The following is a 288,358-nucleotide window of genomic DNA, read 5'->3' as shown; positions in this document are numbered from 1 at the left end:
CTTACAGTGCATAATATGTCATTAAAGATAAATCGAGTTAAATGTTTCAGTTTGTGAAATGAGTGTTTTAGGTGTGTTTTCTCTTTCGTTCGAGTAACGGCTCGTCATTGAAGTTCCCCTCAAACTAAATGTATGCTTGTAAGACGTTTGGAATTCAGTATATTAAACCGTGCAGGATGAGATTTTCGGCCTTTGCGTTCACTCGCTCACCATCTCTGGTAAGTACCGATTTAAGTGAAAAAGTTTCAACTTTGTAAGTAATATTGTACCAGAGAGATAAAGAAAAAATCTAATTTTATTTTATTGCCGATTTTTAAATGGAAGTTATTATTATAGTACGATTTTTTGTTTAGATTAGGTCAGAGAACATTATTGAATCACATTTTAAATTTGCATTCGAGCTCTCAACTCAGATGATTAGAGTACGAGTTCTTCTAGGTGGCTAGATAAAAAGTTTTTTCACAGTATAGATATTTTTCTCAGTTTCAATTGAATTCAGAACGCTTCAATTCCGTACTCGCATTGAAGTAGAAATATTCCCGGATTGATACAAAATTTATATATTTGAGAATCACTTCTAGTCTATTTAATTTATTCGTAAATTTTTTCTAAATTAGTTCAAATTAGTAAAGTTAGTTCAAGGCCTCGTATGAGGTGCAACATTATCACAGCAGTTCTACAAGTTAAAAAATTTATAAAATTGGGTTTGTTAAGCAGCCCGTAGCCGCGACGACTAATTATACAAAGCTACGGTCATTCCTTACTCAGATTCTTAACTTCCCAATTTACTATTTCTTCATGTTCGCCAAAAACGCTGGTAAATATAAATGTGTGGCGAGCGCACGGAATGAATGAATTGAGTTCATTATTCGTTTAGCAAGTCATTCATCATTTACATAGTATCATTTGAATCAACATATGTTCTAGCACAGTTAGTTGCACCAACCGAAACGTTTTCAACTAAGATATGGTGAATTCACCTGGAGCTTTCTTTGCATTGAAGTTCTTTGTGAACTTGGGATTCAAGCAGACTTACGATAAAAGTACTTATATTAGTCTTTTTATCGTACTTATTATTAGTATTTGTATAAGTCGTTAGTCTTACATAGTATATAGTCGTTTATATTCGTTTATATTTGTATAAGTCGTTAGTCTTATATAGTATAGTCGTTAGTCTTATATAGTATATAAGTACTTATATTCTCGCATCTGTGGTTATTGGTTTGGAGTGTGCACGGACTCTCTACACCTGAGGTCGCGACCTCCACCCATCGTTGATTCGTCCACAATAGAAGAGAGAAAAATGCCGAGCATAAGGATGGGCCGCGGTCCATACATATGCTGCCCGTACGGCCACCTGTGCGATCTTGTCGCTCTTTCATTCAATTATTTTCGAGTTAAATTTCTTAGAACTATTTTCCTGCTTTATGTAGTTTAAAAAGTTACTGTTGTCGGTATTCATGTTTCCACAAAATTTATTTTGTGGAAAAATAGATTATTTACTTTTATTTATATTATTTATTTTTTTGAACACACAAAAATTTATTTTCCTCACAAATTTTATTTTGTGAGTCTTAAAATATTTCACTCATTTTCATAACCAAAAAGTATACTTTTAGTGTGAAAATTGTTGTCCCTGTTCTGCCAATGAAAGGTTTACTGAATGAGTCATTTTTAATTCATAGGTCATAAATTGATCGAATACCCTTACATACCTTAAATCATTCAATAACCATGGACAGACGTCAGTTACCTTTAATAAGGAAGGGTTGCCGCTATTAACGCATAATTGTATACATCTAATTCTGATCCTGGGCATTGTTCACAGTATATTACTACGATTTATCTTATGTTTATATTTATTTTGTGTTACCTTGCAAGTGTTGTGTGGTCATGTTAACTAGCAGATCTGTACAAACACTTACCGCGACGCCCCATGAACAAGGAGCGAGAAAGTGCCCTCAGGTTATTGCTACCGAGAACTTTTTTTACAGTGACCTCTCTGAGTGCAACGATCCGTGGAGTTTCGTCATCATCGGCAGCCGCCACAATCGCATTAAATTTACAGTCTCTCCAACTTTTCTGACGCTCAGTTCAACTTTTATAAAGCATGAAGCTACACTTTTCTGACACACGCAGTTCAAATTTTCTGACGCGCGCAGTTCAACTGTTATAACGCATGCAGTTCAACTTTTCTGACGCCATGTTCAACTTTATAAAGCATGCAGCTACACTTTTCTGACGCACGCAGTTCAAATTTTCTAAAGCACGCATTTCAACATTTCTGTCGCACGCAGTTCAACTTTTCTGGCACGCGCAGTTCACTTTTCTAATGCTCGTTGTTCAACTTTGCACGCGCAGTTCATCTTTACTGTCAAGTGCAGTTCAATTTTTCTAATGCGCATTATTACTTAACAGAAGTGCGCACCAAAATTTTATTGGCGCACGCAGTTCAACTTGACGCTCTCAGTCATTGGAATTGAACTTTGTAAATATATAATAAGTACCTTTAACTATATTCGCTTTGAATGAATTAAATCAACCCGCGAGTTCAATTTCCATTAAACCGTTTCGACAAACCTTATATTCAATATTATCACTGATGGTTTCCCTATGTTTTGATTATGAATATCTGTGTTTAATTAGCTAATCATGCAGCAGGTATGAGATGAAATATATTAAAAATTTCTCAGTATACGTATGCATGAGGAGTGCCGAAGCAGCCTTCTATCGAATTGCAATTATATTACGAATTATATGCGTCACGATGTAACTACCTGAAAGTTTATTCATGGTTTTGATTGCAAATATTAAATTTTCATATATTTTCAACCTGCGCAACATTATAAACAGTTAATGAATAGAAAAATGCCGCTGCTTCAGTAATTCTGCATAGACAATTGTATAAAATTTATTGGACAATAGTTTTTTTGGCTCGTTTGAAGGAAATTGTTGTATGGTTATTTCTGAAATTTACAATTTTTTAAGTTCATGAATTTGCGTACGACATAGATTGATAACACATGCGCTTGGTTGGCAGAGCGACAGACAATGCAAACTTGTACGTCTGGACGACCTCCTTCGTGGGCATTCTTGCGAGCAGGTCAAGTGCCTGTTTTTTTACTGTGCGGTCCAGAAATTTAATGTTTCTTTATTAATTCATTAAGAACGAATTTCTTTTTCGATACTCCTTTTGTAATTTTTAGTCTTATAATGTCGGGGCATCAATGAATTTCAATTACTTTTTTTTAGTTATCAGTCTTCTTATTTTTAGCGCATTTTCTCATTTATGGAAAAAAGGCGCTATTGTGCTCGTAATGCCCGTCAGTCTGTCTGTCCATTTGTGTGACCACGTTTTCGTCGACGAGAAAATGCGCTCTCTGTCACTCACTGCAGTGAGTAATGAGTTATATATTTTTTTGTTACGGATGAAAATCTTCTGCCAGCATACAAAATTTCATAATCTGTTTAATGAAAGTTGAAATATGTCCTCCGTATTAAAATATTCGACGGTCGTGACACTGAAGATCGTAAATTCATTGCTGGTTCATTATAATAATCTTGCTAGGAAAGCTCGCAGGATTTTTTTGTTCATGCATTGAGTTTTATATATATTTTGCGTTATTTGATTCACAAGGAAAGTATTGAATAATACTGGTTTTTGACTAAATTGAGTTATTACTATTAATAAAATACCTCATCATGAATGTCAATTTTATTACTAACAAAATTCACAATTTTTGACTATTCATTTCTTGATTATTTTTGGCAATACCGTATTCGGAGCACGCGTCCCCAGCGCAGTATAGAGCAATACGTCATCAAGACCAGCATCGTCATCACGAGGTTCTTTAGGTCAAGCTAACAGTCTTTGCAATCTCCTTGGAAGCCTCGTTACATAGCTCGCTGTCGTCGCCTTCCACCTGTAGTTGGACCTTAGAAACTAACTTCGCGTCCGGCTGACTACAGCGTCTTTTTTTATACTAGCATCTGACCCTCCAGAGTACAGGTCACCGCCTTCCGTATCAAACATACATGCTGTAAGCACCGCTACTGAAATAATCAACCTGATGTCGTCGGCAATTCCGCTGTCCATCACCCAAGAATCGGGGGCTTTGACAACCCAATCGTACTTCTGCGATTGTTCGGTGTTCCTTAGTTCAGGTGACTTTACGGGCTCGTTGACAAGCGGCCATAAAAACAAGATATATTGAAGTTTTTCCTGGTTTTACTTTTGCGCTGTCATGTCAGTCGATCGTATTCTTCGGCCCAGTTTCTCTTTGCATTTGGCTGAAAATTTCATACTAGATATTTCATAAAAATATTTTTGTATGATTTACTAATTTTAAAATTGTTTGAGAACTCTTTTTCTTACTTAGCTATTTAGAATAAGTATGTTTTTTACGTAGCAGCATGCATGATTCTCTTACTCTATTTCTCATCAATTAACAGGGTCAACCTGCCATATAGGAATTTTGACAGCACCCTGTATCAGATCTGCAAGCGAATTGGTGCAGTAAACAACGAATTTGAAAGTTCGGGAAATTGAGCTTGTGAAGTCTGCGTATAAATTTATTCGTCGCATACTTTATCGGTCAGTCTGGCTGCTTGTGTTCATCATTACCGGTTTTAAGAATAATGTAAGAGATAGTTTGATTGGGGAAGAAGGAATAATGCAAGATTGCAATCTTCCTTACTTTCTTCTCATAAACTTTATTTTTGCAGGCATATCTATACACTTGTTACATGGTGCACATTATGGATTCATTTCGTGTTGATAACATAATTATTTTTTCGCCTGTTCATAGCACGCTCATTTTGTACCTTCTTTACTCCCCTGCTATATAGTTACTTGAGTGTAGTGCCTGCGAAAGCTCTTCACACCACCAACCCGTAAGCGCTCCTCTTTTCATGGTGTGATCCAGGCGTTTAATCGTCACCTCACTCCTCCATTTCCGGCGTAGGATGCAGATTTTTGTGTCACTTCCGACACCCTTTCTTTGGCAGGTGTTTGCGACTCTCGCGCCGTCCACGCAGGCACACGTGCGCACCTAGAGAAAGTTTGCGGTCATGGAACGCTTTAATATGAGAGAAGCACCGCGCTCATACTGGTATAGAAATACTGAGGGGCAATACTTAAGATATTATGTTTCCTCTTACTGATTTGTAGAAATAAATTTGTAGAAATAAAGTTAACACTTATTATTATTATTACGCGTGCTTATACTGGTATAGAAATACTGAAGGGCAATACTTAAGATATTATGTTTCCTCTTACTGATTTAGAAATACTGCTAACACTTAAGATTTTTATGTGCGCTCATACTGGTATAGAAATATTGATTGGCAATATTTAAGATATAATGCTTCCTCTTAGTGATTTGTAGAAATAATAATGTTAACACTTATTATTAATACGCATTCTCATATTGGTATAGAAATGCAGAGGTGCAACAGTTCATCGTAACACTCGTTTGAGGCTACGTTGCTCATTTGTTTTCTGATGAAGTTTAAGCCTAAATTTTTTATGACGTCGCTGCGCACCATTGTTGTTAATTTTCCATTGCGCATTTGAAATTTATCCAATACGCAATTGTGTTTTTTTTTTCATGCACAGTACATGCTAGGCAAGGGTGAAAACATGAGAGGAATCTTCCTATGATGCTAAACTTGCTCGTATGCTTCTCATACTGTCATCGTTCACATCATATATTCTGTTTTCGTCCATTTCAAATTATACGAGTTTAATGTTTCTCAATTTTTTAGTAATCGTACAGTACGTTTGTACATTTCCTTAGTAATTCAGGTTTCATTGAAGACCAGAGAGTACTCTCTGGTCTTCAATGAAACCTGCATTAAAGAACAGCTTCTGCCAAACTACACAAATGTTCCTTAGTAATTGTACAGTGTGTTTGAATATTTCCTTAGTAATTGTACAGTGTGTTTGAATATTTCCTTAGTAATTGTACAGTACGTTTATACATTTCCTTAGTAATTGTACAGTATGTTTGAATATTTCCTTAGTAATTGTACAGTACGTTTGTACATTGCCTTAGTAAGTGTACAGTGTATTTGTATATTTTTTTAGTAATTATGCAGTGCGTTTGTACATTTACTTACTAATTGTCTAGTGTGTTTGTATATTTCATTAGAAATTGTCCAGTTTGTTTATGCATTCCATTAGCAATTGTACAGCATATTTGTATATTTCCTTAATACCTGTAATTGTATTGCGTTTGTTACACTTCATTTGTAATTGTTGACACATATCCTTGAGTTGAAAGTGAATCTGATAGAGAATGGTGTTCTCCACTTGCGCTCCTTGATGTTTTACGTCGCTAGAACTGGACTGCACAGCTGCTGGCCAGGGTACGGTTAATTGGAGGATCAGACCTCGGTTGGCATGCAGGTAAATATGTTGGCACCAGCGCAACTGACGTGCCTGACATCGCAGTGATTATAGCCTCGGAAAATATTGAAAACAACAACGCCGCTTGCTTTTTGCTTTGCTCTACTCGGCTCGAAATTGCAATAATCGACGCTGAGCTGGAGTGACTGCTTTCTATTTCCACCGGAATTGTTTCGCTAACGATATGAATTGCTTTGATGTTCGTTAGAATGTTTGAAAGACTTCAGCCGCTAATAAATTGTTGTCAAATCGAGGAATAAAATAATTTGAATTAACTAATAATGAATTGAATGTCCATTCAGTATTATTTTCCACTGATATCAGAAACGGCAGTGTGCCGTTCAGCTCTATTGACTTCGAGATACCCATCGAACTCCCTATTATTGAAAACCAAACGTAAATTATTTGCTGTTGTAGCCATGTCCGAAATATCCTCATCTTTTGTTCAGTTCATCGAGTGCTTGTCTTTATACTTCGAAAGCTACATACTCTTTCGCTGCGCTGATAGCGAGTTTTCTCTTCAGCTCGGATTGAAGAATGTCTTCCTATTCAAGACCTAGTGCAGTGTCTGCAAATTAAGCATTGCCAGGGGTTATATTTTAGCTGTATCAATACCCGCCAGTTATATAACAACTGAATCAATGCTCTGAGATTTTATAGCAGTTGTATCAGTATCCAGCAATTACACAGCATCAGCATCAGTACTTATGTAGGGTGTTTATAGCAGCTGCGACCGTGCTGCGGCGCTCTCGGACGAGTCTAAATATTCGTTGCGTGCCGAGCATGCCAGTGGGGTAGGTACATGCGAGAAATGCTCCTCTCTAGTGTTACGACCTCATCTTGTTATTGTACAATGCCTCTTAAATCACCTATAGCTCTTCAATTAACAACTAAAGTGACCACTTTTCTCAATATTTTTATTATTCATGGGCCTCATTTTATAGATCTACTGCAAAGTTTATAGTGCACTCCGTAAATTTAGTTGAGAAGGGTTCTGTAGAAATTACCCCATTCATTTTTTATTGATTTTATCATCATCAAATTTTACAAAATGACGTTTAATCGATTATAAGAACATTGGTTCTACAAATTTTATAGTATATGGACTGTTTTGCACGGCAAACATGCTGCATTATACTGAATATTGAGACTTAACGTTTAGGTGATCCAATTTTCACCTGATCAATAACCGCAAGTTGTTATTACATCGCCTGAAAATCATGGAATTCTGTGATGCATGTTCTGTTTTTCCGCAAAATTTGAAAATTTCTAAAAAAAATCTTGTGATTTTTTTCTTCTGATCATCAGGATGTGTTCTTTTGATCTACGATGTTTTGAGATTAAAGAAAATTTTAGTTGTGGAGCCTGACTTTAAACTATCGCGTGGTCTAGCTAACACTCCGAGGGTTTCAAGTTTCGGTGAACTGGAGAAGGGAGTTTGTTGCTTCATGTAATATCGGCTGAGTTATGCAGTATCACGCGTCCCTTTGTAGTATTCTACATTTCTTGATTGAAATAACCGAGTACAAAGCTTAGGTGAAATGTATGCTTGACGTCGGCGGGAAGAAATAAGGTTTGAAATAACTTGTCAAGGCTTGTTTTGAGATCCGTAGAGATGGCTGCTAATTCATTAATTGGAGAATTAAAATATTCATATTATTTCAGGGACTGCCGGCTAATCAGTTCGGATTGGTATGTAAATTTAGAAATAAATTAATTTTCATTTTTATTGTAACTATGAAAAATCTAAATAATATCTATGCCTTGACTATAATATTTTACAGAGCAGTATCACTGAGTCAATGCTCGGATTATTTTTTTGTGCAATAACAAGAATCGGAAACAACATACAAAAAATTTCGAAAAGGTTCAGACCGAAGCTGGTCCTGGAAAATATAAACATTGGCATTGGTTCAAAATTGGATAAACTTGAATAATGTTTTAACTGCCGATTATTACTTGAGAGCCGACGCAACTGTCGATGTTCATTACAGTCATGATGAAGTTGTGGCTCGATTGCACGGTTAAAACGGGATCAAATTTCACAGGCTTTTTCAGGCAAAAAATTTATTTCTAATTAAAATTCTTTACGTTTCTAAATACTCTAATGAGCTATAAAGATCTTAGGCAGCTGATATCCATACATGGCGGTTTCCTCGCCCGCTTTATCCCTCAGTTCATAACAGTCGAGCTTTGCCCTCAAACGTGATGTTTGGAAAAATATGTTCCGTTTACGTGCCATGGATCACCCCAGAGTTCAAAAGGTTTATCGTGTCGTTTCTTGTTGTCATAACACAATCAGAAGGTCATATACACCGCCAGTTTGAGAAAATTCATGAAATATCGTTTTATTAAAAACTATGTACGTACGTTGGTGCATAGTTTTTGACAGTTTCAATATAAAATTGAGAAGGTGGCTCTATAGTGTATAATATAGATCATGAATCTAAAGCCTATTGGTTCAAAGTTCTTTTAAATGTTTCGTGACTGCCATATCAAGAAAACTGATTCTCGGTTACATTAATATGTTCCTTAACTTATTGGTTCATTACTCCTCCGGACGATATTTGAATGACGCCTATGCTTAGCAGAAATAGAATGGAAAATTGCACAGTTTACGCTCAATCGCAATGAAAGTGAAGAAGTCTAAAGTACTGAGAGCAAAAGGAACGTGCGTGCTACGGTGCGTACGGAAGCAAGTGTGTTGTACGACCCAACAGCTGTTTTAGTTCCGGGCTTTGTCTCCACTTTGCTTCAGCTGAGCAGGAGCTTTAGCTTCAACTTTGCTTGAATACATTCTCTTTGGTTGATTTTAAAGGACTGCTTCTGTTTGTTTGAACAGTTTAAAGGTACTTTGAATGTCAATTCAAGATTCTTCGAACTTATTTGAATTTTATTTGGATTATTAAATAACCGATTCAAAATTTATACATAAATCGATCTATAAAACAAGTACATTTCGCCCGAATATTAAATTTATTTTCCCGCTACAAGAAAAAAACAGCTGCTTCAATAATCCTTGACGAAAACTCAAATTTAAACGAACAATTTTCTTCAGAACCGGAATTTTCTCACATTTCTCACAACGAAAAAAAAGAAAAGAACGCCTCGCCACGATCCCTAACGAACGCAGCCATTTATTGCGGTGCCGGCGCCTCGTTGTGCAGATTGCGTCTTCATTGCTACGGTCGTCGCGATCTACGGCAGTTCCCACGCGCGCGTTTCTGCGCTGCCGCTGCTCCCACCCGGCGAAATGCGGTCCTGGGACCAGGCGAGGGTGCATGGGAAAACTCTCTGCGTTCCTCGGTGATAATTCTTTCTTTCTGGTCGTTTCCGAATAAAGGGTATTTTTCTCAACTTCTAGTAGTCTGTCTTTTCTCCGCTTCGAAAGTTTTAGATCTAGAAACGAACGTCATCCATAAAAAATTGACATTTTCCCCGCTTGGTGATAACTGCCTTTACTGCGAAATTTTTTCGAACAGGAAAAAAAAGTTGCGTGTTAAGATTAAAAGCGAATTTATCAACGGAGAATTCATCTGTTACCGCACCATCTAAAATTTCAAATAAATATTGAGCGGCTGATTGTGTACGAATCATCTCCCTCGTGGTCTTTAAACCAGGCCACAGTCTCGGTAAAAAAATTTTTCATTCAAGTCTAATTTCAGCTCCGGTTTTTATTCATCGCCGGAAAACTTAAAGTTCCAATATTAATGTGATTTAATTAACGTTTTATTATTTATGTAGTGCAATTGACGTTCCGGTATTGGTGTGCAATTGACGTCGAGTATTAATGTGGTGTTATTGACATGTTGGCATTATTGGGATGTTGAATTCCTGGCATTAATGTTATGGTATTGACTCCTGGTATAAATGTGGTGTTATCGACGCTCCGGCTCATCCGAAGTGCAGTCGTTGAAGCTAAAAGCAACTCTGAAATAATTCTTTTTGTGTTCCAATATGGTATGAACCAAGTGAATCACTACGAGTTGTACCTATTATTTAACTTTTTGCAATTTTTTTGCTATTTGCTTTTTTAATCGCCAATAATCCTTTAAACTATCGTTACTCAAATCTCGAGTGACTTTGAACTCAGACTATACATTAATTGGTATAATTACATCGTAGTTTTCAAATCAGTTGAATATAATTTCTTAAGATTAAAACGAATGAAGCCGACCGGGGCGCTCGCGTTCATTGATCATGGAAAAATATGTGTTATCAACCTTATATAGCCTCCCAAGATGATTAGGAACGAAATCTTTAAAATTCGCCCAAAAGTCCTCCATGTTTATTAAAAAATGTTTCTACGTGTCTGTTGAAGTTCAACGAATATATGATGAGGTCCCTCTACATTTCCTCCGCTGATGTTTTCTGTGTTGATTTGCTATTAAGGGCAAACTAATTAACGATCTTAATACTTTGTAGAATGGCTCATACCGAACTTCATTCTTTTTCTATTTGCACAGTATTATATATAACTGTAAACAATTAAATTAAAAACTTATTAAAAATTATTAAAAAATGTTAATCTTTCGAGAAGACTTGCAAGATCACAACTCCCTTCCTGTAACACACAATTTTCACTGCACCTCATCTCCTCTGACTTATATCCCACATGGAAGGTGATCGACATGGCAGCAGCTGGGGCCATACTTTAAAAAAAGTTAAGAGATCGTAAGTTCATCAGCCAATCATTGACGGCCTTTCAAGCAAAATCCACCAATCATAGACAAGAAAATAGAGCGTAAGTACTTACGTTCACTATACTTTCAAAAAAGTTAAGAGATCGTAAGTTCATCAGCCAATCATTGACGGCCTTTCAAGCAAAATCCACCAATCATAGACAAGAAAATGGAGCGTAAGTACTTACGTTCACTAAGCCAGGTGGATGGCGTCTTTCACTACCGTAAAGAACTTGCTCCGTCATGTCTGGTGCGGAACGCGAACCTGCAGTTCCCCCGGGTTACGCCCCGAGAGGTCGAACACAAAAATCGTGAGAACTACTGCACGGTGGCAGAGAACGTGTTTCTTTGAAGCTTCCACGGCGTTATGATCGATGTGACTTACACTTCCAAAATGGCTTGAAAATATTTCAATAATCTTTGCAAAACTACAATGATTAACTTTGATTATCTACAAAGTTAATAAAATTTCAGGTGCAAATCGCAAATGGGTAATTGAAATCTTAAGATATCGAAGGATTTTGTGCAAGAGAAAGATACAACGTAAGGTAATTACTTGCAAATTCTGATCAATAATAGGCACTTGAGAAAAAAAAATTGAGCGTGTTTATGACAAGAATTTACATCCTAGTTTTAGGAGCGGAAACTTCAGTTAAGAAAAATACTTTGATTTTTATATGTATATGCTATATTGCTAAAGAATAACGATCGTATGAAAGACATGAATCACAAATGCACAGACGACTTTTATAAATGCTTATGGCTTAACTGTTGGACCAAGACTGAGGTCCAGTCTCTGTTTTTCGCTGATCTTCGGTGTTCGCTAAATTGTTCTTGTTTGATTTGTGTCAGATTAAATCCTTAACCTGTTCGTATAGATCTATCACACAACACTTTCCCATTTGTATAGCTCTCCACTAGTTTCAGTAATTTGAATTAAAATTCAAGATTTGTTTATATTTTCTCTATTACCAGGAAAATATTCAGATTGATGTTATTACACATTTGCCTCGAAAAGACTTCTATTCCGCTCCGCTCTACATGGTTCAAAGGTTGCTTACTTCAGAACAAGCGGTAACTGTGTAATAAATATTTGATAGCATATGTTGAGGAAACCTGCTGATGTTGAACGGGACTGAGACCATAAAAGGTTTCATCAACTGCGGTCACGATTTACGTTTCCGCGGAGGATTGCTCATTGTTCGTTCAGGTGCAACTCATACTTTATTTCCAAGCATCCTAATTCGACATTAATGTGCTTGAGCTCCATGTTTACTCGTGAGATAAGGGGTTGCGTTGGTTTTAAATTTCCCAATTGTGGTAATGAGAATGACGACTCAAATTTAAATCATTTAAAAGCATTTGCGAAAACGCGCTTGTTTTGTTCTGCAATCTGTCGAAGAAGGTCATTAATAACAGTGAAAGAAGTCATCATCATGGGAGTGCTTGAATGCATACAATCACTGTGGCAATTTCGTAATTTAAGGCTCAATTGTGTGTGCATGCTGGAATGCTGTGTGCATGATTCATATCAGTTGAGTTTATATTTTGCAGAGAGTTTTTCCCTAAATCAGCCAACAAGTTACCTTGGATGTTTTTCAGGTTTGTAAATTGGGCATCCCAACTTCCGTCTCTTTCATCCTGCTTTTATGTAACCGAGTGGAAGGTTTGCGTCATTGGCTTCACTTGCAGCATTCACTTCCGTGATTGTTTCTTATTTGTGTTTTTACGCCTGAAGTGTTTGTCCTTGATGAGATTTCATCTTATTTTCTAATGAGAACAAATTTCTTATCTTATTTTTCTAAGCAGAATGGAAGAAAGTTGTAATGCGGCTCGCTCAACTGAAGCAATTTGTTGATGGAATGTCCATTCACAAGTTCCTTTTAATGATGACGTACTTTCGAAGGAGTGAAGATGATTTTCATAACTGGTATTGATTTCATATCATTTATAATTTTATCTACTAGAAATTTTTAAATTAAACGTTTGCCAAGCGTTGCGATGGTTGTCATTGTATTCTGCATTAAGAGTCCGAGAAAAATGTTGGGTTGCGCTCATAATGTTGGAAGTACGCTACTACCTAATTGGTATATTTTTAACGGAGTTTTATAAATTAATCTATGTATGTTAGGGATGTATGATTGATTCATGATGAGAGCTTCCAGCTTTCATATTTATGGCTTAACCAATGCTAAAATTTAATACCTGAGATACGACATAATTTATATTACTACCAATATTGATCACAGGCAATAAAATTTTCGTGCACCTTGATCAATCAAAGTACATTTTTACACCTTCTTAAATTAAAATGCATCTGTTCAATTCAAGCCTGTTGGATTGAATAGATTCGCTGGGTTCACCTGGTCCTTTACCTCGATGGTTATCTTCAAGATCGGAAAGCCAAACCGTTTTTCCCTACATAAACGATTTCCTTTGAGATATATTGTTTGTATGGAAATGTATCGTTAGTAATTGACTAACGTTACGATTTCAACGATTTACATCACAGTTGGCAGTTTTACAATGCAGTGATAGCTGCATTATTTCGGTTACAATGCAGAAAATGGAATGGCCGCATTTTCTTCGCCGCACTAAACAGCAGTGTCATCGTTCTAAATAATCTTTCTTGGACGTATACGGTCTTTGATAATTACGTGGGCTTATAATGCGCTGAACTTTCTTCCATTTCTTTGTTTGTCGGCTGCGACAGCCTACATCGCCAAAAAACTACATATGCAGAGGCATAGTACCTAACTATTTACGAGGAATGGTTGTCGGTATATAAAGACGAGAGATGTTTTATACTAAATCTGAAGACATTGAACGGACGTAAAAGGTTTGCTTATGATCGAGGATACAAATTCCAACTGAAAAATTTCTTTCATTCCATGTAAATTTTCTCTTTTTTACTGTTACAATACTATGCAGATTTCAAGCCATTTTAATTCGCGTCGGTGGTTAGCTTGACGCCTATTGAATTTTTAATGAATAACTTTAATTTTTTCACAATCTCGACTTCATGGAATAACTTACGTATTTAAGCTTCAGCTCTCATATGTCAGAGAAAAAATTAATTTACAGTAAATTAATGTCAAGCTTATCATTATCAGTAACTTTAATATCGGGAAGCTTCATTTCAATAAAATGTACGCGTTGTAGATCAAAAGCAGATTTTATAGTCCCAATGACGCACGCAAATTATGCTTTTAATTAATAATAATCTGTCAAAATCCGGTAATCGAGAACAAAAATGAAGCAGCCAGGCGGTAATCCCATTATATGATGTGCGATCGATGAAGCGATCGTTCGGTGATCTCAGTGGAGTTTACGTGATTGCTTTCTCGCCTGAATTGTTCACTCAAGCCAGACGTTTACCTCATTTATTCTCGTGTTGTGAAGGCAGCATTAACAGCGAGAAACTATCCTCATGAACTTAATTCATTCCACATTTTGTAAAACAACTCTCGATGGCATATATCTTTAGAATTTCGTGATGGAGCGTTTTTGTCTTGCTCAGTCGAGTTGTGCATCAACGGATATGTGATAAATGGAGTACATGGTTTCCGTCATGATACGTTCATTAGGATTTGATTGTTTATATTTTCCCTCCGTGATTTGATGATGTTGCTTTCCCTAGGGAACTTCTTGCGTCGACTTTCATTGATGCATATTGCGCATTTTGAAGCAGGTTATTTTGTAAACATTTTTATTATTTAGGCCAGCCGCAAAATTGGCCGTATGGTAGTAGTCTAATTTATGTGTATATTGCAGCATTAAAAATCCTGAATTTTTATATGTGAAATAACTGAAGCTGCCTTTGAATGATTCAAGGTATACGAAAACAGTTAAAATCATACATCTTCAAGTTCAAATTATTTTGAAACTTAAAGTTACGAAAACTTTGAGAAACTCAATACATACTGACCCATGTTTGACGCATATTTCTGGACATGACATTAAGAAAAATTAATTTGACATATTTTCCATACGGTATATATGTAGTTACCCATTCTGACCGTAGAACTGTCACGCCCTTTTGTCGAATCAAACTGGGCAGAATGACCCACCTAAGAGCAAGAAATGCATCGCTGTTTGTATGAATCTAACTCATGTTCTGGGTTCGTAGCTGAAGACGCTATATAATGGAGCTTTGATCGAGTATGGAGCTCACGGCCGACGGTAGCGGTACGGGCGGCCGCTTGCTGTTTTTGGCCGCATTTGAGCGCTTGACGCTGCGCTTTCATTTCTCCTCATAGAATTGTCCCATTGAACACGTCATTAAACAATGCCTTAGCTTATAGTTGTTAATTCAGTTATTTGTTGACGGATTTGTCCACAGTGAGTTTTAGGCAGAAGTTTTCCGCTGCGTGTTAAAAGTGACGAGAAATCATTCAGACGAATTTATCACTGAGCATATCCATGCATTTTGTATTATTTTTTAATCACATCATGTCGAGAGGAATACTCGAAGAAACCGCAAGGAAAGGTGGTATAGATTTCCTTTTCTAATACTCTGATATTCCATTCATGTTTATGCTGCGCAGAATTCAACTCGATGTTCCTCAAAATGTTGATGTCTTTCAAGATGTTATTGGATTTTACGCAATCAATGACTCCTCTCCAATTACCCTACGAATTTTAATGTGAAAAATTTTGCTACTCAGCGATTTTCTCTGAATAATCATGATTAGTGCAAGAAATCTACACAATACAATTGAAAATATTAAGTGTTGTTTCTGGTAATCGAAGTTGCGACTATCTAAACCGTATAAATTACTTCTATTTAATCGGAAAATTAGGTCATTATTTTGTCTCTTTCAGAAATTACTGTAGAATATCCATATAAAAAATTTGCTTTATAATACTTTTCACTTCTTCATTTCAGGAAACTTAGACTCACCTACAAAATATAAAATCCTATGATTTTCTGTTCACTGGTCGCCACGGGCACTTCTGTTCAAATTGAGGTTCAGGCCTTGCCTGTGTTAATTTTATTTATTGAGTTGAAACGTTTCGCGATGCAAAAAGTTTTGGTTTTTGCTATGACTAGGCTGACGCAACTTGCCAGCCTAGGAGACGCCGTCCGAGTTTTTACAGCTACGAGATCATAATATGACCGCTGCCAAATTAACGGTGACGTCTGTTATATAGCTTTGCAACCTTCCAATTGATAACAGGGTGGACTGCAGCGACCCCTTCGTGTATCTCTGATTGATTCCCGCGGCGACACTAATCATTTGTGGATACTGGGTCACGCGACTGGTAAAAACCTCCCAGTCTCCAATTTCTCTCGAGGACTTTTCAGTTGTTTCCACGACTTTATAATTTTGCAGAACCACAAATGGGGCAATATTAATCTAGTAGTCATGTCCTCAATCATATTCAAGCTTTATTTCATATTCATATTTTTTCAAATCCTAATTGTAATGAAGTTGGACAAAAATTTAGACCTGCAGCAGCTGGCTGAAATAAGTCTGTTTCGGATCTCAGAGCTTCTCGCAGCGAATCTCAGACTTAAAGAGCTGGCTTTGAACTGATGTGCTATGTTTATGCTAAGCTTCCGATTTGATGATCAAATCTGCCTCTGTTAGTGTCAAAAGTCTAATATGACATCCTGCTGCTAGCATTAGAATACGATAACAATTTTGAGAGGATAATTTTCCTGTGCATGCTAATCTTTAACTCAATGCACTTTATTAGTGTTCAAAATGGCCTCGATTCTGCACATATCTCGTGCAACTGTCGCAGACGGTAGAATGATACCATTCAACGTATCATTTAATGCAAGGCCACGTTGTGAGGTTACTAGGGTCAAATAAAATCGTGTAATTTTGCCCTGTTATACCACTGACTGTTGTCACCGAGCACGTTTCGATTCTGAATAAGTTTTTGGTTTTGTTGTTCGAGGCGGCTTAAAGTTAAGGTTTGTTTAAGATAAAATCTAAAAGAGTATTTTATTGCGCTATATTGCATTTTGATGTGATACGGCTGAAAATTGCATTCTTTTTTATCTGTCGGGAATTGGACATATTTTTACCCAAGAAATAGTTACATTTTTACTGATATCTCGTCCTTAATTTTGCTTATGCGTACTATTCGTTCTGATGGGGGTATATAGAAAGTGTAAACGGTATGTAAGCAAATGCCGCTGCAATATCATTTAAAGTGACGAACCCTATAGCTGATGCGAAGCCCTCCTCACTTTCACTTAATTTAGTCTACCCCACTTTTCAAGTAATAATGGATTCCAATGTGTTTTTGCTTCTGTGTTATGAGTCCGTGGCTGTAATCATTGAATCTAGCACATATCTGACCCGCTAACATATAAGTTTCCTTCATCCTAAAGCTGATATCTCATGTTTTTGCTCATAGAAGAAGTTGGGCGGTTTTGAGCCCGCCATTCTCCATTCCATTATTAAGTTGCCTGAGGCCTAGCGATCCGCGTTGTCTTCTCTCGGTAGCTTATCACAGACGCCGCAGGGTTGACGCTCTGCCAGTCTTTCTTTGGAACACCGAGCCAACGCACGCTACCCAGAACCATACGGGTTATATTATAATGTCAGCAATACGTATAATACAACGTCTGGTTTAATTATCTCCTATACATTTTCCATTGAAAGATTTGACTTGCATTTTTTGGAGTATATGTTAGTTATATTTGTACCGAGAAATATGCGCTTGAAATATCTATGCCGAACAATTTACGCTTGTCATATTAGTACCTATAGCAATATTCGCATACGTTTGTTATTTTCGAAAAAATAACAAATGTGTTTTATATATGTACCGTGAATTATACGTTATCCATTTTTTAATATGTAGTGCTAGATGATTTGCAATATACACTGTTATTTCAGCACTCATTTGCATTTGAATTAATAATTTAAATTTTATGTGATTATTTACTTTACTAGGTTACTAAAACTAGGTTTACTAAAACTATTTTTTTTTGTATGACAACGCAACCTATGAGGTAGAAAACGATTAACTGAATTTCTCACTTACTAAACTGTGCCGGAAATTTAAATTATTCGATGGAATGAGAAGTTTTAGCGCATTTCGTAGGCTTGGAGAGTTTGTCAAGGCAATAACCTCTGCGACTCGCAGTCTTCACTCTCATACAATTTTTAATCTGCTTTCTAAATTTAAACTGTTCACTTTTGGAAGAGTAGGGCAGCAGCATCATTTTTGATAAATATTTCACGGAAATATCTATAGCAAGAGCTGATATTTGTATGAAATATTTTTAATATTATGTATGAATCCTTCGTTAGCAAGTTCATATTGCTGGGACATTATTTATCTGTTATATTCACAAATGAAAATATATGCAATCATAAATGAAAATGGGAGGTATTTATAATATTAGTTTTGATACCTACAGCGCGGAAAAGCCTATTCAGAAGTGGGAAACATCTTTCGGAGTCTTCATTCAATATATGTAGCTAATTTCTCTCTAACAATTAACTCATGAACAGCCGTCGGGAATTATCCGTAAGAAAATATTTATTTTGGAGCACTTCTTTTCTGGTACATGGTTGCTAAATTCCTTTTCTCTTCTATGGCGTCTCACTTGTCAAGTTTATTTATTTTCAATCCTGAGATTTGTGTGAAAGGATCGCTACTTATCCAGCGTTGAAGTTTCCAATGTAGACACGCGTTTTTCTTTTGTCATCACATCAGAAAGCTTTAGTGAAATGCTGCTGTTCTTTAAATCCTGACGTGTTTGTTTTTATTGTATAAATTGTTTTGTTTTTGATTTCATGTGCAATCATCCTGGTTTTGGAAATCGCGTGATGCAATATTTACAAAAATAGAAAATTACTTTTAGTTATCCTTCTTATAGTTCTGCCGCATAGATAACAGACGAGTAACAACATTATCATCCATTTTCTACTATGACGCTCAAGTACGAGTAGTTAAATAAATTTCTTGACATCCGTTTTTTCATCATCATCATCTAAACATCAGTTTTTTCGTCGTTATCATGTAGTTCTCACTTACCCTTACTGAACTCATGGTAGTTGAATAGATATAGTAACTCCCATTTACTAAGTTTCATTTTGACGATTAATCGTTGCAAGTGATTGCAAACCATATCTGCGAGTATGAATAAAGCGTAGGCAATTCTGATTTTAACATTAAACTTAGCTTGTGTGCAGTTGTTGAGAAGGATAAGAATGTTAGTTGAAGCGATGCAGAGTGTGTGAGACGCAATGGTTTCGAGGCCCGGCGTTGTTTAAAATGAACGTTGGCGAAGCCTATCGCGAGGGAAATTCCATCATGCAGTTGAGGAATTCGGCGTCACTTCGAGGTCGGCCTATATAAGGACCTTCAAATTCGCGCCAAACGTTGTTCTTCTGAAGTCACGGTCACAAGCACGGTCTGCAATCTGCCGGCGTGAGGCCGGCAGTTGTATCGTTTTCGAACATTAACGGTCGCGAGAAATCTAGACTCATCGAGGCAGATACGATTCCTGTATGCGCGTCTAAAATCTACAAGGAACAGTCACGACTACGACATATTTTTGTACGGTCAACATCTACCCTCCTTCTGCGACTCACCTATGAGACAGCTCGAGAGTCCACGAGGCGTTCAGCGATTATAAAGCCGTGAATGCGAGAACCTTTAATTATCGAGCACTACACAACAATTCTCATCGGTACGGTCATCAGCACAGTATATACGGTAACATTCATCATCTGCAGTAATAGCACGGCAACAAGCTTGGAGTAACACCATCGACGATAAAGAATTAAAGATGCACGCCATAATGCAAAAATACGGCCTATAAATAAATTCTACGGTCAGACTGGCCGTGATACATCGATCTAAGCGCGGAAATTGCTGCTATGAAGACCGGGCGACTGTAAAAAGCGACTGCGAGGGCGCGCGGCTACAGCAGCCGTACGGCCCCTGGAAATACGACTGCAAACGCGCGTGTTAGGTACGGTCGTTTGCGGGAGTCGTACCATGTGAAAACAGACAAATTATACTATTAAATACTTTGCAATTTTAGCGCATTTTCTCATCATTCTACGGGAGCGTTCTACGGTTCAAGTTGCCGGTAAAATAAAAGATTCTAATGATGTAAACTGATTGTGATTCGAATCACCCTTTTGATCACAATCACAATTTTTTTTGATTGTGTTCGAATCACCCTTTTCTTGTACTAGAGATTTTTGTTAAGGTAGGATGTGAACTTGAATTTCTAAATTTAATATAAAATGTACCAGCGGGTCATTGCAACCCTCTCCCTGTACGATTTTCGCAGTATCCTATTTCATACGAGAACTTATATAAGCGAATACTCTGAGTAAAGCCTATAAGACGCTTTACGGACGTACGTACGTAACCTGGCCATATAAAAGCAAGTAACGATCCAATCAATAATAAGATTATAGCAATGAAACCAATCGTAACTATGAAACCAATCGTATTAAACCAAGATGGTACAAACAATGAAACGAAGGCGGCGCATCAGCGTGACCGGGGACTAGGAAGTCCCGAACTCATCATAAGGTAAGGTCAAACTTCAATTGAAAAAATAAATAAAACGTGATCAAGTATTTTTAGTTGAGCGAACATAGAGTCCTGTATTGTGTATAATCACACGCACGAGGAGCCGTATCACGCGTCGACACTTTGATCTCCCCGCCACAACGCTTGCGCTGACAATTAGAGAATATAATGCAGCTTTTAGCTGATCAGTTAGAAGGACGATAAATCTTCTCCAGGACTTGACCATAGACCGCAGAAAATGCTTGTGGCATTTGAAGTGTTTCCAGGCTGCGAGATAATTCATCAGCGTTGATATATTTTTAATGGCGATTTTCATACAAATAAGTATATTTTTCGCGAATTTTATGGGGATGAAGTTCCTTTAATTAGAATATAATTCGAACTGTTTATCCTCCATATGATAGCTTTGCTTTTTTCCGTACATCTTGAATTTGGAAAGACTAATTTAGCAAATTTTATGCAGTGGAATCGTCATAATTGTAATTTGATATTCATCCAAAGCTATAATGGTCTGCATGTAAAGATAAAACAGGCAGCTGTCTCTTCGAATTCAAATTGATTTCGTATATATCGCTCAAACGAACTCATATTTCTGGGAAGACGTATAATTACTTATTACTTTACGAGACTCAATCTAAACTATTGATTGATTACCGATGTATAACTTTGCTCATTTGTGCGAATCATTTCTACATTATTGCTTAATTATGCCCGCCAGCCAGACCTGTAAAATAATTATCTTAATTAGATCTGAGCTTTTTTGCTTTAGTTTTCTGTAATAAATTTTCTTTGTTGCGTAAGCCTTCAACTGCAACCCAACACAGTGGCGACGTTTGATAATTTCGAATTCATTTGATCGTCTTCATTGAGGTATGCTTGAGGTCACAAAGCGAGATGCTACTTCTTTTATTCCTTCCATAAATTACTGGCCGAAAAAACAACCTCCCACCATGAATTTTCAGTTAAAGATTCTCGAAGAATTATTGCCTGCTGACCACTAATTTTAATTTTATATGCATACGAAAAGTTGATCACGGGGAGAAACTCAAACTGAAACCGATCGTAAATCGGAGAATGTTCGCTTCAAAAACAATTTACGGAGTAATTTTTTAGTAACATGTGCTTTCAACGGACATTTTTCAGTTTCAAGTTGTAAGAATTGTAGCGTTGGTAATAAATTGTATATTGTTTAAACGTTGCAAAATTTTTGTCGAAATATTTTGATTAAGCACAAACATTCCGGTTGAAAACAAAGCAAACGTTTCAAGTATTTTATGAAGTACTTCTCTTCAAACCCGTTTCTCAGTGTACGTACTGTTTTTTTTGCGTCAGCATGCAACCTTATTTTCTCCACGAAACCCTGTGATAAATTTCAGTCACTTAGTTCCAGGTCATATTGTGTAGCGCGAGGATGTTAGAAGTAACCTTTGCATAATTTGAGTGATAGATTGAACTCGGAGAGTATAGCAGTTAAGCTCCTTTTAATTAGCAGAACATCACAAGAAGAGCTATTGTTCGCGTTTTTGTGCACGTGTTCACTTCACCACCTGTTCTATAACCTCGACCACGTTGACTTGCATGGCTCCGCATCTCATGCAACGACGAGCCAAATTTAGTGCTCATGTAGGCTTGCAATTCATAATCCTTGCTCGTCGTTGTTTCGTTTTCTTAGTGTTGCAGTCATGATTTATTAATTGGCATATAATTACCTTTCTTTGCGTCAACACACGAAAATTCCACTAATTATTCTAATACACTATGCGCGGTTTGCCTTGAACAGACGCGTCAATATTAACTGAAATTGTCCATTAGCTTAGAATTAGCCTATTTTTTGTCGAATTTGATTCAAACAGTTTTGGATCTCATCATTAATTTTGGGGTTGTTTCTATTCCATGATAAACGTATTGAGTTTGTTGGCTATCGCGCATCGAGTCCTGAAGGTCCATTTTACTTGTTAACAATTACGCGGAACTTGAATGCGTTTAGCTTTCATCCGCAATCGTTTTTTCCACGTGTGATGTAAGAAGAGTGCGCGAGGATGAGGGAATATCGCCTTATCATCCCTGGTGTTGAAATGGTCTTAGTTCAAGTTTTTTTTTTAACTCGCCTGCTTTGTTTGTTATTCGAGCTTTGGAGCTTCGGTACGAGTAAAAGTGCATTTCTCCGTAGATCACGCGCTTTTTAGGTTTTTATGGTTGAAATTCGTAAATTAAGATCAATAAATATGTATATACCCTCAAGATAATTGAGGAATGAGTGTTATAATTGAGGAATTCATGTAATTTGATCTGAAATGGATACATTACAACGAATTAACTCGAACAACTAATGATGTCTATAAATGCGCGCTATACTGATGATAAATATATTATAAGATTGGAAAACTTAACATATGTACGTATTTCTTTTTTCCGTCAATCTTGTTTTTAGCGAATCGGTTGTTTTAGAACTTTTTAATGTGTCATGTTGAGTAGACTTTTTGATTAAAAAAAAGTTGCGTTTGTGCGTATTTATTTGTTCGTCTGGGCGCATATACATATTTCTGCTTCTCGTGTACAAAATGATTAAAACTCGTTTCACAACAATTCTTTCCTCAACTTACTCGTTTTATCGTTGAATCGTTTGATGACGTTTTATCCAGCAGCAAAAACGTCATCAGTCAAGCCCTTGTATACTAGACGTTATCGCGTGCCCGAGTTACTGAGAGCTTCCTGTATGACAGACGACGAGCTCCTCTATAGCTTGCAGATCCTGGATAAATGTAAGTCTCTTGATAAGCTCACTTATGTTGTTGTGGCGAGGGCGTTTGTAAATTACCTACCAGATTTACTGGTTCTATTCTTGACTTCCCGACAGTTGCCATTTGCTCAACCACTGCATGTCGCTCAAGTGGATTCTTGGCGTAGGAAAGCCATTAGCTTATGAACGCTTAAGGAATGTTTAAACATATCGTTTTTACATACGTTTAAATTTGCATTAGCTTGTTGATTTAAACAACGCTGAAGTTGTAGGTTTCTTTATTTTAAAACATAATAAAGGATTTAGAATAGTGTAAAATGAATTTGTCTGTAAATTTGTCGGTTTTTAACTTTTTTTATATTATAATATTTACGTTCCAATGAAACTATTCGACTTTCAGTTCAGTTAATTTCACCCAGAATGAAAACGATTCTCATCATGAAAACTATTCTTACGCGACACATGTTTTTACGCAACTCGATTTTCGCGCTTTAATTTCAAGCTTGGAAATAACCTTTTTCTAGTGATTATTTTACATGCGGCAGGAAATTATTGACTGTGGGTATTAGAGTCGAGCATGCCCCGGATTTCCTCCTTGTTCTTCACCTCAAGGCATCGTTAAGTTTTGATACCTTCTTGATCAGTTAAGCATCTATATCCCCCGTCACGATATCATGTGTGTGTTTTAAATTAATTTAAAATTCATTCAACTATACTGTGATGAAATTTTTATGAAAACTTATATTATTTATTTTAATTTTCAGCTTTCATCAAAAACTTACAAATGCACAAAAATTAATGCACTCAGAAACAGCATGTGAATGAAATTTGCATTGATAAACAGCAGCATGAAATCAAATTCAACGTTGGCTCGGGATCTTTGTTTATTTAATATTAATAATTTGTTTATTTAATTTGTATTGTTCAAAGAACAATACAAATCTAATTACAATATATTACGAACAATATCTTATTTCAATGAGCGGATGCTGCCGAATGGAATGCAGTGAAGCTGAAATACGCTGTTTGAAGAAGCCCCTTCGTGCAGTGGAACAGTTTCGTTCAGTGCATGCAGTGGAACAGCTTGGTTTAGTGCATGCAGTGGAACAGTTTCGTGCAGTGCATGCAGTGGAACAGTTTCGTTCAGTGTATGCAGTGGAACAGTTTCGTGCAGTGCATACAGTGGAACAGTGTGCAGTGCATGCAGTGGAACAGCTACGTGCAGTGCATGCAGTGGAACAGCTACGTGCAGTGCATGCAGTGGAACAGCTACGTGCAGTGCATGCAATGGAACAGTTTCATGCAGTGCATGCAGTGGAACAGTTTCATGCAGTTCAGTTCTTAATCCATACGGGGAAGCTATAATTACGAATGCGTCAGTGTCTGAGGATTGATCTGCATCTCTGTCAATTTCCTCGGGTTTTTATACTGGCAATTCAAGGATTCGTATTTGCTGTCTCGCTCTTCTTTACCTGTTTGTATTTTCTTCACATTGATTCTGAAATAAATTTTATTATTCATGCTTTATTGTTATCTTCTATCCACGTGTGTTTACTTTGTTGCCACAATTTTGTTCAAACTGAATTTTGACTTAGAATTATTTATGATTTTTGTGCAACCGTAAGCAATTTTTTATCCAGTAGAATAAAATTAGTTGATACCTGTCTTTCGGCTCGCTGTTTGTGTCGCGTTCATAAATTTATAGTTTATACAAATTTTGTTCATCATAATACGTAATTAGTTTATATTTTAGGCTTCTCATGTGATCAACTGCTCAGTTTCGCTATGTATAGTTGATACCTAACTTTCGGTTCGCTGTTTGTTCCGAGTTCATAAATTTTAATGACAGTCATCGCCCAAACACTCACGGTGTCGCTTCTCCGTGGCACCATTAGAGAGCTTTACGCAGATCACCAGAATATCTGTTTTTTTAGCAGTGCTATTTATGTATTAAAGTGAGTGCATTGGGTGCAGCCAAGGTATTGCTATTTTTACTCAGTATAGTAGAGTCAAAGTAGATCTATGCCCCACTCTCGCTGTGTTTTATTTCGCAACGTATACAGAGGAGTTTATAAATTTCTTTCGTGTCAAAATATCAATTCCTTTCACGAAGAATCTAATTGGTGGAGCGTTATTGTTTTATGGTTCAACGCTCTTTTTTGTAATACGAACAAATCTGTCTACGAATATGCAAATAAATATAATTGAAAATTCTTAATTGAATCCAGAAGAAATTTCATTAGGTGTTAAAGCAAATGATTATGTAAATAATATTGGCCGTTCATGCATTAACTTGATAGCACCGACTTGAATTAGGAACAAAATTGGGTACTGCTTAAGTTTATCTTCTACGATGAAATTATATTTAATTTTAGGTATTTTAATTAAAATGGCCAAAATTGCCAGCTAGTAACGAAACGAAGAATTGCAAATTGAAACGTTGATATATACTGTGAATATTATTATACCGATAAATTCTTCAATCTAACTCGCTCTTTTATGGACACCATCTCTACCGATACATGAAAATTATACTAACTTTTTGTCTCGCGAACCATCAGATTTGTAAAGTTAAACATTCCATTTTTTCTCCTTTTAGCAGAAATATATCTCGTACCAAAATGACTCTGAATTTTTAGAGCAAATTACAATCAAAATGCATTGCAGTACCAAGGCCGCAAGCAATACAAATGGTCTACCATAATCGAGATAGTTGAGCGGGTTAAGGATAACAACATTTATAATAAATAAACGGAGCGTTATCAGTGCTACAAGCAATTGGTGGCATATGAAGCGATGTATATATTGTTGTTTAGGTTCCTAATTTTGAATATCAACGTCCCATATCATAATACCGAAACGTCTACATTCTGCCGTTGCATTTAAATAAGTCGTTGCCATTATGCTAATTTTCGACATTCGTTGTTTCCCAATTATATAAAAATGCACCAGTGTTATGAAATATTTATCTTAAGTAGCGTCTCTTGCGTCGACACAAGATCACTTTTTCTATTCCCTTCATCTTACGTCGCCAGGCGAGTTATTTAATCTTCGTGTGGCGGAGGCTGCCCGCCATTTAATACTTCGTTATCGCATCAATCCGACGCTAGCTGCTGGATTTAATGAAGATTTATCCAACAGGCTGGCACAAGCGCATGTGAGTGTGAATTATATCGCTGTCATTTGCTTTACTTTCTCTTGTGTAAGTTGACGATCTCAGGACTTCCCAACACGAGGTGCCGGTCGCAGCGAAGGGATCATGGAAGATTTCGACTTATGCAAAAAATAGCAGCAGATTAAATTGTATACAAAATAAGTTACCGATTTGTACTGCTATATAGTTTTTCACCCAAATGTTATTGTAAGTATTATGCTCCAAAATCCAAATAACACATATAAAAGAGTACATAATATTGATTAATTTATTGAATTAATTAAACCTTGATTAATTAATTAACTATGATTTTTCTTGCAACATAGTACATCAATGTCATCCGATTACTGAATCGCAAGGCTTCATTTTAAATCTTACCTCGTCACGGCCATTACAAATAAGTTCGGTAAATACTGAACATGAACAAACTTTGCTCTACTATAATTGGACTTCAACCGTTAGATTACATCGGTTAAAGAACAAATATACGCAACTGTAATGCAATTTCTCGTTGTTACTTCACTTGCATTATCTTAAGTCATCGCTGTCACCGCCAGTAAGCTATCAATTGATCAAAGTTTAAATCTTACCCACTTCAATTGACATTTTGTTTTAACACTGCAAAATTTATCATTTCTTGCCTTGAACTGCGAGTGAATTTGAGTGAACATTTTTTTGCTCATTCTGCGTCTCGCCAAGTTCGATTTGTGTGAACAAAATTCATTTTATTATATAGCGCGCTGCGCATGATAGAATTAGACTTTAAGGTTACCTGTACTCTCTCATTTGCTGGATGAAAATCTTTTCGTGCTATCGCCATTGTTATTTTATGTCGTTATCTGATACGGGGAAATGTGGCGCAAGCAAGATATTTATAATTGTTATAAATTATATAAATTATATGTTTTGCTCTCAAAAACCGACTTAATGAACGTTTTGGGTTTATTGTTCATCGGCATCAGCTTTGACTCACATTGGGTGAGTCAAAGACAATTCCTCACAGTTTCTATATTTATTATTATTATTGTTGTTTATTTCTAATTTGCCATCAAATGAACAATCCATTCTTGTACGTGGCAATTCTTTTCCTGTAAAGTATATTCATTCTGTGATCTGCTAATGTTATTTTTAAAAATTTTCTCTCACTTTGTAATAATACGACTCGAGTAATGGCCTTCCTCCCTAGTATCGCCGCTAGACATTATTTGATGGCCTAATATTACGTAGAGCAGATACGATGGGCTGAGGCTCTGGGGCCATACTTTCAAAACTCGCTAAGTGAACATAAGTATTTACGCTCTATTTTCTTGGCTATGATTGGTGGATTGCGCTTGAAAGGCCGTCAATGATTGGCTGATAAACTTACGATCTCTTAACTTTTTTTAAAGTATGGGCCCTGGCTTTTCCCGTTGCTTTCCTGGGAAGACGTGGTTGTCGATCTGCTTGCCCAATTACTTATCCGTTAAGGTACCGAAAATAAATTGACAGCCTTGAATGTGGTTTTTTAAATATTTCTAAAGTAAGCTCTTGCATAATATCGGGAATTTATCTTGAAAGTGTACCAAATTTGCCTTCATCGCGCACTGATATTGTTATATTCTATTAATGAAAGTTTCAAATGTATTGTTATTCATGCTGATATTCTATTATCAGCATAGAAGATGAACTCGTATCGTTAGATTCGATAGAAAGAATATTTTATAAAGCCCTGTGGTTGTTGTACGTATAATTTTCAGCTTCTGGTATAGCCTATAGCTTGCGTGTATACAGGGAATAGTAAACATTCCAAACCGTGGTGTTGCCAGAACATTTCATGTGTCTCGTTCGATGCTCACGATCTTGTCTCTGCTTTGATATTTCGCGACCTCGAATTAGAGATCGAAAGTTGCCCTCTAGCGTTCCCTCTGTCGTCGACCTCTATACTTTCGGACGTCCACTGCCCTTCCTGGCTAATGATCATAATTAATTTCACTGCTTCAATGTTCTTAAATGTGTTCGATGGGTGGTTGGTCGAAGAAATGATATTTATACGGTTATACCAGTGTGAAGTGTCCTCAGGTAGTTGTGTTGAAGTGCCATTATGGTAATGAGGTTTCTGTCTTCTCATTTATATTATTCACTTTATCTCTCACGATGAAAATTTTCGCTGTGATGTAAATTTGGAGCTCAATGAAAGGAGGAAAACTTAACGACAGTTCAACACCATTTTATAGCATAAAGATATAACCTTGACCGGGAATTCAGTTCTACATATGTTAAGAGAATTTGATATAAAAAGATACCTTTTTACGAACAAAACTTCACCAGAAAATCACTTAGGTCTGAAATAGGTTATTAATTCAGATTTTATTCATTTTCAATATTGAAGCTTGAAGCAAACATACTTAAATTATCACTGGGACCTCATATTCGAATTTGGTCTCGCTTAAACTAAAGAAGTTTAGTTATTGGAAAAAGTTATTGTTGAATTCCTCTGTTCTCCGGTACCCTAATGAATTATTCCGTCGTGAATGTACAGTTTCAAAATGACGCGTTCACCCCAAACGGCATGTAGTTAACGTAAACTTGACATTTTCTGCAATAAACTCGAATTAAATTACAGCTATGTAGATAACGTTATATTGACAATTATCACTGTAAACTGGAATGAAAGTACAGTTATGTAGAGAACGTTATGTTAACAATTACCACTGTAAACTGGAAAGAAAGTACAGCTATGTAGATAACGTTATGTTGACAGTTACTACTGTAAACTCGTATGAAAGTACAGCTATGTATATAACGTTATGTTGACAATTGCTATGTTAACTGGAGTGAAAGTACAGCTATGTAGATAACGTTATGTTGACAATTACTACTGTAAACTCATAGAAAGTACAGCTATGTACATAGCGTTATGTTGACAATTGCTACTGTAAACTCGAATGAAAGTACAGCTATGTACATAACGTTATGTTGACAATTGCTACTGTAAACTCGAATGAAAGTACAACTATGTACATAACGTTATGTTAACAATTACTACTGTAAACTCGAATGAAAGTACAGCTATCTAGATAAGAAATTTGCTATTGTAAACGCGACCTTATGTACAGCTACGCCGTCTTCATTCTGTCGGCTGCCGCGCCACACCCACTAACAGCGCGTGCACGTCGCTCTAAGTTCACGAGTGTTTCTCAATCATTTGTTCTCGCATGCCTCGCATTCTTTCTTTGCTTTACGGAACTTTCAAGTTCTGATAAAATGCTGACCTGAATTGTGGCCAATACAGTTCTTATGTTGCTGTTGCTAGGCCAGACAATCAATAAAATTATTTTATGGTAATTTCTGGTGTAAATGTAACGTAATTTTGTTATTCTTAACGACATCTGATAAAAAATAAAAATCTTGCTTTTTTTCGTTTAAGACCGACAATGACCGGCGACATGGTCACGAAGTTTAGAATCTAGCTGGTAGATCCTCAACTGGTTGGTATATTTTATACATTACGCAAATTTGAATTTGTTTCTTTGGAAATACGTATATCGGTGGCCATTGCTTGACTGAAAGTTGGCTCCCAAAATTTGGTATACGATTTTCAATTGTTTTACAGTGTTTGGTATACGATTTTCAATTGTTTTACAGTGAATTTGTGACACAGAGAAAGTAAAAATTCTTCTTATTCAAAGATTTTATTATTAGGAAGCATTTTGGAATTCATGCGGTCTTTGATTTGAAAAATACTTCGTTCTTATTATTTCTTTGTGTTTTAGTCTAAAATTCGCATGTCTTGCTGTATTTCCTGCCAATGACTGATTTTTAAATGAATCGAAAATTTCTCAATTCATTTTTACCGAAGATATTATTCAACAGAATTTTTTGCTCGCGATTTAATTTTGTCATATCTCTAATGATAGCGGCGTCATAATTGACGATGGCGGCGAATCCGAAAGAACTGTATATTAAAGTTCTGAGTTGGTTTTGCCCAACGTGACATTCGGCGCGAGATAGCTTAGCAGCTGAAGCTCTAGTAATCATAGGGTCACTAAACTAACTAACTAACTGGTTTTGCTGTTGATATATGGTGGATTTACAATATCATGAATTCCATGTAGTCTGCACTGACTTCGACCGCATTGAACTTTCCTTTTTCTGTACCTTCAAATCGAACATAAATAAGTTAAACACAGAATCATTTATCAAGTTGTGCTAATTTCTCTGCAGAGAGACACTCCTCTTATTTACCTTGCTACAAAACATATATAACCATTGTATCAACGAGTTCAATGGAGCATTTGAGATTAAATAAATCATGCAATTGAATTGAGCTTTGAAATTAACTAGGCCTTGAACTAACATAAATCTTTCTGCGAGCCTTAATTGGACGCACATTTTAACCTTGAACCTCCAAGCCGCTCGATCGTCGCTATGTCAGTTCTCTCGCAGCTTCCGTTGCCTCGTCACAGATTATAAGTTGGAACTTCAAAACAATTGTTACGATTGCCGCTGTCGAATTATAAGTTGAGACTTCAAAGCAATTGTTACGATTGCCGCTGTCGAATTATAAGTTGGAACTTCATAACAATTGTTACGATTGCCGCTGTCGAATTATAAGTTGGGACTTCAAAACAATTGTTACGATTGCCGCTGTCGAATTATAAGTTGGAATTTCAAAACAATTGTTACGATTGCCGCTGTCGAATGCCAAAGCTTGCCACTAGACTGGGAATGAAATTTGTAATCAATCTTGATTGCTGTTTTAAGCGATCAAGGTTTTAGAAGACGAGATTGCCAGAGTTTCATTGAGTTGAAAAGGCTTCTCTACTTGCTCTTCTACGCGTAATTTTTTTTAAATGTTCCTATACTTGTGTGAATTTCGATCTGTTGCTGGGGTATATAATTAATGTCTGTTATTTTTTAATTTCATGAGTTGCATCTTGAGATAGCTGGGAGGCGTGCTGGAGATTGCAAGTCATGTATCACCATAACAAGAGTCAGAAGCTGCCAGTACATCTTCGTTAGAACGTTTCCAGTGACACGTTGCCTTTAGTTAATTCCTACACACACGAAATTTCCGATGCACTAATTATCACTTAACGAAACTTCACCGGACACCTAGTCAATTTATAGTCAGTTATTGGTATAGTTATTGAATCAATTTTGTCTAACATTATTTTAAATCCATTTAAAATTTAAAATAGATATTTATGCTGTGTTTTATATATACTATTCAATCCAAAAAAATATTTTGGTATATTTGAGATTTTTTACTGTGTTTTATTTAGAAATAACATTTACTATCATCCAAGAAACGGCCGGGTGGCTGCTAACAGGTCGATACGACATTACACTGTTGTCACCTAGTTTACACGTACTTGTATATATACTAGTGATTTCTAGATTGAGATTCGGTGCAGGGCTAAACTATTAAACTATTTTCTTAAATTATTGTAGTGTTTTTACGGATTTTGATTGGTAGGGATTGCTTAAAGGCTCTAAATTATCATTTCGTGTGAACTTTCACTGAAGTGAAAAAAATCTTCATCAACGGAGGAGTGATCATCTTCGCACGATCCAAGCTCCATTCCCTGTTCATTTTTCATCTCGTTCGCCTGATAATGAGATATCTGTTCTTTCCGTGACGGTCCTTAAAAAAAGTCACTCTAATTAAGTTCCATTGAGTTAGAAAGGCTCACGATTTCTAAGATTGAACTTTTAGTCTTAGGCAACTACTTTGGACGTTGTGTAACCTGAATCCCTGCAAGTATGTGTCGAAAACTTATATTCAGTCGATAGTGATTTTATTCCGGCAATGTTTTACGTACATAAAGTGAAATATGAAAGCAGATAGCCATAAGAATTTATTGATGCAGGTTCTAATTATATTTTGCGGAGCGCTTAGGTGAAACTTGTGTCGTAAACAGCGTCGCTGACAGGATTACGCTAAAAATACGCTTATCTACACGTCAATCAACAGTTTATACTGATTATAATTGTGATTTGTAAACGGTTAACTGTCTGGATACATAGACAAGAGGAAGTCGGTTCTCCCACATGGTCGCCTAATCATGTACAAGGACAGCCGGAACATCGTATATAGGCATGCGGTTGCATGCTGATCGGTCATGAGTCGGCGTGGCCTGCGTGCTGCGCCGTGAGCGCAAAAGGCTATGTGTATTTGCGGTGCCCATATTACCATTATAAGAGTAATGGTCTTCTGGCTTGTGTGGCATGGGTGTCTAGTTCCGCATTAGGAGATTTGTCGATGAAATATGAAAGCAATCATTTATAATGACATGAAATAACGCACCATATATTGATAAAGTGGGCAGAGATCCGCAAAAATTGCTTCTACGTTTTGCGTTTTATTCACGTGCTCTTAAAATTAATTTTAAATTTACATGTTGAATTTGCAGGTGGTACTAACACCGGGACGTCTATTTTTATTTCGGTTGTGAATTAAGCATTAGCTAACTTGGATAACATTTATTTCCGCACATTTTTCGTTCCACAAAGTTTTGAATTTCGCCAATTCTCTGATTATAATTATTTTAATGTTTAAACTCACAAAATTCCGTCAAACAACTGAGGCAGACTCAATTTGGATAACAGATTCAATGACTGAAAGGGGAACCTTTTTGCTAGCTAATGCGTTTGTGGTCTACGCTCACTAGATGGTCTGTGTGCAATGTTCGCTGAATTTTAAATGCAACATCCCTGAGCCAACTGCTGATCTCTGGTCTATGTTACCGACGCTCACTGATTTTATACTGAAATATCACTGTGCTAAATTTCTGTGACAGAATGTCTATGTCGTTCACGCGTCGTCTCATCGACTGGCATCGTTTTGTCTGGAATCGTAATTCGTACGAAAACTTTATAGTGAGGGTTTCGCAAACGTTCTCAGGCATGAATAACGGTTGCGTGTCGACGTGGGAGACCACAATCTTCTGATATATGCACAAGCCTTTCAAAAGGAAATCAAAATGTTACGCCACTCGCTCGCTTTATCTCATTCCAAACATCAATGTCGTACATTTAATGTCATAGTAGCCTTTTCTTCAACTCGTGAATGACGAAAGTCAGACCAATACTGAGGTATTTTTATCGTTATTTGCTGGCGTTTGTTCTTGTGTCTATTTAGACCGGTGCAACGAAAGTTTAAATGTCGACTGCTGCGCGACTCCACGGTTAATGGCCATTCGGTATCGGAGCAACCTATTGAACAATGTAGCGATATTTTTGAGAGGCATATCACATATCATGGAGCACTTGCTCCCATGTTATTTGCTGTTTTTTAGATTCGGTTCTTAGTTATTATTTTTTAAACCGGTTATCCACGTGTTTTCGTGTTCGACTTATCTTAGAGAATTGAATCATTTAGAATCTGCGGACATTCGCAAACATTTTGCAGAATAATATTAGTGTTCTTAAAATAATTAGTTATATATTTTTTATCATTGCCTTGTCTGGTGAGAATTATCACTGGAAACTAAGCATAACCTATCATTTCTCTTTCGTCAACTGAATATTTATACGTTAGTGAAGTATCTTCATACGAACTTTTCCTGGTCTCTAATATGGGATTATTTATGAACTCTAGTTTCTGGGTTACTATTTGTAATTATTCTTTGTCAACTTTACGACCGACCTTTGACCGATCTATAATGTACGACACAGGCATACTTATGACTCAATTATAGGAATGTAATTCGGACGGCTTCTATTCTCCATGGTCGGTGCACGTCTGCATTTCTCCGACTTTCTTCGCTTACACTGCGCCGTACGAACCATTGTCTCCCTTGTGAATATGTGCGCTGATTATTTCTTATCGCTACACGAATTGTTCTGAATGTAGGGACTTAGTATGTGATTTATTACCTTAAAGTGTCTCATTTGCCACCTCAAAAGAGCTTTATTTCTAATAATGGCTCAATTTTAAGACTTAAGGCCCTCTATTCTGTTATGATTTATGGTTATTTCGTGGAGTGTCTGTCATTTATTGAAATTTGATTTGATTGTTGACCATTAAAGTTGATGTGTTGTGCGATTCAAATTCTATATCACCCCCAGAAAATTAGTCATTTGTTCTCATTTCACTCTAATTTCTTTCATGAATATATTCAGCACAGTAGATTCATTTAGTTGATTCCGAAAAATATCTTATCACAGCTAGTGTTCTTTGTCTTCGACGGTAGATTTTTAATTGCTTTGTTCATTTACTTTTTCGTCATAATTATTTCATATTTATAATCTCCCCCACGCCGGCCAATTTGTTGCATTCGAGAGTTTTCTCATTGAAAAAATGTAATAAATTTCGTATTATTAAATTGTAAGAAATCTATTTCGTCTAAGACTCTAAGTCGTCTGGATGACGCATCCCTAAATTTATGATCTAAAAGTTTCCCTTGAAATTTATTATAAAGTTTATTACATTACATCATTTTTACTAGCACCGGCATCGTTAGGAAGACGTCACAGATAAATTTTAATAATAATAGTTGATAATAGATAAAAAATAATAAATACTAAGACAATATAAAACTAAAAATTATTATGCAAGTTTATTAATGACGAATCTAGTATTTATTTTTTCGCACTAACAATTGCGATGGGACAAGTTGCTCAAGTTGCTCGTTAATATCTTAATATTTATAATGAGGGCGCAAAAAATAAATTGCATTTAGAATAAAGGGATCGTTTTTCGACTTTCAATCTTGCTTGAAATTTTCTGTGGCATATATTTTTTTATAAAAGTAAAGAAAGATTTACATTAACACTTTCAAGCAGTATACATGTTGCATGTTTGTTGCTTCTAGCTATACACCTACTTAGGGATGCAAAATTATATTGCATTATAAATTTGACGTTATTTTCACATTATTTATCTTAACGAATCTTATGGGTGAGGTCGTACGGGTCCATCATTTATTTATATCGTTTGAAATTCCTAGGTTATTTGATTCTTAACCCAAATAGTAGCATAACAGGCATCAGTAGGACGAGAAGAAAAATATTAATTTAGGCTGTTGGGCTGCACTATTTATTGTAATAAAAAATATATTTAAAGTTAGTGCCCATGACGTCAAAAACGCTGTTCTCTTTGAGAAGTTTTACCACGAACGAAATTAACGCTACCATTACGCGACGATCACTCATTTCTATACGCCAGCAGTGATGAGCTTGTCTTGCAATCGACATTTAAACGTAAACTTTTCCACTGTGAAATCGTGTTGCTTGGATGCATACAAACGCCTCCATTTAAAGGCATTCCCAGAACACCGATTAGCAAAAAGCGTTATTCTTCTAAAGTAACATCCGTGAGACTGCCGCGGTCTGACGCAGTCGCACTTAATTCTGTAGCTTATCAGAGTGTGACAGCCACTCGGGTCATGATGCGTGTTGCTCGCTCTGGTCAAAACCTCTGCTCTCAAATTGATGTATCTTGTAATCGAGGAAGCTGCAATCTGATTTCTTATTAGTATCAATTTCAGATTTACGATGCTAATAAATTGATTATTACTTCAGCGAACATGGTTAGTTCTGAGAGTAGCACAATTGTCCGATTGCTTAAAAAATAGGAGCATTTTTTTTAATGCGTATAACACTGGTAGCGGTTCACATGGTATTTCAATTGAGCACACAGCAGAACCTGCGCGAGTTAATGATTTTCTGTGATGCATAATCAATTAATCGTGCTATATTGTGATGCTAGAGGTCAATGCTGTATGGTAATATTGACAATATGCACATATACTGTGTAATAATATTGACGCTATGTATTTATACTGTATAATAATAATAATAGTAACGTTTGGTGGTTGTACTTCATTATCATACTAGTGACGCCATAAGTATTAATTTTGTATAATAATACCAGTGAAGCTAAGCGATACATAATAAGTGAATCACGGCTTACGTAAAATGTTATTTTTGTAGATCAACGATATGGTTTTGAAAAGATTTGAACGCAATACAACCGACCAGCACAAATAAGTGTTTTTCAAGCTATTTTACCTTAACATTCATTAAAATTTATGTGTATAAAATATCAATTGTGCAAATTATTTGTAAAACACTACACGGAAAGTTTGAATTCCACACTCTATGCTTTTTATAAGTTTACTTTATGAGGAATTTTGATGAGAGCTAAAAAATATACGGGAATTGTTGGCTTATTGGTCTTTCGTTGTATTTCTTACGTAACAATGAGCTTCGGAGCAATAGTGGTATAACTATCCTATTGTTGTTTGTTAGACAAAAGAAAGCTTCTTCATTTTATTCACTGTGTTGAGAAGACTATACATGCATATAATAAATTTTCGTATTTCATGGCTCTCGAACCGCCTGTTGAAAACGCCATTGAACTGCCTGTTGATAATGCCATTGAACTGCCTGTTGATAATGCCATTGAACTGCCTGTTGATAACGCCATTGAACTGCCTGTTGATAATGCCATTGAACTGCCTGTTGATAATGCCATTGAACTACCTGTTGATAACGCCATTGAACTGCCTGTTGATAACGCTTGTGAACCTCCTGTTGATAACGCCAATGATCCACTTGTTGATATAACGAGGTTGAGGCGTCGCCTTTAATCAATTTCTTGTGCTGTTCCTGCTGGCAAGCAACGTTCTTTTCTACATGAATAATTAGCTTGTAGTTTGTGGCCGGGCTAGGTTACCTGTCGCAGTCGTGATGGATCTATAGAATTCGCTCTAAGCTTAAGACCTCGAAGCTCTTGCGTTTTTTTTTCTTGAAAATTTAATGCTCTAAGCATCATATATAGTTTATGAATTCAGGTTTACAGCGCATGAAGGCCTTAATTTAATTTGTATTTTTTCCTATTAATTTCTATCTGTGCTGTGGTATGTGAATGGAATGTATTTATTTGTTTTATGAACATAGAAAATTACTTGACGGCACCACTATAGACAGCATAAATTTAACTTTTCTCCCACCTTTTTTCATGTGAAAAAAATCGAAAAAGTCAATTTTTCGTAGGGAGCGCATTTAAATAATTTGAAGTGTTTGGTTAAAAATAATGCCAGTTTTATTGAGCTTTATTTAATCAGAAAGCTTGAGAGATTAAACTCAAAAGAAGTCCGCAATAAAACTGGCATTATTTTTAACCAAACATGTTTAAATGAAGGGCTCTACCCTAAATATACAAATTTCATAATTTGAAGTCAGACTAAAATACTGGAGTTTTAAGGTGCACTATAGAAATTTCGGCCTATATTGTCGATTCTGCGTAACGCTTTTACTAGTCTACACAAATGCTTTTAAAATAATGTTAAATCAGCGTTTAATAGAATTTTGTTTTCAATAAACTACATTATTATATAGATGTACTTGGGATATTTTGAAAACATTAATTTTCAGTTGAACTGTCAATTGTCGGAAAAAGTTCATGTTGCCAAGAAGAACAAGCTCGTTTTTTCAGTTAAAATTTTCAAGTATTACTTCACTAAAAAGCCTAATATTTTTATGAAAAATTATGTTTTTAAAATTTAATTGTTTGAGTGACCTAAGGAGCGATTTGCCAGAAACTTTTTCGAGGAAAACGAGAAATTCACGTCTTGTATTCTTAAATCAAATTAACTTCATTTGCAACGACGCCATCATGCAGTCTACCCTTTCACTAAATTTTAGCAAGACTTAACAAAGAGCTAATTTAAATTCGCTTCATATTTGTTCGACGGTCGTCGTGGCACCATCGCCACGAATGATCGAAAAATTTTCAACCTTTAACTTTAAGATGGCCTAAAAAACGGCCAAGTCCGCGAACAAAAAGGGCCGAAAAAGGCCTATAAGTCAATATATGGTAGTATATTTGTAGGTTCCGGCCAAAAAATGTCTTGTCTACACATTTTCTCTTAATGACACACATAAATGTCAAAGCTACAAATATAGTGCGAAACAGGGCTAAAAATTGTTATGTATAATGGCTTCAACGCAGAACTTAAGATATCCCTCGGCACGAAAGGAGGCGCAGTATCGACGTACTTCGTATTAAAAATGTCCGCACAAGGGCGTACACGTTACTATAACGACATTTGCTAGTGCATCAAAAACGCAGAAGTTTAGTGGTAATACTTAATGCTGTTCAAATGTGCAAGTTTATTGTATATTGTACGCGCCTTTGTTCGCGTATATTATTCGTTTGTCGCAGCCTGAATTAATGCGTCGAGAAAGAAAAAGTTCGAAATTTCAGTGAAAATGATGTCTGACGTATAAGAAAATATTATGTATATTATTGTACAAGGTTAGAGAATTTTTGAGCCCAAAAACATTAAATTTCTGAGTTTTTCTGTTGTGTAACGATTTTAAGTTGTACTCTTCGTCCAATTAAGTCTCGTTCCAGGCTAAAACAGCACATCGGCTAATATACAATATCGAGCAATTTTATTCAATTCGCACTTCGATAAATAATACTAATACTTGCTACTTGATATCTAACTGTCGTTTACAAATAGCTTTGCAATTTTTCGGCGCTTCTAGTCCCATTTCCTAAATTATGGGTTATTAAGATTAAGAAGTAGCGAACCGAAGCAAAGTTAAATAGAAATTTCTGCTTAATTATTAATTATTTTAATTTCTGCCACTTATTATCACTTAATCACAAAAACGATATCTTACTATAATAATACTAACACGAATCACACTACTACTTGAGGTTTGAAATGAAATTATAAGGTCATAAATCACTTTATTATAAATCCATAAACCTCTTAAGCTAATTTTTCCATGAGTCTCTTTCACTCTCCAGCTGCATGTCGTTTGCATGGGCTCGCGGTTACCTTAGTTGTGGATGTCAAGCCCAGGAAATGCGCCTATCCTGCCCCATTCATTGTCAACACTTTCATAGGTTTAATTGTGAGAAAGATTCGCCTTCGTTCGGAGATTTCAATGCCGCAACAGGAAGCCTGATGCCACGAGCTGCGATCTCACCTGCGTGCATCTTTTTATGGTATGCCATCTCGAGATTTATGTGAAGATTTATATAGAATAATAACGGTGCTTGCATTTGGAATAATGAAATCTTGAATCTGTCAACTCAAGTTTTCGACAACGATTATTTCTTATGAAATTTCATTTGAGGAATGCAAGAAACTGACATCTTTCAGGCTTCCAAAATAACGAAGGTATGTCAACTCGTGAAGTCGCTAAGGCTGGCATGCATGTCTATATCTATGGAAGGTTGTGCAAGTGTACACTGTACAACATACATATTCATATGGCTGTGCTGCTAATAATGAATGCAATATACTTTTTCAAGAGGAGTAACGCCTTGTATGCACGGAAAAATCCTATCTGCGTAAAATAATTTATTTTATTTGTTTAGAAAGTTAAGTTTCCAACGGCAAAATTTATATGTGATGAATTCTCGATTCTCAATTCTCGCTCTAGATGTTTTTCTTTCATTCTATCTATCTACGACATCTCAGGATAACTGTTACGTTATTTTTGTGCACAAAAGATCCGAATCGATTTGCTACATCCGTCCGTTTAACGTTTACTGATGATATAGTGGACAGGCTGCTGTCTACTCCATAGTTTAGTATAATAATTATGGTACAAAGTGTATGGCGAGGTTTAGTTGCGTATTAATTCATCGCATTTTCGTAAAAAATCCGAGCTACGGCGCCCGCGGTCCTTATTAATTCATCGCATTCTTGTATTAAATCCGAGCTGAAGAACATATGCTACGGCGCCCGCGGTCCTTATTAATTCATCGCATTCTGGTATTAAATCCGAGCTGAAGAACATATGCTACGGCGCCCGCGGTCCTTATTAATTCATCGCATTCTTGTATTAAATCCGGGATGAAGAACATATGCTACGGCGCCCGCGGTCCTTATTAATTCATCGCATTCTGGTATTAAATCCAAGCTGAAGAACATATGCTACGTCGCCCGCGGTCCTTATTAATTCATCGCATTCTTGTATTAAATCCGGGCTGAAGAACATATGCTACGGCGCCCGCGGTCCTTATTAATTCATCGCATTCTTGTATTAAATCCAAGCAGAAGAACATATTCTACGGCGCCCGCGGTCCTTATTAATTCATCGCATTCTTGTTTTAAATCGGAGCTGAAGAACATATGCTACGGCGCCCGCGGTCCTTATTAATTCATCGCATTCTTGTATTAAATCGGAGCTGAAAAACATATGCTACGGCGCCCGCAGTCCTTATTAATTCATCGCATTCTTGTATTAAATCCGAGCTTAAGAACATATTCTACGGCGCCCGCGGTCCTTATTAATTCATCGCATTCTTGTATTAAATCGGAGCTGAAGAACACGCTACAGCACTCACAGCAAAGGGCAAGATGAGGGGCGTGCAGACTGTTTCAAGGGATAGGCAGTGCGTGGGTAGCCTGCTTTGGTCGCTGCGCGCCATACGTTTGTCTTCTCGTTGAGAGCCAACGACGCCAATGTGGGTGCGGTGCAGTCCAACTGCAAACTCATGATGTTGTTACACATTGTTATGGTTTACCACGATTTTAATAGCAATCGTAGAATTATTGCTAATAAGAATCAAGGAAAAAATAGTTATTACTGTGTTCTCGTGATCTCAGTCTCATTCACTTCAGAATTTGCTTTCTATTATTTTTTTCTTCACCGGATAATTGATCAGTTAGTAATATTTTTGTCATAATAACAATAATAATATTTTAATAATATTTTTGTCAACCGGCTGTGTCAAGTTACACAGCCGGATGTCTGCTTAAACAGCCAGGAACGAGATTTGTAAGCTCCTTAGATTTGTCCACCAACTGTACGATTTACATCGAAACAACATCACTGAATACTTGCATAGAAATGACAGACCCGCCTGCGTGAAGGATGGTATGTCAGATGCTCCTACGTAACTTACTTTCTATGTTGACTCTTGCTTTGCGATCAATTCTTCACCACAGATCGAATGCCTTTTGTTTTGTTTTATTTTTTTTTAGCTGCTAAATAGTGAATTGGTTTAGCGTTAATTTTGATCTATGAAAAAGTATGTTCATGTAATATATTCATGAATGAAGACCTGGTTCAAGCTGCGGCTACACAAGTATATTACAAGTATATTTGCGGCTACATTTCCGTCTCATTTAAAAAATAAATATCTTTCGTTTTATCTGATAATCTACTTCGGGCGAATAGGACATATTCCTCCCTTGCCAGAAAAAAGTGATAAAATGACAGAATAATAAATAAAATGCCAGAAAAATCATCAATAAAATGCCAGGAAAAAAATTGATGAGAAACATGAAGGTATTTCTAAAATAATTGTTGGTTTGATCGCTCAAACGCCACATTGAAAAAATCAACAAAATAGGAGAAAATTAATTTTTATGAAATTGGACACAGTATTATTTTTATAGATATTTATCATTAGTTTGCAGCATCGCAAATTAACCAGAGATTAAAATACAAAGGAAATGACAAATAAATTCATTGTTCAATGAACTAATTGTAAATTTTCTTGCCATATTTTCGCTTTCAACTGCGTAAACAATTTGTTGAGGAACCGTAACTGTTGATTTATAAATACATGGATCCAGTTATTTGCACCAACCACATAAAGAATATTAAATTTTACCGTAGTAATTAAGCACAGTCGTTTTGGTTCCTGCTCTATTTTACTTCGCAGCAACAGTGCGCTCCCCAGCAAGTTTTCGGAGGGCGCCGCCCTTGCGAGAGGTCACGACAATCCCTGCAGTACAATGGGTCTTCCTCACCAAAAACATCAGAAAATTCGACAAAACATTCCTCGTGACCATATTATTCTCGCGCGTGACTGCATCCGGCACATCAGTCACACTGCGATTTCGGTCATGACTCAAGTCGGCACTTTTTGTTTACAGCTCGCCGATTGATATGGGATTTTTTTAATGGTTGTTTAGTCTCTTTGTTATAATCAACGCGATGTAAAATTCCGGCCACAGGCTCGAGATCAACGGGACTTGGCTTTTACGATGGGTTCTTTGCAGTATCGCGTGTGTAATAAATCTAAGCGTGGAATTATAGCGCCGATTTTCAATACCCCGTTTAGTGCTCAGTGGAACGCTACCTGGTGTGTCATGATGATCACAAAACCATTGGATATTTTTGTTTCATTGTGCATTAAGTTGGCAAATTTATTATCGTTGTATAATATCGATTTATGAAATATTACCAATTATCAACTTTTTTCATAAGAAAATCTCAAATGGACGTCCTAGCCGATTATAAGGGGCAAATTCATAGTTTAAACGAAATCTACTCTTCAGTGTTTCAGAGTACAAAATATTTTCTGCAATCGTTCAGAGTAAGTAATAAATCACAGGGAGGAACACAGGTTCATGAAATAATAAAAATATGTTAATCAATAAATTAAACAAGTCATCATCATTATTATAACAATCTAAAACTCGACTCCATAGTGGAAAAAAGAGGATCCGCCGCAACCGGCCGACTTAGAAACAGGAATATTATATCTGAGGAAAACATTTATCATATTACGAACTTCCATGTGAAGAGCATTTTGTTTAGCTTGCTGAAAAGATTTCAAGGAGGACATAAATGTAATTTTGCTTGGGAACAACATGAATTTCGTTGCAACATTTGCGTTCCCTTGCGTTACGCAGGAAGATGCGCGTTGCAGCATCGGTTAATTGCGTGCCTGCCGCTTGAACTTAGTATTGATTCACTTGAAATGTGTGTGACTTTGTCAAAATCACGATGCACCGACTGTGTGGGTCATCCTGCACTCGGTTGGCCCTGGAAATGGGCCTATCACTGCTGATCTCCGCTCGTGCTGCGGGCAGGCGAGCGAGGCACTATTTTGTCTATTTGACCAATTAATTTTTCATTATGTGACCCTTTCAGTAATTTTACGTGCGAGCGTAATTCACTGCCCCAATTTTTTATTCAAAGAAAACGTTTGAAATCCGTTCTGCCCCAGCCTTTTGACTAAAGATAAACTAGTCTTACTTCATAATAATTACACAAAATAACGTAGGTACTAAAGCAGATATGAAAAGTGGTGCAACCTGGTAGTTTACAATTTTTAAAGTAGAAATTTAGTTAGTGAAAATTTGAATTTAGAATAAATATGTTGTGAATTTATGTTGGTCTACCCTATAATTTTATCATGAACAAAAAAGTGGTTTGCGTTTCATTTCGTCTAAAAAAACGTATTCTTTTGATCATGAATCATATATCTAATCACATTCAAACGTCACACAACTCATCATTATTCTTTTTGTATTGTTAATCCTCGCTTATCATATATATTATTCTCTCAACAATTGTATAAAAATCAACAAAAAACATCGTTGATATTATATGATTCCAGACCTGAAAGTCAGCATATTGAATCTGACCGATACCTAAACTTTACCGAACTTCTACTGCTGGGAATGTTTTTCTTTCTCTAATGGTCATTCACACTTTCCCTCATATTTTCGGTTTGGGAAAAGGAAGAAAGTCGGTAAATTTCCCCTGCTGAGAGTGCATGGTCCTCCCATGCATGCGAGCCGAATCGGCGCGTTCGTTTTTCGAAGCTTGAAGCGTTTTACAGCAGCCCTTGGTTCCGCCTTCCGATTTTTGACGTCGCAAAGGAGGTTTTGTTCGCTGTCGTCTAGAGTTTTCTCACTAACAGAGAAATCGGAGGAAATAAATACTTAAGATGACGACCTGCCAATTTCACATACAAATCGATCATTTAGACTGAAAGTTCTTTTGGCGTTTTCTTTAAAGGGTGAAAATTTTTGAAAAGTTGAATGAACTTCAATAGGTCATAATGGAGTGTCAAAATAAAAAAACTATTTTTTTTATAATTTAATGTTGAACTCATAAGACAGGTGCATGGTGTTTATAAGAAGAAAAAACGTGGAATAAAGTAAACAAAGACGACATCATGCATCAAAATATCAAGGCTATTGATTTTCCTAAAAATGTGGAAAATTCTGTAGATTTCATATTCAGGATGAAATTTTGAGTACCATGACATCGAAGATTAGCACACCGTTGAGGTTTTTGTAATGCTTCGACACGAGCTTCATTATATTTTCATAATCTGTTAGCAGAAACTTATTTATACCGCCATATTTTAAATTTTTACGTGTTTTAAAATTATTTCAATTGAACACTGTAACATTAACACGATTTTTTTCTCTCCTACAGGTTCTATGATCAACAGGAATGGAGTTAGCCCTCCCAAACACGGCTGCCTCTCCTTCCGCTCATGATGCCAGCTGCATGAAAATGGCCTACGCGCTTTTAAGAGTATCTTTCGTTGGGGGTTGTAAATTTTATCCTTACTATGGACTCGCCTGGTCTCCATGATACAGGCAATCAAGCTTACAGTCTAGCTACCAAGAAGCCGTGGGTAATTCCTGATTTTGAGTTCTACTTTACTGAAGAGTTTGCTGCAATGGCTGCTTCAATGTCTACTGAATTCCCATTTTCCCCTTCTACAGGAGTTTCGTACCACCCTCATGAAAAAGATTTGTCGAAAACCAGCCGCTCCAACGGAACCCTGACAAAATGCAACAAAAGATTAACAATGTTTTCTTCTGCTTCACAGTTAACCGATGACTCTTCTAACTCATGTATAGAGCCGAGGTCCAATGGGACAAGCTCCAGACTGAGGAAGGGAATGAGCAATTTCATCAAATTTAGGAGTCGAAAGCACGATCAAGGTGACCCTGCAAAAAAGTTTTGGAAGGAGTTTGGGACTGGCAAATCCAGACTCAGTTTAAGCGCTCTTTCTCTGTCCTCGAGTTCAAAGAAAAAGGGAGAACATATAAATTCCGGTATGACCCAAACACAAGCCCATAGCAGCATGAAGGCAAATGAGAAATTGACGAGCTCAGACGGAGGTTGGTTTGATTTATCTCGATCACAGTCATGTCAACATATCTCAAAAAAGAACAGGCATAAACAAATCCCAAATAATGCCCAGAACATGCTTTTGTCCGAAAGTAACTCAACAATTTCATGCGACCACCTCGCCCACAATTCTTCATCTGTTGATGTCAACGAACTCGTAGACCGCCATAAGCCAGAAGTGTCGTACCGATCTCGTGACGGAGCTCACTCTATGGATGACATTCTCGAGTCCATTCCTCATATAGATTCTTCCTCGTCAGATGACGAAGATTTCAGAGGACGCACTACCTCATCAAAGCCACTTCGAGATCGTCCAGTCTCTAGCATCGGTAGACTGCTGCCAAATGACGATCTTTCTACTGAAATAATCGGGTTTGCCTCTGACTGGGGACAGAATTTAGAACCTATTAGCAAACGAAAGCGTCCATCTTCCTTGATGACTGACCCTTGCATGCATTGTGTTGGAATAGCCACTCCAGAGTTGTCAGAAGATGGGCAATTCTCTCGAAGTCATTCCATCCCTAACCAAGATCCCGCGGACTGGCATTTGTACGATGGAGTTAGTTCTACCAGGAAGAAATTTCTCCGAAACTCTCACGTTGGTGACGTTCGAGCATCTGTTAGAATGAGAGCCAAAGCTATAGGAAAACGTGCTAAAGCCCTCACAAGCATGATCCACAAGACACCAAAACAGTCATATGCAACTAATGAGCCTGTTTTTTGCACTGATAACTTCGTAGGAGCTTTTGATTCGACCTGTGCAATGCATACATGTGGACAAAATAGTCAAGATTCAAACAAATTGCGAATAATTCGACATAATTGTTGCTCGTCTCATGAGTTTTTGTCGTCTACTTCTTGTGCTGAATCACCATGTGAAGATCAAGCCAGTGCTCAGACACGATTGAAGAGTCAGTCTATTCTTCTCAAGTCTAAACATCAAGCGCAGCGGTTAGCACCTGATTCTTTTATCTCAATTTCTACGTCATTCAAAGATTCGACTTGTCGAATCAATCAGTCCCACGAATTGAGTGGAAACCCATTCAAGTCCGGTATAGAGCCTCACACAAGAGAGGATTGTTTGGAGCCATTCAAGGCTTGCCATACAAAAACAGATTTACGCTTAAACAGCCATATGCAGGATGACTGTCCGCAAACGCTGAAAGGCTGTTGCGTCAATTCACCCATTCCTGGTCGTCCAGGGAGTAATTTTTCGGATTTGCCGTCTGATGCTGATGTGACTGACTCCGATGAGCGCATTCGTGTCATCTCTTCATCTGAAAAATCTCCGCTCCAATCTCGAAGCGGTGAGTTCCTCGAACGAGTTCAGTTTCTTCAGAATGTGGTCTTGTTTAGTATTTTTTCGTTACTGAAAAAGCTTTGGACTTTCTCACGCCTCCGCTGTTGCGAGGTGACAACTCGTGCTCTTACACTTGCATCATGCTACGTTCCTTTTGTTACTTGCCTAGCTGTCTCTTTTTTTGGTGGAGATCTTATTCTAGGGTTTGAGAAGTTTTGTTGTTTGCGTATTTCTTTTTTTTTTTAAGTTTTGAAAAAACTTGTAACCTTTTATGTAAAGACTTGGGAGGTTCACAATTTCTTACTTGTTGCAAGTTCAAGCAGAACTGAACAATAAAATGCTCAATTATTCTGCAAATTTCTTTCCAATTTTAAATAATTCTCCGTTAGTCATTGATAACCAAATTCTGGCAGGTCGTCTTAGATTTGTTTATTCGAAGCTTCATATTTTCCTCTCGTCATACTTAGCTACTTTTTTAATGAGTTTTTCGGACCGTAAGCTGGGGATCCTCAAATAAAAATGAATTATCGTTTTGATTCATAACATTTTCCGAGTTATACTCAATAAATCACGAGTTAAACATTAATGTTGGGCTTCTGTTTAAACGTTCTCATTTTATTTCTCAGTCATAAAACATTGCTACCAAATCTTGAAAAAGTCAGATAAATCAAGGCAAATTTTTCATGTAAACACTAGATGATTCTGTACGCATTAAGGGTGGCCCCCACGAGAGCACGTACATCTACGACTTTTGCGCCGGATGCGCCGGTCAGTCCTCCAACGGCGAGGCTGAAAAATAGGGCCTCGTTCTAAACGTCGGCGGTCAGAGTTTACTAGCAAAGACTTGTAATTTTTTGGCTAAGTGTTGTTTGAGGTGTAGTTAAGGCTCGTGGCGAGCGTTTAGCTCAAGCCGTAATAACTGATAAATGTTCCTACTTATTGTTTCGAGGTTAAGGTACACCTCATTTTTTTGGCGCCAATATTTCATGAATGCCACGTTGGAATTTTCTGTTGTCCACCGTAATTATTGCTTGTGAAAATATTTTTTTCATGGGAGTCCTGTCATTCGTGTATAACATTGCTCGTTTTTCACGAATTTTATTTCTCGCGTTTGCCGTATTTCATGTAGGAAAGCAATCTAATAATTTAATAAATTCTTGTAAAATCGTTGACGTTTTTCAACTAACCTAGAGGATTAAACTTGGATTTATATTTTTATCTGCGTCACTAAATTGTTTCGTTTAGTATCTTGTCTCATTTCTTTAGTTCTTTATAGTAGATAAGGTGAATTACGTGCTTCATCTACCTATCACATTGAGCTGTATTTTTCATGTCATTTTACAGCGGTTATAGCTATACAATGTGTTCCTTACTTGCTCACGAATGTTTTACGGTTATGTTCAGTTTTTTCACCTCCTCAGGCCCTGTTATTTTATGAATTCTCCATTATTGTGAACACTGAAAGGCGCAATTTCCCGCGTAAGGTTTTCTATTATTAAGACGTAATGAAGCCAGTTTTTTTATGCTATCTTTTATCGAGTCATCGAGGCTCTTGAGGATCATGAACTTTGCATGTTCAGGTAGCGATCTTCCCATACTTCCTATTCATTCATATTATTGTACAATTATTAAACGCTCTCATATCACATATTAGGTTAGGTGAAATATTTGTAATCACTTCTTTGAACGAGATCGTTCTTTTTGGGGCTAAATCTCGAATAGACGTTGTTAGACATTTGATGATACAATTTGGTTCGTAGTAATTCAATGCCTCATAGCTTGCTTATACTTTTTCCTGTAAAGTATGCGAGTGTCTGCACTAAATCTTATGGACTATATTGAAATACAAGTTACTGGTATTTAATTCTGTTCATAGTTATAAGTTTCACTATTTGCAGCGGGTTTGTTAGCTTAATTTTCAGGAGCCTTGAACATACAGTTAATTCCCATGTATAATGTACGTATGAGGTTTTGCCTGAGATATACTCTCATCTTGGGGCTGATGACGTTCGGTCTTAGCTGCACTTCTGGCGTCGCTAATTAGCAATTGTTTTACATTCTTTGTGCCAGGCTCGTACCGCTGCTTCTAAATATTCGGCAACGTTAATGGTTGTCGTCTAACACCAAATGAATCTTGTCTCCGCTTGGAAATTTATTTGAGTGCTTCTGTACTCTTAATTTAGACCTAACTGCGGTGTCTGACTTTTACTACCGTTTGATAATTTCTCCAAGTTTAAGAGTTTTTAAGAGATTTCAGTGTAAAGTCAATGAAATTTCATGTTGAAGCTAATGAAAATATAATTTAATTATTAAGACTTTATTTCTTGTTTTCTCCACACACGTTGACGTAAACACATACAACACACGTGTAAAGTATTGCTGCAATCTAAACGTCGAAAAGAAATATCTATTTTTAAAATTGAACTTTGAATGCGATTGAACGCGTTCTTGTATGATAACGAAAACGTTTTGTTGTCGGTCTGGAAATTCTTAGTAAATTTGCAGTTTCCTTCGTCACGCAAAACTATTTCATTTCGAAAGCTCAATTTCCTTCAATGAGCCCAAGTCTGTTTCATTATTCTGCATCCAAGAAGCACACTCGCTTCTCTCTTTTTCTTTCATCAGCGAGTGACTAGAGAAATAGAACCTCTCAAGCTTGCTTGTCATCCGAACGACAAAAAAGTGTTGTGCTGGTGCTAGACAAATTACTTGTCTCACCTGCTACGCTGCTAGTAATTTAAGTTTTCTAGGGCACGACATCGAATTTTCTCGACTACTAAATAGATGGTCGAGTTTACTAGATGGAGTTTCTGTTACCTGACGTATTGAGAAGGTTAATTTTTGCCTTTCTCGCTACGCAGACCCGGAAACTAAATGAATATTATAATTCACTTACATGAATTATGATCGAAGTATTTCTAATTTATTCAACATAGCATAGTGCACTTTCTTCTTTATCTTAAATTAAGTGTGAGTCTTCTTATTATAAATAATATCGTTGTCCTACTTAAAAATTGTTTACGGGGTTTTCTTGTCTTATAAAAGCAATTCAATAGAAGCTATTTAATGAAATTTGTCTGATCCTTTAACTGTCGATCGTCATCCTTAACTATGACACACCTGGAACTTACGTTTCATAGATATAGTTTTTTTACTGCAGTCATTGTCCAGCGTTGTTTTTTCGTTTATTTTCCTACTAGCAAAGTTTATAAGCTAAGACGGTCTTAAAATTGTATTGTAAATGACGTGCTTGTTGATTTTTGATTACCTTCTCTCTGCACCGAGGGAGCTGGGCTGCTTGACAACATTTTTTTAGATGCTACTTGTTTTATTTTCACTAATAACAAAGGAGGGTTGTGCTGCAAATATTTATTCATGACAGTGTTTAGACTTAAGAACGCCTGCTTTTCATAGGCGGTGAACTTGTATATGTGTGAGCTTGCTTTAAGGAGTACGGATGTCTTTTGGACTGTCATCTCGTATGGAAATATATTTAGGTTCTCTGCACAATATGATGAATACTTGTTTTTGGCTGCAACCACAATAATATCCTATGTTTTTTTCGTCCCGTTTAGCAGGCAGGGCAAGTTTATGATAATTAATGTTAGATTTTGAATAATTTTGCAGGTTCAATCTTCGCTTAGTTCATTGTTTCAATGTCAATAGACTTGTCTTTCATTATTAATTGCTTACTTATTTATTACTTTTTGCGTTGGGTTGTTTTATTGATCATTCATTTGCACGTATTGAAGATTTATATTTAATAGGTTGAATATCTTGAAAACTCGTCATATTCTCAAGATGGAATATAACGAGACTATACATTCATGAAAGACTTATTTAAGGGTTAAAACTCATCATTTCAGAGTTTGCTTATCTAAGTCTCTTGTGATATAAAACAGTTTTGTTCTGTCCCTCATAAGCCCCATTTCATCCGAATATTTACAACTCTTTTTCCACAGACGTTAGAGCAAAACAAGTTAGCAATACGAAAGTTGGAGCAAATGAATTACTCGTAATGTTATCAAAACCTATGCAGATGCGAACAGGGAAGTAAATTCCTTAGTTTACGTTCATTTCTACTGCAACGGTTACCAGGATAAATTTACGAATTGATGAATGCATCAACCATAGGCCCCTTAGGTGGTCCTAGACAGACACATGCACGGGTGTAGTAGGCTTCTCTCCGACGATCCATTAAAATTATCTCCTAATTGACGGCACTTGTGCCTGAACTTTCTTTCCCTCGTCTGTTTAAGAAAAAAATTTTCGCCGATCGATGATCACTCTAATTGTGTATACGTTGTTTTCTCTTTCAGAAAATGAAGTGCCAAACAAATCTACTGAAATTACACCTTCTTCCAATGAAGCTGACGTTGCCAGTGAAATTCCGAGAAGACTCTCAAAAATTTGCCTTTCCCCACAAGAGCAAGACCCACATCTTATTCAGGATGATGGTACAAATCAAGTCCTCGAAAGATCGACTTTAAACAGCGCCCATTTGGAGGTTTCACACTTAAACGCCGCAACCATTGGCAATGTACACTCCGAGTACGAGTTTGACAATACCGTCCCAATTCGCGATGCAATTACTCAATTACTGCTTAAAAGTTTTTCTCTTGAACATGACTCGTTATTTTATGGAATTACTAAATCTTTCTCGGAAAAAGAAGCTCTATTCAAAACGAGCTTATCCTCACTGAAAGAGTCCGCTGAGGAAGATGAGGGTAAAAATAATTCGAAAACTTGTTCAGAAATAGCGGCAGACAAAATGTGCGTCTCTAGTAATAAATCAGAGGCTCCTATAATAATTGTGTCAAAGGCAGCGGGTAGCGGTGTTTTCGATACAACGGTTTCAAGTTTGGAGGATAAGCATTGCGCAAGTTCATTTCCTGCCACTGAGAGGAGCTTAGACACCGAAGCCTCGTTGGCGGATGCAGCAGGTTATAGATGGGAAGATTCGTGCTTAAGTACAGCCATGAAAGAAGAACTCCAACTCCCACCTTGCCATCTAAGTTTTGATGATGAATTAACTGAAGCTGGTAGTCGAGATGCCAGAGATAATTATCGTCAGTTGCGGTCGTTTGATGATGAAATCCAAGGAGAAGCGAGTCAGTCGTCCTCCGAAAACTACTATGAAGATACCGTGAAAAATTTCAATCGCCTTTACGAAGCCGTTACTTCGGAGCCACCCACACTCGAAGATCAGTCGTTTCAACCTCAGCTTTATGTTGAAGGTGAATACGAAAATCATTTTGGAGAAAATATCAATTGCTTTCCATGTGATTTCGATCCACGTTGTTTGAACACCGAATTGGTGCATCGTAGCATATTTCCATCCAGTATTAATCTCTTGTGTTTTGATTCTATGGAAGCCGCTACTGGATTCCTAACAACTTCATTGGGTGATATGAAAGAACCCGGTACAAGCAATGGTTCTAAACCCGTCGAGGTCTCTTACAATACGCGCCCGAGCTCGAATTTGAAGGCTTCTGAACCTGAACCAACCACGAGCACAATGCATGAAAATGCTATCAGTTCCTTCCAAAACTGCGACAACGTAGATCCTATTCTCGGATCTCTGTTCATGTACAAACACAAACTCAATAATGAAGGAAAAAGTGTTTTAACTGGTTCGTCCCCCAGCTTTCCGCTCGGTCGGCGCATCGAATGCGATGCGACGACTGAAAAAGCGCACTCGTCTTCGCCTTGCGTGTTCATCACTGCCGACACTTGCGCTTGCGCGCGGCTTACGGAGCAGAGCTGCGCATCAACAGATGTCTATTGTGATGCCTGCTCGTGCTCGGCTAAGGATGAAACGCTTGCTACAGATTCTTCAAAGCACAAGGCCGCCTCTGTTGCCCCTTTCGCAAGGCAAGTCGATCGCCGGCGAAAAGTCGAAGATCTTCACGGCGAGGAATTCAAGGTAAGCATTTTAGCAGTGCAGCTCGTTCACGTTTTGCTTGAAACGAAAAATGCATTTGAACTTGCACCTTGAATTTATTATTGTCGCTCCGAAACATACTGTTAATAATTGTGATCTCAATCGCATCATAGGGATAATACAATTTCAGTAGAAAATTTTCTCAATTATAAGAGATAAATATGCCATGCTATTTTGATGTCATTATGACTCTACAGCATTTTATAGTTGACTTCAAATAATTTTTTCAACTGCCTAAAAGTTCTGAATCCATTAATAATTATTTCGAAACTGCATTACAGGGACTTTTTGAATGGTCATAGTTTTCAAATTATATTTAAATCTAATTAAAGTGATATTGAAGTCTCTTTCAACTATCCTCTTTTGTAAGTCTGATATTGTTATTAATATTACAGATGGAGAAGACTCACAGGAAAACAATTTTGCAACCATCCTGTGGGGATAAACTGCTCGTGAGTCATCCCTCTCATGATGCGAGTAGGCACAAGGTTTTACCTATGGAATTCACAACCGAGCTGGCCAACGACCCAAACGAAGGAGAACAAGATTATAAAGCTAACGATGCTCGACTAAGTGACTGCAATGATCTTAATCTAACCCCAGCCAAAGACACCTCACATCTCAGTGTTGCGAGAGATAATCACTTCATTCAGCCTCAGAGAAGAAATAGATGTTCAGCCACGGCTGTGAGTAACGAAAGGTCCGAACCAAAGTATGAAAAATCGACGGTCACAGAACTAAGTGAACTATCATGTTTGCTGAGAAAACTGTCAGAGAATAAAGCTGCATCGTCGAAACAAATTTACACACAAAATCGTGAATTAGAAAATCACAGAAATGCGAGTGAAATGTGCAAAGATTACTTACAGCTAAGCTCTGTTAACAGACCGTTATTTGAGAAGATGTTTTGTGATATTGGAAGTGTGTCCAGCTTTTCTGAGTGCTCCTCGTCGGATGCAGAATACTATGATATTCTGAAGGAAGAAAGAAGTTTCTTACGAGGGAAGATGATCCGTGATGAACACTCGTTTAATTTTGGCATTGAATGTGTGGAGAGAAAAGAACGACCTTTAACGGTGAGTAAAAAATTTAATTTCGTTCCTGCAGGTCTCAGCTCCACGTAGCTCCATTTTGCTGTAGTCTTGTCATTTATTAGGAAAGAGTTGCGAAAATCATTTCAATGCCATCAAATGATGTGAAAAAGATTTTAGAGCACTGTCAAAACTTGAACGTAATGCATGCTTTCCCATACCATTATAACCGCACCATGCCATGATTATAGAGCCCTCAAGCGAAGGCTTCAAATAATGACTCCTGCTCGCGGACAGGCATTGCTTTGCTGCATTTCATAATATTTTTAAATAGATTGTGTCTCTGCAAGCTATTTGCCACATAATGGGATTAATTTCAATCATACAAATTTCTAATTTTTAGTTTATTCGAAGAGAATTATAGTAGGAACGAAGTATTGCGTAGTGGAAACTTTGTCTTTTTTCTCGCGTAATTCCCTTACATCATCACTAGCTTCGAGATATGAGCTACTACTAGTCGGGTACTGCACTCATTGCAATAATACCCCGGCTTATTTAATCAATAAATAGAAGAACAAAGCTGGCGTCGGCCCCAGGAATTAGAAGTATAACATAACATCAAACCAATAATGAATTAAACAAGTGATCGATCACCAAACAAAGATGAATCAACATTAAAAAGTGAGCGCCATAATAATTGTAAAATTTAGGATATGCTTTTAAAAATTTCTTTTTAAAGACAACACTTCTAAAGAGGCCAGTGTCCCCGATGTTCGAAATGTACAATGAATTTCTTATTTCATTTTTAAATAGTTAAAAAAAGTATTTTTCACTTTTTATATATATATATTTTTACAATTTTTAAATTATTTATTCCGGAAATTGATGCATTGATGTGCAAAATTCTAGATCGATTTGACAGGTAGAAGTGTGTTAAATATCGATTATAAGGTTTGTTACAAACAAACAAGAAGTGTGGTCTCCTGGGCCAAAGAGGCTAAACACGAATCTTGTCCCAGCTTCAGATTATTTCAGATAATGTTCAACTTACGAATTTTATCCGAACATGTAAAAATGAACACAAGCAAAGGATTATTGATAGTCAATAGTCAAGTGTCACTGACAGTAGAGCACTCCCGAGATGACATGAAATTTGACAAAAAATTAGTCTGGTTTTCTCTCAACGCATGGGTTCCAATTGTAAAAATATAAATGTTCTTAGACACTTCCAATATTGGAGTCTTGAATCATTTACAGTACACTATATACTATTTTATGTAGTATGGGTACATGGATACATCGTGCACCAATAGTTTGAACTGTACGCTCCCTTCTGACATAATACACTTACAATACTTACAATACTGTGCTATGTATTTGTATTATATAAGTATTATAATACTTATCTATAGAAACACGGAGGGTAGTAGAGTCACTTACATCGCGTGTAGTCACTTCACAATGAAAAAATAGCAAAATAACAAGTTTTAAAGAAGATGGCTGATTTTCTTAGAATTATTTCATAATCCGCAAAATGCTTCAGGTGGACTTGGGGCATGGTGATCCTGAAGAGACATTCAATAGCCAGGTCTTTTATATGGGCTGGCTGCCACGCGTTACATGTTCGTTCATGTCGGTAGGATGAGAGGGTCAGGCAGGTGCTATATAATAGCAGAGGCTAAAGGAGTGGGAAAGTCCGTGGTAAGTATTAGGCGAAAAACTCATTTCTAGCCTTCATTCCCACCGAACTCCTCCTCTCCCTCGCTTACCATGCACTCTCAAAGTATCGCTTTGCACTCTCAGTTATAGCAGCAGTCATTCCTGCTGACAGTGACAGACCCTCTAGGCCTCTGCTCTATAATCGCAATCAGATCATCGGAAGGGCTTTCTGAAGTTCAACTTTAAAGTAGTTACCGCTTGATACGTGTATAGTTTTTTTTATCAACGTTTGGGCGTTTTCTTTCAGTGGAATTCAGGACTTTTCAGGCGTACTCTTTTATTTTGTAAATTTTCCAAGCTCGTCCAATTTAATTATGATGCTCATAGTATTGTAGTATGGAGTTATCAGTAGTATACGAATAATGTATAGTTATGCCGTGTGTATATTGTGTTCAAAGGTAAAACCTGATTTGATAAAAAATTATTGTTTATCATTGCGGCGGGTATTCGTCCCACAAAAAAATTCTTAAACAATTCACGACCGAATTTTATTTGACACATTTTCAAAAGAATGTTTGTTTTTGCTGCAGAAGGAGAAACATAAAGCCATCGTGTGTCGCCTGTTTCCTACGCCTTTGCATCATCTTATTCTTGCACAAATCATAAAATTATATCTAAGTACTAAATCGAAATGGCAAAATTTTTATCCAGTATGATAAAAAATTTAATTAATTACCTACTTAACCGTTATATCATCAATATATTGATGATGGCAAATAATTATTTTTGTAATACGTTTGAAATAATTTCTATTTAGACTTTTGAAATAATACGTTATAGTTCAACATCACTTTTAATATGATAAATATTACTGTGAAGGCATAAGGCTACTTTTTAGCCTACGTAGTTAAGAAGGAAGGTAAACTTGAACATCGCTTTTCTCGTTGATGATATTTTACGAATCTACATTAAGATTTTTCAACACCCAGTGTGGGTGTTTCACTGAGTTCGATGTTTATTTGGGTCACGTATATAAGCTTTAAGGTGCTAATCGCACGATGTTTTCGTGTGCTACGAGCTTTACTTGGCGCCTCTCCTGCAACACGCAGACGGTTGGAATGTTCTGAACTTCAGTTGCTGAATTAAAATTAAGAAAATTAAATTAATTTAAAAAATTAAAAAATTGAATTAGTAAAAAATACAAAAATTACATTAATTATATTTTAAAAATTATAAAAATTACATCATTAGAATGATGTGTAAGCATCTGATGTGTAAGCATCTATACCGGAAGTCTTTGGACTTCCAAATAAACATCGTAATAGGAGTGCGCTTACTATATTTTATTTGGTCTATTGAATGAAACGTGATGGAGTACTCGGCTCGTACTATCAAAACTTGATATCAGTATACTGAGTGGCTGATTTTAGCTTGAAAAAATGACAATGATTGGCTGCCGAAGTAACGAATGCGAATTTTTTTTACTATACCGTCTATACGGCACCTGATATGATATTTGCCAATACTCAACTTAGCGTCGTCGTATAGTGAATTTTCTGAGGCAATCTACCGCATCGGCCACACAAATAACACTATCCTGAATTAGGCTGTACAACGCTGTAGCTAGATACACTGAATAAAAATCAGTATCGATATATTATATTTTTAACGCATTTCAAACTCCCGCGCAATACGTTATACTAAACTAAGAGTGCCAAGTCGGTAACACAGACTGATTTTTCATTCTATCTTGATATATGAATAATTAATAAACGCGTCTTTGATTCAGATGCATCAGAGCCACAACCCCGAAATAAAAGGCGATGCCATAATTCTAAAATATACTGCTCATTCAAAAGGGATCCATAAAGCCTTGTAAATAAATTTCGAATGATGGAGCCAGTGCAGGAAATGTATTGTACTGAAGAGTTCCACTGTACGAGCAGAATTCATAGAATAGCTGATATCAATAATTTGGTGACGACACCGAACAATGATGTTAAGCCATTTACAATTTCAGTGAATCCTCGGCTAGTCATGAGCAATTGACAGCAGTTACACTCCAGGCATCTGATGTTAATTCAAAGTCGTTTCAACAAAATCAACTCGTAATCGACGTTATTTTTACGTCATTTACCTTGAAAAATACACGCTGAAATGGGACTGCAGCTCCATGTTTCACTGGGTTGTAGCTGCTGGCACCGTTGCCGTCGCGGCGACCAGTCAGTCCCTCGCTGCGGTTGCCGTCAGTTTCTCAGGCTGCGCTGGCCGTGACACAGCGGCGTAGGTCGCTCCGACCGTGCCTCGTTTGTCCTGAGACTCTTCCTTGCAGTGTAACATGTTTGTTCTGTGAATTTTGTGTAAATCGTGCATGAATAATGTGAGCGCTGTCAAGCAGCGATTGTTGGATTCCGTGCTAATTTTTAGGATTGCTATGTGAAAGAAAATTCGAAGTGTAAAAACAGTGACCTGACAAAAAAAAAAAAAAAAAGAACCGGCGACGTTGAAAAACTTCCGGATTTCCGGACTGCACGTGTCATCTGATGACTTAGTCATTCATCAGTGCAGAAAAGATGCGCAGAAACTGGGATCGCGAATTCAAGTGCAGATGCAATTTTTTTGAATGGTCTCTCGTAATATATTAATTAAATATTCATTATTCGATGACTGTGCAAACGTGCAAATGTGTGGGATAAGAGCAGAGAATTACAAAAATTAGATGTTGAGTTTGAACCGACGAGATAAAATTGAAAGAATTTGATTCAGAACAAACTTCGGGACTGGTAATTTTGATATGTTATAACAGCTTAATTCTATAGTAGGGTAAATTTCTAGTACACTCACAACCGCTAATCGTCGATAATACTTGAATTATGACGTTCGTTTATGAAAAATCATCTTTGAGGCCTATGATCGGTTAAAAAATTGCATAATTTCTAGTTAATTTTAAAGCTCAAGGCTGCATCTTGACTCGTGTACTGCTGGTAATCGTGTACTGCCGGTTATCGTGTTTTGGAGGTTTATTTAAAACTATTTGAAAGGTTCGTCATATTCAACTTCGAAGGGAGTCTGTATTTCTTCCGCCATGCCTCCAGCTGGTGCTGGTGGTGGTGGAAATGACAGCAGCAGCAGCGAAGGTGGGGGCGCTGCGTCTAAAGTAAAACTGAGGGCCTTCCGCGGCCCCGGCAGGAGCTCCCTGAGAGAACGCCGTCGAGGAGTCCTGCTGTTACCGATGCTTAACGTGCCACCGGCGTCAGGTGATTTTTCTGATACTGCATCCACTGCTTCGCTGCCGCCATTACCTCATATGAGGTCCCCGGTGATGTACAACGCGGGTGGTGGCATTGTCTTCAACTTGGGCCCTGAACATCATCAGCAATACAATCAACACCACAGTGTCCCGTATCACGGGTATTCATCGCATGACGCTTCAAGGTTTCAAGGACCCAATCCGTATCATTCTTTTTCCACACCACCTTCGCCGACTCGTTCTTGCTCCGAATTTTCTTCTTTTTCTTTCCCATCAAAGCAGCGGTCACCATCGCGTCTTTCTTCATCGCGTCTGTCGCTTTCGACGCTCAGTAAAGTTTGTTCAGTGCTACGATCTTCCTCCAATGTCCAAAACACGTACAATGGCTGCAAAAAATCGAATAGTGTTATTGTCACTGGCTCGCTGTGTGATAATAACAACGGTTTTGCCAAACAAGGCCATAATTTGTGCGGTAACTATTCCGGTAGCTACAACAACAATTACGAAAACAACATTTACAAAAAGACAAACAAGTTCAGTGGAGTTTCTGGTGTTCCGGTGCCGACACGACGGTTCCCTTTGTGGCGCACGCCAACGCCTCTAAGGAGAGCTTCGACTCCTACTCCACCTCGACGGGCTGCTTCTCCTCCAAGAACTCCTTCTACTCCTTCTGCAGGAGTAACAAGGAGGTCCTTTTCAGCCCCGAGGACAGAATGGGGAGGTTCAGTTTGGGGACTAGGAGGCAGTTTTTCAGCAGGTCACCGAACTGATGATATGCCACCAAAATTTATTCTTCAGCGGCTTCTGGCTCTTCGGTCTCGTCCAGGTCTCGCTGTAAGTGAATGGAAATTCATTTTTTGCTTGTGTGTTTGTTTTTATCTGTTAAATTTGGTTTTCCTTAACGTTGAAAGACCAATTTTATTTCCAATTTTAATCGCCGTGATAACGTAACCGTTACGGAAAAATCCGTTTCGGTATGCGGGGCTCTGCTGAACAATCAGCTAAACTGCCAAAAAACTGAAGAAATGGAATAACTGAAGTCGTACCTTGTACGACTTCACGTACTCATTCTAACTATTGCAAAAAAACGTTTATTTTTAACAAAAATTCGATTATTGAATTTAATGCATTATTTTTCACTTTCCAGCGCTACCACCATGAATGTAGCGATTTAAATTGTAATATTTATCTATATTGGGAATATTTACATTCGGACTTCCATACTCAGACTTCTAGTGTCGAAATAATTATGGAAAAGTCACGTATGGATAATTATCAACTATCGAACGTTGGAAGTGTAGGCAATTGAGCAGAGATTAAAGTCTATATAAGAATTTCAATTTTTAATTTTCCATTACCATCTATTAATTCTTTCCTCATGACATATATGAAATTTCGTTACAAGCTATTAGAGTTGAGCCTATATACGTGCTTAGGCAGACGCGGTTACACATCGTAAACCGAATGCACAGGTTATACATATGCAGGTGCCACCGCTCGGCTTTTCAGCTGATTTCTGTTAGCGGCTTGCAGTAATAATTTTGTGGTTCCCTAATGGAGAGCTTTTCTCGCACAGCTTGGTCTGCCTACTGACCACCGTCTACACTTGACACACTTACCTCACTCGACTTTCGATAATTTGCTCTCGAAATGCCGTCTACAGTTTCCCTTGTAGCTCTGCGGTGCTTTCTTTCACTTTGTCCTCAATATTCTACTCACGCTCATCTAATCGTCCATTGCCGGTGAACTACCGTCTGGGAAAGAAAGTGTGGGTTCATGTTTGTCTATTAAGTTGTATGTCTTCCTGAGTGGAACGTTTTGTTTTCGCGAGTCTATTTCTGATAATTTAATGTTTTTAAGAGTGTGTTTATAAATTAAGATTCACATTTTTATTAGTATGAGGCCACGTCAATTAAGTTAAAGATACTTGGACGACCGACTATAGAAATGCAGTGTGAATTATGGACATTTGTTTTTCCTTTGTTATTTACAAGCCAAACCATTTGATCATTACGCTTTCAATTTACAATTAAAAAAATCCAATTATATTCAAGAGGGAAACTATATAAGACTGCTTATTGTAATGCTAAAAATTTCACTTCTGACTAGCCCAAATCAGGCTAGGATTCGGCATGCATGAGCTGACTCATCACTTTTGATTTACAGCTTTAGATCCACGGAATAAAACCAGCATGACATCTTCCTACTACAGATTCAGCTGAACCCGTTATGAGATTAGATCCGAGACTTCGGCTTTTCCAGAAGTGCTGTCACCCAAATCAATTATTGTTGCAGATCTCCTCATGTTAAATTTGGGTCGCCTAAATGTCACACGAGTGTCGAGAAAAAATCTTTTTAACAATTTCACCTTTGATTTTAGCGAGGGATTCATTTTCAAGCGATCCGACCCTAAGATCTACTATATCTACTTTGACTTGCAATTTTTCGAGTACTTTTCTTTTGCCTCAAAACCTGATGACTTTGCAGTATGCCGTACATAGACTCTTTGACTTGAATTCTATTTTATTCTGAAACTCGCGTGTATGTACAGAGATGCCCCGGATGTCGACGCTAATAAGTTCTAGGTATAGCATCAACGTAAAACCTATGAAAGAGAGCAGTTGAGTTTGAATCGTGTTTTGCATCAACTGAATAATGTAGCTGACAAACGACAACAATCGGCGGAAGAGCAAAACATAGCGGCGTTTGTTTCTAAGAATTCGCCTGAATCGTGTCGACTTTTGATTTACGATTTTGCAAATTTTTATCGTCGTCTTTTATTATATCGAAATCCTATTCGGTCGATTTCTCTGGTTCCGCCATATTTATTTATCAAGAGGCAGTGTGTGTTATGTTAATTTTTAAAACCAATATTGTTATGAAATTGGCGATTGTTTTATTCGTCAGCACCGCGCCATTCGCTGTATTGTCAGCTATCTACGATTTGTTTATCCTGAATTAATACCTTATAATTTAAGAAATATTCAATAAGACTAAGCGACTGATAGAATTTGTTAGTAGCCGATTAGTTTACGGTACGTTCTTCTTGCTTTATTCCGTCCAAATTATTGTCTGAAATGTTCCTTCATGAATACGCGGTTGCTTCGCTATCCTCGGATCAGGACCTGTGCAAACACCCCTCGGCTGATCGTATCTGTCGCCGCAACGACACGCTGCATCTCGGCATGGCACCGCGATCGCTCGATTTGGCAGTCCTAGGCACGCTATCTCAGGCGTGGCGTGCACTCTTGGAAGCTCTTCGATGTTCTCATAACATGACTATCGCCAAGAATAATTGAAGAAGCCGAGAGGACTTGAAATGGAATCGTTGAAGGCTGTATCTTTTCTTCTCTCAGCTTTTCTTCTCTTCTCGCCTTGTTGAATTCTATGACAAATGATCGGTGGTCTTGGCGACAAACCTGTTCTGAAGCAAATATTTTTCTATGGGCTCTAGACATTCTATTTACAGCCGCTAAAATAGAGCAGTAGATTTATTCAATAGCTGAAGCTTATTTTTATTCTATGAATGCGATAAAAAATTAAAAAAAAAGTCGAGGAGATTGATGCATTCATTGCATCACCAATTACTTAGATATTAGCTTCCAGTTGCACCCATTCTTTTATTAAATGTAGTATCATTCTTTTTGCAATTATATGGGTCTCCTATTCCTTCGGTATCCGAAAAAACGGCAAAAATTGCAACGACGAACTCGTCCCGCTTCTTGCTTAACTTTTCGGGCTAAAGTCATGGAGCAAGTTTCTTGACTGACAAATTCTTTTTGATGTTAGTTAAGTTGATAATAATTTGTTCTACAATAACAACTCATTTGTTATATTTGACTCAATGGTTTTTAGCGTAAACAATTCTGCACTAATATAATCCGCATTTAAATTTTGTTAAAATAGGTCACATTATTAACAAATATTCTTTCCATATTAGTGCACAGTACAGTGTTATTAAATTCCGTAGCTATCAGTGCTTGAGGCTGGTCTATTCTTGCATGCAACTTTATTTCAGCAGTACGAATCCATTCGTGTTGGTCACACAAAATATCGAATTTATTTTATCTGATATCAACGTTCATACTTCTTAACTCGAACACTTGGACAAAATTTTGGGAAAGAGCTGCATAAGATGATTCAAAAGGCAGATAAAAAACCAGTCAAATCTTTACTTTGATGAAAATTTGAATGACGATAACTCCACCCACGTATATGTCCAGCCTGCAAGTCTGAAGAATTAAAACCGTGGTTATATTTTAGGCGATAAAAGCTCAAATGCAGAAAATTGTGCTCGATGCATCGGTCTTGAAAGACAGGGTTAAATAAATTAATGCGTGGTAGGGAATAGCACTTTTAGCTAATGAAAACATGTTGCCACGCTTTCTAATTGTTAAGCATTCAAATGACTAGAACAATCCTTCAAAGAGGCATATAAATTACTTGAAGGTAATATTCAAAAGGAATTGGCGATTACGGGCTTATTATTCATCAGAGTCTCTAGTGGAAGGAATGGAATTTACTACCTCATCACCTCTTGCTCCGTGCCCTCGGAGATAGGGTGACGTACCTGAACTACTAAAAAATATGGCGTGGACGGGCGCTGGCGTTGACTAGCCCGGAGCTGGTCCACACCCGCGCCGAGGTAGACTGCCGGGGCCAAAGTACAAAGTAGTGGTAGCTTTGGTGGGTAATCATGGGCCGTGGAGGTCTGCCGTGGAGCAGACGACACCGGTGTTCACGTCTAAAGTGCTGACCGTGCTCAGGTCGTTCTTCAAATAAAGGCTTTACTCCATGAGCTCAATTGAAGAACAGAGGTTGGACATCTTCGCCACAGGAAATCCTGCTGCTAAATGTTCGCAGAAGACAAGGCAAGAATTATGCGTACTAGCAGTACCCTGAGAGTTGTTACGGAATCTTGCAACGAACTGGCGAAAAATTCTTCAGAGAAGAATGGAGTAAAGTATGGAGCGAGATGTTAGTTTCACGCTAAATGTGCACGCTGAAGCTATTTTCAACGTCACCCAAATCACATGAGGCACGGAGCAAGCATGGATGTGAACGGGAGCGCAGCCGTGCACTAACAATTTTGTGCACCAATAAGCTCTGAATCGAATTCCTTGGATCTCTCCGGACCTACACCAATCAGCCGTGCACCACTCGGCTTTGTCCTCTTCCGGCCTTGACCACCACCAGCCGTGCACCACCAGGCCGCGGATCGAATATGACTTCCGGGCATCGTAAAATTACGTAATTTTACGTTCGCCACATCTGAGGTTAGGTTTCAGATAGCATAGTTCTGTTCCAAAATTTATCATCCTTCGACCAGTGGCCGTTCGACCGAGGGCTGGTTCGACCCACGGCCTAGATGCGGACGGCTTGAAGTGTTGAAGGCTACGTTCCGGAAGGCAGGAATCATGATGGTCCATTACATCCAGGGCAGCGGTGGTCTTCGGCAGGCGATCCGATGTGAACTTTATGCCCGACATTTCTCACAAATTAAAACTAAATCATAATTTTTTGTTCAACATTCGGCCACTAAACATTTCGAGCAATGCAGTTTCTGTTGGCATTATTCATACAATATCTTTCATTAGTTCTGCTACACAGGCCATTAACGTTTTAACGGGAACATCGTGAACGTCCCTAGCTGGCTGCAAGAGAGCGCATGAATTGGTTGCAAAAGGCATCCGTCTTAGACATGCACACGCTCAAAACTGAAGAAATATCGCCTGGAATTTCACGGCTTGACCCAAACACATGACCTTACTTCTCGTAATTTCATCGCTATTTTGGATAATAAAATTCCCAGTCAATCCTGACGAATGAGAATCAGTTTGATTTTTTTCACTTTCATTTCGGCCTCCATTTATTTTCCTTGGTGAATTTTTATTATCTTAAATTTAACACTCATGTAGAACAAGTTCACTCTCATAAAATAAATGTCAATCGTGGTTAGGAATAAATTATTGGATCGCTGCCCATCAACTGACTCGAATTTTAAATCCGAACTTAATTAATCTGGGAAGTTTTTTAACTGAAAGTGAGACAAATTATTTTCGTCATTCTTTTAGTTTACGTGTGCATTTTATACAAACGAATGCACTCGCTGATTCTGCTGTGCGTGGTTGTTCTGTTTTAGCAGTTCACGCATGACAGCGACTTCACAAGGTCATGGAAATAAGTGCATTAATTTCCAGCGTGGGATGAACGATGCAGGATTTCCTCTCACTCGTCAAAAATGTTATCTGTTTATACCTGCGTGCGTTCGAGCTCTTTGTTTAAACTTGACGCTTGCTTTGCTGTGTTACTGAATTTATGAACGAATATTGATGTGATATTATACACAAAGAAATACAGTACCAATCGTTCATAGCTCCTAAATTTCAGCATTGAATCACACACATCTGTTCGTCCAAGCATTCGAAGCGCAGTGTTTGCAATTTTGTTGCTGGAGACTCGAAATTTACAGTGCTAGCTTTTAACATTGTTTAGCAAAATAACAATAAAATATTTTTAATAATCTAATAACGCATCTGAATTTGAAATTAATTACTAGCTTAATGATAACTTCTTTATATTGCAGTGCTGAATAAAATGGATCTGGAAACTAAAATTATAACAAAATAGCGGTCTATTGGTATGAATTAAAATTTAGATTTTTCTCACGCTTTGAAATTGCGATTTGCGATTCCCTTCTGTTCACGTAAGATCATTAACTTCCCTCAAGATATCTATGACGCAAAAATTAGTACTTTTAGAGTACTTCTCTGACTCTTTGCGTAAAATCGCCGCTCTGAAAACTCTTCAAGTGGAAAAACAAACTGGCATTCATATGTTGCAAAAACTTCACATATAAGTAAGTTTCATTTGCAAACAAATCAATGACTGAGATTTATGGAGCAGATTTCATCGGTAATCAAAGCCGTGATGTAGAATAAACTGCTGATCAGAAATCACGTACTCATAATTAGAGTCGCTTCGATGTTGTTGACGGAAGCTCTTCTCGCTTTACGAACGACGTGCATTTATTTTCACCGCGTCCACGCCATACGGAGATTTTTGCTGCCCTTAAATATAGAACGAACCCCATGACCTGCCAGCTCTGCCGATGCTGCTACTCGCCCACGGGGTATTTTCATCAAATCTAATTTGTGTTAAACCTAATACACTTGAAATATTTTTCATAGGTGGAAACTGCAGCAGAATTTTAAGAAATTTGAATAGATACTTACTTTGGAACATATTTCAATATATTTTTCTTTTATGATCAATTGAAGATTGTGTGGAATCTCTCATCAATCTCCACGTTTATGAGGAATTTGAGTAGTCTTAGATAATTTTGGAGCAATGCATGCGAAAAGAATCCCAAATACTGCACGGAATACGGAATTTTGATAATAAAAATGCGGCATTTTTGTTACATTTATGCTTTTATGTTGTTGATTTTGCTCTAGCCAATACTCTTTCTACCTTACTGACTGAATACGAGGCCCATGAAGAAGGCTGTATTCAATTTAGAATTGGTTTATTTTTCGCTCATTCGCCATTGTTTTGAAATAAATACTGTAAAGTGTTGTTATTTAATTTAAATCCAGAAAATCATCTTCAGATTTCCACCCTACCTTGGAAACTTTCAACCCATGTAATTATGTAATTAAATAATTGTATAATTAATTTCTATATATAATAAATTCCTAAATATTTGATTCATCTTTTCTCCGCTTTCCTGGCGTTCGAAGCCGTGCTTGCAACGCCGGGCGCAAATTAGCTCTCCTCTCAATTTTTATTGGCGCCACCGAGAACACAGTCCGCCTCTCTTCTCAACTCTTTTTTGGAGTCACCAAGAACATAAATGGCCTCTCTTCTCAATTTTTATTGGCGCCACCGAGAACACAGTTCGCCTCTCTTTTCAACTCTTTTTCGGAGTCACCAAGAACATAAATGGCCTCTCTTTTCAACTCTTTTCGGCGCCACCAAGAACATTTCCTCGGAACCGGCGACAAATGTGCTGGGATTGAGCTGAGCAACGTCCACAATTCTTGTCGTATTTATAGGTAGCTTCTAAGCGTAGACTGCATCCTTACTATCGCTTCAGTGTTACTCGTTTTCCTTCATTTTTTTTGCTCTCTTCAATGCCAAATTATCGTGGATAAGACATATGTCGGATTTTATCATGCTTTATCACTCCGAGAATCGAGTCAATCGTGGTATTTACATTTACTTGAATGCTTATTGTTCACAAATAAATTCACAATTCTTTTATGTGGAAGAAGAAGTCCCTTTTGGTTAAGTTCTCAAAAATTTAATTTCAAATATTCTAACACAGTTGTGATTTTTCATCAAATTAAAATGCTCTTAGAATAGAACAGAATAGAATAGAGGTGTCAGCACTGAAGAAATAAGCCCATGGCCTGTTGCCGATTCTTGTACTTTTCGTGACTTGATTCACAAGGGATCCGGCCTTTGGAACCCGATCTTTCCATAGCTGACGATTGATTGCGATAGCTGCTGGACTTATTGCCTGGTCCGTAATTTGCTAGGCCTTTTAAGACTGAACATATGCTCCTGCATAGCTTCGTCTAGTCTGTTCTTGAAGGCGTTCATACTCGGCGCGTCAACGATGCCATCGTGGAGGCTGTTCCACATGTCGGTGACTCGAAGCGAGAAGTTCCCAAGAACTTTCTTCCTATGCTGAAATGTTCGGTGATGTTCGTCGCTAATGAATTTAATTTTGCCCTAATTGAAAAGTTCCTTATTAATATTTTTCAATAGTAGGCAGCGTGATACGCATGCGTGCAGTTGCAGGTCGTAAGTGGCGCGCGTAGTCACTAGTCAGGCTCTGTGGTTGGAAGCTTCCGGTCACCGGCCGCGGCGGCGGTATACGCCTTATTTCGTGAACTAGGCCGTCTGGCTTCTTCATATCTTCTGGTGTATTTTACTGCTGCTATCTGCCAACTTTCTTCTCTTGAAAGTGAACACGCGCAGCAAGCGTTTGTCATACCTCAGCTGCCCGTTAGTTATATGGTATGTTATTTACGAATTTGATTCGAGACGTAATCCTGGTACAGTTGTCAATTATTCTAATTAATTCTGGAGTTGAATTTAACCACTAAACAAACTACAGGTAAATGAATTTGATTCCGTTTGGTGATTTTATAGTACGCGGAAGAATAACAGCACACTTAAGTGTACATAGGATAGAGCAATGAACAAATTTCTTTCACTAATTTCGTACTTTTTAATGCAGGCAAAGATTGCAATTGGAAAGAAATCCGATTTCTTGAAGTTCGTTATTTCGTTATTTCTCGGCATATTTCGACAGTTCGTCATATGTAAAAATTTTTGTTGACATGCGCATATAGCGTGCAATGGATGGAAATTGTATTTGCTAAGCATGCCTTACATCGCACCCATGTTCGCAATTAGTTTTATTTAAGATTAGATTGTGAAAGACTGTGTAAGACTCTGGGTGAAATGAATTTTTTTTTTTTGCACAAGTCTAAACCTTCAAATATTCGAATAAAATCGATAATGAGAATTCAAAAAGTTTTTTATATCGTTCCAACAGATTTGCGAGATTTCATTCATTGAAATTATAATTTTGATCCTCGGAACAATAATATTAGTCAACAGTGAACCAGGTTGCACTGAACAGCTATTGCGGACAACCGAACAGTCCGAAGGGGCAAAAGTCAAGTGCCATTAAAACCCCGAGTAGTTCAGCGACCGCTCATTATTTATGGAAGTTCTACCATAAGTCCCAGCTTTACTGGGTCACTAGAACTGATTCTTTTTCATAGAAAACTCTGAAATAATGTTCGACCTGTCCATGTGTTCTTTGTTCCAGCGTTTCCGTCGATCGAGGCTCAGCTTTATTTGCTTCTATGGTTTACTTTTTCTTTATAACAGTGGCCGCCATCGATATTGGGTCATAACCGAACAGTAATTATATCGCAGCTTGAGTAATTCAACGGATTATAATACAAAAATTCACCGCGTTTGTATGAGGTTACAAATTAGCAAGATATTTTTTGTTAATCTTACGGCATCTATAACATATAACTGCATTACATATTCTATTTATATTAATTTATATAATCTTACTATCAAAACTGTGTTCACGCATCGCTTGGAAGTACATAAAACTTCAGTCACGTTTAGAGATTCAATAATTTTACAATACTAACATTTTATCACGTGTGCGCCTTCCAGAACTTGCTGACTATACAAGTCACGTGAACGTCTCGATTAACATGTAATTATTTATGTAACCTTTAGTGTGAACATCAAGTTTTTGCAATGTACTCCAACTTATTTTTATAGCAATATTTAAAATTGATCTAATCATTGTAGAGACGATGTAAACGTAGAGGCAATTAAAGTTTGTTTGTAAAATGTTTTTTTTTGTGGCTGGTGGAGGCATTACATTTTGTTACTACAAGGCTCCTTCATAAAGACAGCGCTGTGCATCATGCCGTCTCGGTAATTTGTTGTCTCAAAAATCCTATTGCTTGTATGCCCTATTTCTGCAAAAATCCTATTGGCGGTGTGCTCTTTATAACTAAGACGCCTTCAAGTTATTTAATTAATAACGCGTAAGAATTTTTGTTCCCTGAAGGTTGTAGCAAAAATTTGACCCAGTTGAACTTCATTGCAAATTGAAAACGAATGCTTGATGCCCATCAAATTCGATTGTTCAGGCAATCGTTTCTTATCTATTTATATCTAGTCAAAGCTAATCTATCTAGTTCTAGTTAGTAGTCTAGTTTCTTATCTAGATCTAGTTAATATTTGCGGCATTAATGCAATGGCGTTATTAGTTTAAAAATTACGCTTCTATCTCTACTTACATAACGAAAGCTTTCTAATTAGAAGTTTATTACACACCTCAATAAGTGTATAGTTGAGAGATGTATAGTCGAGATGAAGTATTCAGCCATCGTGATACACTGATCGTCATTTGAAACAGTTTACGCCCGTTACGTTACGGACGAAGTGTTCAGTACTCTGGTAGTTCCGTTACAATGTTGCTCGTGACACGCTCTGAACGGCACAACTGAATAAATTAAAAGGCTCATTATGTGCTTCTAATAAATCTCTGGGAATCCGAGAATAACTATAATTTAATCATTCTATCTTTTACGGCCACTCGTATCAATAACAAATTTGTGCACGGTGTTTCAATATAAACGGCCACGGTGATCTGGAAGAAATTCTAGACTATAATGATCACGCATGATCTACAAATTTCTCAATGTATAAATGAATATTCAAATGTTTTTATTTATAATTGTACATCGGCTGTATACGTGACTGTAATCTGAGTCTACTGTAATCGGAAGACCTGCATCTTGTCGAGAATGGGCAATAGGCAAATTTCCTATTTGCCAATTTTTTAAAGACAGATATGTATGTCGAATAGCCTGGAATATCAAATCTAATTAAATTTTGGTTTTATTCTAATGGATACGTTTGAAGCGACTCACTCTGGTGGGTCTGTCCGACTTTTAATTGCGGAGGAATTAAAAGCACCGCCTAAGTTTGAGTGACATTAATGCATAAATAAACTTTTTATTTGTGTTTGTTAATCATTCAAGTGTTTATATATCTGTTTTTGACTCTATTTCATTAAAAGAAGTTTCTTGCATGAAAAGTCATATATTCCTAGCAATACGGTCATATATTCTACCAGTTGAGAGCTAGGATGACTATCAAAATTTCCTCAGCATGTTGAACGAGCGCGAGCATTTCTAACCAGCTATTAAGATTAGACTAGACAATGCCGAGAGTGAATGATGGCATTGCTATTGAAGCTACTTCAAGAGAGACCATACTCTGATTCCCACACTCCAGTTCTGTGATGGTCTTTCCATGAACTAAAATTGTCGCTCATTGAATATCCTTTTTAATCGTGCAACATTGCGACTGATTGATGGAGCAGAGTGATTAGAGACACGGCAAATGACTCAGTTCCTGACATATACTGTATACATTATTTGTATACTAGTTATGTATTCATTCGATTAACCTTGTCCTGTAATGCTTGAATCTATTAAAACAATTTTATTGCATCACACGAGAAGTTAAAAGGAGGCGTGAATATGAATACGTGAGAAAAACGCATAAACAAAAGAAAACGCATTAACAATGTTATTGGTTATTGGGGCGGCGATATCAATTGTTCTCCGCCATTGGAGTAACAAACGGCATCGTGAACCGTTTCACGCCGTAGCTTTCTTTCCTACACTGTTGGAAAAACGGTGATACTAATTGCCGATAAAAAATGAATCGCTATTTCTTGAGTAGTGAAAACTCGAGCATGATATCGTCACTAATATGCAGCGATGTTGAGAGAAAACTTCCACTGGTGATTATTTCATGAGATGTCGGAACGAGTCTCACTATCTGGATTCGCGAAATATTGAAGTAATTAGGGTTTATTGTTTTTTCTTTGTTAATATAATTGTAATTTTATGTATTTTATCGCCTCACGTCATAATAGGCTAATTAAAATAATGTACAAAGGCCATGATCTGGAAAAACTTTAAAAGTTGTACTATATAGGGACTCGTTCATAATTATAACTGATATACGTATAGAGAGCTTGCAGTTGAATACAGTCGCAGATAGCATGGTCTTAATTTTCATGGATGAGCATTTGTTTGCGAGTAATCGGGGGTATTGTATCTGTGAGATTCCCAACAAAACTGGGGGTGACAATTTAGTTCTACTATTTTGGTCAAGAATTATTGTCCCATATCTCATTACTGGTTTTTTCGGTAATTTGGGTTGAAGAATCGCTCCTGTGTTTTCTCAACATTTCGTTGAGATAAAATGCTATTTGAAATCGAGTTATAAATAAAATAGATGAAAATGTCAGCATTGGGAGTAAGCACTGCTCAAATTTAGCAGTTTTCGTTGATTCGCTTTTTAATAAACGAGACTTGTGAGTGTTCAACACCGGCTGTCCAGACCTCAGGCTGTCGCGTCGTGTTGGTTTTCCCGCCAAGATTTATCATAACTTTACCTCAATAATTACGGGGCTGGGATTTAAAACTTTTTCTCTGTAAAATCATAAGTAATAATAAAATCTAGTGGCATGAATATTATAGAAAGTACACTGTGCGAAGCTAAATACTAAACTGGATGCAATACTCAAAACAATCTGGAATTGGTTGGCATTCGTTTTTTTTTTTTTGGGGCGTCATGCTTTACGCAACATTCGAGGTGACCTAAACTAACTGAGACGAGAAGTAAATTTCGATTGATTAAATTACTTTTAAAGCAAAATGGGAAATCGTTTTATTTCCCGAAAACTTTAATGTCATTTTTAATGGAATATTCTGAAATCTCGGAAACATATTTACAAGTCGATCGCTAATGAATCTACGGTAACTTCATTTCAAGCCGTTATTTAGGTGCAAAGTGTAACTTTGAGTGCCACTGTTTCCATTCACATGCAACTAAAACTGTTAGATTCAATTGATACTCTCTCTTCCAATTTCATGATGATAACTTCCTCGCTGCTTAAGAGCTTTTAAAACCGAGACGTGTTTCCACGTTACACAACTGTCACCGAGAAGCGCTTTCATGTTTACGTCACAGCAGAACTCTAATATTCTACACACATCGCTTCGACTTGGCTATTTTAGAAGCCACTTGACGCTTTGAAAAGCACAGACTTTCATGCATTGCTTTTCAGGTAATCATTGATATTGATAGCTTTGATGGCAGTGTAGATGGATTCGACGCCGTCGTTGTGGCAAGAAGAAAGTTCACGTATTTGTATTTTCTTTAATACAGGTGTGTTGTAAGTTTAGCTCAATGACCGATTTTGACTGCGGCGTGTCGACACGACAGACGAATTTCTTATTTTAATTACTTACAAAAGAAAGCATGGTATGCGGTTTAGCTAAACATCGCTATTGTTGTTATACATGGTCAAGCTATCCTCAACTAACAGTGTGTAGCACCCTCCGTCACTATAGCAATTCAATGCGCTATAGTAATTTCTAGCCCTTCAGAAATGCAGTTAAAGTTTTTTTTTTTATTTTTTTTTTGTTTGAATTTACTCCGCCGTTTCTTAACATGCTTTATTTCATTCTTCTGCCGCCATATCTTCAGGTGACACATGTTCACATCTCACTATGTTGTAAAGTAATATTATTAGTTTTCAATATTAACACACTGATATTTTCATCATTGTACATTCCAATGAGAACCAGGTGTTTCTCTCACAATCTGTGTTCGCAATTTTTCTGCTCGTCTCAACCCGTAAATTTATTCAAGTTGAATAAATTAATAGCGTTTAGATTTAATTGAATTATTATTTCAACCTATTTTTATAAATAAAATTCGATGCACTGCTATATTCAAGTATATATTTCTTTCTCAACAGCATGAAAATTACTTGTGTAATGTGTATATTTTCACGACAGCTCTCACTATATAGTCTAAATTAGCTTGTTGAACTAGCGGTCGGTGCAGTAAATTTCGCGGATACGGAAGTAGTTGCAAAAAATGCATTCTCCGGTCACAAACCACAGCAGCATTGAAATGCTGCTCAGTATTTGTCACGTATGGGTGTACATGAGTATATGAATATGCTCCCAATATAGACCTTTTGAAATACTTGACGGTTCATTTCTGTTACGCAGCGTCCATACCGCCTCCCTCCAGCATCATTGCGCCAACATTTACACGGTGTTATAAACCACTAACCAGTTGGACTTCCCTTTCACATTCAACAGTAAATTTTGCACTTTGATCGTTGATTTGTGTTGGATGTCTTGTCCAATGCTATTGCTTATGATAACAATATAGGTTGTTTCACATAAAATAAAAGTGTCGGCACTGATGAAATAGACCCATTGCCTGTTGCCAATTCTTTTACTTTTTCTGAATTGATTCACATGGGACCCGGCCTTTGTAACCCGATCTTTCCATAATTGACGATTGCTCGAGATAGCTGCTGGAGTTATTGCCAGGTCCGTAAGGTGCTATATATAATAGGCATTTCAGGACTGAACATATGCTAATGCATAGCTTTGTCTGGTCATAATATAGATATGAGGCTTAATTGTTAGGCTTCTCGTGCTGGGACATGAGCATACTTGGTTTATAGTATTCAATCATTGTTATTAACATTGTCTGCAATTGTTTTTTTTTTTTGATAGGAGAGGCAATTCTGCCTTTAAGAGTCACATATCAACATGTCCATCGCACTCGTAGCATCTTTCACAACAAGATAGTTGATGTCTCATTTCATCACATTCTTGATATATGCAGCATCAGCGTCTGCCAGATGTTAGACAGTTCGTGTCACCACTTGTGTTCATACACACCCTTAATTACTTGAACTTCATCTCATTAGACAGCAGGTTCTCTGCTTCCAACATCAACAACATACTTTTGCAAGTAAGTTTTTGCCTTGAACAAAATTAGGATATAAATTCATTGCTTCTACTGAGTTCAAATTTGTATCAAATTGACTCATATGATCGGGTTTTTTGTCGCTATCAGTATGGCGATTTATCAACATTTAATATATTGTCTGCAACAAAATAAGATTGCATTATAGATGGTTTCAAAAAATCAGACAGCATTCGGGGGAATGCTGTCTGAGATTGCAAAACGATGCAAAATTATTTTGCTATATAGTGATCGACACGTAAATTTATTTTCAATAAAAAATGTTTACTAAGCTAACCTTCATTTCACGAACTCCAATATTAGAAAAAAACACAAAATTTACAGCCCCATTTGAGATTTATGTAAGAATTTTATTCCTGCTTTCAATTACAATTTAAATTATCATGTACGCTGTTCATTCCAAATCAAGCTGTTCATTCGTATTATAGTACACGCATTGATATGATAAATAGATTTCGGTCCCATGAGCTCTGCCGACGACTTGCTCATTAGTGCAAGCTTCAGTAATATGTTTCTTTTTTACAACACTTCTCTTTAACTTCACTTCTTGTTTGTTTGTTTGTCTGCTACAAATCTTATAATCGATATTTAACACACTTCTACCTCTCCACTCTATCTGAAATTTTGCACACTTATGTAAAGTTGGAGACAATGCATGAATCAATTGACAGAATAATTAATTTTTGAAATTTTAAAAATTTCATTTGTGATATTAAAAAAAATTTAAAAAATAACTTTGTCTGCTACATAACTTATAATCGATATTTAACGCACTTCTACCTATCCAATCGATCTGAAATTTTGCACACTTGCGTAAAGTCGGAGACAATGCATGTATCAATTGACAGAATAAATAATTTTGAAATTTTTTTTTATTTTAAAAATGAAATTATAAAATTAATTTTTTAATATTTCACAATAAAATTAGAAATTCATTGTACATGTGTAACACCGGAAGCACTGGATTCTTTAGAAGTGTTTTTTTAAAAACTAAATTTTAAATGCATATTATTAGATCTGAGAATAGAAATTGTTGCCTCTGTTCAGAGCTCCACACATGAAAAATCTCGTTTAATATAGCGCAATTTTACTGTCTTTTATTTCGACATGCGACCAAACACTCCTTAACGCTCAACACTTTCACACCGCTACTCTCATTTCATCGAAAGATAACGAGTACTTCCTACAATCTACTCACTACACGGTCAGCTCCACCACTCCTCATGATACATCGGACTTGCTGTAGCAATTAAACTCTTGTTTTGAAGTGTTTATGTTCATTCATGTTATGAATTAGTATTACATAAATGATACAAGAAATATTATAATAAATTTTTCAGATCACAAACTATGATTGGTCATCTTGAATTATTCTTATGAATGAAGCAACTTTACTCGTGATTATCAGATATTTAAATGCCGTCTGATTTCATCTGTCGATGCTCACGGCTACAGTCCGTTGCAGAATTCCAGTAACTCCTGCAGTTAGTTGCGCGTAAAAACTATGTAATTTCAGCGTGTAATTCACCCAGGAAACTTGTGCTGGTAATTCTTGCTTCGACCAGCCTCATTGTTTGTGCACATTCGCCTTCAGGTCATGCCTAGGTATACAAACCGTCCACAAGTTTGGCGCGAGGCAGGAAGCACGAACAGTTTATTGCTACAACGCACCACTCACCTGGAGCGGCATTTTTAAAGCGTCGCGGTGTTTATGGTGAACCAAAACCTACACCTGCTTTCGAGGCTGATCCTTTCATCAAGATTCCCTACGAAGCTACGAAACCTGAGACCTAATGTTCGGCGATGGAAAAGTATTTTCACCACAGAAACTTATGAATGAACGAATATATCACAGGTCATTTGAAACATGATTGTCGATTTGTATGTTTTAATTTTAGCGTGAAATCTATTCAAGATTTTCGTACTACCGCCTAGATGAAACTAATCATCTGAACAATTTTGTCGATATCGTTCTCTGTCTTAGAAAATATGTATTATAATCCATTAAAACGGATATTCTCTTCTATGAAAGGTGTTTTGGTACATATATGTTATTTTATTCCGATTAAGGAGCCTACCTCTTCAAAAGCTGTCAAAATTTTACGATTTTTTCGATAAAAAATCATCTGTTTTTTCGATAATTTACCTGGTTTTATTTATTACGATAAAAATTCATCTGCTTTATCGCTAATTGTGCTGGATTTGATTAGTTCTATCAAAAAAGGCCGGTGTTTTGCCGAGTATAATTCTCAATTAGGCATGACGTACTCCAATTATCGTAATTGAGCGAGAATGACAACGATATGTCGTCCCATATATCACAAAGCCTCGTCGTCATCGGAGCATGCACGAAAGGGTTGTTTTTGCTCTTTGTTTGGGTGGGCTTTCCTACTGTCATTTCCCTGCAACCAATATGAAGAAAAAGTCTGAGCTTGTTGCTTATGTGATGAGCACAGTGCTACTGCCATTGCAAGACTTTGCGTAATTTAAACACTTGGCGGCCATTCATGAAGCGTTTATTCACGATCAAACGAGAATGCAAATATCCGAAGAATGAAAATATATATGCCAGCCGCCTATGGACTACTGAGATGTATTATTGTATTTGTTTTGTAGTTTTAGGACTCAAATTTCGCTGTGACACTGCATTTATCTTGTTGGACATTAGCTCGACTCGTGGAACAAGTCAAAACTTGGAATAAATCTATCAATGTTGACATTTGTCTACTCGATTCTGAGTTTCGATTTAATGACATCCTCTTGCTTCATGTATGCTCAATGCTGAATGGTGTTTTGAGAAAAATTATGCGTATTTGTATGTGATTTTCTCTTTGCTCAATTGATTGCTAAGCAATTGACAATCATTAAGGTTGCAAAAAGCAGTGATTTCCACGTTCAATTCCTTTCAGTGTCCCTGCACCTCACGCCTAATTCGTAATTGTGTGCTTATAATGCAGCAAAGATTTATGAAGCAAATATTTCATGAACTCGAATTTTTATTCCCAGAATATTTACTCGTTGGAGTTAGCGCTGAGCATGTGACACATACGTAATGGCAGCGGGCCTGCGCGAATCATGCTTAGCTAAAACAATAACTCCAATAACTTCAGTAATTGGTGAAAATCCCGAACGGAAGAGGCAGAAGCAAAATTTCGCTAAATGATGCAATTTTTGACCGTATAAGGTCAAATACTCAAATTATTCTAGATTGTAACGGAAGAAATGCTTTATGTTACAAAAACATAAGGTTTCCTCGGTTACTTTTCGCTCTCTGCATGCAGTCGGTTTACTAGCTTATCACGCTGGGAAACGATCAGAACTAATTCAGCTGATAAAAGCCCATGTGAACTATCGTATAGGTCACTTTATTCAAAATAGAATCCTTACATGCATTACAGAATGCAAACAATTCAGAAAATTTTAAAAAGCAGAGTGAATATTATGACATCAATTTATTTCCAGCTGACATTAAAATAACGTAAAAAATTTGGGGCTTGGAACGCATGCTGCAGAAATTTTCGAAATTCATGTAGTCAAGATAAGATATGAATCTACCAAGGGAAAAGCGAATGGCATTTTTTCGTGTTCTACGCATACTAAAAGGAAACAATTTTTTTTCGAGTGCGGGATATTTTCGGGATAAATCGGACGACACGGCACGAACAACACGCGTACAGGTCGTGTGCGATGGCAGCGGCGGCGGGGTCTGAGCGACCTGCCGTATCCTGTCTGGAGCGCGCTGTCGCTCTGCCGCCGCGATCCTTGCTACCAACGAAGGGCAATCGGAAGTGTACTTGTTTCGCAGGGCGGCGCGCCCCCCGTGATGGGTCATTGTTACATGAAAACCCACCGAATCCCTTGTGTGTTCCCGTTAACCGCAGACCGTTTCACCTCAATGTGCATATTGTGTGCGCCTATTTCCCTAGTAAATACTTAGTAAACGGGGATTTGAATCTTGACTGAATATTGACAGCAATTAGAAGTCATATTTATATATCAGTTTCAAATTTAATTTGGACTTGAATCCCAATTTTTATTTCAATTATTACTTCCAAGCCTTGTTTTATTAACCTGATAGACGTGATCCTTAACATAAGCTCCTCAACTGTAGAAATTAAATTCGAAACATATCCCAACTGTCAAAATTCTCTCGAGACCATTATCGGTCTTGTCCTCAACCGAAGTTCACAGGAGTGAATTTCACTCCTCTTCCAGAAGAGGAGTTAAAACTCAGCAACAAACAGCGTCGGTGTTTATCATTGGCTACATGTCTATGGCTTTCATTATTCTATTTTGGAGAATTTAAATTCGCAAATAAATGATTTCGTAGCTCAATTGCATGCAAACATTATGGCATGTCGTTGTAATTATTAACCTTTCCTTTCAATTATATCATAATGCTAACAAATTTATTAAACGTTGTTTGCTCTTTACTATTTCGCTCTTTTCTTAGAAAGCAATTCATTTTTACTCTCACTTGAGCTCATGCATTGCACAATATTTCCTTATACCGTTTCCTCGCACCCTTATCAGGTAAACTGGCCACGCAGGCCCACTTGCTGTGTCCACAGCGCCGTAAACTGCACTCTGGAACTTGCATAGGTTCTGATAACAAGCGAGTCTTTGCATGTGCATTATACAGTGTGTTGAGGTGTCCGAGCTACGCAGTAACTTGCAAGCAAATACGTTTAGATTTATTGGCAAATTAGTTAGTTAGTTTGTTTTTTAGTTTTTATTTATTAGTTTTTATTTTATTTATTAGTTTTAGTTTATTAGTTTAGATTTATGCAAACGAGATAGTCGACGCATCCTATGGTAAATCGTCAGTTAATACAAATTATCTATGTTGAAATTATAAAAAAATCAAGTTAAGTTATATTAAAGATTAAATTGCATTAAAATAATTTATACATGTTCAATTATCTAATATATCATCTTATGATAATCTAAAGCATTTTCAGTGACAAGGTTATGAATGTTACGTTGTATTTATTGCTTAGTTATACATTCTGGCTAGAAGTAACTCGAAATAATTTTTAGCTTATTTTGCACTCAATATATGTTTTTTTTGTGGAAATAGATTAGGAAAATTTTTATACCTTAGTGATAAATGAAACTTATTTGAGAGATCAAATTCCACTAATCAGGAGCATTCCGCTGTTATAAAAAATTGTTAATTCCGAAAATTTTTGGAAAATTATTCATAATGTTTACTCGTCTTGGGTGACCCAGTTTTTTGCGCGAGTTTTCCCATAGCTTCTTCATTGTGTTGTTCTTGAATGGTTTGGCTATCATTAATTCTCATCTGTTACAAAACCAACAGAAATGGTAAAACGTGTCTCAATGATACGTATATCTCAACTGCCGTTTTAGTTTCTTTAATCTATGTATAAATTTATTGGCTTACCTCAGAGCTGTTCATCAGTTAAAAAAGCTGTTTTCAGCACACAAATAAAATGGTCTCATTTCCAGATCGCCAGGCCGTCGCATGCCGATTTGAAACGTCTATTTTTTTATTTGAACATTTTTAAACTATAAAATTTAAATAAAATTTAGTCAAAAACAATAGCGAACGGCGTGTTCTTTACCACAATAATGCGTCTATCATTTCACTATAATCATTATAGACATCGAGACATATTGTTTCCAATTACTGGAGGATTTGCTATTCTGCTAATGCCGTTCCCGCTTACGGAAATTTGTGTATTTTTTATATAATGCAATTCTCATGAAATAATAAAATCGAACAGCTCGCTAAATTCGACACACCGAACGGATCGACGCAAACTAGAACGCATCCTAATTGTCACGCTTATCGAACTCTATTCGAACCTTACTCACAATCAATGGTCGTCACTGGAGCGCAATTTATTCGAGACCTTTGGTCCATATGCGTCGATGATGAATAAGAAGAAGAACAAAGAAGAACAAGTCCCCGTATACTGACTTTCCCCGACGTCATGCAACGTGAACACGAAAATTGACCAGCGAGCCAAGCAGCTGTACGTATTTGTGGTATACAGAACGTGCATGTGCTGTGGGCTACCGTTCTTGACTTGCCTAGGCTTTTCCTTCTATTCACGGTATCGCTTTTCTCATTTTGTTACCTATTCATAAAGTTATTTTGCATTTTTAAGCTTGTCCAATAATCACTCTTACAAACAGAGTACAAGCTGAGCTTGTGGTAGTTCCAAGTATTTTCCCACATCCAGTAACTTGGCTTATTATATGTGATTATGAAGGGCTCACTAAAATATATATTTTCTATGTTCTTTTTATGATAGAGTGCCTTAAATGCGTTCTATAAGCATTCATGCGTCCCTATTAGATCTGGTTTGTCTGCCAATTAAATTTCAATGCATATTTATTTCGTAGCTTGATATTCGATGTCAGCGTTGGTTACACACAAAATATCTCAGTTCAAGATACGATATAAAGCTTCCACGCATGATTCAAGACGTTTCGCTGGTTAGCAGTTTAGTGTCAATCTAAATCAGTTCACATTTGGTGATGGCATGCAAATAAAGGCACATCAGCATCTTTTTGATGCTAAAATCTTTGTTCATCTCATAATAACGGTGATTTTGAGTCAGTTTTCACACATGCGATATGTACGATAAATTGCACATATTTAGCGGCATTATAATTTGAAATTTTTTACTGTAAATAACATTGAAAATATTTTCCTGCTAATTTAATTAACGCAATTGATATATTGATAAAATTTTCATTGACTTGAATCAAAGGAAAAGTCCAACGTCAACTGCAAGAACTATTGTGTGTCACGTATACGGTGCTCCTATTAAATGGCGCTCGTTGTGATACTCATTTAACGGTGGCGTCGAACGGGCCAACACAACTTTCACTTATTATCTTCTATTCGTTCCACGATGACATTAATTGTTGTAGTTTACCGTTGGCGACCTGACCCTGACCTCGTTCACTAATCACTTGCAACATCAATGAGAGTTATTTAACTAGATTTATTTTAACACTCGTCAAGGCTGAAATAACGTCATGAAATGTGATTACATTTCTTGTGAGTAACTTCCACTGATCTTCGTTGAAAGTTCATGTTTTTCGCATGTTTTGACAACTAACTATCACTTTTATTTTCAAGAAATGCCTCACCAACGCTGATTCAAAATCTTTTTACGGCATCAAATAAAGATAAAAATGCAACGATATGATTTGACAAAATGTAAATCCAGTTCAACCTTATTTTTAAGCATGACTACAAGTTCTTGAAGACGATTTCGGCATTAATATTGGATACTAAATTTATCTTATTAATATAAATGAGATATTATGAAGATTTTAATTAGATCTAAGAAATTATATCTATTCGAGCTCGCCGTTTAATGTTTACTTTATTGCTCATGAGTTTTATCGTATGAAAATTGCTATGTAATTCGTACTCTGCTGCGTTATGATTCGCTTAATTAATATCAAGCATAATTATTCAGCGGTGCGTGTCCAGGGAAATCTTCCACCTGCTAAGTTTATTTACGTTTTTAAAGTCACTAATCACTAATTTGATGGACCAGTTTCCCTTTTCTCGCGCCTTCAACGCGGGCTTTCCGTGCGTCGCTCAGAGTAAATAAGAAACTTGTGGTCAGACGCTAGTTTATTGCTAATTAATACAGTTTTCTTGCCCATGGCAGTAACTTGTGTTGTTTTCCACACATAACAGCTTATTTCTCTTGCGTTGTTTGGCTTGTGACGATGTTTCCTATAACTTTATAGCTGAAGTACACTTTACACGAAATTTTACTCTGCTGACTCATCATTATGAGAATTTAATAATCAATTGTTTGCATTTCATATTCTGGAAGTAAATGGTAATGCATTCGTTTCCACTTGCTATGTGACAATATTTATAGCACTGTTTTGAGTCGCAAAGCTTTGAATTGTTATAAAAAGTTCATATGAGGAATTAGGCTTAAGCTAATTTCTTACGAGACGTTGAAATCCCAATAAATTTGTTACTGCCTCGTTATCTCCTTGATTTCAAAATATATTTTTAGGGTAGCCTAAGTTTACGTATGATCAATTCTCCATTTAGAAATCAAATATCATAATTGTCATTTATGCGACGGGCATGCTACAAATTATTAGTTCCTATTTGTTTCAGATTTAGAATATGATGAATAGATAAGAATTAATGCAGTATAGGACAACAATTATTTAAAGCTAATATTTTAGGTGCATTTAAAATGGAAAAATAACTTACTATGGCCCAGCTTGCCTCTGGTCCCTAGGATTTTGCCCCTTTCGCACATGTTTTTTGTTCAATGCAACAAACCTTTGATGCGAGATAATTGCCCGAGAGACGTTGAAATCTCCATCCATGCAACCATGCACGCTGTCAGGCTTTCAAGCTACAACCAGTCGCTCGCATTTGGTCAGAGATTTTTCAACGTGATTGTTTTTTGTTTTTGGGTGGTGGAAGTTACAGGTTCACGGCCAGTCGTGATGGGCACGATCTGCTGTCGCTTGCGCCTGACTGGCCCTGAACTCTTTATTCATCACGGGCATCGAAACATGATGGCTGCATGCACGTGCGAATTGTTTATTAGAATCTGCTTGTACAACCGTCGAGTCTTTGTTTATAATTCATTGGAATCTTTGCTTATAACCAGAGAACAAAAACTAATGAATTGAACTTTCAACTTGGACTCTCTGCTGGAAACGAAAAGCTCATAAATCAGCAACAATTTACTGATTATGAAAAGCTTTGTAAAGGGCTCAATATTTTAGAGCTATCTACTACTACCTCTAGCTTAAAAAGATCTTCAAATTACTCAAAATCTTGAAGCTAAGCGTAATTTCAGCGTAGCATTGGCACGCGAGTCCATCCTTGGACTCCACTTCTGATGATCTTTCGATACACTCATCGCCATACAACACAACCGCGTCCCGTTTGCTGGTTGTTCGCGCGACACAAGGCAATCCGTTGCATTGCGCTGTAAAAACCTCGAGCGTCCTTCCATCACTTCGCGCTGAGTTGACCGCTACACTAGCTCCCCGTTGCTTTCTATTACGGCTTCCGCATCCTTTTTGAAAACTTCTTCCACCATCTAGAACTGACGCGACAACTGTCCGCCACGGTATGCGGAACAAAGCAAAAAATTCGATGCATGAAATTCTGAAAACTATGGCCGATTGTTCGGCCATTTTGGGACCGTTCTTCATCTTATGCAGCGTGGAAATATTTTCTACCTTTAAAGGTTCTGAAGTGACAATGACCATCTGATTTGTTGTGAGGAAACGGTCAGGAGGGTAAGTAAATTTCTGAAAGGTAAATGATATTCTATGTGAACGTTAATACAAAGTTTACCTCATCCGTCGTTAATTGGATTTATGCCCTTCGGTGTCGTTATATTTGAGTTACGTTTGATCTCTCGCTACATTGATTGCAGACTCGAGTATTGCGCCTGCAGGCAGATATAAAATGTAATTGTCATGCCAAACATTTAATATTGCATAAGGAGATTGAATGGACTTTAAGTGTGTTTTATTGAGGCATTTGTATTTATTAATAAGGCATGAAGATTTAAATTTGAAGTTTTTTTGTGCTAAAATTACGAACATACATAATTTAAATTAAATTGGGGTAATGGCACGTATTTCCAGTACTTTACCTGAGATGTATTAAGTGCGCTCTATGCCTTCAGCTTCAGCTTCTCAGTTTCGTTTGAAATTCAGTCGGCATGCAATTCATTTTGCTGTTAAAAACTCAGAATAATGATATTTTTGATCTTACGTGTCATTTAGTTTTGTTTTTACTCGTAAGTAGGAATTACTAATTATTTGAAACGAACAAATGGTTTAATCTTTCACTTAATTGAAGCAGGCAAATGCGTTATTAGTTTAGTTATTAAAAGCAAACATATTGCGTCGATCGTCTAGTTAGTAAAAGTAGGCAAATGCATTGATCTTTTTCTTAAAGCAAGCAAATGCGTTAATCGGCTAGTTATTAAAAGCAAGCTAATGCATTGATCTCTCACTTATTTGAAGGAAGAATTGCGATAATCGTTTACTTATTTGAAGCAAACAAATGCGTTTATGGCTTGCTTATTTCGAAAACTATGGCGAGTGGGGGTTAAATTAAGCTTCAATTCAAAGAATATTTTATTTATCCGGATGAATGAAACTGTTGCAAAACTGGCGGTCGGAGAAGACAACGGGTTAAGCCCGTCGGTGGCGCTCCCCCCGACCATCCGCCACCCGCGGTTCCGAAAAGGAGGATGAAGTGAAACTGTCAAATAACAAAATTATGAGAGACGCAAAACAACTTGAATTGGTAAGAATTTTAAACCCGGATATTAAACATAGTTGGTATCAGAAAATATTCCTAGGTAATGACATAGGTACATGGGATAATGGTAACCGTTTAATATCTTAGGTGAGAAAATTTTACTCGAGGTAATATTAGGTAATGAGCTCAGTGCTAGCAGGTAAGGTAAAGTTTTAAGGTAAGGTAATAAAGAGCTAAAGCACTGGAGCTAGTTGGTAAAATGTTATAGTAGCAATTTGAATATTCCAGGTAATAGCTACTCGGTAAATGACAATTTAGGTAATAGTTCGAGCTAGGTAATACATTAGGTAATGGTAAGATTTAGGTAACGATAAGATTTAGGTAACATTAATAATCAGGTAACATTAGGAATAAGGTAACATTAAGAATCAGGTAATAGTACGAAATTGACAAGTCATTTGGGAATTTGGATTATGATTATTCTTCAATTCCTCCGGTAAATGAAGGTTCTTAGAGCAAGTGCAGGAGTTGAGGCCTGATGGGACTCTAAAGGTAACAAGGTAATGCGCGACAATCACCTGCCACCCACCTCAGACGTCCATAGGATCTTTGCCGTGTGTTGAACGTCGCCGCGTCAAACTTCCATCGCCGTTAGTCCGAACAGTAGGCGTCAAGGACGGTAGCGCCGAAGGTAGCAACGTAGAAGGCCTCCGTCATCCCGCCGCCAGTCACTCCACCGAACTCCCTATCTCTTCATAGGGACTGGCCAAGATGTATAGTGTAGACTCCTGCGTTTGGTATTTTTTTTAATCCGAGACGAGACGAGACGAGACAACAGGCTCTGTCCCGGTTCGCAATAAAAACCGGGACAATTTTCAGCCTTCCGTTGGAATTCCGGGACGATACCGAGACGAGACGAGACGTCCCGGTTAAAATAGGTACCTTAAAATTTCCCGGAATTTACAGCCATTTTAACGAGACATAACGAGACTAATCAATTATTGATGTGGTGTAAACATAGGCTTACCGTCATACATTTATACAGAGCTGGGCAGCGTTACTTTGAAATGCAGCGGCCGCTACCGCTACATGCTCTAAATGTAGCGGGCGCTACCGCTACCGCTACAATGGCTTAAATGTAGCGCCGCTACCGCTACCGAAAATGTAGCGGCCGCTACATGTAGCGCGCTACTGCCCACCTCTGCTAACAACAAACATGTTGACACTATTAACAGGCAGAGGTTGACAACATTACACCGAAATTGTTCGTAACGGTACAGTTTTATTCTGTAATTTATGTTATGTATGTATCATGCTGATTTTTAAATAATATTTAATATTATTAAGTAAAATCTCTAAAGGCTTTATCTATAAGTGTAGCGGTAGCGCTGTAGCGGCAAAACCTCGTATCGCTACTTAAATATGTAGCGGGCGCTACCGCTGCCGCTACAATTGCTTAAATGTAGCGCCGCTACCGCTACTGAAAATATAGCGGCCGCTACATGTAGCGCGCCACTGCCCACATCTGCATTTATATAATAACATGAGACGTATCCTCTTACTATTCTGATTGGAGCTCGGCAATTGAAATTATTTTTGCGACGAATACATGTTGTGGTTTAATATGGTAGTTAATCTAGACAGGCAAATAAAAATGGAAAACACGTTTTTTTTCAAAAATTGTGTTCTATAATGGTTTGGAGGAGGCCATACTAGCTGTAGCTGGTGACATCAGCTGACTGGACAGACTTTAATTTGCCTCCAGCTCTATCACAGAATCAGATTCATCGATCTTGCCTTAAGCAATCTCCTTCAACAAAAAGTTTGGAAAGAAAAATCAACAACATTTAAAATACATTTTAAATGTTGTTTTAAACATTTTAAAACATTTAAAACAACCGACATTTTAAAATACAACGAATTCAATTTGGAAAAAATATAATAAACAACGTTAAACAAGCCCAAGTGTTTGCTAACAATTCAGGAAACTGCGCAATTGTGAAGATTTCCTGCAGGCTTAGCACAAAATTTTACTAAAGGCAAAGATAATCTAATACTAGCTTTAGTATTATTAGGAATATCTTACCAGGTCTCCATTCTCGAAGGTAGCAACGTAGAAGGCCTCCGTCATCCCGCCGCCAGTCACTCCACCGAACTCCCTATCTCTTCATAGGGACTGGCCAAGATGTATAGTGGCAAAGGAGTCGAAAGTGAAAATCGGAGTTGACTGCATGGGGGCACTTGTTGACCACACCATCTGTAGCTGGAGACTGACTGATTAGACGCTGACGTATTTTCGTGACGTTGTGGCCGGGTAGATGGTTCTTTGCAGCAATTTAGAAATGAATGGTCAAAGTGGTAGCAGGGTTGTCGCGATTAATAAATCTAACATTAATTGAAATATATGAACCTGGCTCCAAATTCCCAACTGCATATTAAATCAATGAATTTGGTTTTAAACTATTTGGTGTCAACTTTAAGTTAAGGAAAATAGGCTGTAAGTTATGACCAATCTGACTACCTGAATATTTAGATCTTAAGAATAAGGGCACATTTTCAACAGCTTATATGTGACTTGCGATAATCGTTCTAGCGAAATACTGTAGGCGCCAATCCAAGCGAACCGTGAAAAATTTTGGGATGACAGGATTTTCTTCAAAAGTATTTTTGCTTTTCGCTTTAACTTGGAATTTGAAATTCCTTGAAGCTGCTACTTATCCTTCTACCATAAAAACTGAATTTTTATTGGTTGTAAAACACTTCTATTTGTCAGCGTAATTCGTCTGCCATTTCGTCGCCGTTTCCGGCCGTGATGAGGTGGAGGACCTGTAAGCGTTTCATGGTTTATTGGCCATATTTGTTTCCGCTTCACGGTTTCGGTTAAAATTGAACAACTGCTGCCCTTAAGGACGAATTCGTCCATAAGTAATATCTTAAAAAACTGTAAATAATCGTACCTATGAAGCAAATTGACAAAAGAATGTGACAAATTGACCAGAAAATTCCTGACATTTTCCAAAATATATTAAATTAATTTCTGCTTACTCTAAACTATTTTCTACTCAGCTCATCTTTTACAATTAAATAAACGGAATTTATAACCTATAGTGTGATTTTTTCTCATTTTATTACAGTCGGTCTCGTGGGTGCTGCAGACCGGAGAAGAGACCCTGCAGCAGATGCAGCTTCTGCAGACCGGCGTCCAGACTCTTGCTGCAGCCAACAAGAATCTCCTCGAGTTCAAGCAATTCTACAGACTTGCTGAGGTAAAAATAGAAATACCAATGAACGGAAAACAGCTCAGGCAATGAAAGATGGAATCTGCACTAAGTGCTTTTATTATCTAAGATAGTTAACTAGTTTGTTTAAATGATCGTTTGATTTATCCTGAACAGAAATAATTCCGGAACAATGGCTTTAAATGATCAAAAAATATAGAAAAAGTTTGTTCAAAAAGAAGCCTTTTGCTGAAAGTTTTTTGCAGTTATGGTAACCGGAACGGAATATTTCGATACAATTGTATGTTCATGTGACATACAGCTCTCTTAATCGTATATATTCAACTATTGACTTGTGTACTGAAGTGCCATTGAATTATTTATATCATCGTGTATTTTTCTGATGCTCCATAAATTATTGGCGGCATCTGCTCCAGTCAGTCTAGCACGGCTATCATTATGCAACTAGAGTAGTCCCTCTCTGAACAGAGAAAAAGACATAAATGCGAATAGAAAATTTGGTTGTAGAAAACGGCATATTTCTCTGTGGGAAACTATTCTCTAGCTCTGCGACTAGAATTATCTTTACTTGTTTTATCATTTCAGAAGTAAATAAAGAAATAAACTAAAATTTATTCATTTCCGTTGTGCTAACAGATTTTTGAATGATTAATTTGCATGAATTGAATTTTTGGGATCTGATTGCTAAAATTATATATTTGGGTAAAACCGTAAAATTGTGATGCATTATCGAAAATATTTTTTAACGCCAATGGATTTTAAGCGTATCGACGGTACGAACTGTTCTGTTTGCTGAGTAATATAAAACGATTTCTTGCAAGAAATATTATTGTGTTAATATTTTTCTGCGACATTGATGTTACGTGCGGCTAGAAGTGCCTATATTTGCGAACTCGTGGAACAAAATCCTTGCATTTCGTGACATAGTTTTTCTAACTCATTTTGCAATGCCCAAGTGTCTTGTCTGAAGCAAGCCTGAGTGCATTATCATCGGTGCTTGGTTGCGTCATATTCGCGCTTCATAACCAGCCTCAGCCTCTCCAAAACAAGTCCATTTTCCACAGCAAACAACTTCCCTGCAACCAACGTTGTGTCTTGTGACGGAGAGTTTTATGCGTGCATAGCTCCCTTTAGTGACCCCAAGCGCATTTTGTAGCGTCCATTTTTTTAATGTTCGTTTGACAATGAATATTGAGTTCTTCTGCTTTATTGCGTTTGAATCTCAACAATCTCAATCTCTCAACAGGCGTTTGACCTAGAAGTTTTCTGTAATAACTTCGTTATCTTTCAGTCTAAAAGATATGCCATTTGTATTTTTTGAAAAGAAAATTCTTGTAGCAAATGCCTTGCATTTTACTTTTTACAGAAGTTATGCAATCATTCACCATTCAATCATGTAATGGATCGAATTCAATTGATCTAATGAATTAACTCAACGTGGTCAGTTGTGTAAGGGTTCCAATGACTCTAACTCTGTCAGAATGTCTCTAACTCTGTCAGAATGTCTCTCACTTCGGTCAGAGAACTTTTCGGTTATCGACTTCTATAAACAAATTCGAGGCCGAGAATTTTGACATGAGGTGGATTTCATGAAATGTAATTTTTTAAAGCTTGATTCGTGTTAACGCGTTATTTCTCGTGCGATAAACCTATGAAACAATTATTCTTTTTCTCTAAAAAAATTTTTTTAGAGAAAAATTCTGATTTTTCTCTAAAAATATCAGAATTTTAAACATAGTATTAAAATCCTGTTGTTCTTCGTTTTTACTCTCATATTCTAATTTTCTATTCTTCACTTTTTGAAAAAAACATTGTTTCAACTATTTCATTCCCTACTCGAAAATAGTCCGGATCTGATCATGAAAGCGTACGCGCAGGAATTCTATAACTAAGATTCCTACACGTAGACAATATTCCATTATTTGAAATTGTTTACTTTTCCCTACGTGAGGTTCCTGCTTTCTGTTAATAAGCAGCGTGCGCTTTGCACGCATTCTCATCGCAAGGTTGATGCGCCCAGTCTGCGTACACACAAAGAAATTAGTGTGACTTCTTCCAAGTAGCGATGCACTTCTTGCCCTTGCGTGGGTCATCCTCACCCAGTCTATCCTGGAAGAATGTATACGTATCAGTGCTACGTCCGTTCCCTGCTCGTGCTGTGGTTAAGAAAGTGTGTCACTATTCGGACACTGTAACCCATTAATTTTTTAGTAATCTGCGTTGGTTCAGACGTGTCTCGCACAGGTTTCTGTATGACGGCTTCCTGACTTGGTTGCATTCTCGGAAAAATCGCCGTAGCATTTTTATTTCCGCTCATATCTATCTACGAGCTAGGCTTTTAATGACATGAAATTCTGAAAAATATTATATCTACGGTTAATTATATCTATCTAGTTGATTTGCTTGAAACAATGATTTAAACAAAGTATTTAAAAAGTAATTACTGTGATTTTTATTATCATTATTCACGTGTGTCATTATTTACATGTAAAAATCAATATTCAATTGTCCACCAATGTGTACTTGAACTCAATTTTCATACTTTTTTAGTGCAACTAAGCCTTAGTCGCTTTTATATTCTAATTTGATGAGGACATTATTATTATGGTCAAAATTTTTACCTTTCGTAATTGTGCGCTGAGAATTTTTTTAAACAACTGGATTGTACTTGTTACCTGTCTGGTGGTTTAGTTTTATCTCTGTATGGTCATGTGAAACATTTTAAATACTACAGAATTTATAAAAACTGGAATATATGCGCTGAGGATTCTACGATGCTACAGTGGAGCTTTTTGCAAAACTTGAAGCTCGGCGATCCTGGAATGACAAGTTAAGGCTTTGACTTGAGTTCGTGTTCGATGAAAGATCCATTTTTCATTCTTCGATATTCGACTTCAGTTTATGTCCCAATAAATCATCGTGCTGTGTTCTGATCAGCACGGGCGTTGGTGCAGAATGATAAAGCTTATCTGGTCCGAAGCTGCTATTCGGCCTGTCATGCGAAACGGTTCTCTTTCGGCGGCTTGCGCTTCATTCCCGTTGTTTCGGAAATTTTTCGGTTGCTAAATGAATATTTTTGAACTAATTTATGTGTTTGGTCTCGTGCTCTAATTTTGTTCAAACAATTATCACGTCACATTAAGATGAAATTATTTATAATACCAACAGACTCTTTTCAAACTCAATTTGATGCTTTTTGCAATTTTCTTACACATTGATTACGAGTGGATGCATTCAAGTCTTTACTAACGATATTTATTTTAAATTTCTATTTAAATTTATTATTCTTATTGGCTCTTTTAATGGAGATTCTTGGCTCGTTGTCGTGGTATGCGTATTTCATTAAAAACGGGAGTGAATAATTGATGTAAAATTTGAAATGAGTACAGGAATAGGGGAATTAGTTTTTTAATTCTGCCCACTTTTCTACTAAACTCTTAATTGATTATTCTTTTTCTGTTGTATTAGATTTTTTCATTGAATGATAGCATAAACGACCTTCAATGCTGTGAAATTTAGTTTAAAATATATATTAAATAACTGCTTGAAAAATTTTATATTAATTGTATGACTTATAAAACTTGCGAGCATTTAAACCTGGCAATTAGTTGATTGTATATTGTCTCTGACCTAACAAGTGTTTCCTCAAAAAATTCGCTCTTTTTTGCCGATTCAATCATGCTCGTTAGTTTTAATTTGGTGCCGCACTTTCGAAACTCGCCTACGTACACGTAACTATCAAGTTCCAGTCTGTGATTGGTGAGTTGAGCTAGAAAAACCGTCAGTAATTGGTTGACGAAGTTACGATCTCGTTACTACTTATGAGCATACATACGTCTCCAGCGGAAGGCAAACAACTCGATCGAGGCTCGCAGGAATGCCGCTTGAAGCTCGTCTTCTTGCCTCGTGATTGAAGCTGATTGCTCGGTGTAGGAGGGAGGCTTCTGGGCTATATATGGCATTCAAATCCATGTTAATATACTCATTTCAACCAATACTAATATAAATTTAGGAATTATCGTATCATCTTTAACAGACTAGACGAAGCTATGCAGGAGCATATGTTCAGTCTTAAAATGCCCAGCAAATTACGGACCAGGGGCCGTATTATCAAAACTTCGTAAGTACGCAGAATCGACTTACGAGTGGCTCTGCTATGACAACGTAATACTAGCAGTGGTATTATAAAAACATTTGCGCGGGAAAAATTGGCGCGGGAAAAAAATTTAGGCTTATAGCTAAGACTTGCGTATGAAAGTTTTGATAATGCCAAAATTAGGGTGTATTTACGTACCACAGAACTTTTTTGTCGTAAGTACAAAAAGTTACGAATTCTATTCTATTCTATTCTATTCTATTCTATTCTATTCTATTCTATTCTATTCTATTCTATTCTATTCTATTCTATTCTATCTTCAGGAGCAAATCCTTCTACATTCGTATTCATCTATACTTGATAAGTTTACTGTGGCTATTGAGTAGAGTCCGCGGCCTTTTAATGTTAATTCAGGAGCCAAAGTCGACTATGATTGTGCACTAAGACGGAATTCATTTCAAGTATGTTTTGGTCAAATTGAATAAATCTTTGTAAAAAACTTACACGTATTTCATACTGCATGTCCTCCTCGAAATAAACGGGATTGTGACTTCCGATTTTTGTCGTACGCTCCATATGAAGTCGTGAGGAAGAACGCAATGAAACTTTTTTCCATCTGAGTATCGACCAAAATGTAGTTTTGAGCAAATAATTTTTCTATAGAAGTAATTTTCGAATCACTTTGCATGATTTAATTTCTGCAGTCCAGAATAACACCATGAACACAGGGAAAGTGCTAGTACTAGTTGGAAAAATTTTATTTAGGACTTTTGTGCGTTGATTTAGCAGCTAATTAACACAACTGACAAAGCAGCTTGTTTTATAAATCAGCTAAATCTCGACCAATTTCGTATTCTTACTATTACGTAATAAGTTTAGTTAAAGAACTGAAGTTTACACTGTACATTTTAAACAGTGTGGGAAACTTTTCTAAATGCCTTTGTGAAATTTTTCCGCCGTCGTAAAGGAACCCTCATTATATATCAAGCGCCGCGATGTTTCTGATAAAATCTCAGCCAATACGGGCTTTAAAATGCCCATCATGGGCTGTCTCTCCCATCTTGGCGGCCCACTAGCTGATAATTAAATAATATACCGTGCCGTAAACCATCTCTTTATTGCCTGCTGCTGCCTGTCGACAACATTACCGCGGCGTCACGCCTCTCCACCAGCACGAACTTCATGAATACTTGGAATAATTGCCGTTATATTATCGACAGTTTGTGTTAATTAAGGAATTTGCTTCTCGTGCTTCCCCGTAAACGCGTTGATTGACTCATTTTGGTGCTTACGAAGCTCGCTGACATCGTGCGTTCTTCTGCTTTTTAGGCTCTGGACAACTCGCCATTACCCTAACAAAATTTAGAGTCGCCCCAGCTGCTGGTAATCACAATCAGAAGCTGCCGCGTCTGTAAATTTTCACTGGGTATTATACAGGGTGCGGCGCGGGAACTTACTTATTTGAATTGCGCGCCACGTGGCGGCCATTAGTCCTAGGAAGGTGGCGCCATGCGCAATATGGTGCGCGGGCTATGAAGTTTTTCGTCCACTCAGTTCAGTTGCGACCATGCAGTGGTCGAGAGAGGAGCGCGCGTTCGCAGTCTCTGTGTACTTTTCTAGTGGCCGGTCTATCGTTGCAACCCAGCGTGCGTTTAGTGTAAGTAAACCCAACGAAACTTTAAATGTAGCTCTTTGTAAAAAAGAAAGAATTAAAACGCTATCTTTAATACTTTTTACTTTGTGATTTTTTTAAAAGAGTAAGTTCCCACGCCGCACCCTGTATATACGTCAATTGGAAAATATATACGCACGTTTATTCATCAGAATTTGAACCGCCTACCGTGCAACTGATGGATTGTAAAATGGTCGACTGCTGCTATGGTTGTTTAAGTCGAGATAAATCAAAGAAAGATATAAAATGGAGGAAAGATTATTTGTGAACAGAACAGAGATGCTAAATACATAGATAGCACGGGGCGATTAATGGAAAACGTACCACACGCAACTTTTTCAGGAAAATGACGAGTGAAAATTTTTCCACCGAAGCTTTCCCTGCTTTGTAAATCTTTGAATAAAATAGAGGCAATGAAAAGTAACGAAATCTACTGTGTCTTCTGCAAAAAACTGTTGGTAAGTTTCATTATCTTCTAAATTGGTGCGATGAAGACCAATATATTTTCCAACATCACTATTTAAATAATTTCATTATCCTTGATAAGTATTTTCCTAAACTTTTTCCTGATACCTTGTGTTTAAAGTTCTACTTAACTTTTGCCTTGCTATTGGCAAACAAGTTTTGCTTCTTGGCTTGTAATGGATGTCGTGCGCGGCATCCAGCGAAGTTTACTCCTAGTAAGTGAGACTCCATATCACCAACTTTATTCTTCATGGCGGGTTTTCCAGTTCTCCGTGTCGCTATCTTAATCCTGTACCTTATAGACGAACATTAATCGTTGGCTCTATAATCCAACGACCTAAACTGAATACACTTGAGTTAGGGTAGCTTGCGTCGAATGAAAAATTCAACGGTCTGTTTGATTCATTCTACCGGTCTGTTCATCGGAGCTGTTGATCATTGATTGGCTGGGACCTCGTTGAAAAATTTGCATACCATCCATAATATTGTCCGGTTTTTCAGAAGGCGAAGAAACTATTGCAAGAGCGACAACAGATTTGGGAAAGCTACTGTTATGTTTATGTCTTGAACGGCCACTTTTTGAATGAAAGTTTTGCATTTCTTCCTTTAATACTGCCTGCTCTTGGTGGATTCATTAGGATCTTTCGGGATTGTTTTGGGACAGGTAGACAAGAGCGGAGCACAAACACGCTGCTGAACCGCCGCTCATTAGTGGTACTGATGACTCTTATCAAATTCTCATTGAAGCTCAAACATAGTTGTGAGCTTAATTGACTTTTTACTTGTAACTTTTTTATGGCTGAATTCCAAACACTGAATTACTTTTAATATAGAATTGATGACTGAATTTCACTAATGAAATATAAGTGAAACTTGTTTGCAATCGGAATGTTTTGTATTATATATTCATAACATCATAAAAATTCAGGGCAACCTATTAAAAAATGATGTGGTATATAGGAATAGGATTATTTATTTTCGGTTTGCAGATCAGAAATCGGATTTTCGTTGATATATAAACAATATTGTCTTCGCTTCTTAATTGTTGATAGAGAACACATCAAAAGAGCCGGAAACCTCTAAAAAAAATGATCGTGCAACATAAACTCGCTCGTCCCTCAATTTTTTCCAAGAATATATATAATTATAATATAATTACCCCATTGCTACTATATAAAAAGACCAAGATAGGAGCAATTAACGGGTAAAAAACTAATGCGCTACATAGCAATACCCTAACTTGCCTGCGATGGTTATTAGGATTGTGATTTCATCTTGCTAATTAAATTGTGCAGATTCACTATTCTTGAACGGTAGTTAAACATCAGTAAACATTATTGATGATGCTCGAATTCGCGTCACCAAGAATTTATGCCTAGCGTAGCTAAGAATTACGTGTATCATAGACTTTACAAGGAAATAAAAATGGCGGTCTAAGAATACATTAACATTGAATCCTGGTGTAGGTGTTCTATTTTCATGTGATTTACAAGATAATGACTTCTATCTCTAGTGTTACCACGCCCGTCCCTGGTGCTGTGCGCAACAAAGACTTGCTTGAGTTTCATTGAAGCTTGACTTTATCGAGGAATTTTATAGCTGAAGAGTTAGAAGCGGGCGGCTTGTGCTGTAATTGGTCTATTGTAGTCCTATAGAGCGGATTTGCTCTACCTCTACTGTTGCTCTACCTCTACTGTTACTCTACCTCTACTGTTGCATCTCTAACAAAGAGTTAGGCCTCAGTCTACTTTCTGTGTTGTCCGAATTGTCACGCTTCTCGTACTTTTTCCATCGTTAACTTTTAAAAAGCTACTGATATTTATATCTCGATTCGCTGCGTAAATGGGAGTTTAAGCCTACGTATAATTGTATCATGAAGGTACATTGCTTCGAAATTCATAAACACTTCTACGATTGTTAGGCTGAATTTTTTTTTACAATTTTTTAGTACAAAATGAGCATTTGGATAATAATGAAAATTGCTCGAATTTTTCACCTATTATCACCTCAAAAAATGTAGTAGATAAACTCTTTAAATGAAATATATCACTTGGGTTCATCAATGATTATTATGCTATAAATGTCTCTCAATTTTTTGTGATTTTGTAAATGCATGATTTGAAACTGGTTTCATCACTGAAACAGAAAAATAAAAATATACCGTTTCATACTTTCCCCTTGAATGAATGGAAAGAACGTCCCGGTGAGACGTTGAATGTATAAAATAATTCTTCATCAATCCTCCCAACTGATATGATCTCTAAGTTTTGCATACCTTCCGTATAATTCTTTATTTCAAGTGTTTGCAACATTAAAAGAAAAAGCATTCATTATTGTGTTGGGTTTCCTTTTTCTGGTCATCATCAAGATTTCATTCTCTGGTATCCCATCTCCCGAAATAATTTAATTGTTCTTATGCAAATGGAAAAGCTTGGCGCTCTCACGTTGTTGTGAGAGCCTGGTTTTTGCTCCTCGATAGAAATATGCGCGCACCAATAAAGCCGTTGTTCACAGATTTGCTTATCTACGCACCTGTGTAGAATTTTGTCCACAAATCCAAGGGGTTGGATAAAATGATGGAGACACCTAACATTCTGATATCATAGTTTTTGAACTTGTTGTAAATAAAAAATTTACAAATTTTAATGTTTTCCTGTTTAATTTTGTTGATAACTGATATTTTATGCTTTTACAGAAATTTTTCAGAAAATTTCTGTGGCTATAACCTTATGAAAATTACAAACATCTCTGACTTTCGAAGACCGCAAAAAATGTGGTGGATTTTTAAGGTGTTGTTTCCCTTATTCTGTCCAACCCCTGTAGTTGTCCTACGTACAACTACGAGAATCATTTTGTGTGGGTTGCTGCGGCAGTAGTATTTATGCCGCGTTGTTTTGTGTTTCTTCTTATACCACATAAAAATATTCTTAAAATTCAATGTTTTATAAAAAATTATGACCGTGTTCTGTTAGTGAGGAATTATTCTTTGCTTCCCTCTGTGCTCCCTACAGTTTAAAATTTATCGGCATCGAACTTTACAAAAAACTTCATTCATTGACCGTAATGTAAGTTTTTTTAGTTTACATATATATATGAATACCGTGCCATGGGTATGTTCGCACAACCATGCCCGCAAGTACGATATTGCCGAAGAAGTGCAGGCGTTACTCTAAGCAAATCGGACGTTCAAATGAATGACACTCGTTGGTCCCAATGCATATTTTTTAGCATGTTAATATCATTGCAATTGTTGTGAGGCAGACGTTCGTTGAACCCGCGCCGGCTGTTGCTTCGGTCAAGTGAAGACAATGCGACATGCGGGCACACAGTCTGGCAGGACGGATGTTTGTGCCAAACACGCTTGTCCTTTTCTACACCCGTCATGAGGGCGAGCATTCATGAGCGTTTGTTTTCCTTGGATGCAGGAAGACATCCATTGTTCTTTCCATGAAGGCTTGAGCCTTAATTTCTGTACGATGAAATTTTTAGAGAGGTAATGGAATAGTCGGAAATGTGTCAGGAATTTGAAGGTGTGAGTGAAATTAAGGGGCAGTTGCTTTGTATTTATAAATGATTTTTTACCCTTTGGATTATGGAAACTCTCCGTTTTTCAATTATTTTTTTCTTGAGGAAACTTAGTGCCAGGGTCATGTTATTCATTAATAGCCACGTCAAATCTATCTGCATGAGCATCCGCACTCTGTAATGCCGGACAGGTTTAGTCAAACAATAAATCTTACGATGAATTGCATGTTCACGAGAATCGCTAATAACATCGAACATCACCAGTGTGCGGGACAACTTAACGAATTATTTTACCAGCGATTGTAATTAATTAAAGGTCTGATGGCAGTAGCTGCCAGCTCGTTACTGGAGCCTGTCATGCGCCCATGAACACCGGTAATACTTTTCCTCACCTCCTCTAAGCTGTTATGCTTTCTGCAATCTCTATACAGTTCAAGAGGTCGCCGTATATCAGCCCCGACTGCTGCTTTCTAGCTATACAATACGTGACTTGAAGTCTAACTCATTCCTTATTTTCAAATTTACCATAAATTAATATTGTTGTAACAAATCGTATCCATGATTAGAGTCACCACACATCTTCAACTTACCAACTAAGTATCCATAGAAGTGACTTCATGTCCATTCCTGTCGCTGCAAACGAATATTCCGCGCACTCAAAGGCTCGTTTCTGTACCTTTGGATACTGGATAAGAAATATATGGAAATATTTCTCCTTTTTGTGTCCTAATCGGTTACATGTAACCTAAAATGTAAAGAAACAGTCATTGGTGTATCACTTGCACGTTGAGGCTACTCGACATTAGTTTTACCTGGCTTAAGCTCTTGCTTTGGGTGTCACATGATTGATCAGCAACTGCATTTCATCATTGAGCTGTGCAGTGTTCAAGGATAGAACGGTGCACTTCCCACCTTCCCAATGTTTTGAGTAAGGATAGAACGCTGCGCACCCCACCCTCTCCGCGCACCGTGCGAGGATAGAACGGAGCACTCCCCACCCTCTCCGCGCACCGTGCGAGGATAGAAAGATGTGTATAAGAGACAGTTATTTATGTGTTGGTTCATTCCTCCGCCAACTCTTTGCCTTGTAATTCCTCAGCTTTATTTATGTGTTGGTTCATTCCTCCGCCAACTCTTTGCCTTGTAATTCCTCAGCTTTATTTATGTGTTGATTCATTACTCCGCCATTTCTTTGCCGTCTAATTTTTCTACTTTATGTATACCTTACTTCATTCCCTACAAACTCTTTATCGCCGATCTCCGCTTCTTCATTTGTATTCGACTTCATTATAGAGCCACTTTTTTACCCACTATTACATGATGCTTATGCTTCATTGATATATTTGTTTTACTTCAATGAAGTTGCCTTATTGCAGTCTATCTCTTCGATTCCATTCATGTTATTTAATTCCATTTAATTCATAGCAACTCTCATGTGTATAGCAACTCTTATGTGTACATAGTAACTCTCATGTGTATAGCAACTCTCATGCTATATCTTTATCTTTTTTATCCTCTCTATTCTCAATACCGTCTGACTCGTTGCTATATTTGCTTGGCCTTGTTTCTTTACCTTCTCGGGTGCGTTTAGCTCCTCTAGGTATTGCTCGAAATTCATTGGTCATTCTTGACGATGCAGTTCGATGCTGTTCTTTCTGTTTTTTTTCCTGCGTTGCTAGTATCAAAGCGGCAAAAAAATATTTTCATAATCGTTAGCTCTGGTGTGATTGTCACTTGAGGGTGTTACTTGTGGTTTGCCTGGAAGATGAAAATACAATAACGTGATCATGCTTTGAAATAATGAATTAGTTCTCCTTTTCGTCTAACCTCACTTATTAAGACTGAAACCCGCAATTCAAGTCACATTTCCCACAATACTATTTTCCCACCAATTTGATCACTGGGAACAGACCTTGAGAGCTCCACTGCATGCCCATCATGCATCGACCAGAGCCAACGAACCTGGTCTCCAAACTTCCGTCTAGCCATTTTTTATTCCCTGTTATATATTCCCTGTAATCACGAGCACCGTTTTATGCTATTTTTTCCTCTGCGATGATGATGCCTGCTTGCATTCCAGTGCCGTGAGTCATGCAAACGATTAGTTTTTACGATGGTTGAGCTGCTAATGTGGATAACTTGCTTTGTTGCTTAGGTGAGAACTGAAATAAAGTGCAATGCTTTGTGTGATGGCATCGTTTGGACTTCAGTTTTACTGTTGTGAGGTCGGATGCAATATTTTATTGGCAAATGTGGACTTTTGTATATGAGAAGTCGATATACAATGGGGTTTGCTCGAGATACTCCACATTACAGATGCAGAGGTATTGACAGTTTTTATTCAGATATTTCCCCTTATGGATATATTTTTAAGAAATATATACTACCTCAAAAATATAAATATACCTCAAATCAATAATTGTGTAATCGGATACTATTTTAAAGTAAAATTTATTGGTAATGAGATGATTTAAACATGTTTTGTGTGTACAGATTACGTTAGTTAGTCCTCCGTTGACCCAAAGAACGAGACCCCGTATACTACCTTTTTGTACGTATACAACGACCAATTCTACAAATGATTTTCATTCAACGCGGTCATGTCTGCACGATCTCGACTATTTACTTGGAGAGCAATTAACCTTGCAGTGTCGGGTTGTCCTAGTTAGCTGACAATGAAATCAACAGCCTCGTGATTCAGCAACTTTCCAACATTACTCTCCCATTGAGGCTTTCTCGATCAAAGTGAAGCAGCATCCTTCTTTCTCTCTCGTATCACGAAGAGATTTTTTTCAGTTTATTCGTTCCATTCATTGAAAACACTCTGATAATTTTTTACTCCCTAGTCATCAAATGTATAAATTTTAATAAATATGTTTTTCGCTTACGTCGCTTGCTCGATTTACTGCCCATTTATTTGTGATGATAGTTCCGCCCAAAGGCCCTATATACGGTCTGATCAACAGGATTTATGAGTTTCTTCTCTAAATACTGGAAGATATGCGTTCATTTGTTATACTGACGGACCGATAACAAACTATATAGTTCCGACTATCTGCGGAGATGATTTGCTTCATCGTTTTCACATTTGTACGAGTCTCAGCCTCAGTATAGACATTGAGCCTTGTAAGGTTTGTATATCTAAATCTACTTCAGATCTCATGACAATTGTGATCGCTCCTTTACTTTACTTACATCATTGAACTCTTTTATTGCCTTGCTGCCAACATAAATATTGCTGCCAACATAACTATTGCTGCCAACATAACTATTGCTGCCAACATAACCATTGCTGCCAACATAACCATTTGCGCCTAGTGTTGTGGAGTTGACATGAGTCTTGAAGCGTCTCTGACCCACGCCGTAACCCATGTGTCCATTCCGCGCCCAATCAATCTGTCGGTTCTCCATGCCCCGAAAGTACAATGGGCTCCAATGAATGGGCCTCGGCATACCAACTTTTGTGGAGGCCTTTCCCAGAAACAAGCCTTCTCGGCCTGGTGCCTGCTTACACTATTGCTGGCTAAAGATTATCCTACTTACCTAATCATCAATTTTAAAATGTGGACAGGAAGAACATTATGTGTAAGCAAACGAAAACCTCCTCGTGTACTGTTAATTGATCAAAATCATAGGTACATTTAAGTTGATAACTAGGGTATGGTCTTGGGGAATCAGTGGTTGTTTTACAATGGTTGAAAGTGGGTTTTTGTGGGTATACCTGGATTTGTAATACGGTTGTTTAGGCTGCTTGTTCTGTGCCTTGCCTTATATTTTCATCATTTAATTTAAACTTAATGATGCGTTATTTGGCTTCGGTTTTATGTCGTTGAAACATGAACTTGAAGACCACACAGAGAATTTATTGCAGCAATTTTTGTGAGTGGTCGTTCTTTATTCTCGCTGAAGTGCATCTAATTTTACTGTAATAACAACGAACCCGAGTGTATCTTGTTTTGATTGACTACTTAGCCGCTCTAATGTTTGGTACTTTAACACGTAATTTCCTTCAAAATCAAGGTAATTGAGCAGATAATTGCATCGTATCTTCAGGAGCGGTTTCACTGACTGATACTTTCTATGAGTCTGTTCGACGACGTTCCGGAGTGGTGGAAAAAGTGCGTGAATTCTGAAAATACCACCACGGCGAGTTTGCATCGACTTCGAATGAAATGATCGATTTAACAACCAAACGATTGACTGTCAAATCCGAATATGGAACTGGAGTTGTTTGTTCGAATGGACTTGAACCTCATAATTAAGAGATCCTTAAATTTTCTCAATAGTGCATTTTGTGCTGTCAATATTTGAGATAAAATTATGTTTAGTTTACTGCTTGGGCAAACTTGGTGTGTTGGAAGTTTTTTATCATGCTTAAATTTTTCTATGCATATTTTTTTATCAAATTTTATATTTATTTTTATTGTATTCGTAGAGGTACGTGGTCCATATGCAAAGAATAGCTTAGTTATTTATGGAAATCTTGCCTCTGGGAGGCAAACAACACGCAAAAAAAGTGTGCACACATTGGGTGTGGTCATCGCCAGCCGCGCTTTAGCTCTCAGGGCCCACGCCTGCTGATCGATACGCGCGCTTTGGTCTGGGATGCGACTCGTCAGGGCTGTCGTCATGTAGAAAAATTGCTCTAAGGTATTGAGTGCTTTATCTGATAATTTGTATTTCGGTTGAAGAAATTACTAATGTAATCTTTCCACAGGCAAGTGTTGTGTATAATTTATTCACTGCACGGTGGGCATTGATTCAAAAAAATTGTGATGATCTAGTTTTATGTTCTTTGTCAGAGTTCAAGGTCTCCGAGAATTGTCGCCGAAAATTGTAGCTCCCTAGCTTTGATTATCAGCATAGCTTAGAACCGGAGATTGCCGTAAATTATGAATAAGAGAGCAAGAGAAAAATGTTTCTATCAATGCTTGAGTTCAATATAAGCGGAAATCCTTTTAAGAAAACTATATTTAAATGCTTAGGTATTCTTTAAATGGTTTATAGTAGATTTAATTTTTGTCCTTGGATAAACATTGAAATAAGCTTCCTTCCTTGTTTATTGTGCTTCACGATCGTCTATGCTCCCATGACATTTTTGTGACCATTATTAATGTGACTGGTATTATTGAGCATCGTTGTAGAGATTAGGGAAAACCTGAGTCGATTGTCTCGTGTATTTTCCCACGAGTTTCCGGATGAATGGTAAGCAGATGATTAGCCTTCTAGGAATTTCCTCAGCCAGCCCCTCCCTTTATTGCTGGAGTTCTCAGTGTTGGGTAGGGCTTGGCTTAAGAGGTCGATGTGGTTGCCGTCTTCTGAAGAGCACCTTGGCAGAACCCGCCCGAGTTCATCAACTCCCGGCTTGAACCTTTGGTCCTTACCTAGCATTGACCCGCGTTCAAGCCGCGGCATCGCGGAGCAAACGATTAAATACAAATAAAACCTTTATTCTATTAGAGTTTTAATTCAAGAATTATTGTACCATCTTGTGGGTAATATAAAAGTGGCAGGGTCTTTCCGATGCAGAATAATGACACGCCAGTTAAGCAGCCCTAGGAAATTGACTAATCATCAACTGCACAAAATGTGCACTGTCATGTATTTAACTTTACTTTTTAACGCTGATCACAAACGCCTATTAAATCGATATTAAAATCCAGAAGGACCTTTGTTTTCTGCTTCGTCGTTATTCATGCATGTTGGCCAGAATGAGTCCATTCAACCATGAGTCCAACCATTGTCTCACGGAGACTCCTCTGAATCTTTGGCTTGATTAAGGATGCTGAGCGCTAACCTAGAAACCTGTCACTTTATCTTACCCCTTGACTGGTCGCCCTTCCTGCCTAAGGGTGGACCCGTGACCAACACAAGCGTGCTTTACGTAAGTCATGCTCGGTCACGAACCCCATTAATCCGAATTATGAATATATTAGGGTGTGTTCAAAGAAGGTAAAGAGGTCAAGTACGAATCACCGTCGGTGTGAGAGTTTCACTCGGAATAGGCGAAAGATTCGTATATTTTTCAGTGTATTCGATGAGCATCTTGATATGAAATTATATTAATTGAATTACCAGCCTGCAATGAATGTAGAACGATTCACACAAAGCCACGGACGTAAGTGACTGACTCAGCTTATATTATTTACTGAACATTGATTCTTATAATGTACTGTTTATGCACTATTAGTTCACTTTCTCTTTTATCTTCTCATAGCGTCCTTTAATTTTTTCAGTTTCTGCCTTATTTGCTCTCCTTTCCCTCTCTGACAACCACCGACGCCGAAAGCTTCATTTTTTCACTGGGAATGGTTGCTCAATTATTTTGCTTCCCACACTTTCCGTTCATATGGCACGCTCTGAACTTATCCATCAGTCGATTCTTATACTCTCAGATTTCTCTTCGGTAAATCTGCCTCCATCAAGAATGAAGTGCGTGATGTACCTGCCCCGTCACGCATGTAGAAAAATACAAATTTTCTTATTTGATAAATGAGTGAAATTTTCTGACGCCGTTGCATAACTATTTTATTTTTTTGTGCAGGTATGTGATTCATGCGCTTGCCTTTCTATAAGTGTTGGGTGAGTAGTAATATTCGTTTTAAAGCAAAGAATTACATTTTCTTATTGAGCCTACCATTCCGCAAGTTTAAAATTCCTATTGAACTTCATCTTGTGAATTTATAAATAATTATTTGTGTTAAAAACAACTTTCCATTAATTGCTCTTTCATTTACTACTGTTCAAAGAGAAACTTTGAAATTCCTACAAATCAGCTACAAGAGTATACCTGTAACTCACAGATGTAGGTACTCATTTTAATTCTTTTATGTTAATGTTTTATGTTAATGTTAATCTTTTAAACGTACCATTCTAGCTTGCATGCGAATTATTAATCTGGTCAAAGAGTGCATATTTCATAAATTATCGTTTTTACAATAACGTACATCATAGTCACGTAACATGCACCTTTCATAACGTTAGTCTCGTGCTCTTTCCGCTCGGACGGAGATTACCTTGACGGTCAGCCTCGCTACTCCTGCACCGCCTTCCAGTGTGGCACTTCCAGGTGCCTTACCTTACCATGTCGGACTGCCGAGGACGCTTCTTGTGCTGCGAATCGTGACGTGGCATTCCAGTTGTGAATTTTAGCAGCGTATCTGTGATTGAATAAGTTTCTTTCGATTGAAATGGCTGGCATTTTTTGAAGAATTTTATGATCGCTTTTCATTTAGAGTACTCGTAATGTGATAGCAGCATGTTTTGTGCTGTTTTAGGTAATATAAGGAAGGATAAGTGCTTTAGAAACTCGTGTAATCCGATTTCAATAAATTATTCGAATCAAAACTGAACTTCTAATTTGTAATTTTTTGGTCATGGTTCTTTGAATTCCAACGATTTTTAAATTTTAAAGGGAATCCAGAAATAATTTCTTGTTTTATTTAAACTTTTTATTATTTAACTCTTTAACACTGTAGAGACAATTGCCAAGGACAAATTGTTGTAGCTACTCTTGTAAAAATTAAGTTATTTGTGATAAGTAACTATTAAGATTACATGTGTTGGGGATCATATTATCTTGTCTACTGTTCTTCTCGCTGCTAGCGAAATAATTGTTACTGTCTACCATCTCATTAGCGAAGTGAAGAATACTTCAATTATCATACTTAAAGCATTCAATATTCTTGCATTAATTGCTATTTGACATGCATGCTGAGATCATTTTGTAAATTTCAGCATACACTCTAAAAGTGCCCAATAGTTTCGTTATTATAGAACGAAGTATCGAACTGCTGTATTCTGTTCTTTGCTGCAGTGACTAAAGACTTTCTTTATGGGTGCGCGCGATAAAATGCAGTTTCCTGAAGCAGCGACAGTTTCCTCCGAAGACGCGCCTCGTCAGCTGTCGTTGAGGAGAATTCTGGGACATTTTCTGACGTTAAGAAATAAAAGAAATAAGCTCCTTCTATAAGTAGTAAACAGCGTGTGAGGAAGCGGGGTCCCTTTGGGTGAGGAGGTTTGTGACTCGGAATGCTCCTTACGTTATAAGTAGTAGGCAGCGTGTAAGGAAACGGGGCGACTTGTAGTGATGTTGATGACTCAGAATGCTGATTTGTTACAAGTTGACGATTCAGAATGCTGATTTGTAATAAGTAGTAAACAACGCGTAAGGAAGCGAGGTGATTTGGGTGAGGAGGTTGATTACTCAGAATGCTCCTTTTGTTATAAGTAGTAGGCAGCGTGTGAGGAAGCAGGGTGAGGAGGTTGGGGACTTTGAGTCCCGGATGTTGCAGCGGAAGGCGACCAGCTGCAAACGAGGATCGAGCAGCACCAGAGATGAGCTTCAACAGATGGCGAATAGCCCGAGTTACTGCAGAGTTCATGCACGAGAACGATGTTTACTGCATGCATATTTTATTAATATGAATGCAGAGTAATTCTTCTTCCTTATTTTACTGCTGATTAATAGTTCTCTTTTCATTTACTCCTTACAAGCAAATGTTATACCTTACCCTTAAACAGGAAGCTATACTCAAGAATTAATGAATCTTTCGCGTCATGTGTGACATGAATCATTCATCAACTCACATTTTCTTTAGCACTGTCGTCATCATTGCAGGTGTTGCATTCGTTGGCATGGGTACTTCCGAGTTTAGTTAAAGGTTTTGCATCAAGTGGGGCTGATAATCTATTCTCTTTTATTCGGGTTACACCTGAAAGAGCGGCATGAGTTTACAGCCGCAAAATGAGATTCTGCTGGAGATTAACTGTTGATCGTCACGACTAATATTTTTGCATCAGAGACACGACTGTTTTTCGCACTAGAACACTATTTAGTCGCACGTTTCAAGCGCATGCAGAAGATGTTTTTACGCATTCTCTGTGGTCCGCACATGAATATTATTTATCTCATAGCTCCACTTGAAGAGTAGCAATTTCGCGCGAGGTGGAAGATTATAGCACTCGGTGTATTCTAAAATAAGGTTGAAGAGAATTTGCCCAATGGAATGGTGCATTACGAAAAATATTGTGTTAGCCTCACACCACCTAGGTTCTAGAAGAAATTTATAATTAAACTTTTACATATTCATATTATCTTGAGTTTATGGTCTATTGTCTGAGTTATTTGCTGATTTATGGCTATTAACTTAACGACTCTAGACTACACAGCTGCGTGATAGCATACTCGTATATTATAGGAATTGATTGCATGCAACACATGAACGCAATAGCTTCTAATTAACGTTGCACGTCATCGGCGACCATTGATACTTACAGCAGAGTCTGCCTGTGAAGAAAACGCATATAACAGTAATTTGATTAAACTTCTTAATTAACTTTTTAATCAAACTTAATCGATTTAAGCCTTCGAGGTCAGTTTTGCAAAAAAGATTAAAAATATTATTTCTACGTGTTTTGAAGAATTAATAAGTGCTGAGTTTGGTATAATATACACATAGCACACTGGTAAATTCTATTAATATTCTAGCAAGGAGAAGACTTACAAAAGATTTATGGAGTAAAATATCCTCCAGGTTCATGTCAATTTATATTTTTTGTATTTTTTTATAAATAAATTTTATTCTTATATAAAAAATAATTAAATATATACATATATTTTTTCATTTTTATATTTTTTAGGACGCCTGAAACTGTCTGTGTTTGAGATCATAAAATTTTAGTTGTTGTTTCACGAAAAAAACGCAGTGATTTTAAAGGTCAGGTTTTTAGGGCTCGTTGCTAGTCTGACGCCGGTCATGCTTATAGAGGCAGCGCACTCGGCCGCGCCACGGTCGGCGTAGGGTCGAAGGTCAGCCGCAAATCGGCCCCGTTTATGCGGCCGGTGCTCCGCTTTGTCGACTACCGAACGTGGCTAAGAAGTTCGCAGCCCCCGTGAGAGGCCACCGGAAAATTGAGCTCTGAGTTTTCAGTCCTACTGTGATGAGCATGTCAATAAGTTCTCATCACAGATGAGCATTAAAAAAAAGTTAAATAATTTATAAGATGACTAAAGTGGAAGCGAACTTGTATCAAGGTATTAGAACATTGATGTTTTATTGCTGGCGTTGCCTTCTAGCTTCTAGTATGTTTAGTAGGTACTTAAATTCTTGTCTCTTATAAACTTTTTAATCGTCAATGCAATAAATATTTAAACAATGGAATCGAATTGAATATGAATTAGCTGTATTTTTAGTACGTACACATGGAAGTGCATGATTTTTTAAATTTGGTAACTTTAGTTCATTTCGATGAATTTTTGATATATTAAATTAATTGCTCGTGTCATTTCGCTTCAAACCTATACCTCAAGTTTTTTTAACGCGTTATTGAACGCAAGAATGATTTAACACAAAATTTTACAAAAGGCAACAAATTTTTTTAATAATACCGTCATTTTTTATGCATGTAAGGTACCTCCAGTATTTTTTGTGGTGAACCACAATTCTTTGAATAAAAAAATATTTGTGTCGGTGCATGCAACTCTTGAAAAAACGGGCGAGTTCAGTCTCGCCTTCGCGCGATGTTATACACTACGTGCAATATACTGTAACTGCAGCACATTGCAGGTTCAAAAGTACAATTCTTACTGCACATTGTAAGGTACTGACGTGTACTTATTTCCAGCAATAAAAAGAGTGTTGAGTAACGTTTTCTCTCGCATCCGCGGTCATAAATTTGTTAGAATTAAGCAATTGTTTCGTATTATGTTGTTGAAACATATGAATTTTGATGACTTCAAAAGCAGGCCTTTTTGTAGGCAAGTCTTGACTAAGCGAGTTCAGAGAAATCGATTCCTTCCTCAACGAGTAAGAAAAAAAAATTAGAACATTACCTCATGCTTGAAATTAACTGCACGCCTCAAACAAAAGATTTTTACAACTTGAGATCATTCAGTAAACGCGCTACAGCTAGGTGACGTGCCTTCAAATGCATATTTTGCCTTCGTTTTCCAATATGAAGGTATATAATTAACAAAGTCTTACGCTAAACATTCAAGGGTAAACTGAACTTTCGACCATGATGGCAAATATTCAATCATTGTAGGTATTTTGCATGTCTTTTCTTTGTCATTAAAGTTTTTCGCTGTTTTCGAGACCCTTTTGTTCAAGGTTTGCCCTTACGTCGCTCATGTCTCGGATGTCGCTTACGAACTTGAGCGTTGCTTATGTGCCAGACTGCTTGTTTATATATAGCTATTTTTATAAATTTAAACCATCAACTTGTTGTAACAATCGCTAGGAATGTATTGTGAAGGTTGCCATGTAATGAAATTAATTAGAAGTGCAAGATTTTTGGTAATCAAAATGAGTCCCTACCAATTCATCGGTTGTTTATGTTCGTATATATTAAAGCGTGTAATGATTACAATTTGAGCTGGATCCGTCCTTTCCATGCTCTATACCTCTGCTATTTTAACAACCTGATTAGTAGTCGCTGTCACTTATTAATTTTCAAGGTAAAATTCCGCTAGTAAAACCATTATAGATATCGTAATGGTGACACACCTGCACAATACCTGGTATTGCGTGACATACCTGCGTATGTCACGCAATACATTTTAAAATTGTTATAGAAGAACTCTATGAATATGAAGCCCTCTGTGTTGATAAATCTATCTCAATGATATATTAAATTCTAACAGACAACTTAGCACTGGCATTAAAAGCTGAGAAGTGGCATCAAGAGAGTCGTTTTGAGGCAGAGAGAGCGACCTGCATTTGACCGATACCAAGGCCAAGCACACACACAACTCCATGGCTCAAAGTGACACTGCTGCTGCGACACTGAGCACCCTTGCCTTGACTATGCAGATATGCCATGTGACTGGCTGGTTTGGTAGTAACCTATAGGCCTCGCATGTCTTCATAGTGCGCATTGTGGTGACTGTGTATATCTCATCTCCGTTGTGCTAAATATGCAATGTGACTAGCTGGTTTGGAAGTAACCTAGGCCTCGCATGTCTTCATAGTGCGCATTGTGGTGACTGTATATCTTATCTCCGTTGTGCTAAATATGCAATGTGACTGGCTGGTTTGGAAGTAACCTAGGCCTCGCATGTCTTCATAGTGCGCATTGTGGTGACTGTATATATCTTATCTCCGTTGTGCTAAATATGCAATGTGACTGGCTGGTTTGGTAGTAACCTATAGGCCTCGAAAGTCTTCATAGTGCGCATTTGTGGTGACTGTGTATATCTCATCTCCGTTGTGCTAAATATGCAATGTGACTAGCTGGTTTGGAAGTAACCTATAGGCCTCGCATGTCTTCATAGTGCGCATTTGTGGTGACTGTATATCTTATCTCCGTTGTGCTAAATATGCAATGTGACTAGCTGGTTTGGAAGTAACCTATAGGCCTCGCATGTCTTCATATAGTGCGCATTTGTGGTGACTGTGTATATCTCATCTCCGTTGTGATAAATATGCAATGTGACTGGCTGGTTTGGTAGTCTCCTAGGCCTCGCATGTCTTCATAGTGCGCATTGTGGTGACTGTGTATATCTTATCTCCGTTGTGCTAAATATGCAAAGTGACTGGCCGGTCTGGAAGTAACTTATAGGCCTCGCACACTGCACGTTTGTGATGACTGAGAATGTCTCTTCTCTGGTTGATGAATCTATGAATATTGAAGTGGTTCGTGCATTTGTCGTGCATGATTTCGTGACTTACGATTGTCGTTATTATCTTGGCTACGTAGAAATCGTTTACTTCAAGCACTCCTGTCGTGATGCTTGGATATTTCGTGTTTTGGACCAAGGATTGGTTGATTGTTTCCCATATTACCCAATTAAGTAATCGAGAAATTACTTCCAATTCAAATTGTTTTATGAAAAAAATTGTAATTTTCCAGAGTTTATTCTTTCTGAACGACTGGCATTTGTTTTACTCTATTAGAACCTTTACGAGGTAAATTCTTAACATACCATAGAAGTTTCTGTAGATCACTTGGAGTCCTTGAATCGTTCCGTGACTAAAGTCAGTTTAAGATACCGGGCACGATATGCGAGGACGAGCATTTCGTCAGTGCGTTGACTTCAGGTACTTCATCGCGGTATTTTGTTTTAGCTAGTTACTTGCATAACGCTACAACATACATTTAGTTACATCATTTTCACTCAAATGTAAGAAATTGTTAATAAGCTTGTGCTACAACTACTGAAGACAGAACTAAGTCTAGAATCGGCTTGGTGAGCATGTTCGGTTTATAAGCGGTGCTTGCACCGTTATGAGGTCAGGGTTCATAACAAGCGTTCCTATAAGAGGGCTTTGTGTGCACGATCAGTTTGCTGTTAGTGTTCAAAGTTGTTGATCTATTCGTCACGGTCCAAGCGCAGCGAGTGTCTTGCTTGTGAGCTTCACTTCTGGTTCAAGAACTACGTACTTATAATAGTTGTGGACTACTTAAGTCCTACTCAAGGATTTATAGATGATAGTCATTTATTAATTATATATTCGTTGTTTAAAGAGGCTGTAGAACATTTATTATAAACAATCTGCTGTTTTTATGATATTTACCCTCATTGGCAGTCGGTTAAACAAATATTGTTGCGAGATTCCTAGTCTGGAAAAAAAAGTATGTAAAGTTTTAAGTTTATGTAGTTCTTCTGATTCAGTTCAACCAGTTTCAACGGGACCAAACTGCTCCTGATTATTATGGCTGTCCTTCGTTTTTTTATACCTTGGACATTAAACCCTTGATTGCTCACGGCGATGGTGGCTAGGACCCTTACGCGTGCCCGAAGATCAAGAGGTGAGTTCGTTCGTTGGATTAACAACGCGCTCGATCGTTACGCTCCTGTTTCGATCGTGATCGCGCGGTTCCGCCGGTGACCTCGCTAACGGAAATCAGATCGATCAACCTTGACTCTTTTCGGTTTCATCTCACGATCGTTCGGTCTAGCCGCGTTCCAGCAGCGTATGAAATCTGATACAATCTCTTGGGTATATTGCTTATTGAGAAAGATATTTTAAAATTGCCCGTTTCGATGACTTCTTTTTGCGGATGCTTGTGCTAGGGGTATCCTTATTCTTTTTACGTAAAATACTGTTGTACCGATGAGTCCATATTTTGAAAATGCCGATACCTCAGAAGAAATTTCGTTTATAATTTAGAATATGTATCATATTTTGTAATTTCCCTGAGCATATAGAAGGCTACTTCACGGAAATACTTCACAAATCTAAATACCGATTGAGAAATTTTTCTATAAGTTGATGGTAGAGATGGTTCGTTTGAGCATTGGTAATGTTAGGTGCTTCATAGTTAGCCATGCTGCGGCTTATCTGTAGCCACCTCTTATGAAATGCAGGAATACCAGCAGTAATCTTTTATGTACTATCAGAATACCAGCAGAAACCTGTTATGTACTATCAGAATACCAGCAGCAACCTGTTCTGCATTACCAGAATACCAGCGGCCACCTGTTCTGCATTACCAGAATACAAGCAGCCACCTGTTCTACATTACCAGAATACAAGTGGCCACCTGTTCTGCATTACTAGAATACCAGCGGCCACCTGTTCCTTATTACCAGAATACCGGCGGTCACCTGTTATGTTATACATTACCAGAATATCAGCGGCCACTTGTTTTGCATACCACAATACCAGCTACCACCTGTTCTGCATTACCAGAATACCAGCGGCCACCTGTTATGCAATACCACAATACCAGCGTTCACCTGTTCTGCATTACCAGAATACCGGCGGCCACCTGTTCTGCATTACCAGAATACCAGCGGCCACATCTGCATTACCAGAATACCAGCAATTACGCGATTGGTAACGGCAGACCGTGTCTGCGGTGCAGACGGTGTCTGATGCAGACCGGCTGGCTGCTGCAGTCATGCTAGGCTCGCCCGCATGCCGGCTCGATGATTCATTCGCACGACTTGTTGCCGGGAGGGGATTTTTCCGTAATTTTTTTGTTGTGAATTGTTGCGTCTGCTGTGATTTTTCTCGCCATTCTGTTTTTCACATGCACGGAGTAAGCCGGAGTTCTTTTTATTGCTGTTCTTCATTATGCGAGGGTTTGCGGTCACGGGATTGAGAAAAGTTATTACTGTTTTTCTGATTTTCAACATGGAATGTCAGATTGAACGGCTGCTATATGGTCACTTTATCTTTTTCTTACTACCACGTGGATGCATGCTATATGTCATGCCATATTTTTTGTGCGTTCTCTACTAGGGAAATTTATGGCTAACATATTTTTTTTGTTTCTATATTTTTATTACCGGAATTGTATGTAAATATTTACAATTATTTGATGATATAATAACTTTCGAAGCAACAAATTTGGCTTACCTACTGATATCGATTTCATGGCGAGAATGCAGCGGCGGACGCCCGCGTTGAGACGACCTTGACTTGTATGTGCGTTCTAAATCCTTTCAGTGAGTTTTCTCTTGTGTTAAAAGTATCTATTTAACAACATATATTCTGCATGAATTAAATTTATATATTATAAGGTTGCATTCTAAATCATTCAAAAGGTGCATATTTATGAAAAAAATCAGTCTTAGCTGAGTCATGTAAAATAATACCTTAGTATACTAATTGCTTTTATGTTCTATTCCTGTATGTTTTGCCTTTTTTCGGGACGGCTTGTTATTTCACACGCTTTTGAATGAGTAAAAAGAACGACAAGTCTCGCGGCCTCGTATAATAGCAAGCCTCATGTCGTCTCGCCTTGACATGACTCTTCATTCTTGAGAACATTTTCTTGTCTTGTATGATCTTTCTCGTCTTGTATTATCTTTCACGTCTTGTATGATCTTTCACGTCTTGTATGATCTTTCTCACCGTTTACTATTTTCTCGTTAAGTATTTTTATTTTATTTTTGTCCTTCTCGTCTTGTATTTTATTTCTTTCATAAACTATTTTTCTCGCCTTTCGCCATCTCCCTTGGAATCAGTTGCTTGCATACAAATCTCCGTAATGGATTCATTTCTACATTAGAGGTCGTACATTTTATTGTCATTTAAATTTCGAGGGATGTCCTATTTATTCCCTGCTTTGGTCAGAGTTAGGCTGTAATATTTCAGTACCCTTCAATAAAACTGTCTTATTTTCTTGCTGCAAATTTGTTTGAAGCTGGGACTCTTTACCCTCATTGCGTACAAACGTCCTCAGGTTGCTCCTCTCAATAGTTTACTTATAATTGTATGTTCCCGGAGAGTGACATACGGCGGTTAGAGGGTTAATCCCAGAGGCCATACTATCAAAAATGCCACGTGACGACCGATTTCTCGTATTTGATTGGTGGGTTAAACTTGAACAGCCGTCAGTGATTCCCAACAGAGTAATGAAATCCTTACTATTTTTGACAGTATTGCCTCCTGGTGAATAAGGATTAACCAAGATAATTTTTCGTTGCCTCGCCAGTCGTGCGTGTCATTCATTCCACTTAACGGTTCCGGTGCGTTGCGAACTTAATTGTGAGTTTGTTATCTATCGCTTATCACTGCGTATTGCAGCCTGTGATTGTCTGACTTCCTTCTATGTTCGCCATCATGACCAGCGACAAATTTTACAGGTTATTTTCTCAATGTACTGTTATTTATTATCTTGAACACCTTTGTTAATTTGCTATGATAGGAAGTACTGTACTTTATTGAAGGACATACATATGTACGATATGGATGAAAGATGATTAATGAAATTAGAGATTTGCTTAAAAATGAAAGTTTGTCGAGTTCCTTAAAGGGAAAATGTATAGAAACTCCTAAATATAATTAAGTTAAGATACGAATGCTACTTTGAGAAATGTATTACCATGGTAACAATATTTAAAGACAAGAAGAATATTTTCAAGTAAGAACAATGAGGATTCTCTCTTCCCACGATCTGCTAGCAACATTATATATAGTCCGTCCATCAGAAAATCTCCCAAAAATTTAATTTATCATTAGATACCTGTACGTTTCTTGTGTGTTAATTATTTTTTTAGATTACGAATAGCTATGTTTATTAGCTATACATTCTATCTGTAATTGCGGTGGCGGACACTTTTGACGCAACAATTAAAGTATGCAGCGTCTGGAACATCCTTGCATTGAAATAATTCATCATTCCTTCGATGAATGGCAATCATGTTGAGGTAGATGAGGACAGCTGGCGTTGCCCCTCTTATTTTGTATAGTATTATAGAAGGAATATTTTTAAATTCCTTTTTTATATATTAATTTATAGTTATTTTTCCTGTATGATATTATAGAAGGAAAAAAATTGTGCATCTAATACAACTCCGATTGTGGATTTAAATTTTTCATTTCGTTGGAAACGAGTGCCAAAAGGTTTTAATTCAAGTTTAATATATAAAAGGTTTAATTTTAACAATTCAATGAGCTAGCAGACGTTTAAATTCCTATGCAGTTTGCATTTTATATTTTAATTAAAATTCACGTCGATGTTTGAACTTATTGCCTTATCAGATAGTTTTTTAAATTCTTCATTTCTAATGAGAGTTCATAAATCGACACAACTTGTTTCAAAGGTGCAGAGTATGTCATCAGATTCTCAAAACTAAATACGAAGTCATTTCAGCAATACAATCTTATTTATCCGAAACTTATCTTGATGATTGCAAGTGAGAAACCTGATTCTTCCGAAACACGGTTCTTCTAATGTTTTGAATGATGTTAATTTCGGTGCCATAAATTTTAACTTCCAATACAATAGACATTACCTACACTCTCTTGCATTCTCACAATCTTCAAATTGCAAAATATCAGCTGAACACGATCGTTTGTTCGCTAAGAAATGGAGCTCCAAATTATGCGTGTGCTCCGAACTACTTGTGAATTACTATGAATTTTAGTATACGATCGTCTAGCAGCTCATCGTTGCGAAATATTCTAAAAACATTATGGTGAATATAATCGAACATCTCGACACTTGCCAGCGTCTATGTACTTTCTATAGCCTTGCGAGGCTGAATCCTTGTAAGAAGTGCATACGATCCTCTTACAGTATACTCCTCAATTTACCTTGAGAAATATACTAACCTTCACCAACCTTCTACAGGATCCAGTCCCAGGCCAGAGCGAAAGGATGTTGAGCATGACGTCAATTTTAATTATTGGTCTAAAGCTGACTGCACCACATGCACCTGCAGACTTTGTAGAGCTGTACATACGCATGCGCAAATAGGATTTGAATGCAGCTCCATACTCCTGACCTACAAAACTGTTACGAGGAGCACCGCATGGATACACGGAAGCTCGAACATCAAATGCAGTCCTTCCTTTCGGGCTCAATGTCTTTATTTAGTATAACTTCGAAGAAACTGCACAATTTTATTTATCAATATTTCCGTCTTAATGAGTACACGTGATGGGTTTTTAAGTCTTGCTTCAAAGCAGTTTGAGGTCGTGTTTTGAATAAGAACAAAGTAAGACGAATTTAGGTCAAGTTACTCTGCTTACATACTTACTCCATCAGACCGAGAAAACTGCAGCATACATTATTTCACTGGGCTAAGGCTTGCATTTGTCCCAGTTGCACCAACTGTTCTAGTATTCAGAAAACAATTATGGTAAACGAAGAGAAATAGCAGTTCGAGCAGAAATTTGGGCATTGTTTTATGTTTTTTTCACTACTTCGCTCGAGTTCTGATAATCATTTAATTACAATGTGTTGATAAATAATGTGCTTTATATTGTTTTTTAGACCGAGCGTTTTGAATTTTTTCTAATTGGCCATTACACTTGTTAGTGTTTCAGTAAGTGCAAATTGCTTCCTGGAATAAAAAAGGCAAAGTCAAAATAACTGAATAGATGCAAGAATTCTTCGAAGATGCTTGATGTAACCTATATTTTTTACTGAATGTCGAACTGACGATGGAGCTGGACTCCGAAACGTTTTCAATATCGATACGGTGAATTTACTTGACATTCTCTTTGCTTTTAAATTCCGTGTTAACTTGCGTTTTAAGCGGACTGAGAATATAAGAACCTATATTTTTTGATGGTATTTGTTCGCTGCATTGGAAGTAATTACAAGATATTAGCTTTTAATCTCAAGCATCAAAATTATATCATCTTGAAGATGAAAACATTCTATCTTCTTCCTGCAGTTATAGGACGTGTCTTCGTCGGTTTCCTTCCTAATCAAAGCTTATATACGAATGGGGGGCAACTAAATGAGGAGCATAGCCTTTTTTAATATTAGAACTATAGTTTTAATGTGCATTTCATCTAGGTGGTAAATTTTGTCCTCAAAATTCCGAATTTTCCCTAATATCCCAACTAGAAGTTTGTTTAATACTGCTCCCCTAATGACATTTCTTGATAAAACTTGATTCAATTATTCATGTTGTTCAATGGACTCGCAAACATTAGCTAATTTCTCTTTCAATTTTTAAACCGCGTGGGATCATGAGCAAGAAAAATTTTATTCATAAATTATCGCCCCTTACTTGTTCCGTTGAGTGACTTCATCAAACTCAAGAGGTTTTTAACACCGAGATTGACTGGCGTTCGTTTTCCATCACGTTTACGATTCTATTGTGAATTTAACTAGACAATGAGCCTTCTATTTTCGATGTTTGGCGCCATTTTTATACCTTTATTTTATCATCGCTTGGGATTCAATTAAAAACTGATCCAAGATGACAGAAGGTTCACCACCGATAAACAGGTGAGAATTTAAAGAAGGGTCGTTGAGAGGCCTGGACCTAATCAAGTGCGTGCATGGAGCCCCACTGCGAGAGTATGGTTCTGAGTGACACGTCGTAGCTCTGAAGCTGGACCCTGGGGATGTCCTAACCGTGGCCCATACTGTCTGGTGCGCCGCATGCTTGTTACTGTAAGCCATCTTTGGTAATGCCGCTCTAAATTATTCTAAAATGTATTGCCATGCACAACATTTGCATGTCTCCCTTGGTCTACACTGACATTATTTATTCGCTTCAGGATTGAAACGTCGGCTTGAATATTTTCTACAATGTTCTGCTGCCCTCAAGAGAACAAATTCGTTGACGGAATATCCCCTGTCATTCCATGCATGCTAATGTTGCACCGGTGGATTCTTACTAATGGAGCACCGGTGGGTTCATGCTGATGGAGCACCGGCCGGTGGGTTCATGTCGGTAACACCGATCATTGTCATGACCTATTCATCCATCATGAGAGTTGCTCATGGAAGCCTCGGATGAATCATCGATGATCCGTATCTTGAGAGGGACCAATATATGGACATACCGCCCTTATTCAACCCAATGTTTACTCAATGAATCTCGTGCCACGCACAGACGTGGAATATGGCGCTTCCCAGCTGTGTTGTTCAAGCTCCTATTCTCGAGAGACGCAAATCGTTCTCTTGAAAGTTCAAAATGTTGCAATTATTCGCCTAGAGCTGTCGACTGTTTTCCACTTCATTTTGTACTTAAGATAGAAGGCTGGAAGATTTTATCATCGCCAGACCGATCTTCCTCCTTATCTCAAATGTTCAAATCCAGTAGCTTGAAGTTCTCACTTATTTCAAACACGTTTATTTTCCTATCGCGGGTGAAAGTGGGAGATCCTCTTCTAAAAACCTGTTTGTGCAATCAATTAATCACGACGATCACCTGTGTGACTGACAGTCCAGATAGATTGAGATCAGATTAAGGCACTAATGGTCTTTCGAAGCTGATCTTGACGGATGGCACGAGGATGCACGCCCTTCCTCCAACTCTTCCTTTACGAATCCTGGAGAATTCGCATCCATGCAAGGATGTTATAGGATTCTGTTCGTTTGTGGGGTAAGAGCCATTGGGACGTTCGTATTATCGCTTCAGTACCTACAAGGAATTTTTTTCGGGTTTTTAATCAAGTAACAAATTGTTGGGAAAATTCGTTTCGATGCCGATGGTTTTCTCAAACAAAATTGTCTGTATAGTAAACTCAGATTCCCGCTTTTAAATTCAAATTTTAAACCAAATTGGATGATTTTGTGACTGAATCAAAAAGGGTTTTAATTTGAAGGCAATTGAGTCTCTCGTAATTTTTCAGTTTTACACTATGCAATTACATTGTTTGTTGCCGGGCTTTATTTAGTAACTTGGATGTGCTCCTATTTAATATGTACATAACATTTGAAACTTAACGATGCAATAGTAGCCGCTTGAGAATTATCCTGCTAGTGGATCACTATGTATACAGCATTTAAATTCCCATTACCATGGTCTCAAAGCCATGGTCTCTTATTAATTGACATTCTAGATTTGCAAACCTCGTGATAACACAACGTTTGATGTTTATTCACTTATCACACACAAATCATTGATGATTTAAAGTCATGCCCATCCCAGGAACCCGTATGATTTTTTGTAGAAAATTCAGGTCATGGACGCACGTGAAGTCCTGCCTTTCTCTCCTAATTGTATAGCAATCTTCCCAAATATAATAAATATTTTACTTTCTTTTAATTTTTTTCCATGGTGCTTTCACGGTCAATTTATTGCTGGCACCATTAAAGTGTCACCCATAGATGCCTGGATTAGGCATTTGGAGACTCTGAGCCTACAAATCGCCGGCGTCCTAATCTGATCAATGTAAATTGGTTTACGAGCGACCAGCTGCTATATGACGTTCAGATGATTGCTCCATGCCATTACGGTCTTTGGTAAGCCTTTTTTCGTCCATCTTCCTCACAATGAGGTCAAAGGTTGGCTTGCTTTTCCAGGTGAACCAATGATGTTGCTGGCCCGACGCCAACTGTTTGATTTCCATGAGAAAGCCTCATCTGTGATTTGAATGCGTTGTTGTATTAAATCATTCGAGCATAATATTGCTGAGCTCAGGACTAGAAGATCCGGCTTTGACCGCAGCGCAAGAAGCTTTGGAACTCAGCAGATTTTGGCTCCAACTAATGTGAAGTTGTAGCTGTGCAGCAAGAGCCTTGCCGCAATTATTGAACGGTTGATGTCTGTATATTCAAAATCTGCATTTAACGGGTACACTTACTGTATTATTGACGCTGCGACTTCGATCATTTAACACGATCTCTAGAAAATTTTCGACAAGTTGCAATTGAACTCATCACTGGATGAATGTTCTCAATTCAAATGTTGGATTTCCCTCTTCTATCTAGGGATAGGGGATACTAATTCTCGATGAATTCTTAACCACAATACATAACATGTTTCTTAATCAATATCGGCGGAGGCCCTTATGTTTATCGTCACACCGTCACCCGACAGCCATAATTCATTGTAACCTGGACACTCGTGTTAGCTGTTCACCGAGCCTAAGCCAACCAAGCCAAATTGAAGGTTATATCCTGGAGCGCGCTAGGGGCCAGCGCTGATAGAGGCTTCACACGAGACGCCTTCTCATGACCGCCTCCAGCGAGAAAATTCCCGCCTGCTCAAGATTCTCATAATAAAAACAAAAGAGAACGTCCATGTGCTGCCTTGTTAGGCCAGGGCGTCCTAAGTATTTATATAACAATACTAAGTACTAATACTAGTAAGTATTTATATAACAATACCAGTGCACGAAGAACTAATAAAATTCCGCAGTGACTCACCAAGATTCCGTTGATAAAAAGGAAAGAAAACAAAGAAATGTCAGGCTCAGTGTTGAACTCTTAAGTACTTGTATAACTAGTTGAACTAATATAATTCCGCATTGATTTATCAAGATTCCGTAGATAAAAAAACGAGAGAAAGCGAAGAAATGTTGGGCTAAGTGTGCGTGTGGTGATCCTAAGTATTTATACATAACTAGTTAAACTAATATAATTCCGCATTGACCAAGAAGGCAATTGAGACACTGGAGGCATACCGCAACATAGCTGCAAAAAATCTGACCTGCTGTATGTGTATTTAATAAAAAATATATCTGGGCTCCGTTGCTTACCTTACGAATGGGCTTATTTTGAAACATATTAGCTTCTTATTGGTTAATTGTTCTGTTCATAAATGTCTAGATAATTTTTTTCAAAGTTTGCCGCCTTCTCAATTAATTTGTAATCGCTTCTAATTTACATATTCGTCTATACAAACTGAATATATAATATTGTAGTGAAATGATGCCTCTCCCCAGATGTTCTAGACATTTCGCTTCTGTTGGAGCATTAAATTTACTTTTTTACTTTATATGGCCGCCATGTCCCAGAGTTACTAGAGCCTTTGGTATGCAATTGTTTGGAAACTAGAAGATTTAATGACTGGGATGACCCTGCAATAAAGGTTTATCAGAGATCTACGCTATTTTATCTTGCTTCCAAATCTGCATCAGATTATATAAATTTTGCGGCCTATACCCCCGTATCTAATAAAGTATTTTGCAATGTTTCTCAAGTTTTTGCGTGCCGAGATTGGCTACAATTGTACGTTTCAATATCCCGTGCAATAATGTAGAGCACCCTTTTGTTTTTATTCTCGATTTATAAGAACAGTAGTAATTCAAATGCAGTATTTGGTATAAAATTTCGGATAGACAAATTTACCGAAACTGCAGAAATTTCATTGCTCGAAACAATGTTTAGTTATCGTTCGTCAAACTGCTTAAATTGGGAAAAGGCCGCTGCTCTGGCTGTAGAAAATTTGAAAATAAGAATGGTTTTAACCTACTCGAAGTATTCCAAAGAATATTGTTTCATACCTTCGCTTATTCACTTTTCAACTAGAATGAAGAAGCTCTTAAATTTTTTAGCAGAACTTTCTTTGATTACAAATTGACTCGCTACATATTATAACCGCTTCGGATCCATTTGACTTTCATGTAAATTTATTTCTCATTTAAAATAAAACTTAAATTTTTTTTAGCCGCACTTTTCACGTCTGCGGTTTACGCTCGCTTGAAAAGCTAAAAATAATTTTTCGCTACGTATCCGTTTCCTCTGCAAAATATTTATGCTTCCTCTGGACGCATTTCCCGTCTTAAGACCCTCGATGCCTTCTTCGTCCTTAATATTAGACCATTCCTCAATGTTAGAGTTGAACTGTCATATTATATTAATTCGATTCTATAGGTGATGCTGGAAAATTTTAAATCTGTAGCCGCGTTATCTATTCGGGTGTCTTACTCCCGCAATTCCGTCTTATCTTCATTAGGCACTTCATCAAGATACAGCTCTGTTCTTTAGGTACAAATTTCGGTGCATCTGAAGAGATCTTTCTTGAATTGACGATGCAGTTGCCCACGAATTGTATGCCAGGTTTGCATATTATAAAACATTGCGGTTCGTGATATAATTGATGTTATCCACTTGTTTTAAGTGGGTAAATTTTCTGCAAACTTTAATGTTCAATTTTTTATTGTGTTGTTACTGAAAAGATCAGTGGTATATGTTATCAATTATACGCTGACGATCAGAGCTCGCATGTTAAAGAACTTCAGTATGTTTATATAGTACGATTTACCAAAATTATTCAATTCAATTACAATTCAATCACTTATTCAATTCAAATTCTATTGACTCGCGACATAGTTTGCGCAGTGATTAGACAGCACAGTCTGCCCTGTTGTGTCACTTGTATCACTGCAGTTGCGGATCGAAAGACGACGTCGATATTGCAGTCACCTTCTTCGTCTAGCAAGAGTCGAGTGTGCCGGTTGTTACTTCGACTGTAGGTGCTCACCGTTACGTGCCCTCCACTTATAAATGGTGGGAACGTTATGAATCGTAGTTGCTACCGTGCTGCTTATGTATTCAGTTCCATACGCTCGTGTACGAGCGTGTCCTTACAACGTAGGGCGAACGTCAAGACAAAGAATACACTCAGACTCAGCACAACGCGCTGCGTTATGTCGCCGGTGACAGTTTCTATTAGCGTCTTCCTATCGATAATGGCTTGGTTCATTGCGACTTGTTCTACTGAATGTTTCCTTGCATAATGCAAATTGCCGTCGTATATATCTGACGTCAATACTCCTGAGGCCCAGCAGCATTACATGCCTTTTGAATAGATTCAGAGCAAGTTTCATTTGGTTTAATTCGTGAAAATAGTTTGTACACTTTTCGGAAATTATTCACACGTGTGGGTATAATTACAATATTCGAATGATTAAATTGTGTCCATCAATTGTGCTAGATCATTCTTGTATTTCTAATTTAATTATATTTAATTCACTAATGAAAGAAAGCTGCTTCGTTGACGAATACTTAAACGCAAGCGAGTGACCAGCAATGACCCTGCTAAAAGTAGGTACCCTACCTACATTTATACTCACTTCAAGATTGTTAGCTGCAATTCAAATCAGACGTTGGTAAATATGACCAAATTTCAACTTAGTTCCCTATAGCTCAAGCGAAAGTCGCAAACTGCAGTTTTAATTAATTTGCCCCTGATTGTTGCTATTCAATGCCAAGCTCGCTATTTTTTAAGAAACCGCTTGACTCATGCCGCGCGTTTTCGTTAAGCTTTCCCATCTTGAAACTGTTTAGCAACTGACAGGATGACAGGACTTTCCATTGAGAACAAATTTGTTGTTTCACTTTCGGCGACATGGTTGGCGGCCCTTCGCAAAAAAACATCGTCGCCAAGTCGAGACGGCAATAAATTTTCTTCGGATTGAGATTCAGATGAGCGTTTCTGCTTTAAATGGTATGGTCAAAGATTGGTGAAATTTTGCATCCCATTGTGTCAGATTGTAAGATTCTCAATTTATTATCGGTGTCAAGGGTTTTTAGTACAAATGTGTTGTTATTAAAATTAATTTTTTACTTGTTGCGAATTATTTGTCAGCTTTAAATATTTTTGGTTGCAGTGTTGGCCGGAGTGGCTGCATTGTAACGTAGGATGCATATTACACTGACGTGCTGTCACTGCAAACAAACGGTGAATGATATTACGCGAATTCATTCTAAGATTACGTACTAATTCTAATTTTGCTGTTTATTAACATTATAATGCCCATAGTTATGCCTTCGCTTTCGATTTATATAATAATTACTGAAATGCAATTTATCCCTATGTTTCTGTCAATTCCTATTTATTCGACATGCTTCATGCGTTATGCTCAGGTGTGAGCATGAACTTCTTACGGCTTAAGCACGAGAACTTTTCTTTGCTGCTCCCTCTTTATGTTCTATTATAGCCTCCTCTGCGTAGATGAGTTCATTTGTCAAGACAAATGGCATCACGAGAGAACCGAGATTTCGTCACGAGTGAACCGTGCTAGTCGCTTCATCAGTCACGCTCCTAAGCGGTTATGCTTTCTGTATTTCTCTGCACACTTCATTGGTTCTTACCATGAAAAACGCCTGCCAATTTCATTCGCTACACTCAGTCTGATCTGTCTTGTGGGTAAATGAGGAATCACTTTCGCCTTCTATCGTTTGAATGAGATGTGTGATGGATTGGGACGTTCACTTCCTGTGCTTGTAAAAGTCGATGAGATAATTACATTTGTCAAAATATAGCATGGTTTGGAATTTATATATAACAGGAAATGATTGTGGTGCCGGTTCATTTATTATTACATTATAATATCTCGAATTTTGCTCAAAATCGGGTCTTTTGGAAACTTCAAAATGACCGATTGAAATTAGTGTTTCTTTTTCTATTTTTTTCTCAAAAATAGCCCCGTAAAATTTATGTCATTTTTACTTTCGAGTTCATGGTCGCCAAAATTGTCAAGAAAGATCCTCCTGAATGTCGAACTCAAGAAGCATCCTTCCGAAAGCGAGCGTAAATCCTGTTCCTCCACCTTCTATATTTTCCAGTTTATAGGGTCCTTTGCTCAGCTCGGCTATAAGACTAGCTCACAATGGACTCTTAATTCGGTCTTTTATTCATTTAGTTTTCGTGCCTGTCATGCTTATCTTAAACGAGTTACTGCCGACTCTCAACTCTCCTGCAAATTCAACTCCTGTACGTCAGGCCTATCTGGGTTTTATTCCTGGCATTTCGTTTCCTGACTCAAGTCTCGTGGGTTTGGTTTTGATATTTTATTAAAATTTTGCGTAGGTTTCAAATTATATTTACAATTTTTTGGTTACACTATGTTTTTTACTATTTCCTTGCTTGCAGCATTTGGGAAAGCTCGTTTAGCAACCGATTTTTATTACTGTTCAATTTTTAATTTGTGGACGATTTGGTTGTCTTCGTTTCACGATGCAAAGGTTGGCTTATTATCCATGATTTATGTTTTTTTGTGAGTTTGAGTTATTTTCCCGGAATGTTCATTAAACGCAGCAACATTATCGCCCTGGTGAGGTATATAATGGTCGGCATTTATTAAAGTGTTGAGTAATTTGTGATGTAGTTGCTTCCTATTTCTAAGTTGTAGTTTTGAATTGCTTACTATTCCTAAGCGATTTGTGTATATTGTTATTTTATTAGCGTTTATATTATCCTTCGTGTTCTTATTTTCCGTATACTCCAACGCTTCATGCATCATTCTAACGCTGATATTTTGTTTTGTTGTAGGTGAGTTGAGTGGACACAGGCTGCTGATGGATCTCACTGGCTGGCAACCAGCCTTTGTAAGTACATTTCGCAACTAAAAAATAATTTCACAATTACAAACCGGCATAAATTTACATATGAATCCGTTAAAATGAATTTTCCTGCAAATTTTTTCAATTGTACTAACTAATCCTTGATTGTCAGTTCATATTTTAAATATAATCTCTTCTTTTCTCTCACTATCTTGCTCTACTCCTTCGTTTCAGCTCGCGTTACGTCCCGTTGTTTCGTATATTGAATTTCATTTTGGCGTGTCACGCTCGGGTTATCACTTCCCACTGACGGTAGGGAATAAATGTCAGGATAAACGGCAGAGTCTTGTTCTCCTCTCGCCCTGCACCGTGGCTTTCGACCGAGAGTTGCAACTCCTGTGACCACAAAAGAGTTCGCAGGTACGAGCCCTGAGAACGGCCATTAGACGAGTCAGTTATTCAGTGGAATTAATGCTTGACGGTTTCATCTCACCACCAATTGCCGCTTGCTGAGCCTGCTTTCCTCCGCCTTCTGAAGGTCGGTGACTTCGCTTGACTTCTTGTGATTGGAGTCCCGTTCGTCGCTAATTATTTGGTTCTTATCTCTTATTTTAATTATTTTTCTCCCCAGCTTGCTTGGCGGGAATGATTTATCTTCTCTCGGAACGTTATTGAGTCATTATAATTACCTTGAGCATTGTTTGCTTGATTAAACTTGTTAGATAGCTTGTTTGGATTAGATTGATTGCTCAATTGGACTTGATTGATTGCCTGCTTGAAGGGACTTTGTTTAGAATTGATTGATTGCTTGAGCGATCCCGACGTGCCTAGTCCTGATCGATTTTCGACTCCGCTCCTGATGTCATTACTGAAGTTTTAGAAATGTATTTTATTCCCTTCAGATTGGTAAAATTTAATAATTTTACTGTAGAAATCCAATCAATTCTTGTTTACCCAGTACTTAATTATTTGATAGCAAAATGTATAATGTATTAATTGAATTATTTTAACAGCAACGTTTGAAAGATTTCTACGACTCCATTAACAGAATGAGTTCGGTGGTAAGGAGTTTGGTCGAATTAATTTAATAGGTTAAAATCATTTTAATTTGCGATTAACTGATGCTGGGTTTTACTTTTCAGTGTTATTGCATCTTAATTTAATTTTTTGTGAGTTCTCTAACAATGTTAGGCGCACTGATGATCATATTTATTTAAAGCGTGCGTTGTGCGTCGGCGGTTACCTTATTTTCAAGGCCTCCATTCTAATTGCCGCAAGAACATGATCGATGCAGGCGGTGGCCGCCTCTGGTCTGGCGTAGGAACGCCCTCCTCTCTGTCTCTCCTTAATTGTTACCGTCGCCATCTTTTAGTTATTGTCTTTATTCTTATTCGTTTAAATATTCTAATCACATAAAGAAACAGTTGCAATTATTTGCTCCTAAGATTAAATTCGTGGAGCTATGTGATGAATAAATTAAATATTTTTGCTTACTTATGTAATGTACATTTTTACGCCTATATGGATAAAAAAATTGCAAATGGCAGCAAAAAAGTGCAAGATTTTCTTTTTCATAAATGTTTCGGGTGTGCTTACATTTATTACACTTGAATTATTTATGAAAAATTCCGTGGCGATAAATGCAAGGAATGTTATATAACTAGGGATTTGATTTTCAATGCATAATTCCTCCTGGCTTTGCTTGGCGTTCCATATGACATTCAATTAATTTCCTAAACCCTTTACGAAGACAGCTAGCAGGATTTACACTTTGTACAATAAAATTCTTTTAGAATTAACTGAAGCAAATAACGCACCCTCTTCTCTACCTGCGCCATGCTGACTTGAAAATGTAAATGGTAAATACGAATATGGTCGATTGTATTGCATATATCACTACCAGCTGTCTTAACAATTTGTTTTTTTTTATGCACAAAGTCCTTCATAATAACTCTACAAAACTCTTTGATTGAGATTTTTTTAATGGTACAAAGGGTCAAATTATTGAGTTCTTTAACAAAATTAACAGTAACGTATGCTATTTCAACACAACTGTCATCGCTCTCTTAGAATGACTATTACACGTTGTTGCCAAATGCTGAAGTATTGCCAGGATAAGATTTAAAATGAAAACCAATTATGTTTTTGCTTGCTGCCCTTAAAATCCTGTAATTTTTACCGAGCTCATTTCTTAAAAAAGAAAGGAGGAAATTGCTCCATTTCGTTCCGTGCAGATAACAAGTGTTCGTTCATAAAGCACGTCAATAGCTGGGCAACATATACGATCTCTTACACGACCAAGACCAGATTCATTTATCTTCTGTTCATCTACACCGCGTATTACGAAACACGCCAAATGTTACGCGTCAACGTTCACTTATAATAACTGCGTGCATGCCTCTCTCTCAGTCGGTCCCGGTCTATATAATTACTACTTTTCAATACCATTAGCATGCAAGCTGGGCTAATCGCCTGTAATTTAGAATACGTGTTTACAGCGGCGCTGCTCGAAAAGCCGGCCCATTTCTCCAAGGGTCTACTCGCTTCTGAGGTGGTCGTAGACTCCCAAAAAGCCGGTTTATTTATTCTATCTCCTCTATTAACAGCTTTAGAGAATTGTTTATTTCTTCTATAAAAATAGAATAATGTTTCTAAGTATATAAATTATCATTCGTCAATTACATGCGACTCTTGTTCATTGTCTTATGACCTTGTAAGAGCTGGCATTCATTGTATTGGAAACAATTTATCTATTATAGAAGCAAGAATATTGTTAAAGACGGCTAGTATTAAATAAATATTCTTGAATACGCAAAACTCCGGCGAAAAACCACAAGAATACAAAAAAAGACTATAATTTCTTTTTTCAAATATATTCATGAAACTCTTGGAAAGGCAATCAGCAATCTGCTTCTGCGTAGACCAACATCAAATATAGCTACCTGACATTGAGACACGGCATGAGAACTCTCAGTATAGCGCGCCGCGTGGGAGCTGCGCACTAAACTCCATACGATGGTGTCACCGTTAATCAGAATGCCGTAGCGGGACTGCCGTGCGTGCGGTAGAAGCTGCTACATCTTGAGTGTCAATTCGACAACCGTCGTTTACATAGACATTTACTCATGCTTTTTAAAGGCGTTGAAGAGCTGCTGACACTCGGGTCCCTTTTTTACCGTAAAATTACCTCGAGATTGTTGAGAAAGAATATTTGCCGACACTCACGTTTATTTTTTTACCGAAGTTAAGAAATCGTGAAAGTTTAGCTCTCACGATTACGAGTATTGTAGATTTTTATCACATTGTGCCTTGTGTACCAATCTTTATCACTGGGAAGGTTGCATCAAACTTTCGTATTCAAAGTTAAATTCATGTTTTCTAATCTAATTAATATCTCCAGTCATTCGTAAAGTTCAGAGATTGGATGAATTACATGATTCGCAATTTAATATCGCTATATTTTTTGTATAATTTTCCATATTATACCTCAATACAGTCGCTATCATACTAATTAGAGATTTAAACAATTTGGATTTTTCTCCGCAGGTGCTTTAAAACCGGAAGTACAACGAAAGTGGTGCTTCTTTGTGCACTTTCAAATTGTTTACTTTCGTTTTCTTTCCCTCACTTCGCCTGCACATCTAACTGTTATCCTGTCGCTCCAATTTTGACGTTGTGAAAGTGAAACATTTTCATGGCAAAATGTTTGCAGTACCCGAGTGATGCTAAGGCATTTATATTACATTCCGCACGCTTTGTTCTTGAAGGAAAAGATTGGCCTAAATCGCATGCCGCTGATGTGTCTAAGCGTTGCTTGAAATTAACTGTTGAGTTTATTTAGAGTTATTCATTTAGTGAACAATGTTCTTGTCAAATGACATTACTTACCTTTTTCATTGATGCATTGATATCACTTTAATTGTGGTGTAAATTAATAACATTGGAATTTTTGGCATTATTAAATATCAAGAGATATTTTTCGTAGTAGGATAAGGAAAATTGTGGAATTATACACATTAATTTAATATGCGGTTATTTTTTTATTAGAACAATATTCTACTATCCAGTTTTTAGATGAGAATTACATTGTTCACTTTTCATATTGAAGTAAATTCTTTATGATTTATCTCGCATGCCCATTCAACTTTGGGAGCAACTTCATTCTCTTCCCCGAAATTGTTTGACAGCGAAAGGATACCCTCCGTTGACCCGCTACTCTTTGAGGTAGCGACGGGCCGACTGGCTGAGGTCGGTAGGCGTCCTGGTTGTAGCTTGAGAAATGATCATCCATCAGATCATACCTTATGCGGCGTGCCTGTGCTACGTAAAAACTAACAAATGACTCGCCGTTATGGAACTAATTGGGTCGTTTGTCTAACTTTTCTTCTTCTTCTTCCCAGAGGAATTGAAAAAATATAATTTGATTAATCGTAAAAAAACTTTCACTTTCTGTGTGCTAATTTTATGCTATGTGACCTCCTGCTCGATTCGTGTTGCTTAGCGAACTCTATTTACGCCTTAGGTAGAATGTGGTCACCTTGGATCGACGTCGTATCATTAATATCATGCTTTCGACTGCTCATTAATCGTGTTTATATGCAAATGTACAGTGGTATCACAATTACATACCGCATATTGGACTGATACATTGTATAATTAATTACTCATGATAGAGGTACTATAACTGCAAACATCATTCCGAACCAGTCCGCTACTGCTTAGATAAGCACTCTTCAAACCGGCTCTTGCCAACTGTCGAATAATCGGCAATTTCTTATGCAGAACAACTGGATATTTTCAACGGTATGTCGTGTTCTATGTATCGGGTACAAATTGTAAATACTCTAAACATCTTGAACATCTTTCCATTTTCAAACACACGGTTTATTAACGAGGATGTAATGCACTCGAGAGCTCCGCAAAATACTAGCGTTTCTACGGAACTTTTTCTGTATGCCCTGAACAACGACTCTGAAAATTTCTCACAAAATTTCCCCGAATCTGTAAACATTCCGCAATGTACTGTTTATTTCTTAAAGGCGTCTCGTTTGATATTGATGAGATTATACGGCTAGTAATAGGATTAATTATACACTCCTTACAGCATAGATCAGTTTATCTTGTTTTTGCCGTATTCACTTTGGCGCATATGTTAATATGAGAATTTATAGCGTAGTTAAAGAGACCTCGGTATAAGTTGCCGGTCACATATCGCGTGCCGGGTTTCATTGCACCTGCAGTCACATCGATCTCCTCCTCGCTGCTCTGCATGCTGCTTTGCAGACCTGGTCGAAGCGTCTAATTTGCATTCACCTTAATTTTCCTTGTCGTGTTCCATCTATTGATTCATTGCATTCTCTGGAACCTTATGCTTTTGCTGGTAAAAACTGGAACTTTTGCATATGATTTATGACCTTAATTTTATGTTGTTCACATGGGAATTTGCCTGTTATTCCTGCAAGTTCATGATTTGGTATGAAATTTTATTTTATTCCACCTAATATTATATGAGGTACTGCATATTTTTCGGCTTTTTAAAGTCGTTTAATTGATATTCATGTTTTTCTTGCTTCTGAATTTTTTCGTCACCCACCAATTAGCGCAGCCCAATTACACACCAATTATCGCAGTCGATTATTTTATTGATTATTATTTGGTTTTCTTTCGTGTTATTCTCTATGATCCTCTTCTATTGCCTCGAATGCTTTTCGTATTGCTGTCGATGCTTATTATTTTTTGGGCGGAATTTCAGTTTTTTTATGTCATTCTGCGTATTCGATAAATATTGATTTTTGATATTTCATCCATAAAAATCTTGGCATTATTTGTGCGGTGAAACTGCACTACTATCAATATCAGGTCAAAAACAAAGATCAGCCTTTGAAAAATAATGGTTCCTCATTATTCAGAAGTAGATTTGTTCGTATCTGATCTGTAGCTTGTTTACATATCATGATTGTCGTGCTCGATAGAATAATTTAACTATACAAGTCCTGGGGCTCATATAGTCTAAAAACGTAAATCTTATTGGAAAGGAAATGTTGTCACTGGCATCCTATTATAGAAACCCATACAAGTAATGCAGGTGCCACAGCAGGTGTCCCTGCAATGCACAAGCCTCTTGGAGACCAGTTTTTTACATACTAGGAGTTGAGGTGTTCTTTCTTAGATGCCTTGTGCATAGAACTCGTTGCCCAACAGCTGCTGCATTCCCTTATGCCTTAGCCACATTTGGTTCCTGGTGGTGATCATGCTCCTTAATTTAGCAGTGGGCTGCATATGATCTATGCTGGTCCTTTACTGGCCAAGCTTCACTTGGTCCCCTGATGATCTGTACTTCTCTATCGCGATGTTGTTGCTGCGCTCTCAACTCTGCCTTGTGTAAATATTGTTTGTCGTATACTGTTACTAGGCAAAGATATTGGACACATATCTTTCAAAATAAATTGAATGACAACCCATCGATATAGGGTTAAATTGTTTCAGTGAGTCAATTATCGCTCCAGCGGAGGAACATTTTTCGATTAGTAGTTGTATGAGTTTGACAACGGTCATCGTTTGTGTATGAATAAAATGACCTCCAGTGCTCAACTGGCTTTTGATTTATTTTAAGGACTAGCGCTATTTCAATTGCTTTTGCTTTGGCATTTTTATGTGGCTATATTTTACAAGAACAGCCAGTCATTTTTTAGATTAACTGCACAAATCCTGCACCGCTAATGAAATTGGTTACGCCTGACTGTCCAGAAATTTTTAGCGGCTATGGTTCTGTGTACCCTAAATTTCAAGTAAGTACGTGAAATAAGCATCTATCACTGTTTCCTATTCAAAAACAAAAAAGAACAAACAAAATGTTTACAATCGAATTCTGATAATTGGGAACGTTATCAAAATGATTCCATGCAAGTTTTGTTCATGGCACGATATCACGTTGCTCGTGCCACGGTGAGTCCACCGATGTTTTAACAATAGTCGATATAGCACAAGCAAACCCGTACTCGTGCAATTTTAGAAACGCCTTAAATGATCTCCCAACAGCAACTGACATCACGAATATGTGTTAGCTGGATCACGAACTTCAGTTCTTAAAGAGCGCTCTTGAACCTGCCCGAGAGTCTCGCATTTAGAGCGTGGGAGACCGACTGATTGAAAATGTAAGCGATAACCTCAGAATTTTCCGTTACTTCGTGCGCAGTCGGATTTTACGACCTTAGAACTCCGCATAAGCAGAATCCTGGCAGTATACAGGTTCAAATGGTTGAAAAAAAAAAAATGATTTATTTTCAATCGCGAATCACACTCATTTTCTTTATTTTCAAAATTATGTTACAGTTTTCTCCACAACGTATAGGTTAAAATTATACATTTACTTATTCTGACATCTTTTGCTCTTCACGACTTCCCTGCTTATACTGTCGGTAGCATTTGCATGTGCTCATTTCCTTTACAGATGAAAAGTGAAACTCTTCACCTCGTATAACAAGACGATGAGATACTTAATTGTTCTTCCGTGCGACCAAACGAGATGCTCAACATTCATTAATGCTCTTGATTTCACTCGCAGTGAATTTTATCAAAAAATTATGTAAATTTACTACCGAATTCAAGTCTTTCATCACAGTGCAAAAAAACTTTTACTTCTGCCGCTTTATTTAGGTGAAGAAGCTTATTTAAGCCTCTGAGACACCGCGCTTGTCTCTGATGTCCACTTATAACTGTACGAGCTTTTGCACGCCGCCTTTATAAGACTTTTTCACCATTCCATTGTGGATGCGAGCCCTACCGTGTATTTTAAGACCCGTTCGGAAATTTATAGCCATTTAATGCACTGAATTTTTGGTGTAGCTGTGAATGGAAGTTGACCATAATGTTTTTGCTCCCTCAGTTGTCGAATTTGGCAGCTAATTTTAGACATTTAAATGGAATAACGTTAGTAAATTGCTTGTTTGAAGTAACTAAACCTGGACTGTTACAGGTATGACAAAAATTGGGAGCCTTCAACTTTTCCCGGTTAATTGCATTTCAAACCGCCAGCAGCAAGCATACCAAATTTCCGAAAATTCCATTAATTTGGTCTTCGTCGAAAAAAAATTGAATAAAAAGCTGGACACTATATTGTGTTGATCAACTTTTGATAGTGGTGTTTCTGAATATTCATGTCACTATAACGGCATGCAATTAGAGAATATTAAAATATAAATAATCTATCCATGCAAGGATAGATTATTACAGTAACTCTTGGTTGTTCTGCCACTGAAAAGATTACTTTAATTCGTTTTGCCTACCTGCCTTTCATGTCAATTTTTATGAAGGGCTGAATCGCGTGACATTACAGATGCTTGAGAAGCCGCCTCTTGAAATCATGCCAGACCGTTGCATCCTCATCTCTCGATTGCAGAGCATTAATGCTTCCATTTAATTAGATTCTCATTTTTTATCGAAATTAAGAAATTGTCTGCCGTATTCATACCACTTTGAAACTCTTACATTCGCAAGCATCGTTTAAACCTTGGCTTTTTTTTTGACAATATAAAAATTATCTAAAATTTTTTCGCAAGGTGTTGTTCTCAAAACCAACGCGTTATAATGCCATGCTTTAGAAACACGGAAGAAGGAATAAATTTTCTGACGCAACCTCCGAGCCTTCGATTATTTTGTCGTGTGTTGGCCCATTCATTTCTTTATGGTGTTAACCTATAAGTTTTTTGTGGAACCGATTTTGAACCCGCACCCTGGCCTGACGAAGGCCCGCTCACTTCAGCAACTCGTATATATTCTTGCGTAACTCGCCTAGCCGGCATGAAGAACAATATTGTATAGTCTCAGCACGTATGTTGCGTTAACATTTGCTAAAGGATGTGCCAAGTCGCCGGAACATATTGCTTTAGTCTGCCATGCAATCAAACTTTGTTCAAGTAACTGTTGACGAAGTCTGTAATTTGTCAGTTTCAATGCCTCCTAATTTAAATATGGTAGCTTATACAATCCATTTTATTTCTTCTAATTTAATCATGTATTTATTCGCTAAACAAAAATATTTCCACCATTTTACATCAACAGGCAACAACTACAATATTTCAATTTTTTGATGGTTAAATCATCAAGTAATAAAAAAAAATGTATAATTTCTTGAAATTAAGCTTTTTTCAGAAACGAACCTCTCTAGTTGAGTTACGACCAAAAACTCTGATTCTGTTATAGTTAATTTTCTAATGTTAGTTTTCTAGCCGCGCCCTCTTGATGTACTCATTACTCACGCCCTGACTTCTGTTGCATCAAACCAGCGGCGTTTATCTTCAGCCACTTTTTCCTTTCCGAACGGACGCACTGCAGGGATTTTGACCTAAAGTTTTTTATGAAGATGAAAATCTCATTCGCTGCATCACAATTGCTTGGTTCAAATAGTTCGTTAGCTGCCCTTATCCATAAAAAATCAAACAAAATTGCCGCAACTACTGCAAGATTGCAGGTGTGGAAGCCGCTCGAGATAGAAGATTACCTCTCAGTCGTCTGGATAGTATTTTTTTCTTTGCATTTTGACCTAAAATGTTAGTATTGGCAATACCAGTACTGCATGAGCGAACTCAATTAAGATGTGGCATTTTACTGGTACTTGTTGGTAAATCAGCACTTGCCTTTCTCAACTCCTAATAATTTAAAATCGACTGGCTGCTGGTTATGTATAAAAATGATTCCGAATTTCTCGATTGGTATTTTCTTCAATAAATGTTCCAAGTTGTAAGGATATTCCTTGAACAATTATTAATGTTTGTGATTCATTTATTTCTGGTCAGTTTGTAATTTGATTTATTATTTTCTATTTATAGTACGGAAACGCACTATACTATAATATCACAAATACATGTTTATTTTATATCTATTTAATAACATATATCGTATTTAATTTAATCACAATTTTTGTAATTTGCATTGCCTATTAAACATTTTTCTATTACCTGAATGCATCGGAAATAAGAACTGCTTCATTCTAATTTATATTTATGTTACGTACAGCCGGTCTAGTGATTACAAAACTACTATAGTATCCTTTTTTCGGATGACATTTTCGTGAGAAGCGTGACCCGTGCCCTGATCGTGCCCTCAGATCCCTCACTCTCACCGGCCCCACTGAGGGCAACACGAGAAAAATCCGAAGAGGTGTTGGCTCACGTAAGACATGCGCTGCGATGGAGAAACCTCATCTGAAAAGCTAATGCCCCGACACACGAATTCGTGGTGTCGCAATTCACGGGACAGTCTCTTGTTGTCACGAATGCAGTTAACTACGATGAATTATATTAACTCTATAATTACGATGCTGTTTAGTTCATTTGTTATTTGTTTTATCGCGTGTGTTGATATTATTATGAGAGGTCGTAATCGTATCGTCACGCAAGCATTAATATTGAACGATGCCAATATTATTGAATAATCTTACGTCTCTTTAACTTTTCCGTTTTCGCATCATATTCAATACTCGTGAGCAAGATTTTTACCCGTGTTTTAATTGAATTTCTTGAAAATAGATTATTAAAGTCAAGCTCGTTGGTGAAAACTACCGTTGCGAGAGTTCATATGCATAATCACGAATCCATTCGGCTGCCAATATTGCAAATCATCTTTCACTTTCTACCACTCAGTCAAATTTGCTTCATTGGGCCAATTGTTCCCGGCCTTACATTTCGGTCTAGAGTTTGCTTTGAAAGTGAATTCGCAAGACAATACCAGCGAATAAACCCCCCAATTGTGCTCGTCAAAAAAGTTTGTCTCTGCTCCTTTTCAAGCTCGGACCTTCTCTCTTGGGATTGATGAATGAATTTCGTAATAGGTGAGGGAATGAATTTGGCGACGACGGCTGTATGAACTGCAGTCATCAGTGCCGTGTTAATTTGTCTTTTGGAAAGCAAGCAGGCGAACGTTGTCCTGACGTTTTTAGATATCCTCGTGAACGCAAGCAGGCAAATTATCATGCACGTTTTGCCTAATATTACGCTCGATATTTTACGGAATTTCAAGACATCGTTCGCAAAATTCTTATTTGTTTTTATATGAGTGATAAACTCTCACTATCTTACGTTTATTTGTACATTTTACTTTTTTTATGTTTGTGTAAGGCTATTTAGTTTTTGATGGAAGCGATTTTCGTGGTTTTGAACCCAACGTTCTTGATGGAAGTTGTTGATAAATGTAAAAACAATAATTTTTTCATTTGTGGAATGGTTATGTGCTCGTGATAGGTCAAGAAATATAACAGATTGAAAAAGTTTCTAAAATTAAATTAATAATCAAGCAAGGTTAGGGATTTTTTTACGATGACGCTTCTATGAAACTCGATTGTTTACGGTATTTTCCGTTTATTAAGGTTTTGGCTCATCACGTGTTCTACCTCTGTAAGTTTCTTCACTAATTATGCAGGGTTATTTAACTCGCCGCACTGTAAGCTTATCTGTGCCGAACATCAACCTATAATGATGCATGCACGTTGCCCTTCCTTTCTACTTGTACGCGTATATCTCCGCTGATATAGCGAGTTACCACGCTGCTTTTAATTACACCTTCCACTTACGCCACCACCATTACGAGCTTGTTTTTGTTAGGGACGCTTGCTTTCTGGTGATAATTAAGGGCAACCTTATACGGTAGCAGCATCTGGCAAGACTTCGGTAACCTGAGACACGCTCCTCTTGTTATTCAGGTGAAGAGCATCGCATTCGTTGTGGTCTTTGATGAAGCTGAAGAGCTCAACGCAATCTTCCGTGCGCATCTCTACTTTGGTTGTGATTCCTTCTTTGCTTCTTTGTCTGTTTCTCGGCTTGGTTTTCGGTAAGCGTTAAAATAAACCCATCGCATTGCCAGCTTATTTAGTGGTGTTTTTTTATTCTTTTAGGAATTATGCTCATGATGTTGTCTATTTGAACTTCAAAGATGAATTTTAATACGAGGTGAATCAAGTCAAGTTCCTTGTCAATTTTGATGTTCGCTTGCATTTTTCCGTCTTGTAACGTTCATTGTACCTACGTGTACGAAAGCAAGGCACATTGTAACAAATATATCTGATAAGAATCGTAACGTCATGTTCGGTGTTGATATTCATGCGTCTTTCTTGTTGCTTTAGTATAATACGCGAGCATTCCGTAATGTTTAATTCGTACTCATGCGGTCCTTAAGAGATAAATACTTGAAGCTCGTATCAGATATCCGCGCTAGACATCTTTAGTAAGTCGATATTTCCAACACCCTTAAATTAAATAAAAATTTCTTATTTCCACGTTGCTCATTTTATTAATGCACCCGTGGACCGATCTACCCGTGTAAAGGACCGATCCAAAATAGATCACTTTTGTTTGGTAAATTTCTAGGTGCAGGCTACCAGTGAATAACTGATGGAAAAATTTATCACGAATGTTGGAGAAACTCGAGGCCAATTCTCATAGTCTTCTCACGATTTGACTTATCAATAATTGCCATAATTGCTAACAATCTTCTATTATAATAATGACTTGGTAATTGTCATAACTGTTTGCATAAAGCCTAATATTGCATGTTGATTTTATGCAAAATTAATTTTTTGTTTTTGTTATTTTTTATATTCATTTTTTTATTTCTTTTAGACCATGGGTCTTGTTAAACGTTCGACGAAAAATTTTGTTGAGTCATCAGTGAAAATATGAGATCGCATTTCAATTTTATTATGAATGGACCTTGTGCAATTAATTTCTGCTTTCTCTTGGTTTTATTTCAGCTGCGCTTGTCTCTTTCTTTTTCTGAACTCATTTGTTGAAAAGCCTGCTAGGGGTTTTCCTGGAAGTGTTTGCATTATTCATTTACATTATTCATTAAATCACTATTCAGTTTCTATTGTGCGGACCTGGCCATTGAATGCAAACTTCAAATTATAATACAGGCCAGCATTCAAATTTTTCGCCTTTCTTGCAACCGTGTAATATAGTTTTGACTGTTTTAAACAACAAGCGACCAATTTCTAACACATATATGGGCAACCATAATAAGAGAGTGTACAGTGCATGTGATAGAATTAACAATAATCTTGCTGCTGGTTATGTTTTGTTGAACTTCTTCCACGTCCGACGTTTTTTTCCTTATTTATCAAGTTTTCCTCCCATCTTCGCAGAAATCTGTATGCATTTCTCACGACCCCGCTCTACTTTATTATACCCCACATTTCTTCCCTTCGTTTCCTCGCTGTCGAAAGTGAAGTAAGACGACTGAATGATGTATTATCATTGTTGGTGAATAATTAAAGATGATTACCCGAGTAAAACAATATTTTATTCGATCAGACACTGTTAATAGATCAAGCTTTACCGATGACGCAGTCAGCGTGTCATCAAATTCATTGTGCTGATACGGATTGTGGATCAATTATAGAAGATCACACGCTGATCACGTGTCATCTGCAATAGATCACCCGACTACTGCTCACTTACTGTCATGCAGGCCTGTGTATATGTAGATCTCGATCCCTCTCAGATCAATGGTTGATTGGGTCCCCATTTTAGTTTGATTGGGGCCTCCATTTTTCGCTTTGTGTTTGCTGCCTCAATGTTTGCTGAAAATCAAAATCTTACATTTTTTTCATTTGCTGTAAGATAACTTTTTCTTTCGCATTGCTATTTAATTCGGTTGTAATTTTTGCACAACGTGACTACCGTAGACAAATTAAACAATATTACTGGCCTGAATTAATCAATATTACTGGCAAATATTTACGAATTGTTTGCGCTGATTTTAATTTTCTACTGACACTGATATTGTTTTCTGTTTTTTTTCTTTATGCGTCGCTCATCTGTAAATATGTAAGGATCTAATAAAATTTATTAATTGATGATTATACTAGTTGTTTTGTGATGCCCAAATTTCGTAACTTGCAAAATCAACTAATTAATAATACAAGAGATTATAGACGTTTGATTATAATTGATCATTGCTTTCCACGCTTCGTTCAATACTTTATAGTATCACGTGCCTGTCTGCATGTGTGCGCTTGCCGAACGTGTGAATGTTTGTTTTTGTATCCATCGATGTGATATGGTCCTGATAGAATTCTTGACTATCCTGTAACTATATTATGCAGGAGTTGCTGGATCTGTACGCCAATTTTCCGCTTTTGAAATCTAGCCTTTAGTCATTAGGTTCTTGCGCTCAGTTTGCAATCATCGCGACATTGTGCATACACTTCGCAATTATCGCCTCTTGATATTCCTCGATATCTCTTTGATTTCTTGCAACTGTGCTTCATAGGAACGGTTTGCGAGTGTGAGCTTCTTTGCGAACTTTATATTGAAATAATGACGTGCATGCGCTTCTACACATTGTAAATGCGATTTTTCTTTGTGAGAAATAATAATTTAATGAAGAATACATTATTTCATGCGAGTCTTGACATGTTATGTCAGAAATGTATGCATGTTGCGCGAACGAAATTTTGTTCAGTGGATGATGGCTTGAACACGTGTCTCCCCATACAAAAATGTTGCAATACATTAGTTAAAGTCCACTTTATTTCCTGTCCCAATATCAGGATAGTTCCTGTAGGTTTACATTTACTTATTTCTCTCGTTATTTGGTGTCCCAATATTAGAAGAGGTTCTGCAGGTTAATATACATTTACTTACTTCGACTCTCTATTTCGTGTCCCAATATTAGTAGAGGTCCTGCAGGTTAAGACACATTACTTTTTTCCTATTCTATTTTCCTGCCAATATTATTAGGAGGTTTACTGCAGTCCCAGCTGGGCACCCCGGTGGTGCTCGGTCATGTGCGACGATTCCTTCCTTTGTAAGATGCGTAAATTATCACGATATCTTGCAAAGCTTGCATAGACGCCCCTGCATTTGACCTCTCAGGCCACAAGAAGACAATGTTTATGCCTAGTGCACTCGCCGAGTGGTGTGCCTTTTTTTATTTTCAAGCGTGAGATTTTGTTGTGTGTTTATAAACTGTGACGGAAGATCTTGCTTTGGCGTTTGCATTTATTCCATGAGAATCGCTCTAACTTCACGCCCAGCCCCATTGAAAAGAATCGTTGGCCTGAAAAAGAAATTGTGAAATATTAAAATAGCAGAAATAGTAAAACATTCAGTAGATATTTTATTATTTAGTGAATAATTTATGGAATGCTTTAGTGAATACTTTACGAAAGTATCCTTAGTGGCAGTCACGTAACAGTTTTTTCCCTGGCATTGGTGACATGAAGTTGGCATTTGTTTGCATTGAATTCGTCACTATATATAAAACTCCCTTCTTCTTTTGTGTTAATGATTTTTCCTGCTACAGTAGCGCTTTAGCCACGCTGAAATGAAATTATGACAGGTGCTCGTCCGTTCTTAGCTAATAAAAACTCTAAGAATGTAATTTTTTATCCATTGCAAGACTGCCCATTACAATACAGTTACTTTCTTTTATCTAGCTGAATTACAACACCATACCCATATAACATCCATCTGTTCTCCCTAGCTGCTGTTATTTACTCCATCTGGGTGTTTTTTATGTTTTTTTTTGCCCTGCAGTATTTTATGTTCAACACGAGGTTGGCCTCATTTTTTCTTGTTAATTAAGACTCATCGCAAATGACATATTGACACGTTTTGTAATTTCAGGCCGATTTATTCAGTAATTTTGGCCGATGTTTCGAGTTTTTGCTGCATTAGTCATCACCTTCTTGCATTTAACTTCTCTCGCTGCCGATGTCGCTAGTATAACAGATGGTTATCTTGAATTTTTGAAATGGTATCAGCTTCTGTCAAGCCCTGGGTCTCCGTCTTTGTGCAATGTCTCACGTGTTTTCAGCTTATTTCCTTCATACATACATTTTAATATATTCGTAAATTGTATATAGTATAGGTTTATTTATTACTTTGGATTCATTATGATATGGACTGCAATGGACTGAAGACTACGACACTTAGGCGTCTGACCTGCTGCCTTTAGTCTAGATGGCTGAGGAACAACCTTAGACATGCTCACAAGACTAGGTTTAAAACATTACAAACAAGCGATTAAAAATCAAACAATCCGTTAAAATTTAATAATTGAATGCTACCTACTTATTTAACTAAAAAAACGAATTTTATGACAATCTAACGTCGTTAATGTATTGAACATTTATACTGAAATCTACGCCTTGTAATCTAACAACGGGAGCCAAAGGATGATACGGCTCCCGCAAATTTTCAGATAAGACTCATTGTCGGGTTATTTGTTGAACATTTATGTATATTTTTCGCTTCCATTAGCTTGTAAGATAAATGCTCTTCACTATTTTAGATTTCCCTTAAACATTTCTAGTGTTCTAAAAGTTCTAGTGTTTTCGAATCTGTTGGATTTAAATTTGATTTCTAAAAATAGTATCAAAAACTAGAAGTGAATGTACACTGATCTTCCGGAACACGCGTCATGTTTTTCCTCACGTCAAAGAATCCCGCATGCGGATCCAACGGCACAATTGAATCATGCCTGCATGAATTAAGGGATTTAATATCTGCAACCCAGAAGCCGCGACTCGTCCACAATTATTTAAGTGAGCTGTTGCAAAATCGATCATTCGGCGCTCACGCCTGGCTCATGTTTCCGATTGTGATTCGATATTTCCGGTTGTGAAGTTCATGTGTTTGTTGCAATAACAACAAATATTTTTTAGTTTCCAACAACTCGAATGATAATTGATATCGCAAGGACAACCCAAGTCTGATCGAAAATGACTTGTTAATCTTCAAATTTTTGTAACTGTTCGAGAGTCTCAGAGTCGTCAATACGACGCATACTTGTTACTTGAAATTTGATAGCATGCGATTATTTATGTTGAATTATTATTAGTGATGAAATTACATGCCTCAATATTTTTGAGTAAATCCGTCTAGTGCAGTATTCCACTATTCACAGCATCTGCGAAGGTTACCGAGTGCTAGGGAATAGTATCCGATAGTAAGCGTCTCTTGTTTTTGGGTTCTTCGCATAAAATCTGCACTTTCTCGCATAGACACGAGACCGTCATCCGGCATTCATACGAATTCTCCTGTAGACTCCCTGTTGTTCTGCAGCTCTATTGCATCAGCATCGGTTTCATGAGAAATGCTGTGGGGATTTATTTCTTCAGGCCAATGAATAATACTTCATTATATTCAATACTCTTTTCTGACCTGATGAAATATCCAGAAAATTTTACAAGGAATCAACGAAATTTGTTGATGGTAACATGAGATAAAGGACCGATATAAGTTTTACTTCTCGCTCATCAATCATATTATTGTGATAGTATTCATAACTTTAAAATATTTTTAAAAAATGATTGTCACTAAAATGAATGAACGCTTGTATAGGTGGAATAAGCGGAGGTAAAGTGAGTGCTTAATGTGTGATGAGAGTGAGAGTAAAAGAGCGGAGGGATGAGAAAACAAGTCAGGAGTGGACTGCAACCATCCAGGGTTTTGTCTGGGAGCGCAAGTGTGGCTGTGACTGAGAGTATAAAGAGATATTTGGAGAGCGTGAGGAGGCTGAGAGAGAAGAAGAGGATGTCAAAAGTGTAGTCCTAAAGAGTGGTGATGGAAGAAGAAAATGAACAGTTTGATTATAACGAATGTCTGTACCAATTTTCCTCTTTTTTAGGATGTATTTCGATGTTTTTTCTTAGTTGATGTATTTTTAGTCTCTTAGGATATCTTCTAAAATATTTTTCATTTAAAAGTAGTAGCCTCCTAATTTTTCTTCGGGTTTTTCGAATACATGAATGTATACCGCGTGGCCGATTGATTTATAGGCCTGACTGGAAGACAACGCACACCCCAATTAATTAGCCTTGATGCCTATAAGAATCCATGGCTGCATGCAAGATTGATTTCAACAGCAAACTCGGCGACGACCATTGCTGGTATAGAAGACTTCTCGGTCCTTATATGACGGAGGCCGAAAAGTCGTAAACTACATCCACCGTGTCTGCAGCAGCGGAGTGTCATGGACCTGTTGCTGTGCAGGATGCCTCTGGCTGGTGAACTGCTGCAGTGCACTGTGCTTGTATGTCTCTGCTGCAGTGCACGGTGCTTGTATGTCTCTGCTGCAGTGCACGGTGCTTGTATGTCTCTGATGCAGTGCACGGTGCTTGTGTGTCTCTGCTGCAGTGCACGGTGCTTGTATGTCTCTGCTGCAGTGCGCGGTGCTTGTGTGTCTCTGCTGCAGTGCGCGGTGCTTGTGTGTCTCTGATGCAGTGCATTCAAGGCCAGTTTGCGCTGTAATGATCCTTGTGTTGATGCAGTTCTGTTTGTTTGATCATACAAACAAACATGCAGTCTGTTTGTTTGTTCATACACTGAATTTCACACGATTATTTCTTTCAAATTGCTGCTTTACATTATTTATGGTTGTATTTTCATTCATATATATTCACTAATATGACCTCATGCGTGTGATTTTTATTTTTGAAAATGAGTTCGTTGCTCATGTTGCTTTCGCAAAAATTTATATGATCTTCTGCGTACAATGAAGATTATTATATAGTAGCGTCTAAATTATGTAATTTCGGACACTTCAATGTCGTCACTTGAATCTTAGACACACTAAAACATCGTTAGAAAGGTAGAACCCCTAATAAGGCAGTCATTACGATTTTATCGGACTGGCCTCGCTCTTTGAAAGTTGTGTAGGCATAGAGATGGATAAGCACAGATCTCAATTCCGAATGATATGGTTCACTATACGAATATGCATTGAATATACAACTAGTAATCCAGCGTATTGGCTTGAATTATACAGATATTCGAGACTTATTTGTTGATTTTGAATAATTGGCTTGGATTCAGCAAAGATTATTGCATAATATTTATGGTAAATTCAGGGTTAAGTTAAGTTGCATGCATTTCGCATGCAACTAAAAAATAAAAAGTTTAATGTTAAGATTCATATTTCTAGAGAGAATGCGTACTGCGAATGCCACGTACGCTGCTCTATTAATATGTTCTTCATCAGTCTCTATTATTATGTCCTTTACCAGCATCTAAGACTATTAGACACTGGTTACTATTATATTGTGCTAGTTACTATTATTATTTCTATTGTTGTAGTTGTAATGCTGAGTCATTTGCCGGTTGTATGCAATTGCTATTGTTCTTTTATAGATTCCTCCTTTGCTCTGATAATAAGATGTATCTAGGAAGTGGTCGACTTCTCGGATCTTCTCCATTGTTCGCATGTATAACTTATCCTGCACTGTAGCCTGCACACAACATGCCGGTGTCATTCACCATGCAGCTGAACACGAGTCCGTTGCTTACGAGTAATATGCATTGTTAATCCCAGAAGTTCTGCGATTGTTAATACAGAAATAATGCAGAACTTCTGTGAATTATTCTCGAGTTTATCTTCAGTTAACCGGAAAAAATGTAAGGAAAAATTTTGCTTCCAGAACTAATAATTTATTTTCAAAATTTTAAACGTTTCATTGTAATTTGAGGTTTAAAAAATCACCTTGAGTGAAACTCGACGGTTTTTTATTGGGACTATAATTTTAAGCGTATAAATTTTTATTTGTAAATGAACTGTAACCATAAACTTTTTTTCTGCGAATTCAAGTCATGCCTTTGGCAACTTTTGATAATATTAATGTGTGCTATAGGATCTGATTTCACTAAATGACAACTTCTTAGTCGCTCGCCTGAAAGGCACCGTTCTTTATTTAATTTGTTTCAGTTAACGTTCGGGAACGAATTTCTGTGTTCTCTTTATCTCGAAATCAGTCCAAGCCATTTCCGAGTTGAAAATCTGACATTTAATATCCTGAAAGGTCAGTGAAAGTTTCGGCTGACGTTTATATATTGCGACTACAAACGTAATGTTCTACTGGACTCCCGAGTCCCGCTGTAGCGCAGCTCGTTTTATCTGTCTTATCTTTATGTTGACTTCTTTGGACTTGGGAGAATAGCGCCTCTTTAGTTCCGTTGGCTCGGAAATCTTCTGTAAAAGTCATTCTTGTCTTCGTGACATTTGTGAGGGCTGATGACGCTTGAGCCATCTCAAACTTTCACCTGGTTCTTCTTTAAGGTTATATATGATGACGTAAAATCCGAGCAACAATTTTTCAAAAATATTATTGTTCCACATTATTAGATCAGAAAATATTAGATTCCACATTATTGTACAATCTTTATAATTTCAAGAATTGTACGCTTAGCCATCTGGATTCCTCATCCTTATTAGCCTTAAGTTCATCGTTATGTGGTTTTACGATCGCGCACTAGCACGGTAATTTCGGGAATCTTGATGTTTATGGATGATCTACTATGATTAACAGCTCTGAAAAGCGACGCTGATCACGTTACAGATTCGTACGCTTGAACGTTCGTCGCTTTTCGTTTTCGTATTCTTTACTTTTCGTAGAAGTATCCCAATCGGTATTACTACCACTGCTACCACACCTAATCTTGAGGTGTGTTGCTTAAGCAAGCTTCGTACTCATGATCCTGCATTTATTTAGAGTATAGATCGAGTTCCTTTTAATTCGTGTTCAATTTGAGTAAGTTATGCAGTATAATCGACGCTTGCATGGTTCGCTCATGAAAGTAAGCTACACATGGTGAGGGTGGAAAGCGTAGCTACAGACCTTGAACCATGCCGCCAAGTTGAAGGCTACACCTGGCAACCTCTGCTTTTCGACTTGCTGGCGACAGGCTGAAGTGCTTCATCTGTGAATGACGTCGGTCATTTGGTGAATCAAATTCACTCAACATTTAGGATTTCGTATTCGGGCTGTGGGGGAGAGAGTTTGAGGAAGTATTACGAGAAGTGCGTTATTGGGCGCCATGCATCACAGTAAGAAAAATCACCGTTAAACGTTCTAGTGGCCGGCCGACACTTGAAAAGAAACGCTGTATGGCCGTTTTTATTCAAATTTAGCACTAGAAACCCGTGCAACATCTGAAAAAAAACGAATAAACTATTTATTTTCACGTGGTAGCCGGCCACTAGAACGCCGGTGCGACCGTTTTTTACCGTTTTTTCGAAGTGTGTTAACAACGGTGACAATTTACACCGGGGTTAACTGATGTTTTCTGTTGAGCATTAGATAGTCGTGCTACTGCATTCAGTATAGTTTTAGCTTGTTGACGTAGCGATTTGCGTGTGAGGTTTTTTCGTGTTGGAACGTGTAGTTCGATAGTTCGATCTGCTAGTGCTCTGCAAGGTCAGGCGGGTGGTCTAGACTCTAGAGGGCTGGATGCTGCACCTTGTTGTGTCTGTAATAAGGTAAGTGCGCTTCTATTTGGTCCTCCCACAAACCAAATTTGGTTTGCCCGATGCTGAAATTGATCGCTACGTGCGTTCCAACACAACAGATAACGCGTCTCTAAACAGGGTACGCCCTACGCCTGCTTGCATACGAGTGCCGCCATCTAATTCCAACTTGAACTCGTTTCATCACACTGCACTTACTCGATAACCATCACTGCAATTCTAAACTCTAGTACATTTTCGACGGTTTTGTAAGTTCTTTGTGGTTTTGCCCACCACGACAGCACAGAAATCCATCAACATCTCCTATACTCGGATCCAGAAAGATTTAGATTCCCTGTTTTGCAATTTTAGTCTCGTTACCTCGTGACTTGTACTTCTTCGAGTTGATCCAAGCGATATGTATAACCCCGAATTTATCCTAGCGATAGGCTCTAAATCGTAAAAGCACTTGGTGAATCTGTACGTGATTTTATTGCTCTATTAGGAAAGCGTGACGCATCCGGGGCTTTCCTTCTTCTGCCCACCCAAATTCCTGCTTCCCTCCCTAGTCGGAATGACTGGTCCGCGCCTCTTCCGTACTTCACTCGTCACCATGCCTTCTTGCTGACGTCTAGCGTTTAGTATGACTCATTCCCGTTTTATTGTTTGATCATTAAAATTGTTTACCTACTTTTCGTAACTACCACGGATGAATTTAATTTCTTATTCATGCTGATATTCCACGGTTGAACTAAGGAATCTTTCAATGCTGCAATTTGTTCATGACAATCGTGGTACTCCGCATGCAGGGTGTTGGCTTCCGAAAAATTACGGCGGCAGCTAAATATTGACATGTCGCATACATAATTAATATGAAGGTATTTGAAGTGCGGCGTTACACATAAATTTTTTATTGACATCAAGCTTCATGATGGGTAACGCGTTGTTATTTCTTGAATACTTGTATTATTTCTTCGACTTTCAAGCGAACTGTGATAGTATGCAGGTAAAGTAATAACTCATGAACTGAATTTTAAGTTTAATTCAAACTCACTTATTTAAAGTTTCTCTCGGATTTCCAAATTATAATTACTTAAAAATTCTCCAAAGAAAGACGTGATATCAACCCAGCAACAAGGAAGACCCTAATTCTATCCGAGTTGCCTGTGTACGCTCGCTTCACCGTTACATCTCAGAAATTTTAAGCTTTTTGTCTACCCAAATGTCAGCTCGGCCTGGTCTAACTTGTGTTGAAGGTAAATCTTGATCCATTAGCGATAATTTCGTGTGCGTCGTCGATGTGTGTAGAGGCATTCATTAATTCAGAGGCAGGTCCTCGGTCCCACTCAAAAGGGCTCTCGAGGCGGGCAAACAAGACCTCTGCATCCATGGCCACACGACGCAACAAGAAAGCCAGGATCCGTCCGCCTCTTGTGCCGCGGCTCCGGTCGGTCACTCCAGAGGACCAGCGCGCCGAGCTTCCGTGTTGTGACGGCGTCTTAACATCGCCTTTCATTGTTTATTGAAAGTTTTCTAATGTATGTTCTTTACGTTCTAAAATATAGTTTCCACGTTTATTTAGTTGTTAAATTTGTTTCATTTCATCCATTCCATATTATTGTGATTTTTAATACAAATTGTTATGATGAAATTATTTTAAATGAGCCTTTTATAATTTATAATTATTATCTAATAAGATTGACAGATGCTATAGCTCCGTATTGCCGAATAGTGTAAATGACGTTGAAAACTTTCATGCAAATATCCACAGTTCAAATATGGTAAACTATGAATGATGATCCTTAACTTATCAGATTTTGAAGGTACACTGCTGTAAGATGTTTTCAAAATTACCTTCTGTACTTCATATTTCGAGGAACCTGTCGAGTTGATGTCGTAGCTCCGTGTCAGTGGGTCAGCGACATACAAGTTTTAGTCATGCTTCATCTCCATTATTTTCACCTCGACGAAAGTGTCATCATTGTCCGGTTAAAATCTCATCGATTTATCTTGATCGCGGCGCTCGATCGTTTTTACGGCTAATCCAGGTTTCTCTCCGGCTATTGACACGACGCATTTTTTTCTCTATTGTAGCTGATAGTGTTTCCACAGGCAAGTCATTTTCGATCAATGGCGGTCGTGGGTCTTTATAATTAACTTATTGAGTGGGCATACACTGACACGGACCCATAGCAGGCTGCCCCATACCAGCCCCATGGCTGACTCTCTCCAGCTATCATCGGTGCCCATGTATGGATATGTGATCATCAAGGAAAGCTTAACGACGTTTTATAAAAATACACTTAGAAAGTTGATGGTACTGTTACACATTCTCTGGCTTAAAATTGAGAAAATAAACTCCACCTGTGGACAAAACTTCAATGATTTTTAACTGTTTAGCTACTATTTACTCGATGTTTTGCTTGTGCTTTAATGAAAGTATTTCTTTTCTTATTTCTCTTTTATTTCTTTTTGATTTGCATGTATTTGTAAAATTTTCATACTTCGCGATTAACATCGGTAATTTGCCTTTAAAAATACCTTTTCATTGCTAAAATATCAATTATTCCAGCCTCTAAATTAGATAATAGCTCTCATGCTCTAAACTAATTTTCACTTTTTATGTACAAGTACGTTGCTCGATTTTCTCCTGTGCTCAACATTTCTGCATCTGAAGCCCTCCTTCCATTCATTTACAATAGGATTTAATTCTTGCGTCACGTCGTCTTCTAAGGCTTGGCAAACACAGCGTCAGCTTAGCGGCGCTCTACTGAAATGCTAATGTCTTCTCTTGTAAAAAATAACTACCTTAAAAGTTCCTCGTACTTTCTCTTTAAGCTTTTTTGAACGGAATGTCAATTTTTTCTGTTTCGGGACACGATTTACACTGGATGGCTCACTGATGAGAACCTGGAAATATTTTGCTTCAAGTAGTGGACGATGCGATGCACGAGGCTTCAGTACTCATCGGTCATGAAACACGTGCAAAATGAGAATGTAAGTCTGGAATTCTATGCGCTCGCGTTTGAAATTTTCCTCAAATTAAAAATTCAAGAATATATTTGTACATTGAAGATCTATTTCTCTGTTGGGGTACTAGACTGCGTATTTAGTTTTTAGGATTTATATTGCATCGTTCGAATATTCTTCAATTGTCACCATGCTTGTTTGCTTGGCAGCACACGCATTTCGTGTATACAACCCTAATTCATATGGGGAACTTATCGCACCCTCAGAGCAAGGAGGATGAATAACTCAACTTTACCTATACACTTGGTGTCATACAATCAAAAATTGCTACGAGTTCGTTAATTACTACTTCAGGCAATAGCATGCAGACGGTTTTTCAAGCTAACATCACCAATCACATACCAGAATCGGCCGCTACGCGTGTTCTTATACAGGTTTTGATATTTTGCCTTCATATCTGCGATGCGCCTGGAGATGAGTCACTATAAACTGCCGAAGAAGCCTATCCTCGGTAGAGCTTTAATGGTCGTTCCTTTCACGCCAAAGATCAACGCAAGGCCTTCATCTTATGGTCAGGCGCTCATTTATCTAGGGCGGAGATTGCCTTGTTTGGCGACGAGTCTTGATGTCGTCGCTCTGTTGTGTTCCCCCATTTTAGTTCGGCTCTTTAAATTTGTTTCTTAATTGCCCATTTTATTTCTTAGCTTTTTCAAAAGTAAGAAATGAAAATTTGCTTTGTGAAGAGGAAAATTGCTCCCTAATCCTCAAGTTTGCAAGATATTTCAGATCTCTTTTTAAATTTTAATTTATTTCAGCCAAAATAATTGTTCAATTGAAGATGGTTAGTTACTGTGATGATACAATGTTATTTGATGTGATCACCCATTATGCTCAAATAAATACTACTGTTATTTAATAGATTCATGACTTGGATTGAAATGAGAGAACAGACTTAACTCAATACCTTCAACTTTGTTGATAAATTTGACCGAAAAACGCCGTAAATTTTTTTCACTGATTTATCTTGTTGTGTTCTATTTTCTCCACCAGTCTTGCTCGTCCCCTTAAAAAAAGTTGTGATGCCCTATTGCAGAGGCGCTTGTTTACTCAAAAGAGCCTCAGAAAGACCGGATTCGGAGGAGCACTCCTACGCCGAGCACCCTTGAGGCGTCAGCTGTTCGTTTGCTGCGCGCTGCTATGTATATGTTTTATAACTACATATGTACGTTGTCCAACGTTGGATGTTTGAATGGTGATATGTAATTGGTTTTGTTGCACGTTCTGCGTAGCGCTTCATCGTAGTTTGTAGAGTTTTTCTAATGATTGAGATGATATTGTTGATAGTTTCATGGTTTTGAAAATAAAAATTTAAAAAGAAAGGTATGAAAGGTTTTGATTGAAAATAATCGCGAAATTACCATCCCATCACCAATGAGGTGATGGGTTGGCGTACGCGTGAAGTTCAACCTCCAATGCACCAACCCATTAACGACCCGGCCTGGTTGAACTTTATTTTGCACTTGTCCCGTGTTCATTTAACGTTTCTCATATCTAACTTTAAATTATGAACCTCTTAGCATCTGTGTTCGTTGAAAAAAAAAAATAAAAAAAAAAGATTATCAAATCATTTGATCTGATCAAAAAATATGCCTGTAATTATTATTCGCGAACGTGTGATCATGGACGATTTCCCATGACACTTGTATTGAAACCACTTCGAATTTTGTGCTAAATAAAAAAGAACACGTTGTATTCGAATTTTAATATACTTTTTTCGGACAGTTTTTTATTAAACCTAGTTTCCATTAATACTTATTTCTTATATCCCTCAGGTATGTTTCTCAGCCGCATGCAGTGTGTGTGTGTCGGGCAGGCTCCTGTTGTGTGAGTACCAAATATAGTTTACTTTGAAGTATAGTTGTATTAAAAATATTGTCGATAGTTGAAAATGAAGAGAATTCTCTTCCGCAAGTATTTTTCTATATAATTTTATGCGCGCGTAACCGAATTGATTCACTATATGTACATATTTTTGCTTCTACATCCTAGACAAATCCTTAGAGTACTCCTCACAAAATCCGAGTCGGAAAACTGATAGCACAACTTGGGACGCTATTTTTGGTAAATGGCGATGTCACTTCAGACGCAATATGGCATTGGCAGCCAATAATTTTCGTATTACTGAACGACTCCCAATCCTGAACAGAATCCTTGAATTTACACGAAATTCTGCGCTTCTGTGTATATCATTTCATGGACTAGAAACTTGAACACAACATTATTCTCACCTTCAAACTGCATGGCTGGACCCCTTATCATTTACTTTTTTAAATCCCCCTGAGAAGCAATTTGCATGCGAGGAACCTAATTGAAGTGTAGCAGGCTGTGTCTTTTGATCTTTTATACTTCCCTACTATTCGTCTGCATATTTCTAGACCATAATATTGCGGTGCACGCTCTATTCTTCGCAATTGCGATAAAAGTAACGAATGCACGGAGAAGGGAAACTAAAACATGTACAACTTGAATTGCGTGTCTTGACTGCTGAACTCTTATTACGTGCATTACTCAAGGCTCAATTGTACAGGAGCAAACACGCAAACAAAAACAGATGCTGCCTACCCCAGTCGCCAGATCAATTCCCGCAATTCTTTTTAAGTGATGAGCACCGAAACTTTTTTCCGTCTATTGTTTGTCCTCCGAAGCTGCCGAGTTGATTATACAGTAAACAGTGTGTCGTGGGCGTGTCCTAACTGTGCCTGGTCTATTAAGGATTAATTTCGCTTGATAAATTCGCTTTAAAAGTTTAATTTCGGTTTAAAATTTTTTTTTTGTTAAGGCCATCTATTCGAGTTTTCTATGCAGTTTATTTTAGTCATAATTTTTTCTATGCTCTAATCATATTGAGGCTCGCGTCTATCCAATTGTCTGTGCATTGTATTAATAAAAAAATTAGTGTGGAATCTCCAAAATGTGCTTCGGAGTGGTTCGGACCACGTATTTTTTTCCCACTCATCCTCTCCCATGAGCTGCATCAAATGCACACTCAGAAAAATGAATGAGCCATTTTGTCCAAAAATTGATACATTTGCTGCAGGTACTTCTGGTACGCTGTGTGCCAGACCAAATTTGGTCAGGATGACCCAAACAAGGGCTACATTGCTTCGCTATTTGAACAAAGTCTAACTAGTCGCTCTGATTGTACAAGAGAGGCACGCTGTCCCTGCGTGATATGTGGCCAACAGATCATATTCCCTTGTGTAATAATTCTGCACTTGATATTCGTTAGTACGTTAGAGATCTTGTTCGGTCTGCATGGTATTAATTCAATCACGTGACTGTCACACACATAACTGCTGCTTGTGTGCTATATAAATGGGTACATGCATTTTTTACTGAACTTAATGTCTGTAGTCTCCTTAATGCTATATAAACTAATGCTATCTTTGTCCCATAGACTTCCCAAAAAAATGTTTATATGCGTATTTTTGTCTCATATTAATTACCTTTTATTTGAAAATTTCTCTTTAGTCTCGCGGATTCAGAAACAATGGCTTCCAAGCGGTTGGAGGTTCCTACTGCACTTTAACTTATTTCTGCAAATTTCCCTGAATGCTTCTAGGTATTATTTGCAATCATTCCCCAATTTTCTTCCAAAGTCCTAATTGGATTCATTAATGCTTACCTTTCCTTTCGGTATTCAGGTACCGGTATAAAAATTCCTTTCGGTATTCAGCTTCGTTGGAATTTATGTCGTTTTTTTGACCGTTTTTAAAAAGTTTTGACAGTTTTTTTTTCAGGCAAGTCCTAATAGAGTCATAAATGGCTGTTTGCTCCTCAATACGCGCACGATCGCGGTCGCTAATGGCGGTCATCGCAGCGCATTTCAGGTCCTGTCCTGGCATTTCAGGGCCTCAGCGTCGGCTGCGTCTCCGCGGCCGAGTTCCGTTCCCACGTCCGGACCAGGCACTCACACACTGCCAACCCGCCCATTAAATTGTTGTTACTATTATTGTTTCCTCTACGAATCTCGCGCTGACTTCTTGATTTCTCCCGAGAGTGAAACTTGGCGTCAATTAACAGCTTTCTTGACGCGTCGCGGCACCCGCGTTTGTCGAGGCATCGGGAATTTCCAGAGATGGGCTAGGAATTGATTACATTCTTGTGTCTATTTTTGAACTGTATTTTGACGAGCTTTCTCCTTCAAAAAAGCTATTCGTGTTCAATATTTTTAGTTCAATTCTCTCCTAAAGTTTATTATATATATGTAACATGTTTACAGTATGCATACAATATGTATTATTGTGCATTTACATACTTTATATATGCGCAATAATTCCAGTTCCAGTCTATGCAATGAAGTTTTTATTCCAACTAAAATGTAAGGCATCAAGTATTGAAGAAAATGAATACGCTTATTTCTCACTCTGTCTTTCTATAATTATATAAACTGGGCGATGCGGGGCAGAATTTTGGATAAATCCATTCTAAATAATTCATTTGAGATTTCGAAAAAGTTATCCATTGATAGTTCAAACTTTACCGCCCAAGTGGAGAATTTGTTTATCAGGGATAATGTATTGCTGCCAACACTTTTACCTGTACCATATGTGTATAGGGTTAAAAGAAGCGTCCTGCTCATCCTTCCTGAATTTCGAGACTAATTAGCATACCTGGAGCGGCAATGAGGAGGTTAACAAGTAAAGGCTTTCTGGTCGTGGTTGTGATAAGCGCGTTAGCTTATCGCGCCTGCCTCGTAAAAACGATCCTGGGACGCCGACCAGCCTGGCGACACGCTGCCTTCGTGCTGCGCCTTTGTTGTTGCGTGTTGTTATGGCAGCTTTGTTTAATCTTGCCAAAATTAATTTGCTGTTTTCTTGTCAATTATTACTGTAAAAAGTTTGATTAATTATTATTAATTATTAATAAAGTTTGGTTAATTATTATTCATTATTAATAAAGTTTGGTATAGGATAACAGAAACGCAGAAAATCAGAGTTATCATTTTCGACGGTATAGTACCTGCTTCAAGATTTCTCTTTTATTTCTATTTGTTTAGTTCAAATGAAACTTCTACGTTGAAGAATTTAAATTTATCAATTAAAGAGTATTTTTAAACTTGAACTTAGAAGTTTTGATCCTCAGTAGTCAATTATATTCTCAAGATTCCGGAATAGTTATAATTTACATTACTTTGAATTCTCAATTTTTCCTAAAAGGTAAACTTGTCGTCAGTCAAGAGCGTCCCACAAAGACTACGGCAAAACAAACTCAAAGCACTGCCAAAAACTTCTTATTTCTTCATTAATTCAAAGTTATTTTTCAAAACCTACCCAAATGATTGTTGTTTTTAGCGCATTTTCTCATTTATGAAAAAATGCACTATTGTGCTCGCTATGTCCGTCTGTCCGTCCGTCTGTCCGTCCGTGACTTCACGTTTCCGTCGACGAGAAAATGCGCGCTCTGTCACTCACTGCACTGAGTACTGAGTTATATTTACATTTTGCCCATTCTCGGCTCATAAGTTACGACTCTTCGGAAATTCAATCAATTTTAATATCCCCAACATAACGGTTCAGAGTTTCTGGGCAGAAACGAGCCAAATATCTGACGTGTAATGTCCCGCACGATCACCCGTGACGTCGGTCACGCACATCACTCGTTATCGTTGGTGATCAGCGCGTTGTATGGGTGGCCTCGTCGTTCGTCATCAAGTTATCGCGACGCATCCTGCGTTGGCCCTCGTCTTCACTGTTAGAAAAAATATAACTCAGTACTCACTGCAGTGAGTGACAGAGAGCGCATTTTCTCGTCGACGAAAACTTGAGGTCACGGACAGACGGACGGACAGACAAACGGACGGACATGGCGAGCACAATAGTGCATTTTTTCCATAAATGAGAAAATGCGCTAAAAACTGTACCACTGGCATTCTAGTGGCCGGTCGCCCCGTGAAAATAAACTGTTTCGCCGTTTTTATCAGATTATTTACGGATTTCTAGTGTTAAATTAGAATAAAAACAGCGACATGGTGTTTCTTTTCACGTGCCGACCGGCCACTGAAACGCCGGTATTAACGGTAATTTTTCTAACAGTGTTACAGGAGCAAAATATTCTCGGCCTCAATAGATGACAGAGACAATAAGCTTGACCTGTTCATAGCTGGCTGTGCAAATGGCTGCCCATTATTCACCTACAATATTAAATTGCGACGCCGTCACTCCTCAAAAGCGTATTGCTAATTGAATTCTTGAAATTTATTTAAGGAAAACTAATGATGTAAATAATAATCACAAGAAATCTTGCACGTAAAACTATTCGCAATCAGGATCAAACATGTGGTGAAATATCTCTCTTTACCAAATCCTCCTTTAAGAAGTAAATTGTAACCCACTTGAATTTTGAACTCTTTGTCTATTGGTTTTTAACTGCCGTTAACATGTACGTATATATACAACATTATTTGTATCTATACAGTAGGCCTGCTAGGGCTATAAGTTTCTATAGGTTGTTTTAGTAGGCTAATGAATGAAAAAAGTCGGTCGGCAAAACGAAACCGCTGCATTTCAAGAATTGTAATATTTTTCACGAACTATGATAAGATGTTTTAGCCAAAGGACCTTGTGAGCCAAACACAGGGTTTCTGATGCCCATGAATCTATTATATTATAGACCGACTTCCTGCGCTGGGTGCAAACATATCTCCGCTTACGCCTGTGATATTCTATTTACGGCCCGTTGTTATAATATCATCTAAGGCCGTGGCCGAAACAATGCATTATATCGCTGTACAATACCGCTTGTAATGTTTATTGTTTCCGGGAAGACGGTACACTTTTTTTTTCGTTTATTCTTATTCGCATTGGAAGATCAGCAGTCGCCCCCATGCATATCGGGGATGACAGCTCACTCATCTCATATGTGGGGTTGCCAGTCGTGTCGGGATGACAGCTCACTCATCCCATATATGGGGTTGCCACAAGTGTTGGGATGACAGCTCACTCATCCCATATGTGGGGTTGCCAGAAGTATCGGGATGACAGATCGCTCATCCCATATGTAGGGGTGCTACACGTGTCGGGATAACGGCTCACTCATCCCATATATAGGGTTGCCACACGTGTCGGGATAACAGCTCACTCATCCCATATGTAGGGTTGCCACACGTGTCGGGATAACAGCTCACTCATCCCATATGTGGGGTTGCCACACGTGTCGGGATGACAGCTCACTCATACCATATGTAGGGTTGCCACACGGGTCGGGATGACAGCTCACTCATCCCATATGTGGGGTTGCCACACGGGTCGGGATGACAGCTCACTCATCCCATATGTGGGGTTGCTACACGTGTCGAGATGACAGCTCACTCATCCCATATGTAGGGTTGCCACACGTGTCGGATGACAGCTCACTCATCCCATATGTGGGGTTGCCAGACGTGTCGGGATGACCGCTCACTCATCCCATGTGCGCGTGCAGTCTCACGCAATTCACTGCTTTGTTATGCACGAGGCTCTCAATCGTCTTGTTCAACCGAGCTGAAGTTAACCAGTCGCTGCAAGTCAATCCATCGTTACGTTCGATTGAACGGCTGTCTGACTGCGACCCGACTTGTATTAGCACTACTAATGCAATGTATATGGCATTAAATGAAGGGTATCTGAGCTCCTGCATTATTCATGAGGTGTCTTGCAGGTGCCATGCGAGCTTAATACATGACATGTTAGATAGACGATTAATGAGCGTCTCGGGTACTGCTGGCTGTGCAAGGGAAGGGGCATGGGTTCGGGTCTATGCGAAAATGTTTACCTTTCATTTGTGCGTGCATTTTTTTTTCTTCCAAATTTCAATTGGCACCTCTTCTAATCCTATTGAAAAGTTAACATTATAAAGTTATGCTAAAATTTGTCGACTTCTTATTCGTTATTAAATTAGTAACAATTAGTTTAGGGAGTTACTTGCACTCATACAGAAGGATAGATCTTCGTTTTTGATATCGCCGTGAGAAGGCTTGGTTTGGTTATAAGAAAATGTTCCAACTTGTTATTTTCGGGTTTAATTAAAATACAATAAACACCTTAAGACAGGAGCTTACTATCAGTATCAGTTTGTTCACTGATATCTCAAGGTTTAACAGATACCTGAAATAATATACAATCTACCTTTCATATATTTAATACCCAGCATTCAGATACATTTATTCGTGTTACCTGACTGAAATAAACTCAATTGCAGGCTAAAATCTTTGAGCCGCCGCATCGCGCACACTAAGACGCCAAGTCTCGCATGCCATGTCGCCGTTATGCCACTAAGATTCATGTGGCTGCGATGCCACAGTAAGATTATCGCCAGCTCAACGTTCGTCATTGCGGTGCAAACGAGGGGGCCTGCACCCCTCCCCCCCTCGTAAGTGAAGATAGTCATCTTCCTTAACTGCCTCATCAGACGACGATGTTTCCCTTTCTTACAGCCACTGCATCAAATCAAAGTAATATTTAGTCATTACTTTCTGGGTAGAAGAACAAATACCATCTGCTTAACGCAAGGGAATTTGAGTCTTCGTTCTTTGATTATAATTAGGTTGTGTAATTTATCGTCAACAGAATTTTTCTTCATATTTAACTATGGTTTTATTTAGAGTTCAAATATTTTTAAATATTTAGTCACGGAGGAAAATACGTCCAGGTCACGTTTTTAAATTTCCTGAAGCTAAGTAGCCTCGCTATCTAATTTCTCGAACCACATCCTTAAATCCCTTTACAGGATGCATATTTCATGCAAGCCTTCTCGATTATTTAGCTTTCATTTGTAGCTGAATCCATTGCATTTACTTTACACGCAATCATTTAATTTCTTCGGAAGAATCAATGCTTGTCGACCCTTTCATTGGATATTTCCAATCACGTTGCTCTTTTCTCTCTAGCACAAATACATACAAAAAGTCGAAAGAATATCATATTGGCAATTCTTAACATCTTTACGGCACTCTATAAGCAATTTTCCCCTCTCAAAATTTATTTTGAGTTGCCACATATTTATATTTTAATATCTTTTATATGGACTCAAACTTGACCATATTTAACTCATCCCTACCCATCTTCCGGCACGTCATGAGTCATATGGCACTTTAACTCACCTTCTCCTTGAGTCACCCATAGCTGTTCATCTTCCGGTCCGTTTGGCAACCGCTCCCTTGCTCCTGGTTTACCACGCTTTCATTTATTATCTCATTAATTACATGCTCTTATAACTTAAGCGTGGGGAAAATAACATTTGAAAAGACTCGTCTGCATGCCGAGAAGCTCGTATGTTAAACTTCATCTTCCTCTCGGTTATGTTGCTCCTGTGATGCGTTGCAAGTGGGTGGGTAACTCAGTGATTACGTTGATGGATTGCTTCCAGGTTTTCTTCTGCTACTTTGGTTGTGGTTTTGGTCTGCCGTATGAAAGAGAAATTCTTCAAGGATTGATTTCAGCACGAAATAATTTTACTTGAGTTTATAAAAGCTTGATAATGTTGGGCAGGGCATTCTCTTCTATTCGATATTGATTATACTAAATAAAGGTAATTTTTTATTTCGTGTCATTTATCTGTGAAAAATTGAGTGAGTTTTTTCGGATTATAATCAATGAGCCACCAACGTGCTAGATTATAAGTTATTTCTTCGCGTCAATTCCCATCTTTAAGCTTACTATCATGCCTGGCGCGAGACACTATACCCTAAAACCTTGGCGTGAAAAATTATAAGCCTAACTGACGCATGCAGTTAGTATCCTCATCAAAAATAATCAAATGTATAATAATAATCGAGGCTCTTATTTAGCATTTATTTCTCGGTTATTGCTCTACAAATCTCGACTCTTCTCTGCGTCACGTGATGTGTCTGCACTCCCTCACCATAAAGCAGCTATGAAAACTCATGAGAGCTGTCGGCTCATTTATAGCTCGGCAGTCAACACCCACGCCCTGCCGAGGCGTTGTTCTTCACATGGCGCTCTTCTAGCTCATGACAACCGTGACGGCCGCGGAGGTTCGACCGGACATCGTCACGCGGATCTGAATTGCCTTTGTGGATGACCTACATCAACCTCCAAGCTGCACTCTGAAAAATAAATGGGATTTGTTGCCCAAATAGGAACACACTTTCTGCATGTAGCTCTGATTCGCTGTTATGCCGGGCCAATCTGGGTCAAGATGATCCATACAAGAGCAAAAAATACAGCACAGTGCTCCTACAGTGAGTGACAGAGAGCACATTTTCTCGTCGACGGAAACGTGAAGTCACGGACGGACAGACAGTCGGACATGACGAGCACAATAGCGCCTTTTCTTCAGTAAATGAGAAAATGCGCTAAAAATGCATCGCTATTTGAACAAAGTCAGAATCATTTCTCTGAATGTAGAGACTGAGCTTACCTATACTCATACTTTCCTTGCTGCATAATTCTAAGCTGTCCCTAGGAATGACCTACCCAGCCAGACCTCCGGAGTTGATATGCATGTCTGACTCACCACTCGCGCTTACGATGCCGCAGAATTGCTGGCCAAAAAGTCCGCTAGACTGATGATCGCTTTCTTCGAATTAGACTTGTGCTGTATATCTTGCTTCAGTTGCTGGGTGGTGCAGCGTAGTTGCTTTCTTGAATGGACAGCCAAAACATGACAAAACGATCTTGTTTGTCTTTGTTTGGTTTCACGACTTGCTTGTCTCGTAGTTGGTTAGTAGATTAGAAAGGCAAAACATGGCAGTAAGATCTCGTTTCTTGTGGTGGATTTGCATGATGCAAATTCCCTGCAATTTCTGAGCTGTTGGAGTTAGTTTGAACCTGGAAAGTTACAACAAATATTAGTGTACCTTTTTTAATTAAAGATAACCGTGTTTTTAATCTAACTTGGCTCCATCTTAATCATGAGTTTGATAATTTAAAAAACTGAAATTGCTGATTTTGTAATTCAACTTGGCATACCATATACAAAAGTCAATAACCTGAAATTCTAATCCAACGTAAAAAGAATATAACGTTAATCAATTTGTTAAAACTTATTTACTTTATTCTCAGTTTTCAAGCGTTCTCGTATACGAAAAAAATCTGAATACTGTACAGGCAATCGTCATGTAATTAAAATTTTATAACGCGTCACACTCCTCGATTTCCATTTTTCGAATATTCAAACGTTTTTTATTAAATCCGACACATGGAAGTGTTTCTTATGTGACACAAATTTTATTTCATTTCATTTTGAGAATCTGCAATATTGATTTCGGATGCTCATTATAATGCGAAATTAATTTTATCGTTAGTCATAGTGCTTATTCCTTGTCTCCATGTCGGTCCTTCATTGGCTTGATCGTATCAAGTTGCGCAAACACTATAGCTTTATTATTATAAATTGCGCAATCACGAAAGTTTTAACCATGAGAAGATGAGTTCAAGCTGTATGCCAAATGGGTAGATCCTTTGTTTGTGGCCGTGGCGCGTAAGTTACAGACGCTTTGCTGGAACTCGAGGGTTTGACTGCTCATCTGTTACGCCGGATGACGAACTTTCTTCTTCCAAGGAGCGTCTTTCATGGACGCCGACGCGAGGTTGAGATGTGACTGTCTCTGTGAGCGACGACTTAGGGCGCCGGAGAGCTCCTATTTGTGTAGCGAACGTGAGGCAACGTCCCGTCTGTGACGATGCATTTGAAATTCGCCCACTGAAAGTTTGCTTTGGTTTCTCCATAGTTCAGTATGAACCCTCATGATGATAAAGTGTATGATTTTTGTTATCAAAGTGTTGTGAAAAAACGTATTGGTTGAAACTACATGTGTGTTATTCGCGTTAATTTTTGTGTCTGATGGCATTAGAACTACCGAATCCATGAGATCATTTTTAATAAATCGATCTAATTGTTAGAAAGTTTTTTATTTCATCAATATTTTTATCGATAGATGTACGCGTTTTTTTTTTAAATTCGACGTTTTCTCATGAAATGACGTACAGCGTATCTCGGTAATTCTTTGTTCCCATGCATATTTCACCGTTCACGTCTATTTTTCCAGGTGCAATACCTTGCATTTAAGCGAGCCATAATAACCGAGGCTCGATCGTATACTGCATACCGTCGTGCGAAGAATGTTTAAGCGATCGAAGTATAATTTATTTGCTACGCATTTCTGCCGTTATGGTACGCAGGTTACGCTCGATTGGTGTGTGGTTCACAGGCTAATTGAGATCCCAGCGTATTTTCTTTTCCCGATTTTTAGAATTTTTCGACCATAATTCAAGATGGATGTCGGAGATCTGTACAGGGAATCTCTCAATTTATGTATATCTATTTAAAATCTTCGAAGATTTATTTGCACAGTACAATATCATGAATTGGCTACATTTAATAATAACTGTTAACGCACTATCGCTTAGCGTTGTTTTTGGCATCGATTAGACCGCCCGCTTTCTGTGTATAATCCAATGTTGTTGTTGAATTTAATTCCGAAGCCCATACTGGCAGGCATTTTCTTCATTATACTGGTGTACCGTGGCTCTCTTTTGTATGATAAATGTGTTCCAATAAGAGAATATAAAACTTATGATTAATGAATTAAACCCGAATTGCCATCAATTACAGTTATTCTCGTTTTTATTTCCTTTATTTCAAAGCATCATCACATGTCAGTGATGTCACCTGCTCGTATATATCCTGACCATCATTTGAGTACAGTCCAGAAGTTGCCATCGACACACAATCAATTAGTTATTGTTCATTTCATCCATCAGGATGTTCCTAGAACGTTTATATATTAAATTCGTACAAGAACGTGTGAATAAGAACGTTTATTTATTATTATTGTTTATAACTAACTACAAACAAGGTCACTTAAGAAACAAATTACACTAAAAAATAACTAGTTTGTTAGCTGCCGCCCTCCACTGACACATGAATCACTATCTAAATTGCTGCTCAGTTTTGGGGCAGCGCCATCTAGAGTTATGAGATCATGAAATGTCCCTCCAGACACTGATGCTAATTCATCATATTCAGCTTGAACTTCTGTGCTTCTTTGTAGGCGGTAACCCTGAACAACGGTTGTCTTTGGCTAATGCAATAAAGTTTGTATAGAGCTATTCAGAATCACTGTTAATATGTTTGGAGAACGCGTGCATGTTTGCAGAAGTAACGGTTGCTCCGAGATCGCAATATATCTGGCTCAATAAACTAATAATTGATGGGTATAGACTGAAACGACTCCTGTTCTAATAATAACGAATGGGGAAGGTTGAAAGATCAAGTCTCTGCGTGTCACGTTTGTCCGTTGGATAAAAAATATTGGATGACATTCGCCTGATTATACACCTAGTCACTCGTTAAATCCCAGGCTTAATGAGCGGTGATTGACGACCGACCTTGATCACTGACATTCAACGGTATTTTGAGACCACCAATTTTAATTTACAGATGGCGGCATTGAATTCTTTTTGCGCCAATGCCAGTTCATACGCCCTGTCTGCGTAATTATAGAATTATGACTTATATAACGCGCTTGAGACAACACGCATTTCATGATAGCTTCGGTATTTTTAATCCCGCAATATTGTTTGTTAGATTTTAACATGAAGGGCTTCCGTTCGCCGGTTTTTTTAGTATTTATAACGTTGGTTTATGACGAAATTTTTCTTCTTTATGGGCGCATATTATAAAGGCGGCTCCTGCTGTACTCGTCTCAGAGCCTCATTAATGCTGCTTGAATATTTTTTGGGCGTTACTATTTTATGTGACCAAGTTGGGAGGAAACTCGATTGTTATTCGTGTTTTAAAATGATAAATCTCTTGAACTTCTCATGTAGTTTTGTGGAATTCTCTCTCTTGCGACCGCGGAGTTTTATCACAGGATAGAATAGGATACATAATTATAATAGGATACATAATTAAATACATCAGTGAGGGTGCCAGAAATTAGCTGCGTCTTATTGAGGTTCCACTCAATTAGTATGAACTTCGAATTGCCTGCATCCATTTCTCTTCACACGCTCAGCTCCCTCTTTATTAATGAATATCTAATGTTAATGAGCTGCGGCTACAGTGAGTGTGGGTCATTAAACGCGATTCTGTAAGTCTAGAAATCCTCAGAAAACTGTAACTTGATCTTTCAAAATTCAATTTTCATTGTTAATATAAACTTCAGGAACTGTATTGCCTTTGCCTGGTCCGGCCTAATATAGGATTTTGTCGTTCACGGTTAAGGTGCGATGAAGTCCTTGCCATCCTGTTAATGGGTGGACTTGACTCAACGAACAGGCCAGGATTCATCACACACTTAATAGTAACCATAATATAATTTCGGCCAGAATTCTCACAACTAGTTGTGGGTCTCAAACTCCCAACTCGAAGCTCTATAATCTTGGCGAACTTGAGCACTCGGCCAACCCGAGCTCCAGGTTTGTGATGAAATTTCGTTAAAACAAGGCATCCCGTCTCTATGTTAGACCGGCAACAATTCAAGGAGTAAATGATTATATTTTGGTTTAATTTTTAATTCAGCGCAACACGTTGCTTTAAGCAGTCCTTACACTGACACTAGGAACTAAGACCTAACGATGGTTTTCGGAGCGATGGTTCGAGCTGAGCAGAAGGTGAGTTGGTAATTGGAGCGACGGTTCGAACATGGCAACAGGTCTCTTATCTTATCTATTTCGCTCCATTGTTGTTTGATTTTCGTGGTGAAAATTCGTATATATTTTTCTGCTCCATCGATTTACACGCATTGTATGTCATTTATCGGAACTTAAGACTTGAGAATAGCAGCGACTTAGTACAAGAAGCCATGCATTGCATGCCCTATTGTGGGTAATGCTGGCCAATTTCAGCCCGGGAAAAAGCGCACAAGTGCTACGTGTAGAAAATGTGTCCTTATTTGAACAATTGACCCTCAATTTTCCTGTGTGCAGGGTATCTGTGGTGTTAATACCCAAATCACGTATGGTTTTTCGTCTTCCTCGATGACAGTGCAGAACACCAGCAAGATCGCCTGTAATTCTCCATGATTGGCGCCAAAGTTCATGATTAGCATGGATGTCTAAGCGGCTCCATGCCTGGATTAAAAGTTCAACAACCATCATTAATTAATTTGTAGAGTTCCTGTGCTGTTGGCATTTTGCATGCGATAAATTTGTTTCTGCAGAAATAGGAATATGGGCATTTCTAATTGAATAATATGAAAGAATTACAGTAAAAATACACATGCCTTAATTTGCTCCTTCACGATGTACGTGTCAGCCTTTGCCTGAATCGTTGCGTTGGAAGGGCAAAAAAACGTACCCAATTAAATGAACTCAAATGTCGGCGAAACGATTCATTCTGCTGCATGGCCATTTTACACCGTCATATATGTATATGGTAAACATTGTAAACATTATCGTTTCCATCGTAAAACGTGCATCTCGGTGCATTAATTTATTTATTTAGTTCCTGTGCATATATATAAAAACGCTTTTCCGTTTCATGGTACTTACCTCTGTTGCTTACTTGGCAATTATACAAGTCGTGTTGCTTCTGTTACTTACTTTACAATTATACGAGTCCTGTTGCTTCTGTTTTTTACATGGCAATTATACAAGTCGTGTTGTTCCTGTTTCTTATTTCACTATATTTTTCAAATCGTGTCTCGTAAAGGTCGTGCATATAGGACCACGCCTAACGTCGCTCCGTATTTTCATTCTATTGTATTGGCGTACGAATATCGCTATGTAACGAAGGCATGCCGTAACGGTCTGCACAAAAATGTCTCCATATTTTACTGTTTATTCTTCATATGCGCTTCCTCATTCCTGTGATGTCGTCCCATTTGTCCCGCTCAAGCCTTCCTGATAGAGATCATAATCTTAATGGGTGACTAGCTTAACTTATGATTGTTTTCTGATTACATGCGTTGGGGAAAAATATAACTAGTTTGTCTCACTCTGTGAGACAAACTCTATAACTCTATAACTGTGGCTCATCTACAATACACGCTGCGTATTATGCGGTCACTTGCTTGCGGTTCCCCAAGGCTAAAATCGGCACGAAATTCGTTTCTACGCAATTGCCTGCGTCAATAAATGCGTAAACTTCTCATGCAATTAGCGTTTCCGATGAGTTAGTGTAAACTTATTCATGAATCCGGCATTAGCACGCATTCAGCCTGCGTGAGATCACTCACCACTTTTTATTCATGAGCATTTTCACTCATATGACTATAGGAATATGGTATGGAACTAATTTCGGAGCTGAATTTAGTCCTATATTTTTGCGCCCTGCATAATAAGCACTGGAAAAATATATGTATTTTTTTTACAAATATTGAACATTGTACACCCGTATTATAGAGCTTCCATACGATACACTACGTAAGCATGGATACTGAATAAATATTATAGAGTATTTCTCATGCACGTCATTACTACTGAATTATTTTGCTTACCACAAGTTTGGCTATACCAATGGCGCTATACATTATATCTTCTGGAGTTCAGTGAGACAGTCAAGTGTCATTCTATCCCTGACGCTCGTCACTCTAACATTGTACCCTCTGGAGTTCAGTGAGGCAGTCAAGTGTCAGTCTATCCATGACGCTCGTCACTCTAACATTGTACCCTCTGGAGTTCAGTGAGGCAGTCAAGTGTCAGTCTATCCATGACGCTCGTCACTCTAACATTGTACCCTCTGGAGTTCAGCGAGGCAGTCAAGTGTCAGTCTAACCATGACGCTCGTCACTCTAACATTGTATCCTCTGGAGTTCAGCGAGGTTATAAAGCATGTGTCTTCGCGATGCTCAATCAACTTTCGTTACTTTCTCTGCACGCCGTCCGGATGAAGGACTGAACGCGCCTTTTAAGATCCTCTATTATACGGCCAACAAGTTCCCTTTGTGATCGAACTATTCCTACGTACCATTTGTAACAATGTTATACCTACAATCCAAATGATACATTGTTATTCCAACCAAAATCTTGAATTATAACTCAATTTGTGAATTATTTCTGCTGTGTAGAGTTAACTAAAGTGGGAGATGCAAGAAATTCCGTACAAAGGCAGGCTTTATCAGTAATTTCAGCGAGGTATCGATGTGCCGTAAGCCGTCCTTTGTGTACTCAATGACCCCGTCGCCATAGACCCCGCCGCAATAGACCCCGTCGTCATAGACCCGGTTGCTGTAGACCCTGCCGCAATAGACCCTGTCGCCACATACGCCGTCGCCATAGACCCCGTCGCTATAGACACCGTCGCCATATAGACCCCGTCTTCTATAGACCTTTTCGCCGTAGACTCTCGTCTACGTGCAGTCTATGCTGCCATAGACCTCACCTTATGCTTTCTTCGCGCAGCAAAGTTCAACGTATATACCACTTTCAATCGAAGAATTATTGCGACTTTCTATTTAATTTTGCCCTCGAGTACATTCCTTCTTCTCAATTATTACTTGGAACAAATTTCTCTTACTCCTTCTATGGAACGAATTTGTTGGTGTTGCTATTTTTAATTTTGTTCCTTTCAATAATAGCAGAGAGGAGAAATCGTCCATTTAGAATATAAGTCGATTAATATTATTGTTTTCAACTCGGCTTTGGAAAAGTCTATACTTACGTGCAAGTACTTCTTCCATTTTAAAAGCATTCTTCCCGCGTCACCGAATATTTTTTGAACGATTTTCCAGTATTTCTATTCAAATATTTTATATTTTCGCGAAAATTTCCATGACAAAGCATTTTTTTCATTAAATAATTAAGATAAATTGCTATTATTACTCCGCTCTGTTCAAATTGAGTTGAACCGTGAACAACAAAATATACAAAAAGTATTTTTAATAATTTTAGAGTTTCTCCTGACTTACCGCTATATATATATACCAGTGCGGCATCCTCTTGAGAACGGGCGCCACGTCCGTAAAAATGAAGCCAAGTCATCTACTTTCATCTACCGCCATCTACATCATTCATCTCTACCTATGAGGGAGCTCTGACCCCACTAGACGCCTGACCCACATTTATATGACTCGTTAATTTCAGTTAGAATCACAACCAGTTCAGTCCGCACGTACAGACACGCGTGTCATTGATGCAGCTCTGCTCGCTTGAGTCAAAGAAATGGACTCGTAAGTTTGTTCATTAAATGCGTCGTTTGGCTCGTTAGCTTCAAACCTCACATACAGTGAACTCTAGACTCATCACGATGAATGTGGTCTCTTGTGAATGCGTCCAATGGAACGTGACATTTCATGCTGAAGCGCACGCGTGAGACCGACTGGCGATTGTATTGAATGTCCTATATAGCAAGGACTTAATCCAAGTAACCGAATAATGTAGCATAAAAGTGCGTTATGTAGCTTTAAAATATATCAAAAAATTTCTAGCAATTTAATAGTATTAGAGAATTATTAATTTTTAGTAATATTGGCCAAGAGTTTTTATTCTGTTTTATAAATATGTGTGAATAATCAAAAGTGTTTGATTTGTAGCAGATACTTTTTCCTCTGTACTTATCTATGCTAACAATATAAGATTTCCGCTTTCTAATGAATATTTACTGGCGCTTAAAATTACGAACGTTATAAGTCTAAGCTGTACTGTAGTTTGATATCAATTTGCAAATTTAAGCGCCTGTTTCGTCAAATTGTTCCCTATGTTTTTATCGAAATCGTTAAATTAATTTGTAAAACACCATTTTTCGAAAATAAAATCCCTGTGGCGCAGTTGATTTCTAACTGTAATTGTGGCACTGTCTCTAAAAATTGGTCATAATGTGCAAATAGTGTTACTTTTCGTATTGATTCTCCCTTATACCGAGCCAAACTGGGTCAGAGAGACCCACTTAAAGGTAAAATTACCTCTATTTGGGGACTAAATCCCACACATTTCTCCGGGTACAGACGGTCTCGACGGTCATGTATAGCTACTACCCACACAAGACGTCTGTCGCCAGTCAGTGTGAGGAGTTCTATAGCCCTGACGCCTATGGGACATCTTATGATCAAGCGACTTGTTGATATTGCCTTGACGGTCCTGTAAAATTAACGCGTTCCTTCTTGTTACTTTGCATCGTAAATCTTGATTTCAGAGGGCAATGCTCTCCTGTAATTTAATGCTAGACATATAATGCCGTGAAACACTTGTGCTAGCGCCGCAACAAAGTTCTTTTTCATTGAGCCATAATTTTTTTATTCATCATAAATTCTTCTTTTTAAGGCCAATTCGGGTTTGAGTTGAGGATTATAAATTATAGCTGATATTCTGAAACGTTTTATATGAATATGTCGTGATTGTACATATACTTATATTAAATATTTCCTCTTCTTCTAAGATGATTTCTACCCAAATTTTGAAACTCTTTGAACGGTTGAGGTTTAAAAAAAATCCAACCAAAATTGATTTAACTGAATTTGCAATTTAAACGGTTTAATTATTTATACAATTATTTACTTGTTAACGGCTACGCGGGTTTGATTGTTTAACGGTTAAAGGCCATTTTCGATGCTAAATAAATTAGCGTAAGTTTTCCGTAAGCTGCGTGAGAGTGTCTCGAAATGGTCACCGCGCTCGTCTTGTTTCGTCTGATCTTGAATAATTAAAGCTTTGTTCTGAAGTCACGCCAGCATCCCAGCCATGCAATTACACAAGAAAGTTTTTGATTTGCGCTTCGACACTTCGCCGTAATAAGACTTAGTTCAATTCTGTGACTGTGCATACAACGATGAAATAATATTTTGTTGGTATTTCTCTCTTGGACATCTACGAGAAGTTCCAGCTAATATTTTTATCTTCAATTGAGAGAAGTTGTAATTCTGTGACCAGTTTTCAGATTGGGTCTTTGTTATAAACATCTTGAAATATTCCTCTATTTAACATTTACTTACTTCTCGTTGAGGAAACTATAAATACAAATTATGCTTTCACTGATACCAATATGTGCCACATGACATTGCGTTATTCCATTGTGATAATGACCCCATTTTCTGAGAATGTGATAAAATTTCACATAAATTACATACTTTCAGACCAAATCACGTGGCATCTGATTCCAAAATATTTTCTCTCATTCATAGTTTAAATCAAGTTACTTCCAACAAATTTCTCAGCACACCTGCATGACTGTAAGAACTCACTGTTTTCCTACTTTAGCATCACCATTAAATTGGCATTAATTCTGCTGTGAAGCAATGTAGATCGATAGCATAGTGCTATATGGATTCCATTTGATACGATAACATTATATTTGCAATAATTCTTTTCAAACTCTCGTTATGATCGCGTGTATTTCATTTGATAGGATAACATTTTGATGGCTCTATTTTCTCCCATACCCTTGATGTGATCGCGTGTATTCTGCTATTCTCTATGGCACTCTAATTAAATCCAAGGTTCAGAGATACAGTAAGTGCTGTCGCTAAAATATCTGTGTGTGAAGAGACCCACTCGCGATCCTCGGTCGCTTAAATATCGTTGCGTCGCAAAGAATAGTTTAGTTCTGCTTAACCGGTAGAGGTATCGTGACAGCAAACCATCCTCGTGTAACTGTTCCTTCCATTGATCGTTCTCCTGCAAACCTCGCTGGCGTCAGTGAGTTTATGGCGCAATTTTCTGAACCGCGTTGACCCAAGTCATCGGGCTCTGCAGATGAGAGAGTGAAACATCTCCTGCAATGGATGACTGGGTAGGTTTTGCTACTTTATCCACCATGATTTCTTCATTTCCATGCTCTGCTCATTTCAATCAAATTAGAGATATCTTGGAAATTTTTTACAATATACTACCCTCTCTCAAAAATTTGTGCCCTCGGAATAACCGTAATTATCATTGATTAAGACTTAGTGTTATTTATTATCCATTAATTTCAGCCAGGTGTTAATGGATGTCTTGCTCAGCCATTTCTCGTCCATTTCAAAGCTGCCCATTGCATTGCTCCCGACTTTCACTACCCAGTCGTGGGTTGGCTCCAACTATTTCCGTAATTTCAAATCTTAAGAATCCAAGTCAAGATGCTTGATAGCCGCTCGGGATGTTCAGATCAGAAAGTCTGTGAGTTTTATGCCGCTGCTTCTGCTTTGACTGAACTGCTTCTTCGTGAGCTGTTGGTGCGGTTCCATAAGGAGGGACAGGGAAAACATAATATTCAACAAAAAATCTTTGTCGTGTTTGCATTTCAGCAAAAGGGATGGAACGAAAGTAAAATCGGTTGTGATGACCAAATTAACATGCTTTGAAAATTATTAAACTTGTTGCCGCTATCTTTCTAATTAGGTCTACTGAAATTCTAATCTTTTTATACAAGTCAGGCAATACGTATTATTTGTATGCTTGAAATTCTTGCACAACAATATCCATCATAAATAAAACAATTGTTTCTGTAAGATGCGAGTTATGGGGAAACTTATGAACAGGTGTTTGCTCTGGCAGATCTCTTGGTTCAACTGCTGTAGAATGACATGCAAGGTTTCGATCATGGCCTTTCATAACACTTTCTTCTTGATGTAAAGAGGAACTGCGCGTTGTACCAGTTGCGTTGTAGTGATGCAGGTAATTATACTTAATTGTGCTCTCGGTACAGTGATGTAAGGAGTAAATAAATAAGGTATAGTGATTGTGCATTCGGTACAGTGATGTGCGATGTAACGCTCTGATAAGAAGATTATGATTATACGTACACTGAATATAGTGATGTAAACTGTGATGTAATGAGCAGGTGATTATACATGTACACTCGGTATAGTGATGTATGAATGTAACGTAGCGTTTAGTTTCACACAGTCGAGTGGCGCGAACTTTAATATTTATAGCCTTTACGTTAACTTCTTAGAATTAACATTATTAACCGAATTTAGACTATATTATGTGATCGAATTTGTGTCTTTCGAAGGGGAATTACGATAACTGCCGTGAACGCTGTAAATGATCTTAATTTAAGATTTGCAGCCGTATGCGGTATTTAAGGTCCACAACCGTGCGGTCTTTGAGGTCCGCCGCCATGCGCTGTTTTTAAGGTCCACAACCGTGCGGTCTTTTGAGGTCCACAGCTGTGCGGTCTTTGAGGTTCGCAGCTGTGCGGTCTTTGAGGTCCGCAGCCATGCGCCGTTTTTAAGGTCCACAACCGTGCGGTCTTCGAGGTCCGCAGCCATGCGCGGATTTTAAGGTCAACAACCATGCGGTCTTTGATGTCCGCAGCCATGAGCGGTTTTTGAAGTCCACAACCGTGTGCGGTCTTTGACTTTCGCAGCCATGCGCTGTTTTTAAGGTCCACAACCGTGCGGTCTCTGAGTTCCGCAGTCATGCGCTGTTTTTAAGGTCCACAACCGTGCGGTCTTCGAGGTCCGCAGCCATGCGCTGTTTTTAAGGTCCACAACCGTGTGGTCTTTGAGATCCGCCGCCATGCGCTGTTTTTAAGGTCCACAACCGTGCGGTCTTCGAGGTCCACAACCATGCGCTGTTTTTAAGGTCCACAACCGTGCGGTTTTCGAGGTCCGCAGCTGTGCGTCGTTTTTAAGGTCCACAACCATGCGGTCTTTGAGGTCCCCAGCCATGCGCTGTCTTTAAGGTCCACAACCGTGCGGTCTTTGAGGGCCACAACCGTGCGGTCTTTGAGGTTCGCAGCTGCGCGCGGTCACCTCACCGAAGCGCCGCGCATGCCTGCGTTGCAAGAGGTCATGCTGTCGCGCACGATCCTGGACCCTTGCTGCATTCTTGTCGGTGTTGCAGTGAAATATTATATTATATCTTCAGGAAAATGCTCTACCATAGCATTTCTTCAGAAGAATTGTTCATTTAATTACATTTCAGTAAAATATAAAATGATTTTCAAACATCCGTAATCCGGAACAAGCTTAAGCTTGCGAGTTCTCTAACAAGACGCTTTCATTGTTTGCGTTGTTCAGAAACTCAGTTATTTTATTTATTACATAAAATATTTCAATTGACTAAATGATGATATTTATTAATGAAGTAATTCCCACTATATAAACATTTAAAGCTCCTAATACTCGATTATGTTGCTTTTTCGTAATTTTTCCACTGAGGATACTAGGTAAAAACCAGGTCACCCAAAACATAATTTTGGAAGAAATCCTTCTTTTGTTAATTTTCTCAATACATTGCTGTTATTTTGAAATGTTATAAGATGTCCAGATGGCCGTTACTTACAATTAGTCGGTAACCCTTGATTCCCTTTTAACCTGCGCGAATCTGTCTTTCGCCAGGTCTGCGTGAGTAATGCCCTGTAAAAATCCCTATAAAAACCTACCGGAATGCTCAGCTGATTGGCCAAACGTGGACGACCCATAACGAAGCTGAGGTTAAATGTTATGCCCCTGCTTTGTGCCTAGAATATCCCCGAGCTCCTTCACGGCAGATCAACTGAACGCTTTGAGACATTAATAGGCTGCTACTCCGTTACCTTTCCTTCTGCACTTTTCTGGCCTGTCTAACGGTCCAATAATTAAGAATCCTACGGACGTTAATAATTTGAGGTTTTATTCAACTCATGGGGTCAGGTTTCTTGGCTTCTTAAATGCAGCGGTCAGGTTTAATAGAGCTTAACTACAGGCATATCAACGCGCTGGTAAAACTTATCGTGACCATTTAGCGTTGTTGTTCTTTTTTGCCAACCCAGTGGTTTACTAACCTGAAGTCCAACACCTGTTGTAGCTTAAAATGTTAACTAATTTTTTAGTTGCGACTTTTGTTGGTGTTTCGGTCCTGGAGTTTTCTTTTTCAAATAGAAAATTTTGTGATTTGGACAATGGTGCTATTTGTTTAGCCTGCCCTTTCCTATTTTATTTTTATTTTATTTATTATCATAATAGATGAGTTCGTTCAAGAAATAATTTCCGAAAGCCGAACAAAAAGATGATAAATTTATCAAATTATCCATTTTTTAATCACTAAAAATTTGGTCAGTCTTCCTTTCGCCTAGGTTATCGTGTTATGCATATGCATGGCAAAATTTGTAGAATTTCAACTACTTTCAACAGCAAAGCAAATGCTGCACTAACGAGATCCTTACAAAATCTTTCATGTCCTGAGATACGCCATCACTGCTCTTTCCCAAGTAATTCGAGTCGCCTGGCTTTATTTAATGTATTTTCTTAAACCATCGGCATTTTGAAGGGGCTCTTTGTAATCGAATCCATCTCCTTGTTGCACGTCGACTGCCACCCCAAGTTGAAGCTTCGGATGTTTTGTCGTTGGCCGACGGTTGGCCGTTCTTTGGCCATTCATAAAATGGCTAAACATTTTCGTATAGTACAGTCAAGGCGAGTTCTCTGTGGAACCATAGCAAACAAATCTCTTGATGCTCCTCTTGAGCCGTGGAATTCATTCAAGTCGCCCATAAAAAAGCTTGGTTCCTCTTAAATACACCGACCAACAATTCTTTTTAATCGCCTGGCAGCTAGTGAAGGTCTAGTCATCACAGATGTGGTAATACTGGCTTCATCCATCGCATGTTATTTCATCATTTTGTCGAGCATTTTATTGTTGTTGTTCTCGGTTGTCAACATCCCCAGCATGTCGAGGTTTCTATGTTTCGCTAATAATTTGTCGCTATGCATTTATTCGATTTATTTTTACAGGATCATTGCAAACATTTTGTAAAATTTTATATATCGCTCGTACTCTTTTGGCCATGCCTGCAAATGAGTTAGCGACCTCCCTGCTAGGTTAGGATATTGACATCGTGTGAGGTTCGGCTTATCCCTTGGTGACGACCGTGGCGTTTAACAGCCTCACGATAAGCCGGGATTTGCTCCCTCATTTGCGGTATCTATACCGTCCTTGTGCGCATGTCTCCTGCGTGGCTTATTGGCAACGCTTCTTATTTCAGTTCCCCCTCACAGTCCCGGTGGGACTTGCCCTATAGGCCTCGTGGGGCGCAGCACAGTTTCGGTCTGTTGGACTCGACCATCAGTAACTTATCGATTTTGTTATGTGTTTTGTATAATTAAGTAAGGGTATCGTTGACTCGTTAACTTCAAGTTTGTAACGGTAAGCATATTTATTATTGCTCATTTTTATCGTATCCAATGCCAAATCCTCAATTTAACGTGAATTAATATTCATGAAATTCATCTTTTAATGCATTGTAAAATCCCAAGTATTATTAAAAAGTGCACCTATGCAGATTTTTCTATCTGTCACGTTTACGTTAGTGAGTTAATTTTAATTCATTTTAGTGAGTTTACGGGCCTTGGCTAGTCCTATATTGGACGACTGATCAGCAAATTCTATTAACGTACGAAGAATTTTATCTCGCTCTAGACTTTGCTCAGTCTCTGGTTTATTCTGATCTCTATTACTAGTATTTCTACAGCTTTTTTATCCCTACTACGTCGTTTAGAATTGCTAATTTTTATAGGGATACTGAACATTCCCCATGAACAGCAACGTTGATAAAAGTTTTCCACCTTTAGTCTGCATGTATAGTAAAGGCAATTGGTAGCACGTTTGTCATTCGTTTCAAATTGGCTTTTCAATTTAAATTCATAGATATTTGTGTAATCAGTTCATTCTAGACGTTACAGTGCGCTACATTTTATTCCAACGTGTACCCCACTTTTATCAACATATTCTTTCTTTTAAGTGCCAAATGAAAACAATTACAGAAGTTTGAGGGCTTTTTTTGTTCGATGAAGTTGTGTTTGTTTATTGTACTTTTACCTATTTTACAACACTTCTCTTTAACTTCACTTCTTGTTGTTTGTTTGTTTGTCTGCTACAAATCTCATAATCGATATTTAACAAACTTCTACCTGTCCAATCGATCTGAAATTTTGCACACTTGCATAAAGTCAGTGACAATGCTTGAATCAGTTGACAGAATAAATAATTTTGAAAATTTACAAAATTTTTATACATTAAAAAAATTCGAAAATTAATTTTTTAAATATATGAAAATAAAATTAGAAATTCATTGTACATTTGTAACATCAAAGACACTGTATTCTTTAGAAGTGTTGTCTTTAAAAAATAATTTTTTAAACGCATTTTATTTACTCTATAGATTTTTTTTACATTGAATCGTTGCCAGATAATTTTCTTGCTAATTAACCCTTTTCAGCCCCAATTATTTTTTTTCTTGAAATTTCATTTTTTATCAAATTTTTGGTGTTGCCTCTACCTAATTGATTAGGAAAACGTCTCAGTTTGCTTTTCTCTACAATAGTATTGCTAGAATACGATGTGCCATATATGTACCACTGAGCATATCCAAGTACATTTTTTTTGTTGAAAGAAAAAACAACCGTGTCTGAAATGCACTTATATATTTGTAAATTGACATGTTATATTACAGTTTTAGGATATTGCAAATTTAAAATTGACAATAAAACATAACGTCTTCAATATTTTTTGCAATATTATTCCAAATACTGTAAAATGGCAAAACTAAAACAAATATTTGATCCATCGTGTGAACTACAAATTTTCTAATTAGCGTTACATTGTGTTCAAACACATTATTTCAAGTATCAAATTGTGTTCAAATACATTATACTTTAAGTTGGACTTACATGTAAAAGGTAAAAAGCGAGATATTGATCAGAATGTAATTACTCAGAACATATCATTATTTGGTATGAAATGGAAGATTACATGCCAAGCAGAGGCCTGCATTACAATTGCAACACTGAACGAAAGGTCTTATCTTACATCCTTCTCCAGCACATCTTCTTTTGTTGTCTTGTGTTTCTACAAAATAATGTTTTATTCCATCAAAACGAATATCATCTCGATCGTTTGTCACCCTTTATTGAGTAGGATGGCGGTCTCCCAGCTCCTTTCAAAGCTTATTCTTCTCATAGTCTGAGAGACAGCTTCATTTCTTGTCACAGATGAATTTCTCCAAAAACATCCTCCGAGAAGATAAAGGAACGATACCAGACACTATCAAAATTCCAAGGAACACTTTCATTTCATCTTTGCTTACCAAGAAATCTGTTTCACCTTTGAAAGTTGCATAGACAATTGTCTGATCCACTAGCAAATTCCACACATCATCATCAAAAAGTAGTTCAAAAAGTTCAACTGGAGTAAAATCTCTATATTTTGCATAATTTGCCTCAGGAAATATGCAGTCACCAGGTGTGAGTGAAGTGCCAAGACTACATTTTGGAGTCTTATAGTTATTGATAGGCGAAGAATTATGAGCCTCACTATCATCTTCAGTAGTACTACGTTCGTCGTGGAAGAAAACTTCATCATTGCCACTCAGTTGATCTTCACAATCATCTTCAGTCGTACGTCGTCCGTCATTGAATACACCTTCAGCATTACCAGTCAGTTGTCTGCCAGACAAATTATCTATCAATCCACTATCACTATCCACTTCATCAGCAGAGTCTTCATCAGTCAATAGGCCGGGATCATTAGGCTCAATATAAACGTCTGCATGGCTCTCATCTTCTTCTAATATACCTAATATCTCGTGCATAGTCTGGAATCTGAAATATGAAACATAAAATGGATTTAGAACATGCTAGAATTTTGATATTTGTAAATATGTGTACTCAGAAAAATGTACCTGTATTAGCTCAGCGAACCATATATGGCACAGCAAATATAAAACGATATCCAGAAAAAATAATGCATTAGACAAATGTAAAAGTTAACTGAAGAGGTCAGTTTATTACTTGTTCAACATATGCAGTTACCAAAAGAACCTGGTTCTCAAAGGAATGTACAAAATATACTTACTTTCCCCTGGAAGCCATTATTTTTGGCAGAGCACAGCGACACTTATTTTCAACGTGACAGCAGAGCACAAACTGGCAGGCTTAAGGGGTTGTACTCATATGAACATGTTGTGGCAGGTTTGGTGTGCATTTCCAGTACACTTGTTCAGGCTTGTCTCAACCAAGAGCGATGTATGATGCAATATTACATCATGCTGTTTAATGTACCATATATGTACCACTGAGCTGAAAAGGGTTAAAATGCCATGCAAGGATTGAGGCATAACCTGCATAAAAATGTGTTTAATGAATTAGCTGAATTTGATATGCAATTAATTCTTCGTTAATAAATCAGTGCTCTCCCACGTCTGTTGGGGAGCACATTTTTGGTCTGTACTCTTACATTAAGTACGAAATAAATATGTGTTGTAATAAAAATAATAATTCGAAAACCTTTCAAGGGTTCTATTTCACTATTTAGCTTTTCTTAGTATTTTTTCCTGATTTTATGTATTCATGATTCATTAAAACCTAAGCTTCAGGTAAGCTCTTTCTCGCGCCCGTGGTCCCGGCGCGCCTAATTGCTTCGCTGTCCCTAAGGAGCGCAGCGATATCGTTTTCCGGTCTTATTTTGAATATTGAAAGACGAATGAACTGTTGATGAACATTTATCATTCATTCTCTGCCATTTGGTCTTTTTTGTTGATCTGCTGGAAAGTGCTAGCTATTTCTGCGTGTTTGACTCGTACAGCTTTCGAGTTTTATAAAAAAATCGGACATCGTGTAATTTTTTACATATATTCCTCTCTAGAGCTTCATGTCGGTGGGCAAATATTTTGATACAACCCAGATTCTATATATCTTAACGTTATTAATATTTTATGCTTATTTTTATTTACATTAGTAAATAATTTCTCCGAGTGTTAATTACTAAACATTATTGTCATGTAAAATCGTTTGACCTCTGAAGTTCAAGTCTATAGTGAAAATCATCGCAGCGATTTCACAAAAGAAGTTGCAATCGATATTCTCTCAATGATACAAACCTCAAATTTAGAGCTTTAATTTAAACTGCTGCAGGGATGTCGTGTAAGCCAGACTTATTTTCCCTTCCATTGATTTCTTTTGCATAATAACACATGAATTAGGTTCAATATCTCTCTGAAGACCACGCCCATATAAATTAATGGTGGCAAGTGGATAGATGGCTCAATACTACCAAACATTTGTCGCTCCATGTTTGGCGTCGGGGGCTTGCAAGGCTCGTTATTTTCGGGCATATTTCATAGGCCTGTGCAGGGATCAGCCCTTAAGTCCTTTTGTCGACACCGCGGGACCGTATTTATGAGGATGGTTTCTTTGAATTTGATTGCCGTATTAATAGGCGTTCGCGCTCGCCGTTTTTGTTGTGCTGGGCCATAAGTTGGCAGGGAAAGTAGCGGAAATAATATGATTTTATTGGGGCATTTTATTGCTGTCTGTAGATTATTGGTAAACGATCGATAGACTGGCGCAAACGTCATCAAATATCTTAAAGAGCAGCAGTCCATCATTATATATGTACAGGGTGTTTCAGAATTAAGTAAACCTTTTAATTTATTAATAAATAAAAAACTAAGAACGTTATGAAGTTGAAACTTGTTTTATTTAAAAGAAGAACATTTTCATGGTAATATTGTATCATAGTTACGTCGTTATCCTGTATAGCTTGCTAAATTTGTGTTTAATTATCAAGCCTTAAATTTTCATCATGATTCGCTACAGCAAAGAAGAAAGAACAAAAATTATCGCTACAGTCAATAACGATGTCAATAACAGAAGTTCAACGTGATTACAGGATCCATTTCAAAACAAGGATCCTTCAAACAAAAAACACATTTAAATATCTTTATCGAAAATTTGCGGATATCAAAAATTTGCACTCTCGTCAGAAACACTATAATGAAGGTTATGAAAGCAACGAAGAGAAGAGCCCTATTTTGTCAAAACAATTGTGGTGGGCATTTAAAAGATATTATATTTAAAAACTAGGATACAATATTACCATAAAAATGTTCTTCTTTTAAATAAAACAAGTTTCAACTTCATAACGTTCTTAGTTTTTTATTTATTAACAAATTAAGAGGGTTACTTAATTCTGAAACACCCTGTATATGTCGACTTGATAATTTAATTTTCTAAATAACTATAATCAATTTCACATAAATGCGTTGATGATTCAAGAATATATTTTCCTTGAAAGTAGTATTATTTTTGTGTGCATTTTTTCACGTTTGAATTGTATATTATGCTTCAACATTTTCTAAATAAAAAACTGATCCATAATGAAAAATTATTATTGGTTTCAAATATACAAAATAATTTTACCTTTAAAGTCTTCAAATCAAGAAGCGAAAGTTTTCTATATAATTCGCACTGTTGTGAGCTTCAACTACATTTTATGCTCTTTTAGACGCAGAAACACGTCACGCAGGGCAGTTGACTTCTGTCGACCCTGTGCTATTAATTATGATTATATCCATTATATTATATCCATCAGTTGTTCTCGAGCTACCATTGATAATAGCTTCGTGGTTTCGTCATGGGCATCCTATGTCCTGCAGCTGACATTCACGATTCATGGTAAACAAGAAGGACTTTGAATGTGAATTATAGTTTATCTGATGACGAACGATTTTTCTTAAGTTTTCATGACGATTCTAGAAAGAGTTAGTTGCTCTCAATTGTTTTTAATAACTGAGGGTTCTTCAATCGGCAATGTTACAATATTAAAGGGATTATAATTAGTCTATGGATATTATGAGGTGGCTCTTTTAAAGTAATATTTAGCCAAGATTTTGTGACCTATCTGTAAATTGTTGATTGTTTTTTTCTCAATTATTTCTGCTTTTACCCGAAAACCATAATCAACTTCAAATAAGTAAATCAGCAGTATCAATTCAGCTTTGTTCTCTTTTCTCTGGCCTAATTGTGTCCTTGGAATTCTCAATCTTGATCACTAAACCCCCGAAAAAGCTTGAAATGAAAATTTACAGTTTTTGAAGCTTCGATATTCAGTTGTTCTCGAGTGAAAAGTTGTTGTCCTCGAATTGTTGAAGCTTATAAAATTGTTCAGGACGTGGAAATGATAAATTCCACCCCGCCGTTTTTTCGAGCTCTCACTGTCTCCGTTGATATCCGGAGCCATACTTTCAAAACTCGCTAAGTGAACGTAAGTACTTACGCACTATTTTCTTGTCTATGATTGCTGGATTTTGCTTGAAAGGCCGTCAATGATAGGCTTATCATTTTACGATCTCTTAACTTTTTTTGAAAGTATAGGCCCCGGCTGACAAAGAAGCAATTGCCGAGCATCTGCGTAAGTTCGGATGAAGCGATCGATGTTTGGCCGCCCTCGAGTGGCGACGCTTGACCATGTGACCCGCGCGTCTGCGTACTTGGGGGACCGCTGTTGAAGGCGTAATTGGTTCCGTCGGGCGGGGATTGCCGAAAACGATCCTGATGATTGTTTCCTGTTTTAAATATTCGTTCATTTTGGTTAATATTCCGTGTTTGACAGCGGTTATTATCCTTTGCTCTAAATATATGTTTATTTTGTACGATTGTCCAAGTTTAACAGCGTTAATTATTCTTTGCGTTAAATATTTGTATCTGTTGCACAATTGTCCTTTTTATAGCGGTTATTATTTGTATCAGTTGTCCATGTTCGACATCGGTAATGATAACTTGCTTTAAATAATAATATCTGTTGTACAATAGCTTATATTTGATATCTTTAATAGCTTTGCATTGTTGTATCTGTTGTGCAATTGTCCAAGTTCTACAGCTACCTACTGAAGTTGTTTTTAATTTTGATTTCTTGTGATCTATATATGATTTAAAACGTTTCTGGAATTTCGTATTTAATTAAAAATTTTACTGTTGTTACCCAGAATGGGTAATTTTTTGCTGTTCCCTCGACTATTATGAAGTTAGGCAAAAAAAGATTTTTTTTCTTGCTTGCGACCAACGCCATGCAATCATGTGACGTCTTGAACGTATTTCTCAATCTTTGACGTCTATAACGTCTTTTACGTGTACGATGCTTAAATTATATTATAGATCGGAGTACTGAAAGTTATACATAACCGGAGTGCAAGACAAGACTGGAAAGTTAAATGTAAATAAGACAATTGTAGATAGGATACAACCGAAGCTCGACATGACTGAAGTTGTTCTAAATTTGCTTGAAACCGTGAATGATTTGAAACAAAAGCGGTTCCTCCGAAAATATTATTTCTAGGACATCTTTGCTACCACCACCACAACTGCAAACTGTGAGACGGGCACGTGTATTTACGATACGCCACGGGCATATTTTGCTTTGTAGGCTGTTAAAAGCTCCGTGGGTTTAGCATGGGCGAGAAACGACAGCTGCGTGTTGACAGCCGCTGCCGAGGAAAAGATCTGGTGACACCACAACGCTTCTTCAAGATCTTGACGCCTCCACCCTGCTCCATTGTTCTCTACAACTTCATTCATATCTGAGTCACCGAACAGAGTTCTTTTGTAGCTCCATTTATTTATGACTCTATGAACTCGGTTCTCTTGTGTGTGAATTTCTTTGCGGATTATTTTTGGTGTTTTATTTGTCTACTTATATTTATGCTGCATAGACATGGATTTAATTTGCAGATCCATGTTTTTAATCACAGACTTTACATTGTTTTTTTTCCTTATTTATTTGTGCTGCTTCCCATTTCGTCCTGTAACAAAAATGAATGCGCAAGTCTATATCTCCACCAATAAATTAAATGGAAAGAAAACTCCAGGTATATTCGCCATATCTTCATCGAAACCGTTTCGGAGATCAACTCCATTGTACGTCATTTCAACAATTTAAATAATACAATTTATATCAATTGAGAGAATCTAAATTTGTGCGAAAAATATTGAAACCTGAGTATCGAAGAAAGTGACCAGGGTACATTAAAACCTATCGATTAGAAATTTCAAGTATATAAGAATTGTAAGCGTTAAGCACGTTTTCGATAAGTTTATGTTCAATTTACTTTGCGTTTTCTTTGCTTCTAAATTCTTGGTAAACTTGCGATTTGAGCAGAATAATGCATGACATGCTGTTTTTTCCGAATTCATTACATAGGCCCGATTTTGTGCTGCCGCGACCACCGGTGCACACACAATGTTTAGACTTTTGCCATTTTCCCATAATTTTGTGTCAAGTTAGCCGCTAAACATACTTTATACTTTACCTCCTGCGTTCAAACTTAGGCTATTATTTTTCGACATTTCTCAAATATTTTTTATTTTGTTGAAGGAATCTTACGAGTATATGTTCCAATCCAGCCTTCACCCGCACAGCCTCTATTCCCTCCAATTTGCTTCGTTAATATCAAAAGTCAATGTTATGTGGATATTTTCTCTCTATGACGGGACTAACCCTCTACCGCCTGACATGAGTATATAGCCGGAGCAATATTGTCACAAGTCTACTCAAAAAGGATACGTTGCTTTATAGTGAGCGCAAAATGACTTGTACTGATAGTTGCCGCCACGTACGACAACTTTAAAATGTTCTCTGTTGCGTACAAACGTCCTCAGGTTGCTACACTCAATAGTTTACGTATAATTTAAATAGAAAATTATTTTCCCAAGAGAGTGACATACGGCGGTAGATGGTTAACGCATGGTGTCGGTTAATTTGCTCTACAGCAGCCGCTGATCAATAACTGGCTGTGCCCAACTGATATTTTCATAGTAAATAGAAGCATTGGGTCGAAATACAAGAATCTTTTGTGATGAACCACATGGCTGAACCCTGGGTCGTTCCCTAAACTGATGCATGGAGGGGAAATTCATTTGATGATGGCCGTCCCTGTGATCCATCTGTCCTATGATGACACTCCGGATCATGTGTGATCCATCTGATGAAACTACGGATCATTTGATATGCCTTCGAAGTTTACTCGAAAGTTTCGGTGTTGCGAATTGGAATTAGAAGACTCTTTCGAATTTAGAAATTGGAATATTAGTTGCCTTTTTTCCGTTGTACAATTTTCCATGTTTGACAGCGGTAATTAATCTTTATGTTGAATATCTGCTTCCGTTGTACAAAAATTTGCGTTAGTGTCAAAGTATTTACCGCAGTAGACTTCCGTATTTTTCATATCATTTCCTCTTGCATTGTCTCAATCATTTGTAAATGTATGTTTGATAACTGTTGGATTTTCTTTTGAAAAATGGTCGAAAATTTTTGTTCTTATAGCAAGTGAGTAAAAAAATTTCGAAATATACCTCTTTATTCCGTAACTGCAAGTGGGATGATGAGTCTTATTATTGCAATTATACGTCGTTTTTTGATTGTAAGTAGAATTTTCATTAAAATTGTAACTTCACATGAAAAACGTCTCTATTCTTGATTAATTATTTGTTACTGACATACAGTTAAATGGAGTCAACGAACTTAATCCAGTAACACTTATTCCAAAATCTCCATGTCAATTTGAAAAAGTCTAGTTTTGCTTTTGGTTGAATTTTATTCGCGAACTTTTGTTAACTAACCTACGCAGTGTAAGTAGTATCATTGCTCACCTCCTGTAGCGTTAGTTTCATTTTCCCATCCCGACATTTCTGCCTAAAGCTACAGACAAATTTATTCCTAGTAGATTCCATTGATCTGTCAATGTTTACCTCTTCTAATTTGTTCATGTTTGCTGCATGCTTCTTAATAAATGCTGTGGGAAATATTTGTAACTATACTTTCACTGAACACCTGTAAGCGAGACGCTCAAATGCCTGGACGTCGCTGGAATGCTGGGAGTTGTTTATCCCTGAGCCTCTCCATGTGATCGGTTTGAGATCCTTTGATGTGAGTAATCCATTGCCTTGGGCATTCCCGAAAGGCTTTCATGTCTGCCAAGTAATTCTAAGACTTGTTTTGGCAGGGAAAGTGATCAAATTTATGGTCGCTTGCCATTTTTTTTCAATTGCGACCCTCGAGGTAAACAATTTTTGTTACCAGGATCGAGTTGGGAACCCATGCAGAGAGAGAGCCGCGCGGATCTTGAAATGGAAAACTTATTCCTTTCCCTGCTCAATATTTTGTTTAGGCTGTCGGGCATTTATGGAGAGTAAAATTAGATTGTAAATTGATCGAGATTATACAGAGCTCCATATTTGGCAACATAATGTGTGACATAAATTTTAACCTGATCATATATAATGATCGAAATTATATAGCTCCCTATTTGGCAATCTAACGTATATTATACATTTTAACCAGATTATGTATATAATTGCCATGCTTAAAATGGTAGCCCCATGTGCATCAAATAAAAGAACACTGTTGCCACGATCAATAATTTTTATATAAATTCACATCTTTTATGAAGCCATTGGTTTGTATAATTCAAGAACATCATCCGAAAATACGACCAATGACATTTTAAAGCTCTACGTTTACAACGTTTATAAGGCCTATGAAATTCTTTTTTCGAAGTCTCGCCACAGTAAGTCTGTGCCGGCCTCTCATTACGTCGCTTGAAGAGGTCAGATTTGACGACTCCTCTGCCGCGTTGCCACAAATTACGACGCCTCGTATATACTGATTGCTACTTAGCAGAAAAAATTACAGTGCCCACGAGTACTGTGAATTATGTACGCTTCTGAACCAAATAGAGAATGCTGCTATGCTACGTAGTTTACTTGGCCATGACCATCTATTTAATATTCTAGTATAAAATCGCAGTTTTTAACTTGTCAGCGTATTATTTGGGAAAATACCGGGGTATTTAACCTCGCGGAGGTAGATTGTTTGGTTAGATTTGTTATGTACCGATATTTATGTGAAATCGACTTTGCAAACGATTATCTCTGTCCTTTTTTTGTCAGCCTTCGCTCCTTGCTAGATTACCTAGTAGAAACTTATCAGAGCTTAAACGCTGATGATTTCCATATTGCCGATATAATGCCTTTGCTGACCAGTATACTTTTCATGTGATTTAAAAGATATCTCTAAAGGTATTTTACAAGAAAGTTGTACTCTGAAAAGTATATTATTTGTGCTTATATTTACGTACACTCGTGTCACTAGCAAGCATTTAACGCTCGCCCTGAAAAATATCTTGAACAGTACATCTAAATGAATGTCATCAGCTCGAAAATAAATATTAAAATGAAATAAATAAAGATAAAAAAACTCTTTTTTAATAAATGTAGTCTATTAATAATTTTATTATATATTATATTGTGTTATAATATGCTATATATTAATGAAGTATAATCTTATATTTTTTTGTATTGTATTAAATTGAATTATACTATATTGTATTATATTATATTATATTATATCATATTATATTATATTATATTATATTATATTATATTATACTATGATAGAAGCTTTAGAAGCATGTTTAAATAATCTGTTTGCCCCGACAGCGCCACCTAGACAACGGCTGCTGTGCGCTGGACGAGCCTCGTGTAGGCGCGGAGAGCTCGACGCACGACGCCAGCGTGCGCGCCCTCGCCGGCGCCCTCAAGCTCCACGTGACGCTCTTCAACAAGCGCCTCCTGCTGGCCAAAGAGGCCTTTGAGGACACTGCTCGCTGCTACAATCTCCTTGATAAGGTGGGTCAACCGGCCGAGATAAGGTGGGTCAATCGGCTGAAATAAGGTGGGTTAACCGGCTGAGATGAGGTGGGTTAATCGGTCGAGATAAGGTGGGTCAACCGGCCGAGATAAGGTGGGTTAATCGGTCGAGATAAAGTGGGTCAACCGGCCGAGATAAGGTGGGTTAATCGGTCGAGATAAAGTGGGTCAACCGGCCGAGATAAAGTGGGTCAATCGGCTGAGATGATGTGGGTCAACCAGCCGAGATGGGGTGGGTTAACCGTCCGCGATGAGGTGGGTCAACCGGCCGAGATGGGGTGGGTTAACCGTCCGCGATGAGGTGGGTCAACCGGCCAAAAGAAGTTGCTGATTTATGGGTATCGACAATTTGATGACGTCCGGTCCAATTTCTTGCGCTTCCCGAGCTGGTTTAATTTCGTGACAAAATAGTATGATTTAAAGAGAACCTTTTTGTCCATTTCGGCTTTCGTATGTGTCCATGAACCTTTCAATAATCGTAATCACAGATCTGTCATGCTGCAATTATTCTGTTTTCCTCATCGCCGATGAAAATTTTCTTTTCTAAGCTCAGCATGCGTTTAATGAAACTCCCAGTGCGCCCCATGCCCACTGTGCGCCCCCCACTGTACGCTAAGTTAGTGTCACTATAAGTCGCTTATACATACGCACAGTCGCGTGCTTTGAACCCGAAACTTTGTTACCTCGGTTGTATGTGTACCAGCGTTGTCGCCGAAGATGAGCTAATAAGGCGCTCGTATATCGATGCAATTCTCACACGTTGATGTTTGTCGATGGCGGTCGTTTCAGGTACTGCTGATAGCCGTACATGGAGGCTAGGTCAACTCGTAAGTCTCGCTGGCCATACTATCTTCTCTTGGTGCAATCACTATACGAAAATCTCTACTGCGTAGTGCGTTGACTCGCATTTCCCTTTCGATGCCAGTTTTCTCCGCTTGTTGTAAGAAAAGTTGTTGTTCTAAGCTCAAGCATGGGCCCATTTCACTTATCACTTTGGTCATGACTGCCCTTTACATTGACTGCTGGAGACGTAAAGTTTCAAATCTGACTCAACTTTTTGACAATTCTGTTAATGTGTTAACAAAAATTAAAATTAATTGGAAAAAAATCTTTACTAATTTTCAGTAGATTTTCAGTCTGGGATATACAGTGGGGGGAAATAAATATTCGTACACTTGAAAAATCGTATTTTAATGTATGTAAGTACACAAACTTAACAGGAAAAGTGATTTAAATTATGTATAGAGACGCATAGTATTCAAAAATACTTTCAAAAGAAATTAAATCTCAATGCAACAAAAAACAATGCAACATGTTCACTTTTCTTGCCAAGAAGAATGGTATAAAATACCAGTCAGCATCTGCAAATCATTGGTCGAGATGTATAGAAATAGACTGGTGTCTGTTGAGCTGAATAAAGGGTATTCAACCAAGTATTAAATTAAAATAATGCGGATTTATTGTTTTGTACGAATACTTTTTTCACCCCGAAAAGTGAACATGTTGCATTGTTTTTTGTTGCATTGAGATTTAATTTCTTTTGATAGTATTTTTGAATACTATGCGTCTCTATACATAATTTAAATCACTTTTCCTGTTAAGTTTGTGTACTTACATACATTAAAATACGATTTTTCAAGTGTACGAATATTTATTTCCCCCCACTGTACATAATTATTAATTCAAGCGAAAATATAATTCCTATGAAATATTAAATGGTCAAATGAGTACATGTTTGGTCGAGTTTCATTAATCCATAAATTATTGCCTTCATTCATCTTTCATTTTATTGGCATTTGAACGCGACTCGTGGTAATTTTTTTAGTAATCCAATTCACTGACGCGTGCTTCATGTTCAACCATGCGGCCTTGAAAATTTATCCTTTATGATGAAGTTCAGCTTCTCTGGATGCTCGCACAACCCCTTTACGTATGGGCTGTCCATCTTCACATGTGAAGCATCTCGCGTCGCGCCAGAAAAATTGTACGTCCGAGTACATCTTCAGGAATGATTGTGAGTGGCGTCAAATCCCGCTGTCTGTACTATTCATAGAGTTTGATGGGATATGCACTTTGTGATGAATATGAAGTTGCCTAAATTTAGTAGAATAATTTAGATACAAACTTCATTTATTCATTGTGGTTTGGTTATTAGTTGAATTAGGCTACTTGTTGTCAATAAACATGAAGGGAAATCTTAATAATCATTTAGATTTGGATTAAATGTGTTGTTCTGTCTTGCTAAAATTCTCGATTTTATTTTCATGCTATGCACCATTGACTAGAAATCTGCATATTAATTTTTTGCGACTCAGAAGACGATTTTATATCATATTTAAATTTTCGGTGCTTGATTTCTCTTGAAGAAAAAAAATTTTTTTTGCTGCCTCTTCAAGGTCAGCTCGACAAGCAAAATCCCCTTAATTCCACCAATGCGCGTCAAAAGCGATTTCCAGATCGTATTGCATTACAATATGCCTAGGTATTCATATGTGGGTTATTTACATTTAAACTTATATGGTCAACGGTATTTATTTTTCATTAATGCTTTTCAATTAATGCAGGCTGTTCTTTTATTCGGACGATGCCCAAATTTTTGTGAATAAGTTTGCATAAATTGAATATCAACGTAAAGATAAGAAATGGATGTCAAATTTTAATCTATGTATATCCCATTAATTATCTTAGTCACTTATTTACATAATCTTAGTTACATTTTTTGGTAGGCCTATAAAAAAAATTTGTAGTGATAAACAGTTGCTCCACTTTGTTCAAACCAGACAGGCAAGAGGACACGATTTGGCCATGCATACATAGAATTTTATTCATTACATTCTGTAGCACAATTTTAATGGGGCATTACTCGTCCCAGCTATTCCATTCATTCTAAGCTATTCCATTCCAAGCTATTCCGCCCTTTTCCCTGAAGACCGATAAAGTATTTTTGGTCCCAGAGACTTCCTTGTTATCGCACAAACTTTATTTTTATGGTAGAAAGTTAGGGTACTCGACGCTTTTCTATGCCCCGACTCATGGACCTCTCCAGTCGCACGACAAGCGTCTAATTAGCTTCTACATTCCTGACCCTGCGCCGTGTGGAGTCTACTTCCTTGCCTTTAGAATTCCCAGAAGAAAAATGTAAATTCGTACAGCTAAGTGTAAAAAAATTCTGTCCTTTAGGCGTATTTAGAGGGAAATTTGCGTTGTATTTCATGAGACCTCTGTCGGAGGTTTTTAGGTATGTTGCAGAATCTCTGACGAAGCTGTTCAATATCTCCTCCCAATAGATCGGTATAGTCTATTTTATAAACATTGAATATTTCGTTTTTTACTTGCCAGAGAATCTAGCTTTTAGCAACATTTTCGTTTTAGATTACTTAAACAAACGCTGTGCTATAGCAAAACTAACGCGTTTTCTTGTCATGAAATGAAAACTGCTGATGTGAAACTTTCTTCCGTTATCCCTGTCGTGCCGCAGAGAATCAATAGATGATGTATATCCATGTTTTATAGGCCCTGAGTATGCGGAAGACTTGTATCTCACGTTAGTCGCATCCAAATACGTGAGTGAAGCAGTACGGCGCTATGCGTCGATCTTTTGTTCTTATTGAACTTGAACCGGTCGTGTGAGGTCTCAAATTCGTACGCCGAATAGTCCTCCTTAACCCATTGTTCCTCATACCAACAACAGCCCACGCGTGAATGGCTATTAGTTCTTTACAAAGGCAGGCTCCGAAGCAGAGACGGCAGTAATGCCATGGTGTGCGCAGCGTTATTGTTGCTGCAATATGTTCTAAAGAAACATTCTATTTAACCTGTTATATTGCCCTTGAAAACTCATCGCCTTGAATGCTATTATTCCTATTCATGTGGTGTAGGCGATTTCTTTGGAACGGTCTATGGTGTTATGCCAACTTAAAAAATATTAAAAAAAGTTATACGAGTTATCATATTATAATATAATTTACTATAGTATAATAATGTGTATTATTGATCATGCTTTGCATTACTGATGAAATGAACGACTCAAACATGGCCTGGCTTTTGTTGAATTACCTTCAAAAATACCCAAGTATCTAAAGGTCAATAAAGTTCCTATGTGCGAACCGTGTAACTGGGAAAGAGCACCTCGGAGGTTTTAATGCTAGTGACGAATAGTGATGTTAACTCAAGTTGAGGAGGCTTCAACGTTGGCACTATAGGAAATGTTGTGATGTTTGGCTCTAGTCGCGAAAGTTGCCACGCTTGCTCTAGGAAATGTGGTCGCAGCCCTCCAGGAAGGTTACTGGGTACGATGCCATGAGACTCTTGGTCCGCGCTGCCGAGATTTGGCCGGAGGCGTTATTCTGACATCCACTCGTCGGTCTCGGACGTGTTGCCGTCATGATCTACATCATAATAGCCCATAATGCTGCACGCAAATTAGCAGCAGCCAAGTTTATTACCGTGCACCTAGCATTCCTCTTCTGGGTTCGCGGCAGACAGCGCCATGTTACCTGATTCATGAGCTCCGTTATCTTTTTCGCAATCGCAAGGGACAGAATTTCTATGGTAATCTCGCTACTCGGAAGAAAGTTGTTGCGGACACCGTGGCCGTTAGCACCAGATTATCCGTATACCTCCCGCACGGAGCACCGAAAATATATGACTGAAAATGTAGGATATTTTTTGCTTCATGTGTCCATGGATTTTTCATGGAGCTGCCTCTCTTATTTGCACTGCATTTTCAGAAGTAATATTGAATGGTAAAAAATATACGCGAGATTTCAAGTAGTCGTTATCTTTTTATGAACTCATTAGGTTTTTGTAGATGACCTTATATATGTACGAGATTATAGTTTCACGAAATCTTAATTCGTGCTTCTAAATTAAGCTGCAATTTAAAAGCAATTTTTATCTTAAATATAATTTAAGATAGTTAATATGTTTGATATATTATTCATACGCTAAACATTTTTTATTTTAAATCTCTCAGTCCTTTAATTTTCACTCGTAACCTTTTTCGAAACTGGTGCGGAAATTGAACATTCACTTTTCGCTGAAATTTTTTTAATCATCGTACCTCGCATCTCTGATGGAACAAAACTAAACCTCATCACAAAATACATATTTTTCAGTGCAGTGGTAATACATGAAAATTTCAGTGTTTCATTGAACAAGGCAAATGATTATATCAGCTTTCCCATTCTACCCCACGGTAATCCTGAGCGTTACTCAGCCATTTCCAGCGACAACTCTGACCCTGTCCTTGAAGCATCTTTCTATTCCTTAGCCGTTCCTCACATTCCTTTGGGCGCATAAATTCACTAGATGTTTGCGATAAATACGACTGCAGCTAAGTTGTAGAGTATCATATTCTCTATTCGAATTTAATTTTATGTTTTTTTTGTAATTCCTTAAGCTTAAGGGCGAAATTGTAGTTGTCAATTCCCCTCTCGGTAAATAATATTTCATATATTGTTTAAAATCTGGATTTATGGATAGTGATCCATTTGAATTTAACCATAAATTCTGTCAACCTGAGTATCCAATACTTGATCACAATGATCTAGGAAGTTTGACTGATGAACTGCCCTTGAAATTAGGCAACGCCGTATGAAGTTTCTGTTGAATATTCAAAAACACCTTGAATACTGGCTTAATTTTCCTTTAGGTTAAAATAATTGAAAAATTTGCCCATTTTTGTCTTGTACGGTTAAAGTACATTGATTTAGGTTAAAGTAGTTCCTCTAATTTTCCTTCAAGTTAAAGTAATTGAACAATTTGCCCATTTTTGCTTGATACGGTTAAAGTAAAATAATTTTATGCGTATCCAAAAAGCCTTATTTCCAGCAGACTGTTAATACTGTTTGCACGTTTTTGACCTATTCTGTCATATTTCATTAAACTTGTTGACATGTATACGGTTCTTATAAGTCAGTGGTCCTCAAACTGTGATACGCGAACGCAAACCGTTGTACGCGAGGAATCAAAAACATTTTATTTTTTTTCTTCCCTGTATATATGTTCATGGTTATTACACGATAGACAATCTTGGATGCGACTATATCAGCTGTTGCCACGCACCAATCACCTGGTCCCACACCCTCGGTTCTATTTTAACTGTACACTTACTTAATGCGCAGATTATTGGCGCATTAAGTACGATAAATTGCAACTAATACTTGAAATTGACGGGCAATATGAAATATTAGTGGTACACGAAGACTGTTTGGGACAACCGAGCCGTTTTCGAGATCAAAAAAGTTTCAGAACTCTGCCTCAAGCGATGGTGCTGCGGTGGGTGGAAAAATTTGTTTGCGAAACACAAGTTTCGCCAAGAATTTCGCTAGGTCATTAACAGATATCAGCTCATGTTCAAAGTACTTTTTTTCTACTGCGAAGTTGTTCCTGCAATGTCAGTAGGTTGTTCATCCTCATCGTAATCCGGTGGGTCGCTCGTTAGACAAGACGCTGATGCGGACCATGGACTGTACGGGTCGCGGGCGTGGTGCCCACAACATCTACCATTTATCATTAGTGAGTGGAGAAAGCACAATGATTGCTGCGGGTATTTGGCCTTGAACACCGTGTACTTTTTTGCTATGTAAATCAGACATATACCTTCTCATCGTAGCGTTGAATTCTGTGCCTTAAATGGCATGGAACAGCGCATTGGTTTTGCTAACTCATCGGGAGGAGAGACAAGAGAACGAATTTGTTTCATCGATGTACTGAGTGTTAACGAATGTGATCGTCATTCTTCTTAATGAATTGGTCGTAATTCTTCTTCGTTAAAATCATTACAATAATTTTTTTTATCTCATGTAAAAACTTTTATATATATATATTAAAAAATAACAATACTTCAACACGTCAATTATAAATGTTGAACTATAATAATTCCATTATGTCTAGTAGCGATATTATGATAATTGACTGAAGCAAGCATTTGCATTTGGAATTCTTTTCTCGAAAACAAATTTTTGCTAACGTTGATGTGGCGCTGAAGCTGATGCCGGCAAAGCCAAACTGCTTCTAATAAAATATTATTAAAATTATGATTGATGAAGTACGTCTTTAAGCATTTGCGGACAATATAAATTTTAAGTTTTCTAGGGTCCTTCCAAAAATAAAATATAAAATACATTTTATAGAATCTATACAAAAGTTTTATAGAAATCTGAACATGAAAAATCTATCGTTGCATGTGTTAGCCGCAGCTGCGTTTGAAATAGGCCATATGAAACTTCTGAACTTGATCTGTGAATCAAATTTCTTGACATTTTGTGAACAAGTTACCACGTTGCGTATCAAGCGCGTAATTCTATTTCGTAGGCAATGCTTTCTCTACTGTTTTTGCCTCTACCTTAATTGCAGAGTCTCATCCCGACCATCGCTTCTTATGACTTTTTCTCTACCCTTTGCATGGCGTGTGGCGAGAGCATCAGCTTCGTCTCCAACCAAAGACGTAGGCATCGGCATTACATGGCAATCGACATGCTAAGCAATTGCGCATGAATTTTGCATCTGATCGTTTCACTTACACACATGATCGGATATTTCGACAGCCATACTGTTATGTATAAAGAAGGTTTGATTGCATCTCGATATGATGGCCGAGTTCGTTTGTATTTGGTTTTTCACCGATGTACGAACAACGGGTTAAATTCTTGACAACCTGTGGCTTGACTTCTGATTCTATTACGTATTTAAACACTATATATTTGTATGATGAAAATATATATGGTGCGCATATGTACAGCTCCTTTCAATATAACCAACGCATTAAGATACTGATACTATCAGAGCACTGAGAGCATCGATAACACCAAATGTTTCCGTTTTTTTCTTCATCTGTACTTTCACACCTTCAGAATTTACTTGCCCCTTATTGAACTGCATATGAAAACTGTACCTAGTACCTACACTCGTTACGATTAAACGTTGTAAAATTATGCAGTCTGACACGAGGGTGATTCGTCATTTCGGTACTTATTCACCAAAATTTGTGAACTCTTCGACAGTGCGCCGAGTAAGAGAGTAATTTGTCCTGGAACTGACGTTTATTTTTAAGCCATCCTAAATTAGGGTATCTAATGTGCGCTGTCAGACGCGGTACGCGCAGAAAGCCCATTTATGTCTTCACGGCTGTACCGTCGACAGCGCGACCCACGTTAGTTATTGTGCCTATCTACTTTATGAAGTCCTTATTTTCTATTACTTGTGATAAGATTTAACTGTTTATCGCACGGTAGACTGTTTTTTTACTGGTTTATCGCTCTGTAGAAGGCTACATAACGACGATTCAGGACGATGACAGCGTTTGCACATCGCCATCGCGATTTATCGACACCCTTGCTTGCTGTGTCGTGAGTCGTGCACTCAAAGAAACGAGAGAGACTTTGTCCAGATATCGACGTACTTTCTACCCTTGTGGAAGTTATCATGCATAACCCACTTTTTCCTGGCAAAAAAGCGTCCCAGCAGGCATCTGACGTTGAAACAACGTTGATTAATGGTTGATTTCAGGTTGAAATGTTGAACAACCTAAATTAAACGTCATATCAACGTCGAAATCTGACCAACACTAGAAGGGACGTAAAGCAACCTTATTTCAACGTTGAAATAACGTCGATATTGGTACGTTGAATTTTTACTAATTTTTAAACGTTGAATCAATGTTGATTTCAGGTTGAAATGCTGAACAACCCCAATTATACGTCCATTCAACGTCGAAATCTGACCAAAACTAGAACGGATGTAAAACAACCTTATTTCAACGTGAGAATAACGTCGATATTGGTACGTTGAATGGTTGCTAATTTTTAAACGTTGAATTAATGTTGATTTCAGGTTGAAGTGCTGAACAACCAAAATTAAACGTCATATCAACGTCGAAATCTGACCAAAACTAGAACAGACGTAAAACAACCTTATTTCAACTTTGAAACAATGTCGATATTGGTACGTTAATGTTTATTTATTTTTAAACGTTCAATCAATGTTGATTTCAGGTTGAAATGCTGAACAACTAAAATTAAACATCCGATCAACGTCGAAATCTGACCAAAACTAGAACAGACGTAAAACAACCTTATTTCAACGTTGAAAATGGTCGATATCGATACGTTGAATGTTTATTTATTTTTAAACGTTCAATCAATGTTGATTTTAGGTTGAAATGCTGAACAACCAAAATTAAACGTCCGATCAACATTGAAATCTGACTAAAAGTAGAAGGGACGGAAAACAACCTTATTTCAACGTTGAAAAATGGTCGATATCGGTACGTTGAATGTTTAGCTATTTACCAGCATGGAACTAATGTTATCACACCAACATTGAATGAAATACATATATATAACTGTACGATTAATGACCAGAGAATGCAGTTCAATTTTCAAGGAGTCGAACAATTCTTTAGCTTATTTCTATTGCTCATGCACGCGAGCTGCCGTGGTCAAGGTTGCTAAGGCGTCGCGCGGTCTCCAGCGATCCCGGGTTTGAATCCTGCCACGGACGAAAAACAGGTTGGTTCTTCAACGTTGATTCAATTAGAGAATTTGACGTTGCAGCAATGTCGGCGTAGTAACACTGATTCAACGTTGCATTGTAACGTCAGTACGACGTTTCATGAGAGACGTTGCTTCAATTTTCATTCTAAACCTATTTTCACCCCGATCTCAATGTCGTAATGCGTAGTTGTTTCAACGTCGATTCAACCATAGAATTCAACGTTGCAGCAACGTCGTAGTAGCAACATTGATTCAACGTTGCATTGTAACGTCAGTACTACGTTGCATGAAAGATGTTGCTTCAATTTTCATTCTAAACCTCCTTTCACCCCGATCTCAATGTCGTAATGTGTAGTTGATTTAACGTCGAATCAACCACCGAATGCCTGCTGGGGTATGTGTTACGTGCAGTAAGTGTGTCTTATTTGAATAATATGACCTACTAATTGCTCTGATTGTGCATTATTTTTACTTTACATGCGTTTAGTTACTTTTACATGCGCTTCGTTACTTTTAATCGCCTTTAATGAATGTCCAGCAATCGTTCTTCTGATCTCGTTATTCCCTGAGAGGTGAAGTACCGAACAACGTCAAAGTCGGCGAACATTATAGTTCATCATACCTTACAATTCATCATACATTTCAATTCATCATAGCTTTCAATTCATCGCACCATTCAATTCAACACCTTTCAATTCATTATATCTCCGTACTGTACACCTGTATACCTCGTGTGCACCTGTATACCTCGCGTGCGCCTGTATACCTCGCGTGCGCCTGTATACCTCGCGTGCACCTGTATACCTCGCGTGCGCCTGTATACCTCGCGTGCGCCTGTATACCTTGGGTGCTCCTGTATACCTCGCGTGCGCTTGTATACCTCGGGTGCGCCTGTATACCTTGGGTGCGCTTGTATACCTCGCGTGCGCCTGTATACCTTGGGTGCGCCTGTATACCTTGCGTGCTCCTGTATACCTCCCGTGCTCCTGTATACCTCGGGTGCGCCTGTATACCTCGGGTGCACCCTGTATACCTCGCGTGCGCTTGTATACCTCGCGTGCACCGCGTGCACCTGTATACCTCGTGTGCATCTGTATACCTCGGGTGCACCTGTATACCTCGCGTGCTCCTGTATACCTTGGGTGCGCCTGTATACCTCGGGTGCTCCTGTATACCTCGCGTGCGCCTGTATACCTTGGTCGCTGGTGCGGTCATTGTACGGCCGCTGGTGCGGTCATTGAACGGCCGCTGGTACGGTCATTGTACGGCCGCTGGTACGGTCATTGTACGGCCGCTGGTACGGTCATTGTACGGCTGCTGGTACGGTCATTGTACGGCCGCTGGTGCGTGCGGCCAACTCTGTGCCGGCAGACCCAACCACGCGCATCCTAACCTCGACGGCATCGATATAACGTGCCGGACATGGTTGCTTGACAGGTTACTTGACAATTTGTAAGGTCGCTTGGCAGTTTGGCAGGTTACTTGTTTACTTGCTAGGTCGTTGAGTGTCTTGGCAGGTCTCTGTTATTTTGTGAGTCACTTGGCGGCTTCGTATGTCGCTTGGCTACCTGGTAGATGGCTAAGCCCTTCATCTGTTGAAAACAAAAGTTTGCCTGTTCACCGTAAGCCTTTTTGTGTTGAACACAAAATGTTCGTCGGCTCCTCTCACCCCATGAACATCAAATCCCAATTTCCCCTAACAGTGAAGGGAAGTACAGCGTACAAGACTGTTCTCACAAAATTAGATTGTGCGATTCTGCCCTTTTTGCACTGCACTGATTATTGACCTTGTGGCGAATTCTGTGTAAAAGTGCAGCATCGTGCAGCTGCCCGCCTATTTATTTTCAACTATTAAACTTATTTTGTCAGTCGCGAAGGTAAAATGAAAATATTCGTTAAAATACGAAATCTAATAGTATTAAATAGTTATTATAACAATGGATAATAATTCAACAAACGGTTTGGTTTGCTAACGGTGTATATTTTCCGATAAAAAAAGCTAGAGCATGCATGTTTCACGTCATCGTAGCTGGATAAATCAAAACTGAATAGGGTTCTTAACGAACTTAAAGTTTAAGCCCTGTATTCCCTATGGCAGACGTACGAATGGGCGCTGGAGACGATGCGTGTGGTGAATCGCGTGAAGACGGTGGGCGTGGCATCGCCTGACCAGGTGGGTGCCGCGGCGCAGTCCCTCGCTGCGCATGCGCAGCGGCACCCGCCACCGTCGGCTGACACCTTCGCCAACATGGTGTCTCTTGCGACCAAACTTGGCAACGCGACACTCCTCCAGCAAGTCAAGGTGTGTTCTTTCGCTGGTCAAGTTGCTTTGTTAAACAATACAGCACCCGTGCCTCCCAACAGTGTTACCGCTTTCACTGTTCCATAACAGAATAACCACTTACCCTTGCCTTTGTCCGGTTGGAATAATTGGTCTAATGAAATTGTTTCTGATTAAAAAAGTTTTACCGAATTAGCCAGAAATATGTAAATGCATGGCTCGCAATTTCTACAATTTATTTTGCAAAATCTCTTGTGATCTAAAAGTTTTGAATTTCCCAGATGGGCGAGAGCCGCTGCCAAGAGACTCTGTCGTTGCTGCAGAGCCGTCAAGCGGCTCTCGTAAAAGCTCGTCGCCAGATGGAATTTGACTGCCAAAGCTTCGTGGACCTCAACGAAGTTCTGGACAGTGATGACCCATCACCCTTTTCGTGGTTAATAGGAACTCCCTTGAACAGCTCGGGCCGAAGGCGTTCTTCCTCCGCGTCCACAGCCTCCAAATCTCGCGAAACCTTGTCTCGATGTTCTTCCTTGGACATCGAGGACGACGGCATGTTGGTAGAAGCGAAGCAACCTCTGGAAGGCCGAAGCAGTTTGGGAGGAATCAAAGAGGTTCGAGAAAGTGTGGAGGAACTTGACAGGGATCTAAATGCCCGTAACGATTCAATGTCGTTTTCTAAAGCCGTAAGCAATGCAATTGAAAGTCTCGACCCCCTGTCATCTTCCAATCCTCACACAAAGCTTTCATCGACTTTCAACTCGCGTGACTTGAGCTCCGGCTTCGTCATGAGTCCCATACACAACCAAAGCCAAAGCCTGAATCTGGCCTCCCTGCCGGCATCCATGAGTAACAATGCTAATGGTAACAAGCCTACCAGGAATCGTTACTTGTCGTCCACGGATTCCAGCAACAGCAGTGGCGGTAGCAACAGTTCGTGCGGGTCGCGAGGTAGCGACCAAATCGCCATCACCCAACGCGCCGCCAACCACAAGTCTCTGCAGAGGGCAAGTGCTTGGCCGTACGGAGCAGCCCTTGACGACGCCCAGCTACAACCCCACCATGACAGGTGGGTTCTTGTCTTACTAGGAATATTTTGACTGTACCACCATGATGGGTGGGTTCTTGTGTTGACAGGGATATTTTGGCGGTATTACCCTTGATAAGTAGCAATAAATATTGTATGGTTACCACTGTTGTGGGTATGTGCTTGGGATACTAAGAATATTTGTAAGATATTGGCGGTGATGTCTATTTTTAAATCCTGCAGGCATGCATTGTGTTAGAAATCATCTAAACATCGTTTTTATGTTTAGTATTTCTCTTTCATATTTATACGATGGTTTGTATTTACTAAGAGCATCAAGCAGGCTAGCAGTAGGATTGAACAGTTGCAGTAGCAGTAGGACCGGAGACATCTTCGAGAAATGTTTCCCATTAAAAATTGTCTTTTTCGGAGATTACCCCCGTCAATCTTTAAGATTGACGAAACTTTCATATCCTAAAAAAAACGAGTCAGTTACCCGTTGCACAAATTACCCCTGACCCGGTTCAGTCCATCAAAGCTAACGAACGCCACCTCGTTAGGTTGAGATTAGGACGTTACGATATTTAGGTTACGAACATATATTAGACCCACATTGGCCCATGGATTACCCGTTTTGACCCTGGTCAAAAACGCGAGTTTTTGAGTCATCACTAACATTTGAGTTATCACTACCCACTCGCTTTTTTATATCTGAGTTATTCAAGCTTGTCATTTATTGTTAGATAAATACCACTAAATGTAACGGAATTTTTCATCCACACTCAGCCTTATGGAGGATGAGGACGAGGAAGAGCTGCTGGAGGAGTCTGGCTTTGGCGGGTCTGACGAGGTGCGAGAGGAGCGCGTGGGGAGCCTCGTCCTGCCGCCATCGTCGGCCAACTCCCATCTGCTCACCCGCTCGTCACAGCTCGACATCACCGGCCAGAGCTTCGTCGAGGGCGATGCTAAGAAAAACATGTAAAATGCATTTTATTTTTCTACATTAAAAAGGATGTTTGTAATGTTCAACAGAAAAAGCAATTTTTTATATGAAAAAGTATGTCTGTAATGTTCAACAGAAAAAGCAATTTTTTTATATAAGAAAAAGGATGTCTATAATGTTCAACACAGAACGCAATGTTTTTCTTTATTTTGAAAAGGATGTCTATATAATGTTCAACAGAAAAAGCAATTTTTTATATAAGAAAAAGGATGTCTGCAGTGTTGAACACAAAACTCAATTTATTATTTTTTCTACATTAAAAAGGATGTGTATAATGTTCAACACAGAACGCAATTTTTTTTTCTACATTAAAAAGGATGTCTGTAATGTTCAGCACAAAACGCAATTTATTTTTTTCTGTATTAGAAAGTATGTCTATAATCTTCAACACATCTTTGAATTTTAGTTTTTCAAGGTGTCTAATTATTCATTTAATAGACGTTTATAGATTACTATTCTAGATGTTTCAGCGATTTTGATCTCGGCAGTTACACAGAGTCGGGCTGAAAAGTTATAAATATAATATTAATAGATGGATGTTACAGCATACATGTGAGGTCTTGTTTATTAGCTGTAGGCGTTGTGGTATGTAAAACTAATCAATGGAAAATGTGCTTCAAAATTCTCAGATCAAGTTTAGTTGTTTTTCAATCATAAGTACATGTGAATTCCCTTTATTTAAACGTGACCTGTGGTGCAAAATTTTGCATCTTTGAATAAATTTCCTTGATTTTTATTATCGAACTTTCTTTAGAATTATTATGATTAATATCAGAGAAATAATTTTATTTGCCAGTATTATTATCCGAAAATCGGTTATTGTCTAGTTTTCTCTAACTTAATGTTTCTGTAGTGGTTTATAAATTTGTCAAGTGTATTGTTAATTAGTTGTTATAGGAACCTAATAATCTATAGAAATAATATTGAACGTTGTAATGCTCCTGCAAATTGCAGAGGCAACAAATCGATCAAACAGCACGAAAGATTCTCACAAGTGTTTAATATGTTAAATAAGGAAAGTATTTTAAATTGTTGATTTAATTTGAATGCTTGACGTATATATGTTCGGTCTTCCTCCAGCAAACTCTGCCACATCATGAGCGAGCTCATCAAGACTGAACAAGACTATGTGCTGTCTTTGGAGTACATCATCGAGGTTAGCTTCCGTTAAAACTTAACATTTATTATCTTCGGTCTTATGTATTAACGCTACAGCCAAAAATTGCCTTCTCTCATCATCTCTTTTATTTGAAACTAGTTTATTTTACATCAATACAGTTTATTTGCATCAATAAATTATTCTCTCGATACAAAATTTATTGACGCGTTTTTCTTTCGGTTATGTAATAGATGTAAAAAAGTTAGCTTCGACGTCTTATTTGCGATTTTAGCCCGAACCTTAACTGCGAATAAATCTATGCTGCATATAATTTCTGTTGTGTCATCACTACCACGTCATGTTACTCTTCTTCTTCTTCGTGTTACTCCACGTCTGTTACTCTACTCTTTGTATGTTACTCTTCATTCCACATATATTTGAATGTTATTTATCATTTTACACATTTTACATTTCATTTAAATGTTATTTATCATTTACTATTTCGTTTTGAACGTTACTCTTCATTTTCCGTTTCATTTTGAACGTTACTCTTCACTTCACATTTAATTTTTAATGTTATTCTTCATTTCACATACCATTTTTAATGTTATTCTTCATTTCCCTGGTCATTTTGAACGTTACTCTTCATTTCCCATTTAATTTTGAACTTTATTCTTCATTTCCCATTCAATTTGAACCTTATTCTTCATTTCCCATTTAATTTTGAACTTTATTCTTCATTTCCCATTTAATTTTGAACTTTATTCTTCATTTCCCATTCAATTTGAACTTTATTCTTCATTTCCCATTTAATTTGAACTTTATTCTTCATTTCCCATTTAATTTTGAACGTTATTCTTCATTCCACACTCAAATTTTCCTCCAGAATTACCTGCCCGAGCTGCTGCGCGAGGACATCCCACAGGCACTGCGTGGTCAGCGTAACGTCATTTTCGGTAACATCGAAAAAATCCACGAGTTTCATCGCGGCTATTTCTTAAAGCACCTCAAACAGTGCGAGAGAAAACCTCTGGATATCGGCCGGATATTCTTAAAATATGTAAGCGGTAATTTTTTATGTGATTGTTTCGAGAGAGTTATAAACTATTGTTTATTTTTGGTCGTTTTTTGGGGTAACGACTCTCCTGTTTGTTTCCGAATGATTTTTAGTTCTTCAGTATAGTTTAACTGAATTATTTCTTTACTTTAGTGTATAGTTGCATTGATTCGTTTCTTTGCTGTATAGTTGAATTGATAAATTTTACACTTTAGCGCGTAGTTGAATTGATTCATTGTAGACTTGGGCCAAACCAAAAAGAATATTTGCCTGTAGGAGCGCCAGTTCTACCTCTACGCGCTCTACAACAAAAACAAACCGAAGTCGGACGAGCTCATGGCTGAGTACGGTTCCGTGTTCTTCCGCAAAAAGCAACTTGAGATCGGAGACAAGATGGACCTCGCGTCATACCTGCTGAAGCCCGTGCAGAGGATGGGCAAATACGCTCTTCTGCTCACTCAGGTGACAAACATCACTAAATTTTTATTTAATTTCCGTAATATTTCCGAAAATTGTTTCAGTATTTCGTTCGGAGAAAGTTTTCTTGAAACAAGCATTATTGTTATCAGAATCTATAGATTTTTATGACTTCGGTAGTTATATTAAATATTTTTTGACAGCAGGTTCATGCGATTAGATGTCGACTTTCTAATTTCAATTTTTTTAATTCGAAAAGTTTTTCATCAAAGTCAGTATTTTTTTATGAGTCTAGCATGATGTTTAATACGTCAAAATGTGTTAATATTCTCGATAGATGAAAAAAGAAATATATTTTCAACAGCTGGTTCAATTAATACGTCATAATATGTTAATATTGTTGATAATTATAGAAAAAAATGTTTTCGACAGCTGCTTCAGTTAATACGTTGTAAGATGTTAATATTCTCGATTATTAAAGAAAGAAATGTATTTCCAACAGCTGGTTCAGTTGACGACGGGTAGCGAGGCGTGCCACCAGCTGACGGAGGCGCAGCAGATGGTGCAGTTCCAGCTGCGCCACGGCAACGACCTGCTCGCCATGGACTCCCTTAAAGACTGCGACGTCAGTGCACTTCATAGCAATTCTGAAATAATTATATATCTACTTAATTTTCATTTTTTTAATTCATTTATTTTTTTTTCATTAATTTTTTTTCATTCATTTCAATTCTTTCTTTCATTTCATTTTTTCGTTCATTTTTTATTCATTTTAATTTTTTTCGTTAATTTTAATTTATATCATTCATTTTCGTTTTTTTTATTCATTTTCATTTGTTCATTCATTTTTTTACGCTCTATCATGACGTCTTTTTGCATGAATTTGAACCATGCACTCAAAAAAATGAATGGGTTGTTGTTAAAATACTGACCCAATTTCTTCCTACTGCACGAGCACTGAACGGACTGTTACACCCATTTTCTGGGCAAAACAGAGTCAGGATGACCCATACAGGAGTAAAAAATACAAAGCAATAAATACTCAATGAACCACTCATATCTCTGTGTGTGGTGGAGTTTTAACTGAAGGTAATATTATATTATCAGGAACTGATGTCAACGTCCATAATGTTGTGAACTTGTGAACCTCCAAAATTGGACCAATCCTGAACCAATCACTGTGTGTTCGGTACCAGTAATTTACTTGTGTGGTCAGCATGTGGGTTTACCGCTATTAGCGATGGTTTGTCTTCTAGGAAGGTTAGTCGTTTTTTAGGCAATCGTGAAGAAAAGCGGGATTACGACTGAGTGATTACTATTTTTTACTGTTCATTTTTTTCGAAGCTTAATTGTACTTCAAACGGAAAAGAAGCTGCCTGTCTGGTTATTCTATCGTTGATGAAATGAGATTCAAAATTATCGTCTAAAGACTAAAGAATCGTCCAACGGCTAGAAAATGTCTTGCCTTCTTTTTAACGCTTTTGCGAAATTTCCATTTTATTAATAAAGCACTCTTTTTCAGTTTTATATAAAAATTTCCGCAAAATTTTCTCCATATATGGCTGTTTCAAGTATTTTTTATTTATTTTCTTGTTAAAATTTTTTTAAAAATTGTCACGGCAAGACGTTATGTTTCATACTCAGAACTTCCGCGAAATTTTTCAATAAAATGCCTTTTTAGTGCATTTTCTCATTTATGGAAAAAATGCACTATTGTGCTCGCCATGTCCGTCTGTCTGTCCATGACTTCAAGTTTTCGTCGACGAGAAAATGCGCTCTCTGTCACTCACTGCAGTGAGTACCGAGTTATATTTTTTTATTATTTTCTTTTTCAAAATTTATGCAAAATTGTCACAGCAAAGCGCCATGTTTCAGACTCAGAACTTCCGCGAAAATTTTCAATAAATGCGTTTTTTTTCCAGGTTAACCTGAAGGAGCAAGGGCAGCTACTGCGGCAGGCGGAGTTCCTGGTGTGCGAGGGCAGCAGGGGGCGCAAGACCCCCCGGCATGTCTTCCTCTTCGAAGACCTCATCCTCTTCAGCAAAGCTCGCAAGGACCCTGAGAAGAAGGTGTGCAACCAAGCTATTATTATATGTAATTCTTCCATAAGTCTGGACTTTTCATTCTAAATTGTTTAACGTACTCGTTGGTGTCTATAAGTGGTAGAGAAATGAAGACAATCATCCACTTAAAGCAAAACAAAAACCTTAATCCTCATATTTCTTCTTGCCATTAAATAATTTAAATAAAGATTCCGATGTCATAGTGATGAGATTGGAAATGATACGTTTCAAACCTCTTAAACCTTGAATAACATTCAATATTCTGACTGTGCTTTCATTATATTCACTCTAGCAATTTTAGTACAATAGCAACGTAAATTACACATGAGACTATCCAAATTTGTATATTTGTAAGAAAATGCACGCCTGCAGGATTTAAAAATGCACCACACTGCCAATATCTTAGAGATATTCATAGACTCATAGTATCCCATGCACATACCAACATTGATAATCACTTCCTTTGCCCTACAGAACCTCGACATCTTCCAGTACAAGCACAGCATGAAGATGACCGATATCGGTTTAACGGCGCAGCTAGACAGCGGTTACAAATTCGAAATCTGGTTCCGCAAGAGGAAACCGTCCGACACCTACGTTCTGCAGGCCTCGTCTCTCGAGGTGAAGGAAGCTTGGACCGAGGAAATTTCCAAGCTGCTTTGGCGCCAGGCTCTTCGTAACCGAACTTTGAGGCAGCATGAAATGTCTTCCATGGGCATAGGGAACAAACCTTGCCTTGATATCCGGCCGAGCGAAGATCAAATCAACGACCGATCTGTGTCTGTCGCTTGCAAACAACGTAAGTTCAAAAATAAACGCGTGTCAGACCTCAAATTACTTCTTGGATCTGGCTCGATTTTTTTACGAACTGTTTGCCTCTATATTTATATTTCTGTCTTTTTTCAAATTTTGTACCTATCGTTTGCTAAGTATAGGTTTATTTATCCAACTGCTCAGTTTGATGGTTGAATTAGTTGAGTTGAGCTTTGTAGAATAGAATAGAATATAAGTGTCTGCACTGAAGAAATAGGCCTGATTCTTGTACTTTTCGTGACTTGATTTACAAGGGATCTGACCTTTGGAACCCGATCTTTCCAAATTGCAGTTAGTGCAGCCTTTTGAAAGATTTTTATCTGATATATGTGGGCGTTACATTTTTGATGCTAGTATTGCATGTTGAACACATTACAATAAACTCAGTAAAACTAGACGTGCGAGATATTATAATTACTTGTAATTTAGTATAACATACGTGACTTGTGGTTGCTGGGTGTGTCATGATCAAATGAAATGATCTGACAATTATTAGTACCTCCTCAGACATGTTAATCTATCCAGTATTAGGCAACGAGGTATCGGGAATTTATTGCTAATTCAACTCTTGTGAAAGCTGGCGAAAAGTAAATAGTTTCCATTCTTCCTAAGAATGCGGTGAGCCGCGTTTGAATTCATTCATCTCGGTTAAAGCCAAATGAAAACTTTATCTACAATAATTTTAAGATTGAGATTTGCTCAAATTTAAATTATCTTAGTATTTTGGTTACTATTTTAACAAAAATAAGATCATGTAAGAAGAAAATACCTTATAATTTGATTGTCATTCTAGCCGTGCGACCTCGTCTGGAGGCATCGATGTCTGTGGACTCGGCCACATCATCCGCAAACAACAGCAACTCCAGCCACGGCAACTCGGCGCTGCGTCGTCCATACTCGATTATTTCCGTGTCTTCCTCGTCCTCTTCGAACGCTTCGTCGCAGCCATCGTCTTCGTCATGCGGTGGAACCGGACAACCTTTCGTTGCCGGAACCATCAACCTCGGATTCGAGTCCGGAAATTCGCCACGACCGCTCCACCGCTCCGTTACACGGACAAGCCAATGTAGCGCCGGTGAGAAGCTGGTCGTTGTTTGCACTTGACCTTGAAAAATAAATGCAATAATTGCATTACAAACTATTATTATTTTAAATTTTATATATAATATATTCATTTAAATAAATTAATAGCTGGATAGCAAATTTAGTGAAGAATTTGAAAGCAAAGAAAAAGTCACATAATTTCTTCATGAAAAATCGACTTGGATTTTAATCTTGCTTTGCCATTTTTCTTCTCTTCAAAGAAGCAAAACATACGTCTTTTCAAAGTTATAAAAACATCTTTGCCAGGTCTGCAAAATCAATTATGTTTTGGTTTCAAAACTAGATCTTCACTAACAATTTTCTCGTCCTTGCAGAAAGTGGCATCATGGCCGACATGTACCCAGCTGACCAATACGACTCAAGCCTTCATCACAATTCCCTACACCAGTCTTTATACAGTCACTCCCAGTCACATTTTCGTGTTGAACGTTCTAATTCCACCGTGACCTCCGTTTCCATCGACTCTGGGCTCTCGCCGACGTCTCCCTCTAACCACAGCCCAGCTTCTTACTCTGCATCTTCCTCCACAAGCCCGTCCACTGGGTCGTCAGATATGCTTTCTGTCAATAATACTCAAGAAGAGGATGCTTCTGATCTAAATAACGACATCCTATCTTCTCTCGCATCCGTTTCAATCGTTGAATCTTCCAGAAAAACTGTTGATAAAATAGAAAATTTTACTGCACTTACCTCAGAGGCCGCATCCAATTGTCATTCTACATCTTCATCGTCGTCGTTGGCTGGAGAAACAAATGAGGAACGGGCGGCTGAAATAAACGACTACACAACTCTGGATGCGGAAGGCGTCAAGACATTGCTGACGACTGAGGTAAATTCTTTTATTAAAAGGCACCATAGTATACAAATATAAGTAAAGTTATCCATTGCATATTATAAATTTTGAATACTGTGTGCTCTGAGTAGATTGAGATTTGATCTCCTGCCCTTAGTATAATTTTGTTTACTTGTTTCTAATTTGTCATCTGAGCTGTTATGATGAACCTCCATGAAGTACGTAGTATGGACTTATCTGTACCATGGACATTCTTCAGCTTTTTATGAGCAATTTTAATATTTTTCTTGTGTATATTGAATAACGTAACAATCTAATTAACTCTTCCCCCTCTTCTCATTTCAGGTATAACTAACTACCCTTCATTGCTTCATCTCCAATGATGCGCGAGTAAAGTTTGCCCAGGATTTTTCACCAATAATCGATGCAGTATTTATTGGGTGAATTAGCCTTTCTAAATGTATACAATTTTGTACCCTTAATCCTCCCTGGCTTCTCCATACGATGAATTTCCATTGACATGGGATCAACAGTTGGAGTTTTGTTCAACAACACATCGTTCTTCCTTCTTTGGTCTGTGCGTTCGGCGCTTGGTGGAGAATCATGGAAGTGGCTGTAAAAAATGTATATAATTTGTTATTGACTGTATGTTGTGTGAAAATGTAAACCATTTCTTAAACTTAATAAATAATCCTCTAAATGTATGAAGCGGGATCCATGTTTTTATTTCTTGTTGTGTTTGTTCAATTTGTCGTTTGACTTCTTCGTTAATTAGAATTCTGTTGTCTAGAATAAATTGTCTCCATTATCTTTCCCTTTAATGTTTTCCTTACTCTTTTATATCAGACTTCTGATTTATTGATAATAGTTGAATAAAAAGCCGCTAACTTCAAATTTGGCCGCTTAACCAAGGCAACACTTGAAGTTTTCTTACAACGATCACCCTCAACATCCCAACATTTGATAGTTGAACCAATATTTTTTGTTAATATTATTTCAGTTCAGCCATGCTCTATTTAATAAACATTTTCGGGATTGAATAGCGCATTAAATAGAGCCCAGTTTCACCAGGAAAAATTTGCAACGCACACAAATTGCTTCATATAACTCACTGTAACAGAACATACTGTCCTACAACTCGCTGTAACAGAACATACTGTCCTACAACTCGCCGTAACAGAACATACTGTCCTACAACTCGCCGTAACAGAACATACTGTCCTACAACTCGCTGTAACAGAACATACTGTCCTACAACTCGCTGTAACAGCACATACTGTCCTACAACTCGCTGTAACAGAACATACCTACTGCTCAAAGTGAAGGGATGTGTCGTTACCTAGACCACTTCATATCAACCCAAGCGACACACATTGAATTCCCAGAAATGTCGCCTTTCTTCCTATTGTCATTTGTCTGTGTTAATCTTCGAGCTACAACTGTACCATTCGGGCTATTATTTAACTGTCCACGAGATGTTTTACTATCAATTATTCTTGTATCTGTGTACATACTATGCTTACATTATAGTTGCCATGCATTTTCTTGTTGAATATTCTTATTTGTGGAAACGCAAGTAGTTTTAATTTTGATTCGTGAATAAAATTGATAACAGTGAACATGGAGGAATATTGGTAGTCAACGTAAGCGCTGTTGAATTGTGCTTTTTTCCTTCTTTAGTTTTTTAGGCGATACATTTTCATAAGTTACGATCAAACCCACCTTTTTATTATCAGATAATGATTTATTAAGAAACTTGTTAGCCCAGCAGCATGCTCGCGGTATGGAGGATGGACGGACTTGTATAACTATTTTTTATGGCTAATATGCTGTGTATAATTAGAGTGCATCTGAATGGATGCAGCTAATACAGTCTAGAAGAATATTACGATAGTCATCATATAAATTATTTCCATTTGGTGAACTACAGAAAGTTGTCTCATAGCTCTTCTGGAAAACAGTCGTTAATGAATGATATAAACTTTCTTCCTTAGATTTGTACGTCTATAAACCGTAGTAGGTAACATATCCTCGTTTGTACTCATGCTTCGGATATAAATAAAACAAAAACTCAATATTACATCATTGATTTTTACCCTTTTGACGGTATATTCCACCTTTAAATGAGAGTTTTTAGATTATACATATTATTAGCGCATTTTCTCATTTATGGAAAAAATGCACTATTGTGCTCGCCATGTCCGTCTGTCTGTCCGTTACCTCAAGTTTTCGTCGACGAGAAAATGCGCTCTCTGTCACTCACTGCAGTGAGTACTGAGTTATATATATTTTTTTAATTTGGCGGAAATAGAGAATCGTGAATCTCGACTTCCTTGTAGGGTAACAGGTATTAGCGAATTATATCGGCATAAACAGTTGAATTCTTGATCAGCACATTGTGTGCTAATTGTTAGCTATAAGGACGAGTTTTATAATTTTGTTTCAAGTACTCAGATGAAGTAATCAACTAGCAGTTAAACATCTTTACAGTGCTAAAAATGTCGAAGGCATATAACTGCGTTTTCAGTGGCACTTTGATTTGACGGTCAACTTGAGCTTACCCGTATAATGAATGGTATATTGAAAACTATTTCATATAATTAACAACAAGTGAGGAGGACTTCTATGATAGTTTATATTCAAGGTTGCGTTCGAATCTGTTCAGTAGTTTTCAAAATATTTAATCTTCAATGCGAATTTTGGCCCCCATGACCGTTTAAGTTGGAAACAAATACGGAATCGCATAAGTAATCACGACCTAAACATGACTTTTAGGTCCTAATGAACGCACGTACAAAGTTTCATTGAATTCCATTTATTAGTTAGGGAGATATTTCATGTCCACTAAATCTTGATGACCGGCCGCAAGTCCGGCTGGGTAAAAGTCCGAGAGGTCGAAATTTGGTACATATATGATATACACAGTTTCTCAATGCACAAGGGTAGAAAAAGTTGAGGATAATTCAACTTTATAAACGACATACAAAATAAATAGCATTGTTTAAGATATAGTTGTAAATTGTTTTACATTTTTTAATCAAATGACCAGTGAGCGTCACATACATATGTGATGATAGTTTTCAGATTTGAACATGATAGTGATAATTGATAGTGAGAAGAAACTAAATCACTTATTATTCGCTGTCGTATAATATTGTGATGAAGCAGATTTTCGCCTTGGAGGTTGAAGATGTACAACTTACACATGGGAATCTTCTTCATGTCTGCGCAGATTTGAAGTTGCCGCCTGGTGGACTGAAGTCGCTGAACATTTGTCCTGGAAAAGCATTCCACTGCTGGTCAGGCAAGCATACAGCGGTGTATTTTCTCATCAAAAACTTATTTAAAGATCTTTTCACAACATTACAGAGTATTTTTAGTTTTCTTAGGCAAGTTTTAGTTGACCGTCTTTTCATTTTAATGAGAACACAACAGGATCGCAAGCATAACATTCGTTGCGTCACCGGGAGTCAAAACACAAACGTCGGCCATGGCAGAGGAGCAGGTTGGTGTTGCTTTTGTTGACCGAACTGAGATACTTGAATTTAAAATATATTTACTAATCGTAGTACGCAATACGCGTTCGGCTCTTGAAACGTTTTAATTAGGATTGGATCGTTTGACTGAATTATAGCTTGCTTTTTGTGTAGAAATAATTCGTTTTGGTTCTGTTCCTCAATTTTACAATTGATGTGATGTTATGGTAAGAATTTTAGAGGCAAGCCGGTAATTATTTCAGCAACAATTATAATTTTTAGGTTGTATTATATTTTAAAAGTGAATGATTGACTATAATTCTGTGACTATTTTAAATTTCCCTAACTGAATTAATTTCATATTGACCAAAATTCTTCAAGATCTTGTTGCTGTTGGTATAAATTAACATTGGTTCATTTCCTATCTGGAATATAGGATAGGTCAAATTTTTAGATTGTATTATAATCAGAGAAAATGTTAGGAGATACAATGTTACAAATTACAATACAAAATGTTAGGAGATACAAGAAAATATTAGGATATAGAGAAAATGTTTTTTAATAATCCCAATTCCCAATTCCTAGCTACTAATATTTTAAAGTATGTACTACTACCTACTTTATCTGTACCTAATTAAAAATGATCAAAACTGTTCAAGTTCTACTAGGTAGATCTTTAAAAAAATAAAAGTGAATACAAGTATGAAATACTATGAATTTGAAATGAACCAATATCATTCCAAATTTGAAATTTTCTAATTTGTAACAGTGCTCAGATTTTGATTTTTGCCATAAAGATTTGAAGGATCCATAAAGATTTGAAGGATACCTAAGAACCATAAAGATTTGAAGGATACCTAAGAACCTAACTATTACAGGATCTGCCATAATTATGGCAAGTTGGCAACTCATGTTTTCTAATTTCTCAATGTAAAACAGGTGATAAATTTTTTATTAGATGAACTAATAGCCAAAATCTACCTAAAAAATTCTGAAATGTATTTATTCAATATGACTAGCGTTATTTTTAATGACGTCTTCCTACATACACTGGAATGTGGAAAGCTTCACAGAATACAGGAGACTAGGGTAAACGCGGTATATTCCGACACTTTAAGGATGCATCGAGAAATGAAAAACTATAAAAAAAAACCGTATGCGTTACGTAAGTTCTGTTGCCTTCACATGATGTATTTAAAAGTCTCAAACCATAATATTCTTCCTATAAAAACAGTTATTCACTATTTGGTAGAGCCATGTCAACTGTCAAATTTGACACATTTTTCAATGATCTCACCACGTGGCATGCATTGTCTCTCTTTGGATCTCAATATTTTCCCGCTAGATGGCCAAGGCCTAGTGTTTTTGCCGTATTTCGACAGGCAAATGTATGATGTCACCATTTTAACCATGAATGAACGCATGGAACTAAAACAAAGCTTAATATAAAGGAAAAACTAGAGAAGTGACGGAATTACCTACGATGTCGGAATATACCGCGTTTACCCTAGCAATATTTCTTGTGTGATCAAGTCGCATTCTTGTTTCAATTTATACCTCAAACTATCCAAATATTTTTGAGGTATTCTGCAATTCCTACTCACTAAAATATCCCAAACACTGAAACAAAAAAGTTGAGAGGATTCAAATCAGGGCTTCTTAAGGGCCATTAATTTTTGCTAATGAATGCTGGGATGTGGCACTGAATTCAGTTTTGGGTCATGTTTGAACCATGTGATGGGGCAGAGGCTTGTTGAAAACTCCATGTTGAGCCATTGAAGTGTTTACATCACCAAGAAAACAACTCTGCTTTCAAAATGTTTGAAATGTATTGCTGACTGCTTAATTTTACTCCTGAGTGGAGACCTTCCAGTGGTGGATACCGTGGCCTAAACCATCACGAACATGGGATTTTGACGTTGTGTTGCTGTTCTGGTCGCCACAGATCCATCCCGACTCCAAACTCTGTCAATTTGATGGTTAACGCTTTGTTCAATGTCAAATTTCTTCTCATCGCTGAACACCAAATTGGGCAGCATGCCACCCTCAATGAGATTCAGAATGTGCTGGCATCTTTCAAGTTAAATTAGGTCATGACTGTTTGTTAAGTTTATGCCTTGTTTGCATCTTGCAAGGGGATGTTTTGAGGTCGTCTCTGAGGACTCAGCCAATTTTTTAGCTGAGCAACAAGGGTTTCTCCTCAACTTCTTCCTTGTGTGTTTTGCCAATTGTTTTGTTGGGACTCTTTGTTTCCTTCCCTGATCAGGTTGATTGCATGTTTTGCCAGTTCCCATGAATTTTTTTTACCACCTTCCCCACAGTTTCATGACAAATATTGAGCTTTTTTGTAATGACTGAATTACTCTTGCTCTTTTTAGTAAGGATTAAAATTGAATTTCTGTTTACTGCAATTAGTAATACTAAATTTAGACACCTTTGACTTCTGCAATATAAAACAGATAATATTAAGCTTCATAATAAAAGAAAAGTCTCCCAGAAACTTATTTATTTTCATTCTAAATTGCTAATTAATCTAAGCTGCATTGGCCAGCATGCTAACTAGGAAAATTCTTATTTTTTCTGAAATATTATGGCTGTTACCATATATCATGTAATTTCAATAAGGTGTGAAATCTTGGGGATCTAGTGTAATGTACCTCAGTCTGATTGGAAAAAATTGCGGGTCACAAACATATTTGCAAAACTTTTTACTTCCACAGTTGAGTATACTATGCTCCTGCCAAAATATCCTGCATAATAAGTGAACCCAAAACATTTCATTGGAGATTGGCTGATAGCTTAGTTGCGGTCACATCAGTCTGCGATCATGTCAGACTGCACTTTAACAAAGACATAAACAATTGACTCTTGTAGCTTTTACTAGCATGTGACTGTGCAAATGAGTTTGTGGCTCATAAGTGGGTTTTCATGGCTTGGATACGGTATTCACAGCTCTAAGAAATGAAATGATGGCTTGCAAATCTAAAAAGAAAATCGCTGCTAAAAAAAATACAGTTGCGGTTTGGAGGGTAGGTAGATGTTTTCCTCACTAGCCTGCATTTATTTGCCAAAAAGAAATTTCATGTACTGAAATTAAGAGCTTCTAAGTAAAAAAAATTGATAACTTTGGTCTTTAGGGTCTCATTGCTTGATTACTAATTTGTAACATTGGGCATAAGTCTCCTAAAATTGTGGGTAAAAACAATTGTTTTACTGCCAATTTTCAATAGCAGTAGGTAAAAATAAGCAATTTGTCTTAAATTTTTTTCTGAAGAAATTGGAAAAGGCCATTGAAATAGGTGAAATTGGCCAGATTCACGGGAATTTTTGTCTGATTCATGGGTGGCTACTGCCCAATTTTTAAGTTAGGCTTGCTTAGTGCACAGTTGGAAATAATTTTTGACATGCACATTACTGAATCATGCCCATATAATATGATAGAAAAAAAACTATTTTGATTTTGAACTTTTGCTGAATTTAGTTTCTTTTCTTTAGCTGTCTAATCAGTGCTACAATAGTAGGGTCATTTTAATTTCAATTTTAACAAGTTTTCAGTTTATTTTAGAAACATGTTTAAAAAAACTGGCCTAAATATTTAAAAAATCTGAAGGTTTGTTTGGTTCCGTCATTGAAGTCATGTGTTGGTAATACCATCACACTGGGTAATAAGGGATGGGCGGGGTAAATCGGGATGCGCGTAACACATTTCGTAGAAATGTTGTAGCAGCTGAATCAATCGAAATGTTGCAAAATTAAAAATAGTGGCGTAAAGTTCAACATTTTTACTATCTACTATGTATAAAGCTATTTGAGAAATCATATGTTTACTACCTCTAAAAAATGTCTGAAAAAAGTGTGAAAAGTGCAATTTTGGAAAAGCACCTCTACTAAGGTCGGGAACAAAAAAAAATCACGAATGACGGAATTTGCCTATCTCATTTAAAAAAATGGCAGCCATTTTCGAGCAACAGGGTAATAAGGGACACCCCCGGGGCAATAAGAGAAACCCCTAAAAACTCATTTACAGTTTAACCTCAGTTGGCAAAGGCTCCAGTTAACAAAAAAAAAATTGATTAACAACAAAGAATTTTGATTACATTTACCTCCCTCTGAGAAAAAATTTCACTTATCAATAAATTAATGCGTCATCGGTCATCACAAAATTGTGCACAGAATGTCATATAGAATTGTGTTCTGGGCATTATATAGTAAATAAACTTAACCCAATTAAAATGGCGTGAAATTACAAGCCGTTGTGTAAGCTTACAGATACAGAAGAAATGCTATATGGCTGCTGATATGAAGCTTGCAGTGGACAAGGTTGTTGTAAATGCTCAATGGCATATTTATGGATATGGTGATATATCAATAAAGGATAAACCAGTAAAAACAAAGAAAATGTCATTTATTCTACATCTACAATGAAAGAGGAGGACTTCAGAGTAGGTACTGTTAGTAATGGATGAGTAGGTACACTCTGCATGCTTCAAGCGTTTCAAAATTGAGTTTTATTTCTAGTGTCCTGGATTACCCTGTTCCCAGGGGTAATTCAGGACAGTTTTATTTTGCGTGTGGCACATTACGTATGTATAGCATATGGAATTTTTTTTGAAGATGCCATTCGATAGCCCTTGCAAAGAGCTAGGTATAAAATGAGCCTAAACTTGTTTATGAAATATTTCATGGTAAGAAGTTATCAACCAAAAATGCTCAAAACTGTCCCTTTTTACCCCTTTTGATGGTATCTCCCAAATTATGATATAACGTCTCACAAATACTATTGAAGATTTGCCACTGGTGCTTAGATAGTGATTTATTTATCTTGTTTTCAATTACATTTAGGTACATGTTGTATGGCTTTATGGGTGAAGTGAAAAAAATATATGTATACCCTACTTAACTAGTGAATTAGACTAAATACTAGTTTTTATTATTGAAATTATTTTCCTGCTGATATTTTTTTTATGAAAAACACCTGACAATTATAGTTTAAAATGGTTCTATGAATGCAAAAAATGTGAATAAAGTAAAGATTAAAGGAAAAAATGCATAAGCTGAATGCTAATATGCTTCTTGTCCTTTTTTCAAATAATTTTAAAGCACTACAGTATACCATAAAACATAATGTTTAGAATTTTGTTATCCATAATTTTTGTGGAAATAAAAATATTCCTGGACAATTTATAGGATCTGTTATTGTTATCAAGCAGACAATTTCATTGATAGTTCAGATAGATAATGGATGCTTCAGATAGATAATGGATAGTTCAGATAGATAATGAATAGTTCAGATAGGTAATGGATAGTTCAGATAGATAGTTCAGATATATAATGGATAGTTCAGATAGATAATGGATAGTTCAGATAGATAATGGATATTACAATCAAATCTTAAATCCTGTGGCATGCCATTATCCATGAATATAATGCTATGTAAACGTTTTCAACAACAGCTTTCTATCTATCATGTGTTTGTGAAGCAGCAGCTCTTGAATATGCAAATATAAAATGAAATAAACACAGAGTTTTGATTCCTTGCAAATTGGAATATAATGCATTCTCTGGTCATTATTTGTACATTTTTAAATATAAAATGGTAGATAAATGATCCCTCAAGCAATCCATGTGCAGTAGTAATCAATTCTGAGTATAACTTTTGTTTTAATTAAGGTTTTTTAATGAAAATTTGCTGTGCATATCATATTTGAGATGATTCAATGTCAAGATTCTATAAGAAAAGATGAGATTTTATATTTTTTAGCGCTACACTGACTAATATTGCCTGCATATCCTTGTAAGCTTTGTGCCTTGATTTCTAAATTTTTATTTCTAATTAGATGAATGCAAAATAAAATGTCCTTAGCCTAGAGTACCTATATACCATATAGGTATCAATAATACTCATAATAGGTTAAAGTAGCCTTAAACCTTAAAATGGAATGAGATTAGCCTCTCTACTAACTCATAATGTTGAATAAATGTAATTCTAAACACTTGTGCAGGAGGTGATAAAGCTAGAGCTCCTGTGTAAGCAACTTCATGAAGCAACAAATGGAGTTCTGCGGCAGGAGGCAGAGAAGGCCCTGGTGGAGTTCCAAAGTGGTGCTGGGGGAAGTGACACACTTGCTCAGTGTCAGATGTTACTTGAGAGAGCGCACTCGTCTTATTCACAGTACCTTGCTACCACAACACTTACTAAGATGGTCTCCAGGAACCCTTGTACACTCACACTCCAGCAAAGAATACACATAAGTAAGAAATTGTCATATAGGTTTAATCTCATCTCTTTCAAAAGAAAGAGTTTCATCTCTTTCAAAAGAAAAAATTTCATTTCTTTCAAAAGAATGTTCCATTCATGATCAGTCCCTGGTAGATCTGTTGGCATGAAATTTCTCCCTATTGTCTTTTCTTCCACTTCACTCTTGTGATAGGGTATAATATATAAACTTTATTTGTTGCCCAATGAAATGAATGTTTTTTTTTCTTCAAATTATCATGATTGTTTCTAGCTTTGTTGATGCTTTCATTTCTGTCTGAACTGTTTTACTCATTACTGGTCCCAACTTCCTGCATTCATGTTGTCTGTACAATTCAGTCCATTACATCACTCTTGGAACTAACTGTACAATTCAATCCATTACACCACTCTCAGTTCTATTTTCCTTCACTTATAACTAATCATGTGTCTGTTGCAGGAAACTATGTCTTGAACTACCTGGGAACACACCCCAAGCTTGTGCACTACGTCAACCAAGGTCTCGTGGAACTGTTTGCCCGCATTACCAAACTAGGCTGGTACGACTCGGTTGATAAAGATAAATGGGCCTTCAGAGATGTGCTTGTGGATGTTTCACAATTTCTCAAGGTGAGATACAGGCTTATATAATTTTGGATCAGCTTATTTAAAATTCATGTTATAGCAAAATTTCTGTATCTGAAAGAATCTTGGTTACCATCATTATTCTCCATCGCAATTGTTTTTTCCTATTGATAATAGGAAAAAGCAGTCCAAGTGGTTTATGCTGTCATATTTTTGTTTGCAAATTTTATTCAAATTTCCAATTAATGTTACAAATTTATTATTCATGTATTGATGCATAAAACATTTGTGTATATTGAAAACTTATACAAGGTACTGTTGAGCATCAACTGAGATTTTCTATTTATTCATACTACACACATAAATGCTGCATGTCCTATTATTTCTGCTTAATTTCATTTCAAACTAATGAATTTTTAAGTGGATATAAATGTATACGTAGTATATGTATACAGGGTTTAGACAAAATAGGGACAAAATACAAAAAATATAGGGACAAAACAAAATACAAAATAGGGCTCAATTTTAGAACATGTTTAACAATGAAAACGTGACATATTTATATGTTTTATTGTTTATTGTTGCTGCTAATTGATATTATATCCTCGCACAAATATTTTTAGTAAATTTTTGTGTTTATAACCTAATCTGTAAGCTATAAATGGCAAACCTCTCTGACTTTCAAAGAGGCCAAATTGTTGGTACCCTTATGCCTGGGTGCAAGTGTGACAAAAACTTCCTGAACGCTTGACGTTTCAAGAGGTGCTGTCTCCAAATTATTAACTGCTTCTGAAAGAGAAGGAAAAACGTTCTGAGCAAAGCACAGATCCGGCCAAAAGTTGAAGTTGTCTGAGGGAGACGATCGGTACCTAAATTGAATTGTGAGGGGCAATAGAAAGACCACGGCTGTTAAAATTACTGCAGGCCTAAATGGACATCTACAGAACCCTGTTTCCATAAAGACTGTCCACAGACAGCTACACAGATCTGGATTCTATGGAAGAGCTGCAATCAGAAAACCTCTGGTTTCAAATACAAATGTTTCACGGCGTTTAGAGTGGCGTAAAAACCTCCTGAATAGCTCCCAAAGCAGTGAAAACAATTTGATTTTCTCTGACGAATCATCGCTTACCTTATTTCCAACCTATGGCCGAGATGACGTTTGGAGACGGATAAAAGAGTCGTTCAATCCCGACTGCCTCCTCCCAACCATAAAACAAGGCGGGATATCTGTGATGATCTGGGGTGCTATTTCTTTGAAATCCAGCTGACCAATGATTTCTCTTCATGGAAGAAGCAACAGCCGTGACTATTTAGGAATTTTGGAGACTAAGTTCATACAAATGGTTCAAGCACTGTTTCCGAAGGAGAACGCCATCTATCAAGATGATTATGCCATTTTAATGATTCGAACATTTAAAAGGCATCACTCAATACAGGAATTCTTAAGAGTAGTAGGTTTTGTGGAGACAGTCCATCAAAGCTTGGTTTGAAACAATTCAGCTGATCAAATTATTTGAAAAATCGAATGACTTAATAATTATCACAATTCCATTTTTTTTTGTATTCAAAACGGTCTTCACTTGAATATTTGTTCATCCCCTTGCCTCCTTAATAACGGCCTACACTATAATATTTAATCATTCCATTGACTCACAGGGAGCCAATCAGTTCCAAAAATAATTTTGGAAGTTGTGTGATGTAATCTTTTTATTAATTGGCGTTATTTGTAAATTTTAAGTGGTTTTTACCTTAGTGTTTACTATTTGCCATCGCATCTACTCCCGTGTATCTCAGTGACACAAGCAGTTGATCAAACAACCATGTAAACTCAACTGTTTAAATTGAATTTTGTATTCACTTGTATATTTCTTGCCATTATTTCAGGGTCCAATAGAACATCGCATCACAGGCATCGAACTGCTGACGCAGCTCACGGCAGAGATGAACCAAATCAGCGACTCTGACGCTAACAAATCTCTGACAAAACACCGCAAGATCGCCTCGTCTTACAGAGACCAGCATCTGCTCATCATATTTCAGCTGGCATGCACTCAGCTCCGCTCTGAAACTTATGAATCTTATGATTTTAGTGAAGAAAACAAACAGAGATTGATATTGCAGCTGCTACAGCTAGGTGAGGAAGCGCAGAGCGTAACTAAAATAATAGAGTCGATGCTAATATATATTTATTATATTCTACCAATATAAATATTTCACCAATATAATGGCTAGGTTATTTTGTGGCTTTGTGATGGTGGAGAATAACCATAAAGACTCGTGAAGAAAGTTAGTGCACGAGTTCATGGTTCAACTTGTGCAAGAACTGATAATTTGTCTTGTATTGTTATTTGTACCGTGTTTCTAACTGTTGACTTGCGTATTATAATTTGTTTTTGTATTGCTATTTGTACCGTGTTTCTTACTGTTGACTTATGTTTCTTTTCTTCATTGCAGCATTAAATTGTTTAACGTTTGACTTCATTGGCACGTCGATTGATGACAGCGGAGAAGATTTTTGTACAGTGCAAATCCCTACGTCGTGGCGGCAAGCTTTCCTTAACCTCTCGACAGTGCAGCTTTTCTTTGATATGTACGCCAAACTGCCGTCGTCCCTAGCCTCTAGGGTAAGACTTGGCTAAGATTACTTCAGTATTTTATAAGGCCTTTAAAGAACAATAGAAAAAATGATAGTGAAGTGTGAACAAGTCTTTGATATGTACGCCAAACTGCCGTCGTCCCTAGCTTCTAGGGTAAGACTTGGCTAAGATTACTTCAGTATTTTATAAGGCCTTTAAAGAACAATAGAAAGAATGATAGTGAAGTGTGAACAAGTTTTTGATATGTACGCGAAACTGCCGTCGTCCCTAGCCTCTAGGGTAAGACTTGGTGGTCTAACTGCCTATTATTTCAGTATTTTATAAGGCCTTTAAAGAACAATAGAAAGAATGATAGTGAAGTGTGAACAAGTTTTAATGCGAATAAAAAGAATCTTTATTTATGGCGTGTTAACCGGGGTTATTATCTTGCTGCTATATATGGCTGGCTGATATAAAGTTATTAAATACTATGGGGTTTTCTTCATTTATTTGTCAATATTTGTTGCGAGTAGGTTAAGACAATCTCAATTACAATTTTGAAAATCAATATTGTCAAAAAACTTTAATCGCATTGTTGAGTTGAAACATAGCAAATAATTTTTCTAGGTACTTTTATGACAATTTGTTGACAAATTGTTCTAATTACTCTATTAGTTTATATGTTACGTTACCCCTTAATGTGCAGTGTATATCAGTGCTGGTTCAAATAGCTTCGTTGAGACGCACCTTCTTCAGTAATGACGAGAGGATCAAGTTCCTGAGCTGCCTTGTCGTGGGCGTCAAGAGCATCCTGCTCAACCCTCAGGTACGGCTGCTGCTTTCTTTACTCACTGTATTGTTAATACTGTTATACTGACTGTATTGTTAATACTGTTATACTGACTGTATTGTTAATACTGTTATACTGACTGTAGTATTGTTAATACTGTTATACTGATTGTATTGTTAATACTGTTATACTGACTGTAGTATTGTTAATACTGTTATACTGTAATAACGGCTGCTTTGTTTACTGACTGTATTTGTGTACACAAATAATTCTCGTATCAATTTGATTGTTATCTCTGAGATTCTTTGCAGCCTGTAATTTGTGTAAACGTAAATACTTTTATTATAAGATTGCAGAATTTTCTTGTTTATATGCTTACAATTGTTTGACTCCTTGAAAATTATAATGCATTTTCTGGTCATTAATTGTACGCATATAAATACTTTTATGTGTAAATACCTGCAACCAATTAAGAAATGCAAATAATTTGACAACTACCTGCAATTAAGTTTGCCGTCGTGGCATGTAAATCGATAGATTTTTAAGATAAATTTCATAGATATTCCTGTTTTTAACTGGTAAGAATTCATATTTACAATTCTTTCAGGTAACTAGCTATTTAATATATACCTACTTCATGTATATGGTCTCTTAGGTATTTTCATGTTGTTGATGTAAGCATTCATCTCCTATTTCCGCACTAAAAATTCATACATTTTCAATGTAAACACTGTCACTAGCATCAAAAACTTTTTTCGCACCCTAAATAATTTTTCTCAATGAAATTGAATAAAGTTGAATGTTCGACAGTGGCCGAAAAGTCCCGACTGAATTGTTTTAATTCTCATAAATTGCACAGAGTTTGAGCGACCCTACAAACTACCACGAGTTTTGCCGTCTGTTGTTGCGGCTGAAGAGCAATTATCAGCTGGGTGAGCTGGTGATGGTTGCTGAGTACGCTGCCACTGTTGAACTTATCGCCAAATTCACCGTGGACTCGCTGAGTACCTGGCAGTTCGCTCCCAACAGCGTGCACTATCTGCTGTCCTTGTGGCAGCGGATGGTCGGGTCTGTGCCATACATGAAAGTAAGTGCATGACGCTTCGCGGCTAACTTCTCCCTCTATGTCTTACTGTAGCTGGTGTTTAATAATCATGTACACTATCTGCTGTCCTTGTGGCAGCGGATGGTCGGGTCTGTGCCATACATGAAAGTAAGTGCATGACGCTTCTCGGCTACCATGGCCCATACTTTCAAAAAAAGTTAAGAGATCGTAAGTTCATCAGCCAATCATTGACGGCCTTTCAAGCCAAATCCACCAATCATAGACAAGAAAATAGAGCGTAAATACTTACGTTCACTTAGCGAGTTTTGAAAGTATGGCCCCATCTCTCTATGTCTTGCTTTAGTATATATTTAATAATCATCTTTAGGGCTGGTCACGAATTGGTAATGTTAGAGAGATAGTGTGACAGTTTTATACCAATCACCTTTCATTCTGATCGTGTAATGGTACTGCTAGATAGATAGATTAAGGCACCTTAATTATGATGTTAAACCTCAATAATGTTGATTGGAGGTGAGCGAGCTCTAACTGCTACCTAGCGCTCTAATTGCTACCTAGCGCTCTAACTGCTACCTAGCGCTCTAATTGCTCAATTATGTTAACTGGAGGTGAGCGAGCTCTAACTGCTACCTAGCGCTCTAATTGCTCAATTATGTTAACTGGAGGTGAGCGAGCCCCATCTGCTGGACCGCTACACGCCGGAGGTGTTCCGTGCCTACGTCGTGTCGCGTCTCGAGAGCGTCAGTGTGGTGCTACGGGATGGCTGTGATGACCCACTGGAGGACCTCACTGTGGTCAACCAGCAGCTCGATCAGGTGTGTAATGATGTGTGTTGTGCACTAGTTGAGGTCTGATGTAGCGAACTGACTTTTCTTTACACAAATCTTTCGAAATGTTGATTTTGTTTAACGATTTAATCACTAGTTAGACCGTGTATTGCATTAAATGAGGAAATGTAATCCATGAAATGCAAAATCTAATTACATTGAGATATTAGCCTAATATATGATAGGTATTTAACTAATATTATACCCGTATATCTTTGTATTATTCAGTATAGCTCTAGTCCCAAGCTCAGCGAAATCTAGCAGCTCTCCACAGCCGTGGTTGGAAGATATTTTTGCCCCACTAACATAAATCGCATTGCAGAATTTCCTTTAAATTTGATTAGACAGCGTTTATTTTAATAATAATTACTGTAGATTATTCTTGTATCTAACAATGCAATAATTTACGCATACAATTTATTGGCTTTAAACAAACACTCTCAACGACGGTATGAACATATGTGATTGTTCAACCTAAACTATGAATGTAGTATCTTTGTTTTAGAGTTTCTTGGAAGTGCAAACCTCTAAGATCTGTCCTTTACCTCTTGATCCTGTCCAGCTTAAGAGTGGCATTTTTTGCTGCCCATATTTGTGGGTTAGAGTGAACTCTGCACTATGTATCCGTTTAGCAAATATCATGCCTATTTTTGAACTCGTATTACGGGTGAACGCGTATCCACCTAGAGAATATGCTGCCCATATTTAAACTAGTAAGTATTATAGATGAACTCTTACGTGCGAACTCGTAACTGTTATGTGATGAACTGTTATTTTTGAACTCGTATGATTATTTGAACAATAAACCATGCACCTAATAACCATACACCTAATAACTATACACCTAATAACCATACACCTAATAACCACACACCTAATAACCACACACCTAATAACCACACACCTAATAACCACACACCTAATAACCACACACCTAATAACCACACACCTAATAACCATACATCTAATAATACCATCATGTGCAGCTGTCTACGATCGGTCGGTGCGAGTACGCGATTTAATCTTGTATAGTAATCAGTATTAATATAGTATTATATATGAACTTTGATGTTTGTACTCCTATATTTATTCTAGCAATGAATCATACTAACAACCACCCCATGATGTGCAGCTGTCAACGATCGGTCGGTGCGACTACGCGATTTAATCTTACATAGTATTCAGTATTAATATAGTATTATATAGGTATGAACTTTGATGTTTGAACTCCTATATTTATTCTAGCAATAAATCATACAAACAACCACACCATGATGTGCAGCTGTCAACGATCGGTCGGTGCGAGTACGCGATTTAATCTTATATAGTAATCAGTATTAATATAGTATTATATAGGTATGAACTTTGATGTTTGAACTCCTATATTTATTCTAGCAATAAATCATACAAATAACCACCCCATGTTGTGCAGCTGTCAACGATCGGTCGGTGCGAGTACGCGAAGACATGTGCGATGTTAGTGCAGCTGTTCGAGCAGACAGCGAGCCGCTACCAGGAGCTCATCAGCGTCAAGCACAACAACGGCGTCAACAACTCTCAGCCTCACTCACACGCTCTGCAGCAGATCACTGTCTTGGAGGGTTGGTTCATCATTTTTATGTTTATTGGCTACTTTCATTACTTTTTAGGTGAAGAAATGTTTTTGATTTACCCTGCAGCAGATCACTGTCTTGGAGGGTTGGTCCAGCGTATACATGTTTATTGGTTACTTACATTACTTTTTAGGTTAAGAAATGTTTTTGATTTACTGAGATTACGATGTGATCAGTCCATTTAAATTTTTTACACACACACGCTCTGCAGCAGATCACTGTCTTGGAGGGTTGGTCCATCATTTTTATGTTTATTGGCTACTTGCATTACTTTTTAGGCTAAGAAGTCCAGCGTATACATGTTTATTGGCTACTTTCATTACTTTTTAGGTGAAGAAGTCCAGCGTATACATGTTTATTGGCTACTTTCATTACTTTTTAGGTAAAGAAATGTTTTCGATTTACCCTGCAGCAGATCACTGTCTTGGAGGGTTGGTCCAGTGTATATATGTTTATTGGCTACTTTCATGACTTTTTAGGCTAAGAAATCCAGTGTATACATGTTTATTGGCTACTTTCATTGCTTTTTAGGCTAAGAAATCCAGTGTATACATGTTTATTGGCTACTTTCATTGCTTTTTAGGCTAAGGAATCCAGTGTATACATGTTTATTGGCTACTTTCATGACTTTTTAGGCTAAGGAATCCAGTGTATACATGTTTATTGGCTACTTTCATTACTTTTTAGGCGAAGAAATCCAGTGTTGTATACATGTTTATTGGCTACTTTCATTACTTTTTAGGCGAAGAAGTCCAGCGTATACATGTTAATTAGCTACTTTCATTACTTTTTAGGTGAAGAAATGTTTTGATTTACTGAGATCATGATGTGATCAGTCCATTTAAATTTTTTTACACACACACGCTCTGCAGCAGATCACTGTCTTGGAGGGTTGGTCCAGTGTATACATGTTTATTGGCTTACTTGCATTACTTTTTAGGCTAAGAAATGTTTTTGATTTACTGAGATCATGATGTGATTAATCCATTTTTTAAAGATTTCTTGAGACTATTAGCCGAGTCAAATAATTTTTAATTCTCATTTTCTATAGATGATTTTTCTTGGTGGCAACTCGGGTTTTCATTTCGACTTGGGTAGTTAGGAACTAACATTTCTTATTGATAGATAAATTTGAAAACGGATTCTTAAGTATGAGGTAAAATTTTCAAGCTAAGTAAAATTTATAATATATGGATGTGACAGACTATGGAGCAACATCCAAACTGAAAAGATGATATATTTTGTCCTTGCGGGGCTCAAGCCAATATTTTGGAAAAGTTGTCACGGGAATCATACTCAAGAATATTTGTTTGGCATCATGGATGGAATTGTTGGAGTTGATCCACTAAAATATCTGCCATTTACAGTACACTGGAAACATCATCCACACAAAGAAGGCATATGATTAAATAATTATTCTTTATTTTTTCATAAATCATCAATATTGTCCATAGCATCCTCTTGCTAGCATTTTAAGTTTGCAGACGGTAAAAAATATATTCCCCTTCTCAATCACTCTATAATAACTCTTTTAACTGTGTGTACATACATCCACCCAGCACCCCTGCCCCCGCACACAACAGCCCGTGTAGAAGCGAGATTGAAATATGATAATACAGCATTAATCGGATTAATCCAGGGCTAAATTGACACGAGAATTTTTTTGGTCATGTTGTAACCATGTGCAGAGGGGATAAATTTGAAGTGAGGAACACTAGATTGCTCTTGCTTTATTTTTTCACTCTCATCATGATTGTCTTTATTATCTAGCCTAGAATATGCTAAGGTTTCCTCATTAATAAATGTTTATCCCTTCTCATATGATAGATATTGTACTGGTGATCATGTCTGTAATTAAAAACCAATAGAAACGCGGTTTTCTTGATAAAAAACCACTTCATTAAAATTTTTTTGGCATAACTAGTCACTGCATGGTCTCGTTTTAGTTACTATTGAATGATTAGCATTTGCAGTGAGGGATAAATTCATAGTCCTGCACTGGCTATTTGGCTTTTTCTTATACCAGAATGACGCGATCGAAATTGGAAACCAATAGGTCTGCTATGCACTTATTGGCAAGGTAAGCGTTTAGAATTTAGATGGACCGAGTAAGCGTGTCAAATGAGCGCTTAATCCCTATTGACTCGTTGGCAAGGTTAGCTTTATAGTATCGAAGGACCGAATTAGTCAGCGCTCACTGTATTCCCATTGACAGGTCAGCTGACGTGGCTCGTGTACATGATCGGCTCGGTGTTGGGCGGGAGAATCTCCTTCAACACGAGCGAGGAGCACGATGCTATGGACGGAGAACTGGTTTGCAGGTAAATAAGCTCGTTTGTAGCGTAAACTTGGAGATTCCTGATTGCGTTTTGCATGTCATTATAAACTTGGAGATTCCTGATGGCGTTTTGCCAAGGAAAACATTTCAAGCATTACTACTAAACGCTTCCAGGGACTGGAAAATGCCGAATAAGATGTCCATTAAGTTCATATTCGTGATTTATTGACGGTTGATTGGAATATAGTTTTTACCTATCCGTAGGATTCCGAGAAACTGATTGTCTGATGATACTACTGGAAGTAAAACAATTGTATTTCTTGGATTTGGCTTCAAGTAAGGTAGACTGCAAACGTTTTATTCTGTTACTGCTGTACATAGGTATTATTATCCACGAACAAAGCTGTAATGATATGACACAATATTTTGTTCATTTTATTTATTTTTAATTAATTAACCAAGTAACTAAGTTCGCCGGCAGGATCAACGATCAGTCCGACATGGGATGTACTTCATTAGATTTTTTTCATTAAAGTTAACTCTTGATCAAACGAAAATACCTCGTGTCTCGTCTAAAATACTGTCGCAGCAGCACAGTATTTGCGACAGGTTTGAAATGTTGGTTCTGTTTCGGCGTGGTTTGATTCAACACTCCAATTGTGTCTGGTATAGTCGGTGTTTCTTGAAGCATATAAGTGATATGCTGTAGAATAATGATTACGTCACATGGAGGGGCTATAAGCCAAGTCAAATACTTTGCGATTGCTATTATTGAACAAAAAGATACTGAAAAAGAACAAGGGCTTAAATGAGGGTTTTGCAATACGTTGAACGGGACCTATGAATAGAGTTGGCGCTTTAAATATTCCTGGATAAACATATTCTTAACGGGACAAAACATGACGTCCCAGTGAATCCTTGCGGTTAAACTATGTAAGTAAAATGATAATTTTCCTTGTATTTTTTTAAAAAAGTTTCCTCGGTTTTCTCAATTTTATATTTCACACTAAGTAGAAGGATATTGTTAATGCCCATCTATTAGAAGACAGCAGCAAATTTGGTTAAACTGAGATTGCCCGTCCACATTCTTAACCCTCTACCGCCTGACATGAGTAACCGGAGCAATATTGTCGCGCGCCTACTTCCCAAAAAGAATACGTTCTAGTGAGCGCAAAATGACTTGCACAGATGGTTGCCGCCACGTACGACAACTTTAAAATGTTCTCTGTTGCGTACAAACGTCTTCTGGTTGCTACACTCAATAGTTTACGTATAATTTAAGTTGAAAGTTTTGTTCCCGGAGAGTGACATACGGCGGTAGAGGGTTAAGTGGCTGACCCAAGCACTGCGTCACAGACCCGTGCAGATGTCATAACATTATTAACGCTTATTGAGCGCTTACGGTGCGTGTTAGGCGCGATTATTTGAAGAAATATGATCTTGATGTGTTTTAGAAGAAGGTTTATCAGCGTCAATGGTTTACTGGTTAATTCTGCCATATTGTATCGGCAGCCAAATGATGCCAAATCTGATAAATTGAACGTTAATAATTATCAAACGTGCAAATTGTTTGTCTTTCATTTGCCCGTACGAAATAGGTCGTCTTGTCTGGATTCAGTATGGCAGGTCTCGTGTTATATTTGTTTGTAGTATTTCATCTTTTTCGGGACACAATATTCAAATTCCAAGAAGGAATCGTTCTGATTGATCACTTTATTCCGAGGCGATTTCTTCCCGTGGTTCGGTATTATTCCGTGACATTTGACATTTCTTGTGTTAGGTAGATCTTGTTTCCCGCTCATTTTGAGTAAACAATTCCATCACTCATTTGGCTGAAAAATTGTAAGGCACATTTCTGAGCCCCATCGGTGGTGCTCCGGCAGCCTCCTTGCATCCTACTCCTGTCGTTCACGGTCGAACGTTACGCATGGGCGCCTTATGACCAGATAGTGGAGACACGCTGCCGGTCCTTCTTCACGGCCCTCGATGCCTCCAAGCATATGCCGACGAGAAGTCCGCTACAATGAATAATATTACTTTCTGTAGTCTTGAATTTTACAAAAAAAAAAACAATTATTTCCAAGAGCAAAAAATGGGGAAAAGTGAGAGATCCTAATTGGATATGATCTTAGCATCAAGCCGGCAGTCTACAATCAGTAATACCTTATGGCTTATAACAAGGTAAAGCCGAAAATGCAAATTTTTTCTTGTTTAACTAGTATCATGAAATAATGTTTTACTAAGTAATGCTTGTTTGCAGGGTTCTACAGCTGATGAACTTGACAGACTCCTGCCTGATGCAAGGGGATGGCTGCGAGCGGCTCGAAATAGCAACAATATCTTTCTTCGATCAGTTCCGCAAGATCTATGTTGGTGATCAGGTGCACAAGTTCTCAAAGTTCTACAGGAGACTCAGCGAGATCCTGGGTCTCAATGATGAGACCATGGTTCTTGCTGTATTTGTAAGAAAAATGTGAGTAGCTTAAAAACTGGTTTAGATAATTTATTCGTTCAAGACTCGTATATACTGTGTAGAAATATGTAAGTTAAGAATTAAGAGAAGACACAGCGAGATCTTGGGTCCCAATGATGTGAGCATGGTTCTTGTTGTATTCCTAAGAATAATGGGACTAGCTTGCAAACTGGTGCAGTTAATTGATAGATTTAGGACACGTATTTAATATGCAGAAATCTGTAAGTTAATAGTTACGTACTTGTGCATAATGCAAGCCTGTTCACTGATAGAATATGGCTGTTCTCTCACTGATGTGATCATGTGCATCACAGAGTCCAACTACTGCACCCTAGTATCCAGCAAATATTACCTCAAATTACTATGACTGATTAATCGATTAATTTTCAGAATAATCAACTTAAAGTATTGGGGGCACTCAGAGCTTCTCCTCAACCGCACCCTGACTCTGTTGTCTGAGCTCTCAATTGGCTACAACAGCGTCCGAAAACTTGTTAAACTCGAGGAAATGCAGTTCATGCTCAACAACCACACTGTGAGTTGATTCTTATCATTTCTGTTGTGTTAACACATCAAGTACGGCTATGTTGTATTCAGGGCGTATTTCATACCGGCAACTCCCTGAGTTCCGGTAATACCGGGATTTTATACCGGTAATACGGTATTTCATACCGTATTTCGCACTTACGGTGTTGAACTCGAGGAAATGCAGTTCATGCTCAACAATCATAGTGAATTTATACTCATCATTTCTGTTGTGTTAAACTCGAGGAAATGCAGTTTATCAGCATCATTGTCACAGTTTACTCACCGGATAAATACATGAATCGTCCGACAAACCAGATCAAATATTCCTGCCGGTTTTCTGGTTGATGACGCTAATTTAATTGCTAAACTACGAGTAGACAATTGAAAACGGATTTTGAGCCACCATTTTTTATTTACTCATTTTCTCAGAGCCTCGAAGACTTTATGCCCCAAGCAACTACAACATTCCAGAATTGGTATAATCAAAAAAATTATTGATTTAGTGACCCATGCCAAGAAACGAGCAACTTATATGAATGAAAACATCAACGAGAACCAATGATAGGTAACCCCCTGAATTAAGCTCGCACTGAACAATGTATGATAGATTAAATTCTCGTATCCGCTGTCCATTGCTGTGTTATGCTGTTCTATCTCAAGCACATGTTGAACATAATCATATAGTTGAGCAACATAATAAGGGCATCATTTAATGGAGAAGTTTTCACATTTTTCAAATTTACTTAGTCAACGGGCGTTTTGCTATACATTAATATTGCTTTTATAAATATGACTTCAAACCCTCTATTTATGACAAGAATACGTTTCAAATATGTAGAAGAATTTAACTTCTGTGCTTCTTCTTACGGTAACCGCTATATCCATTGCGAAAACTTCTATTATTTTTCTTTCGATATGCTCTGCAAATGTTCTCTCTTCCTTGAGTTAGAAACTAGTTCTAATTTGCTGTTTATTGATCAGAGTGAGCACTTCTCATTCCTGGGGAAGAGCGTGAGCGTGAAGGAGATGAGGAGCCGTACGCTCTTCTACTCGTCCATGGGCCGCCTGCTCATGCTCGAGCTCGGCGAAGATGAGGACAAATTCATTCAGTTCATGGCGCCACTCACGTGTTAGTGTTGATCTATCGAAAAACTTATATATTCCTGTAATTGAGAGTAATTCTATTCCAATTGTCGTGAGGCCTCTCACGTGTGAGTGTAGCTACATTGAAATAACCTAGATATTCTTATTATTCAGCGTAAAACTATCCCATTTTGAAAGATAGTTCGTTGGGCCTCTCACGTGTGAGTGTTGATCTATCGAAAATTTTATATATTCTTATAATTCAGAGTAAATCTATCTCATTTGGCAAGATAGTTCATTTGGCCTCTCAAAGGTTAGTGTAGCTACATCCAAATAACCTAAATATTCATGTAATTTAGAGTAATTCTATCTCATTTGGCAAGATAGTTCATTGGGCCTCTCACAGGTTAGTGTAGCTACATCGAAATAACCAAAATTTTCATATAATTGAGAGTTATTCTATCCCATTTGTCAAGGTAGTTCATTTGGGCCATTCACGAAATAACGTATGTATTCTTATAATTGAGAGTAATTCTATTCCAATTGTCATGGGACCTCTCACGTGTGAGCAGCTCTATAGAAATATCTAAATAATTTATGTCTCCTTATCATTGAGAGTACCTAATTCTTTTCAAATCGACATGATAGTTCATGAGACTTCACACTCACAAGTTTGGTGTTGCTGCTTTGTAACGGTTCTTTTTAGCGCATTTTCTCATTTATGGAAAAAAGGCACTATTTAGCTCATGTCCGTCCGTCCGTCTGTCTGTACGTCCGTCCGTCCGTGACCACGTTTTCGTCGACGAGAAAATGCGCTTTCTGTCACTCATTGCAGTGAGTACTGAGTTATATTTTTTTCCTCACAATTAAATGCCTTCGTGCCGCCGTGAGTCAAACAGTTCATGACAACTTCATGTGGCCTCTCAAGTATGAGTCATACCGCTTCGAAATAACTGCGTTGTTCTCCTATTTGAACGTCCTTTTTTCCTAGTTGCAAATATTTCGCAAGTTCCCTCACGTATCAGTTCTATTTCTTTTTCAAAAGCTGTCTTTTCTGCTCCAATGAGTCGAGAGGACACAAAAAATATATTGTTTTTTAATGTAAAAATAACTTTATAAACTTTTCATGCATTTCTGAGTTGTAAGGGAACAAAATGGCTTATATTGAAGCATTGCCAACAGCATCACTAGCTGCGGTCAGGCCGAATTTTGATTGTGTGCTTCACAAAGTCTGTTTCTCTTATCATAAACACCCACCATTCATCAGTGGAAATAACGTTTTGCTGGCCATAAAACAATCAATAGATCCGAAAATTTGTACAGAAAGAAATGATAATTCAATGATATATATGATTAACGAGTTATTTACCTCGCAGCATCCTTCGACCACTTGGGAGGGCTGCTAACCCAGGCAGAATCTCCAATGTTTCAAGCAGAAGACGCCAAGAAATGCCTCATAGGCCTGGCCAGGGACATACGAGGGCTTGCCAACGCCTTCACAACCAAGACGTCCTACATGCTGCTATTCGACTGGATGTATCCTTTGCATGCTTCCATCAATTGATAGTTTCCGTTAATGCTAATTATATATCTCGCCCTTCATTTAAAATACGTGTTATGTCATCACAGAAATAAATTAGTTTAACGATCTAAGTTATACGCAGTTGAAGGGTTATTCTCTCAGAAATTTAGAAACATTTTTAAATCGAATGTGAAAGTCCAACATCAGCGGTAATTATTCGTCCTTCCTTGATTTTCTATCACTAGATCGTTTGCTTATGATTTAATACATTTTTATGAATTGCAAAAATTTGAAACTAATGACAATATATTTGAGGCGATTGGAAGATTAAAGTCTAAAATCTATCACTCTGATACAGGTTATCCTATTTAGTTATGTTAGAAGTGACAGGTTCCCTCGCCCTTGCTCGGGCGTGAGAGGGCTGCAGGAAGAAAGAATGTGAGACAGCTAGCCACAAGCAAGTAGTTTGGTGTCGTCTGTGAGGGAGCATAAATTTAGTCTAGCACCAGCGTTGCCTAGGACTATAACGTCCAGAAGACCCGTACTTGGGGCTGATAAAAGTAATGCTGATTATAAATATTATTCATTGAATGCAAACCAGATCTGCAGAAAATAGGCAAATGCTTACAGGAAAAGTATTAACTGATATTCAGGACCGCTTAACGTTGGTACGCAAATCTTTGGGCTATATATCAAAAATCGTTACGAATTTTTAACTCCGTCACTGACAGCTTTTCGAGCTAAATTACTGACGAGAAACTGGCCGCTACGCGTATCTGAACGAGGTTTGATAGTAGGGCCCCAGACCTTCAACTAAGAAAAGAAGAGGTCGCTCCAGAACTCAGACCGCAGTGCATAGAGTAGACCTAGATTGATGAGGAGGACCTTTGCCAATGCATGTACTGTTTTTCATGAAGGGAATCATGGGTAAGCTTTACAGATAATCAGGTATTATATGCTGCAGGATTGTTGACAAGGTATAAATTTGTTGACTGAAACTGAATCTGAAGTTATCGAGGAATCATGTGTTTCAGGTGTTAGATTGTAAGTTCAAGTCGTAGCGGCGTGGTGGTATTGACAGCCCTTTCATATCTAATTACTTCGTTCATAAATTTACTTGTGGCTGTATTCTGGTACATTTCCCGCCTAAGTTCCTTGACTGTACTCCAGTTACCCCACATACTCGGGTATTTTCATCCGCGGTCTGGAGATATGGAGCCACGACCCTGAAGTCACAACACCAGTCTTGAAACTGTTTGCTGAGCTCGTACAAAACAAGAGCCAGAGACTTGTTTTTGACGTGGCTTCCCCTAACGGCATCTTGCTCTTCAGAGAAGCTAGCAAAGTCATAGTGACTTACGGTGAGATAACTGTTGATCAGTTCCATATTTTCGTCAAGTATTCACTGGTGATGTAACTCGCGCTTTATAATACTTGAATGCAACATTCAATCTTTGAATACCAATTCTCTACAACTTGCGATAGCACTGTCAACCGGTAAACTTCCAGCGTTGTTATCAATGCACTTGCTCTTGAACTGATAGCGTTCGCGTTTAGTCTTTGTGTTTGTATTGAGCATTCCGGCAGACACACATTTGGTTTAACAGGCTTACGGTATCGTAAATATTCCATTATTTAATTGCGTTAATTCGCTCAGACGAATTTATTTTTAGCGTTTTTCATAATAACGCACTAGCTACGAAATCTGCTGTCGTGTTTAAAAAAATTAATCTTCTAATGAGAGTTCTTGATCCTGTTAAATAACACTAAAACACACGTTTCAAATAATATTTCAAGTTCAATGTAACGCATGTTTCAAGTTAAAGTAGAACCTTAGTTGCGATTGACTAAGTGACGAAAACAATGCAAAGACTCCAACGCCCTGGCCTCATTTATATTATATTTCTAGGGTTACACGCTTAACTCAGAACCCTCTGTATAATTTTAATATATTTTCTTTGGATGCATTTACTAAGTGACGAAAACGATGCGAATGGTCCAAACCCTTATCCTCATTTATATTATATTTCTAGGGTTACACACTTGACTCAGAATCCTCTGTATAATTGTATTATATTTTGTTTGAATACTGTATTAATCTGGAGCTATATTAATGTATTTTTTTGTTGTATTAATCTAGAGCTATATTAATGTATTTTTTTGTTGTATTAATCTGGAGTTATATTAATGTATATTTGGTTGTGCAGGGAGCAGGATCCTGACTCGCACCAACTCCATCCCCAAGGAGCAGGTGTACGCGTTGCGGCTGAAGGGCATCAGCGTGTGCTTCTCAATGCTCAAGTCTGCCTTGTGTGGCAACTACGTCAACTTTGGAGTCTTTAGGCTCTATGGCGACGAGGCTCTCGACTCTGCCTTACATACCTTCATTAAACTGCTGCTCTCCATACCTCAGGAAGACCTCATGGTTTGGTCCCTGCCATAAATCACTGTTGAAAGTCAGCTTCAAGTTCTTATTTTAACGAAAGACATCGTTAATATTTATTTATAGCTTCATTAAACTGCTGCTCTCCATACGTCAGGAAGACCTCATGGTTTGGTCCCTGCCTTAAATCACTGTTGAAAGTCTGCTTAAAGTCCTTATTTTAACGAAAGACATCGTTAACATTTATTCTTAGCTTCATAAAACTGCTGCTCTCTATGTCAAAGAAAACACCTTATCGTTGATTTCTGCTCAGAGTAACTTGATTTAAGTCATTTTTTAGATTTGAGTCATTTTTTGGACTTAATTAATCGTTCAGGTTTAAGTTTTAGTTTTCAATTTCTTAACAAATCTTAGCTGATGATATTTTACTTATCGAGCTGCTGCACTTCAATGTCCAAGTGGGACCTCATGATTCGATCTTTTCTCAAGCTGTAGTGTGGACATGTGTTTAAATGCTAGCTTCCGCTTCGCTCAAATTCGACTTGCATAACTCCCTTAAGCATTGTTGTCAATACTTTTATTGAACTTTATTTATTGACACCTAGAATTCATTAATTGATTTATATCATCAATCTGCTTAAATCGATATTTAACCAAGAGCAAGTAAAGAAAACGTCTATCGAATCTTATCGTCATTGAAAACATTTCAGACACCAGCTCCATCATCACTTCAAATTAATTTATTAAATTTTCTTTTAAATTTTGAAAGGCTTGACAATTCCAGGTAATGTCGCCACTTTTTTCATTATTGAAGCGATTAAATTCTTCATTTTTGCTTTTCCATGCTTCCAAAGCCATATCTTATCTTACACTTTGCCATTCTCTTTTAATTCGAAGTACAATTTTTTCATGTAATAATATCATCTATCACTAAGCCACTCGAGCAAAAATCTTCGCAAGTTTTCAAATTTATTTTTCTACCGACATAGTTTAAAAATGTGCGTGTCCCTTGCATTAACCGATATATTTACACAAGTATAATAATCGACCACATCATATCACATTGCATGAAACCTTCCCTTGAGGTCATTATTTGAGAATCACTGCTATGCTACGCAAATTATGTATGTTCTATATATCATGTAGTTCCATGTATCATTCTAAACGAGCCATATGAAAGTTAACACACATGAATTATTGCCTCTATGGTGTAGGAATTACACTACCTTGACAGTGTTATGCATAAGTGTTAAGCTATGGTGGTTATGTCGACATCGCAACTGACTACATGACGTATGTGCAGGTTTACCCTAAGCTGTCGCAGACATACTACGTTCTCCTGGAATGTCTTGCTCAAGATCACATGAACTTCCTCGCTACCCTCGAGCCCAACGTATTCCTGTACATCCTCTCATCCATATCTGAGGGACTCACTGCCATCGGTGAGTGATTCTCTGTTTCTTCAGCACTTCGCATGAACCTTTATTATTAGAAACACTTATCTAAAGCGAGTGTGCGCACTGGCGCTCGAATTGCTCTAAATGAAACGTTTGATAATAATTTGTCTTTATGCTATGTTGGGTCGTTTGACATTTTCATGTGGCTTTCAATTAATAATGAATTTTTTCCGATATTGTAAGAGTAGAAAGAGTTGATCGAGGTTGAGTGAAAGGTTTCATAATTACACGTTCAGACATCAGCATATGGAAGGCGGGATATATAAGTACTTATCAATTATAGATGGCATAACTCGTATACTGTTCAGTGTGTGCTGTGTGATCTCCTCTCGAATAAACTAGAGTTCCTCTACTGTTACGAATTTCCTGCCATGCTATGGAATCTTTTTTTTAGCTCGTTTTCCACGTGAAAAATTTTTGAGATGTTCCAGTTGAGTTGCTGTGCTTTCCTCTCCCCGTGTCGTGGAGATTACCGAATCCTAGACTTTGTTGGTTGATAGAGTTTATGGACATTCGTCAAATATTATGATCCCTCTAACATTTACGTTGAATTGGACAATTTTTTTGTTAACGTCCGATTTTCTGTCAGTCAATTAAAGTTGCATGCATTCCAATGGGTTTAGAAACTTGTCAGTGGTGTAGCTAGTTCGTGCATGATGCTTGAACTAAAAAATTTTGCACTTTTCCATAAAAATTGCGTTATCAGTAAGGGCGAAATTGACGCGAATTATTTCATTGCAGCATGTATCGACATGATCACTGCACGCATTATCTTAACCATCCTAAATATAAACAGGTTTTCATTTGTTAATCTTTCCTTTCCGTTCATGTCTACTTCAATGTCATTTTAACTTGCAGCTTGTATTATTCTTTTGCATCTTACCTTTATGTATATTTTTTTGTGTGGACATTTACTGTTATTTGTTCCTGACTAATTTCTTGGACAATTTTCTTTAATTGGCCGCAGTAAGACTCACGATATGGAAGGCTCCGATGATACAATACCGTAACCCTGTGGAGGAACGTAAGTTACTCTCTAACTTCTACCTTCGTAAAACCTATGTCCTGATAATCTGGACTTTTACCTTGCTCATTTGTGCACTGGATTCCAATTATCGCGTACCTATTATACCCATTTACAATTTTCTATTTGTAAATTTGAGAAAAATAGATAAAATCGCATATCTATGTAAGTGAGACTACTCCGCTAATAAATTTTCAGTCAGTTGAAAAAAAGATTTTAGCACTGGTTGTCGACCGATGCTTTATTAAATTGATGGGGATTCTTCAATATTTCAAGTATTCTTGATCCGTGACATTTTTTACGTGTCCATATCGTCTTCTATATGGTTCAATGCTAAATAACAATTTACGCTTGGCTGTTGGAAGAATAATAACTAACAATTTACGCTTGGCTGTTGGAAAGATAAAACTTCGAGCATCTTACTGCTTCAAAGAAATACTGGTCGAGTCTTTCTCTAGTTTAAAGAAGAGCATCGTGGCTGCATTTAGTTCTATCCTAATGGCTTTTTGCTTAGTATATAGCATTATATAGCTTTATATAAGCATTATATAGCTTTATATAATGCTTTTGATTGATGCTTCCAGCCAAGCTCTTTTGTGTGATGCATTTGACCCAACTTTTTTTGTGTGATTCATTTGACCAAGCCCATTAGTGGGATGCATTCGACCCAACTTTTTTGTGTGATTCATTTGACCAAGCCCATTAGTGGGATGCATTCGGCTAAGCTATTTTGTGTGATGTTTCGGTCCAAGCCTTTTTGGGCTATATTTTCGCCCAAGCCCCGTTTTGTGATGTTTTTTTTCAATCTTTTCTGTGTGATGTTTTCCTACAAGTCCTTTCATGTGATGCTTTTGTCCAAGCCCTTCTGTGTTTTGTTTTCGTTCAAGCCCTTTTGTGTGATATCCAAGCTTTTAGTGTGATGCTCCCAGTCATGTATCATGGTTGTTGGTATTTTAAAATTAATTTAGGCAGCGCTATTTATAGTGTGGTTCATTTTTTTTACCTGTAGTATAGTACGCATGTATTACCTATATTGGCAATGCAAATCTTATTTTAAGACCAGATTAGAAGAGTTACAACAAAAGGTTACGGAAAGTTGAAAACAAAAAGGAGAGAGCTTGCAAAAGGTCAAACATAATTTCAAGTTTATTCAATGCTCATTTTTTTATCGCGTTTTTTTTCGAAAGAGAACACGTTTATTAAATATAAACAAACGATAACGTGGGCGTTACAAATAGCAGTAGAAACGTACAATTGTTTATAATTCATCTGGAAGCTGGTCGAAGAACCTCATGAGTCATGTTCATGGTTCCCATATCCGTTTCATTAGCCTGACTATGGAACTTATTATTTACATGGAACTTATTAATATTATTGAAGTATGTGCCTATGCTTGCAGATCGAGTGTACGGTAAGCCGGTCCTGCTCGGGCTCCATCACTCAGATAGGTTATCTGCTTTTATTTTATTTGCATAGCAAATAACATATGTTATCTGCTTGCCTCTCCCATGAACATTTTATACCCTCCGAGTGTCTCGTATTAACGCTGCACGTGCTTCCTTGTAAGCGTAATTCAGAGACCATTATTCCATATTCATTATACACAAATATATATCTTATTCATTCAGTATTCAATAAGATATTTTCGGCTTTTGATCGGGTTTAATTGGCTCGTGACAAACATGGTGTGTTGTGTGTGGTCAGAGGTCAGGGTTGGAAATTGTTTATAAAAAATTGCTGCCATTGTTCAAGATGAGAATTTTTTTTCTTGAAAATTCCGCCGTGGTTTATGCTGGAATATTGTTAAGAAATGCTGCCATTGTTCACGGTTGGAAATTTGGAAATGCCGATACACATTTTTTTGTAGTGTTTTAGATTTTTTTCTGTCTTTGTGTAATGTCGAACGTTAAGTAAGGTTTAGTTTTCATGTTGAAAGATGCCTTTCATGAGTCATGACTGTCCGCTCGTCTCTTTCTGAAGTACGTTAGCAGTTTTTTTTTTTGGGTATGTTGAACTTCGCAATACCATTCTTCACTCCTAATCCTTTTACAGACTACTGTTTTTTTTTTATCGGTATAAGTTTTCTCTTTCGGTCATGTTCTTGTTGTTGACCATTTCTTGTGAATGCATGTTACGGAGCTCGGCGAGTTTGAAATGCATGCTTCAATAGTCCTTCGCTAGTTGCTTGATTTTTTATTCGTCGTTGGTGCTGATTATTTTCTATTTGAAATAAATTCACAACAATTTATAAATACTCTCATTTAGTACGGATTCAATGTTACTCTTTCTCATCGATATAAACGAATTAATTATGATTTTTGTAATTTTGTTCCACATTATCGGAGTTATTCCTGAAGTAATAACTCAATACTTAAGTTAAATCTATTAGAATTGCTGTAGCTTGTCTTGAATCTTTTGTTAACATTATTTTTTAAATCCTGTTTACTCTTAGCTTTTTTTCCTATCCTAGAGTGCAACGCCCTAAACATCTATCACATTTTTACCGCTAATTAGTTACGATGAAATTAGTTAATTTTATTAATTAATTATGATTTAATTTACATCCTTTTTGTTTTCGTTTCATCGTTTCGCTTTGTATGCAAATTATATATGATATAGTTCAATTACAACTATAGACTTACTAGGTAATTGTTACTGTGATTGTGTTCGATATTGATTGGTTTCAACTTTAATTTTGTATCACGATGTTATTTCTATTGCTTTGTTTTGAAATTTGAATGTTGTGTTAGTGTTGGATTGTGTTTCTGTTGTTGGTTGAGCGCTGGACTATGCCGAGTCTTTGAACGCCAGATCCTCGATCCGAGAAAGTCTCAGGAGACTTGCCAGGCAGTCTCACATCCAGTACATGGACGGTTCGTTTGTACGCTCCAAAGGTGAGACTGAGACTTGCTTGAGACTTGCCAGGCAGTCTCACATCCAGTACATGGACGGTTCGTTTGTACGCTCCAAAGGTGAGACTGAGACTTGCTAGGCAGTCTCACATCCAAATGTGCTAGGAGAGCATTAGCTCATCGTAAGAATTAGTGCTCTCCGAAAGTCATAATTGTCCTGTTGGTTATCAAATTTTGCCTAAGTTGTATCTTTATTAAATTAGGACATGACATTAGTGGACATTTTTTGGAGCGTTTGTTAATTTCCATCGCTTTTCACGGTGATAGTTATTATGGCTGCAATTGAATAGAAGCTCCAGTCCTCTGCTTTAGTACTTCGGTTATTACATTGTCATCAGTTAGACTAGGTGGGTCAAAACTGAGGTTCACTGAGTTTGTACTGAGCAGTACAAATACCATTGTATATTCCGTGTCTAATTACCATTTATAGTTTTAAACAATGACCTCCGTCTTCACTGTGCATGAGACCTACTTCCGCACAAATAACACGCGACTTCACTGAAGTTGGTACATCATGAATGTTTTTTGTTGCAACCATTCGAGTTGTTCCGGTTAGCAACAAGTTCCACTCTTGACGCTTCGTCGCAGTCACTAACTACACTAAAAATTACGCTTTTTAACTACGCTAAAAGTTCGTTACGTTATTTCTGTTCTGTTTACTTCCTAATGCTCTTGAGTGGAGAATTTTTCTCCGCATATTTATTTATGAGTTTGACAGAGTTTCACTCTCCGTTGGTGGCGAACTCTATGATTTACGTTTGCTTCCAATAGCATAATAAAATCATTGTGATAATTTTCAACGCTGATAAACAACTTTCTTTTTTGTTTCCATGGCTTTCTTTCTGTTTCGGTGGCTTCACAATTAGTTTCCCTCACTCGTTATATGATCTGGAAAGATGATGAATTGGTGTCGTCTATTTCACCTCACATGCTATTAATTAGTCGATTAGATCAAGTTACTACGACTAGCTAGTAATGATTGAGATGGGCAGTTATTTGACATCGTGTTTCTCATACTTATTGGTTTCTTAAAACTTATCATTAACGCTTAGGAGCAGCGTCTTATGAAGCGGAGCTTGGGTGCTATCTCTTCCTTAACATTCCTTGGGTCTAAAGGTTTTCATTTGGTTTTCCCGCCTTATTAAATATTCCATGTTTTTCTTGTTAGGCGAACGTTGCTTGTAATATCGTTAAAACGATGTTCTGTAGCGATCAATAAACCGATGTTATGTCGGGATTGTTAAACCAGCGTTCTGGACTAATTGTTCATCCGGCGTTACGTTAAGATCGTTAAACTGACCTTTATCTCAATTCCATGAAATTTTGTCTTTTTCTCTTCTGGTATTCATTATGATACTTAAATTTTCTGAAATATTTTCTGGTTTGCTTCTTGGCTTGAATGGACGTTGGTTGCTTTTAGAGATTCTGAATATTAAATAGCTGTTAGATAATCTATTCCATTATCCAGCCTTAATAGCTTTTTGATTATCCATTTAATTATCCAGCCTTAATAGCTGTTTGATTATTCATTTAATTGTCCAGCCTTAATAGATTTTTGAATTATCTATTTCATTATCCTGCCATCACACCCGTCATGCCTGGCTGTGAGGTCCAAGGATTACCTTCATTTCATTTCATTATCAGTTAGATCTTCAGCTCACATTCTTGGGACGTTGGGAAATGGCCCAAATGTCACGTGGTCTCCTTTGTTGTCTAATGGCGTGGCAGGGCTCTTGTTTCTCATCAGTGATAACTTGATGGTATTAGCTCACCATGAAATCTTGTAATCTTTGTCAGAATATTTATGATCTTCGGTGAAAGAACCACAAGGGACGTTATCGTATAACGTCATGCTTCTTTTTATGAGTTTGTTTGCTCTAATGTTTCTCTAAATGATAGCTTTTGATCTTTGCCGATTTGTTTAGTCGTTTACCTGAACCTCGCATTGTTCTGAAATTTTCTTGTATAAGCCGAACTGAAACAGGCTTTCTGCTGTCAAATTGGTTCCTAGTGTTTTCTCTTGCTTGACAGGAATTTCCTAATGTGGCAAGTATTAGTATTATTAAAAACTATTCATGATTGAATGTTCTTAAGGTTCCATCTGTTCGTTTATTCGTTCAAGTGAAGAAAGCGTCGGCTCTTTGGGTATTGAAGTTTAAAATAAACACCAGAAGTAAGCATCAATTAATACAAAAGCCACACTTTAAAAGTAGGAAATGTGACTCAGAATCCGAACTCAACTGAACCCTTATCGAATAATAATCTTAATATAAAATTCTTTCGACAATTTCTATCTTGCTCAAAGAGACGGAATGTTCAGGCCATCTTACAATAATGCAACAAAAATTCCTGATGAATGTTGGATGGTTCTCAATATTGCTGTCTCGATTGTCTCAATGGCGTGTAGGTATCATATGGATGTGTGAAAAATATATGTATTATATGGCTGTTAATATAAATATATCATTGTTTCTGTAAGTGTGATGTGTTTGATCATGTTTGGCCGGAGAGTAGAAACTATTCCATGCATTTAGTCATCATTAGAATTCCGGCGTCGCAGCTGTTTTGTATTCTATGATGACTTGGCTGGGGGAAATGCTACTGAGTAATCTAGATCAGTATCGCTCGGTAATTGTTTTACTAGGTAGCATTACTTTATTTGGGTAACAATGAGTTTATTACCGTAAGGTGCATATTTGTTTATTGGCGTCCGTGCAGTTTGAGTATTGCTTGATAATTATCATCATTATTGTAGATGTTTATTTTATTTAAGAAATAATTAGTTTATTAACGTGAGTTACGTTTTTCAGACACCTCGGTGTGCAGTGGCTGCTGCGCCACGCTCGACTACCTCGTCACTCACCTCTTCAAACAGCTCAACAATAAAGGTTAGGCCCTTTATTTATCTGTATTAAATTACATTTCCTTGCAGGAATGGAGCAGCATTTTCTATTTCTATTTACTGCGTGTTGCGAGGTTCTTGCCTTCGGCGTCAGCCTCTGCGCTTGCCTTTCGTCACCGCTTTTTACTATCGCTGATCTCTGTTTTCATACATTGAACAACTTTGCCCGTATGTATTCCATTTGTCACAGAAGAAGAATATTTCTTTTATTTCGGATAAATTGTAATTATAGTTCGTCGCCAGTGCGAGCAGACTGAGGAATATACGATTGTTATGCGAATTACTCGCGCATTCTGTTTGTTGGCTCAAGATGCCCATGGTCAGAACAATACACCTGATGCTATTCAGTACGAAATAACCTGAGGTGGAGCGGTTCTCGTAGGTCTGGGAATTGGATGAGCTCCACTGCAGGTGCGACAGCGCAATTCTTCCTGCTTAACAACTCACTTAATCCGAGTACTAATTTTCTAAACACCGTTGAAAGTCATAATGTAACTCATTTGTGACCTTTTTAATTCGTTAAACGTTTGTGACTTTTGTGACCGTTTATGAATTCATTCAGCGAACGTACGAATTAGAACACCCAAGGCAGAGTTTGAGTAACATAATTTTGTAGATTAATAATAAACAAATTCTTCGCCTATAAATGGCTAATTAATTTTATAAAGTCAGAAAAAGTAGGCATGAAGCGATGATAGTAAGGCATGGAAATAAATTATCTGATAACCGGGCTGCGCGTCGGTAAATGACGAAACAAGATTGGATTCTATTAGGATAGCTTTGTGGTTCTGTCAAAGTTGTTCATTTCTCATATCAAATTTTCGCTTTTTTTATGGTTCCAAGTCGTGATATTGACAGCTGAGGCCTTTAAACGAAGCCTGGAAAACTCATTACAAGCTTCCTTTCACGTCGCAATAAAACTTGGTAAGAAGGTCCTGACCGTGGGACCGGTCTTCCAGGTATGGGCTCTCGATAATAGTTTTTTTATCAACTGAACTTCTAACAATAGAATTGGTAAAGAACGTACGTTCCAGACTTTTTTAACAAATTGCTTTGAAGTTATCAATCCCTGCTCCTTATTTTCGTTCTTTCGATGTCACTCGTCGTCTATCAATTATTCGCTGCTTCATATGTTCGGTTTCATGATTTTTTTATGAAGCGATTCAAATAAGCAAATCATTTTTATCGCCCCTCTTACTCCAGTCGCTATCTGTTCCTGCACCAATACTAATTTCTTATCATTGTAAGTCTCTATATTGATCATCTGGTTGACGTCTACGCGAACGAAACGATCGCTCAACTATGTTCCTTGCGGCCTTGCGGAAATATTTCCGTCTTAGTTATCCGGTGATAATTTCATTTATTTAAAGGAACGTCTGTTATTGCACATCTACATAACAGACTGTTCATAAAAAAATTGTCTCGTTGGTTTGACTGAAGACGCGTGTGTTATGTTAATTAGCAAAACTGACCATTCGTACCGTACAGATTTCTTTGTTGTCGCGTCAAAAATAGCCGAGTTAACCGCCGGTCGCCTCCAGCCTTGTAACAAAAAACAGATATCGAAGCTGATGATTTGGGTGGTCTTTACGGCGATCTTTTCCCTCCTGCCGATGGGATCGGGACTCTAATGGAATGCTTTTCTCTTTGTGTAATGATGAACGATAAAACATGCTTGGTTAAATTCTAGAATCATTCAATATTCGCAAATTAATTGATATTGACCGTAAGAATAGCACTTCCAAGAATGGGCTCCTATTATTATTTTTTCGATCAATACTTTAATTTGAATTTGCAATTTGTGATGTACAAGTCAAATTCGAAATATGCATCATTGTTGCTACCAAGTTTTTGAAACGAGAGTAAAATGGGGCTCCTCTATTTTCTTTGTAAAATGAAGGTCTGCAGGGGTCTATTTCATTAGAATACATAGCCTGCATTGATATTAACGGGATTACTTGAGTGACGAGAGTTGGCTTAAAAGGATTCTTAAATTGTAGGATTGATCAAGCCCGTACACCACCTGGCTAACCTGCTAGTAGGTTATAAAAGATGCGTTTTCTTGTATGCATCACCCATTCAGAGCCTGCTTCTTATTACCTCAACTGAGGTGATTGTTTTGTATGTGCAAGCTGATTCTGATTACCCTTGCACTAGCCGTTCATGTCATTACAGCGGCGTTTGCTGTTTTATTTGAGCCTCCACCAAAGTTTAGATTTTAAGAATCATGCCTGATTAACTATTAACTTGGTCATTAACTATTAACTTGGTCATTAACTATTAACTCTGTCTCTTATACACATCTAGATGTGTATAAGAGACAGTCCTTGAACGACCACCACGTGCATTGACGAAGCGTACATTGACGAATGTCAGAGCTAATGATGACCCAGACGTATTATTGATGTGTACTGTCATGACGTCATATAAAGGTTCAGACAGGGTCATTGTCAATGATGGATTATATGAATCCGTATTACNCCCCACTTTTCGTCCGTCGCTTTCCCCACTTTTCGTCCGTCGTTTTTCCCCACTTTTCGTCCGTCGTTTTTCCCTACTTTCAGTCCGTCGCTTTCCCCACTTTTCGTCCGTCGCTTTTCCCCACTTTTCGTCCGTCGCTTTCCCCATTTTTCGTCCGTCACTTTTCCCACTTTTCGTCCGTCGTTTTTCCCCACTTTTCGTCCGTCGTTTTTCCCCACTTTCAGTCCGTCGCTTTCCCCACTTTTCGTCTGTCGCTTTCCCCACTTTTCGTCCGTCGCTTTTCCCACTTTTTGTCCGTCGCTTTTCCCACTTTCCGTCCGTCGTTTTTCCCGCTTTTCGTCCGTCGCCTATCCCACCTTTCGTCCGTCGCCTATCCCACCTTTCGTCCATCGCTTTTCCCACCTTTCGTCCATCGCTTTTCCCATTTTTCGTCCGTCCTTATCCTCTACTTGATTTTTTTCCGACATGTTATAGTTTATCGCCTCACTCACTCCAGTCGTTGCCGGTCCACGATCTATTGTAAACCAACGTCTTACAATGACGCGCAAAAATATTGAATACATTAGTTTTCTTCATATCTCAAGTTATAGTGCAAGATTTTACCTAATATTCGGTCAGTATATTGCTAATGGTACTAGAAACATTATATTGAAAGGATACTGAAAATTAAGCATTGTTGAGATTTCATCCGTTAAAACAAAAAATAAACCCACGCAAAAGTATTGGATAGAACAATTTAATATTTGGTTGCGTATACTTTATTTTGTTATACAGCATGCAGTCGCTTCCTGTAATTGCAGACGTATTTCTTGCATACATTTGCAGATATTTTGTGCCATCCTTCTGTACAGAAATCATTCAGTTGCTAGATACTACTTGGTTTCCTTTTGTGGACATTGATCTTCAGCAATTTCCACAAGTTCTCAATGGGGTTGAGGTCTGGAGATTGGCTAGGCCAAGGAAGAACAACAATTTCTCTTTTTTGAAGCTATTTTTTCGTGAGCTTGGCTGTATGTTTGGGATCAATATCATCTTGAAACACAAAATCGCGTCCCAAGTCCCAATGAACCAGCAGATTTGAAGAGTTTTTTTCAAGAATCTCCCTGTACATCCACCCATTTGTCCTGCCATCGATATTTTTCAATTCTCTAGGACCTTTTAATAGAAACATCCCTATAGATCATAATTGAACCGCCACAAAACTTCACTCTAGGAATGGTATTCTTATTATTGAACGCTGTGCCGTTTTTCCCCTCACCCGGATAGCAGAACTCCGTCCGAAAAGTTTGATTTTCTTTCGTATGATCAGATTACCTTATCTCAAAATTGTTGTAGTTTCTCCCCGTATGTTTTAACATGATTCAGACAGGCTTTCACCTGCCGGTACTTCAGCAAAGGAACCTTTCGTGGGGATCTTGACATAATACCAGTTCGATTTAGAGCTCTGCTGACTGTGTTCTTTTCTACAGCAATCCCAGCTTCTTTCAGGTCGCCTTTAATTTCGCCACGAGTAACAAACTGGTTCTTCTGTACCTTACTGCTAATCCACCTTGCATTACCGTCCGTTAGTTTTTTTTTCGACCAGGCCTTTGTAGGTTTGCAACAGCATGCTTGGATGATATCATCAGGATGATTGCTTCCTGATATTTCCAACTTTACGTTATGATAGATCAAGTTCATTGGATATTATTCCATACCCCTTACATTTCTTGTGACAATCAATGACCTTTTGATACAATTATGTCGCTATCACTCGAGTTTTCGCCATTTAAATTAAATATTAAAGATGAAGCTGAATAATTCTTTACCGGAACACAAAATCTTATAAACAAAAGCAAACTGCTCTGATTGGCCAATTAGATAACGGTATGAGATAAGTGGAACGTCTAAAGTGAAAGCCAATTTTGAGTACTTTTAAAAAAGTGAATATTGTTCATTTTTGAACATATACCTAATACTTTTGCGTGGGTTAACTTTTCTATTTTGTTGAATAAAATCTAAACAATATTAACCGTTCAATATCTTTTCTATATAATGTTTCAAGTACCATTAGCAATATACTGACCAAATGTTAGGTAAAATATTGCACTTTAACTTGAGATATGAAGAAAACTGTAATGTAGCCAATACTTTTGCGTGTCACTGTATCTCTCGAAGCCTCATTATAAATTATGCCATCGACGTCTACGCAGATAGTGCGATCGCTCAACAATTTTCTTTCTGGAACTTTGGTCTCTGAACCTCCTCAGGGGGGACTTCTGACGCGTGTCTGTGCTCGTCGCAAGTCCTGTGGGATTTCATGCAGTTGTGGGGTTAAGCTTTTATGTAGGTAGGATTTCTTACATTAAGTTATTATGTAGGTAGGATTCCTTAAATTAAGTTATTATATAGGTAGGATTCCTTACATTAAGTTATTATGTAGGGAGGATTCCTTACATTGGCTTTTATGTTGGAAGGATTCGTTACATTTTCGTTTTGTGTCTCTCTCATGCGGGCGGCCGACGTCCCGCGTAAGCGACCTCTTGTTCGTTAAAATGTCTTAGCTTCTGTTGCTTCTCACCTGTCCCTCCTTGTTACCTGTCCCTCCTTGTCACCTAATATTTATAAAATATTAGGTGACAACCTAATATTTATAAATATTTATTCGTAAAATATCCAGTGATGTTATAATTTATTTCAGAGAGCATCTTTTGATGCCCATTTACATGACCCACGTTCTATGAAAATGATGTTTGATTGAAGACGCGTGTTTATTGATTGTCGTAAAGTTTGATTTTCTATGAATGGTCGTCCTTTTAAACTAAATTTGTTCTCACGCCCTGTTAACTAGATATTTTTGCTATCCATGCAACGACTCTGAATTTTAAGTTTCTTGAAGTGGAAACTTGCCGGAGGACTACTCAAATAATACGAAATTCACCGCTTGCTTTTGTTCTACGTTCTTGGTCTTCACACGCGAAGAACTGCGTAATTATATTAGTTAAGACTTTGATTTATTGAATGTACGAATATATCCACCAAGATGCCACACATCGTAAAAATTGACTGGTCGGAAGATGTTTATTTAAAAAATTTCATTCAATACAATAATGGACAACAGCGTTGCAAACCCTCAAGCAAACATTTAAATGTATGATAAGTATCTGGACTTTGTACATTTTTGTAAAGCTTGTTTTTTTTCGAAATTTGTCGTTGTAAATGCATAGTGGCTGTTCGAGCGCAAAATATCTACAGTGTCCAGACCCAAAAATTCCATTTTTGTATTTTTGAAATCTGGATATGAATTTTTATTTTTAGATGTGGAATGACGAGGCATTGAAAAAAGGGACGATGAGTTCGATGAAAAACTATTTTTTTTTTAATTTGCACATTTTACTTGTATTCTGAAAAAAAAAAACTTATTTCATTCCATAGTTTTAAGTCACCATTTCTTTAGACTTTCAAAGCGGAAATTTTATGTTAAATGTTGCAATAAAGATTTTCTGGATCGAAATTTTTTTGGAAATTATTAGCGGGATTCTGAGGATAGCAATGTCATCAAATTCTCAAATTCTATCGTTTTATCTTTTGCAATGCCGGTTTAAGCTGCTTCTTGATATAAATTTGCTCAAGACTTTATTATTTATTTATTAATAATAATTTTAGTAATAATTTTTTATATAAGCTGAAAATTATTTCTGCAGCAGAAGTTCATCTTTAAGCTGATGCTTAGTTCTAAACAAGTAGAGACTCGCCGTCAGCGAAGAACTGCATGCGAGGGTCGTTGAGGTTGTCCATGGTAGGCTGGACCATGTCTTGCGTGAGAGTCTCGAGGATGAAACTGACCATTCCTACCGTACAAATTTCTTTGTAGTCGCGTCAAAAACAGCCGAGTTAACCGCCGGTCGCCTCCAGCCTTGTAACAAAAAACAGATATCAAAGCTGATGATTTGGCTGGGCCTTATGTCGATCTTTTCTCTCCTGCCGATGGGATCGGGACTCGAGAGCCATGCTTTTCTCTTTGTCTAATGATGAACGATAAAACATTCTAGGTTAAATTGTAGAATAATTTAATATTCGCAAATTAATCAATAGTGCCCGTAAGAAGAGCGCTTCCAAAAATGGGCTCCTATTATTATTTTTCATTTAAACCATTTCACACGTTGGAAGTGGTAAAGCTCCCACGATCCAAATATTGTGAACAAAGTTTACTGTATGAAAATTCCTGCGCCATGGCTGCTATGCTTATGATTGCTGCCGATGTAGAGAGAGTATGCTACATACTTAGATACTTAGTTATTTATTTACTTTTGAGAAATTAACTTATTTCGTCATATACTTATTTTGAATTAGAGTCTAGATTTTTAATAAAGTGGTCTTGGTATCATTCCTACCGCCTTCGTGAGTGACCATAGGCTAGGGCAGATCAATGAAAAATATTTACACGGAGTGATGGAGCTTTACGCCTGACATGTCGAGTAATCATGTGATATCATTTCCATACTTTAGGCATTTCGCATTTCACACAAGAATGTTTCTGATAAAAGCCTTTCGAAGCTTCCCTTTCTCAAAATGTAATGTTTAATGAAATTAATGTACCAAAGCTAGAACTAAGAAAGTAAGTACAACATAATGCGTTGGCGGGTAATATAAGATCTACCCGTACGATTTTTCACTGATGTTTATCCATGAGGCTTAAACGTCGAATTAAGCCATTTTTAAAACAATTTAGTCTGTATAAAGAAATCATTCAAATTGACAGTTGACAGTTGCTGCTTGACAGTTACTGACAGTTACTGCTTGACAGTTGACAGTTTCTGCTTGACAGTTTCTGACAGTTGCTGCTCACCGGCGTGCACTGCGCTCGGCTACTGCTCCTCCAGTTACTGGAGTTGTACAAATTTAACGATGACATTATTTGTAGAGTCGTGGCCGTTCTCTTATGAATATTTGTACAACTTTGTGTGTGTGTGTGTGAAGTATATTACCCCATTGTACAAATTTAACGATGACATTATTTGTAGAGTTGTGAGCCGTTCTCTTATGAATATTTGTACAACTTTGTGTGTGTGTGAAGTATATTACCCCTTATATTTTCATCGCTAATATGTAGGTAGTGGTTGTTGGGACGTGTGTCTAGGATATTTATCAATACCTAGACTTGACAATTTGTTTTTAGTGGGAGAATAGGAAAGGCTATGATAAATACGCGTCATGGTTGTTTTCAAGTTATTGAAACGACATTAAAATGGGACTCGTATCTTCTGTGTAAAATGAAGGGTTTTATTTCTGAAGGGGTCTATTTAATTAGAATACATAGCATTCATTGATATTAACGGGATTACGGGAGACACGAGATTTGGCTTAAAAGGATTCCAAAATTGCATGATTGATCAAGCCCGTACACCGCCGGGCTAACCTGCTAGTAGGTTATAAAAGATGCACTTTCTTGTACGACCTCATCACCCTTTCAAAGCCTTCTCCTTATTACCTCAACTGAGTTGATTGTTTTGTATGTGCAAGCTGATTCTGATTACCTTTGCACTAGCCGTTCATGTCATCACAGCGGCGTGTGCTGTTTTATTTGAGCCTCCACCAAAGTTGAGATTTTAAGAATCATGCCTGATTAACTATTAACTTGGTCATTAACTATTAACTTGGTCATCACAGCGGCGTGTGCTGTTTTATTTGATCCTCCACCAAAGTTTAGATTTTAAGAATCAATCGTACTCTGGACGACTTCCCCTTGGGGGTCATCGTGTGCCGGCCCCAACTATCCGCCGTAGCGGACAGCCCTGACCACGCCGGCATCTGTGGTCACAAGCATTGAAAATAAATGAATTATTCCAATATCTTATTTATTACAAGCCCTTTGTTAGGAAAACTAAATTTTGGTCCTGTCATCGCCCACAAGCATTGAAAATAAATGAATTATTCCAATATCTTATTTATTACAAGCCCTTTGTTAGGAAAACTAAATTTTGGTCCTGTCATCGCTCGCAAGCATCGAAAATATATGAATTATTCCAATATCTTATTTATTCCAAGCCGAGTTTCTGGTTTCCTTCATTACTGAACGCGAGTGACCGAGTATTTCTATTCGCATGCCGTACGCTAGTTCGTTTTTCTTCGTACATAATTTTCTTATTTTGTGTTATTTTTCGTGGGAATTTCTCGAATTAATTTCTTTTCGAAGGTGTGTACCCAAGCTATTCGATTTATTTAAACTGGTCAGCTGAAGTATGGTCTTGGTAGATTATTTTTCCTGCTCTTAGCTGTTCTGGCAAAGAAATACATTCATTGTAGACATTCATTCCATTGGGAATGTTAGATACATCAGTAATTGATTCGTTTTTCGCAGCACCAATATTTTTTTTTGAGCTCCGCAAACCAGTTTGGTTGAGGCAAAATCATTTATATTAATATTATCATAACATAATTTCACTATCTCAATTTCTTGTGTTTTTTATATGAAATTTGTGATCCTTTCATATTAAAACAGTTCTGCGATTGCTGTAGTAACTATTAACTTGGTCATTATGAATTCGTTGCGTTCTTAACCGCGCCCTATTTCCTTTCAGGAAATTATTCTCTATTGAGTATTAATAATTTTGTCCGTCGCTTTTCCCCACTTTTTATCCGTTGCTTTCCCCACTTTTCGTCCGTCGCTTTTCCCACTTTTCGTCCGTCGTTTTCCCACCTTTCGTCCATCGCTTTTCCCACTTTTCATCTGTCGCTTTTCCCAATTTTTCGTCCGTCGCTTTTCCTATTTTTCGTCCGTCGTTTTTCCCCATTTTCGTCCGTCCGTTATCCCCTACTTGATGTTTTTTCCGACTTGTTTTTAAAGTAATCGCCTCACTTACTCCATTCGTTTTCCGGTCCACGATCTATTCTAAACCAACGTCTTACAGTGACGCACAAAAGTGTTGTATACATTACAGTTTTCTTTATATCTCAAGTTACAGTGCCAGATTTTACCTAATATTCGGTCAGTATATTGCTAATGGTGCTAGAAACATTATATTGAAAGGATATTGAAAATTAAGCATTGTTGAGATTTCATCCATTAAAACAAAAAATTAACCCATGCAAAAGTATTTGATACAACAATTTAATTTATGGTTGCGTATCCGTTATTTTTGTTGTACAGCTTTTAGTCGCTTCCTATTATTGCAGACGTGTTTCTTGCATGCCTTTGCAGATATTTTGTGCCATTCTTCTGTACAGAAATTCTCAAGTTGCTGGATATTACTTGGGTTCCATTTATAAACATTGATCTTCAGCAATTTCCACAAGTTCTCAATGGGGTTGAGGGCTTGAGATTGGCTAGGTCAAGAAAAACATCAATTTCCCTGTCTTGATGCCATTTTTTCGTGAGCTTGGCTGTACCTATGTTTGGGATCATTAATGTCATCTTGAAACACAATCTCGTCCAAGTCCCAAAGAATCAGTAGATTCGAAGAGGTTTTTTTTTTAAGAATTTCCCTGCATATCCGACCATTTGTCCTGCCATCAATATTTTTTAATTCTCCAGTACCTTTTGGACAGAAACGTACCCAGATCATAATTGAACCGCCAGCAAACTTCACTCTAGGAATGGTATTCTTGTTGTTGAACGCTGTGCCGTTTTTCCCCCTCACCCGGATAGCTGAATTCCTCCCGAGAAGTTTGATTTTCTTTCGTTTGATCAGATTGCCTTATCCCAAAATCCTTGTGGTTTTTCCCAGTATGTTTTAATATAATTCAGACAGGCTTTCACCTGTCGGTACTTCAACTGAGGAACCTTTACAGGGGATCTTGGCATAAGACAGTTCGATTTTGAGCTCTGCTGATTGTGTCCTGTTCTACAGCTATCCCAGCTTCCTCCAGCTCGCTTTTAATTTCACCACGAGTAACAAACTGGTTCTTCTGTACCTTACTGCTAATCCACCTTGCATTACCGTCCGTTAGTTTTTTTTCGGCCAGGCCATAGTAGGTTTGCAACAGCATGATGATATCATCAGGATGATTGCTTCCTGATGATATTTCCAACCTTACGTAATGATACATCAAGCTCATTGGATATTATTCGATACCGCTTACATTTCTTGTGACAATCAATGACCTTTTGATGCAATTCTGTCGCCAACTCTCGAGTTTTAGCCATTCAAATTAAATATCAAAGATGAAGCTGAATAATATCTTCACCGGAACACAAAATCTTCTAAATAAGAGCAAACTACTCTTATTTGCCAATTAGATAACGACACGAGATAAGTGGAACGTCTAAAGTGAAAAGCAAATTTTGATTACTTTTAAAAAAGTTATTTTTGTTCATTTTTGAACATGTACCTACCCAATACATTTGCTTGGGTTAATTTTTCTATTTTGTTAAATTAAATCAGAAAAATGCGTACCGTTCAAAATGCTTTCTTTTTAATGTTTCCACTACCATTAGCAATATACTGAGCGAATGTTAGGTAAAATCTCGCACTATAACTTGAGATATGAAGAAAACTGAAATGTAGCCAATGCTTTTGCTTGTCACTGTATCTCTCGAAGCCTCATTATAAATTATCCCGTCGACGTCTACGCAGATAGTGCGATCGCTCAACAATATTTCTTTCTGGAACTTTGGTTTTTGAGCCGTCTCAGAGGGACTTCTGACGCATGTAAGCGCTCGTCATAAGTCCTATGGGATTTCACGCAGTTGTGGGGTTGTTATTATGTCGGTAGGATTCCTTTCCTTAAGTTATAATGAAGCTAGGATTCCTTACAATAAGTTATTATGTAGGTAGGATTCCTTACATCAAGTTATTATGTTGATAGGATTACTTACATTAAATTATTATATTGGTTGGATTCCTTACATTTCCCTTCTGTGTCTCTTTCGTTGCGGGCGGCCGACGTCCCGCGTAAGCGACCTCTTGTTCGTTCAAATGTCTTAGCTTCTCACTTGTCCCTCCTTGTCACCTATCCCTCCTTATCACTTGTCCCTCCTTGTCATCCGTCCCTCCTTGTCACTTGTCCCTCCTTGTCACGTGTCCCTCCTTGTCACTTCGTCTCTTTGAGATGCTAGCGCTGCTTCTCTCGAGCCAGCTTCAGCGGGCTGGACAATTGAGACCTTCCGCCCCTTTTGGGTGATGAAGAATTTTTTGATTTATATAACTTTCAATAATTGAGACCTTCCACCTCTATGGTGATGTTCATCTTGACATTCGGTGCGAGGTAGCTAAATAGCTGAAGCGCTAGTAAACATTTGGCCGCTAAATTAAGCTAAACTATAATAGTTTTCTGAACGAAATATTTCTTTGTTAAATATCCAGTTTTGTTATAATTTATTTAATAGAATGACTTTTGATGCCCATCTACATAACTCACGTTCTATGAAAATGAAGTTCAATTGAAGACGCGTGTGTTATGTGCTTATGTTAAATAACGAAACTGACCATTCCTACCGTACAGATTTCTTTGTAGTGTCAAAACTAGCCGAGTTAACCGCCGGTCGCCTCCAGCCTTGTACCCGAAACCTGAGATCAAAGCTGATGATTTGGGTGGGGTTTGCCATGCTTTTCTCTTTGTGTAACGATGAACGATAAAACTCGCTAGGTTAAATTATAGGATAGTTAAATGAAAATTCCCACGGCTCTTCTTGCCAAATTGATTAATAGTGATTAGTGACCATAAGAAATGCGCTTTTAAGAATGGGCCCCTATTATTATTTTTTTCAATTAAACGATTTCACACGTTGGAAGTGGTAAAGCACCTAACGATCCAATTCTCCTGAACAAAGTTTACGGTGTGAAAACTTCTCCGCCATGCCTGCTAAACTTAAATTGCTGCCGATGTAAAGAGAGTATGCTACCTAATTACTTATATACTTACTTATTTATTTACTTATGAGAAATTCGCTTATTTCGTCATATAATTATTTTGAATTGAAGTCTAGATTTTTAATACAGGGGTCTCGGGTATCATTGCTACGTGAGTGATTATAGGCTAGGGCAGATAAAAAATATTTACACGGAGTGATGGAGCTTTACGCCTGACATGTCAAATAATCATGTGATATCATTTCCATACTTAAGGCATTTCACACAAGAATATTTCTGATGAAAGCCTTTGGAAGCTTCCTTTTCTCAAAATGTAATGTTTAAAGAAATTAATGTACCAAAGCTAGAACTATGAAAGTAAGTACAACATAATGCGTTGGCTGGTGATATAAGATCTACCCGTACGATTTTTCACTGAGGTTAATCCATGAGGCTTGAACGTTGAATTGAGTGATTAATCAAACAATTTAGCTTGTATAAAGAAATCATTCAAATTTGCAGTTGACAGTTACTGCCTGACAGTTACTGCTTGACAGTACAGCTTGACAGTTACTGACAGTTGCTGCTTGACAGTTTCTGACAGTTACTGCTTGACAGTACAGCTTGACAGTACAGCTTGACAGTACAGCTTGACAGTTCAGCTTGACAGTTACTGCTTGACAGTTACTGACAGTTGCTGCTTGACAGTTGCTGCTTGACAGTTTCTGACAGTTGCTGCTTGACAGTTTCTGACAGTTGCTGCTGACAGTTGACAGTTGCTGCTTGACCGTTACTGACAGTTACTGCTTGACAGTTACTGACAGTTGCTGCTCACCGGCGTGCACTGCGCTCGGTTACTGCTCCTCCAGTTACTGGAGTTGTACAAATTTAACGATGACATTATTTGTAGAGTCGTGGCCGTTCTCTTATGAATATTTGTACAACTTTGTGTGTGTGTGTGTGAAGTATATTATCCTTTCGAAGCTTCCCTTTCTCAAAATGTAATGTTTAATGAAATTAATGTACCAAAGCTAGAACTAAGAAAGTAAGTACAACATAATGCGTTGGCTGGTGATATAGGATCCATCCGTGCGATTTTTTATTGATGTTAATCCATGAGGCTCAAACGTCGAATTGAGTGACTTATAAAACAATTTAGCTTGTATAAAGAACGTTGAATTGACAGTTGACAGTTACTGCTTGACAGCTCAGACAGTTGCTGCTTGACAGTTACCGACAGTTACTGCTTGACAGCTCTGATAGTTGCTGCTTGACAGGTACTGCTTGACAGTTGCTGCTTGACAGTTACTGACAGTTGCTGCTGACAGTTACTGCTTGACAGTTACTGACAGTTACTGCTTGACAGTTTCTGACAGTTGCTGCTCACCGGCGTGCACTGCGCTCGGCTACTGCTCCTCCAGTTACTGGAGTTGTACAGATTTAACGATGACATTATTTGTAGAGTTGTGAGCCGTTCCCTTATGAATATTTGTACAACTTTGTGTGTGTGTGTGTGAAGTATAATGACTCCTAAAATTTCATTGCTAATATATAGGGGCTGTTGGGGCGTGTATCTAGGATATTTATCGATACCTAGACCTGACAATTTGTTTTTAGTGGGAGAATAGGAAAGGCTATGATAAATACGCGTCATGGTTGTTTTCAAGTTATTGAAACGACAGTGAAATGGGACTCGTATCTTCTGTGTAAAATGAAGGGGTTTATTTCTGGAGGGGTATATTTAATTATAATACACGGCCTTCATTGATATTAACGGGATTACGGGAGACACGAGATTTGGCTTGAAAGAATTCCAAAATTGCAGGATTGATCAAGCCCGTACACCGCCGGGCTAACCTGCTAGTAGGTTATAAAAGATGCGTTTTCTCCTCATCACCCATTCAAAGCCTGCTTCTTATTACCTCAACTGAGGTGATTGTTTTGTATGTGCAAGCTGATTTTGATTAACTTTGCACTAGCCGTTCATGTCATCACAGCGGCGTGTGCTGTTTTATTTGAGCCTCCACCAAAGTTTAGATTTTAAGAATCATGCCTGATTAACTATTAACTTGGTCATTAACTTAAGCCCTTTGTTAGGAAAACTAAATTTTGGTCCTGTCATCGCTCACAAGCATTGAAAATAAATGAATTATTCCAATATCTTATTTATTACAAGCCGAGTTTCTGGTTTCCTTCATTACTGAACACGAGTGGCCGAGTATTTCTATTCGCATGCCGTACGCTAGTTCGTTTTTACTCGTACATCATTTTTTATTTTGTGCGATTTTCCGTGGGAATTTCTCTAATTAATTTTTTAAACCCGAGCAGTTTGATTTAATTGAACCGGTTAGTTTGATTTAATTGAACCGGTTAGCTGATGTATGGTCTCTATAGATTATTTTTCTTGTCCCTTGCTGTTCTGGCAAATAAATACATTCATTGTACACATTCATTCATTCCATTGGTAATCCTAGAGACATCAGAAATTGATTCGTTTTTCACAGCACCAATACTATATTTTGAGCTCTGCAACCCAGTTTGTTGGAGGTAAAATTATCTATATATTTTCATAACATAATTTAATTTTCTCAATTGTTTTATATTAGGTTTTTGATAAAAAAATGTCATAATAAAATATAAAATAGTTCTGTGATGGCTGTAATAACTATTAACTTGGTCATTATGAATTCGTTTCGTTCTTAACCACGCCCGATTTTTCTTTCAGGAAATCAATCTCTATGAATAATTTCGTCCGTCGCTTTTCCCACTTTTCGTCCGTCAGTTATCCTCTACTTCATGTTTTTCCGACTTGTTAAATTTATCGCCTCACTTACTCTATTCGTTATCCGGTCCACGATCTATTCTAAACCAACGTCGTATCTCTCGAAGCCTCGTTATAAATTATCCCATCAACGTCTACGCAGATAGTGCGATCGCTCAACAATATTTCTTTCTGGAACCTTGGTTTCTGAACGAAATATTTCTTTGTAAAATATCCAGTGCTTTTATAATTTATTTGAGAACGTCTACTGATGCCCATCTAGATAACGAAAGTGAAGTAAATAACGAAAGTGAACATTCCTACCTTACAGATTTCCGTGTAGTCGTGTCCAAAATAGCCGAATTAACCGCCGGTCGCTTCTGGCCTTAATTGTACTCAAAACCTGAGATCAAAGCTGATGATTTGGGTGGCGTTATGTCGATTTTTTTTCTCCTGCCAACCCGGGTTTCGCTGCTCGATGGCAATGCATTTCTCTTCATGAATTAATGAGAAAGATATGCCAGATCATATTATAAGGTTAAATAAATTGATCCCGATCATGAACAAGTGAGTATCGAAGTAAGGGCTCCTAATAATGTTTTTTTTAAGTAAACGATTTCACTCGATAGAAGTGGCAAAGCACCCACGATCCAAACCTTCTAAACCAATTGACCGTAAAAAATCCTTCGCCATGCCTGCTTTTTATTACTAATGATTTAGTAAGAGTATTTTACCAACTTGTTTAGATGTGTTACTGTTGTAATATTCCGAAGTATCTGTGATACGTTATGCTTATAATACAGGACAGACGAAAATATTTAGATGTGTCATGGTTGAAAGACTCGCTAGTTTTTACGCAAAGTTATGCTGATGTTTTATACAACAAAATATTTAGAAGTGGTATGAGAGTCGATACCGTAGTATATATGCGAGGTTAGGGTACGCACACAGTGGAAGCAGGTTTGCCCTCGCGGGCAACCTGCTCCAACCTGCCACAAGAATGAACATAGTATAATAATGTAAGTGTTCACAGTGAAAACCTGTACGAATAGGCTTCTGTATTCTATGGTTTCAGGCGCCAGTCTGAGCAGGTAACCAGCACGCTGGCAACCTGCTTTCACTGTGTGCGTACCCTTATGATGATGTAAGATAAAATATAAATGTGTCACTGTCTCAGTTGTTAGACTAGTATTCGCTAGTATTTATGCCATGTAATGCTGATGTTTGAGCTATAGGATTAAAAGGTGAAATGAAGTAATTCATAGAACGAATTAACGTTTTCGGAAATCGTACAAGTAGGAGAATTGACAGTTACTGCGCATGGGCGTGTGCTGCTCTCGGATGGTGATAAGTTTATGATAACTGAAGTTGGATAAATTTTACGATGATATTCTCCTGTATTTTGAGTCATAATATAATTTTAGTGTCTTCATTGCTTGTAGTTTATGTTAGGTGCGTGATCCTGCCATAATTAAACAGATAAGTGATGGCTGTAGAAACTAATTAACGTTGTTTTTCGGAATTAGTTCCGTTCTTTACGACGCCAACTGTCCTTTTAGGTTATCTATCTCCATGACTAATTTTCTATGCCTCAATTTTTTTGCCGTTCAATCCTTCACTGCTTATATGTTCAGGTTTTTTACTTCATTTATTCACAAAGAAGTTGTTATTCCTTCGCTTTCTGGATCTGGTCCTGCATCTATACTAGCTTCTTATCTCTCGAAGTCTTATTACAAATTTTATAGTCGACGTTTCGTAGATAGTGCAATCGCTCTATAATATTTTTTGGGGGGACTTCTGTTCCGGAAGGGAATGTTTCTGTTCAACGTACCCAGTCATTTTTTTATATAATTTTAATAAACTTCTCTTGATGTACGTATACTTGAGACACGTAACATAAAAATATGGTACAATTGAAGAGGAACGTGTTGTATTCTGCTGCTAAATAACGAAAAAGCATGTAACTTATTCGCAATTTTATATCGGTGATGAAAGCTATTGTTTGAGTGTGATTCACTCTGCTATGCATTATTTTTTAGCTTGTGCGTTTGTTTCTGTGGAGAAAGCATAATTTGTTGCCATTTTTCTGATTGAAAGATGTAATTAATTATAAGTATATTGCGATTCATGTCGTTAAAGAAGTTTTTCTCTTGCAGGAGGCAAGAAAGTTGTGGGGGTTGATGTGGAGAACGACGCACTGGTGCGCGTGATGAAGCATCAGCCGCAGATATTCCATCAGATGCTGGGAACGGTACTGAACATAATCATGTTTGAGGACTGCCGTAACCAATGGAGCATGTCGCGCCCTCTGCTGCCTCTCATACTCCTCAATAATGAGGTATGTCTAGCAATCATGCTCAACAGAATCATATTTCAGGACTCCCGTAACCTGTGTGTAGCGCCCTCTTTTTAGCGCATTTTCTCATGAGTGGAAAAAAATATAACTCGGTATTCACTGCAGTGGGTGAAAGAGAGCGCATTTTCTCGTCGACGAAAACATGGTCACGGACGGACAGACGGACATGACGAGCACAATAGTGCATTTTTTCCATAATTGAGAAAATGCGCTAGAAAGGCGCTATTGTGTTCGTCTTGTCCGTCCGTCTGTTCGTCGGTGACTTCACGTTTTCGTCGGCGAGAAAATGCGCTCTGTCACTCACTGCAGCGAGTACTGAGTTATATTTTTTCCTCTCATCCGCTTTACTGAGAAGCGTCCACAACTATCTGTCGAAGGCACACATAGTGCGACGATCTTTAGCCTTGCCACACACCTTGCCATCCACCACAGACGTGATGGATGAGCTCTCCTAACTCAACCTTTACTCAATATATCCAAAGCTTTGCCAACTAACATGGTAAATGCTAGCAATTCTTTCTTCGAAAAAAAATGAATCCACCTACTTACTGTCTACGGACCAAGGCTCATCATGATATTTGATTTTGCATTCGGTACACCAATTAAGTAATATCGTCCGATGTATTGCTATTCTTGCCCTGTTATTTTTGGAGGAATCGTCAAAATTAAAAATAAATTAAATGAAAAATGTAATACTTTTTGCTTTGGTTTGGTGCTTTTGGTTTTGCTTGAACTGACGACTATCTTGCAGTACTTTGGTCAGCTTCGTCAGCAAATAATAAGTCAGCAGGCAGCAGACAAGCAGAGCGTCATGGCTCAGTGGTTTGATAATTTAATGGACGGCATCCAGCCTAACCTGCTCACCAAGAACAGGGACAAGTGAGTTCATGTTATGTCTTGATAATCTTATTGGATGACCTGTTCACCAAGAACAGAGACAAGTGAGTTGATGTTATGTCTTGATAATCTTATTGGATGACCTGTTCATGTAAGAACAGGGACAAGTGAGTTGATGTTATGTCTTGATAATCTTATTGGATGACCTGTTCATGTAAGAACAGGGACAAGTGAGTTGATGTTATGTCTTGATAATCTTATTGGATGATCTGTTCACAAGGAACTGTTAAAACAAGTTGCTTTTGAACTAGTATAATTTTATTAATATTATTTTGTTATCTCAAACTTTGCTCTACAGGTTCACGCAGAATCTTTCTGTGTTTCGACGAGACATAAACGACTCGCTAAAAGACGCCGTGTCAGGCTTGGCAACGAACAACAGTGAGATGATGACTACGTGACACCAATGCCATCATCAAACCCGTCATCACCACCACCATCACCTGCATTGTGGGAAGTTCGCTCCTTGTTTTCTTCGCTGGTCACTTAGAATACTCTACGGAGGGTCCACTTGTACTTGTTTTGTACTTGTTTACTCGAATTTATACTAGAATTTGCTTCAGAGCTTTCGTTTGGAGGAGACTGCGTACGAATTTCACATTTTTTATGCAATTTATTTGCATGAAATCTGAGCTGCATTTGATTTTATCTTGTGTGCTCTTGATTATTTTCACGACGTGTGACGCTCGTCTATTGATTAACTCGAAGACAATTCCCCTTCAAAAGTAGTTTCGTTTTCACATGATTAAAGTGCTCTCAATTCGACCTAGGAGCTTCCTTGATTTTTCTCATCAGTGCTCGTGGTCTGCTATTAGTTTTTTTTTTTCTTTCATAAGATATTATTTTGAAGAATTGATTGTTAGCTGGTGTATGATGTAATTTGTGTTAGGGAGGACGCGAAAATTCTTTGGTTATATTTTTTCAGTACCCAGATGATTTTCATATTAAGGCTTAGTTTTCGTACTACGTATGTTCAAGACTTTCCATGATGTTAGGTAATTTGTTGATGATGGTTGGTAGCTAGACTATTCTGTATACAAACTCGATTGTAAATTAGAAATTTGAGTCATTTGTACCTAGTCGCTCATGTGTTGATCTCTTGTTCTAAAAGCTTCCACTTGATCCTCCCGGAAGCGCTTTGTGTTAAAAGTATTATAATTCATCATTTGTTTTCCCTGATGTACTTTGAGAGGCCATACCTGGGGCCATACTTTCAAAAAAAGTGTAGAGATCGTAAGTTCATCAGCCAATCATTGACGGCCTTTCAAGAAAATCCACCAATCATTGACAAGAAAATAGATCGTAAGTACTTACGTTCACTTAGCGAGTTCTGAAAGTATGGTCCCAGATCCTGACAGGTTCGTAGGCAATAACTCAATGTGCTTCGTGTCGGCTATGTCAGTCGCAATTTTATCGCTCCCTCCATGGACCAAATGTTACATTCACCTTTCCTAGTTTAGGGTAAATTTCCGGAACTTATCGTAGCAGAATAATTTCGTTTTTCCATTCCATCATCCTAGATCGATCAAACGTAATTATTTTATTGTTTTTTTTTTAGATCTTGGCTGTCGAGCATGCGTTGTCTTGATGAACAAATTTTGAACTATTGTTCTGTCAGGTGAACTTGAATATATTCGCAGATCTAAAACAATTGGCATATGATTTAAATGATACCAGTTTCTAATATATTGAAAATTCGTTCGCATTCATAGCTTTTACTGTCGCAGACTTGTTATGTTTTTTCGTGGCTTAGCCACATGGTGGTATTTTCACTTATGAATTCGACATCGGTGAAAGATAAGTTCAATAATAAATGTTAAGAGCATTATGTGTCAGCTACTTCTGATTTGTTTGTGAAGGCTTTCATACGTGCACTGTTTTAGCGCGTTTTAGAAATCATCCATATTGATGAACGTTTCTCTGTCCTGGCGCATCGTGTCTTAACAAAGAGTCGTAGTCGTCTAAATCGGAGATAACAGCTTCGTTTCACGTGGATTATGTACCAACTCACAGCAGTTTCATTTCTTCTCTTGGCTATTGAAGTTAAGGATGCCCGCGATGATCGATGGTCGAGTTTGCTTTACCATTCTAAAATGATTCCCACTTTCTGTCTGTATTAGTTAATGTCAATCGAAACTTACTACGGTTGAGATATTGAAGGAGATAATACTCTTCAGGCATTTGAATGGCTAGGTTGCCTTCAAGCATTTGAATTGCTAGGTTTCGTATCTGTCGTTTTGTCCCCTCATCGTCTGCAGTTAACTTCATCAGTTCTATGACGTATCTCCTCTGTTATCAGTATTTTGCTCCCGACTGATTTTTTTATTGTTTTGTACAGGCTTCAGAAAAATTGCATTTCAAATTTGAAGTCAAACATCAGAAGGTGGAATCAATTTTGTATATAGAACCAATTATGAGGTGTAAATTTGTACATACAACTCCTGAATAAGTTTTATGTTGGCAACTTACTAGTACGTTTCTCTGCAGTAAGAATTCCTGTGTAGTTGCTTGCCGTGCGTGCGGTTGGCTGTTGTCAACTGGTGGATGTGGTGGCAAACCTGCGGTTGCTGACAATTGGTATCTTTTCCTGGTTGTCGCTGGTAACTGGTGTGGTGGCACATTCTTGGTCTACCATTCATAATTGCAGCTGACTAGGTAGTTTAGAGGGCCGATCTGCAGGCTTTTGAAAGAAATGAGTCTGGCTGTGGTTATTTTCAGGAGATGGAAGACGGTGAAGAGTAATTCGTATGTGTATTGGAGTGAAGTATATCAGCCAGTGGGAACTTGAAACAGTTGGAATGTACTTTCTCAGTTAGGTAACTTATGTTTCTCTAGAATTATTTGTCATTCCTTGTGAGCAGCTGAAACCGAACACCTTAGTTTCCTGGTCTGCTAAGATGATTAGGACTAGCAGAGGTTGATGACTGATCGAATATTTCTCGTTAGACTTGCACGATTGACAGATGCATGTGATTCAGTTCTCTCCGAGCCTAAAATTTTCAGTGTCTCCTCTAACATTTTACTTAGGGATTTATTATTATTCAGTGTGTACGCTGTACGTAATTACACCACAGACTTCAATTATTGAACTATTATCCTTAGGAAAACTTCGAGCACGTATAAATAGCGCTGTGAAGCGCGTTATGGATATATGTTGATTTTATTGCTTTAAGAAACCATTGCGTTAACAAGAGTTTGAAAAATTGTCCCTGTTAATTCTTGTGCAAGCATTTGTCAGGTTCTATACCTATTCTCATGACATACTTGAGTAGCCATTCTCCTCTGCTAAACAATTCTCTCTCAATTTAGTTTACAATTCTATAAACATTCCTAGCATCACTTTGTGTACTGGTAACTTCATGGGTGTGTCCTTAGCCTTCCGGGCGATGTCTTGACGCGACTTTGTTCTCGTCGAAAGACTGCTGGGGGCGCGCGTTGTGGGCATTGCTCATGAGCTTCCTTTGCTAGGCATTGCAACATGAGCAATTAAGTAAATGGGCATTACTCATGAGCGTCCTTTGCTAGCGGCAAAGGACGCTCAAGGCTTCGGCCATTGTTTTGAGCGGGCTCAGCAGATGCGTTTTTTGCGTAGGCAGGCTACCCGGCGCTTCCCGCCCCCGTCTCCATCGTGCGGATGGCCGATGTCTCGTGTGAGCGAACTTTTGTAAGCGTGTTCGTTTCAGTTGTTGTTCACTTGTTCTTTCTTCGTCGGGTATACGATGCTCCTTCCTCACCAGCTTTAGTGCTCTGGTATTTTGAGGCATCGTGTGGGTTATAAATTATTGTGTTGTAGGAAACTCTCTGATGATAATGGACTGCTGGTGCGAGATTACTTCATACATGGTTAAACCACCACTATAATACAATTGAATTTTTTCGTCACAATTTTTTTTAGAACTTCCTGTCTAAGTTATTACTAAGAACTTTTATAGTCTATCTGCAAGGCATGCCGACGTAATTTTGTAAAATGCCTTGGATTTTTTTTTTTAGAATTGAGAAACTACTGAATTGGCGGCAGTCCTCGCACATTTGAGCTTGAGCCGAGGTGATATGACTGGCGAGAAGTTGTTGTATGGACATTGAATGACCGAAATCTTACCTTGAATTCTATTCGAATAAAGAGAGCAACGAGTCGATGCTGCTTGGCAGCCGACGTCTACTGACCTGCGTTCCTGTGATGAACCGTTTCGTGGTTTAACAAAAATATCAAATAATCTCTGAGTTTTATTTTACCTTGGTGACTTAAATTTGTTAGCGCCTTTATTCACCTGTGTTGATGAGCTACGAGCTCTGTCTCGACCATTGTACTCGTATCATTTTACACTTTCCCATTTTTGTTCAAATTAAATCTCCCCAACATTTATCACAAATTTGGCTCTCAGAAATTGTTTTACTGTAATGATCCTCTCAGCTCTATGATTAACAGGAAATAGTCATGGACCTATTGACTGGACCTTCTGCCAACTACAGATTTTAGGGCTGAATCTAAAACAATTATTGTAAGTAGGACCGAACAATTTTTAGGACCGAATCTAAAACAATTATCATTTAAGTAGAAGGTTGCTATATTCTGACACATTAATTTTAGTTGGAGATCAGTTGATGCGACTTCCGTTCGTACGTTTCATATAGCGAAACGCATGTAGGCTAAGTCCGACTAGATTAGCGGCTCGTGACGTCATGTCATTCGAGCTGACTAGTGATACGTGTCGTGCTTCTTTCATAGCGATACGTGTACGTATTCTCTCAGCCACGCACAAGTCTTCATAGTTCAATAATTAGAAGGAATCTTTGCTACGTACTGCGTATTAATGATTTTATACGCTTTGCGTATACCAAAATCAAAGTAATAATCACTATAAATTTATTATATTGTATATTGGTAAATAATTCTAATTCATGCATCAGCGTCATATATGTTATGGATATTTTTCTGTTGGTTAGGCCTTAGGACGGCTATTAAAATCGATAGAATGTTCTGAGAAGTAGATCAGAACTACTGTCATAGTTAGAAGCTCTCCAGTGATGTAAATTAATTTCGTTGCCTTTTGCCATGAACTACCTATTTGTCCCTTGCTGACTAATTTTCCCCACAAATTCTCTTAATTTCTCACATCGTAGAAATTTACGTAATTTCGTATAAACTAATCTCACATTTTAATATCTCCTCGCATAGTGGAAATCTACGAGCTGAAACAACAACTCGGGTGTCGAATTTGATTACTCATGGCAATTCGTCCATAAAATTCCCTTGCCATACCACCAACGAATATTCTTTTCTACTCAATAATAAATAATCATTTGATAACAATATATACTTATGATTGCTTCTTTCTGTCTTGCATTTCAATCAATGACGAGCCGCTCTCCCTGTTCGTTATCCATGTAATTATCTTCGGCCAGACGTCGGAAGTGCACGGAGTTGCGGAATTCGGAGTAGAGCGTGAAGAGGACGTGCAGCGATTGAATCTTGCTCTTGTACACCGGTATGTCCAGGATTGCTGTTGACACAAGTTACAGTAAGTTCCAGTGAGTGACAATATTGCATATCAACATATGTAGTATAACTGTTTAGCATAAAGGAAAGTATACATTGCTAATGTATTGTTTCAGGGTAATGTATACGAACGTTTGATGCCTCTAGTTGGTTATTGATCTGCAGGTACCTTGAAAAGTAAATGCAGACGTATTTCAAGAACGCAATTTTCTCAATTTAACTTGACATAGTATTCCCACAAATGAAGTTACCATTTATTGAATGTTGCTAAACCATTTTGGATGAATAACTTTTTATCATTAAGGTATATCGAAACATATTTTAACTGATTGTTAAGATATAATTAAATTCCTAAGAATTCTGACCGCAAATGAGTCCAGCGTAATTCTCAAGGTCGAGATCGAGTGCAGCGTTGGGTAGCCGCAGCTCTTGGAACAAATCCTCCAGCTCTCCTGGCCACTCCTGCATCAGGCTGTCGATGTCTGGCATGCGCCTGCGTAGCACACGCTTATTAATCCTTTGTTCACGGATACCTTAATAGTCGTCAATGGTATCTTCTTATCTCGTGCCTAAAGATAATGTCCATAAGTTGAGAATTAAACCTTTGTCCACGGATACCTCGATAGTCGTCAATATTATCTTCTCATCTCGTGCCTAGAGATAACGTTCATAAATTGAGAATTAAACCTTTGTCCACGGATACCTCGATAGTCGTCAATGGTATCTTCTCTCTCGTGCCTAGAGATAACGTCCATAAGTTGAGAATTAAACCTTTGTCCACGGATACCTCGATAGTCGTCAATGGTATCTTCTCATCTCGTGCCTTGAGATAACGTCCACAAGTTGAGAACTAAACCATTGTCCACGGGTGCATGAATGGTCAATGAATTATGTCCACATCTCGGAACAATAGTTCCCGTCAATAGGCAAGGCATTAGTTTATCATTTCAGTTTTCAGTCCGCTCTGATCTGCTGCGTACTGCATATGCTTGAATATGCTTTGGATTAATAACTGTGCGAAAGAGAATTAGCAGTGAGTTTGCAAGCCGAAATCCGATAGGTGCACGTTCTGACTGTGACGCAGATTTTAAGTAGCAACTTGAATGTTGGACACGGCAGTTAAACCTGGTCAGTGTGCGCTGGTGTTCAGTGGACATAGTGCTTGTCAATAAATAAATGCATAATAAGAGTAATTTATAAAATAGCTACATATAATTCGATACCTATAATTTGGCTATATTGGTGACCACATGTTTGACGAAGAGTGCCCTCAAGTCTGCATTGCAGGAAGAAGGTAAGTGTCCAAATATTTCTTAATGAAAGGTGATGGAATAATCGGGCTGCTTGAGGATGACTTACTTCGAGTAATGAACAGTGGGGGCAGGCTTGGCGCGATGCAAGTCGCTGATGTCACGTACCCATTTTTCGATAACTTTCGGATTTTTATCTGCGCTTTCCACTGTCTTGATGGACTAGAAGGAACAAAAATTTTGCATTATCTGGTTTAAAATTGTATAAGTGAATTCTTCATAAAGCAATTACATTTTGTTGATCGGATAATGTCCAATAAACCTAATCCTGTATAAATTTTACAAATTTTCATAGTGGGTTAGTGGCCTTTGAATTTGGACACCGGCCGCATGTCCAGCCGTAAATTTGTCCCAGACGTGAGACTTATAGTTTAGGGATATAATCAGGGAGTTTAATTTTTAATATTGGCCTCCTGCACCTTTGAGAAATAAAGATGGAAACGAGTTAATTTTAAAATAAGTTTGATTCGCTAACAAAGTTAAATTTTACATTTTTTATTTTTCCGTTATTAAGAGTACATTTTATTCGAAAAAAGTTCAAACGTGCTTTATATTTCAAAACAGGACTTAAACGGGATTTCTTTGCTAGATGTGGTTTCTGAACAGTACTTTTTGCAATTACCGTAATTTAGCTTCAAAAATTTTAACCGGATTCAGGACGATAGAACCGGATCACCGCATTGGAATGACGGGATTCTCAAATTAAAATGACTTTTATCGACCCCGGATGACGCCGGGCTAACCTGCTGTAAATCGATATTTATGCATGCATTTTCAGAGTGCGATTAGGGTCTATCGTCATCTTGACATTTTTTACTCAATATTTAAAATATTTACGCTCTATCTGATTTAGTGTTATAAAGCTTGAGCACAGTTGATCGTGGAGGACGATAGTGCATACTTTAAAAAATTCTGAATTATTTTACATGAAATAAAGAAAATTTTATTTTTGATCCTTTCTACATAATCGACAAGTGTTTTTTTTTTAATTTTTGAAAATGTCATAATGAGATGCAATTAATGTAATGATGGATCAGTTTAATCATTTGCACGGTTCATTAGTAGATTGCAGTCCAGAGGTTTGTGTGTAATTGAAATAGAGTTTCGAATATATGAAGTAGGTTGTGAATTTTAAACATTCTTCTGGCTTGCGGCGCGGCGCATTCTTCTGGCATTCTTGTGGCTTTTTTTAAATTATTGATCCCTAGGGATATTCATTAATCCCTGTAGATATTAGAAGAAACAGCATTAAAATAATTTAAATTTCTGTGTATCGTAAAACATAAAATGCATCGCACAATTTTTTAATATCTGTTATAGTTTCGTACATTAAAAAATAGGCTGTGTTTCATCATGAAAATGCTGCTTTCTTAGTAACTAAACATGATGAGCATTTTTGATGATCGACTGTAGTTATTAATGGCAGGGACTCGTCAATGACTGATTGGTTTATAAAAGACGTCATGAAGGAAAAATTTTTTCATAATCTGGCATTTTATAATGAACCTGGTGTCGCTTACCAAAGTTTTGGTGGTTGTGTGCTTTGCCAGCGAACGCAGCTGGAGATCCAGTACCGTAGCGTCGCTCTGGCGGGCGCTCGGCTCGTCGAGCTCAGTCAAACCAACTTTGGTCTCCGAGTTGTCAGGCGGCAGAATCTGAGGTGCAAAACTAGTTAACCAACCCTCTTTCTAAGTAAGCAGAACTATTTAATCCTCTTTCTAAGAATAAATTAATCCCTAATCGTATCTGGAACCCTGCTAACTAGAATAAACGTGAATAGACAGAGAAACCCTTTGTGCACGGATACATCAATCACCTGTAACTTTTTTGTCTGAAGTCAAGTTAATGAATCTTACCGTTTCTAGACATCGCAAGAATATAATGTAAAATGAAATCAGTTCTATCATGTATGCCTGAATCACATATTTGTCTTGCTTTTTACTTTCTACAGAGTTGGTAGATGTTGGAATACTTCAGTAGCGCAGATTAAGTGTGACGAACTCCAACGAACCCAAAATTACTACTATTTGATGTTTTTGTTTGCTACTGACTATTGTTGACTGTTGACCTGCAGCAAATCTCCGGAATGTAGTCAGGGATGTAGGAGCAAAACTGAGCAATCAAAATTACATTAATGGAAGGATCGATGTCACCAACAGCAGAGATTTAGTCAATGCTGTGGGGGAAAAACTGCCGCAATCAGGCTTACTTTGATGAAGGCATCGATGTCACCAATAGCAGGGATGTAGTCAGGGACGTAGTGGAAGAAACTCTGCCGCAATCAGGCTAACTTTAATGAAGACCTCGATGTCACCAACATCAGGGATGTAATCAAGGATGTAGGGGAAAAACTGCCGCAATCGGGCTTACTTTGATGAAGGCATCGATGTCGCCAACAGCAGGGATGTAGTCAGGGATGTAGGGGCGAAGTCGATGTTCCAGTTCGATAGCTTGCGGCGTGTAATTCGTAATGAACGAGAAGAGCTCGCGGATCTCAGGAGATACGTTCAGGTTCTCGTACTCGGCCGGATCGTAGGCTCTGCTCGATGTATTTATTGTATGAATAAAAATTGTTTAAATTTGGACTGCATTGCTTCAAATTTTTATACTGCATTGCCCAATGGTTACAGTTCAGAGGCCATACTTTCAAAACTCTCTAAGTGAACGTTAGTACTTACGCCCTATTTTCTTGTCTATGATTGGTGGATTTTGCTTGCGTGGCCGTCATTGATTGGCTGATGGACTCTTAACTTTTTTTGAAAGTATGGGCCCAGAGTACCAAGATTGGCGCAGAGAGGTGCGGTTTCGATCCCAGCTCTGTGCGCCAGTTTTTGGTCAGAATTTGCAAGAAGGCCGGGCGGTTAAGCAAAGAAATTTTGAAGCTATGATTTGCGAGCTCAAGCCCGCAAAATGCTATGGATCTTCTGTAATGTTAAGAATCGGCAACAGGCCTACGGCCTAACAAACGCTGAAACTGCTATATTCTATATATAGTAGTTTAAACATTTAAATTTTGTCTAATATTTTATTTTATAAGTTACGTAGCGCACCATAACAAATACAAGGTGATTCACGGAAACTTCCTGTTTTGTATTTCACGTCAAGCAGCCAGACGTTGTAGGAAATACTTGGGAAGGATTTTATACGGAAGGCAAGTATATGAAGTTTTGTGAGCTGCCTTGTCAGTTGCCAATATAAATTGGCTGAGTGAGCAGTGTGCGTTTGCTCTCGAGGCGTACTTTATTAGTGGTCGTTGCATTATCGCTACTCAACGAGCATCCCGCGCGTAGTAATGAACGCGCAGTAACGGTGACTGGAGCTCGGTATACGCAAATGATTGACGCTTTTATTCTACTAAAACTGGCTGAAATGAATTTCAGGGATGTCTGGTTCCAACAGGATGGAGCCACGGCCCACACAATGCGATGTTTGGTGGATCTTCTGAGACAATATTTTATAGAGCGCGTCAGCTCCTCGAGAGGTGACCTTAAATTAATTGTTTACAATGACTGGCCAACATACGCCAAGCCATCGCTATAACATATCCGTCAGTATGCTTCAGCGAGTTGAAAGAAACTTCAGAAATCGACTAACTGAATGCATTGAAAATAGGGACCGTCCTTTGTTAACCAATAACGAGCAAAACCAAACGTTTAATGGTGGCAGGGGTTCAAATAAAGCGCAAATAAAGTGTTACAGCAAAATCATGCGATGATTCCTTCAACCTCGTGTATTTTTAGGCGTGATTGAAGAGTATGTATGTATATTTTTGTTATCTGTTCATTTAATGCGATCTGCTTGGCCCACTGATAAATATAATGATGAAAATCACACCGTTTTCCTGTCACGTATCCTATCCAGACGCCGCATTTCCATACCCATGCCGCGTCACACCGCAGTCTTACTCACCCCTCGGGCACGTTGCCCTGACCATCATCATCTTCATCATCGTCATCATCTTCCTCATCATCCTGTCTGGTCTGGGCTCCAGGACCTCCAGGTCCCCCAGACCCCAAATCCAGCGTGTCAAGTCGATGTCCCGCACCGGGTCCAGGATGGTTCATAGCCCCGCCTGGGTTATCACCGTCTATTGCGACATCGTTCTCTTCCATGCCTTCTTCGTCGTCGTTATCGACGATGTCCGTAACCACAGCAGGGTTTTCTTCATCTTCAGAATTCTCGTCGATCTATATAGGAGAGGGAATTAGTTTTCATTTGAGGCATTTAACTCTAGTTTTGAAATCCTTAACTACCAAATTAAGGTAAATTTGCAATTTTCGATTATTTATCCATGATAAATGATTGATTATCTATACTAATGAAACTTAAAAATCAAAGTTTAAAAATCCAGATAGCTAGAGGCATATGAAAATCGATGATTAAAAGGGCTATTTGAATTACTTAGGTTGTGAAGAGTTGATTGTCTTGAATCAATTCTCCCCTAACATCTGAGTACGAGGGCTTCCAAAAAAATTGAGCAGCACAATTTAGGTGCAAAGGAACGAAATTCCACTTCAAAAATTAATGTGATAACAAAACTTTAGATTGATACACACGAAAGGTTTTCTACCAAGACGTCCGAGAGCTCGGTGCATCAACACGTGTTGTGAGAGCACACCAACGTGACAAAATAGTGTGGTCAGGCTACACGAAACACGCGAAATGAACACAGGAGAGCGCATTTTCATCGCAAATTTCTGCAGAGAAAACAAGGACGACACGCTGCAATGATGTAGTAACACAGATAGTCATACGACAGTTATCACAGATCACACTGGTCACGATGACGCCTCACAGAAGAGATCAAAACGTTAAAGAAATTCGATCGGTGCTGGAGAATCATGCCAGTCTGTGGTCGCATCACTCGTGTGTTTTCTTACGGGGTTAGAAATGTGGTTGTTTCTGATCTCTGGAGAGGGCGTGGAAAATCCACCGCCGATGGAGGTGGACATCAAGTGAGGTGGAGGCACGAGGCTTGCACTGTTTAGGCGATTAGGTTCGTAGGCAACCACGTCCGTGCCCTCCGGTTCGCGCCCGGAAGAAATACCCATGAGGTCTGGACTTGGAATGACGCTCCTACCTTCCTCTGCCTCGTCTCTGTCATCTTCGTCTTCTTCATCAATGTCTCGAGGTCCAAGAAAATGAGATTCATTGGCAAATGAAGGAATATTTGCCATTCCAGGACCATGCGAGTTCCCGTTGAAAGGCTGAATCATACTGACCAGGTCGTTTTCCTCCTGTCAAACTCTTGGGCATGAAACATATATTCTACACGAAAATATACCAACAATTTGCAGGTTAACGGTAGCCTTCCCCTTCAGTGTTCATCATGATAGTGGCGATTCGCTTAAATTGAACTTATTTAGGACATGGATGGTAACTGAAATACCAACCACAATGCAGCAGTGAAATACGGGTAAATTTGGACTTCAAGAGAGGCCTTCCGTGGCTTAGCCGTATAAAATTGACGCTATCTGTCCAATTTCCCGACCATAATTCATGTGTGGGAAGGCATTACTGCTTTCACTTGTACACGACTTTTGACGATCTTTAGCAACAAGCGACCCAAACGAACGGAAGTATATAGGGCATGCACCAGAGCGTTCACGATATGCTGAGAATACGTTTTGATATTATAAATCCATCAACATTTTAATTCATGCAACCAATGTTGCTCATCCGGTGCTGTGAGCTCAAACTGTTTTTACGGGTTACTAGTAGTGAATATTTTTTTTTCTATCTTGCAATGGAATATTTCTGTTCTCACCTGATCTTCCATTTGACCAGGAGAGTCTGATTTTTCACGCTCCATGATGAGTTCTTCCTCTCCTTCTGTATTGAGAAGCTGAGAAGTAGATAATATTTTTCCTGAATAATTCAGAAGAGTTAAAAAATAAGATATTAAAAAATTTTCTACTTATCATCCACATAGTTGAGGCTTGTAGGTTTCCATGACGTTCAGAAATTCTAAAATCTCACGTTTAACCGCGGCATTTAAAAACAAACCTTATTTATTTATTGGATTCAGGATTTGTGATGACAAAACATCTCCCGGCGAGATCTCCAGCAAGGTCGAACGTCTAAGCATTGCATTATACTGTTGATTGTGCGGTAATTTTCGAACGATTGATCGAAAAACACCGCATCTATTTCATGGTGGAGACTGCTACAAATGTGATTATAGGTGGGACAATGTTTAATAATCAATACTGTGGGTGCTACATTATTCATTAAGTACACAAACTGTTGGGATGAATCCTACAGCAAACTACGTTCACCGAGGAAATACGTCCCCGGGACGATTTTGTAAGTAGGCGGCAACATGCACTTCGTAGACAATAATCAATGTGAAATTTTTACGAGATTGTGCCGTATTTGACTCATATTAAGTTTATTTGTAATATTGTACATGATAAATATAGCAGCTTTTGTCGTTTTCATACTTTACATTCGTGAAAATTTTTGTTTTGCCTCCCATCAAGTGAACCCGAGAATTTTGACATCCCACAGGGGACTCTGATGACGATACTCGAGTTACATACACTTAACACCATAACGGTGGCAGCACCGTGAATGGGAGTTTCAAGAACTCCATCAAACTAATATAGATATGCCAGAAACGTGCATTCTGTCGGCTTTTAAAGGTGAAAGAAAACTAACCGGTTCTCGTAGTAACAGACGAGCTTTGGCTTTCTTGAATTCCTGTCCAGACTCGGTCTTGGTTGGAAGAGTTCGTCTGTGATGTGTCGAGTGTTCTTTGGTGGAAAACGATGGAGGATCTGATGATACGTCAGTTACTTCGTCGTATTCCCAAGATTCGACAGATCCTTGTTTTTGCTGTTAGAAAATTTTTGATTTTTACCATACAAATATATTAGATAGAATGGTTTGTACAAGTGTAATCTCTAGCAGATGGGAAATTCGTGATATTTGAACACGAACATGAATTCTTGATTTATCAACACTCGAGTCTCGACTAACCACAAGATATTGATTCTATCTAAAGATTAGAATGTTGTGTCTAGAAGTTTTATTTGACGTAGAAATCCATTTCTAGCAGGGAAGAGTGCGCGTGGCGATTGTTACTGGAAATACAGCCAACGTGAAAAATTCAATTTCCCAGTTTACAAAAATTCCTGATATCCGATAATTCATTGAGAATGAGATTGAATCGTGCAGTATTCTCTTATAATATAACATGTTTGCCTAAAAAAAAACATATTGACCGAGCGCGTCTCGAGATCGAATTAAATACCGTACAGCTGCGGAGTTTAAAAAACTGCACATATGGGCAAGGGAGCCATCTTGGCTAAATTGTTGCAAGCTGACTCATTTGATTCCATTTCACCAAATCAACGCTAATTTTAGGACGTATCGTGAGATTAACGCAAAATAAGATTGCCGTCGCGGTCATAATTATAAGTAACGCAAAGAATGCACGAGTTTTGGTGATACTATCATTGTATATGTTGAAGCCACTACGTGAAACGCAAGCTACTCATGAGCGGCAACAATGTGTAACTTTTAATTGGCTTCTCGGCGGAGAAATGATTACTCAAGTCTCTGCAAGAAAAAAATGCTAGAATATTGCTTCCCTCTCTCTGATTAGTTTGGACTAGCTTGGAAAGGTGTTATGAACTAGAGTTAATGGAAGACTGTGATGATGAAACTTAAATGTAACCTTGCTAAATTTTTAAAACGTAGCATCTTAGAACACGCAGAGGCGTTTCTCCTTTATATTATTTCTATCATGTGAATCGGGTACTAAATGCTTGGTTTATTCCTATCTCACACGATATCGAATGCATACCTAACCCGTTGTCTGGACGGTTACTTCAGTATCCAAGTCTTGAGGTAACAATAACATTGGCTGACGGTTTATATAATTGATTTATTCGTGCTTTATTAACATTGTAGGTGCGTAGCAAAATTTTTCACAAACGTCATTTTGCTTACGTGCGAAATCAACGTTAACGGCCAAGTCTACGGTTTCAACGTAAACGGTCAAGTCTACTGTAGTGCAATGATTCGTGTGTAAGGAAGACACTGAATACTGAACATCGGTACAAACTTCGATAGGCTTCAAAGCCGCGGTCACCACCGGTTTTGTATAACGCTTCAGGAACTGTCCGCTCCCTGCTATGTCAGAAAAGCCTGAAGCGGGCCTAGTACGTTTGTTTGCTTTAGGTTGATCTCTCTCATTGTTTGAAGCTTTGAAGAATACCGACGAATCTTGAGCACTGTATGGGCCAATCAGGATTATTTAAAACCTAGTTTAAATATATTTTATGTTATTAACAATTGACACTTTTTCAGTTTACAGTATTTTATTTTAGTTTCCGTTTTGAGGTAAGGATCACTTCGCACCAATCGCAATTCATAGTACTGGTCTCATTTTAATTAAAGATTTCTTGGTCGGTTTCACATCAACTAATGTTTGCATCTTGCTTATATAATTTGAATTTCTCCTGTGAATACTCAATAGAATAAGTCATGAAATTGATTAAATTTTGTTAGTGCTGAAAATGGAACTGACTAATCATGCAGTGGTTCCCAAAGTGGGCGATATCGCCCCCCTAGGGGCGGTGGAAAGATTTTGGGGGGCGGTAAGGAAGAAGAGGGCGGTTGGGGGGCGATTTTAACTCGATGAAACTTAGTACACGTATTCATTAGGACCTAACAATAATGTTTAGCTCGTGAAAATTGCTTGAATTTTGCCATCGTTTGTTTTTGTCATAGTTATATGGCAATACGGGCCGAAATTCACAGTGATCACGTAATTTCTTCCAAACTACCGAACAGATTCGAACGAAATTTTGAATTTGCAGTCCTAACTGCCGAACGGTAATGTTTAGCTCGTGAAAATTTTCTCGATTGCGCTTTCGTTCGCGAGTTTTTTTTTACCTTTATTCGTGATTTAAACAGCAATACGTGTTTGTTTAAATTCGCAATAATCAAGAAATTTTTTCCAAACTGCTGAACAGATTTGAACGAAACTTAGTATTTAAATACCTAACCTCAGCAACGGTGATGTTTAGCTCGTAAAATTTTTTCGTTTTGCCTTCGTTTGCCAGTTATACGGCCTTATACGGCTCTTGGTTAATCCGGCCGGTAGAAAAGCCGGTCGTACCTCCAATATCTGTATATAACTCGCGAACGAAAGCAAAATAAAAAATTGTCACGAGCTAAACATCACCGTTGAGAGGTTAGGTATTTATATACTAAATTTCATTGAAATTTGTTCTGTAGTTTGGAAGAAATTTCTTGATCGCCTCGAATTTAAGTGACGAATTACTCGGCGATACGGGCCGAATATAGGGAAGTGTGAAATCAAGAATGACGGTAAAAAAAAATTTAGCAAACAAAAGTAAAATCTTAAAAAAAGTATAAGCTAAAAAATCACCGTTTGGTATTTAGGAATGTATATTCAAAATTTCGTTCAAATCTGTTCAATAGTTTGGAAGAAATTCTTTGATCACTGCGAATTTCGGCCTGTTTCGCAATATACGCTTAACTCACGAATGGAAGTGACATTTAAAAAAAATTACAAGCTAAATAACACCTTTAGGTTCTGATGAATACATGTTCCAAGTTTCATAGAGCTGCGTTCATTAGTTTTGGAGATACTACTTGAAAATTGAATTTGGAGATTGGTCGAGAGACCGGCCACGAGTCCGGCTGTAAATTCGCCCGAGATGTCCTAGGTTTCTAGTGCTGAAACAGCTGAAAAACATATTGGTTCACTAAATGGGGTTCTATTTGTGAAATACACATTTGTGTTTAACCTTTCTCTTTTAAAATTGCAGCTTATTAAATTTCAAGAAAGAGGCGTATGTCTGTGGGGGGCGCTAGAAATTCACTAGGGAGCCAAAGGGGGCGCCAGCCTGAAAAAGTTTGGGAACCACTGGACTAATGCCTTCAAAATTTAAAATTCAATAATAATTTTGCCTGATCTGAAAATCTTATAGGTAATCTCGACTCAGGTGCAAACAATTTCTGCGAAGGGCCGAACTTATAACACGATTGTTATCAGGTGGCAACATATACATAATTTGAACGTTACAGTTACAATTATCGAACAACATGAAATGCTGGGTAATTATTCTAACAATGATTTTCTGTCTGTATTTTACATTCCCATGGTATTTTTATTCGCGAATTAAAACAGTTCATGTAGAAAAAAGGAATTGAAATTTTCTTTGCGTAGTTATTTCAATAAAAGTTAATAACTATTCATGTTAATACTCATAAAGATGGAGGAACCTAATTTGCATACAAATTTAGCAATGAGTAAATCATAATTAACGAGAACAATGTATGATTGTAATCGATCGTAATTTTGGATAATATTCGTTTATTACGGAGCCAGTTGATAATTGAAAGTCATTACATCTAGTACATAGAATCGCAATGAGAAAAAGTGCGGCCTGTGGGCGGTAGTTTGTTTATTTGATAAAACCGTGATTATTACAAAAAAATATTATGAATAATCTATATTTAAAGATCTCTTTTCATGTAGCTTCATTCCAAGTTTTTTGAGAAAAATCCAAAGTATAAATTTTCACGATTGATAATAAAGCTAAACAAATGAAGAAGTTTATTAAATCGTAATATGGTGTCACACACTTACCTCAACATGAAGGCGAGTGTCTGTTGACATAAACTTGCGACAATAATAGATTTCGAGCCTCTCACCGAAATGTGTGCGAAATGTGCTGCTGGGTTGTATGTTTCTGCCGTGTTGTGTCGTGTTGCCATGACAACTCAGTCATATCGTTCAGGTTCCGATCCGATGCAGTCTTTTAACGTTGCTGAATCTACGCAATATTTTAGGATTCCATAAATTTTTCGTTAAATGTTATCTATGAAAATAGAAGCTTTTGTGGCAGCTCATTTAATTTTATTTGAGAAATAAACGCTGATATTTTAGATTAAAAATTTTACCACTTCAACCAAGCGCCAGTGGGTTCTGATATTTTTTTCTGAAAACCGAGTTGGAGAAAATGATGCAGATTTAGAGAACCGTGTTAGATGCACAGTGCAGGTCTGTACCCGTGCTATACAAGTTTGAGAGTCATTCCTGAATTATAGGCGGCCTCACATGCTTTTGATTGGCCATCGATGATGCGGCTATGACTTTCAAACATCCAGAACATATTGCAGCACAGAGAAAATACGAAATCGAAATAACTTGAATTTCTCGAACTTTAGGTTGACAGATATTTTTTTTGTGGTTAATGCAACCAAGAAAGACTTTTTAAAGGTTATTACAATGAAGCAAGTACTTTTTCAGAACTTAACACAACCAAATTTGTACATTGCTTGGTAACATTTCATGAGCAGCTAACAGCGATACCGCAATGACGTGCCCCACACTCACAGAGCAATCCTGAGTTATTCCTGATCATATTGCATCAAGTTCAACGTGTAGGCAATGGCCGCTCAATTGTAGTTACTAACTCCATTAGTACAAGGGCATGAGTTTTTTGTAGTATGGACGCAATTTAAAGGTTCTTCTTGCTCGTAAACGCTATAACATTTGATTTCTTGCGGTAATGCCACTGCGGGGTTTTGAGGTTAGCGGGATAGCGTCTCCACGAGTCGGACTCTATGGACAATGGTTGGGGCTTTTTTTTTTAAACAAGCCGAGGTGAGTAAAATAAAGGCGAACCGAGCCGTGTCTTCCACTGCTTGCTGTGGGGCTCGGCAGTCAGCGTTGCCACATGGTATATTTCTATACCAGATTTCACAAATCTGGTATTTTCAGATGTCTGGCATGAATATTTTAGATCTGGTATATTTGCCTAAATCTGGTATTTTTCTGACTTACTGCAAATTTACTGCATTAAGTTTCACCTCTGAAGTTTGAACTTCCTTCAGCGTAGGCATGGATTATATTGATTAATTACCTTCAAACCGGCGCGACTAGAGGTTTCCCGCAATTTTTGGAACCGCAAGTTTGCCGTTTGATGAAATAACCCCAATTTAATTGTTAAAATTTAACAAAAGCGCTTAGTGCAATATGAGCACGAGAGTGATGATCCTTAATTGATTACTGATCAGTGATGATATGGCCTAGGGCGAGTGAGGTTGTCGAACCGATCTCTGCGACGCAAGCTCCACCATTTTTGTTTGGTGGTTTTGAATTCTAGAGTGTCACTTGAATTCTAGTGGGCCATTAAATATTTTACTGATCTTGAAAATCATCATCCATTCATGGAACTGGCTGCCTACTGCATCACTTGTCAACTTTGACCTGTCTCTAATGCATTCGTGGTGCAACGGTTTTCACAAGTCACCTATGTGAAAAACAAGCAGCGAAATAAAACTTCAACTAAGGTACTGGAGTCCCTTATTCGGACCATAAGCTAGTTAGCTGCTCAAACCGCAACAAGTGATAACAGCCGAAACGTTAGATTAATGAAATATGCCAGCATGTACGAAAATAAGCAAAAGGAAGATAACCTGTTTCCGTGGCTTGCTCATGTTGAGCGAAGAGGAAGAAGTGTCACACTGTGATAAAAAAAGGAAAAAGCGGCAATGTAATCAAACGCAGGAAAATAAAAGTGTCAAAACGTTCCAAACAGAGGGAAAAATATAACGTGTTTGTAAAGGAATTCGTGATTACTACTGCAACCGCGTAGTCCAGAGAGCTGGAAAATTCCAATTACGGTCCAGGGTTAGTTCAGCCAAGGAATCTACCGCAGTCGCACTAATTCGAAACCAGGCCTCGCCACGGGTTGCAAATCTAAAGACGCGTAACTTACTTAGCATTTAATAAACAATAGAAATGAAGCAGGAATAGTAAAGTAGGCTTGGTTACATGTGCCCTTGAACAGCAGAGGCTCCACTAGGATGCAAATCGTGCGGCTGAGTTCTAAGCTTAAGGGGACCGGCTACCCTAAAATTTCCAATTAAGGCGTTTTTCGGTTTTTGTGCTCATCTTAAAGCTTACTTTCTGACGCATCGAACGGTACCAGAATCATCTCTCTACGTCGAAAAACGATTTCGTGACAGCTCCCTAAAGAGGGGCGGTTTCGAGGCCCCTTCAGTAAAGTCTATGGGATTAATTAGAAGGCTGGACAGACTAGAAAGGAACGTCTGACGTAAAGCGGCTAATTATGGCATTATCTGGTGCTTATACTCGTCTTAAAGCTTATATTCTGACGCGTCGAACAGTACCAGAACCATCTCTCTACCTGCATTTTGAGGCACAGGACGCGTCGCAGAATGGGGGCGGTGGGGGGCAGCCTTCACTATTTAAATGGGAGATAATTCGAGAGTAGAACTACAAATATCGCGTATAGCGGCCAACACACTCAGTGCCCATCAAGACAGCGAGGTGGGATGTGTGCTGCCAGTCGCTCTATGCCTCGCTGACTTGGTTTGAGGCTTAATTACGGTATCTAGGCTACGTTACGACTCTTTAACGTCCGTTTACGTCCCACGCGGCAGTTTTTTGAGCGTGTTGTAAACCTCCTACTGCTCTCACGGAAAACCTATCTCCTCCTAGAGTTTTAAAGCTACAGCAATGAAACACATACCATTCGATTCGTAAAGACCATACCTATCGATTTGAACATCACTTTTTTTAATTTCTGTCTGGTTCGTTTTTTATATGGGGGAGAAGGGAAAAAGTGAAAAAATTGGAAAAACTCGCATAAAAAACTACGGAGCCATGTTTTAATCGATAGGTATGGCCTTTACGAATCGAATGATACGTGTCTCGATGTTGTAGGACGATATTTGTAGGAGGAGATATATTTTCTAAAGTAACCGTTTTTGGCCGTTTTCTATGAATTTCACGTTTTCTATCAATTTTTTCGAAAAATTCTTAGGAGCAAAATGTTATTTTTTTTTACATTTTACGTATGTATGCGAAGTTTCATGATGATCGGATGATAACTGTAGAAGTTTTTCCGGAGGGTAGCCGGTCCCCTTAATTAAAGCGCCAGGGTAGAAAGATGAGGACGAGGATGTGGATGTAAATATGAAGCCAGTACGTGTTACTCGTGGATGAGAAGCCCCTTGTGGCCAGTCAAGAGGTCTATCTGTAGCAAGGAGCACAGGGGTTAAAACAATCGCCGATTTATGATTATTTGCATTCAAATGGCAAGCATGTAATAAGGAGCCAAGGTTAGCCTATTTAGAACTAACAAGAGAACCTAGTTGATTGGTCGGAAAATACTATCATGAGCGTAATCTGGCTCAAGTGAATCCAGATTGACGTTAGAACTAAGCATAACTACAGCTTACCCGAGAGTAGAAACCAGATAACCGAATATAACCCTAACCATTTATAATCAACAACATGAAACTACTAAAACATATATACAATACATTAAATACTATTAACAAACACACAATAATCAAATTTACTTCCACCAATACACATATATACCAAATACGTGCCCGCGCACACCTCTCTCAACACTCGTCACTCATATCTATATACTTCCATCCAAAATCTCAACAAACAAAATAACACATCTAACACACTTACCTATAACACACTTACCCGCCGTGTATATATAATCTCAAAACACATTTATAGTACTCTCCCCGCTAATCACAAAATTCTCACAACAATACCTTTCAGATTTCACCGCGTTCAGATTGAGACGCGGTGGAGATCAGACGTGTTGTGTAGTCGCTCCTGGAGCCTGACCGACTTGTTTCCTGCTTTGAATTGCTTCCGGAACTTTATTGCCGTTGGGTGGCTGTGCTGTACTTCCGGAACTTTATTGCCGTCAGGCGGTTGTGCTGTACTTCCGGAACTTTACTACCATCAGGCGGTTGTGTTAAACAGGCTTGTTTCCGGTGATTTATTGCTGTGAGAGACCCTAGCTCAGTGGTTCCCAAACTTTTTCAGGCTGGCGCCCCCTTTGGCTCCCTAGTGAATTTCTATCGCCCCCCACAGACACATATAAAAACATACGCCTCTTTCTTGAAATTTAGTACGCTGCAATTTTAGAAGATAAAGGTTAAATCCCTAGCTAAATCTCAGTGAAGGAACCCGGAAACCATTAAACAATTAAGAAAGAAGATATTTCGATGGCTGGGAAGAAAGTAAACAAGATTGTTAAGAAGTAATGCGGTTCTTCGAAACAAGATGCACCGAAAAAATCGAACAGGAGATCGAAGTGCGTAGTTGAAGATGCTTGCAAGTTCTGCAAAAAGACCTCGTTGAGAGAAGATGATCAGGTGGTCATCTGTGAACACTGCGAGGATTTCATTTGCATCAGTTGCGCGAAGCTGAGCTCTGAAGAATATTCTTTCCTACAGAAAAAAGAGTCGTTTCACTGGTTCTGCAGCGACTGCGAGAAATCGACTCTCCGTTCCAGGAAAAAGCGAGAAGCAGATGGAAGAGAAGTGGTTCGCTCTGTTCGCGGCATTTAGAGCTGAAATGGAAAACAATTATCGAAAAGAGATGAACACGTTGAGTAATTTAGTTGGCTCCTTGAGTAATGAACTGAGCTCGTTGCGCAAATAGCTGATCAAAGAGAGAGCTCAACGGAAAAATACAGAAAATTTGGAAAAGATGGAACTGAAGGATCACAACGTGGACATAGCCGAAATTGCTAGCGAAAGCTCCCGCGAATTACTAGACAGAGAACGAAGGAAGTCCAACCTTGTTTTGTTCGGCATTCCCGAAAGCACCGCATCTGAGACGAACGAACGTGTGATGGCCGACAATAAGTATGTGGCAGACTGTTGTAATAAAGCTCTAAGCACACCGGTTGATATTGCATCGTGCAAGAGGTTGCGCTCCAAGAATACTGCTAATAACGCCTGCAGACCTCTATTGGTGACTGTGAAGGATCCGACCCAGGGTTGGAGCGTGCTGAAAGCAGCGAAAAAATTAGGAGAAACTGTTGAATTCAAGTCTGTTTTTGTGAAGAAGGATTCCACCCCTTTAGAGAGGGCGGAGTTCCGCAAGAAATGGCTGGAGCGAAACAGACGCAGAAACACGGAAAATCATGTCAACACCAGTCAAGATCTCACGAGGACTCCGACCGCTCGCCGACAGTCAGGGGAGATGGAAAACAATTAAATAGTGAAAATCATGTATATAAATCCAGTTCTGTATATAAGGTAAAAAGTTTACTCATACATCAAGATGGAAGTGCACAAAAAGTTTTGAAATGTTTCTACACGAACTCTGATTCCGTTTTGAACAAAAGAAATGAACTGTTAACTGTGATCGGAAACGAGTGTATAGACATTATTTGTATTACAGAGACCCTACCCAAAAATCACGGGGGGAAAATTTCATTGCCAGGTTTTGATTGCTTTCATAATTTAAGCGAAGAGCAGTGTAGTAGAGGTGTAGCTCTGTGGGTTAGAACCGTTTATGGGGCCCAACAAGTTAAGTTATTGTAGAGGTTTGACACGCAGGTGTTCTCTAAACGAATCTGCCGCGAGGTCACGAGCGGGCTGAGCGGTTTTAGGCTGGCCATTTGGTTCGTTGGCTTCCGTGGATGAGGTGAGGATGTGTTAGTGTCCTGTTGTGATTGCCGGTTAGGCTCGGCTTGTGTGTAGAAGTCTTACATAGACGCTGTTATTATTGCCGGTTCAGAATTTATATGAAGTTTATTGGACTGTGAAGTGGGTTTTTTTCATATTGTTGCCTGGGAGATTTAAAAGGATATTCTGCTTCCCAGGTGGGAGGGCCTTTTCTGGTGTGGCGTCGGCTTCTGAGAACCGACCGTGTTCCTCTCAGGCGTTTGTTCAGGGGTGTACCGTGGACGTGCACCGTTGGAAGAAGCCGACTGCCTCCAGTGTGTACATGACGTGGGAGCCATCTTGACCAGTCTGCCCCTTGGTTTCCGGTGTGCTCTGCATAGCCGAGCCGCGTTGGGCGCCTACCGTCGTAACCTATTGAAGCGCCTACTGACGAGTTAACCAGAGTCTTGAAGTTCCTCGTGGAGGCGTGACCCCCCTAGGCTTGCCTGGGCCGAGCCATCGTGTTCCAGGGCCGGTATCTGTGCCGCTTGAGGTGGCACGTTAATGTATTAGGACTTCCCCTGAAGAGATACGCGGCTCTCGGGAAGTCGGCGCGTCTCGTGTTCAGTGTTTTGTAAAGGTCAATAGGTTTTAGACTTGTCGCGGGTCGACTATTTGAATAAATGGGTTTTAGTTAAGTAGCCGAGTAGTATTTAGTAGTAGTAGTATTTATAATTGTAGTTAGTATTTATATTTGTTGGAGTTTCTTGTCTAGATTGAATAAAACTTCGGGTTTAATTTTATTCTTGTGCCTTAGTAGGGCGTACTGTATGCGTCATCCCTCATTACCAGTAGCATCTCCTGCCCGGGGACATTGAGCGTTTAGGCAGCTCTGTTATATTTATTAATAGTTACCCGCTCTCCCGTAACATTATCAGCAGAGCACCAATCAGCTAGAGAATCAGTGTGGTGTGAGCTTTCTTTAAAAAGTAGGGATAGCCTCATAGGTGTCCTGTATAGATCACCCAACAGTTCCTCTGATAACGATAAAGTACTGAACAGTCTTCTATCAAGCATGACTTTCAGCAGGTCGCATACGTTAATCGTTGGTGACTTTAACCATCCAGAAATAGACTGGGCACATGAATCCTGTCCAAGGGATGAGAATCACCCTTCATCCTTGTTCATGGAGTCTGTGAGAGACTCATTTTTATACCAGAACATCACAAAGCCAACCCATTTTAGAGGTAATCAGACTCCAAATACTCTAGACCTAGTGTTTACTAGTGAAGAATCAATGGTAGAAGAGCTTCGCCACGAGGCTCCGTTGGGCAAAAGTCACCACCAGTCATTGTTTTTCAGTATTAAGTGCTATACCGAAAAGANCCTACGGAACAACTGATATCTAGAATCGATTTTAAATCTACCGTCCGTTGAAAAGATCTGATCAAAAGGCCAGTCTACTCAAGAAAAGCACAAGAATCGGCGACAGGCCTATCCAGGCCTACTCTTTAATGCCGAAGATACTATACTATACTATACTACATAGCTTGGCATAAGTTATCAGAATACAATATTTAATAACATATGATAACATAATATATAATAACGTTTCATAACACAATTCAACATAATCCGGCATAACCTTACGTAGCATAACTTAACTTTACCTAACGTAACCTAACCTAATTTATCCTACCCTTTAATATCCTAACCTAACTGAACATACTATTACATAACCGAACTTATTCTATCCTAGCCTAACCTAACCTGATCTAACCTAACCTAACCTTGCCTAATCTAGCCTAACATAATCCATTCAAATTTAGAAATTCATTTATCTGAGACTACAGCACAAGAACTCGGTAGATCTGTGAGTAGACCTGTGTAACGTATATGTCAGGTGATCTTCTATCACCCTCTAGGTTATCATACGTCACACTCTTATAACATGTTCTGTACCCACATGGTAGAGTCACACTCAGTGACGTCATCCCTGTTTGTGTAGCTTTGTGGGTTAGAACCTCTTATGGGGCCCAGCAAGTCAAGTTATCTGCAGAACATCAATCAGCTAGAGAATCAGTGTGGTGCGAACTTACTCTAAAAGGCAAAGATAGCCTCCTCATAGGCGTCGTGTATAGATCACCAAACAGTTCTTCTGATAACGATAAAGTACTTAACAGTCTTTTACCGAGCATGATTTTCCGTAGGTCACACACGTTGGTCGTTGGTGATTTTAATCATCCAGAGCTAGACTGGATAGATGGATCCTCTCCAAGGGAAGAGAATCACCCAGCATGCTTGTTCATGGAGTCAGTAAGAGACTCCTTCCTAGTCCAGCACGTTACCAAACCAACCCATTATAGAAGTAAACAGACACCCAATATTCTAGACCTGGTGTTTACCAGTGATGAATCAATGTTGGATGAGCTTCGTCACGAGGCTCCGTTGGGCAAAAGCCAGACTTAAGTGCTGTACAGAAAGGACGCCTCGGAAGCGTGAGCGTTTGAATTTTGCGAAAGGCGACTATGATAAACTCCGTGAAGCAGTGAATATTTCGAACTGTATTAAGGACATGAATGTGGCTGAGTCATGGTCACTTCTCAAGGACACGGTTATGTCTGCAGTTGATGCGTGTGTACCTAAAATTAAGCTGGGTGGAGCCAAAAAAACTCTGTGGATGAACAGTACCGTTTTAGCTAAGCTGAAAACAAAGAAGGAAGCATACCAGCGTTATTTACAGACTCGTAGCGATGCTGACTATAACCTATACGCAAGAGCTCGAAATCAAGCTAAAGAAAACTGTCGCACCGCAGTATAAACGCTCGAAAAAAGTTTTGCTAAAAATGCAAAAAAAGAACCCGAAAGCCTTCTTTTTGTACCCTAGCGCGAAGTGCAAGACGAAGGACGGTATTTCTGATTTGAAAGTAGATCAGCGAAAGATATCCTCTGATGAGGGCAAAGCTAACGTACTTAATAATTTTTTCAGTAGCGTATTCACTGAAGAGGACTTGAACAGTATTCCAGCTATTGAGGAGCGCCCAGTCGGCTCTAAATTAACAAGCTTTGAAATACAGGAAGAGGTTCTCAAGCGCCTTATCGCTCTGAATCCAAACAAGTCATGTGGACCAGACGGCTTCCACCCCAAATTACTCAAAGAGTTAGCAACTGTCCTAGCCGGCCCTCTGACGTCACTTTTTCGAAAAACTTTGAATGAAGGAATGTTGCCGGCTGACTGGAAAGAAGCTCAAGTGACACCATTGTTCAGAAAAGGTGACAGAAGCTGCCCGGGCAACTATCGCCCTGTTAGTTTGACAAGTGTCGTTTGCAAGGTAATGGAACCTGTTGTGAGGGAGCGATTGATTGATCATTTGACTGCTAATAATCTCCTATCAGACTGTCAACATGGCTTTATTGCCGGAAGATCCTGCACCACTAACCTCTTGTCGACTCTGAACGAATGGACCCGCCTGCTGGACGAAAGGGAGCCAGTAGATGCAGCGTACCTCGATTTTGCCAAGGCATTTGACAGTGTCCCACATGAGCGGCTGTTGCGTAAATTGAAGTCTTTGGGAATTGAGAGTAATGTACTCAAATGGATCAGAGATTTTCTAGTAGGGAGGTGACAACGTGTCAGCATTAATGGGTCCGTATCAGACTGGGCTTCAGTGCGCAGCGGCGTGCCACAAGGAAGCGTTCTCGGGCCTATTCTATTCGTTGCGTTTATACACGATCTGCCAGAAGCTGTGTCTAGCGTTTGCTCGATGTATGCTGACGACACAAAAATTTATAATACAGTGAAGAATACGTTACAAAAAGTACAGTTGCAAGGTGATCTTGACAGGCTGGTGGACTGGGATGATAAGTGGCAGCTGCGCTTTAACGCTGACAAATGTAAAGTTATCCACCTTGGCAAAAATAATGAACAGCAAGATTACAGTATGAGAAGACACGGTTGCAACGACAGAGTGATGATGTCGAAGTCGACAACGGAAAAGGATTTAGGAGTTAATATCGACAATGAGTTGAAATTTTCTAAGCATATTGACATAGTGTTCAAAGACGCGCAACAAGGATAGTTCCGGGCTTGAAAGGCAAGTCCTATGAGGAAAGATTAAAGATTATGAAGCTTCCAAGCCTCAGTTATCGACATCTGCGTGGCGAGCTCATTGAAGTATACAAGTATACTCATGGCTTATACAAGGTCCCAGAAGGATTGCTAGAATTTGAAACAAGAATCAACGCCAGGGGCCACGGCTCTAAACTAAAAAAACAGCGTTGGAACACATCCATGCGACATTTCTTCTCGCTTCGAGTCACCGACATGTGGAACAGCCTCCCTGATAGCATCGTTGACGCTCCGAGTATGAACGAACATCTTCAAAAACAGACTAGACGAAGCTATGCAAGAGCATATGTTCAGTCTTAAAATGCCTAGCAAATTACGGACCAGGCAATACGTCCAGCAGCTATCTCAATCAATCATCAGCTATGGAAAGATCGGGTTCCAAAGGCCGGTTCCTTGTGAATCAAGTCACGAAAAGTTCAAGAATCGGCAACAGGCCATGGGCCTATTTCTTCAACGCCGACAGTTCTATTCTATTCTAAGACGTGGCTGTTCGACGTAGCTGCAGCTACCTCAAATTAATTCAATCCTCAACGGAGAAAGAGTTACAAAATACAACAAACAAAATGTTAATAAAGAATTAACGATTCATGGCTCGGTGAGAAAGACCAAATTACAAATGAGACGTTCGAAGCTCTTTATGCGTCGGTTCACTCCTCGTGTCAGAATGTCAATGAAGGCTGACCTAACCAGGCCGTC

At 37.9% G+C, this 288,358-nt stretch overlaps 4 protein-coding genes across 7 annotated transcripts; 2 read left to right on the top strand and 2 right to left on the bottom strand.

Moving 5' to 3' along the window:
* Nucleotides 1-53,099: 53,099 nt before the first annotated feature.
* On the top strand, nucleotides 53,100-208,357 carry LOC108665125 (triple functional domain protein-like). 2 transcript variants are annotated; one of them, XM_047883760.1, is made up of 15 exons: nucleotides 53,100-53,682; nucleotides 87,377-87,508; nucleotides 184,922-185,110; nucleotides 196,727-196,930; nucleotides 197,191-197,975; nucleotides 198,720-198,911; nucleotides 200,017-200,092; nucleotides 200,922-201,095; nucleotides 201,369-201,554; nucleotides 202,012-202,134; nucleotides 203,432-203,578; nucleotides 204,047-204,371; nucleotides 205,179-205,460; nucleotides 205,804-206,318; nucleotides 206,628-208,357. In XM_047883760.1, exons 1-15 carry the CDS (start codon nucleotides 53,104-53,106, stop codon nucleotides 206,631-206,633), a joined length of 3,915 nt encoding a protein of 1,304 aa, XP_047739716.1. In that variant the 5' UTR covers nucleotides 53,100-53,103; the 3' UTR covers nucleotides 206,634-208,357. The 2 variants fall into 2 exon arrangements, with proteins under 2 accessions (XP_047739716.1, XP_018007341.2); XM_018151852.2 differs by lacking the exon at nucleotides 53,100-53,682 and adding an exon at nucleotides 57,785-59,380.
* On the bottom strand, nucleotides 175,556-176,730 carry LOC125178909 (piggyBac transposable element-derived protein 3-like). Its single transcript, XM_047883761.1, has 2 exons — nucleotides 176,505-176,730; nucleotides 175,556-176,251 (listed from the first exon to the last, which is right to left on the bottom strand). The coding sequence occupies exons 1-2, from the start codon at nucleotides 176,519-176,521 to the stop codon at nucleotides 175,627-175,629; spliced, it is 642 nt and encodes a 213-aa protein (XP_047739717.1). The 5' UTR covers nucleotides 176,522-176,730; the 3' UTR covers nucleotides 175,556-175,626.
* Nucleotides 208,358-209,533: 1,176 nt separating the features above from the next.
* On the top strand, nucleotides 209,534-261,384 carry LOC108665122 (exportin-7). Of its 2 annotated transcripts, XM_018151848.2 has the most exons (21): nucleotides 209,534-209,787; nucleotides 215,761-216,010; nucleotides 216,454-216,623; nucleotides 218,466-218,715; nucleotides 219,036-219,205; nucleotides 219,864-219,983; nucleotides 220,807-221,034; nucleotides 221,679-221,828; nucleotides 223,273-223,441; nucleotides 225,669-225,774; nucleotides 227,992-228,204; nucleotides 228,595-228,739; nucleotides 229,714-229,861; nucleotides 231,192-231,351; nucleotides 232,508-232,698; nucleotides 233,545-233,762; nucleotides 235,024-235,162; nucleotides 241,924-242,001; nucleotides 259,184-259,365; nucleotides 260,135-260,262; nucleotides 260,579-261,384. In XM_018151848.2, exons 1-21 carry the CDS (start codon nucleotides 209,773-209,775, stop codon nucleotides 260,679-260,681), a joined length of 3,333 nt encoding a protein of 1,110 aa, XP_018007337.1. In that variant the 5' UTR covers nucleotides 209,534-209,772; the 3' UTR covers nucleotides 260,682-261,384. The 2 variants fall into 2 exon arrangements, with proteins under 2 accessions (XP_018007337.1, XP_047739719.1); XM_047883763.1 differs by lacking the exons at nucleotides 209,534-209,787; nucleotides 215,761-216,010; nucleotides 216,454-216,623; nucleotides 218,466-218,715; nucleotides 219,036-219,205 and adding an exon at nucleotides 219,422-219,457.
* Nucleotides 261,385-264,491: 3,107 nt separating this feature from the next.
* Nucleotides 264,492-277,815, bottom strand: LOC108665120 (intraflagellar transport protein 46 homolog). 2 transcript variants are annotated; one of them, XM_018151846.2, is made up of 10 exons: nucleotides 277,718-277,815; nucleotides 273,748-273,924; nucleotides 272,855-272,932; nucleotides 271,968-272,324; nucleotides 270,997-271,274; nucleotides 269,458-269,626; nucleotides 268,608-268,742; nucleotides 267,137-267,249; nucleotides 266,143-266,270; nucleotides 264,492-265,781 (listed from the first exon to the last, which is right to left on the bottom strand). In XM_018151846.2, the coding sequence occupies exons 1-10, from the start codon at nucleotides 277,745-277,747 to the stop codon at nucleotides 265,627-265,629; spliced, it is 1,620 nt and encodes a 539-aa protein (XP_018007335.1). In that variant the 5' UTR covers nucleotides 277,748-277,815; the 3' UTR covers nucleotides 264,492-265,626. The 2 variants fall into 2 exon arrangements, with proteins under 2 accessions (XP_018007335.1, XP_018007336.1); XM_018151847.2 differs by lacking the exon at nucleotides 271,968-272,324.
* Between the last annotated feature and the right edge of the window lie 10,543 nt (nucleotides 277,816-288,358).

Source organism: Hyalella azteca, unplaced genomic scaffold (genome assembly GCF_000764305.2).
Source record: "Hyalella azteca isolate HAZT.00-mixed unplaced genomic scaffold, Hazt_2.0.2 contig13638, whole genome shotgun sequence".
Classification (NCBI taxonomy): Eukaryota; Metazoa; Arthropoda; class Malacostraca; order Amphipoda; family Hyalellidae; genus Hyalella; species Hyalella azteca.
Note: the sequence above shows the minus strand (reverse complement) of the source record. Positions and strands in the feature narration are given on the sequence as shown.

Coding starts and splice junctions, on each gene's coding strand:
- LOC108665125 (XM_018151852.2), top strand. CDS start 58,382: ATGCCTCCAGCTGGTGCTGGTGGTGGTGGAAATGACAGCAGCAGCAGC. Junction 197,976..198,719: donor CTACAACCCCACCATGACAG/GTGGGTTCTTGT, acceptor ATCCACACTCAG/CCTTATGGAGGATGAGGACG. Junction 201,096..201,368: donor GCCGGATATTCTTAAAATAT/GTAAGCGGTAAT, acceptor ATTTGCCTGTAG/GAGCGCCAGTTCTACCTCTA.
- LOC108665120 (XM_018151846.2), bottom strand. CDS start 277,747: ATGTCAACAGACACTCGCCTTCATGTTGAG. Junction 271,275..271,967: donor ACAACCACATTTCTAACCCC/GTAAGAAAACAC, acceptor TCTCCTATATAG/ATCGACGAGAATTCTGAAGA. Junction 268,743..269,457: donor ACATCGATGCCTTCATCAAA/GTAAGCCCGATT, acceptor TTTGCACCTCAG/ATTCTGCCGCCTGACAACTC.
- LOC108665122 (XM_018151848.2), top strand. Junction 225,775..227,991: donor GACGGAGAACTGGTTTGCAG/GTAAATAAGCTC, acceptor GCTTGTTTGCAG/GGTTCTACAGCTGATGAACT. Junction 232,699..233,544: donor CAAAGTCATAGTGACTTACG/GTGAGATAACTG, acceptor TTGGTTGTGCAG/GGAGCAGGATCCTGACTCGC.